The 288,358-nt window shown below is 44.3% G+C and overlaps 2 protein-coding genes, 1 non-coding gene and 3 pseudogenes across 19 annotated transcripts; 5 read left to right on the top strand and 1 right to left on the bottom strand.

Moving 5' to 3' along the window:
* The first annotated feature begins 3,179 nt into the window (after positions 1 to 3,179).
* Positions 3,180 to 3,285, top strand: LOC123595486. Its single transcript, XR_006711189.1, has one exon. It is a non-coding gene; the product is annotated as a U6 spliceosomal RNA (small nuclear RNA).
* Positions 3,286 to 12,881: 9,596 nt separating this feature from the next.
* On the top strand, positions 12,882 to 13,656 carry LOC123594711 (annotated as a pseudogene).
* A 43,665-nt stretch (positions 13,657 to 57,321) lies between these two features.
* On the top strand, positions 57,322 to 60,382 carry CXHXorf66 (chromosome X CXorf66 homolog). Its single transcript, XM_045471643.1, has 3 exons — positions 57,322 to 57,461; positions 58,121 to 58,277; positions 59,317 to 60,382. The coding sequence occupies exons 1-3, from the start codon at positions 57,374 to 57,376 to the stop codon at positions 60,206 to 60,208; spliced, it is 1,137 nt and encodes a 378-aa protein (XP_045327599.1). The 5' UTR covers positions 57,322 to 57,373; the 3' UTR covers positions 60,209 to 60,382.
* A 22,876-nt stretch (positions 60,383 to 83,258) lies between these two features.
* On the top strand, positions 83,259 to 257,608 carry ATP11C (ATPase phospholipid transporting 11C). Of its 17 annotated transcripts, none has more exons than XM_045472223.1 (31): positions 83,259 to 83,333; positions 84,176 to 84,274; positions 164,500 to 164,619; positions 171,031 to 171,120; positions 173,655 to 173,735; positions 176,012 to 176,119; positions 186,934 to 187,062; positions 189,087 to 189,190; positions 191,112 to 191,162; positions 192,101 to 192,165; positions 192,506 to 192,587; positions 193,523 to 193,673; positions 194,505 to 194,702; positions 200,404 to 200,565; positions 201,176 to 201,327; positions 202,599 to 202,670; positions 204,493 to 204,566; positions 206,731 to 206,834; positions 207,274 to 207,455; positions 208,926 to 209,189; positions 212,695 to 212,869; positions 218,149 to 218,251; positions 219,448 to 219,593; positions 227,611 to 227,670; positions 234,678 to 234,805; positions 237,709 to 237,844; positions 240,132 to 240,197; positions 242,403 to 242,506; positions 245,671 to 245,824; positions 252,181 to 252,285; positions 254,838 to 257,608. In XM_045472223.1, exons 2-30 carry the CDS (start codon positions 84,248 to 84,250, stop codon positions 252,280 to 252,282), a joined length of 3,390 nt encoding a protein of 1,129 aa, XP_045328179.1. In that variant the 5' UTR covers positions 83,259 to 83,333; positions 84,176 to 84,247; the 3' UTR covers positions 252,283 to 252,285; positions 254,838 to 257,608. The 17 variants fall into 17 exon arrangements, 16 of the variants coding, with proteins under 16 accessions (XP_045328179.1, XP_045328186.1, XP_045328181.1 ...); XR_006711006.1 differs by lacking the exons at positions 83,259 to 83,333; positions 252,181 to 252,285 and adding exons at positions 245,944 to 246,009; positions 251,410 to 251,500 and having other exon boundaries at positions 84,041 to 84,274; positions 254,838 to 254,897; XM_045472228.1 differs by lacking the exon at positions 83,259 to 83,333 and adding an exon at positions 85,944 to 86,251 and having other exon boundaries at positions 84,041 to 84,274.
* Positions 119,499 to 119,598, bottom strand: LOC123595566 (annotated as a pseudogene).
* Positions 160,981 to 164,479, top strand: LOC123595186 (annotated as a pseudogene).
* Positions 257,609 to 288,358: the final 30,750 nt, after the last annotated feature.

Here is a 288,358-nt window from a genome sequence, read left to right as displayed (position 1 = left end):
AGGGATCCTCTTTCTCCGCATCCTTGCCAACATCTGTTGTTGCCCGAGTTGTGAATGTTAGCCATTCTGACAGGTGTAAGGTGGTATCTCATTGTGGTTTTGATTTGTATTTCCCTGATGACGAGTGGTGTTGGGCATTTTTTCATGTGTCAGTTGGCCATCTGGATGTCTTCTTTGGAGAAGTGTCTATTCATGTCTTTTGACCATTTCTTCACTGGATTATTTGTTGTCTGGGTGTTGAGTTTGATAAGTTCTTTTACAGATTTTGGATACTAACGCTTTATCTGGTATGTCGTTTGCAAATATCTTCTCCCATTCTGTTGGTTGCCTTTTAGTTTTGATGATTGTTTCCTTCGCTGTGCAGAAGGTTTTTATTTTGATGAGGTCCCAAAAGTTCATTTTTGCTTTTGTTTCCCTTGCCTCTGGAGACGTGTTGAGTAAGAAGTTGCTGCGGCCGAGGTCAAAGAGGTTTTTGTCTGCTTTCTCCTTGAGGATTTTGATGGCTTCCTGTCTTACAATTGAGGTCTTTCATCCATTTTGAGTTTCTTTTTGTGTCTGGTGTAAGAAAGTGGTCCAGGTTCATTCTTCTGCGTGTCGCTGTCCAGTTTTCCCAGCACCACTTGCTGAAGAGACTTTCTTTATTCCATTGGATATTCCTCCCTGCTTTGTCAAAGATTAGTTGGCGATATGTTTGTGGGTCCATTTCTGGGTTTTCTATTCTGTTCCCTTGATCTAAGTGTCTGTTCTTGTGCCAGTACCATACTATCTTGATGATTACAGCTTTGTAGTATAGCTTGAAGTCTGGGATTGTGATGCCTCCTGCTTTGAAAAAACACTGAATTTTAAATAAACATAAAAAATCTATTGGGAATATTTCTGTCGCACCATTTCTGGGATTTTCTATTCTATTACATTGACCTATGTGTCTATTCCTAAGTTAATACCACACTGTCTTGCTTACTGTACCTATATAGTGCATCTTAAAAATAGGAATAGTGGAGGCGCCTGGGTGGCTCAGTGGGTTAAGCATCTGACTTCAGCTCAGGTCATTATCTTGCAGTCCGTAAGTTTGAGCCCTGCATCAGTCTGTGCTGACAGCTTAGAGCCTGGAACCTGATTCAGATTCTGTGTCCCCCCCCCCCCCCGCTCTCTGCCCCTGTCCCACTCACATTCTGTCTCTCAAAAATAAATATTAAAAAAATTTTTTTAAATAGGAATAGTGAATCCTCCCACTTTATTTTTTAGCCACTCTACTTCTCTTCCCTTTTCATAAAGTTTTAAAACTAAGCTTGATTATTTTTCAACAACATACAAAATATGTTGTTGGGGTTTTGATAGGAATTACATTACGCCTATGGATCAATTTGAGAGAAATTGATATTTCTACTATGTTGAGTCTTCTAATCCATGAACACATTATATCTCTCCATTTATTTAGTTGATTTCTTTCATTTGTGTTTTAAAATTTTCAGCATATACCATACAGAATCTGTAATTGTTTTATTAGATTTATATCTAACTGTTCCAATATTTTGTAATGATTGAAAATGGTCTATATTTTGAATTTTTGTTTCCACAAGTTCTTTGCTGTATACAGGAATATGATCGACTTGTGTGTTTTGATCTTGTACATTGTGACCTTGCTGAACTCGCTCAATAATTCTATAAACTTTCTTTAAAAATCTTCACTTGTTAGAAAGTGTATTTATTTATTTACTTAAGTAATCTCTACACCTAACGCGTGGCTCAAACTCACGGCCCCGGGATCAAGAGTCTCGTGCTCTTCTGAGCCAGCCAGGTGCCCCTTCAAACTTTTTATAGATTCCTTTTTTATACAGATTATCAATCATGTAATCTAAAAACAGGGATAGTTTTATTTATTCCTTTCCAATATATATGCTTTTTATTTCCTTTTCTTGCCTTACTGAGCTGGCGAGGACTTCTGCTACTATGATGAATAAAAGCAGGGAAAGCAGACATCCTTGTCTTGTTCCTGATCTTGGGGAACTTTTGCTATTAAGTATCATAACTGCAAAATTTTTATAGATACTCCTTTATCAAGTTGAGAAAGTTCTTCTCTAATTTTCTAGGTTTTTTTTTATTCATGAATGGGTGTCACATTTTGTCACGTGCATCTTCTGCAACAATTGATATGATCATGCGATTTTTCTCCTTTAGCCTGTCATAGGGAATTGCTTTGATTTTCCAATATTGACCCAGACTTGCATTCCTGGAATAAACCCCACTTCATCATGATGTATAATTCTTTTTTTATGTAAGAATTGCAGGGACGTCTGGGTGGTTCAGTCAGTTAAGCATCCGACTTTGGCTCAGGTCACGATCTCGTGGTTTGAGCCCCATGTCAGGATCTGTGCTGACAGCTCAGAGCCTGGAGACTGCTTCAGATCTGTGTCTCTTGTCTCTCTCTGCCCTCCCCTACTCGTGCTCTGTCTCTCTCTTTCTCTCAAGAATAAGTAAACATTAAAATAATATTTTTTTAAGAATTGCAAAGATTTGGGGCGCCTGGGTGGCGCAGTCGGTTAAGCGTCCGACTTCAGCCAGGTCACGATCTCGCGGTCCGTGAGTTCGAGCCCCGCGTCAGGCTCTGGGCTGATGGCTCAGAGCCTGGAGCCTGTTTCCGATTCTGTGTCTCCCTCTCTCTTTGCCCCTCCCCCGTTCATGCTCTTTCTCTCTCTGTCCCAAAAATAAATAAACGTTGAAAAAAAAAAATTAAAAAAAAAAAAAAAAGAATTGCAAAGATTTGTTGAGAAAATTTGCGTGTAAGATCATGAAATATACTGGTCTGTGTTTTTCCCTTTTTTGTACTGCCTTTGTCTGGTTTTGTTATTAGGGTAATATTGGCTTCACACAATGAGTTGGTGGATGTACTGTCCTCTGCTATTTTCTGAAAAAGACTGTGCAGAATTAATACTAATTTTTCTCAAGTGTTTGGGAGAATTCTCCAGTGAAATGATTAGGGTCATATTTCTTTATGAAAGCTTTTAAATTACAAATTCAATTTTTAAAATAATTATAGGACTATTCATATTTTCTCTTTTGTATTGTGTGAGTTTAGGTAGCTTGTGTTTCTCAAGGAATTGGTGTTTCATCCATGTTTTTGAATTTATGTCGGTAGAGATGTTCGTAGTATTGCATTACTGTTCTTTAAGGCTAAAGGAGCGCTCGCTTCGGCAGCACATATACTAAAACTGGAATGATGCAGAGAAGATTAGCAAGGCCCCTGTGCAAGGATGATACACAAATTCGTGAAGCTTCCATATTTATGTTAAGGGATAACAATATATTTGCTTTCATTACCATTATTTGATTTTTTTTCAACAACCGGTAAAATCAAATTTAATGCGTAATAAAATGATTTCATATTTTTTAAAAAAAATTTTTAAAAATAAAGGCTGAAGGATCTGTAGTAATATCCCCTGTTTAATATCTGATATTGGTCATTTGTATCTTCTTTTTGTCTTTTTCAGTCTTGCTAGAGAGGATTGTCAATTTTATTGATAATTTCAAAGAACTAGCTTTTTGTTTCATCAATGTTCTCTATTTTCTATTTTCAATTTCATTTCTTTCTGCTCTTTATTATTTCATTTCTTCTACTTGGGTTTATTTTATTCTTTCGTTTATTTGAGGTGGTCACTTAGATTGATTCGAGGTCCTTCCTCTTTCTGTTTTAAGCATTTAGTGCTATAAATTTTTCTCTCTTGGCAACAACTCTGTAGAGATATGCTAATCATTTTATTGGTGTTCATCTGTTATACTGTGGTTTTTTTTCTGAGATTCCTACTTTAATGGCGCCCTCTTCTGTCAGCATAACAAAGTCCAGATACTTAATAAATTTGCGCTTCTGTTTCTGATAGGAGAGAGTTCATGTGCTCTGATTTTGTGGTTCCCTGTCATCATGTTAGCTCTAAATTTTGCCCTTTGTTTTTTCCCCTTCACCCCTCAATTGACAAAGAGTCCTTCTCCGTTGCTTTTCACCTTTTTTTTCTTTTCCAGAACCTATGTGTTTCAAGGACGTCCCCTTCAATCACATATGCTTGTTTCTTTCCTGTATTTATGCTCTGTTCCACCTAACCACTTGAAAACCTATAGGGTGAACTTGGTCTTTCTGGTGGTGGTTTTTATACAACTTTAGGCTTTTTTAGCTATCTTCCCTCTTCTTTTTTCCCCTCAGGTTTTCTCAATCAGCCTTGCTCACCACAAAACCTTGTAAGAGGGCAGGTGGAAGGGTGAGAAAACATAACACACTGGGATTTGGTGTTCTCTCTCCTCTTACTACAGTTATGTTGAGGCTGAGATATTCTTTTTCTTCAAGTTATGGTGAGGGTATGGTTTGGGTAGTTTCATTTTTCTCTTCTTGTCGGTCTATATTGCTTTCGGATGAAATGGTGAAATATTGGGACATAGGCAGCTGCCATTGGTGTCTGTCACCCAGAAGTTCTCCACCATACGGAACTCTAATAATAGCTAGGTGTTCTTTGTGGTGACTATAAGTGTTTCTCAGTAGAAAGATATTTCAACCTGCGTAAAACTTGACAGCATACTAGGGAAGATGTGGGAAATAATGTCTAATTTCCCCAGGGCTAAAGTAATGTTTCTCTCTTTTATCCCGTTTTCAATCTCAGTGCTTTGTTTGGAATACAAATGCCTCCCATCTTTCCCCAACTACCGGAACCAAAGATGATTGGGAACCAAATATGAAATGCCAAGGTTCTAATCTGTGATCATTTCCATTTTTATCTCTGGAATAGCAGGAATTCCAAGAGTAAACTGCAGTAGAGCCTGTCATCCTAGTTGAGAGTGTTTAGCCAGATTAGAAGAGATAAAATATCCAAGAGCTTGTTCAAAGATTCTTCTGTTAGATCCCAATCTCTCATATTCCATGATTGCCTTTGGGGAGACCTTACTCACTAAAGCTGTGACCGATAAAACTAGATTTCCTTGTGATATCTGTTTTTAAGACACCATGCTTTCAAAATAAATGTTCGTAAATAACATTTCTAATTAAGGTTTAGTAGCCAAGTTCTCTCACGCGCCTTTTCCAGAAAGTATGACGTTGGAATCAATACAGCAGAGTGGTTGGGGCATGTGATTCTCAGAGCCAGAATGCCTGGATGAATATCCAAGTTCGGCCATTTTATACACGTGGTCACCAAATTACTAAACACCTTGGTACCTCCTGTTTTCTCACCTAGAAAATGAAGGTAGTAGCAGTACCTACATCACGGTGTGGTTGGGGGGATTGAATGAGTTAATACATAGAAGGCACGTAAAACACTGCATAACATAGAAGCTCATGTAAGTGCAAAAGTTAGTATATAACTTAGTTCTGCCAATATTTTGAATGGCCACATTAATCTTCTGTCATTGCATAAAAACTGGTCACAGTATCACAGCTGAAAACAACACCCACGTATTATCTCGGCATTTCTGTGGGTCAGGGGTACGGGCACTGCTCATCTGGGTCCCCTGCCTCAGAGTTCCACATGAGGCTACCATGAAAGTGCTCACCTGAGCTTGGGTTCCCTTCTGACGGATGACCGGGAAAAGATTTGCTCCAAATTCGTGACTGTTAGCAAGATTAACTTCTCTGTCATTGTCCGTGGGACCGAGGGCCTAATGTGTAGCTAGGCTGTCGGCCACAGGTCATCCTAAGCTCCTTACTACATGGGACTCCTCAAACATGGCAACTTGCTTCATCAAAGCCATCAAGGTAGAGAGTTGGCCAGAAAGAGGTCACGGTCTCTTGTAACCTAATCACACAAGTGATCTCTCATCACCTGTGTCATTTCCTCTTCGTTAGAAGGAAATCACTGAAGCCAGCTCACACAGAAGGGGGAGTGCATACCTGGACACGGGGATCACCTCGAGGCCATCTTAGAACCTGTCGAGCACACATCTTAAAAAGAAAGTGCGGTCCTTTTTTAAAAGTTTTATTTTTAAGTAATCTCTACACCCGACATGGGGCTCGAACTCACAAGCCCAAGATCAGGAGCAACATGTTCCACTCACCAGCCAGGCAGGTGCCCCAAAAAGCAAGTGCAGTATAGTAGAGATGTTTCAGAACACCGATTCTGTAGTCGGCTTACCCAGATTTAAGTGCTGAGTGACCTTGGGCAGGTTGCTTAATTAATCCCTGTGAGTCTCTGTTTCCTCATCTTTAACATGAAGTAATAACAGTACTCGGGAGATACTTTGGGAAGGATGAAATATGAGTATCTATATCTTCCTTTGAATTTATTGAGTGCTTAATAAATACCGTTAATGTTATTCCAAAGCTAACAGAATAGGTATTTGGGTTAACCAGCTAGTGTATTCTACACATTACTGCTAAACGGGTGAGCAGATAGGACTTGAGGAAAATGAACAAAAACAAAAGATCAGACAAAATTGTTACTCTCCCCTGTTAATTATGATAATTTTGAAAACTGTCACCTCTGTATAGACCCTCCACTAGGTTATGCTTTTTTTAAAGGTGCTTCTATGCTCAGAACCAGATGAATAATGATGATTAGAACTCAACACCACACATCAGCTATATCTCAACTCCAATGCAGCCAAAGCATCTGCGACATAAGTATAAATTAAGACTTTTAATTACATTATTAGTACATTTTCTTTAAGTAGATACACTTCAATATGCCATTATTAAGATCGTTCTATGGACCAATCCCTTTGCTAGACCCTTGAGGACACAGTTCCAAACATCAAGGAGTTCAGAGTCTCTTTGGAGAGAAAGAGAGGGGCACCTGGGGGGGGCTCAGTCGGTTGAGTGTCTGACTTCAGCTCAGGTCATGATCTCGCGGTTCGTGGGTTCGAGCTCAACGTCAGGCTCTGTGCTGACAGCTCAGACCCTGGAGCCTGCTTCAGATTCTGTCTGTCTGTCTCTCTCTCTCTCTGCCCCTCCCTTGTTCACACTCTGTCTCTCTCTCTCTCTCTCTCTGCCCCTCCCTTGTTCACGCTCTGTCTCTCTCTCTCAAAAATAAACATTTAAAACAAAGTTTAAAAAAAAAAAAGAAAGATAGACATGGGATAATAATTCAGTGTGATGCACACTGTGGCAGAGGTCGGCATAAGGTAATATGAGGACACGGAGGAAGAAGATTAACCTAAATCAGGTGAGTCAGGAAATGCTTCCTCAACAAGGTGATACCTGACCTGAGGCTTAAAGCGTGAGTAAGTAAGGATCATCTCAGCAGGGGATACAAGAGGTGAAATAGAAATATCCTTGCTCTCAGTTTCACAGTCCAGCGGGGGAGACGAACTCACAAAAAGCTAATAACACGGCCTGTGATGAAATGTTGCAAGAGCACAGGAAAAGCCCATTCTGACCAGGACGAAGGGTGGCCACAGAAGGGTTCATAGAGGAGGAGAGAGCTGAGCAGACTTTAAGGATGGAAAACTGTACTGGTGTTTGATCTTCTCCAAGTTTTCTCGATTGGTACTTCCGGCATTGAGGGAAATATTCCAGGTTGGGACCATTTTATTTTTTTGTTAACCACTCTTCTTTATCCACATGTGATTAAAGAAACAACTAAAGGAAATTAGAACATTAGGACTATGTAACTGCATTACACCGTGGCTGCCTCCCGACTTTAGCATTATCTTGTCAAGGTATGTCCATACATTGACTAAATAATGGTGGTATTCATATTAACAATAATAGCCTAACATTTGTATAATGCGTTCCAATTTAGAAACCATATTTTATAGAAATTACATTTACAAATTAATTATATTTCAGACATAGAGAAAAATACAAAAAATAATATAGACACCTATAATCACACCGCCTAATTAAGCGCATGTTACTGTTTTACCTTATTTGCTTTGGCTCTAAGAAATAATGTAAAACAGACACATAAATCAGTGGAATAGAATAGAGAACCAGAAAAAACCCAACCATACATAGTCAATTAATCTATGACAAAGGAGCCAAGAATGTATACAATGGGGGAAAGGCGGTCTCTTCAATGAATGGTGTTGGGAATACTGGACTATACATGCAAAAGAATGAAATCGGACCGCTATCTTACACTGTGTAAAAACATAAATTCAAAGTAGATTAAAGACTTGGACGTAAGACCTGGAACTATAAAGCTCCCAGAAGCAAACAAAGGCAGCGAGCTCTCTGACATCAGTCTCCTCGATATTTTTTGGACCAGGCTCCTCAGGCAAGGGTGACAAAGCTAAAATAAATGGGATTACATTAAACTTGAAAGCTTTTGCACAGCAAAAGAAACCATCGATGAAATGAACACACAACCTACTGAATGGGAGAAGATATTTGCAAACCATGCATTCAATAACAGGTTAATATCTGGAGCGCCTGGGTGGTGCAGTCTGTTGAGTGTCCGACTCTTGCTTTCGGCTCAGGTCGTGATCTCACAGTCACGAGACTGAGTCCCACGCCAGGCTCCATGCTGAGTGTGGAACCTTCTTATGATTCTCTCTCTCCCTCTTCCTCTGCCCCTCCTCCCCCTTTCTCTCTCTCAAAAAAATAAAATAAAATATATGAAGAACTTACACAACTTCACATCAAAAGAACAAGCCAGTTCAAAAATGGGCAGAGGACCTGAATAGACATTCTTCCAAAGAAGACACAGAGATGGCCACCAGGCACCTGAAAAGATGCTCAATACCACGACTTACCAGGGAACTCCAAACCAAAACCACAACGAGCTATCACCTCACACCTGTCAGATTGGCTCTTATCGAAAATACAAAAAATGACAAGGGTTGGCGAGGCTGTGGAGAAAAGGAAACCCTCCCACACTGCTGGGGGGAACGTAAATTGATGCAGCCACTATGGAGAACAGTATGCAGCTCCCTCAACAAACTAAAAATAGAACTACAAGGTGATGCAGCAGTTTCACTTCTGGGTATTCACCTGAAGAAAACGAAACCACCGATCCGAAGAGATGTATGGCCCCCTATGTTCACTGCAGCATCATTTACAATAGCCGAGATATGGAAGCACCCGAAGTGTCTATCCACAGGTGAATGGATAAAGAAGACGTACACACAGTGGAATATTCCTCAGCCCATAATAAAGACTGAAGTCCTGCCATTTGTGATAACACGGATATGGACCTAGAGAACATTATGCCAAGTCAATAGGTCAAAGGAAGACAAATACTGCATGACCTCACCGAGATATGGAACTTATAAACAAAGCAAATGAACAAAACAGAAACAGACTCATAGACACGGGAAACACACTGTTGATTGCCAGAGTGAGGAGGGGGTTGGGGTGAGCAAAATAAGTGAAGGGCATTAAGGGGTACAAACTTCCAGATAGAAAATAAGCAAATCATGGGAATGTAATGCACAGCAGAGAACACAGCTGATTCTTGAATAAACGAGGGTTTGAACTGCACGGGCCCACTGATACATGGATTTTTTTGTTTCAATAAGTACACTGAAAAATTTGGGGGGCATTTGTGACAATTTGAAAAAACTTGCAGAAAATTTTAAAGAAAAGGTATGTCAGAGGGGAGGTCTGTGGGGGGATGAGTGAAAAAGATAAAGGGGACTAAGAGGACACTTATCTTGGAGGGGGGAGCCAAGACGGCAGAACAGCACGGAAGTTTTTTGCATGTCTCGCCTCCATGAAACACAGCCAGACCAACACTAAACCATCCTACACACCTAGAAAACTGATCGGAGGATTAACACACAACAATCTGCACAACTGAACCACAGAATTCAGCAGGGGCGCGGCGGAGAGCTGAACTTGGGGAGCGAGAAGCCGCGGGAACGGAGGTGCTTTTGCGGGCGGAGAGAGGAAGGAGACTGGGGAGGGGGGAGAATACGGGAAAAGCACCCCTCCCCAAAAGCAGCTGGAGAGAAAGTGGAAAATTGGAAACAGCCGCAGGGACTAAACTAAAAAGGGACAAAGGAGAAAGGAGAGGGTTTAAATCCCATCGAGACCTAAACAAGGGGAGCGCAAAGGCTGCAACTCCGCAGCTCCCTACCTGGCGGTGCTCTGGTGGGAAGGGCCACACGGAGAAAAGCGGTGCCACTGCCGGAAGGACACTTGGTAGAGACTCTTGAGGCCACCTGGTCCCGGCAGACCCCACAAAACGGCCACATTCGCTGGTGCTGGAACAGGGTCGTTGAGGGCGAAGCCTGGTGCCAGGTGTGTGTTGTGATTTTCCATCATCCCCGAGACGCCGCTGCTACACTGTCTCAATGACTTTTTCTGGGGCGGGCTGGCACCTGGCCGCAGTCTCGGGGCTCCGGCAGCGGCGGGGTCCACGGGCGTTCCTGGGTGCAGCCTCATTCGGCCGTCGCTCGGTGAGACCCTCCCGCAGAGGGGCAGAGCGGGTCAAGGCTGCAGTCCTTCTGAAGTAAGGGGCGGGGAAAACAGCCGCATCTGAGACAGGACTCGGGAGAGAGGTGCCGCCTGAGGCTCAGTCACGGGCAGTGAAGAAGCGGGAAGTGGACGAAAGCTGAAGACAGAGGACGGGTGTGCGACTGCTGATCGGAGAGAAAAGTTCCCAGGCCACAGACTGGAGAGCCGGAGGACGCCATTTTCACCGCTCCCGCGCATGCGCGTAGGCACCTACGAGCGCGGCAGCGATCCACCCCAGTAGGCTAGCAGCGCCATCTAGTGGAGGACGGAGCCGTTACACTAAGCTCAGCCCAACGGGGCCAAACTCACTTTACAAGAACAGAAGTCTCACCGCCTGCTTAGTATATGGACTGTAAAGTGCTTCATAGCCTGACTTCTAGGGGAAAACGAAGTAATTTCAGTCCTATTTCAATCTGATAGCAGGTCTATCTATTCAATTTTCTTTCTTTTTTTTCCTTTTTCTCTTTTATTCTTTTTTTCTTTCTTTTACTTTTTTTTTCTTTTTTCTCTTTTTCTCTTCTACTTTTCTTTTTCTTGAATACAGAAAGAGAAAAAATTCATTTTTATTTTCAATTTTTATTAAAAATATTTCTTTAAAAAATATTTAATTTTTTTACTATATTTTTTACTTTTGTGTAAATTTTCTCAAATTCCATCTTACTTCCATCATTTTATTTTAGACTACTTCAGTGTATTCACCTTTTCAAATTTTCAAACGATTTCCTTTTTTTCTTTTTTCTCTTTGTCGTTTCTTTTCTTTTTCTTGAATGCAGAAAGAGAAAAACTTCGTTTTTACTTTCAATTTTATTAAAAATATTTTTCTTTAAATTTTTTACTGTATTTTTTGCTTTTATGTAAATTTTTTCAAGTTTCTATTTAACTTCCATCATTTTATTTTAGTCTACTACAGTGTATTCACTTTTGCAAATTTTCAAACAATTTCTTTTTTTCTTTTTTCTCTTTTTCATTTCTTTTTCTTGAAAACAGAAAGAGAAAAAATTCATGTTTATTTTTAATTTTTATTAAAAATATTTTTCTTTAATTTTTTTCTACTATATTCTTTACTTTTGTGTAAATTTTTTTAAATTCCATTTTACTCCCATCATCTCATTTTAGTCTACTTCAGTGTATTCATTTTTTCAAATTCTCAAACAATTTCCTTCACCTGACCCCTTTTCTTTTCTCTACTCTGTCAAGCCACATTCAACACCCAGACCAAAACACACCTAGGATCTAGCATCATTTATTAGATGTGTGTGTGTGTGTGTTTAATTTTTTAATTTTAATATTTTTTTAATTTTAATTTTTCTACCTCATTAATTCCTATTATCCCTTCAAAATGACAAAATGAAGGAATTCACCCCAAAAGAAAGAGCACGAAGAAATGACAGCCAGGGATGTAACCAACACAGATACAAGCAAGATGTCTGAACCAGAATTTAGAATCACGATAATAAGAATACTAGCTGGAGTCGAAAGTAGATTAGAATCCCTTTCTCCGGAGATGAAAGAAGTAAAAAATAGCCAGAATGAAATTAAAAATGCTATAACTGAGCTGCAATCACGGATGGATGCCATGGCGGCAAGGATGGATGAGGCAGAACAGAGAATCAGCGATATAGAGGACAAACTTACAGAGAATAAAGAAGCAGAAAAAAAGAGGGAGATGAAGGCAAAAGAGCACGATTTAAGAATTAGAGAAATCAGTGACTCATTAAAAAGGAACAACATGAGAATCATAGGGGTCCCAGAAGAGGAAGAGAGAGAAATAGGGGTTGAAGGGTTATGTGAGCAAATCATAGCAGAAAACTTTCCTAACCTGGGGAAAGACACAGACATCAAAATCCAGGAAGCAAAGAGGACCCCCATTAGATTCAACAAAAACCAACCATCAACAAGGCATATCATAGTCAAATTCACAAAAATGAAAGCAGCAAGGGAAAAAAAGTCCCTAACCTACAAGGGAAGACAGATCAGGTTTGCAGCAGACCTATCCACAGAAACTTGGCAGGCCAGAAAGGAGTGGCAGGATATATTCAATGTGCTGAATCAGAAAAATATGCAGCCAAGAATTCTTTATCCAGCAAGGCTGTCATTCAAAATAGCAGGACAGATAAAAAGTTTCCCAGACGAACAAAAATTAAAGGAATTTGTGACCACTAAACTAGTCCTGCAAGAAATTTTAAGGGGGACTCTCTGAGGAGAGAAAAGATGGTAAAAAAAATATATAGAATTTTATAGAGAGAGAATTTTATAAATTCTATATATATAAATATATATAGAACTTTATATATTCCAGAAACTCCAACTCTACAGGCCACATAATGGCAATAAATTCATATCTTTCAGTACTCACTCTAAACGTCAGTGGACTCAATGCTCCAATCAAAAGACATAGGGTAACAGAATGGATAAGAAAACAAGATCCATCTGTATGCTGTTTACAAGAGACCCACTTTAGACCTAAAGACACCTTCAGATTGAAAATAAGGGGATGGGAGGCAGCCATCTTGCTCTTGCCACGTGCTGTTGTTGAAGGACCCTCCCCGCTTCAGATTTACCAACAGCATGAATCAAGAAAAGTTAGCCAAACTTCAGGCTCAGGTCCGGATAGGGGGCAAGGGTACAGCTCGCAGAAAGAAGAAGGTGGTACATAGAACAGCTACAGCTGATGACAAAAAACTTCAGAGTTCTCTAAAAAAAACTGGCTGTGAATAATATAGCTGGTATTGAAGGGGTGAACATGATTAAAGATGATGGGACAGTTATCCATTTCAACAATCCCAAAGTCCAAGCTTCCCTTTCTGCTAACACCTTTGCACTTACTGGTCATGCAGAAGCCAAACCAATCACAGAAATGCTTCCTGGAATATTAAGTCAGCTTGGTGCTGACAGCTTAACAAGTCTTAGGACGTTAGCTGAGCAGTTGCCTCGGCAAGTGTTGGAGAGCAAAGCACCAAAACCAGAAGACATTGATGAGGAGGATGATGATGTTCCAGATCTCGTAGAAAATTTTGATGAGGCATCAAAGAATGAAGCTAACTAAAAAATTTTTTCTGGTGTTTGGAAGCTGGCATGGACTAGATTTAACAAATCAGCTATGTGGTTCCAAAGTTTTACAGACGTGGAGAACATCAACTGTTACTAGTTCAGTAATATAAATATTTTGTATATTAATAATGCTGTTTGTTCAGCATTTTTCGGTCATTTGATTTTGCATTTTGCACTTCCTCCCAGGATCTATTCTTTTGGTCAAAATACGAAGTATTGGTGCAGTTTGAGGGTGTTTTGGTGTTCGATTCTCAGTTTTTTGTTTTGTTTTTCGTTGGAGTATTTTTGGTGTGTGTATGTGTATGTATGTGTGTGGGTATGTGTGTATACAGTGGAGAGCAAATTGGAAAACAGTTCTATCTATCCTCCTTCTTTCCCCAGTAGAAATAAAACAAATCTTTACATTTGTTACTTTTTATTTTTTTCTAATAATGCAGAGAATTAATGAAAAGTGAGTATCTTGGATTTCAGATCTGAGGAGATTTTACCCTTGGAAGTTTGGTCAATTTGCTTGGTTAACATATTTGTCATACATTTCTCTGGGTTTAAAATGTCTTGAGATATTTTGCCACCAGCTCCATGTTGGCATAGTGGATAGCATATCTTTGGTGTGGTTGCCTTAGATTCACTTACCTAGTCAGACCCAGAAGATTTTCTCCTAGCTTTCTTTCTAAATGCCTTTTTCCCTCTCCCTTTGGTCTCCCAGTGGCCTGGTCAGCCTTTGGTAATGCTCTTCCTCATCTTCCACCTAGCCTGAGAAGGATGTTCTCCATATAGAGTTAAGTGAGTGCCTAATCCCCTCTTTTTGTAAGACATTTTTCCCCCATCTTGAGGAACAACAACTCCATCTTCAACTTTTTATTTCCCCGTTAATTTTATAGTTTGGTAGATTTCAAACTGGAATAGCTAGCATGTGCTTGCTAAATAATTTTATGCCAGCCTTATCCTGTATACTAGCTGTTCTTAATAGCAGGTGCAAAAATACCTGTTTCCAGCAAGGTTAAAATGAGGAATGTTCTTTTGAGTCAGAACAAGATAGGCCATAGACTCATTCCCCAGCACAAAATGTCATTCTATGAAATGGTACTGGCCCCAGGAGGACTTCTTCAACCACTCTCCTACTATTGGTCTTGAACCTACCTCTGGATTGGATCTTACTGTTGTAGCTGCTCACAGCATCCTCCTGCATGCTTAGAGTAATGCTTTTGGGGGGACACTGGTAAAATACAGTATTTATTTTTTCACCTCCTTTCAGAAGACTTGGAGGTAAGTTGCATTCATTAATTCAAGATTCCCTCTTGCTGTCTGATGATAAAAGCTTGCATTGTGCCATATCAGCATTTGTTATAGCCAATATTTAAGGATAAGATTTAGAAAACCTGTCATTTCCTGGCCTACCAGCAAACTAACTGTGGCTTAACCTTGTAGCATATCAGCTTTTGTTTCAAGCTAGATATCTTTATTTGATATCTAAAGTGCAAGACCAACAACATATCAAGAGATCTATAGACAAGAAGGCAAAGCTCTTGTATTTTTTTCATCCAGACACTTCAATTTATTTTATAAATTTGTTCATTTTTCCCGTTCTGTTTTATATAATATATGGACTTAACTACAAAATAAAGTAACGGTAATAAAATAACAAAAGAGGATAATAAAAAAAAAGAAAAAAAAAAAGAAAATAAGGGGATGAAGAACCACCTATCATGCTAACGGTCAACAAAAGACAGCCAGAGTAGCCATACTTATATCACACAATCTAGACTTTAATATAAAGACTGTATCAACAGATGCAGAAGGACATTATATCATAATCAAGGGGTCTATCCACCAAGGAGACCTAACAATTGTAAACATTTATGCGCCAAATGTGGCAGCACCCAAATATATAAACCAATTAATCACAAACATGAAGAAACTCATTGAGAGTAATACCATAATAGTAGGAGACTTCAACACCCCACTCACAGCAATGGAAGATCATCTAATCAAAAAATCAACAAGGAAACAATGGCTTTTGAATGACACACTGTACCAGATGGACTTAACAGATATATTCAGAACATTTCGTCCTAAAGCAGCAGAATATACATTCTTCCCCACTGCACATGGAACATTCTCCAGAATAGACCACATACTGGGACACAAATCAGCCCTCAGCAAGTACAAAAAGATCGAGATCATATCATGCATAGTTTCAGACCACAACGCTATGAAACTCAAAATCAACCACAAGAAAAAAATCGGAAAGGTAACAAATACTTGGAGACTGAGGAACATCCTACTAAAGAATGAATGGGCTACCCAAGAAGTTAAAGAGGAAATTAAAAAGCACATGGAAGCCAATGAAAATGATAACACCACAACCCAAAACCTCTGGGATTCAGCAAAGGCGGTCATAAGAGGAAAGTATATAGCAATCCAGGCCTTCCTAAAGGAGGAAGAAAGATCTCAGATATAACCTAATCTTACACCTTAAAGAGCTGGAAAAAGAACAGCAAATAAAACCCAAAACCAGCAGAAGACAGGAAGTATAAAGATTAGAGCAGAAATTAATGCTATCGAAACCATAAAAACAGTAGAACAGATTAATGAAACCGGAAGCTGGTTCTCTGAAAGAATTAACAAAATTGATAAACCACTAGACAGTTTGATCAAGAAGAAAAAGGAAAGGACCCAAATAAATAAAATCAAGAATGAAAGAGGAGAGATCACAACCAACACAGCAGAAATAAAAACAATAATAAGAGAATATTATGAGCAATTATATGCCAATAAAATGGGCAATCTGGAAGAAATGGACAAATTCCTAGAAACATATACACTACCAAAACTGAAACAGGAAGAAATAGAAAATTTGAACAGACCCACAACCAGTAAGGAAATCAAAATAGTAATCAAAAATCTGCCAAAAAACAAGAGTCCAGGGCCAGATGGCTTTCCGGGGGAATTCTACCAAACATTTAAAGAAGAGTTAATACCTATTCTTTGAAGATGTTCCAAAAAATAGAAATGGAAGGAAAACTTCCAAACTCTTTCTGTGAAGCCAGCATTACCTTGATTCCAAAACCAGACAGAGATCCTACTAAAAAGGAGAACTAGGGGCGCCTGGGTGGCTCAGTTGGTTGAGCGTCCGACTTCGGCTCAGGTCATGATCTCACGTTCCGTGAGTTCGAGCCCCGCGTCGGGCTCTGTGCTGACAGCTCAGAGCCTGGAGCCTGTTTCAGATTCTGTGTCTCCCTCTCTCTGACCCTCCCCCGTTCATGCTCTGTCTATCTCTGTCTCAAAAATAAATAAACATTAAAAAAAAATTTTTTTTTAAAAAGGAGAACTATAGACCAATTTCCCTGATGAACATGGACGCAAAAATCCTCAACAAGATATTAGCCAACTGGATCCAACAATACATTACAAAAATCATTCACCACGACCAAGTGGGATTTATACCTGGGATGTAGGGCTGGTTCAATATCCGTAAAACAATTAACGTGATTCATCATATCAATAAAACAAAGGACAAGAACCATATGATCCTCTCAATAGATACAGAGAAAGCATTTGACAAAATACAGCATCCTTTCTTGATAAAAACTCTCAAGAAGGTAGGGATAGAAGGAGTATACCTCAAGATCATAAAAGCCATATATGAATGACCCAACACTAATATCATATTCAATGGGGAAAAACTGAGAGCTTTCCCCCTAAGGTCAGGAACAAGACAGGGATGTCCACTCTCACCACTGTTATTCAACATAGTATTGGAAGTCCTAGCCTCTGCAATCAGACAACACAAAGAAATAAAAGGCATCCAAATCAGCCAGGAAGAGGTCAAACTTTCACTCTTCACAGATGACATGATACTCTATATGGAAAACCCAAAAGATTCCACCAAAAAACTGCTAGAACTGACTCTTGAATTCAGCAAAATTGCAGGATATAAAATCAATGCACAGAAATCAGTTGCATTCCTATACACCAACAATAAAGTGACAGAAAGAGAAATCAAGGAATCGATCCCACTTACAGTTGCACCAAACACCATAAAATACCTAAAAATAAATCTAACCAAAGAGGTGAAAAATCTATACACTGAAAACTATAGAAAGCTTATGAAAGAAATTGAGGAAGACACAAAAAAATGGAAAAAGATTCCATGCTCCTGGACAGGAAGAACAAATATTGTTAAAATGTTGATACTACCCAAAGTAATCTACATATTCAATGCAATCCCTATCAAAATAACACCAGCATTCTTCACAGAGCTAGAACAAATAATCCTAAAATGTGTATGGAACCAGAAAAGACCCTGAATAGCCAAAGCAATCTGGAAAAAGAAAACCCAAGCAGAAGGCATCACATCATAATCCCAGACTTCAAGCTATACTACAAAGCTGTAATCATCAAGATAGTATAGTACTGGCACAAGAACAGACACTCAGATCAAGGGGACAGAATAGAGAACCCAGAAATGGACCCACAAACATACGGCCAACTAATCTTTGACAAAGCAGGGAAGACTATCCAATGGAATAAAGAAAGTCTCTTCAGCAAGTGGTGCTGGGAAAACTGGACAGCGACACGCAGAATGAACCCGGACCACTGTCTTACACCATACACAAAAATAAACTCAAAATGGATGAAAGACCTCAATGTAAGACAGCAAGCCACCAAAATCCTCGAGGAGAAAGCAGGCAAAAACCTCTTTGACTTCGGCCGCAGCAACTTCTTACTCAACACGTCTCCAGAGGCAAGGGAAACAAAAGCAAAAATGAACTACTGGGACCTCATCAAAATAAAAAGCTTCTGCACAGCAAAGGAAACAATCATCAAAACTGAAAGGCAACCAACAGAATGGGAGAAGATAGTTGCAAATGACATATCAGATAAAGGGTTAGTATCCAAAATCTACAAAGAACTTATCAAACTAAATACCCAGACAACATATAATCTAGTGAAGAAATGGTCAAAAGACATGAATAGACACTTCTCCAAAGAAGACATCCAGATGGCCAACTGACACATGAAAAAATGCTCCACACCACTTGTCATCAGGGAAATACAAATCAAAACCACATGAAATACCACCTTACACCTGTCAGAATGGCTAACATTAACAACTCAAGCAACAACAGATGTTGGCGAGGATGCGGAGAAAGAGGATCCCTTTTGCATTGTCAGTGGGAATGCAAGCTGGTGCGGCCACTCTGGAAAACAGCATGGAGGTTCCTCAAAAAACTAAAAATATAACTACCCTATGACCCAGCAATTGCACTACTAGGCATTCATCTAAGGGATACAGGTGTACTGTTTCGAAGGGACACATGCACCCCCATGTTTATAGCAGCACTATCAACAATAGCCAAAGTATGGAAAGAGCCCAAATGTCCATTGATCGATGAATGGATAAAGAAGATGTGGTATACACACACACACACACACACACACACACACACACACACACACACACAATGGAGTATTACCCGGCAATCAAAAAGAATGAAATCTTGCCATTTTCAACTACGTGGATGGAACTGGAGGGTATTATGCTAAGTGAAATTAGTCAGAGAAAGACAAAAATCATATGACTTCACTCATGTGAGGACTTTAAGAGACAAAACAGATGAACATAAGGGAAGGGAAATAAAAATAATATAAACACAGGGAAGGGGACAAAACAGAAGAGACTCATAAATATGGAGAACAAACTGAGGGTTCCCGGAGGGGTTGTGGGGGGGGGGTGGGCTAAATGGGGAAGGGGCACTAAGGAATCTACTCCAGAAATCATTGTTGCACTAGATGCTAACTAATTTGGATGTAAATTTTAAAAAATTAAAAATAAAATAAAATAAAAAAAGACAAGGAACAACAAGTGTTGGGGAGGATGTGGAGAAAAAGGAACCCTCAGTCATGCACTGTTGGTGAGACTACAAAGTGGTACAGCCACTGTGGAAAACAGTATAAAGTTTTCTCCAAAAATTAAAAACTATGATCCAATAATTCCACTATTGGGTATTTACCCAGGGAAAATGAAAACATTAATTTGAAAAGATACCTGCACCCCTGTGTTTATTTTTTTTTTACACTAGCCAAGTTTACATTTACACTAGCCATTTTTACACTAGCCAAGACATGGAAGCCACCCAAGTGTCCATCAATAGACGAATGGATAGAGAAAATGTGGTGTATATACACAATGGAATATTACACAGCCATAAAAAAGGATGCGATCATGCCATTTGAGACAACATGGCTGAACATGGAGAGCATTATGCTAAGTGAAATAAGTGAGACTGAGAAAGACAAATGCCAGATGCTTCCACTCATAATGGAATCTAAAAAAATAAATGAATAAACCCACAAAAAGCAGAATCAGAACTGTCAAACAGAACAAACTGATGATTGCCAGAGGGGAGGGGGGTGAGGGATGGGCAAAATGGGTGAAGAGGAGAAGATACAGGCCTCCAGTTATGGAATGAGTAAGTCACAGGAATACAAAGCAGAGCACAAGGAGGACAGTCAACGATACTGTAATAGCAAATGTAATGGCACAGACTCTGGGTCTCCCTCTCTCTTTATCCCTCCCCCGCTTGTGCTCTCTCTCTCTCAAAAATAAATAAACTTAAAAAATAATATTTACTTAATATCAGAGTAGTTCCCCACAATTACTCATTAATTACGAGGGGGAAACAGTAACTTGACCGTGGACGAGCCTGGTGGTTACCACCTGTCTTAGTCCATTTGGGCTACTATAACAAAATACCATAAACTGGGTAGCTTACAAACAATAAACACTTATTTCTCACCGTTCTGGAGGCTGAGAAGTCTAAGTTCATGGCTCTGGCCGACTGGGTGTCTGGCGCGGGCCTGCTTCCTCCTAGATGGCCTTCTCACCGTACCCCCAAGGCAGAAAGGGCACGGGAGCTCTCTACAGCTTCTTTTACAAGGGCACTAATCCCATCATGATGGCTCTACCCTCGTTACCTAATCACATCCCAAAGACCCTACCTCCCGATACCATTACCTCAGGGGATAGGATTTCAACATATGGACTTGGGGGAGACACAGTCAGACCGGTAACACTACCTAAACCAAGAAGTCAAGGCTGACAGAAGCAATATTGACACAAACTGACATCATGTACCTCTTGATGTGACTTGTGTTATTCTTGCTGATGGATCCATTTGGAAATAGCAGAAAATGCAAATTTAGAGGCAAAATGACAGGGCCATATTCTTCAAATATTCTGAAGTCCAAAAACAAAGGCAAAGAGAACCTGAGGAACTGTTCCAGACTAAAGGAGATTAAGGAGGCATGTCAACCGAATGCAATGTGCATCCTAGATTGGATCCAGGACCCAGAAAAAAGAAACTCTGAAGAACACTATTTGGGCAATTGAATTTGAATATAAACTGTAATTTAGATAATAGTATTTTTTTCAATGGTACATTTTTCTGGTTTTGATAATCATACTGTGACTATGTACGGAATGTCCTTGTTCTTAGGAAATACAACCTGAAGTATCTAGGAGTAAATAAACATGATGTCCTCATTACTCTCAAATGGTTCATGGGACAGAGACAGTAGATGTGCCTCACAGACTGCCTACATGAGGGAGCATCTCTGACCAAGCAGCGTACCTGGTCAACCAGTTTGTGTAGATGATGAAGTGGCCTCAGGTGAAAATATGTATAGATTCAATCGGGCAGTGGTCAATGGGTAGCCATGTGTCAGGCACCTGGAAGGAAAAGGACTGGAAGATCAGGAATAAGTGGTTCTGTACCGAGGCACGTGGATGGATATACGGGGATGAGTACAAATGGGCAGCACAGAAGTGGCACTGAACAACCGAGTAGACAAGATAACCACCAGCGAACATTGGCCAGCCATTGTCACCACCCACTCCAGAACTTCCAAGATGGACATATGAATGGGATGGTCATAGTGGCAAAGACAGAAGGTATATATGAGCCTTCTTAAGAAGCATGAACTCCTGGGGCGCCTGGGTGGCTCAGTCGGTTAAGCGTCCGACTTCGGCTCAGGTCATGATCTCATGGTCCGTGGGTTCGAGCCCCGCGTTGGGCTCTGTGCTGACGGCTCAGAGCCTGGAGCCTGTTTCAGATTCTGTGTCTCCCTCTCTCTGTGACCCTCCCCCGTTCATGCTCTGTCTCTCTCTGTCTCAAAAATAATAAACGTTAAATACAAAGAAGCATGAACTCCTACTTAAGAAGTCCAATCTAGTATGGAACACCCAACTTATTTGCCATACAGACCAACGCTGTATGGCACAATTTCTTGAAGAGACCTAATGGTCACTTGGTGGCAAGTTGACTGTATTGGGCCCTGTCATCTTAGAAGGGCCAACAGTTCATCCTCACAGGGATAGGTACTTATGCAGACATGAGTTTGCCTTTCCTACTTGTGAAACTTCAGCCAGCACCACTATCTGTGGGCTTACGGAATTCCTGATCCACAGGCCTGATATCTACACAGCACAGCATCTGACAAGACTACCCCCTTATAGCAAAGGATGTGAAGGAATGGACCAATGACCATGGGATCCACTGGTCACTGACATACCATACCAGGCAGAGGTAGCCAGAACAGCCTTCTAAAGATGCAGCTGAAGTGTCAGCTTAGAAGAAACACTCTGAAAAGAGAGAGCAAACCTTGGTATAGTGTATTTGTTAAATCACAGACCTCTCTATGGTGCTTTACCCCAATATTAAAGATACATGAATCCAGAAACCTAGAGTTGGAAGCAGAGTGGTCTCAATTACCTTTACTCCTAATGACCCACTGAGGGACTTATGCTTTCTGGCCCCTCAACTCGGGGCTCTGTAAGGCTGGAGGTCCTGTTTTCCAAAGTGGGTACACTCTTTCCCGGGGACACAGCAAGGTTCCCAGTGTACAAGTCAGTGCTGACTCCAGAGCACTTTGCATTCCTTGTGCCCAGGGACCAGAAAGTGAGAGGAAGAGTCACAATCCTGGCAAGGGTAATGGATCCCAGTGTTCTGGAGGAGGCAGGGTGGTTTTTACAAATGGCGGCAGGGAAGAATTACATGTGTATCCCAGGTGATCCACGTGGGTACCTCCTATTACTCCCTTGCCCCATTGTAACTGTGGATGGAGAAATACTGAAATCCTAGAGAAAGTCTCATACCACTTAAGAACAAAGGTCTGGGACCCAACCAGGTAAGGACCAAGAGCCTCAGATGAAACAACAGAGGGCCAGGTAAATTTAGAACGAGTAGTGCATGAGGGAGAGGATGAGTGCCAACTGTGTCCCGAAGACCAACTGATTGCAGTTGCAGTCCATCCCACTAACTACCTTCTTCTGAGCTCTCTCTCAGAAAGAAATGTCCATGGGAACTATGCAGAAGCTTCTCCACAAACCTGTGTGGAGACGTTTATCTGTGTGACCCCGAAGGTTGGGTCGTGGTGGCCATAAGAATATACCTCACAGACCTCCTGCTACAGGGAACCTAATAAACCAACTACCTCAGCTGCTACGCTCTTCAATCTATCGGAGGTTGTTGTACCAAGGCCACGTCCCCCACTGGCCACTACCCAACAATGACTTATGGGAATGAGGGAGCAGAACTCCTTTGTCAACTGACTTTGGCTCAAAGACTCCCTGAAGGCAAGGAATTTCTCAGACCAGACAGCAACTCAAGCTTTTCTCCTTGTCTCCTTCATTCGGAGTCAGAATTGCATGGCAGTCCGATGACACTCTCAGACTCTCCAAGATCCCTCCTTATTTCCTTTCATGCAGGCATTTCCCTTATTAAAATTCTTGCACATTTAATCCTTCATTGGCATCTGCTTTTCAGAGGATCTGGACTAACACGAGGGAGAATGTACGTAACTGGTAAGTCTTGGAAAAGGGGACATAGGAGTTTTTTTACTGTTATTGCAATCCTTCCCTAAGTTTGAAATTATATCAAAACAGAAAGTTAAAAACAACTGACCCCGTGTGTTTAAAGGCACTTAGAATTTTTTAAAAGTCAATCAAATATGGACCCGTTGTTTGCTCATAGATGAGAAAAGTTCAAACATGACTACAATACTCATACCATAGAGGGGCGCCTGAGTGGCGCAGTCGGTTAAGCGTCCGATTTCAGCCAGGTCACGATCTCGCGGTCGGTGAGTTCGAGCCCCGCGTCAGGCTCTGGGCTGATGGCTCAGAGCCTGGAGCCTGTTTCCGATTCTGTGTCTCCCTCTCTCTCTGCCCCTCCCCCGTTCATGCTCTGTCTCTCTCTGTCCCAAAAATAAATAAACGTTGAAAAAAAAAATTAGCTTTAAAAAAAAAAAAAAAAACACTCATACCATAGAAACACATTTTGTCATTTTCCCCACCTGAATTTTAGAATTTGACTTCCGAGTACCCACCTTTATGTTACCGTCCTTAAATGAAAGGTTTCTATCTACCTTCTTCCTGCAGTTAAACCCATATGAGTTTCCCAGTGTCAGCACTGGGGCTGAAAGCCCACACCCTCTTTCATACTACTGACAAAGAAGGCAGCTTTTACTCGGAATTTATCTAGCCACGTGCCCAGACCCATATCCCTCTTCTTGCTTCTGTGAGCAAATGCTTGCTGATGTTGACACACTGGTCCCCTTTCCCCTCTCTGCTGGTCGGTTTCTGCAGTGTTATCAATTCCAGTGGATATGTGCAATAAACAGAGGGCCCTGTCGGCTGTTTCTTCCCACTAGGATATTTGCCTATTGTCAGCGCTGCCCTGGGATGGCTGCGTTGGCGGTAAGAAAGATGGGGTATTTGGGGGCACCAGGGTGACTCAGTCGGTTAAGCGACCGACTCTTGATCTCAGCTCAGGTCACGATGTCACGGTTCGTGGGACTGACCCTGCATCGGGCTCTGTGCTGACAGCTCAGAGCCTGCTTGGGATTCTCTCTCTCTCTGTCTCTCTGTCTCTCTGTCTCTCGAGTAAATAAATAAACTTTAAGAAAAGAAAGATGGGGTTTATATTCCTGCTCCAACTCAAATAAAGAAAAAGTCTACAGAGACAGTCTTTAAATTTATATGGACCTTTTAGGGGCACCTGGTTGGCTCAGTTGGTAGACCATGTGAGTCTTGATCTTGGGATTGTAAATTTGAGCCTCATGTTGGGTGTAGATATTACTTAAAAATAAAATCTTTAGGGGCGCCTGGGTGGCTCAGTCAGTTAAGCGTCCAACTCTTGATTTCGGCTCCGGTCATGATTTCACGGTTCATGGGATCGAGCTCAGTGGTGGGATTGAGCCCCGTGTAGGGCTCTGTGCTGACGGCTCAGAGCCTGCTTGGGATTCTCTCTCTCTGCACCCCCTCCACTCGTGTTCTCTCTCTCAAAATAAATATTTTTTAAATAAATAAATAAAAATAAAATATTTAAACATAAATAAAATAAAACCTTCAGTTCTTTGACTAAGCGTTAAACACGTGTACAGAAAAAGGGTCTGAGGGTCCCCTGGAGAGAAAAAGAGACCTCGGAGACCATCTTGCCCACTCTCTTCATTTTACCTACGGAGAAAGCGAGACACATTATGGGGATATCACTTGACCACGGGGGCAGAGCTGGGATTAAAATCCAGGTCCCCAGATTTCTCAAACTAGTCCTCAGTCAACTGCTTCATGATGTCTCCCTGCTGGCAACTTGTAAAACTTTAATTTGCAACAACAGTATCATCGTATCCTTATTAATGAAAGTAGGATGTACGTACATACGTACAAACAAACGTAGTTACTGACAAAAATGTCCTGCACTGAAAGAAAACTCAGAAAGCACGGGGGAAACATAAACCCTAATGTCACTGTTCTATCTAACACAGCGTCTTGGTTTATGGTTTACAAGTGGCATCATTTCAACTGGCACATTCCCCATTCATACACTCTCTTTTTCTTAAAGATTTTATTTTTAAGTAATTTTTACACCCAACGTGGGGCTCGAACTCATGACCCCGAGAGCAAGAGTCACATGCTCCACCGACGGAGCAACCACACGGTCTCTTTTTCTTAAAGTAGTTCATTCTGTCTGCCTTCATTACCAGTTTAAGCCCACACCGTCAGACGCTTTGAACATACCTGCATTGCAACTCATTATATTTTTTAATGGATCATTTAAAATCCATGCCTTCACGGTGTAAGCAAACTTCAAAGTTTGGTGAAGACAGATACGGAAGGACGTATGTTATTAAAACGCAGTTATAAAAGACCACAGGTCCACATCCTAACCCTTTAGACAACGATGTTCATCTACTTTCTCGCTATTGAAAGTGAGACTTCGGACCCAGCTGTTATCATCGCTGGAAGGATAGATTTTGTTCTGATGCTTTGAGGATTCAATTTAAGACCTCGGAAATATATGTCATTCAGATAGGGATGAAATCATTTTCTTTTCCTCAAATGTATTTATTTTTCAATTTTAAAATCAGCTCCCGCTTTAAGCAAACTCAAATCAAAAGCTGAACTTGCACAGCAGTACACGTGAACGGTCTGAGTTGCAAAGCATGACATTTTTACGTGGTACGTGAGAGCTGTGTGTGAAAGTCAACCTCAACTGGAGGAAAACTGCGACTTGTTTTAGAAGCAAACTGTATTCAGAAGGAAAAGAAACTTTAGACAGAAGCCTCCGCACCTTTGTCTCCACAAAGCTGGAAGGAACCTGAGGAGATCACAGAGTGAGGCCGCCTCTTGGCCTCCCCACCGAGGCTCCCGTTCTAATCCCCACTAAGGCACCTGTTTTGTCACACGGGCTCCAGTCGATAATGAAAGCATGTCAGGCACTTGACGCGTGATGAGCAAGAGCTTTCTGGACAAGAAAGCCTTCCGGGTGCCCCTTACACCACACAGTTTTGGTCCTTCCCACTTTCTTTGCTGTTACCCATCGACGAATTTCTGTGTTTGTTTGAGCTTCGAGACTTGCTGAGCATGGTCAGGATTTGGAAAGGCACTTTGAGATGTCTGACACAATTTCTAAGCTACCTGGAATCATTCACAGGCCGTTCTACACTATTTCAAAATAGCTATTGCAGTAAGACTTGTGTAAAGCTTCAAGGTCATCTCAAATTGCATTAGGCTGTGCTTAGGAAACCAGGCAGCAGCAATCAACTTGCAGTGTTTTTCATTGCCTGACAATTCAGCTTTGGTTGTTTATTGATTTGCAGGTAGGGTAACTGGCCGTTGTTGAGCATGAAATTAAAAACATGTTACAAAGCAATCAGGCCTATTTCACTCGTTAGCACTATGTCTGACCTTCCGATCCACATTCCTAATAAAAAAAAAAGTGAGCCAGAAAAAAAAAAAAGATCTAACCAGTTTCTCAAAAGCTGTTTTGAATGAATGGATGATATTAGGGCTTAATTAAAGTGTGTTAACCAAATTCCCTCCCCCCCCCCAATTTCTAGCCGATTTCTCTATTTTTTTTCTCTCTCTTTAAAAAAAAATTTTTTTTTAATGTTTATTTATTTTTGAGACAGACAGAGTGTGAGCCGGGGAGGGGCAGAGAGAGAGGGAGACACAGAGAGGGAGGCACAGGGTCCAACGCGGGCCTCAAACCCACCAACTACGAGATCATGACCTGAACCAAAGTCAGATGTCCAACCAACTGAGACACCCGGGTGCCTCTCTTTCTCTCTCTCTCCCTCTCTCTCTCTCTCTCTCTCACTCTCTCTCTCTTTTTTTAAGAGTTTGTTTTTAAGTAATCTCTACACCCAACGTGTGGTTCGAACCCACAACCCCAAGATCAAGAGTTGCACACTCTACCGACTGAGCCAGCCAGGCACCTCTCTGGCTGATTTCTCTTCAGCATACTCAACAGGGAAAGAGAAATATATTTTAAGGAAAAGATATTCAATTAAAGCACAAAGTTAGCAGACCTCCAATGATGGACAGCACAGTGAAGTGAGAGCAAAATTCTCTCTAGTCTATGCAGCAGAAGTCTGCAGTCTCCAACCTGGTTCTGCCCTGCCTTGGTCAAATCATTTCCAATCTCTAGGTCTGTTTTCTCTTCCTAATCCCTTTCATCTTCAAAAGTCTAGGGGCGCCTGGGTGGCTCAGTCGGTTGAGCATCCGACTTCAGCCCAGGTCATGATCTCGCGGTCCGTGGGTTCGAGCCCCGCGTTGGGCTCCGTGCTGACAGCTCAGAGCCTGGAGCCTGTTTCAGATTCTGTGTCTCCCTCTCTCTCTGACCCTCCCCTGTTCATGCTCTGTGTCTCTGTCTCAAAAATAAATAAACATTAAAAAAAATTTAAAAAAAAGTCTATGTGCTGATTGATGTTAAAGGGAAAACTATTTTTTACTTTTTTTAATATTTATTTATTTTTGAGAGAGAGAAGGAGAGAGAGAATCCCAAGCAGGATCCCCGCTGTCAGCGCAGAGCCCAACACAGGACTCGATCTCACAAACCGTGAGATGGTGACCTGAGCCAAAGTCGGACGCTTAACCGACTGAGCCACCCAGGCACCCCGGGAAAACTATTTTTTAAATTTCCAACTTCTAGGATATCAGATGTATTAAAAATATATATAAAGTTTTCAAAACCAGGGTTGGTGTTCATCTCAAATGTAAAATTTGACTATCTCTAGGTGGTGTTTCTCGGCGATATTGTTTGTTCGTGTTTCCAATTTTTTAAACAGCGAACATACACAGCGAAGGAAACTATCAACAAAATGAAAAGGCAACCTACCAACCTAGCAAATGGAAAAAGATATTTGTAAATGACATACCCAACAAGGGGCTAATATCCAAAATACATACAGAACTCACAACAAGTCAACACCGAGAAAACAATCTGATGAATATGTCACGGGAATAAAGGGCACAGCATAGGGGATACAGTCAATGATATCGTAATAGTGTTTTATGGTGGCAGATGGTAGCTTATGGTAAGCATAACATAGAGAAGTTGCATCTCTACGTTGTACACCCGGAAGTAATGTAACATTATGTGTCCACTATACTCGAATAAAAAAAATTTAATGGGCAGGGGCCCTGAATACACGCTTTTCCAAAGAATACACATAGATGGCCAACAGACACAGGAAAAGAGGCTCAACATCACTAACCTGAGGGAAATGCGAATCAAAACCACAGTGTGATAACACCGCACGCAAGTCAGAATGGCTGGCCCCAAAAGGACAAGGAATCGCAAGCATGGGCAAAGATGTGGAGGAAAAGGAACCCTAATGCGCTGTTGGTGAGGATGCAAATTGGTGCAGCCACTGCGGAAAACAGTATGATGTTTCCTCCGAAAATTAAAAAGAGACATACCATATGATCCAGGAATCCTGCTTCTGAGTATTGACCTGAAGAAAACAAAAACACTAATTCAAAAGGATGTATCTACCCCTGTGTTTATTACAGCATTATTATTTTTTAAATTTTGTTAATGCTTATTTATTTTTGAGAGAAAGACAGAGTGTGAGCGAGGGAGGGGCAGAGAGAGGAGACACAGAATCCAAAGCAGGCTCCAGGCTCTGAGCTGTCAGCACAGAGCCCGACGTGGGGCTCAAACTCACGAACTTCGAGATCATGACCTGAGCCGAAGTCGGACACCCCACCAACTGAGTCACCCTGGAGGCCCTATTACGGCCTTATTTTTTTTTTTTTTATTTTTTTTTTTTAACGTTTATTTATTTTTGGGACAGAGAGAGACAGAGCATGAACGGGGGAGGGGCAGAGAGAGAGGGAGACACAGAATCAGAAGCAGGCTCCAGGCTCTGAGCCATCAGCCCAGAGCCTGATGCGGGGCTCGAACTCACGGATCGCGAAATCGTGACCTGAGCTGAAGTCGGACACTTAACCGACTGAGCCACCCAGGCGCCCCGTATTACGGCATTATTTATAACAGCCAAGATATGGGAGCAACCCAAGCTTCCAATGATAGTAGGGTGGATAAAAAAAGATGTGGTATAGGGGTGCCTGGAGAGCTCAGTCTGTTGAGTGTCTGACTGGATTTTGGTTCCAGTCATGATCCCAGGGTCATGGCATCGAGCCCCCATCAGGCTCTGTGCTGACCGTGGAGTCTGCTTAAGATTCTCTCTCTCTCCCTCTGCCCCTCTCCCCCACTCGTGTTCTCTCTCTCTCTAAAATAAAAAAAAAAATAAGATGTGGTATATATATAATGGAATCTTAGCCATAAGAAAGAATGAGACCTTACATTTGCAATAACACGGGTGGACCTAGAGGGTATTATGATAAATGAAATAAATCAGAGAAAGACAAATACCATGTGATTTCACTTTATATGTGGAATCTAAAAAACAAGACAAAACAAACAGACTCATAAATGAAAAACAAACCTATGGTTGCCAGAAGGGAAGGAGGTAGGGGGGTGGGCAAAAGAGGTAAAGGGGATTAAGAGGAACAAACTTCCAGTTATAAACTAAATAAATCATGGGGGTGTATAAAGGACAGCATAGGGAATATAGTCAGTGACACTGTAATAGGTGACACGTGGTAAGTGTCCTTATTTTATCATTATGAGTATTTTGTATGTATATACATGTCAAATCACTCTGTTGTGCACCTGAGGCTGATATAATATTGCATGTCAACTCTTCTTCAATTAAAAGTTAAATAAATTGTTTTGGGGGCGTCGGGGTGGCTCAGTCTGCTGAGCGTCGGACACTCGATTTCAGCTCGGGTCATGATCTCATGGTTCACGAGATCGAGCCGCACTTCCCACTCCACGCTGACAGCAGGAAGCCTGCTTGGGATGCTCTCTCTCCCTCTCTCTCTCTCTGCCGCTCCCCTGCTCTCCCACACACGCTTGTGCTTTCTCTCAAAATAAATAAACACGAAAACTACGTTTTAATTAAACACGTTGTTGAAAACTTAAATTAAAAATTAAAACAGAACTAACTCAGCGCCGTCCCTATCAAGGAGAAAATGATTTTCTTAATTTGAGGGATAAGAACCATGCAGCACCCTTAAGCAAATTCTTTCGAAAGTAAATAAGATAAAATAAGACACAATAAAATAGTGAACATGCGTTCTTTGTTTTAAAAAATAAACATTTTGGGGCGCCTGTGTAGCTCAGTCGGTTGAGCAACTGACTTCGGCTCAGGTCACGATCTCGCAGTTTGTGAGTTCGAGCCCCACGTCGGGCTCTTTGCCGACAGCTCGGAGCCTGGAGCGTGCTGCGGATTCTGTGTCTCCCTCTCACTCTGCCCCTCCCCCACTCATGCTCTCAGAAATAAATAAACATTAAAAATTTTTTTTTTTAAATAAAATAAAATAAAATAAAAAATAAACATTTTTTAAACTTCCAGCCTAACCATAATGAATCAGAAACTTGGCATTATCTGAGAGTGCAACATTAAGTTTGCTTCTCATGAGAGTTTGAGAGCCTTTATCTTGATAATCCCCAGAGCATCCCTGTGAGGTTGGTAAGATGGTGTCTGATTTCTGTGACTCAACATTTTGCAACCGGAATTCCGCAAGGAAACTAAGCCCTGATCCCTAAGACATCCACTCTGTGTAATGGATTCACTTTTCTCCTATGTATCTTTTGTGGTATTGGTCATTTCTCCCTAGGGGAAATTGAGGAAATAGTCACCCAAAGATTTCTGTGTTCAGTGGTTCAGCTGAGGAACCCCAGCTGAAAACATACACAGCAGGCAAACAAACCCACACCTAATCAGTTGATTACTCAAGTCTTAAATTACACTGAGTCATAAGTTAGTAAAATATTTTGAATGAATTAAAAAAAATTTTTTAATGTTTATTTTATTTTTAAGAGAGAGAGAGGCGAAGTATGAGTGGGGGAGGGGCAGAGAGAGAGCGAGACACAGAATCCGAAGCAGGCTCCAGACCCTGAGCTGTCAGCACAGAGCCCGATGTGGGGCTCGAACTCGTGAACCGCAAGATCGTGACTTGAGCCGAAGTCGGGCGCCTAACCGACTGAGCCACCCAGGCGCCCCTTGAGTGAATTTTAATTACTGCCCTGGTTCCAGGAATGTACATGGAATGCTTTAAAGCTTGTTTTCCCCTGGCTACCCTGAATCATTGAGATTTCCAGTTGTTTAAACGGCAAACCTTTCTATCAGCGCAATTTATTGACAGCACTTAGTCAGGCTTTTAATGCACGAGGCACCAGGAAGCGCTCTCTACTGCGCAGGAAACCTTTTTAGACAGAAAGGGGAGACTGAGATCAGAGTCCAATGGGAGTAAGTTGCCCAAATGAAACAGCTCCTAAAGTAGCTGATCATGAATCCCATGGTTCCTTCCCACTTGCATCCAGACCTTCATTTGTTATCCAAGTCTGAAGTCCAAACACTGACGATTTTGACGCTGATCACGATGATGATAATGACAGCAGCTAAGAACTTCCAACCCCCCCGCCATTTTACAAAGAAACCACTACTTAGACACTTTAGTTAACTTCTTGAAGGCTTCACCCTAATAATTGGTAGAGCTTTGGTCGTCTGTGTTTTTCTAAGTTGTTACACTTACGGACATACATTTGTTTATCATATTTCCTTATCATCCTTTTAGTACCTGTGGACTTTGTAGTGATACAACTTTTCTCATTCCTGCTATTGATCATTTGTGCTATTACCGCGATAGACTATACTATACATAGTAGATTATACATATAATCTACTATACATAGATTATAAATCCACGGAAAGTCCGCCCGCCTCTCCCTGGGGTCCCCCCTCTGCGCCCTGTGGCCTGGAAACTGCCTCAAGGTAGTAGGATGGGACACTGTAGCATTTACCTTGTTTCCCATCTCGGAATCTTTGAGACTGTTTGTGGCCTAACGTCTTATGTCTTGAGACCACTGTTTCATGTCTTTCTTTTCATTGTTTCACACTGAGTGTAAATCCAGCCCCTATTGACTCCATCTTGATTGGAACTCCGGAAGGAGCTTTCTGGGTCCAGTTGGGGAGCCTGCTCTGTCTCAGGTCAGTCTCTGAGGCAAGGAGACAAGCCAAAGACTGTAGGAGATAGGTCAATGACGGGAACACGAGCTAACGGTCACTCTTCAGACCATAACCTGCTTGTTGCGGGTGGACAGTATTAGCCAGCATTCTTGCAGATTGTACGTAAACTGGGATTCAGAGAGAGAGAGTAGGTTGACTAATTTTCAGCTTTCGCAAGAGGCTAACTTGGCTCATTGCTGATTATCTAATAAAAACGAATCCCTATAGCTTTTGTGGCTTTTTAAAAACGACACGTATTCCCTATAGCTTTAAAGTAATCGGGATGTGAATGGTTATTTTATCCAGATAACAAACCTGGGAGAGGATAGGTACAATTTCCCGCCGATGAAGGAACTTTGTATATGAGGACCCACAGAATGGAGGCTGCCCCAGTGGCCTGGCCCCCGTCATAAGTCTAAACCTAAGTCAGCCCGCACTTACGGGGAATGCCTCATTGTCCGGCAAACCTAACGTATGCCACTCGTGGCCCTCCAAACTAGCTTTAGCTAGTTTACCTTTACCTGCTTACAGGTTCACCTTACAGGACCTGCTAACCTTACCGGGAAATCCCAAGCCAACTGTGCTGTCTCCACATCGCCTCTTGCCACATTCCGTAAGACTCACTCCTGCCCGAAATCCCTAAAGAGGGCCCCGCTGCCCATGAGGCACTCTACTCCCCCAACCCATGAACTGTCTTCCCTTGAGTAACTTCAGGCTCGTTGCCGAACGGCATTATTTTGGTATTTGGCATCCCATTTGACAGATTAACAAATTAAGCTCACGAGATGCTTAAATGACCTACCCAAGTCTACAACGAAGCAGGAATTCGCTGCGAGGGCCGTCTGACTCCACAGCCAAGACCACAAGGCTATCTGTTGCACCGCCAAAGCCTTTACTTTCTAGTATCTGGAATTATCAAACTGTCTTTCTATTGTATTGTTTGATTTTTCATTTATTTTATTTTTCATTTTTATTCATTTATTTTTGTATACTTATTTTTTTTATTTTCTCCAGGGGTACTTTGTGGCCGTGGGTCCTGAATATATATATATATATATGGCAGCTTCCGGTCATTTTGTGCAGAGCACAATGAAAGCCAGAAGCCAGAAGAGGAGTTTCAGCGACCTATTATGCATGACAAGCGGCCCTAACACTTCAGGGCTTAGAACAGCAACGATCTTATTAGGTCACATGTTCTATGAGTGAACTGGGCTCAGCTGCCCATTTCTTTTGCCGGTCTCACTTGGGGTTTCTGACTTGCTTGCACTTACATAGCAAGATAACTTCCATCAACGGAAGGCCGGGCTGGAAGGCTTGGGCCTTATTCCCTCTCCTTGTCGCTCAAGTCCTCTCCGCTCCAGGTGGCCTTTCCAGCAGGGCAGACCTCTTACATCTTGGCCAAGAAACCCCAGACAGGAACGTTTCCTTCAGCCTTCATGACCAGTTTCTCCAAGGCCATTTCAACTTCCGCTGGCGGCCACATGTTTTGGATTCTTGTTACAACAGCACTGCCCTTTCACATACGGCAATATTGTGCTGTATACGAAATAGACATCTGGTCATTCAGACGACCAAAATAGATTTCTCATATAGAGTCTTCATCCACAGTTCCTGACTCACAGCTCCCCAAACCCTTGGAGGCTCATCTTGCGTCATAACATTTCGTCTCTTGTCCTCTTGTCCTGAAATAGTTTCAGAGCCAGAAAGGTAAAATGGCTGTCTGTTTATTCAGAGCTCCCCTTTCCACTACAACTGGATTTACGTTAATGAGTTGACTTTTGGACAGTACTTAAGGATTGGGACTGGTTGCCCAGAGGAACTAACCAAGTGATTAAAGGGTCAGAAGTTTCAGTCTTGTCGGGGCGCCCGGGTGGCTCAGTCGGTTAAGTGTCCGACTTCAGCTCAGGTCACGATCTCAGAGCTCCTGGGTTCAAGCCCCGCGTCGGACTCTGTGCTGACAGCTCAGAGCCTGGAGCCTGCTTCAGATTCTGTGTCTCGCTCTCTCTCTCTGCCCCCTCCCCCACTCATGCTCTGTGTCTCTCTCTTTCTCTCTCAAAAATAAATAAACATTAAAAAAAATTTAAAAAGGGGCATCTGGGTGGCTCAGTTGGTTGAGCGTCCGACTTCGGTTCAGATCATGATCTCACTGTTCATGGGTTCGAGCCCCATGTCGGGCTCTGTGCTGACAGCTGGGAGCCTGGATCCTGCTTCGGATTCTGTGTGTGTGTCTCTCTCTGCTCCTCCCCTGCTTGCACCCTGTCTCTCTCTCTCTCTCTCAAAAATAAATAAACATTAAAAAAAGTTTTTTGTTTAAACTGGTGATCTTGGGGCATCTGGTTGGCTCAGTCAGTAGAGCATGCAAATCTCGATCTCAAGGTCATGAGTTCAACCCAATATTGGGCATGGAGTCTACTTAAAAATAAATAAATAAACTAAAATAAACTAGTGATCTACTAAGTTAAATGTCTGCCTGAGTTCTAGGAGGCACTCTAGCAAATTAATCAAACCCAAGGAAGGGGCCGTGGAAACCTCTGATTTATAGCCAGTCAGTCAGAAGTATAGGTGTACTTGTGACTACGTCACCAGCTAGACCCCAAGACCTGACCTCTACTGCTCACCTGCTGGTACCTACTGACCTTTGTCCCACATTTTTCCTTAGACTCTTCTTTTCAGCTTATCTCTTAACTCAGACAAAAGACCCAATAGGCATAGCACCCCAAAATGGAAACTGAAACTACCCGGCAAGCAATAATGACGATGCTGATGAAGAACTCCAGCGAGGGGCACCTGGGTGGCTCTGTTCAGTTAAGCATCTGACTCTTGACTTGGGCTCACATGGGTTTGAGCCCCGCATTGGGTTCTGTGCTGGCAGTGCGGAGCCTGCTTGGGATTCTCTCTCTGCCCCGTCCCTACTCACGCTATCTCTCGCTTTCTCTCTCTCTCAAAATAAATACATAAACTTAAAAAAAAAAAAAAAAAAAAAAAAAAAAAAGGAATTCTAGCCAGCCCGGAACACCCAGACCAGTTTGAACTTAACCTTCAACTCACGCTTGCACAGATGAACCATGGAGTGGCCCATGGAGTGACTGACAGTTACCTTTACCTCATTATGATACTAAAATCATTATAATGAAGCCTCATTTACATAACATGCAATGTATGTGTAGGCATGTCTCCTTAAGGCAAATGTGCCACCTTATATCTACTTCTACATACAATGACAAGGCTCCCCAATCTAAATATTCATCCTAACCCTAAATGAAAGAAACCTACTCACCCTCGCTGAGTCATGGGTGTGCAAGTTATTCCCTGTGATCTTATTTGCTGCAAATAAAGTTTCCCCTGTGAGACCACTCCACCTGGTGTAGCTTCTATCTGTGACTCACCAAGGAGTGAGCTCACGTTCGTTCAGTTATAACTGGTGGTGTAGGACTGAACCCCTAACCTGGGGAATCTGATGCTCTCTCTGGGGAATCTCAGAATTGTGTTGAATTAGAGGATACACAACTGGTTCCCAAGAATTGCTTGGTGATGTGGAAGCCCCCTCTAACCAACGCACACACATTGGAATTGGGTCCAGACTTTTACATTCCGATGCTATTTTGGTTGATACAACAAACTGCCCAAAAACTTAGTAGCTCTAAATAATCACCATTCTATTATGTACCATGGTTCCATGGGTTTATAAAGCTCAGCCGTGAACTTCTGCTAGTCTCACTTTGGAGTTCTCACGCGGCCGCAGTTACATAATGACTAGGGTTGAAGTCATCTGGAGGCTTGACTAGGGCACTGATACAACCGGACTCCTCCGTCTTTCCATTTGATCTTAGGGCCTCTCCCCTCCACATGACCTCCTCACATGGTCACTACAGAAAGGTAGATATTTTACATGTTGGCTTTGGGTTCCCAGAACTGAGCATTACAAAAGACGGAAAGCAGAAACTGCCAGTCCTTTTTTTTTTTTTTAATGTTTATTTATTTTTGAGAGAGAGAGAGAGTGCACCCAAAGGGCAGAGAGAGAGAGAGAAACAGAGGATCTGATGTGGGCTCTACACTGACAGCAGAGAGCCCAACATAGTGCTTGAAGTCACAAACCATGAGATCATGACCTGAGCAGAAGTCAGACGCTCAACTGACTGAGCCACCCAGGAGCCCAAAACTGCCAGTCCTCTTAAACGCTGGGTCTGAAAGCAGGAAAGAATATCCAGTGGGAAAAAAAGACAGCCTCTTCAACAAATGGTGTTGGGAAAACTGGACAGCAACATGCAGAAGAATGAACCTGGACCACTTTCTTACACCAGACACACAAATAAACTCAAAATGGATGAAAGACCTAAATGTGAGACAGGGCACCATCAAAATCCTATAGGAAAACACAGGCAGCAACCTCTTTGACCTTGGCCAGAGCAACTTCTTACTGGATGTGCCTCTGGAGGCAAGGGAAACAAAAGCAAAAATGAACTTCTGGCACCAAATCAAGATAAAAAGCTTCTGCACAGCGAAGGAACCAATAGACAAACTAAAAGGCAACCGATGGAATGGGAGAAGATATTAGCAAATGACATATTGGCTAACGGGTTTGTATCCCAAATCTATAAAGAACTCACCAAACTCACCACCCAAAAAATAAATAATCCAGTTAAGAAATAGGCAGAAGACATGAGCAGACATTTTTCCAAAGAAGATATCCAAATGGCCAAATGGACACAATAGAAGATGTTCAACATCATTCATCATCAGGGAAATACAAATCAAAACCATGATGAGATATCACCTCACACCAGTCAGAATGGCTAAAATTAACCACAAAGGAAACAACAGATGTTGGCAAGGATGCAAAGATAAGGGAAACCTCTTACACTGTTGGTGGGAAGGCAAACTGGTGCAGCCACTCTAGAAAACAGTATGGAGCTTCCTCAGAAAGTTAAAAATAGAACTACTCTACGACTCGGCAATTGCATCGCTAGGTATTTACCCAAAGGACACAAAAATACTGATTCGAAGACACGTGCACCCTGATTCTTATAGCAGCATTATCAACAATAGGCAAATTATGGAAAGAGCCCAAATGTCCATCGACAGATGAATGGATAAAGAAGATGTGGTATATTTATATACAATGGAATATTACACAGTCATCAAAAAGAGTGAAATCTTGCCATTTGCAATGACATAGACGGAGCTAGAGAGTATTATGCTAAGCAAAATAAGTCAGAGAAAGACAAATACCACATAATTTCACTCATATGTGGAACTTAAGAAACAAAACAGATGAACATAGGGGAAGGGAAAAAAAGAGAGAGGGAAGCAAACCATGAGAGACTCAACTATAGAGAATAAACTGAGGGCTGATGAAGGGAGGTGGGTGGGAGATGGGCTAAATGGGCGATGGGTATTAAGGAGGGCACTTGTGATGAGCACTGGCTGTTATATGTAAGTAATGAACCACCTAATTCTACACCTGAAACCGGTTTTACCATATATGTTAACTGACTAGAATTTAAGTATAAATTGTAATAAAAAAAAGCTGGGTCTGTCCCCTATTTTACACCACTCACAAAAACTAACTGGAAATGGGGGCGCCTGGGTGGCTCAGTCAAACGTCTGACTCTTGATTTCAGCTAAGGTCATAATCTCACACTTCATGAGAATGAGTCTCTGTGGTGACTGTGGAGCCTACTCGGGATTCTCTTTCTCCTTCTCTCTCTCTCTGCCCCTCCTCTGCTCACTCATGAGCTCTCTCTCTCTCTCTCTCTCTCAAAAGCAAACAAATAAGCATTAAAAAAATTAACTGGAGGGGCGCCTGGGTGGCTCAGTTGGTTAAGCGCCCGACTCCAGCTCCGGTCACGATCTCGCGGTCCGTGAGTTTGAGCCCCGCGTCGAGCTCTGGGCTGATGGCTCGGAGCCTGGAGCCTGCTTCCGATTCTGTGTCTCCCTCTCTCTGACCCTCCCCCGTTCATGCTCTGTCTCTCTCTGTCTCAAAAATCAATAAACGTTAAAAAAAATTAAAAAAAAAATTAACTGGAAATGGGTTAAAGACTTACTAAATGTAAGACCTGAAACATGAACTCCTAGAAGAAGTTGGTCTTGGTAACAATTTTCTGGATATGTCACCAAAAGCACAAGCAACAAAAGCAAAATCACCACGTGAGACGACATCAAACTAAAATAACAATCAGCAAAATTAGCAATCAGCAAAAGAAGCAATCAACAAAATGAAAAGGCAACCTAAGGAATGGGAGAAAATGCTTGCAAACTCTATTATCTGATAAGGGGTTAATACGCAAAATACATAAGGAACTCACACAACTAACAAGCAAAAAATAAGCACGCTTACAAATGGGCAAAGAAGCTGAATAGACATGTTTTCAAAGAAGATACACAAATGGCCAACAGGTACATGAAAACACCATCAATATCACTAAACATCAGGGAAATGCAAATCAGAACTACCATGAGGTCTCATCTCACACCCGTCAGAATGCCTAGTATCAAAAAGCCAAGAGATAATGAGCGCTGGGAAGGCTGTTGCAGCGAAGGGAGCCCTCCCACACTGTTGGTGGGAACGTAAATCGATACAGCCACCGTGGCAAACCATATGGAGGTTCTTCCAAAAAATTAAAAACCATATATTCCATATATTCCAGCAGTCCCACTTCCGGGTATAGATCCAAAGGAAAGGAAATTACCGCCTCAAAGAAATATCTGTCCTCCCATAGCCATTGCAGTGTTATTTACACTAGTCAAGACACGGAGGCAATCGAAGTGTCCATGGACAGGCGAATGGGTGAAGAAAGTGGAGGGGGCGCGGAAATATTATCCAGCCATAAAAAAAGGGAAATTCTGCCATTTGTGACATCACGGATGGACCTTGAGGGGATTATGATAAATGAAATAAGTCAGACAGACAAGGAAACATGCCATACGCTCCCACTTACGTGAGGAATTAAAAAAAAAATTTCATAGAAACAGAGTAGACTGGTGTTTGCCAGGGGCGAAGGGGGGGCGGGAACGAGTGAATGTGGTCAAAGAGCACAAACTTCCAGGTATAAGATGAGTCAGTTCTGGAGGTCTAAGGTATAACACGGTGACTACAGTTAACAATACTATACTGTATACTAGAAAGTTACTAAGAGAGCAAATCTTAAAAGTTCTCACTGTCCACACACACACACACACACACACACAAAAGGTAACTATGTGAAGCGACAGCTGTGTTAGCTAACCTTACTCTGCAGTAATCATTTCACAACATACGCATTTATCAGATCATCACACAATAAAGCTGGAAAAGAGTGTTGAATAGAAAAAAAAAAAAAAAAGACTGGGTCTGGAACCAACATAGCATCCTTTCCACAGTATTCTACCGGTTAGCACCAGCCACGGGCCAATGCGGCAGGGATTGTACAAGGACATGAATACCAGATAGAGTGGCTCACTGATGGCCATCGTCAGAATCTAGCCACCATGGAGAGCCATAGGGAAACGACACTTAGTTCATGGTTATTAAAATCGTGGGGGCGCCTGGGAGACTCAGCCAGTTGAGCGTCTGACTCTCGATTTGGGCTCGGGTCATGATTCACGGTTTGTGTATTCGAGCCCCGCATCGGGCTCTGCGCCGATGGTGTGGAGCCTGCTTGGGATTCTCTCTCTCTCCCTCTCTCTCTCTGCCCTCTGTCTCTCTCTTTCTCAGAATAAATAAACAAACTTGAAAAAAACTTTTTAATCCTTATCTTGGGTTTTGGTTTTTACGTGTATATGTTGCAATCCAATGGGCAAAACCTGAGGTAGCCCCTCAAACTCACTCAACCAGCATCTAAATCTCCCAAAGAACAAAGACTACCATAATTCACAGCTGCTGGGTTTACAGGGTTTCTCCCTGTCCTCGGCCAAAGAAATGAAAGATAGTTTTTAGTTCTAAAATAAATTCCTGAAAATGCATTCTCACGCATCCTTCAGAACGCCATGTGAGAGTCCACCTGCATTTCAAAAGCCAATTTGAAAGTTGCTTGATAATCAAAGAAGAATTGGCAATGAACTAGCGATGGAATGATAGGAAAGATATTTTGAAATAAACTTCTAGAAGTTCATCCAAATGTTAAAGCTATCTGACAAAAGATAAGAAGCATAAGACCTCGCTTGAATCAGCTTGGTTAAAGTTAAAACGCGATTTCACCATATTCAATGATGCAACAATTGAGAGCTGGTCAGAAGGGGTCAGGAGTGGTAGGTGGGTTCTGGCAGATTCCACAAGTCAACCTAGGCAAGATGTAAGGTACTGAGAAGTTAGCTAACGAGGTAGAGCCGTACTCATTATTGTCCATCTGCAGTGACTTTTTTTTCTATTCTATAAATGTACCAACCTCTTCCCCCAGGACGCTCCGTGCTATGATCTAAATGTTTCTTTTCCCCCAGATTCATATGCTGAAATCCTAACGCCCAATATGATGGTGTTAGGAGGTGCGACCTTTGGGAAGTGATTCGGTGATGATGGGATTAATGCCCTGATAGAAGAGGCTCCAGAGAGCTCTAGTTCCTTCTGCCATGTGAGGATACAATGAGAAGTCTTTGACCTGGGAGAGGGCCCTCACCCAACCACGGTGATCCTCTGATCTTGGACTTCCAGCCCACACGATTGCGAGAAATAAATTTCTTTTTTTAAAAAGCCATCCAGTCTTTGGTATTTTGTTATATCAACTTGAATAGACAGAGACACTTGCCCAGGTGTTCCCTCTGTTTACAATGCTGCCTCTTTTCCTCATCCAGTGATCCAGCTTCGTGCCACTGAACTTGAAAACATACAAGGTTTACAAACTCCTAGAAATCACACTGGCATACCATTTTGAACCCACTGATTTGGTCAAAACTTAAAGTTCTGGCGACTTCAAACGATAGCAAAGATTTGCCCCAATGGACACTTTCATACATTCTCGTGGGAATGCAATTAATACAACCGCTTTAGGGAAGAATATGAGATTATCGTGTAAAAGTTGAATATTTATATTCCCTGTCATGCAGCCATTCCCTTCCAGGCACATTGCCCAGAGGACCTCTTGCACACATGCACCGAGAGGCAGGTACATGGACATTGACGGCCACTTTGGGTGTCACACAGGAAAGCTGGAAACGATGAAATGCCCATTAACGAGAATGGATGCATACATTCTGGCACGCTCATTTAACAGAGCCCAAAACATCAGTGAACAAAAGAACCGCAAATACATACAGCAACATAGATGGAAGTCAGAAGCAACTGTGAGTGACTAAAGGAAGTCACGGAGGAAACGTAATCTGTCCTTCTATTTTTACAGATCTCACAATGAAGCAAAACAAGCGGCACGTACTTCTGGAAAGAAGACATTAACGAAATCTAAGGAAACGCAAACAAGTTCAGGATCTCAGGGCAGGGAGGCAGGAGCATAAGGCCACACAGGAAAACGCAATGGCACTGATGGCGTTCTTTTCTCGAGTTAGTCGGGGGACTCATGAGCATTCGTTTCATTATTTAGCTTCATAGTCTACATATACATCACCTACATGCCTTTGTACGTCAGACCCTAAGAAAATGTTTTCCTTTTATATTTACCCTCTATCCTCCCAGTTTATTTTCAAAACATCCCGGTCTGCTACTTACTAGCTTTGGGAACTCGGGCACACAACTTAGCCATTCTAGGCCTCACTAGGCTCATCTGAAAGTGAAAATAATGCAGTGATCATGCCTATGCAGCTGGCCACTGGGAAGACTACTGTATGAATCCTGTGCCTGGCCCCTGGTGGCCCTAAGTGCTAGCTCCCCAGAGGGACACTCCGTGCCGAAGAGCAGACCCTGCAGCCTGAGCCGGTTGTACTGCTTTAGTGAAAGCAGTCCATCTCCCGTGATTTGGGACTCAGCTTTTCTCCCAGTGTCCTCCCCCCTCCTCCACCACCCCCAGAAGGAAAAATATCTCTAATCATGAGATCTCTTGTCAAATGAGGGGCGCCTGGGCGGCGTCGCGTGTCCGACTTCGGCTCACGTCACGATCTCGCGGTCTGTGGGTTCGAGCCCCATGTCGGGCCCTGTGCTGACAGCTCAGAGCCCGGAGCCTGCTTCGGATCTGTGTCTCCCTCTCTCTCTCTGCCCCTCCTCTGCTTGTGTTCTCTCTCTCTCTCAAAAATAAGTAAATAAACCTTAAAAAAAAAAAAAAAGAAATCTTTTCAAATGAAAGTTGGATTATTATCTCCATAGCATTGGTGTCCCTTTGTCCACATGATGACAGAACAGGCAAAGAACAGTTAAATGGATACGGGACTGTCAAGATCTTTTGAGGATGTTCAAGACCTTCTAGAAAGCAACCTATTGCAATCCCGTCAATGTCTGTGACTGAATAAATTGAGATTGGACAGGCAGTTGAGATCAAAATTGCCTTTCACCCTCGGGGCGCCTGGGTGGCTCAGTCAGTTGTGCATCTTACTCTTGGTTTCGGCTCAGCTCATGATCTCATGGTCTGTGGGTTCAAGCCCTGCATCGGGCCCTGTGCAGTGCGGATTGCTTGGGATTCTGTCTCCCTCTCTCTCTGCCCCTCCCCTGCTTGCTCTCTACCTCTCTCTTTCAAAAACAAACGAATAAACACTTGACAAAAATTGCTTTCCACCCCTTCTGTGATAATAACTCGAGCACATTAACAGGCATATGAGATCAAAACATAATTGCTAGTCCTACAGATGCTTTCCTACAAGTTGCCGCCTGAGGTGTCTGTGTTTGTGTTTGTGTTGAGATGTCTGTGTTTGTGAAGGCACTTGAGGTACACATGTGGACACACGTTGTGAGCGTGTGTAGGTGAGAACACATTTGCACAAGCAGGGAAGCCTTGTTGGCGAGCACGGGGCGTAAGGAAAGAGACCCGATAATCGCCTTCTCTTCCGAAAAGCTCAAGCCTGCAAAGAGGAAGCGTGCCGCTAAGTGCTGGTAGGAGGAATTAAAATTCCGGTGAACGCTGGCCTCAGTCTCGTTCTACCTCCGCAGCCTGTGCTGTGCTCCAGAGGTGTGGTGCAGGGCTACTGTCCGGAGACCCAGCATGTTGGGTCTGCCTTTGACCCAGTGACCTGAATTTATAGCCCAGGGACGCCTGTGGTATTATCCTGTTGCTTACATGCACCCGACAATTTATACTGGTTCAAAGTCCTGTGGTTGCCAGTGGCTAAGCCCGATTCCAATGAGCAAGATAAAAGAGGGACTATATGGATATATGTAATCAAAGCACCAAAAGGGCAGGGATGCGGTGGCCTCAGGAACAACTGGAATTGGGACTCTCCTTGGAAAACTCTCTCCATCGTTCGTGTTTATGTGTCTCTTTATGACAGTTTCAATCTTTCAAATGAGCTGACTCCCGCCAACGGGGGCCGTGGCACAGGCAATTCTGAATTCACGTCCTTGCCAGGTTTACCGCCAGTGGCGGTAACGGAACTTCTTAGTCCAAATTGTTTGAAAAAACTAGGTGAAGGGTCGCCTGGGTGGCGCCGTCGGTTAAGCGTCCGACTTCAGCCAGGTCACGATCTCGCGGTCCGTGAGTTCGAGCCCCGCGTCGGGCTCTGGGCTGATGGCTCAGAGCCTGGAGCCTGTTTCCGATTCTGTGTCTCCCTCTCTCTCTGCCCCTCCCCTGTTCATGCTCTGTCTCTCTCTGTCCCAAAAATAAATAAACGTTGAAAAAAAAAATTAAAAAAAAAAAAAAAAAAAGAAAAAACTAGGTGAAGACCTCTGGTTGGCCTCTCCTGGGTCATATGACCAACCATAAACCAGCCTCTATGGCCAGAGAGAGAAAACTATGACCGGCCCCGCCTGAACACATGCCCACCCTCTTGGCTTGGAGGGAGGAATTTTAAGATTGCTGGACCTTATCAGGACCAGGATGAGGTGTGGAGAAGTGCTTTCCCAAAATAATGGATTCTCTGTCCCAAGAAGATTAAAAAAAAAAATAACAAGTCATCATGCTTGTGAGAAAAAAGAGGGGGTGCAAAGTTCCCTATACGCGTGTAAGACCGGTTCTATGTTGTTCACGTCCTCCACCCTTATTAATTCTGTGTCTATTCGATTTGTCTTGTAATGAGAGTAGTGTATTAAAGTCTCCTTTAGTACCGTGCTTCAATGTCTGTTTCCTTGCATTTCCTCTCCTTTTTGTTTCCATAAAGGCGAATGCCAGATTTGATTGCCAGCCACTCACGTTTGCTTCTTGGGGTCTTCTGTTGTTCTTTCTGTTCTTTCCCCATCCTCAAATTCCTTCCAGTCCCTGCTTTCTGCTTTTAATGCCACACGTCTTATCTGCTATACATGTATCATTTTTTAAAGTTTATTTAATTTGAGAGAGAGAGAGCGCACGTGTGCACATGAGCAGGAGAGGGGCAGAGAGGAAGAGAGAGAGAATCCCAAGCAGGTTCCGCCCCGACACGGGGCTCGAACCCACAAACCGTGAGCTCACGACCTGAGCTGAAACCAAGAGTTGGACGCTTCGCCGACCGAGCCACCCAGGTGCCCCGATATATGTATCATTTAACTTCATCCTCAGCGTAGCCTCCATTCGAAAGCCCTTATCTACCCAGTCTGGCTCCAGACCTCCGCTCCGTAACATCCGTAAATGCACAGAAAAAGGAACTCAAAGGCCACACACCAGACCGAAAGCCATTACCTCGGGAGAGCCTGTAAGTATTCGCCGTGCAACGTCTTTCTATTTTTTACCGCAGTAAAACACACATCACATGCAATGTACCACCGTAACCCTCTTGAGTGTACAACCTAGTGGCATTAAATACACTCACACTGTCGTGCAGCTATCACAGAGCTTTTCTGTCACCCCAAACTGAAACTCTGTACCCATTAAAAAATAGCTTTGCGTGCCTCCCTCTGCCCAGCCCCCGCTAACCACCATTGGACCTTCCGTTCCTATGAACCTGCCTACTCTAGGTCCCTCACAGTAGAATCACACAGGATTGGGCCTTTGACGACTGGCTCCTTTCATCGCAGAATGACTTCAAGATTCCTTCATGTTGTCGCAGGTCTCAGAATGGACTCCCGTTTTAAGGGCGAATAATATTCCACCGTATGCACCCGCCACCCTTTATGCATCTACTCAGCAGTTGGTGAACATTTGGCTTGTTTCCACCTTTTGGTGGCGTGAATAATGCTGCCGTGGCACACACGGGTGTGCAAACCGTTGTGTACTTTTTCAAACCCCGAGAAACAAGACTTACAAAACGATCCCCTTTGGGTTTAGTATGTGTGCGTGCATCGTGTACGCGATGTGCACGCGAACGTGTAGAAAAAGATCCGAGAGGCGCACACGAAACTTGGAGTCGTTTCCTCCAGAAGGGGGAAAGAGTGGGATAGTAAAGGAAAGGGCTCTATAATTTTGTATTCTGCATATTTCTGTATTTTTTATTTTTCGTAATGAGAATAGATTAATATAGTCCTCATGCAATTTTAAAATGCAATTACAAATAAAGATGACGATTTCAGTCATCTTGGCAGGCCATGAGTAAGGAATATTCAGAGCAATTTTCAAGGGGTCAGAAGAACCGAAGGGATAGGAGAATGCTGAAATACATCTGTGTAGCTTGAAAATTTTATAAGGCGCATAAATTATGTTTTTAATTAAAAAAAAAATCTACTCGGGGTGGGGGGGGGGATTGAAAGCCCGAGGAAGGATTGCGCTGGCAACTGAGGCCCAGAGGAGGGCAGTAGAGAGCCGTGAGGTGGAAACCACATGAAGGTGGTTCCTCTGTCTCACAGGAAAAGGGCAGAGGATTTTTCAAACTTGCCTTGTGGGAGCCAGGACAAGCTTGGGTACTACTGATTCCAATGGGACCAATGTTAGTCAGACTTTGAGAGCAAGACAATCAGATAAAAGGGGGGAAATCAGAAAGTGGCAAGGCTTTGGCCATGGAGAGTCAAGCAGAAAGAAAGTAGGAAGAGGCATTCTTTTTCTAATGTTCATTTATTTTTGAGAGACAGAGAGAGAAAAACAGAGCATGAGCGGGGGAGGGGCAGAGAGAGGGAGACCCAAAATAGGAAGCAGGCTCCAGGCTCGGAGCTGTCAGCACAGAGTCCGGGGCTCGAACTCACGAACCGTGAAATCGTGGCCGGTGGAAGTCAGAAGCTCAACTGACTGAGTCCCCCAGGCGCCCCAGGAAGAGGTATTCTTTACAGAGAATCATCAAATAGGAGCCCAGGAGCAGAGCCTTAGGGCAGATGACCTAGAGAGATTTCTAAGGGTCTTGAGAAGGCAGCCTTCCCTGGTTGAAAGCCCTGGCTGAGTCCTTGGACCCTGCCTCTCTGCCTTTTGAAGCGGACAAGGATTTCTTTTTTTTTTTTTAATATTGCTAAAGTGGACAAGGATAGGGACAGCCCTGAAGGATGAAGATGCAGAGACAGGATTAGGGGGCAAGTTCAGGGTCAGCTCCTATCTTTGCTTAAAATGTTTGATATTTTGTACATCATGGATTTCTTGCATTAATTTTGATTTTGATTTTTAAAATTTTTTTAATGTCTTATTTTATATGTGAAAGAGAGACACAGACACACAGAGAGCAAGCAGGGGGGGAGCAGAGAGACAGAGACAGAATCCGAAGCAGGCTCCAGGACTCCGAGCTGTGCGCACAGAGCCAGACGTTGGGCTCCAACTCATGAACTGTGACATCAAGACCTGAGCCGGAGTCGGAGGCTTAACCCACTGAGCCACCCAGAAGCCCCTTGGTTTTTAAAATATTGCATTGAAACATTGATCTTGATTACTGAGCGTTTGAGCACCCCTTAAATTGTGTGCCAGAGGCAAGTGCTTCGCTTCACGAGGCATCAGCCTTGTTCTGGCAGCAATAATAATAATAACAAATCCGAAGCAACAAATGAGGTTTTAAAGTATATCTATTAGGGGTGCCCGGCTGGCTCAGCCAAAAGAGCGAGTGACTCTTGATCTCAGGGTCGTGAGTTCAAGCCCACACTGGGTGTAGAGACTAAATAAATATTTGTTTAAAGTACATCTATGATGCACAATTTTAATCAAAATTCTACCCCAGAATTTCTAAGCGAAAGGACTTTCTCTAACATGCCGGTCAGGTAAACAAACCTACAAATAAAATCATATATATCCATGTTAAAGCAAAAAAACACACAAGTGCTTCTGCCTCCTTTGATACAGAATGGATATGATGTTAATATTCAAATTAATTTGGAAGCTATTTCTGAAATACTGCTTCAAGGTACTGCCTATTGAAGACTGAAATAATATCAAGTATCTTTTCTGACCACAATGGCATAAAACTAGAAATCAATTATGAGAAACAAACGCTAGAAAGGAACACAAACACGTGAAAGCTAAGCAACATGTTACTAAACAACCAATAGGTCAACGAACAAATCAAAAGGGAAATCAAAAAATGCACGGAGAAAACTGAAAATAAAAACACAATGATCCAAAATCTTTGGAACGTAACAAAAGCAGTTATTTTTTCTTTGTTTGTAGTAGGCTCCACGCCCAATGTGGGGCTTGAACTCATGACCCTGAGATCAAGAGTTGCAGGCTCTACCGACTGAGCCAGCCAGGCACCCCAATAAAAGCAGTTCTAAAAGAGAAGTTTATAGCAATACAAGCCTATCTCAAGAAACAAGAAAAATCTCAAAGAAGCGATCTAATCTTATGCTAAAAGTACTAGAAAAAGAAGAACAAACAAAGCCCAAAGTCAGTAGAAAAAAGGAAATCAAGATTAAAGTGGAAATAAATTCAATAGAAACTAAAAACATAAGGGCACCTGGATGGCTCAGTCAGTCGGTTAAGCGACTTGGGCCTAGGTCATGATCTCCCCTTTCGTGGGTTCAAACCTCACGTCAGGCTCTGTGCTGACAGCCAGAGCCTGGAGCCTTTTTCAGATTCTGTGTCTCTCTCTCTGTCCCTCTCTCACTTGCTCTCTGTCTCTCTCTCTCTCTCAAAAATAAGTATTAAAAAAAAATTTTTAAGTAAGTATCTAGAATATCATTTTTAAAAAAGAAACTAAAAACACAAGAGAAAAGATCAGTGAAACCAAGAGCTGCTTCTTTGAAAAGATAAAGAAATCGATAAACCTTCAATTGATAAAGACTCATCAAGAAAAAAAAAGGGGACTCAAATAAATAAAATCAGAAATTAAAGAGGAAAAATAACAACCAACACCACAGAAATACAAAGAATTATACGAAGATACTATGAAAAATTGTATGCCAACAAATTGGACAACCTAGGAGAAACGGAGAAACTCCTAGAAACAATCTTCCAAAAGTGAGTCAGAAAGAAATAGAAAATTTTAACAGACCGATTATAAATAATGAAATTGAATCGGTCATCAAGATTCTCCCAGCAAACAGAAGTCCAGGACCTGATGGCTTCACAGGTAAATGCTCTGGAACATTTAAGAGTTAATATCTATTCTTCTCAAACTATTCCAAAAAATAAAAGAGTAAGAAAAGCTTCCAAATTCATTCTACAAGACCAGCATTACTCTGATACCAAAATGAGACAAAGACAAAAAAGAGAAAACTATAGGCCGACATCACTGATGAACATAGATACAAAAATCCCCAACAAAATATTAGCAAACCAAATTCAGCAATACATTAAAAGGATCACTGGGGCGCCTGGGTGGCTCAGTCAGTTGAGTGTCCAACGTTTATTTATTTTTGGGACAGAGAGAGACAGAGCATGAACGGGGGAGGGTCAGAGAGAGGGAGACACAGAATCGGAAACAGGCTCCAGGCTCTGAGCCATCAGCCCAGAGCCCGACGCGGGGCTCGAACTCCCGGACCGCGAGATCGTGACCTGGCTGAAGTCGGACGCTTAACCGACTGCACCACCCAGGCGCCCCTGTCCAACTCTTGATTTCGGCTCAGGTCTTGATCCAGGGTCCTGAGATCAAGCCCCATGTCATGCTCTGCACTGAGTGTGGGGCCTGCTTAAGATTCTCCCTCTCTCTCTCTCTCTCTCTCTCTGCCCCGCTCTCCCACTCACATGCTCTCTCTCTCTGTCTCTCTCTAAAATATAAATAAATAAATAAATAAATAAATAAATGGATCATTCGCCACGATCAACTAGGATTTATTCCAAGGATGGTTCAGTATTCACAAATCGATCAATCTGACACATCATATTAACAAGAGGAAGAAGAAAAACCATACAATCATCGCAGGAGATGCAGAAAAGGCATTCCACATAATACAAAATCTGTTCGTGATAAAAAGTCTCAATATAGTAGGTTTAGAGGGAACATACCTTCACACAATAAACACCATATATAAAAATCCAACAGCGGACATCACACTCAATGGAGAAAAACTGAATTTTTTTCCCTCTAAGATCAAGAACAAGACAAGGATGTCCATTCTCTCCACTTTTATTCAACATAGTACTGCAAAGCCTAGTTGCAGCAATCAGACAAGAAAAAGAAAAGGCATCCAAATTGGTAAGGAAGAAGTGAAATGGTCACTATTTGCTGACGACGCGATGTTGTATATCGAAAACCCTAAAGACGCCACCAAAAAAATGAGACTAAATGAATTCCATAAGGATACAAAAGTAGTACACAAAAATCTGTTCTGCTTCCATACGCTAGTAATCAAGTAGCAGAAAGAGAAATTAAGGAAACAATCCAATTCATAATTACACCAATAAGAATAAAATACCTAAGAATAAATTTAACCAAGGAGGTGAATGACCTATATTCTGAAAACTATAAGACACTGGTGACTGAAACTGAAGACAACACAAACAAATGGAAAGATACGCCAAGCTCTTGGACTGGGAGAATTAATATTGTTAAAATGTCCATCCTTCCCAAAGCTATCTATGGATTCCATGCAATCCCTATCAAAACACCAACAGTATTTTTTCACAGCGCTAAAACAAATAATCCTAAAATTTATAAGAACCACAAAAGACCCTAATAGCCAAAGCAATTTGGGGGCAGAAAAACAAAGGCGGAGGTATCACAATCCCAGATTTCGGTATTCTACAAAGCTACAGTAATCAAAACGGTACGGCACTGGCACAAAAATAAACACATAGATCAACAGAACAGGACAAAGAGCCCAGAAATAAACCCACACTTATATGATAAATTAATTTATGACAAAGGAGGCGAGAATATATAATGGAGAAAAGACGATCTTTTCAATGAATGGTGCTGGGAAAACTGGACGGCCACATGCAAAAGAATGAAACTGGACTACCTTCTAACACCACACACAACAATAAACTCCAAATGGATTGAAGACCTACATGTGAGGCCTGAAACCATAAAACCCCTAAAAGAAAACATAGGCAATAATCTCCTGGATGTCAGCCTCAGCAACATATTTATGGATATGCCCCCTCAGAAAGTTGAATGCTACATTTTGTAGCAGCCCTTGTTAACATTTACGTTCCAAGTAGTACTCATTATGCTGATTAATTTTTTTTAATATTTACTTTTGAGAGAGACAGAGGGAGAGAATCCCAAGCAGGCTCCGTACTGACAGCGCAGAGCCCGGCCCGGGGCTCGATCCCACAAACCATGAAATCGTGACCTGAGCTGAAATCAAGAGTCAGAGGCTCAACCAACTGGGCCACCCAGTCACCCCAATGCTGAATAATTTTTTAGCTTCATAAACACATCAACTACCATAGAAATAACTTCATCATTAAAGGCAAACATATTTTTCTCATAACCCAGAGAAAGGGTTATGGCAAAATTCCCAACTATGTCACATCAGGTAGTTTCTTTGGTCTTTCTGTTCTCCACAGCATCTGTTCAGAACTTTCCCCAGTCCTCACACCTCTGCCCCTTCCCCTTTCAAAGGGTGAGTTCTCTTGGCATTTACTAGGAAAATGGAAGCCATCAGATAGAAATTCTTCAAATTCCTCCCTCCAGCCCCTTATTCCCACCCCTACTCCTATCTGCAATGGCTCTGTATCAGATTACAACTTTTTGATCTGCAATTCTGTCCACTGGAAGCAGAGAAGCTCTGACTATCACATTCTATATTGTCCCTAAAAAGCCTGGATCTATCTCCCAGCTTCGATGGCTTCAACATCTTCCCCTATGCTAGCTTTCCCATCAGATTTTGATTGAGCTGGGCTTTTCCACTTTACAAAATGTCCTCCTTAGGACTACCATACCCCTCTAGCAACCACCCTATCTTCCCCCTTTGCAGTCAAACTTGAAAGAATTGTCTCCAACACTGGACTTCCCTTACTCAGCTCTCAATTACCCTTCAACCCACTGAAATCTGGCCTCTGGCTCTACCTTTCCACTGAAAGAGTGATCTTGCCTAGATCACCAGTGACCTCTTTGTTATTAAATCCATTTTAACTTCTTTCCAGACATTTGGCAATATTTTTCATTGTTGACTACTCCCTATACCTTAAAAAAAAAAACTCTCTTCCATGGTTTCTAGGACCTTATACTTTCTTTGTTTTCCTCCCTACCTCTCTGCCACTTTTTTTAAAAAAGTTTTTATTTAAATTCCAGTTAGTTAACACACAGTGTTATATTAGTTTCAGGTGTACAATATAGTGATTCGTCACTTCCATACATCACCTGGCACTCATCCCAACTGCACTCCTTAATCGCCACCACCTCTTTTTTTATATTCAATATAATTTATTGTCCAATTGGTTTCCATACAACGCCCAGTGCTCATCCCAACAGGTGTCCTCCTCCATGCCCATCACCCACTTTCCCCTCTCCCCCACCCCCCATCAACCCTCAGTTTGTTCTCAGTACTTAAGAGTCTCTTATGGTTTGCCTCCCTCCCTCTCTGTTCGTAACTTTTTTCCCCCTTCCCCTCCCCCATGGTCTTCTGTTCAGTTTCTCAAGATCCACATATGAGTGAAAACATATGGTATATGTCTTTCTCTGCCTGACTTATTTCACTTAGCGTAAATACCCTCCAGTTCCATCCACGTTGCTCAAATGGCCAGATTTCATTCTTTTCCATTGCCAAGTAGTATTCCATTGTATGTATAAACCACATCTTCTTTATCCATTCCTCTGCTGATGCCATCACCTATTTAACCCATCCTCCACCCCCTCCCTCTGGCAACCATAAGTTTGTTCTTTGTAATTAAGAGTCTGTTTCTTGGTTTGCCCCTCTCGTTCCCTTTTTTTCCCCTTTTTGCTCCTTTGTTTCTTAAATTCCACATATGAGTAAAATCATACGGCATTTCTTGACTTTCTTCGCTACATCAGCCTCCTTTATTCAATTTCTAAATGTTGAGGTTCCTCAGGGTTTGGTACTGGGCACTTTTCTCTCTGTGCCCTCTCTCCTTGGGTTGATCATATCCATTCCTATGGGCTTCGGTTAGCTTCTGGACTGGGTTTCTGACTTGGGTACATGAATCAAATCCAGACGATCTGTAAACTTGAACGGGTAAAAACAGATTTTTATTGTCACCAATCTCTAATGAAAATTTAGCATTTCTCCCAATTGTGAATGTAGGCAACAAACCACAGTAGTATAACCAGTGTGACTTTGCCATTATTAGAAATCATATATAGCTTAATGTATTATACTTGTTGGAAATATCTCAAAATACTGTTTATGCTTATCATTATTTCAGTTTACAGTAGTTATTAGATCCCCGCTAGATCTCTTTAATGAGTCAATAAATGCATGTATTACTACAACACAAGTTTTGTATTAGATAACTATTTCGGTATAATTCACTGCCTTTATAATCCTATGCATTTCATTTTGTACATTTATTTTTTTAATTTTTTTTAATCTTTATTTATTTTTGAGAGAGAGAGAGACAGAGTGCGAGCAGGGGAGGGACAGAGAGAGGGAGACACAGAATCTGAAGCAGGCTCCAGGCTCCGAGCTGTTAGCACAGGGCCCAACGCGGGACTCGAACTCACAAACTGTGAGATCATGACCCGAGCTGAAGTCGGACGCTTGACCGACTGAACCACCCAGGCGCCCTGACCTTTATGACATTTGTACAAATTCATGCATTTATCTCTACCTTCGGTACCTCAATTTTGGTAACCATCTTCTCCGTTCTTCCTAAGTGGTCTCTCCACCAGCTGACTGAGTTCCCTTCTAATCCCTTCTTTCCAATCATTGTTAGAATGATCTTTCTCTCCCCAAGCACTGCGTTTAGTCTTCATATAGCCCACTCCACACTATCTTGTAATGACTTGTATTCCCTACTTGAATAGAAGTTCCAGGGATGCAGGAATTTTTATCTTGCCTATTTGGGGATCTGCAGCATTAAGCACGGTATCTGGCATTAGAGGAGCACTCCATCAATGTTGAATAAATGAATGATTGCACCGAGCTTCAGCCTGCTGGTTCACAGCAGGTCAGTAAAAAGGTTAAGGGACGATGCAAATCTTAATTTTTTTCTGACAGAAATAAGATTACCAAAAAGGTAAGGCGGGAAAAGTTAATTTTTTTTTTTAATTTTTAATTTTTTACTTTTTTTGGAGAGAGAGAGAGCAAGTAGAGGAGGGACACGGAGGAGGAGACAGAGGATCTGAAGCAGGCTCTGCGCTGACAGCAGATGTGGGGTTTGAACTCGCGAACCAGGAGATCACGCCTGAGCCAAAGTTGGACGCTTAACCGACAGAGCCACCCAGGCGCCCCAAAAGTTAATTTTAGTTATTTCATTTGAAAACTTAAATTTTGTGAGTAGGAAGTATGGCTTAGGAAAATTGACAAGACTCATTCCCTCTGGAATATTCATTTTTTCGCCAAAATATTAAATTGCCTATTAAATAGTGTGTTTAGGGACTTGCACACTGGAAAATATAGATGGCCACCCTGGGGGGAGGGTTATGCTTGCCCCTAAAGTTTTAGTCCTGTACAGAGTCAGGTTTTATTCTGGACGCTTGTGGCAGCAGCTTTAGTTGCTTTGTGCGAGAATCACAGGGAACAGGGGCGCCTGGGTGGCGCCGTCGGTTAAGAGTCCGACTTCAGCCAGGTCACGATCTCGCGGTCCGGGAGTTCGAGCCCCGCATCGGGCTCTGGGCTGATGGCTCAGAGCCTGGAGCCTGTTTCCGATTCTGTGTCTCCCTCTCTCTCTGCCCCTGCCCCTTTCATGCTCTGTCTCTCTGTGTCCCAAAAATAAATAAATGTTGAAAAAAAAAAGAAAAAAAAAAAAAGAATCACAGGGAACAAAGGCACCTCTCTGATTTACCTGGTGTTCATTCTGTCAATTGGTAGATTTAATAAACAGAGAGAGGACAGGTCATGGATCCAAGGTAGGAAGAGCACCATAACAATATGCAAATAGCACTTGAAAATTAACAATACACGCGTTGAACACAGACAGCTCCTAATCAGCACCCAAAGATTGAACATTTTAAGGGAGCAATACACAAAGGTGTGCTCAGTGTGGCAGTCAAGTTAACCATAAAGGATGCATTCCAGCTTTGCAAAATTAATTTCAAAGCGTTACGAACACTCAAGGTCTAGGGGGGGCCTGGCTGGCTCAGTTGGAAGGGAATGGGACTCTTGATCTCAGGGTTGTGAGTTTCAGCCCCCTGTTGGGTGTAGAGATTACTTAAAAATACAATCTTAAAAAAAACAACAACACCGAGTTCTATTCTTTACAGCCTTATGTTAACTACATTACCCATTATAATTTATCTTGAAGTAAAATAACAGTTATTGTATTATAAAAGAATAGTTTGGGGCACTCTGAAACTTAACAGTTCACAAGGAAAAGATGAGATTCTGTGCATCATACCAAACCTTGATTTGAATTTTCATTGTAAATTTCTTTTCATCCTTTTTTATCATTTTTTTTCACCATGATAAGTGTACTCTTTAATCCCCATCCCTCCACCTACCCCCCCTACCGGTGACCACCATTTGTTCTCTATAATTCAGAGTATGGTTTTTAGGTTGCCTCTTTTTTTCTTTGTTCATTTGTTTTGTTTCTTAAATTCCACATATGAGTGAAATCATATGGTATTTGTCTTTCTTTGATTGACTTATTTGGCTTAGCATAATACACTCTAGCTCCATCCATGTCGTTGCAAACAGCAAGACATCATTCTTTTGACAGCTGAGTAATATTCCACTGGATATATACATACACCACCTCGACTTCATCCATTCAGCAGTCGATGGACATTTGGGCTCTCTCTGTACTTTCTATGTAGTTGATAATGCTGCTATAGACATAGGGGTTCACGATCCCTTTGAATTCGTGTTTTTTGGGGGGGGGGCAGTGATAAATACCCAGTAGCGCAATGACTGCATCCTAGGGTAAATCTATTCTTAATTTTTTGAGTAACCTCCACACTGTTTTCCACAGTGGCTGCACCAGTTTGCATTCCCACCAACAGTGCAAAGGGTTCCTCTTTGTCCACATCTTCACCAACATTGGTTGTTTCCTGTGTTTTTTATTTTAGCCATTCTGACAGGTATGAGGTGGTATCTCATTGTAGTTTTTTTTTTTTTTAACATTTTTTCATTTTCGAGAGACACAGCCAGAGTATTAAGCAGGAGCGGGGGGTGGGGGGGGCAGAGAGAAAGGGAGACACAGAATCCGAGGTAGGCTCCAGGCTCTAGGCTGTCAGCACAGAGCCTGACGCGGGGCTCAAACCCACGAACTGTGAGATCATGACCTGAGCCGAAGTGAGACCTCAGCTGAATAAGCCACCCAGGCACCCGCCATTGTAGTTTTGATCTGCAGTTTCCGGGTGACGAGTGATCTTGAGTATCTTTTCATGGGTGTGTTGGCCATCTGGATGTCTTCTTTGGAGACATCTCTGTTCATGTCTTCTGCCCATGATTTAATTGCATTATTTGTATCTCGGGTATTCAGCTGTACCAGTTCTGTATATATTTTGGATACGGGCCCCTTGGCAGATCTGTCATTTGCAAATATCTTCTCCCATTCAGTAGGTTGACTTTTTAGTTGTGTTGATTGTGTCCTTCACTGTGCAGAAGCCTCTTATTCTGATGTAGTCTCAATAGCTCATTTTTGCTTTTATTTCCTTTGCATCAGGAGACAGATCTAGAAAAAGGTTGCTATGGCCCATGTCAGAGGGATTATTGCCTGTGCCCTCCTCAAGGATTCTTAGGATTTCAGGTCTCACATTTAGGTCTTTAAAGCATTTCGAGTTTGTTTTGGGGTATGGTGTAAAAAAGTGGTCCGGTTTCATTCTTTTGCATGTGTCTGTCCAGTTCTCCCACACCATTTGTTGAAGAGACTATCCTTTACCCATTGTCTGTCCATTCCTCCTTGTCAAAGATTAATTGACCATCTAATTGGGGGGGTTACCACTGGGTTTTCGGCTCTAGTCCACTGATCTGTGTGTCCCTTTTCATGTCAGTACCACACTAGTTTCATTACTACCGCTTGGTGGTATCTTCATTTTTTATCAAGAAGAAGATTCTACAGACTTATGCCCAGGATGATTTAACTCATCTATAACACTTTAAGAACTACTGTGGCAAGGCTGCAAATGGCCTCCTTACCATTTAAGAAGTCAGAATAGTTCTTCAATATCTAAGGCAAAATCCCCTTTTCGCTCTCTTCTCTAAATACCTCCCTCTGTGGTTTTTTTTTTTTTTTTTTAACGTTTATTTATTTTTGAGACAGAGAGAGACAGAGCATGAACGGGGGAGGGTCAGAGAGAGGGAGACACAGAATCTGAAACAGGCTCCGGGCTCTGAGCTGTCAGCACAGAGCCCGACGCGGGGCTTGAACTCACTGACCGTGAGATCATGACCTGAGCCGAAGTCGGCCGCGTAACTGACTGAGCCACCCAGGCGCCCCCCTCCCTCTGTGCTTTTAATAATGCCCCAACCTTTTTGATTTGAGTTTGATAGACTATTTGATGGGAAGGAGAAACAAGTTGTTAAAAATCATTTCATAATATTTATACACACGAGCTTATCCTTCTCCATGGTGAGAGTATGTTGTCAGAACATGTCACAAATGGTGATGATGTCATAAACTCCTACAGCAGGCTGAGCCGTCTCAAATACAGGAGTTTCCTTGGTAGAAGGAACATTTGAACAAAGCCCTGGACATGAATCTTTTTATTTATGTCCTGCTTTTGGTTATTTGGACAAATAGTTGTTTAGATACGAACCAAAGTTATGGATCTCCTACCACAGGTGAGTGCCTAACCTGAAAATTTAGAAATTATGCTCTATTATGTTATACACTCGAGCACTTAGACAAGCTAGCCGTGTTTAAGAAATCTGCTGTCTGTTGGGTGTTACCAGGAAAATACCTGAGGGTTTTAGTTCTGTGTGAAAAACCCAAGGAACACAGAAGCAGAAAGAGTACAGACATATTGTCCCCCTTCACTCCCCTTCCCCACCCAATCCACCAACCTCTGCCCTCAATCTGCCCTCAATCTGCCCTCGGTCTGGCACGGCACTTAACACATAGCAGGCTTCAACAAGAGTTTTTCTTGTCCCGACCCTTCTCCACCATACCCATTCACACACAAACATTAACACTCAAGTACATTCATACGTGCAAGACATACACACACTCAAAAACCTAGGTAATGAATGGGGTGAGCAAGCCACGATGCAGGGATAACCCAGGGAATGTACTGATGAGCCAGAGATGCCTCCCAGATTTGGCTTCTAGACTGTGGCTGGGGATGGGGTAGAGGGAGGAAACTGACAGGGGAACGCTTGCCATGCTTTAACAAAATCACCGCGGAAAAGGTGTGATTTTGACCCTGAGTGGCAAACTGCTATCAAATGGGAGAAAACTGGATTATCTAACACATTTTCTGGGGATATAGTCTCTTTGACAGGAGCCAAACACGTCGAATCAATGGACGCCAAACTGGACAGCTTCAGGAGAAGTCTACTGGTTATCATAATTGGTATTATGATTATAGCTTTCGTATTCACCTGTTTTTGTTTCATCCATTACAACTGTCTGAGCGACGGCGCGCCCAAGGTAGAAACGTAAGTTTTGCACCTTTAAATTGAGAATGCGAGACGTGTGTGTACGCATCGTGGAGGCTTCGTGGGTGCTGTGGTTACGTCACGTGAACCCCAGACTTCTAAAGAGCTCATCTCGTGGGTGGATACTCCACTTCAATAATATCAGCTCTGAAAGATTCTCAAGTACATTAGCAATTTTAGCCTGTTGTAAAGCTATGTCCCATCGAGGGTTCAGCCGAGCCCCAGGCTATTCATTTCATTGTAAACTGAGTCTAGGAAAAGAGGGCCTGACTATCTGACCAAGACAGGGAGAAGGAAGAAGTGGAGTGACAGGGAGTGGGGTCTTTGCATTCCCAAAACAATGAAACCTCTTGGACGGTCACCATTTTAAGACCTAATGGCATGAAACATCATTCACCATTGTTGTTCTCATAATCTCAGTCCCTGCCTTTCACATAGGAGGGTCAGGCTGACCCTGATATAGTAGTTCCCTAAAAATCTCCCAATTCCAGGGCTGAGGACGAACATATAGCCAGTGCTCTACCCCTGTAGTGTTCGAGGGATGTCGTGAATGTAAATCTGCGTGGATAGATAACGCGATGGCGTAGAGATGACAGGAAAGAATGACTCCGGTCTAAAGAGTTTATTTGTTTCTTATGACACGTTGCGACAGCTGTGTAGAAGTTGCTGCTCAACTTGCGGCCTTTTAGGTTTTCAAGTTTAATTCTCAGAATAAGTGAAATTCCCTCTGTCCTTCTCAACGGCAGACTGGAAACCGCTCTGTGTCTTTCCCTATGCAGGCTACGTGGTGAAGTAATGTGGATGAAAGAGTGAAATACTCTTAACAGAAATAAAAAGCATTCAGCATGAAGTCATATCTGTAACCTGAGTCGCGGCTTTCACCACACTCCAATTCTTCCTGTGTTTGCTTTTCCTACTAGAAGCAAAAAAAAAAGAAAAAAAAAGACCAAAGTCTAAGTTGACATAGTAGCCTGTGTCTTGTGATAGCGATAGTACTTCTGTTTTAAATTGTCGTATTCTAAGTTTTCTATGTTTCCAGGCTCAAGAAAGAAGGTGTGCCAGCCAGGTTGTCCAGACCACCATCCAAAATGTCATTCAGCGAATCCAAGACAGCCAGCCCATGCAGTCTAGAAAGGCAATCCCTGCTGTCTGCTGTAGACAAGTTATCTAGTGTCTCATGTCCGGAAAAGTCCTCCGTATCATCCAGCACAAAAAAGTCCGTCGGGACCTCGAGTCTAGAAAAGCTGTGTGTGTCCTCTAGTACACAAAAGTTCAACAGGCCGTCAAGTCAAAGGAAGAAAAGGCCACCGTGCTCAGTAAAAAAATTCAAGTCATCGCACCTGGAGGAGCCATATCGAACACACAATCTGGGAAAGCCATATAAGCCAGCTCGTGCCCATAAGCTAGTTGGTCAGGCCACTTCATCCTACCAAAATAAGGCAGCGAGGCCACCCTGGCCGGCCGGTCTGCAATACGCAGTCAGGCCAACCAAGCCACTTTGTCCACCCCACCCGCAAAGTCGCATCTCGCCACCCAAGCGATCCAGTGTGCAGAAACTAACCAAGTCCCCTAGACATCGTAAACTCAAAGGGTCAGTTTGTGCCTGTAGCGCAGACATGTTATCGAGGCCTCAGTTAATCAAGCCTTGCCGGCGCTATAAGGAAAGATGTCTCGTCTGCCAAAGTTCTGAGCCTTTGATCAGTAATATTTCTGAGGCACCGAATAGAAATGCTCAAAACCCACTTTGTCCAAGTGAAGCGAAGCCTTGCGCCCAGTCCTTTCTTATGGCAGATTCCAGAGGCAACGTATTCCGTGGCAACGTGAGCTACAGTGATACTACGACATATGACAGTGATGACAGTGATAGGGAGGTAACCATTATTTGCAACATGAAACACGAGGCCACCCCTGAAAGCATCCAAGATAATTAAGGACTCAGTGAAAAGAAAAACCACCTGTGAAGAAGCAAACTTACACCAACTCTTTCATGCTCACTGTCTTCTAAAACGCTGATAGTGGGAAATCTATTTGCAATCGTCATTGAGATTACTCCTATCCATCTGGGAAGCAAGTGATTTAAAAAGTGATAAATAAACGCATGATGTAACAAATGCTTTTGTTGTAATTATTATTGCATTTTAGAGGCATGAGGCTCTTTCGATGTATCTGACTTGGATCTGCTCACTGGAATGGGAACCAGGAGCATACAGGCACACGCCAATCTAAAACAGCTATTGCAAACGACACGGATGGAACTGGAGGGTGTTATGCTAAGCGAAATTAGTCCGTCAGAGAAAGACAAATATCACACGACTTCACTCCTATGAGGACCTTAAGAGACAAAACAGATGAACAGAAGGGCAGGGAAGCAAAAAGAATATAAAAGCAGGGAGGGGGACCAAATAGAAGAGACTCACAAACATGCAGAACAAACAGAGGGTTCCTGGAGGGGCTGTGGGAGGGGCGATGGGCTAAAAGGGGAAGGGGCATTAAGGAATCTACCCCTGAAATCATTGTTGCACTAGATGCTAACTAACTTGGAGGGAAATTAAAAAATAAAGCAATCAGTTAATTAAAAAATAAATAAATAAAAACGACAAATCTGACAGAAAAATACACACCTACATACATACAAGTTCTAGTACCACTGTCTTATTGGGGTGGCCATTTCCTAATGGATGTGAATATGGGAGCAGTATGTTGTACAGCCGACACTAATACAATGCTGTATGTCAATGACTCTTCAATTTAAAGGAAAATGTTGAATTCAACAAAATCAGGTCACAGTAACCAAAAGAAAATACCTAAAAATAAATAAGTAAGAAACGCTGTGGCAGCTACAGACTTGATTTCCTACTGGCATGACCCTTTTTTAAAAGACAAACTCCGGGGGGCGCCTGGGTGGCTCAGTCGGTTAAGCGGCCGACCTCGGCTCAGGTCATGATCTCGCACTCTGTGAGTTCGAGCCCCGCGTCGGGCTCTGTGCTGACAGCCCAGAGCCTGGAGCCTGTTTCAGATTCTGTGTCTCCCTCTCTCTGACCCTCCCCCGTTCATGCTCTGTCTCTCTCTGTCTCAAAAATAAATAAACGCTAAAAAAAAAAAAAAATTTTTTTAAAAAGACAAACTCCGGGGGCCCCTGGGAGGCTCGGTTGGTTAAGCTCTTGATTTCCGCTCAGGTCATGATCTCACAGTTCCTGAGTTCGAGCCCCACGTCAGGCTCTCTCTCAGCCTCAAAATAAACGTTAAAAAAAAAAAAGTGATAGGCTCCTCTGACAGAGCCATAAGGTGTCCCTGCGTGCATGTATTTTGAAAGTCATCTTTTAGATACATGGGAAGGGGAATGGATAAGAATATAAAATGAAATAAGATGGCCATGTAATGATAATTGTTGAATCTGAACACTACTTATGTGGGCGTTCTTTATACCACTTGCTCTATCCACTTTGGTATATGTTTGAACTGTTTTTCGTAGTAAATAGTTTAACATTTTAATAGTAACTTTAACTTGTATTTGTAAATTTAGAAGACTAGGCTTTTCTAACCCACAAAAATCCTAACTCTTTACAGTTTTTCTTTCAAAAAAATTTTTTTAACCATTATTTTGAGAGAGAGAGAGAGAGAGAGAGCACATGTGTGCACAAGCTGGGGGTGGGGGGGCAGGGCAGAGAGAGAGAGAGAGAGAGAGAGAGGGAGAGAATCTCAAGCTGACTCTGCGATGTCAGCCCAAAGCCCGACTTGGGGCAGGCCCCCACAAACCATGAGATCATGACCTGAGCCCAAATCAAAAGTCGGACCCTCAACCAACTCAGCCACCCAGGCACCCAGAGCATGATACTCTTCATCTTGGGGTTGTGAGTTTGAGCCCCACATCAGGCATAGAGATTATTTTTAAAAATATATATGCCCCCGATACCATTGTCTTACCAAAAAATTAACAATAATTCCTTAATGACAATTGTCTAGACAGTATTCAAATTGCCTCATCTATCTCCTCATTTTTTTTTTTTTTATGGCTGCTTTTGTTCAGATCATGTTCATCAGCATTTGCCAGCATCTAAGATTAAAATTAAAATTGTACTGGCTAATTTGGCTTCATACTGTACAACGATTTTAGAGTTAATCTGAGCTGTTAGTAGACTAGAAAACAGTAAAAGTTGAAATTGTATGGCTTTCAGTTTAAAGTCAACCAACGCCTTACTGGGCAAAACCAATCTAAGCTCTATTCCCTGTCTCATTTTGAAGACTAGAGATTTGTAATACTTTAAAAGCTCTGAATATGAATATCTAATTCAAATGACTCACTGCCAGTGACAACCAATGATAATGACACCTGAAGAACAAGTTATCTGCGTGACTATCCATGTTCCTTTCTCAACCACACTTCATTATGGAGTAGGAATCTGGAGAATATTTGAAGCTCATTCGATATATAATATCCTAATGCATTAATGGGGGCTTCACGCAGAAAGCCAGTATAGAATAAGTGAGAAAAATATGGACCACGAGGGGCGCCTGGGTGGCTCCGTCGGTTGAGCACCTGACTTCGGCTCAGGTCATGATCTCGCGGTCCGTGGGTTCGAGCCCCGCGTCGGGCTCTGTGCCGACAGCTCGGAGCCCGGAGCCCGTTTCGGATTCTGTGTCTCCTTCTCTCTCTGACCCTTCCCCGTTCATGCTCTGTCTCTCTCTGTCTCAAAAATAAATAAACGTTTAAAAAAAAAAAAATATATATATATATATATATGGACCATGAGTCAGAGAAGAACTTTAGCCAAAAAATAAAAAATAAAAAAATTTACCAGTGGAAACTTGCCCAAGCTAATAATTAAAATAATGAAGTCCTGGGGTGCTGGGTGGCTCAGTCAGTTAAGTGTCAGACTCTTGGTCAGATCATGGTCTCAAGGTTTGTGAGATTGAGCCACCCATTGGGCTCTGTGCTGACAGCACGGAGCCTGCTTGGGGTTCTCTCCCTCCTTCTCTCTGCCGCTCCCCCCCCCCTCTCTCTCTCTCTCTCTCAAAATAAATAAAAAACATTTAAAAAATCTTTAAAAAATAAAAGAACTAAGTCCTATCAGTACAATAGATAGTCTTTAGTACTTCTTGGAAATGTCCTGATTTAAGTAAGAGAGTCCCAAATTTCTATTTCCTGCCTTTCCTGCAGCCTTGCCTCATCTCTCCTGGCACCTTACTCCTTCCTTCTCTCTCACTCTTTTTCCTTCTCCTCTGTTCAGCAAGTCAGGAGCACATGCTCGGTGGGCTCGCGGCTCCCTTGCATTTCCGTTCTCCAGAAGGCACCGTGGAGCCAGTTTCAAGCACGGCCCCTCGCTCTCAGACCATCCCCGTTCTCTTTCTGTTGAATCCGCCTTCCTTACACTCATCTCCAAACCTCCTACCCCACTCCTGGCTATGGGACTGAAATGAATCATATTTTGCTCCTTCTGTTTAGTAAAGCTCTTTCTAAAAACCCATCACTGGGGCGCCTGGGTGGCTCAGTAGGTTAAGCAGCTGACTCCTGGTTTAGGCTCCGGGCGTGGGTCTCACGGTTCCTGAGTTCGAGTCCCGCCTGCAGAGCCCGCCTTGGGATTCTCTCTCTGTCCCTCTCTCTCTGCCCCTCCCCTACTCTGTCTCTCTCTCACACATAAATAAATACAAACTTTTAAAAACTTAAAAAGAAGCAAAACCCATCAGTTAAAAAAAAGGTGTGAAAAGGTCAGATTTCCAACATTTCTCACATATATTTTCTACATGGAACTATACCATCATGGAGCTGAAAGGATGCTTAGAGATCCTCTCTTCTACCCTCCTGTGGGGAGGGGGAGCTGGGAAGAGCTGAAGAAATGCTCCTTCAGCAAAAGACCACTTTTTACCAGAGGTGGGAGGCCAGCTGAGCGGGGCTGGGGGTCACAGATCTTTTAAGCGTCCACAAAGAAGTGACACACACGGTGGGGGGGAGGGGGGTGTTTATGGTGGTGTTAAGCAGGGACTTAGTAAAAGTCTTCAGCTTGATCGATTCCCCAAATCCTACAGTCCCTGCCATCCTGTGTGCAATCCCTAAAAATTAAAAGCAGCAAAAGAAGGGAAATAGAAGTCAGAAAAAGCTACGTTGGAGGTTTGGCCAAGTCTCTTCTTAATGGTAACTCATATACAACCCTCAATTATCCCGGGGCTGCTGCGACCTTAGAAAACAAGGGTTAAGCCTGATTCATTAGTTTTGCAATCATTTATACCATGCATGGAAAGGGCCATTTTTGAAATAAGCAAGGGCTAATTATAACTTACGTCTAAGAACTTTCAGATAGCTCTCCTTGTTTAGAATTATCCCATGTGCCCGAATCAAAATAACACACTGCAAAGACGGCTGCAGGAGAAAAAATAAACTGCCATAAATGCTATATAGTAAGTATTTTACTTAAAAAATAAAATAAAGACACAATATAGCCACTTTTCTCTGAATAGTAGAAATTTGCTGATAATGAAAAAAATTCATGTATATCCTCCATCATCAAGCCCTTCCCTTAGTCACCTACTTTCCCAGTAACATACACTATCTTTTAAAAGTTTGTTTTATTTACTTTGAGAGAGAGGGCACGCACAAATACGAGTTGGAGAGGGGCCGAGAGAGAGAGATTCCCAAGTCGGCTCCAGGCTGCCAGCACAGAGCCAGACACGGGGCTCGATCCCACAAACCATGAGATCATGACCAGAGCCAAAATCAAGAGTCAGATGCTTAAAAGATTTTTTTAATGTTTATTTATTTTTGAGAGACAGAGACAGAGACAGAGTGAGAGCAGGGGAGGGGCAGAGAGGGAGGGAGACACAGAATCTGAAGCAGGTTCCAGGCTCTGAGCTATCAGCACAGAGCCCGAGGTGGGGCTCGAACCAAAGAACCGTGAGATCATGGCCTGAGGTGAAGTCGGAAGCTTAACTGACTGAGCCACCCAGGTGCCCCAAGAGTGAGATGCTTAATAGACTGCCACCCAGGTGCCCCCCTAGTTTTCAATATCTTATTGAAATGACCAAAGACGGGTAACTGCAAAGAGTTAAAGAAGAAACGAAGGCCTATGATAACGAATGGCTGGAAAGTCCTGGAAATATTAAGAGTGGATTGTATCTATCATATCTAGACTTTCTCTGCCATTTTGCAAAATAAGAAAATCCAGGGACGCCTGGCTGGCTCAGCCAGTAGAGCATGCGACTTTTGATCTCAGGGTTGTGAGTTCGAGCCCCACGTTGGATATGGAGATTATGTTAAAAAAAAATTTTAACTCTTAAAAAATAGATAAGTAAAATAAGAAAATCAACGTCAAATTCCTTGATTGCTTGGCTACAAACTGGAACACAAGAATGCGACTGAGCTTCTCACCTTTCATTTCTACATGGTAGTCTAGAGAAGTAGAAAGGCAGTCACGGCAAAGTTAAAGAAAATTCTAATGTACTACAAAACCAGTGGTAGATATTATAGATTATCCGCAATTAGGGCAGTCAGCTTCTGAAAGCGACACTTGTTGGCAACAGGAATATATCTCTGTCGTGAACAAGTCTCTTTAATAGACCTTAGTTTCGTTGAAGCAACAGCACTGACAGAGTGACGTTGCTGGAAATAAAGCTTTGTGTGCTGATCTCTCGAGGTTACTATAGGACATAATGAGAACACATTACATACCCACTAAAAATATTGAAGTGACGGGGGGGTAAGCTGTTTCAGGACCCATATGACAATTGCCAGAGTGGTAGACAGTCAGCAAACCAGTCTGGACTACCATTCTCTAATTCAACCCACTTTTCTTGTTTCATTTCCTGTTACCATGCACTAAACTCTACATGTCTAAAATAGAGTTTTAGGTTACTCTAGAGCTTTAAGCCGCTTTTACGTTGTAGCCAATTTTCCAAAGAACATCTCCCCTATTCATTGCGTAGGTACTTGAGGCCGAACGGGATGGAAAAAGCGTTTTTGTGTGACCATGGCATCCCAGGGGTCCCGCATATACGCCACACGTTGTTAGTTTCCTTTTCTTTTTTTCCTTGGTGTTTATGAAAACATTTTTTTTTTTGATGTTTTTCTTTATTTTTGAGAGAGAGCATGTACATGCGTGGAAGCGGGGGAGGGGCAGGCAGAGGGGCACAGAAGATCTGAAGCAGGCTCTGCTCTGACAGCAGGGAGCCCGACGGGGCGGTGGGGGGGCCCAAACTCATGAACTGAACCGTGAGATCATGACCTGAGCCGAGAGATCATGACCTGAGCTGAAACCAAGAGTCGGATGCTTAACCGACCGAGCCACCCAGGCGCCCCCTTAGTTTCCTTTTCTAAAACTCACGTTTTGTTGTATCCCTCCGTTGTACGACCGCAGGTAATATGGATCAAGTTTTATTCAGACATGTAAGGCCTCAGCCGGTCTACCACACAAACATCCACAGTGAAACATTCTGTAAGAAGTACTCAGATAAGAGGAGAAACAAATCCAGGAGATGTTGCAAGAGATACGCAGTTTATGAATGATGGGATACCTTCCTTTACAGGTTGAATCGTGCCTCTCCACCAAATCTATATGGCGAGCCCCCAGTACCTCGGAATGTGGCTTTATTTGGAAATCAGGTCATTGCAGGTATAATTAAAGATGAGGTCACAGCATAGTAGAGTGGGCCCCTAGTCCAATATTACTTGTATTATTAAAAAATGGGGAAAGTTGGGGGCGCCTGGGTGGCGCAGTCGGTTGGGCGTCCGACTTCAGCCAGGTCGCGATCTCGCGGTCCGGGAGTTCGAGCCCCGCGTCAGGCTCTGGGCTGATGGCTCAGAGCCTGGAGCCTGTTTCTGATTCTGTGTCTCCCTCTCTCTCTGCCCCTCCCCCGTTCATGCTCTGTCTCTCTCTGTCCCAAAGATGAATGAACGTTGAAAAAAAAAAATTAAAAAAAAAAAAAATGGGGAAAGTTGGACCCAGATGTACAAACAGAGAGAATGCCATGTGAAGTTTGGAGTCAGGCCCCTATAAGCCAAGAAACTACCAGAAGCTGGGAGAGAGGACCGGACAAGATCCTTCCCTAGCGCCTTCAGGGGGTGGGGCATGACCTTACTGATACCTTGATTCTCGGACATGTAGCCTCCAGAGCTGTAAGATAATAAATATCCGTTGTTTCAGCCACCCAGTTTGTGGTACTTTGCTATGGCAGCCTAGGAAACTAATATACTTGGTGAAGATTGCTACTGCCTAAAGAATAGTCAAGATCAAATAATAGACCACTATGAGGGGGTGCTAGGGAAGGAGGGTCTTTTACACCCCATCATTTGCGCTGACTCCTTCCTCCCCAGGAAAAGGAGTGGCTGATCTGACTGTAAAGAGTTTCACACGCATTAGGTCACTCATACCTAGTAGATAAGGTCACTCCCTTGAAGGGTGACCCGTCTTTGCCACGCTATCTGCATAACCTGTGACGGGGTATGTGACACAAGTAGACACTCTCTCCATACATGAATAGGCAGGCTGATCCCAAGATTACAATTCCAGTGGAAAGTTGGGGGCTCTGTTTTGAAGTGGAAAGGGTAACAGTGGCATCTACAATCGATCTCGAAAGAACACTCTGTTGGGTTACTGGGTCTTGGCCAGCCACTGATAAATAAATCAGTCCTCTGTAGTCAGTACGTTGTTTTCGATTTGGATACTGAAGAGGAATGAGTAGGGCTGAAAACCCTAAACAAATCCTCCCCAAGAGCCACAAGCCCTGGTCAATACCACTTCAACTTCTTTTAAGAAACTCTTACAGGAGGGGCGCCTGGGTAGGTCAGGTAAGCGTCCCACTCTGGATTTCAGCTCAGGTCATGATCTTGAGGCTCATGACATCAAGCCCCTCGTCGGGCTCCGTGCTGACAGCACGGAACCTTGGGATTCTATCTCTCCCTCTCTCTCTCTCTCTGCCCCAACTTTGCTCATGTTCTCTCCCTCTCAAAATAAATAAATAAACTTAAGAAAAAAAAGAAACTCTTACAGGAAAGTTATTTTTTGAAATTGTGACATTTGTTATATATTCGTGGTGCTCCGAACACTGTTGAGTGAGGTACACTAACATAACATCAGTCAGACTCTATCTCCAAACAGCTTCTATTCTGTGAATGAGATAGCCCCGCCCCCCCAAAAAAAACTATACAAAGTCAGCCTGAAAGAAAATAGCAAGCCTTCAAAAATAGAGCCAATAATAGTGAAACATGCAATATTCTAAACTTGCACTACTCCTGTGGCTACACTGAATCTCTAATCGAGATATTTTAGTGTAGGATTTTTACCCACACTGTAAGGGTAACAGCTATTGACTTACTAGAAAAAAATATCACTGGACCAGCTCAAGGGGTGACTCCAAAGGAAGACTCAGGGGGGACAGGATCACCAGAAGTAGCAAATAAAAATATACGATGCCCAGTCAAGTGGAATTTCATATAAACAATGAACAATTTTTTTCGGATGCATCTGTCAAAGAATATTCATAATTTATGGGAAATTCAAATTTAATTGGGCATCCTCTATTGCATCTGGCAATTCTACTCAAGGAGGATAAAGAGAAGAACATACGTGAGCAGAGTAGATAATCTGTTAGCCAGCCTCTTCAGGTTTAACCTGGCGTATTCATAGCTCTGAGAGGGACAGCCCTTCCTACGGTGTGATTCTACTCCCCTGGGCCATCAGATTTTGTTTCTTGAGAATTTCCAATAAGAGACACAGAGACTCTAGTGAGAGAACTATCTGGATGCTTGAATTAAATAACATGTAGAGTAGGGCTGGGAAGGCATGTTAGGTGGAAAGTAGATGACAGTCAAAAGAGAGACACAAGCATAGAACAGAGACACTATGTGGTCACTGAGGGAAAAAGCAAGCAACCTGTTTCTGCCAATTCTAGTCTTAATTACACTATTGCCTGGCTGTGCTTCACAGCCCAAACATTTGTGATATTGTCTGTTGTATTTTTTTTTTTGACTGATAAAGTTTTATTATGAATGCAAGACTGTTTTCTGAACGTGGTAATTTCGATTTTCCTTTAGTTTCTTTTTTTTTAATTTTTTTTAAACTTTTTAAAAATTCACACCCTAATTAGTTAGCAAATAGTGCAACAATGATTTCAGGAGTAGATTCCTTCGTGCCCCTTCCCCATTTAGCCCACCCCCCCTCCCACCACCCCTCCAGGAACCCTCAGTTTGTCCTCCATATTTGTGAGTCTCTTCTGTGTTGTCCCCCTCCCTGTTTTTATATTCTTTTTGCTTCCCTTCCCTTCTGTTCATCTGTTTTGTCTCTTAAAGTCCTCCTATGAGTGAAGTCATATGATTTTAGTCTTTCTCTGACGGACTAACTTCGCTTAGCATAATACCCTCCAGTTCCATCCACGTCGTTGCAAATGGCAAGATTTCATTCTTTTTCATTGCCGACTAATACTCCATTGTATATATATATACCACACCTTCTTTATCCATTCATCCATCGATGGACATTTGGGCTCTTTCCATACTTTGGCTATTGTGGACAGTGCTGCTATAAACATGCGGGTGCATGTGTCCCTTCGAAAGAGCACACCTGTATCCCGTGGATAAATGCCTAGTAGGGCACTTGCTGGGTCGTAGGGTAGTTCTATTTGTAGTTTTTTGAGGAACCTCCATACTGTTTTCCAGAGAGGCTGCACCAGCTTGCATGCCCAATTGTCTGTTGTATTCTTATAATAAGTTCCCCTTCCTTATACTGGTTTGAATGAGTAGCGACTCCTTGTCACCACTGATCCTCGACGAAGATGTGGTGAGAACGCTTAAGGTTAGAACCAGAATGGCAAATGACTTCCATCTCGGGTGATCGCCGAGCTATTCACATAACTGTGTAGAGGGCTGGATTGCAAAAGATTATGGGATTGCTTCCAAATTCAGTGACAAAGAGTGCCAAGATTGACTAGCACCGTCTGCTATGAACTTGGAAGTGGGGAGTGGCAACATATGTGCCATAGATTTGCCATCCCTGCGATTGAGGAAGAAATGGAAATAAGCATGCGTCTTCCTTTAAAATATGCCAAAGGTCATGGTGTAACTACATTCAGGAAATATAAGGCGCACAGAAAAACTCAAAATATATGTAATTCTATCACCCATAATCACAGCAGTTTGTTGAACTTTTGACTGTTTCTATCTGTTCTTTATAGTTACACAATCCTTAATTTCTTTCTATGGAAGGTCACCAACAGAAATGAATATAAATCATTTATTTCCCCGGCAGGCTTCGTTTGAACTATGTTGATATTTAAACAGTTCATGGAAAAGTATGTCAAGGCTATAAATAAGTTCTCTGTACATTCGACATCATGAATATTGTTTATGATCTGGGCCAAGAACAAAAGCCGATTAGGGAAACTACCATATATTCCCGAGACAGCTTTGGTTTAAACCAAAGAAGATACTGATTTTTCCAAGTAAATAATAATAATTGATAATAAAAACAAATATTAATATGATAGAGTGGGCAGTTAGATACGAGCAGAGAACAAATGCTTTCTGACTGATAAAAAGGGAGGAAACCGGGGCGCCTGGGAGGCTCAGTCGGTTAAGCGTCCGACTTCAGCTCAGGTCACGATCTCTGCAGTTTGTGAGTTCGAGCCCCATGTGGGGCTCTGTGCTGACAGCTCAGAGCCTGGAGCTTGCTTTGGATTCTGTGTCTCCCTCTCTCTGGCCCTTCCCCCACTCACATTCTGTCTCTCTCTCTCTCTCTCAAAAATAAAACTTTTTAAAAAGGTGGGGGAGAGGAAACCAATTTCCAAACAGCAGGGAAAGACCTCCGGGACAGGAATGTGTTGTTCTCTATAACCACCACCCTACAGTAACCTACAGAGCTTCATTATAATACATTGACATTGAAGTTTTGACACCCCTCTCTCCTCACCGCTCCCACACCCCCCATGGCTGCCATGACAGTTCGGACAAGGACCATACAGGGCCACAAACTCCCCCTCCCCAACCAGTAGGCTGAGTCCTTTAGATGATTGGAAGCAACCTCAGTCAGAGACCACTCTAGTTATGACCCACAACCTACGCAAACATAAAAAGAAAAGACTTCCCTGACCGCCTCCCCACCTTCCCCTGCAGTCGCCGCCCCTGGGCCTGCTCACTCTCCTATCTCAAAAGTGAACTTGCCCTTTCACTGCTGTCAAACTCTTGCTTACTGGAGAGTTTGGCTCTGAATTCCTCCTTGGCGCAACTCAAGAACTGAGGTCAGCGTGGAAGCAGAAAAGGGACTCATGGACAAATATAGCACTTTACAGACTGCCAAAAAGTGAAGTAATCTCATATCGCTCTGTCAAATACAAAATTGCTGATGTCGGGGACTCTGTACGTATTACAAATGCACCATCCAAGGAAGCACCATCCCTAAATTGGAGTGAAACAGGGCAGCTATCAAGAGTCCTGTACTTTACGGGAGACCAAACTTGTGGTAGACTGAGCCCAAAGAGAGGAGCAGCCCAAAGGAGATCATGATCTAGTGAGTGCCTAAAAAGAAAAACCGTTGCCTGACAAAATATACACCGACATTTGGTCCATTGGCCTACCAACCCTTTTGCAGTGTTTCTATTCCTCGAACCGAATTTCACTGGATAATCATGTTGGGACGGGGAGGGGAGTGCATCTGATGGCACCTCACGGTGCTTAGATCGGGCTGAAACTTCCTACGGAAGCCCGAGGGTCGGAAACTATGCCTGCCCCGTGGGAGGGTAAAGCAGTCATTAATGATAGGAGATCTGCCAATAGTCGTGAAATGACAGTTACCAGAGAAATAGACTGATTATTAATTACGACTTTATAGCCGAGCAGGAGTTGAGACATTACCAATCACAGTCTAAGAAGTGTTCTGTAGGGGAGGAGCTAATTAACTTCTTGTGAAGAATGACGAGACCATTGTTTATTTGAAGTCCACATTCTATCTGGTTGCCTGGTGATTCCGGATCCTCTTTATGTGTGTCCACACATAGGGAAGGAAGCAGCTTTATCTGAATGTTAATGAAATGTACAGCGTAAGTACTTAATTTATTTGGTAGGTTTAGTCTTTTTTTTTTTTTTTTTTAATCGTTGGGTATTCTCCGTTCAACCCGGGACCGATTAGGAAGATTCTCATAAACCACAGGTATGGTAGTGTGGTACAAGGAGAGTGGAGGAAGAATGAGGTACTGAATATCCAAAGGCAGGTCGATTGGGGCGGAGAGAACACTTAGCTCTCCCCGCAGCTATAAAGCAGAGGGTACTGTGCAGAGTAGCTGGCGGTCACAAGGTGTGATCTGAAAGGCAGAGAGTGAGTGAGACCTCATTGCACGCCCAAATAGCTTATCTATTGGTAATGAAATCCCATCACCATAGACTCATTGCTTTGGTTCAGCATTGCTCACTTCCTGTGGTTGTTTATAAACACCTAAATACTTTGAAAAGTCTCCAAATTCTTAGATTGAAGAGGTTTATCTCATTCCTCTAGTCATCTTCTGCAATCCTCCCTTCTGACTAGGGGAATGAGATAAACCTCTTCAATCTAACAATTTGGCAGGGGCTCGGCAAAGGCAGTGGGGAAATGAGGGGCAGGGGAGTTTGAGAAGGTCTGGGAGACACCTGTCGGGATGTCTGTCTTGCTCACCTCCATTGCTTTCCTATTTTGCCAGGAGCCCTCCTTTTGAGAGCAATCTCCTGATTTGCAGTTAGTTTTCTGGGGGAGACTAAAATGCCTGACTAGGTGAGGATAAAGTTCTCCTGCCCATGAAGTCTGGTGTGCTGAGAACTAATTCCATCCTCTTATGGAAGGTGTGTGTGTAAGTGGGAAGGACTTGTGGGACAGAGCTGTAACCCGACTAATGTAAATTTGCTCCTTGGTGAGTCACAGACAGAAACTACACCAGGTAGAGTGGCAACACAAGGGAAACTTCATTTGCAGCAAATGAGGAGATCACAGGGAATAACTTCCACAGCCGTGACTCCCTGAGCAAGGGTGAATGGGTTCCTTTTATTTAGTGCTAGGATGAATTTTTTTTAATGTTTATTTATTTTTGAGAGAGAGACAGTGTGAGCAGGGGAGGGGCAAAGAGAGAGGGAGACACAGAATCCGAAGCAGGCTCCAGGCTCCGAGCTGTCAGCACACAGCCTGACACGGGGCTCGAACCCATGAGCTATGAGATCATGACCCAAGCCAAACCCAAGAGTCAGACGCTGAGCCGACTGAGCCACCCAGATGCCCCCTAGGATGAATATTTAGAGCGGGAGCCTTGTCATTGGAGGTAGAGGCAGGCATAAGGTTGCGCATGCGCCTGAAGGAAGCATGCTTATACATACATCGTATGTTATGCAAATGGAGCTTCCGCTCCTCCTTGCGCAGAGATTTTTAGTAGAATAACGACGTCAAGATAACCGCCAGTCACTCCATGGTCCATCTGTGCAGGTGCGAGTTGGGGCTTAAGTTCAAACTGGTCTGAGTGTTCTGAGTTGGCCGGGAACTCTTTGGGCAGTTGCTATTGCTTGAGGGGTAGTTTTGGTTTCCATCACAGGATGCTATGCCCTTCAGGCCTGCTGTTAAGAGGTAAGCTGGAAGGGCGCCTGGGTGGCTCCGTCGGTTAAGCGTCCGACTTCAGCTCAGGTCATGATCTCGCACTTTGTGGGTTCAAGCCCCGCATCGGGCTCTGTGCTGACAGCTCAGGCCTGGAGCCTGCTCGGATTCTGTCTTCCTCTCTCTCTGCCCCTCCCCTGCTTGTGCTCTGTCTCTGTCTCTGTCTCTCTCTCTCTCTCTCTCTCTCAAAAATAAATAAATAAATATTAAAAAACTTTAAAAAAAAAGAGATAAGCTGGAAAGAAGAGCTGAAGGAAAAATACGGAACGAAGGTCAGTGGGTATAAGAAGGTGAACAGTAGGGGTCAGGTCTTGGGGTCTGGCTGGTGACAGAGTCTGAGCAGGCCCTGAAGGCATATGTTGGTCTCATGCACAGGTGGCCCAGTCTCCCACGGCACCTCCTCCTGCCACACTGCTGCCCCTTCCTCAATCCACACCTGTGGCCTCGTGGTTGGTCACCTACGACCAAATGACTTAAGATAAAAAAGAAATACATGAGCGTGGTTTACACATAACTGGGCCTAGTTAAGACCTGGCACCATGGGAAAGTTGCTGACTGCAGCACTATAACCCCACCAGGGGAGACCCCGAAAAGATACTAGGCAAGGGGACAGGGCTTTGAGTAGCACATCTGATTGTCTGGCATGTCTAGGAGGAATGACCTGAAGTGCAGGTCTACTCTGGGTCACAGGCAGTGACCAATGGCTTAGCCAGGGACTTAGAACAAGTTTCAAACAGCAGTCCAAATATCGCCCCTTGGAAACCTGAAATTTTATCTGCTTAAAAATGGCATGTAAAATTCGTTAAGTCAGAAGTAATTTCATAAATTATCTAGTCCCCTCGTCTTCCCATGGAGAAAATAAGGTCCAGAGAATGTATGTGATGGGTCCAAGGGGGAACTTTAGATAACAGTCAAGAACGGACGTCTCCTGGGTCCCGGTTTTGGGCTCTCCCCATAACGGCACAGAGATGATCATTCCTTTGTCAGTATTTCTCGAGCTTCCACGACGTGTCATGTTCTTCCCTGGGCAATAGGGATGCAGATAAATAAGGCCTGGTCCTGCCCTCAAGAAGCTCTGGTGTCCGTTAGGCGTTTCGTGCGTGTTGGCTTATCATGATTACATCCTGGGACAAGAATTAAGTGAAACCAAAATGGCAAATACTTTTCCAAGCGGGACAGACGAAATACTTGCCGAAGAGTGCCAAGTGAAACTTAAAATGCTAGAAAGTGAGCCAGTGAGAACTATATGACTTAAAACAGACGCCAACAGAGATATTAATTAATTCAAGGTTGGATTTGATTGCTAAGGGGAGTTTGCATCACTGTTCCTGCTGGGAAGAGAGCCATTTTGAATGGATTTTGATGGCATCCTGCCTAAGTCTTAGTACCTAAATGTTAGCCTGGGTGAGATAAAATGTGAATTCATTGGTCAGGAAGACTGAAGGATGGGGCAATCTGCAATAATTTTCAACAGTAGAAAGCCCTGAAATACGACTGTCGGGCCCCCCAAAGCCTTGTTAATCTTCAGATCTGAACTTCAAATTCTATTCTTTGATTCCGTCGGAAGTTCCATCTCCTTTCCCAACTGACCTTTGTCACAAAAACGAAGCCCCGCTCAAAAATGGACTGCTCACTTCCATGCATCGTCTTCCCCGAAAACCATTCGATTCGCTCTCTCCCCTCTCAGCTTTCTTTCCTGCCTTAGAGGAAAAAGGGCCCCTCCTTACCCCTCAAAACCTGAGCCTCCTGTTCTCCAGCTCATCCCTTCTTCCCTGGTTTCACACCCGGCTTCCTCAATTATCTTCCCTTTCTGAAAGTTTTGCTCCTCCTTTCCACGGAATCCTGCCCTCTCTGCTTTTACACACGTATAGGTCTCCTCTAGTTTGGAAAAAAAAAAAGTTGCTGATCCCCATGGCCCTCCTAGCTATCATACAATCTCTGTTTCTTCTTCCACCATCAAGCTTCGAGAATGAACGGTTTCCACCTATAAACTACAATCTGGCTTCCAGCCCAGCTACCATTGAAAGCGCACTCGGAAATCTCATGCAGGATCTCTGAAGCGTTAAACGAAACAGCTTTTCTTAGTTCTGATTTCCCTCGACCAGGGATAGATTTTTGAGGTTTAGAGCATCTCGTATCAAGCTCTAATACCACATTCTCCATGCATACTGGACATTTTTGAGCCTTCTATTGTTATTTCAACGCAGCTAACACTGAATTCCCAATTTCCTCCACTGAAGTTCCCACAAATGATTTTCCTATGTATGACTGCTGGCAAGCTCTCCAAGACAGGGATCGCATCGCTCACATTCATTACTATAGCTGCGTCACGCTGCTCAGATGTAGTCAATTGTTAAAATGAATAAACATCGCTCTCCCACTCACAGAGCCTTAATTCCTTAGAGTCATTTTGAATTCACCTCTCTCCTTTGTCCCATAAATTAAATCAGCGATCAAATGTCAATTATACCTTCACAATATGGTGGCTAAGGGTATGGATTTGCAGGGGCGCCTGGGTGGCTCAATCTATTAAGCGTCCAACTCTTGGCTCAGGTCATGATCTCACCGTTCGTGGGTTTGAGCCCCAAGTGAAGCCCCGCGTCGTGCTCCGTGCTGACAGTGCAGAGCCTGCTTGGGATCCTCTCTCTCTGCCCTTCCCCGACTCATACTTTCTCCCTCTCTCTCACAAAAACAAATAAACAAACTTCTTTTTTTTTTTTAAGTTTATTTTTGAGAGAGCACAAGCTGGGGAGGGGCAGAGAGAGGGGGAATCCAAAGCAGGTGCTCGAACTCAGGAACCGTGAGCTCATGACCTGAGCCAAAGTCGAATGTTTAACCGACTGAGCCACCTAGGCACCCCTGGAAAAATACTTTTTTTTTTTTTCAACGTTTATTTATTTTTGGGACAGAGAGAGACAGAGCATGAACGGTGGAGGGACAGAGAGAGAGAGGGAGACACAGAATCGGAAACAGGCTCCAGGCTCTGAGCCATCAGCCCAGAGCCCGACGCGGGGCTCGAACTCACGGACCGCGAGATCGTGACCTGGCTGAAGTCGGATGCTTAACCGACTGCGCCACCCAGGCGCCCCAAAAACTTTTTTTTAAAAAGGGGGGATGGATGTGCAATCTCGCAGATCTCTTTGACTCTGCTATTTTCTAGCTGTGACTTTGGGCAAGTTCCCTAACTTCTCAGTTCCTTCACCTATAAAATGAGGATAACAGTGGTACCATATGGGGTTAGTGAGAATAAATGAGATAATGTATATATAAAGCGCTTAACACAGCAAGCGCTCAATAAACGATAGCTATTAAAATTATCTTTCACTGTTTCCCAGTGTGAACCCACACTCCCCTAAGGAGGTCTACTTACTACTTCATATCTTTGCTCTTTCTCTTGGCTGGAATGCTCTCCTTCCTTTCTACCTATTCAAAATGCTTTTTACTTTTTTTATTAAATTAATTTTTATGTTTTGAAAGGGATGCATATTCATAAAGTTAAATAGATTAATAAGACTTGTAAAGAAAAAAAGCAGACCCCTACTCCATTTCTCCCAACTTCTAACCTATACTACTAAAGCAACCACTTCTAATGATTTTAGCTGTTTCTTCTAGTATTTACTTCCTTATTTCTTTTTTTTTTTAATTTTTTTTAATGTTTATTTTTGAGACAGAGAGAGACAGAGCGTGAATGGGGGAAGGGCAGAGAGAGAGGGAGACACAGAATCCGAAGCAGGCTCCAGGCTCTGAGCCATCAGCACAGAGCCCGATGCAGGGCTCGAACCCACAAGCTGTGAGATCATGACCTGGGCCGAAGTCGGACGCTCAACCGACTGAGCCACCCGGGGGCCCCTTTACTTCCTTATTTCTATATGAAGTACTCACGTTTCTTGATCTTTCAATGTTTAGATAGTACTTATTTCATCCTCATTATGGAAGATACAGATTTAGACCTCTTACAAGACCGTCCTTTCCAATTTGTTTTCCCTTTGTCCTACAACTGGTTGCTTTCTAGGCGTGCCACACAGCTGTCTACCGTCTACCTCAAGCTTTCTTTCATTATCACATGGGGGATTCCCTTCACCTCTCTTTTATGTTTATCCCATTTTCTGGGTCTCAAGTCTTCCTCCTTCTTGGTTTACTTTCTCATATGAAGGAATGTACATTCTAGTGCCTTCCTGAGAAGAGACGTTTACATTTTATATCATCTACTACTCCTCAACCTGGATCCATTGCTCCTGTAGGCAGGTCCGCTTACAATTTACTGGAATATTTTTACCTCCACATCTTTGCCATTTATCTTGGTTAGAATGTTCTCTTACTTCTTGTCTGCATGTCCAAATGCTATTTGTAGTTTCAAACTTTTTTTTTTTTTTTTTTTTTTTAATTTTAGAGTGAGAGCACATGAGCGGGGGAGAGGGGCAGAGAGAGAGAGACAGACAGAGACAGAGAGAGACAGAGAGAGACAGAGAGAGACAGAGAGAGAGAGGATCCCAAGCAGGTTCCATGCTTAGTGCAGAGCCCAATCCCACGACCCTGGGATCATGACCTGAGCTTAAATCAAGAGTGGGATGCTCAACTGACTGAGCCACCTAGGAGCCCCTCAAACTTATTTTTATTTTTATGAAAATAACGCATGCTCATAGTTTAAAAGTTTTAAGACTTATACAGAGAAAATAGAGACGTCCCTTATCCCATTCTTTTCCATTCTCAATCTATGCCCCTAGAGCCAAGTACTTTTCATTATTTTAGCTATTTCTTCTGATATTTACCTCCTTATTTCTAAATAGTATAGTATAACTACACTGATATATTTTGATATAATGACTTCTTATTATGGAAGATAGAGATTTACTGTTCTTATGCCATATCCTCTTCTCTGTCTCTAACCTCTTCTCTGTCTATCCTCACAGTATAGTTTGGGAGGATACAGAATTCTGAATTAGAGATCATTTTCTCAGAACCTTGAAGGCCAAACTGTATCTCAGTGAATTCACTGTGGTTCCTAGAGACTGCCTCTTCTCTTCCACTATAGTAAAATACTCCATCCTGGGGCGCCTGGGTGGCTCAGTTGGTTAAGCGTCTGACTTTGGCTGAGGTGGTGATCTCACAGTTTGGGGGTTCCAGCCCCGCGTCGGGCTCTGTGCTGACTGTTCAGAGCCTAGAGCCTGCTTTGGATTCTGTGTCTCCCTCTCTCTCTGCCCCTTCCCTGCTGATGCTGTCTCTCTCTCTCTCTCTCAAAAACAAATACACATTAAAAAAAAAAAAAACTTTTTAAAAATACCCCATCCTTTTTTACAGTCAGTTCTAGCTTGTATGCCTTTGGTATCATGATTACAAGAATACACTTACTTCCCCATTTTGAAAAACAAAACAATATGAGATCATCCACAATCCCTTTGGACGTCTGCTGTTCTCCACGATTACTAACCTCATTTGTCAGTGCCCTCGATGTAATTAATAAGGGCTATTTGGCACATTAAAACAGGGAGCTCTGATTTTATCTGACAAAGTGACATTTAAGTTGAGATCTGAAAGATAAATAGCAAAGTTCATGAAAGCATCCCAGTGGAGATGATCGTGTGTGCAAAAGCTGTCCGGGGAACAGAAGCTTTGGGAACTCCAGGGATGAAAGGTGGCCAGTGAGGTGGACTTTGGTGACTGAGAGGGAGAGCAGGCCCCCCTTTATGCTAGGGCAGAAGGCAGGGGTCAGAAAATTCGGAGCCTTGTAGGTGATGTTAAGGCAAGATTGGGGACTTACGCTAAGAGTGATGAGAAGCTACTGAAAAGTCATTAAGTAGGGGAGTGATTTGATCTGCCTTCCGAAGATTTCTGGGGCTGCAGTGTGCAGAATGAATTGGAGAGAGCCAACAATTAGGACGATATGGATAAAATCTACCTTAAATAAATGTTAAGGCCAGACTTGGAAGGGAGGAATTTCCAGTGGGCCAAAGGTAGCCTTATGAAGTGTGTTTGAAAGCTCAGCAGAGACAGGTTAAATTTCTTCAACTTGCTGATGGCGGTGATTTAGATGCTGATATAACAGCTTCTCTTTCTCTCTCTCTCTCTCTTTTTTTTTTTTTTTTTTTTCATTTTTAAGCATTAGATGGAAAAAGTGTCTCCTTCTCACCATTCCCTTCCTGCTGGATCCATGAATTGCTGACCAACTGATCCCAGGAGCACTGTGCTCCCTTCGTCCCCAAAGGTGGAAGGCCTCCTGTGCCCTACTGGCTGTCCTGCCCAGTTGCCATGGTGAGATTTCTGAGGGCTTGAGGTAAAAGGTGGGAAAGAATAGGGGAAGCGAGAGAGAAGGGCTTCTGGAGGGGCTTGCGTAGAACGGGGCAGCAGAACTGAAATGGTGGAGGGAGACCCCTTCCCCTTTTTCTGACCGTAAGCACTCTGTGTCGTCAAGATGGTAATAAGGACAGAAGACTGCTTCCTCAGAATTCCTGCCAGGGGACCGGGGCTTCTTCCGCAGTCAGCTGATACACCACAAGGGTTGGTGTTCTAGACCACGGGTTCTGACAGTTTTGGCAGGAGGAAGTTCGGATTTGCAGTTCTGTTTATGCAGTGGGCCAAATGAGAATGCTGGCTGATGGTTTGCTTTTCATAGTCATTGACAACAGCTTTCCTCGACACCTAGGTTTTCTTTGGGAACTGTGAAGAGCTACTGAAAAGAAGAAAAATAATTTCTTCTTGCCTTAAAGAAGCTCACAAAGAAAAGTAATTCTAAAGGGCGCTTGGGAGACTAACTCCAATTTCAGGTTGGGTTTGGATACGGGAAAAAATTACCTTGCATAGATTTCGTGTTTTGCTGAGCGTATTTTGATTTGTGTGGATTGACTGCATTGTTACAGTCAAGCGAATGAGTCCGGACTCGTGAGTACGGGTGCCGTGATGAAATAGCTAGGACACCGAGATCGCAAAATTGCAATAACAAATGAAAATTAGACCCACAATACTGCTATATCCTGGGGGCTCCTAAATGCCTTGCTCTTAAGCTGGACACCATGGCAATAATGGCATGTGAGATGATACTCACACAACGGTGTGTGAGAGGATACCACGAAATGGTGTCTAGTTCTCTAATTGTATCTAATTTAAATTTTTTTTCCCTTTTTTTAAGTGATCTCTTACACCCAACGTGGGGTGTGAACTTACAACGCTGAGATCAAGTCACAAGCTCTACCGATTGAGCCAGCCAGGTGCCCCTCAAACAGATCAACTTAAACCCCCCCCCCCCAAAAAAAACGAGAGATCTAGGGGTACCTGGTTGGCTCAGTCAGCACAGCATATGACTCTTGACTTCGGCACTGTGAGTTCACACCCCACGTTGGGTGTAGAGACAACTTTAAAAAAGGAAAAATCTTGTATTAAAAGTTGATCTGTTTGAATCTACAAGTACATTTTTTCCCATTTGTTCAACAAGATTGTATACAGAAAGATATTACTTATTACTTACTAGTAAGTATTTGCATCGCCAAACATCTAAATTCATTTTCTATTCCCTATTTCACTGCTTAGGATGCATTTTATTGAGAAGAATTCTAGACTTATTCCCAGAACAAATGATAATAACCTCTTCCACCTCCAAATTCCAGTGTCTAGAACAGTGCCTGCCACGTAGTAGGTGTTCAACATATAATTAGTGAGTTAAATCATATTAGTTGCCAGAAAATAAAATCTACTTGAAAACAAATCTTTGAGGGGTGCCTGGGTGGCTCAATCTGTTAAGTGTCTGACATCGGCTCAGGTCATGATCTCACAGTTACTGAGTTCGAGCCCCGCGTGGGGTCCTGTGCTGACAGCTCAGAGCCTGCAGCCTGCTTTGGATTGTTTCCCTCCCTCTCTGCCCCTTCCCTTTTCATGCTCTCCCTCTCTCTCTCTCAAAAATAAATAAAACATTTTTAAAAATTAAAAGAAAAAGAAAAAGAAAATAAATCTTTGAAATAGCAAAACCTTAGATCCACTTTGCCAATAAAATATCTTAATATCTGATTAATATACGTTTAACATGAATCTTAAAAATCGTTAGATATAGCCTCAAGCGTGAACAAACAGAAGACACCATAATGAGGAAAGAATTGGAAACATACCGTTTTCCTTCTCCGCAATTAGGACAGTTTGGGAACATACCTTAATTCTCCTGCATTTGCACTTCATGGAGAATGGGCTACTCATTGCTCACTGAATCAAGTTCAAACTTCAAGGGGTGTTTCTGAAGATCCTTTTGGGTTGTGGTGTTATTTGGACCGCCCCACCCACACATCCTGGGCGTCTGCCCCCAGGGCCTGTTCTTTTTCTTAGCTTGTCCTGTGCCCTCTCGCCGACCTCTCCCTCCGCCTGGACTCTGCCCACTGGGCTCCTTCCGTCCCTTCCTCTGAAACCTTCCCACATTTCAAGGTCCAGTTCAATCTCCAAGGCCTTCGGGAAAGCTTCCCCAGCCCCCTTTCAGATGCATTAGCTCTTGGCGCCTGACCTCTAGCAGCCATCACTTTCTAAGGGGGGGTTTCCATGTCGCTATCCCCCGACTGGATCGCGACCGCCCTGTCGGGAAGGTCTTTCCAGAAGCCGCCGTGTCCAGCCCCTCGCACAGTGCCTGGTACAAAGAAAATGCCCAGGGGAGATTTGTTAAAATGAATCTGAACCCCAGAGGGGAAAAGGAGAAGCGGCCGTGCCCAGTAGCAAAGGCCCTTCACGACCTCGGGGGAGGCCGGCGGTGTAGCTGGACCCGGTCCCCAGCTCTACACTGGCAGGAGAATGTGGCGCGGCAGGAGGCTCCCGTAAATGTTTCTCAACCTCCACTCATTTCCTCTACTTTCATACAGGAATCTGAAATTTCTTCTCCATCAGCCTCGGGGCAAGCCAAAAGGGCGGTGCAGACGGAGGGGAGGGGTAGGTGGGGGTTGGGATGCCCGGTCTCGTGGCAATTCTAGATTCAGATTTTATATTGAATGTTTCAAGTTTCACAAATTCCAGTTCTAAACTAGGAGTCGAGGGTGTAGAGGGTTTCCTGGAGCATAGATTTTCCGTCCTAGGGAAGGCTCCCAGCATTCGGGGCTTTGCCTCATTTATCCTTCTCACGTTTTTCACCGCGGGGGCAATCTACCGGGCGCTCCTGGCCCCCTCATCCTGCCGGTGCCGAGAACCGCGGTTCCGCCCAGCGATCTTAGCCGCTTCCTCTTTCAACCCTCTGGGCAAACCCCGTCCGGGCGAGTGGGGGAGCTCCCGGCCCGCAGTACGAGGCTGAAAGGGGGCACGGTTGGACTACAACTCCCAGGATGCTCTGGGAGACGCGCCGAGGAGGGGGCCAGGGGGAGGGGCTTGGGGTGGGGGGGTGGCAGGGAAATCCCGCCCCGCTGCGCAGCAGCAGCGACACAAAGCCTGACTTTACAACCTCATAGAGAAAGTGGAAGTAAGACGGCTTAGGTGGGGAGGCAGGACGCGAGAAAAGAACTGGAGGAGGGAAAGCCGCGTAGGTGGGAGCGGAGCGAAGCGAGGGTAGTGGGGAGACCCGCGCCTTTGCAGATGAGGAGGGGGCGGTTTTCATAACTAATCCCCCCCCCCCCGCCCTGCCCCGCCCGCCCGGGGTCTCCACGGTGCCCTGCCTGTCCCCACTCCTCGCTGCGAGCCCGGCTCCTCCCCGCCGAGAAGCGGGGAGCCAGGCTGCCTCGCGTGCTCGGGGCGGGCCGGCGGACTGCGCGGTGGTTCCCCAGCCCGGGTGCGGGACGAAAGCGCGGGGCGGAGCGGCTGCCGCTGACCGAGGAGGGGCGGCGAGCGAAGCGGCGCCGCGGACGAGTTAGGGCCGGGGCAGGGGAGTAGTGTGGGGCCGAGGCGAGGTGAGGCGCGGGGTGCCCCGGGAGGGTCCCCCGTGCCCCGAGTGGCGCGGAAGCACGCGGGCTGGCCGCCGAGGCCGGCGGGGAGGGCGGGCGGTGGCGCGGCGCCGGGCAAGAGTGCAGACAGCGGGGTGCCGAGCCCGGCGCGGGCGGAGAGATCGGGGCGCCCCCCTCCCCGCGGGAGGAGCCTAGCGCTCCTCCGCCGTCCCTCCCCCGCGCGCCGGGCTCGCCTTCTCGGCGGGCTGCTGCGGGAGCGGCGGGGCCGGGGCCAGAGCAGGGCGAGCGGCGGGGCCGCCGCCCCCGGGACGGGCGGGCCGGGGGCGGGCCGTGAGCGAGGCGCGGCGGGGGCGGGGGGCCGCGGGCGCGAGGGCGCGAGGGCGCGGGCGGCGGGGCGGGGGGAAGCGCGGAGAGCCTAGGAGGGCCGGCGGTGGTGGGGCTGCCCGCCTCGTCGTCCGCTTCACGCCGCCGGCCCACGCCGCAGTGTGTTTTGTGGACGGCGCCTTCCCAGACAGCCCGGTAGAGCCCAGCTCGGCGCCCGGCAGCCTTCGTCGCGATGTTCCGCCGGAGCTTTAATCGTTTTGTAAGTACACTCGCTGCGGCTCCCCGCGTGCGGTTTGCTTGCTCGCCCGCCCTGCGCCGGGTCCCTCGGAACAATTTTCTGAGGGGGGAATTGCATCTCTGGGAGGCGCCGCCGCCACCCCCTTTTAGATTTTAACTGAACCGCGTTGCCCGGGCGGCCAGGGTGGGGAGGCAGGTAGGGCTCCCGGAGTCCCCCTCCCCCCTGGACCGTTGAACCGGAGCTTCCCGGGGCTGTTGCAAACTCTGTCTCCGACGGGGGGCCGCCCTCGGGCCGGATGGCGGGGGGATCGGCGGGGGGACCGGTCCAGGGGCCCCTCGGTTTGCCAATTAGTCGAAGATGGCGTTTGATTATCAGGGAGGTTGCTTTCTTTTGTTTCCTCTGCCACGAGCACATGGAGGTAAACCCAGACCTGTCACTGTGTCCCAAAAAAAGACCCGGGAGCTGGAGGCGAGGGCAGGACTCAGCCTTGCCCGGGGATCGGCCGGGCGGGGAGGCGGGGGTGGTGGTGGGGGGGTGCTGCTGACCAGAGGCCGGGCGAACTTTGGAGCTCCAGCCTAAGCCGCTCACCTTGAGGGTGTAATGAAAGCGAAGGCGATCGTCAGGGTGGGCTGGGTGGATGTGGAGCCGCCAGGAGGCTGCTCCGCCGCTCACGGGCGCCGGGTCTGGAGCCTCGCCGCGCCCTGAACGCCCCAGACCCCGAGCCGGTGAGCGAAGGCAGGCTCCGGCTGGACTCCACCGTCCACGTTTAGCCCTCACCGATCCCCAGAAAAGGGAACTGCGTTTCCGTGGGACTTTGGCATTAGGGGAGAGCGATTTCTGGCTGCTGACTTTTTTGAGTAACCTGTTTACTCCTGGAGAGTACATTCAGCACGGAGCAAAGCAGAGACCATTGACTTCTATGCTGCTATTTGTAGCAACTTCCTTAATTGCAAGATGAGGTGGCGGGAATAGGATTTTATTTCTGCCAACGATGTGAAAGAAAGGGCTTCTCTGTAGATGTTGGTTTTTCAGTCGTTGAGAAAAATGGTTCGGTGCTGTGCGCTCCCACCCACCCCCACGGAAATAGGTGTTTGGAGAACTTGTCGATTCGGCCCTTTTCATGTGATTATTGCAAATCAAAGCATTGTTAACAGTTCTCAGGCGTCGGATGGATTTGCTCTCGTTTTTCTGCGTTTGAAAGTTTCACAAATGTACCCTGGCTAAAAGAAAGAATTGCGGCTCCCTTTTGAGGATATTATCACAGCAGTGCTATATTACTGTTTTTGAAATGTTTACCTCATCCAGAAACATGTCTTATGAAATTGGATCAGATTACCTGTGGCACAGAGCAGTAGAGGTTGTACATACCAAGGATCTTGAAATCTATAGGAATCGGCTTGTGCTGGATGCTTTGCTAAAGCAAGAGGCTAAAATTGGTCTCTCACATTGACAAGCCCGAGAAGGTACAAAAAGCATTGTACTTCATAGTTCTATTTCACATACATTCCCGTGATCTTGGAGTGTTGTTTGGGGCCGCCAAAAAGGGAAAGGTGACAGAGAGCTAATTGTGATCTTTGGGAAAGGGTAATCTTTTCACATGGCACTTGTCTGGTGGAAAACAACTGGACCCTGGCTCATAATAAATTCATTAGCTTAAAATTGAGATGTCGACGTGCCCCGTTTGTTACAGGATTTGACCATTTGAAACCGTATGTGGTCGGAAAGCCCCCTTTGCTTTTCTGGTGCTCAGAGTGAACGATCTGCATTGTATGGGAGTCTGGTAATTAAGCAGTGCTGGCCCAGGAAGCTAGGGCATGCAGTAGAATTCGCAGCAGTCGTGCAGTGCCAGCCTGCAGGTTTGAGGCTAGTACTTTGCATCCCCGACCAAGATCTCTGCAGAGAACCACTTACGTTCGCTCACACCGAAATGAGCTTTGACCTCACTGTTCGCCTGAAATAACCCGACTGCTCTCATTTTCCTGCGCAACCATGACTATGGTAAGTCTCGGGAATTTGTACCAGTGCAATAAGCTGGAAGGTTCTCAGGAGTTGTACCTGAGCCCTAGGCCTAGGGCAAGGAATTCATCTGCAAGCCATTGGACCGAATGTGAAATATGCTGTTGAATACTCATTACTAAAGAATGACTTCAGAATTGAGGGGGCAAATTTTGTCCTCCCTAGATCAGTGAGTCTGCCGTCCTCATCTTTTGCCTGGTAGAGATTATTTGAAGAGCACTCCCATTTAAATCACTAGAAGGCTACAGTTAAAGATTTAGGTTGGACTTGAAGACTTGCACAGCATCGTAGGTATAGTGCAAGTTGTGTGCTGTCTTAGGATCGCTTTTGTATTTCAGACATGGGGCTCTGAATTCCTTTAAAAATCAAGTGGTATTTTTTGTGTGTACCTATACGTATCTAAAATTGACTTTGAACATGACATAAATTACAGTGGTGTTGATTGTAGTTGTTGGTCACTGAAAATTAGATACGTGTTACGGCTGGGCTTTCCATTTTAAACTTGACACGGGGAGTGAATATTTCTTGGGCGTAGCATCATCTTCTGTGGCTCAGCACTCTTTGCTGAATCGTCTTAAAAATGCCATTTATTTCCCCAGGTTCTCTAGTTTCAAGCTAAAGGAAATCGTACTTCATTGTCTTTCTTAAAGACATGGCCTTGACTTCCTTGCCATTAATAATCGACTTATTTTTTTCTGATGAATTATGACTTTCCTTTTGACAGTTTTGAGGTAGAAAGAAATTGGTGGATTTGGTGTAGGATTTTAGGGTTTAGGCATGTAGGGGGTGACTTCAGAGATCTAAGAGTTGGATGTCTGAGTATAATAAAAGTACCACCTGTTCCCAGTGCGACATCTCCGTTTTCCAGAAATACAATAAATAAAAGATTACTAGCTTTGTCTATACAGTTTATTTCCTTTAATGGTATGTTCAGTTGGAATTCTGGACTAGTTGATATTTAGGGGTCAGGGACTTTTATGTTATCCTTCTGTCCTTCATAAATTCCGAGTGATTACCATAGCATTTTCACATGGGTTTAAAGGTTTAATGACAGTCCAAACAACAAGAATTCCCCCCCCCCCCTTTTAAATATTTTATTTTTAAGTAATCTCCACACCCAACATGGGGCTTAAACTCACAACCCCAACCAAGATCAAGAGCCGTGTCCTTCACGACAGAGCCAGCCGGGTGCCCCCCGCCACCACTTTTTTGATATTATTTCATGTTCAAGATTCAAAATAAGACATTGCTTGATGAAGTAGATCCAGGGAGGTTGGCCAAGTAGAGGCTGTCAATTTAGCTTGTCAGAGCAATATTAAACAGGCATGAATTTCTAGGTCATTGATAAATGAAAGCTTAAATTGTGAGTGTGAAATACTGGAAAAAATTTGTCTCTGATTCCAGAAGCTCTCAAACTGCTCTGGTTCCAGGAAGCATGCAGCATATAGTAATATATCACACAGAAAATGTCGTCGAATCAGTCAAAGAGGCCCAGGACTGGGAAGAAATTAGACTGAATGAGGTAGAATGAAAAATCAAAGACCAAAAATATTAAAAATAATTCATGACATCGGTAGCTAATTCATTATTTTGAGTCCAAGGCAAGGCCAGTCTAGTCAGGCAATATTGGAAGCATTTAATCAATTAATAAAATAATGCAGGTAATTGCTGGTTTTCTTCTTCTTCTTTTTCTTCTTCTTTTTTTTTTTTTAGCGAGAAAGTTCTCGGTTTCCTTCTTGAATTATCAGAGTACTAAGCTTTTCTTCCCCCGTTTCACTTTGCTAACAACCTTGGCCTGACATTACTGAGCATGGAAAATAGTGATGAGTTCATTTTATTATGTTTAGAAATTTACCCAAATATGTGTGTTGCAGGATTTTTGCATTCACACCAGCCTTACAAGTAGTCTGTACATCTTGGCCCCTACCAGGTAGTTCCTACAAGGCTGGGTTGTTTTTAATTCCAGTGTAGTTAACATACAGTGTTATATTAGTTTCAGGTGTACAATATAGTGATTCAACTCTTCTAGACATTACTTAGTGCTCATCAAGATAAGGGTATTCTTAATCCCCTTCACCCATTTCACCTATCCTTCCTCCCCCCTCCCCCCCATACACAGCTGGGTTTAACGGTTGAATTTGACCTTACTAAAAGCAACCTTTTTAATCTTACAATAATTTCCTTTTAACTTGTTTGGCACCCTGGATCAGTTTTTTAAGAATTAAGCCCTCAAGCCCTAGGGCATCCATTGTGTGTAATAAATTATCTCCTTTGCATGCATTTGGAGATGAGGAATCCCAAAGGAGAAAGGCTGCCTTAACCCAAAAGCTCCTGGGGGTGGGGGGGAGGAACAGTTGGCAGTGTGCCAGGTGCATAGTAGGTGTTTGATAAATATTTTTTGAATGAACAGTTTTTATGTGTTTTGCATAAATAATAACTTACTTATAGACAGTGATATTTATAGCAAATTCCTCCTTATGAAGAGTGATTAAAGTTTCTGGCAAGGAGCTCCTAAAATCCTTGGAATTTCCTGTGAGCAAAGCAATCAAAGGTATCTTTTGTTATGTTAATGAGGCAACTTCTGGAAAGCACCTCGGGTAGGGGGCCGGTTGCCAGGGGATCCAACCTTGTGATTAGAGGGTCGGAACGTTCAGTCCCACTCCCTAGAGGGGAGGGAAGAGGGTCTGAAGAGTTCTATCACCACTGGCCAATGGGTTAATGTAGTCCTGCCTCTGTAACGAAGGCTCCGTAAAAACCCAAAAGGACAGGGTTTGGAGACCTTCCGAGTAAGTGAGCATGGGGACAGTGGCTCAGCTGGAGAAGACATGGAAACTGCACCCTTTCCCCCAGACCTTGCCCTGTACTTCTCTTCCCTCTGGCTCTTCCTGAGTTACGGGCTTTTATAATGTCCCACTAATCTAGTAAGTCAGCGGTTTCTCCGGGTCCTGTGAGTGGCTCTAGCAAATTAACAGAACCTGAGGATCAAGTTGTGGACTTGTGCCTGGTGTCCGGAGACCCAAGGTGAGCCTCCTTGGAACCTCCAGTTTGCACTTGGTTGGTCAGAAGCACAGATGATAATGTGGACTTGAAGTTGGCATCGGAAGTAGGGGGAAGTGTGGGCAAGTCTTAGAGGACCGAGCCCTTAAGTGGGGCGACCCGATGTTACCTCTGGGTAGATACTGCCAGAATTGAGTTGAATTGTAAGACAATCTGAGAATTGCTTGTTGGTGTGGAGGACCCCCCCCCCCCCCATGGGAATTGAGTGATCAGAGCCCACACTTTGGGGTATACCATATACTGATTACCAATTTTCTAAGTATTAGTATAAATACATCGAATGCCTAAACTATGCAGACCATAGTATAATCTTTCTTAGATGATTATGTCATTTATGATCTTGCAGAGCGTTATTTCATTCAACAGATATTCACTGAGCACCTACTATGTGTAGGGCACTATGATAGACCCTGTGGACACATGGGTGAGCTATAGATAACAGAGGACGTGGTGACTGCCCTATCTCTAACGTAGTTGTGACATGCCACAAAACTTGCTTCTCACGAATACGTTACTGTTGTATGCTTTTATTTGTCTTTCCACCATAAATAGAGGGTACAATTGCAGTTATTTTCTGGTGGTTTGGATTTCAGACAGAAAGGAATTTGTTGCATTCGACCCTTCAGTATGACCTATGCATGGCAAACTGCTCTTTTGCAAATAGATGCTAGTCTGATTCTGTGTAAGATGGGAAACCCATTTGGGGATGATTCACTATGACTTGAAATAAATACTGTTTATTTATTTGCTATGATTTATTAAATAGCCTGAAAACAAATTTTGTGCTTTTTTTCCCTGGTCTTTTTATTATTATTATTGATTAAACAACATAAAACTCTGAAAGTCTTCTGAATACCTTCTGTAAAGGTTTACTGTTCCTGTTGACGACTGCTCCTAATTCAACCCTTGAGTAGGTGATATTGAGTACCTACATATCAGATGGTTTCCAGTGCTCTTAATGGACTTTGAGCAGAGGTGAGATTTGGGTAGGGGAAGCTGGCCATTTTCATATTGAAAATGAGCTTCTTTCCTCACCCAGGCTACCGGTGAACCACCAGCTGGGCAGTGGATTCTGGGAGGTAAAGGGTGGCCAGTGGCCCCCCTGGAAGAGCCATAACTAAATTCCCCGCATCCGAGTGATACGCAGAGAACTAGGCAATGAGTCAATTCGTATACTGGTTTGTGGGAAAAATCATCAAGGCTGATTGCTTGTCTAACATGGACTGTCAGTTCGCCCCAAAGAGGGTGAAAGCATGGGACACAAAATAAAAACACTATTTTTTTCCGTTAGGGAGAAGGGTTTCCTGTACATCTGTAGTGCTTTATCTAGATTAATCTTTTGGATGTGGACTTTTGGAGATGGAGAGGAATTTTCTGACTGAGTGGAGGGAGTTTCTGGGCTTCCACAAGTGAATGAGGTGCTGTTTTCAAGTTTACTTCTGTTCACTTAACACTTCACCTTCTTGGCTTGGTGTAAGGGTGGATCAGTGGTGATTGTAAAACAAACATTAGCATGACTGCAGCATCTGTTAAACCACTGCAGTTTAGTGACGAATGAGCACTCAGCACTGCAGGTATGGGTGTGGGGTGCCCTATGCCAGCACATTGGCAGACAGCCCCTCAATTACCGCAGTGTATGGATGGATTGCCGCTTTGGCTGACTTCTTGATTATCTGGTTTATAGATACTGTTGGACCATGGGCATCCACATTTAGGAGGTTCATCGGTATTTCTGAAGTACAGATTGTCATTGATTTTTGCCCCATCTTTAATAGACTATAGAAGGATTAGCGAGGCCCATCCTGTTCAAGCAGATATTTGTTTTTGTAGGCTCCTTTATTATATGTTGTCTTAAAGTATTACGGTGGCTGTATTTTTCTAGTCTCTTCTTCGGCAAGTAAAATCAAAAATCCTGGAAAACTCAAAATCGTTTTCTTGATGATGATCTTGCAGCTAGCATCGCATCAAGTAAACAGTAGATGCTCAATAAATACTGGCCGAATTGTTTTGAACTGCAGACACAGCCTGACTCTGTAATGACAGGTGAAAATGATCAGAAAAAAGTAACACTCTCCTACCTGCTTGAAAAGTAATCAGAAAAACTTGAGCGTTTACATGAGGCTCATTTCTTCATTCAAAAGATTATGTTTAGCACCTTCCCCTTCCTTGGCCATACATAAACAACTAAAATTCTGTACTGTCCTCAGCTTCTAAAATTATGAGTAAATTTATATCCTTTTTGTTAAATGCCGTTCACAAGCTTATATTTTCTGTTGCCACCAGCACATCACGTCTTTTTTGAAAAACAAAGCTGTAGTGTTAACCCTCCAAGAGCTGTAGATCTCTTGCCGTTCCCTGGTACACGTGCATTACTTGAACTCAGGATCTCACTTAGTATTTGGTGCTGGGAATGGAAGATACTTTCCTGTTTGCACCTCATTGCCATTAGTTGGATGGATACCTGTAGCGAGAAGGCAGAGCAGACCAGAGGAACTGTAGAGTTTGAGGAATTTGGAAGCAGTTTTGTTGTGAAAAGAGCCTCAGCCTTGTTAAAAGGGTGGGTGTGAGTCTTAGTTCCGCCCTTTACTGCCCAGCTTGGGAAATTGGGCACCGTGCTTCATATACCTCAAAATGTTTATCAAGGTGTAGTCTTTGGACTCCTTGCATCAGAATCATCTGGGCTACTCGGGCACCTGGGTGGCTCAGTCCGTTAAGCCTCCGACTTCGGCTCAGGTCATGATCGATCTCACAGTCCATGAGTTCGAGCCCCGCATCGGGCTGTGTGCTGACGGCTCAGAGCCCGGAGCCTGCTTCGGATTCTGTTGTCTCCCTCTCTCTCTGCCCTCCCCCACGCTCTCTCTCTCTCTCTCTCTCTCTCTCTCTCAAAAATAAACATATAAAGAATCATCTGGGCTACTTATTATAAATGGATTCCTAGGACTACAAGCCTATTGAATCCGAGTCTCAGGTCCTACAAAACTGCATTTTTAGCAAGCACTCCAGATGGTTCTGAAATTCACTAAAATGTAAGAGCACTCATGTCATAAACACTGAAATGTGTACATTCTCTGTTCACCTGTCTGAACTTGACTTTTCCTCATCTATAGAATGAACGTAATAATACCTATTTCACAAGGTTGTTGGAAAAATGTTTGGTGCACGATTCCACACTGTACCAATTGTGTCAGAGGTCCCCAAAACCACTCCCAGGTTTGATGGTTTACTGGCAGAACTCACAGGACGTTGCATATAGTTGTGCTCACAGCTCTGATTTATTAGAGCAAAAGGATACAAAGCAAAGTCAGCAGAGGAAAAAGGTGCATGGGGCCAAGTCTGGAGGAAACCAGGCGCGGCTTCCAGCAGTCCTCTCCGCACTGTGGTCACCCGGGTTGTGCTTTAATTCCTCCAGCAGCGGGTTGCGACAACTTGTGTAACATGTTGTCCACCAAGGGAGCTCATTAGAGGCTCAGTGCCCAGGACTTTTATTGGGACCTGGTTATGTAGACCCCCTCTGTCTGGTACTTGCCAGAATTCCAGACTCCCAGAAGGAAAACCGGTATTTAGCATACGCCATGTTGTTTGTACCGAGAGTTGAGGCACAGCCAGTTACTCTTACCACTTAGGGTGGTGGGAACCCCAGATCCAAATCGCCGGCTGGGTACCAGCTTTGTAAGCAAGGCTTTTTAAGAATAGCAGCCCCTGGCGTGCTGTGGTAACTCTGCTACACATTTATGTTACGAAATGCTGGTAGTTTTCAGTGAAGGCAAATGACTTGCCCACGGCCATTAAGCTAATCAGCAGCAGAATTGAGACCATCTGAGACTCCGGCCGTCGCTACCACCTTTTCTCTGCTGCACACAGCCATGCTCCTGGATTATGGGTCATTCTTTTTCACACCGTTGGTCGCATCCACTTTTTGTCACTTGCAGCAGAAGAGCCGCCTGCCGCTGGTAAATTGATGCGCCCAGTGGGGGAGCCAGGAAGTATTGATGTTTCTGCCAGTTTAGCGTCAACACTTGCTGGTTTCCTCTCTGGAGCATCTCTGAGTTCGTGGATTTTCAGTTTTTCCCGACCTTTGGATTTTTGTTACTACCCACTCCCCTCCTCATCCCATTCACTTACCCATAGTCTCAACATTCATTTGCATCATGACTTCATCGCATTCTATACATGGCCAGCTGTTAGCTCATGGGCAGCTGGGGGGTTGGGGGAGGGTAACAATTCCAAAGTGCAGGCATACTGGAGTATTTAGTCAGCAATGACCATACAGGAAAAAATGCCAAAAGAAAACAAAAGAGTAACATTCTTGGGTTGATGAATGAATTTTATGGCAATATGTATAAATATTGTTTTATTGCAGGGGTGTTTTTTGAGTTTTACAGTCCTGAAAAACCCCAGGGATATCTCTGGTCATTCTTAAGTTTCAGTCTTTTTTTGCCGTTTTCAAAAAAGAAAATTAATCATTCTTTTATGATTTGGGCAAAGAATAAATCAGGAACTCCTACTGAAAGATGTAGTAATCCTACAGATCAACAGGGAGCAGAAGCTAGGAGGGAACTGTCACAAATAACTAACAGCTGGGTAGAGCAGATTATGTAAGCTACACCTGTTGCGTTAGCAGTGGGAATGTTCTTTAAGCTTCACAATTAACATAGTTTGCAATAATATGGATTAAGGTGTCTATGGTATAGTGCACAATTTACTTCGGCTTCTTTTCTGAAAATGTTCCTGTGAATCACAGGCTTCCTTTGAACCCTCATACCCTACTTGTGCTGCAGAAGTATGTGAGGCACAAGCCCTGCCCTCCGGGAGTTTGCAGTCTGTTAGAAGACGGCTTACGAGACCAGCCTCCTTACCAGGCATTTGGTCATTCATCAGTGCTGTCCTTTTAAGAGGCACACACAGTAAGTGCAGCCGACTTTCGGAGGAGAGCGCTGAATTTCACTCTGGCTGCTGTGGCTGGAGGAGGGATTTAGAGAGGAGGTGGCATGTGAGCTGGGTGGTAAGGGACCCAAAGGATTGAAGTTCATGGGACTTTAGGGACGGGCAACCTCATTACAGGAAGAGGCAATCATCAGAGCAGTTGGGCCAAGTTACTGCTCATGGTACCTGGAGCAGCCGAGCCAGTCAGCGCAGAAGGCACAGGTTCCAGCTCCAAATGCTGGAGAAAGACCGAAACCTGGGTTTTTAATGCCTGATGTTTGCTGTGCTGAAATTTAAACTTTAAAAAAGGGAAACCTAAAACTGGACATCAGGCAGCTTTCGGTTGTCAAAGCAGTAGCTCTAGGAATCTTCCTGTAGACTCTTCTGAAATCCATGACTCCAATGATGGTGGTCATCAGTCTTCTGATCTGGTGCAGGAACAATAAGGTAGGAGCTGGGATGGAAGCATTTGGGGTAATGCTTCAAGACACTGCTTCGTATAGTATATAATTGGTTATTTGTCTTGCTTACATAGTGGGTGCACGCTTTCAGAAACTTCCTATGTGGAAACATTGCAGTAGGTAGTTTTTATCTTGAGTACTGGTGGTCATATATAGGCATACCTTGTTTTCTTGTGCTTCATTTTACCGTGCTTTCCAGATACCGGTGTGTGTGTGTGTGTGTGTGTGTGTGTGTGTGTGTGTGTTTTAACAAATGTTTGTTGCAACCCTGTGTTGAGCACGTCTATCAGCACCGCTTTTCCAACAGCATTTGCTCATTTTGTGTCTCTGTGTCACAGTTTGGTAATTCTCACAATATTTCAAACTTTTTCATTATTTTTATATTTGTTATGGTGATCTGTGAAGTGATTATGACTGGCTGAAGGCTGAAACGATGGTTAGCGTTTTTTTTCGCAATAAGGGTTTTTAGCAGTAAAATTTTAAAATGAGGGTAGATGCATTATTTTTTTTTTAGACAGTGCTATTGCACACATAACAGCCTGCAGTATTTTGTAAACATAACTTTTTAAAAAGATTTTTATTTTGAAGTAATCTGTGTACCCAACGTGGGGCGTGAACTCACAACCCCGAGATCAAGAGTCATACGCTGTACTGACTGGGCCAGCCAGGCGCCCCAGTAAACATAACTTTTATATTCACTAGGAAACCAAAAAATTCATGTGACTCACTTTATTGTGCTATCCACTTTATTGTAGTTGTCTGGCACCGACCCTGCAATATTTCCGAGGTGTGACTGTATTTAAAAAGCTGGGGATCAGGCCTTGGTCCAGAAGTATGTTCCTTACAGTAACACTTCTATTTCACTGCCACTAGACAACATGACTCTTTTTTTTTTTAGACAACATGACTCTTAATAGACCTTCAATCTTGACTATATCGTCATGCCTTAATCAGAACATGAATTACATCTTATCTCCTCACAACCAGTGTATCACTATGTGATGTTTTGGGTTTTGTTTTTTTTCTTTTTTTAATGTCTGCTTATTTGAGAGAGAAGGAGCACGAGCTGGAGAGGGGTAGAGAGAGAGGGAGAGAGACAGTCCCCAGCAGGCACCGTGCCACCAGCGAGTGCGGAGCCGGGTGTAGGGCTCGATCTCACAAACTGCGATCGTGACCTGAGCCAAAATCGGGAGTCGGATGCTTGACCGACCGAGCGACCCAGGCACGCCTCACCCCCGGATGTTGATGCCGCTTTTCTTTTTACCGTCACGACTGCCACGCTAGCCCAAGTCGTCAGCATCTCTCCTCTTTCGTATTTGTTCTTCCTCCGGTCTTCCCCCTTTCAGCAAATGGCCTCATCCCCGGTCCATTCGCTCTCGGGAGAAACCTGGCGGTCATCCTTGATCCGCCTTTCCCTGGATCTCCCACATCTAGCAGCGAATCCAGAATTCTGTTTCTCAGAGGACTCTGAAATCTGTCCACTTCTCCGCACGTCCACCTCTGCTGCCATCCAGGTCCAAGCTGCCGCTGTCACTTGCCTGGACCATTGCAATAGATGATCTCATCCACCCCTGCCCTCTCTAGTGTATTCTCCACGCGGCACCAGACGACTCTTTCACAGATGCATGTCGGAAAGCCTTCAGTGACTTTCCTGTGTCCTCTGGATAAAAATCTGACCAGTATCAGCTTGTACTCTTCTGCACTTTTGTTGTTGTTGTTCGTGTTCACTTTTAGACATTGAGGTATTATAGGGGCGCCTGGGTGGCTCAGTCGGTTGGGCGACTGACTTCGGCTCAGGTCATGATCTCACGGTTCGTGGGTTCGAGCCCCACATCGGGCTCTGTGCTGACAGCTCAGATCCTGGAGCCTGCTTCCGATTCTGTGTCTCCCTCTCTCTGCACCTCCCCTGCTCGTGCTCTCTTTCTGACTCTCAAAAATAAATAAATGTTAATAAAAATTTTTTTTAAATAAATAAGTAAATAAAAATTGAGAGATTATTCCCATAGCAAAAAATTCACCATTTTAAAGTGTACACTTAAGTGGGTTTTTTTTGTGTGGGTTTTTTTTTTCCTTCACGTTATGATTTAAATCCCAGGTAGTTAACATAGAGTGTAATATTAGTTTCAAGTACGGCATTGAGTGATTCATCATTAAATGGTTTTTAGTATATTAACTATTTGGCACAACCATTACCACAGTCTAATTTCAGAACATTTTTATCACCCCAACAAGAAACCACGTCCCTATTAGTGCTTAGTCCCCGTCTCTCCCTGCAGGCCCCGGCAACCCTCGCATTTACTTTATCATCACCGGGGATTTGCCTTTTCTGGACATTTCGCGTAAATGGATTCACACGGTATTTGCTCTTTTGTGATTGACTTCTCTCCTTTAGCATGATGTTCTCAAGGCTTTTAAATCCATGTTGTAGCCTGTATCAGTACTTGGTTCTTTTTTCTTTTTTTAAAAAAATATTCTCAAGTTACCTAACAGGCGGTTGTAGTCTTGGCTTCCGGAGTAGATTCCCGGGATTCATCACTAACCTACAACACCCAGTGCTCGTCCCAACAAGTGCCCTCCTCAGTGCCCATCACCCGTTTTCCCCTCTCCCATCAACTCTCAGTTTGTTCCCTGTATTTAAGAGCCTCTTATGGTTTGCCTACTACTTCATTCTTTTTTATGGCTCAGTGATAGTCCATCGAATGGATGTACCACATTTTGTTTTATCCATTGATCAGGTGATGGACGTTTGGATTATTTACACTTTTTGGTTATTGTGAATAATGCTGTGTTGAACATTTTTGTATATGCTTTTGTGTGGGCATATGTTTTCAATTCTCTTGGGTATATACCTAGGAATAGAATTGCTTTGTTATATGGTAATTCTGTGTATAACTTTTTTGAGAAACCGCTGAACTTTCCCACAGCCTTCCTCACTTCTTTTTTTTTTAAAGAGAAATTATTCTTAAGTTTGTTTGTTTGTTTGTTTATAATCTCTACACCCAACGCGAGGCTTGAACTCACAACCCTGAAATCAGTAGTCGCATGTTCTTCCAACTAGGCCAGCCAGACGCCCCTTCAAAGAGAATTTTGAATTGTGGTAAAAAGCACATAACATAAAATTTAACATCCTAAAGATTTTTTTAAGTGTGTAGTTCAGCCGTGATAAGTATAATCACGTTGTTTTGCCACTGGTCTACAGAACTTTTTCATCTTGCAAAACTGAAACTCTGTGCCCATTAAACAGCGACTCTTCCGTTCCCCTCACTCTTCTCTCCCCCCAAGCCCTTGGCAACCACCATTCTACTTCCTGTTTTATGAATTCAACTACTTTAGATGCCTTTTATAAATGGAGTCATCCTGTATTTTTCTTTTTGTGACTGGCTAATTTCACTTTGCCTAATGTCCCCGAGGTTCATCCATGTCGTAGCATGTGATAGGACTTCTTTTTTAAGGCTCTTCTCTATATATATACCACATTTTGTTCACCCATCCATCCATCCATCCACTGATGGATATTGGGTCGCTTCCACCTTTTTTTTTTTTTTCAACGTTTTTATTTATTTTTGGGACAGAGGGAGACAGAGCATGAACGGGGGAGGGGCAGAGAGAGAGGGAGACACAGAATCGGAAACAGGCTCCAGGCTCTGAGCCATCAGCCCAGAGCCCGACGCGGGGCTCGAACTCACGGACCGCGAGATCGTGACCTGGCTGAAGTTGGACGCTTAACCGACTGCGCCACCCAGGTGCCCCGAGTCGCTTCCACCTTTTGACTCTTGCGAATAACACGGCTGTTAACAAAGGTGTGCAAATATCTCTTCCAGATGATGATTTTAAAATATTTTTTTTTTTCAACGTTTATTTATTTTTTGGGACAGAGATAGACAGAGCATGAACGGGGGAGGCGCAGAGAGAGAGGGAGACACAGAATCGGAAACAGGCTCCAGGCTCTGAGCCATCAGCCCAGAGCCCGACGCGGGGCTCGAACTCACGGACCGCGAGATCGTGACCTGGCTGAAGTCGGACGCTTAACCGACTGCGCCACCCAGGCGCCCCTCCAGATGATGATTTTAAGTAGAAGAGAGAAACAAATAGAATTGCTGGATCATATGGTGGTTTTATGTTTAATTTTTTGAGGCACCTCCGAACAGTTTTCCATAGTAGCTGAAGGATTCCATCTTCTCCCCTTCCTAGCCAACGCTGTTTTGTTATAGGAGCCAGCCATTTTAGTTGGCGTGTGGTGATAGTTGATTGTGGTTTAGATTTGCATTTCTCAGATGATGAGTCAAGTGAAGCATCTTTTCACATGCTTTCGGCCATTTGTATATCATTGGAGAAATGTCTATTCCAAGTGGTTTGCCAATTTTTTATTGAGTTATTTGGGTTTTTGTTGTTCGGTTGTAGCTGTTCTTTATATATTCTAGATACTAACCCTTTATCCGGTACGTGATTTCCAGATATGTTCTTTTATTCCATAGATTGCCTTTTTACTTTGTTGATTGTTTCCTTTGAGGCATAGAAGTTTTTAAACTTGATACCCCCGTTGTCTTTTGGCTTTTGTTTCTTGTGCTTTTTAGCGATATATCTAAGAAGTAATTACCAAATCCAGTGGGTCATGAAGCTTTCCCCCTGTTTTCTTCTAGGATTTTTATCGTTTCAGGTCTTACATTTGGGTTTTTGATCCAGTTTACATTGGCTTTTGTATATGGTGTAAGGGAAAGATCCAATTTCATTCTTTTGCATGTGGACATCCAGTTTTCCAGGGCCCTTTGTTGAAAAGACCGTCTTTTCCTCATTGAGAGGCCTTGGCATCTTTCTCGCAGATTTTTTTTTTTTTAAGATTTTATTTTCAAGTAACCTCTGTACCAGTGTGGGGATCAAATCCACAACTCCAAGGTCAAGAGTTGCATGCTCTTCTGACTGAGCCAGCCAGGTGCCCCTTGAAGATCATTTTGACCATATACATGAGGGTTTATTTCTGGACTCTCTTCTATTCTCTTGGCCTGTATGTCTGTCTCTATACCTGTACTACCCTGTTTTGATTACTGTAGCTTTGTAGTATGTCTTGAAATCACAAAATACGAGACCTCCTCCAACCGTCTTCTTTTTCAAGATTGTTTTGGCTATCCAGGGTCCCTTGAGGTCCTGTATGGATCTTTGGATGGATTTTTCAATTTCTTCACAAAATAGTCCTCATTTTTTGTGTTCTGTCTGCCACAGGATCCTGTCTGGTAAGCTGCTCTGTGGCAGTCATTTGCCTCCATTCTTAATTCCTCTCCCAGAGCTCAGCTTAATCATCACTTCCCCAAGGAAGCCGCCCCTGTCTGTCCTTCCCTCAGACAACGCCTGCTTTCCGGGTTCAGAGCATTATGAGCCTTTCCTTTATATTCGTGTCACAGTTGACTTTACATTTGCGTATTAAACTCGTTTGCTCACTTACATAGTATCGACCTTCCCTCTACAGAGGAAATTTCCTGAAGGTGAGAACTGTGACCATCTTCGCTTATTGCTGTGTCACTAATGCCTCAGTGCCTGGTTTAAGCCCTTAATACGCGAGGATGGGAGTAACCTTATCATATTTATATGGATCAAAATTTGAAATGGGTTTTCTTCATAATTTTTTTTTTTTTGTATTTTTCATTTTACCTTTAGTATAGGCATTTGTGTTCTGTTAGGCTGTGTGCAGAGATAATTATTCAGGTCAGTGCCTTGAATTACTGATCCTTGGCTTCATATATGTTGCGGGTTTGTGGAATTTAGTTGTAAGTTGTCTGTGTCTTCTTATTATAATAACAGCTAAAAACAGAGCGCTAAGTTCCTGGCATTGTTTTAAGTGCTTTACAAGCATTAGTTCGTTATATGCATTTGCTTACTGTGGATAGGGTTTTCCAGAATCAATAGGCTCTGTGTGTGTGTGTTTACATATATGTAAATACCTATGTATTTAATGTTCGCTGTTATGTATATATGTAAATAAGCTTCGTGTGTGTGTGTGTGTGTGTGTGTAAAACTTCATGTATGTGTGTATATGTATATACATACAAACTTATTTGAAGGAAATGACTCATGATTATGGAGGTTGACAAATCCTGAGACCTGCAGTTAGCAAGCTGGAGACCCAAGAGAGCCAATGGCGTAAAGTCCAAGTGGGAAGGCCTGAGAACCAGGAGAGCTGATGATGTAAGTTCCAATCCAAGAGCCAGCGTTCCAGTTCAAGTCCAAAGGCAGGTGAAATCAATGCCCCAGCTCCAAGGGCTATTAGACAGGAGTTCCTCTTTACTGGAGGAAAGTCAGTCTTTTTTGTTGTCTTCAGGCTTTCAGCTGATTGGATGAAGTCTGCTAGCCTTACGGAGGACAGTCTGCTTTACTCTGTCTGCCAATGCAGATGTTCATCCCGTCCGGAAATACCCTCACGGACACACCTAGAATAATGTTTGACCAAATATCGGGGCCCTGCATGGCCCCGTCAAGAGAAGGCATAAAATTAACCGTCACACTTACTTCCTAGGATCGTGTGCAGATGAATGAACAATCTAAAGTGTACAGAGATCAGGAATAGAAGACCTTACTGTAAGTAACTAGTTTGCTAGACTTTCTCTAAAATGAGGGGCTTGGACTGCTACACAGTCTGTAAAGGCTCAGCGAGTCCTAGAGACCATCCAGTTCTCCAGCCTCTTCATTTTACAGTGGAGGAAATGGACAGAGAGGGCAAATGTGGCTTGTCCAAGACTATTCAGTGAATGGGAGTTCAGAGATAGGGAACCCTACGCTCAGCTCTGTTACGTACGTCCTCCATTTCCTCTTCTGTGAATTGTGAGGGCTCTTGGGTCATCTATATTTAAGTTCTCTTCTATTTCTATAATTTTGTAGTATTTGTTTTAGGCTTCACAGTCAAGCAGTGGAATGTTTTTTACTGTTTACTATTGGGCTGTTTATCAGCGTTACTCCTCAGGTCTCCATCTCTTGGTTGTTCATTTGACTGTACTCTACCCCAAACTTCGGTCTCTTTAATGAGTGCAGGCTAAATTGTCTATACTTTGAATGGGCACAATGACAACCTTTAGGCTGTTTATGCTGTTCATTGTCTTTTAACAGTGGTTGTACTTTTTAGTTTTACACCGACCCGAATGATGGAGGGTCACATGTAGACCTGTGCCTGTGTTAGTATTATGTTCTAGAACTCAACTCAACTCTGATTACGTTGACCTCTTAGCTAACAGCTCTAATGGAGGAGAGCACTTTTGGTGATGCTAAAATATGATGGGTAAGCTTCCTGGGGAGCACCACCCCTGTTTTCTTTGCCAGTGACCTCCTGGCATTATTTCCCGAAGACCCTCTTACTCCTCTGTACTTACGAACACAATTAGCTGCACCATGGTAGATAGAGAGGCAAGCCCTTGGATTGCCTGAGTGACAGCAGCTGGGAGACAATAGGAGACAACGGGTAGACATTTCATAGGTATAAATTTTAGAACCAGTAGTGTGATAGAGTAGAATTCGGTGCTTGCTCTGTTTTTTATAGCCAGTGATTCAACCAGAGGATAATACCAATAGCAAGGGAGCGGTTTCATGAAACGGAATTCTGTAAATCTATTTTAAGAGTCATAATCACTTGTTAATTTAGGTCAGGCCCTAGACATTGATGGAAAGTATCAGTAGAATATATATCTGTTTTGAAATACAAGGCAGTATGATTAAACTCTTCTTGTGCAAAAGTAGACATATTACACGTGACCTACCAAAGATACAAGTGAAAGCCATGTAATCATTATAAAATCAAATGAAATCAATCAAAAGACGTTAAGAGATTTATAGGATACATGTTTGGAAGTAATAATTTAAGTCATGAAATTCATGTTGCATCAACAATTGTTCCCAATAGACACCTAGTATGGTGGAAGTCGTTTCCAGTCTCATGCTGGGAACGTTTCTGTTACGGTGCCTCCATTCACCAGCTTCATAGCTTTAGGAAAATCACTTCGATGCTACAGAAATCATCTTTGTAAAGTGGAGTATTTAGTGCATACAGAATATAAAACATATGCATAAGAGTAAGATGAATACCTATGCACCTACCACCTAGCTTGAGAATTAAACCACAACCAGTATAATTCTGCCTGGGTTACTCTCCTGTCTCATCCCTCTGCCTCCCCTCCGCTCCGCAACAATTAACTTTAGTTCTGGGTCATTCCATTGCTTTAAAAAACAGTTTTAACACAAACATACGCAAACCTAGATAATCCATTATTTTTGTTTCCTTATTTTGAGCTTTACGTAAACAGTATGCTGGTTTTTTTTCTTAATATTGTATTGCTAAGATTCCTTATAAGGTTTTATTTAGCTATAGTCCATTCATTGTTGCTGCAGAATAATACTCATTTGGAAATATACCAGAATTTATTCATTCTTTTGTCAGTGGACCTTTAGGTTGTTTGTAGGTGTTGGGTTTTTTTGTTTTTTTGTTTTTTCCTGTTATGATGAGAAAATATGTGTCTTGGGGCACCTGGGTGGCTCATTTGGTTAAGTACCCAATTCTCAGTTTTGGCTCAGGTCATGATCTCACGGTTCATGAGTTCAAGCCCCACGCCGGGCTCCATGCTGATGATGTGGAACCTGCTTGGGATTCTCTCACTCTTCCTCTCTCTCTCTCTCTCTCTGCCCCTCCCCTGTGCGTTCTCTCTCTCTCAAAATAAATAAAGGAAAAAAAAGAAAATATGTGTCTTTTGGTGCATATTTATGATGGGATTTTCTCCTGTGAGTCCGTATGTGTATGTGTAGGCTTCACACATACGGGTGCAAACACATGGGCATAAATATAGGACATACACTATTAATGACAGTCTTGAAATGTGCAGCTGTACAAGAAGAGGTGAAATTGTTCTCCAAAGTGGTTTAGCCAATATGCACTCTCATTAGCAATGTATGAATTCCTGTTGCTTCATATTTTTCAATACTTGGTATTGTCTGACTTCTTTTGGCCAAGTCTTTGATTGCTAATGAAGTCGAGCATCTTTGCATATGTTTAAGGGCCATTTAATGTTTCCCTTAATACTTAGTTATGTCTTTTGACTGTTTTCTCTTGCGTTGTTCATCTTTCTTCAGACCGATTTAGAATTATGAGTCCTTTTGACATCCAGGGCATTAATCCTTTGTTGGTTATATTTGTTGCAGATACCGTCTCGGTGACTTGTCCTTTTGCCATTTTGTTTGGTGTCTTTTTGATAAACAAGTTCCTAATTTTAATGTAGTTAAAATTTCAGTCTCTTTCTTTCCAGTTAGTGCTGTATGTATCTTGTTTAAGCAATCCTTGGCTATGCCAAAATTGGAAAGCTAGTCTCTCCCTTTTTGTAAAAGTTTGAAAACTTGGCAGATTATTATTGTGAATGTCCTTTTTCAGATCTTTAAAATGCAGGGGCATGAACTAGGTTTTCTGTAGCAACCTTTTACTCCTTGACACTGTGACCTGAAGTAGATTGTGCGGCCATGTACTTGTATTTTCAGAGATTGCAGTGTGTGTGATGTAGTAATCTTTCCCACTCTGAAGTTTCATGTTCAGTCCTACTTCTCTTTCTCTCATTTCCCCAGCCTCTTCCTTCCTGTTTTCTTCAGACATGTAACCAGTTGAATTCTGCAGCATCCTAGAGTTTCTATGTTGAAGCGGCATTTTAAAATTGAAATGGTCTTAAATGTTTATTTTGAGAGAGAGAGAGTGGGAGCAGGGAAGAGGGGCAGGTGGGGAGAGAGAGAGGGAGAGAATGAGAATGAGAATCTCAAGCAGGCTCCGTGCGCAGCACAGAGTCTGACGCGGGGCTCGATCCCAGGACCATGAGATCATGACCCGAGCTGAAATCAGGAGTTGGACACTTAACTGACTGTGGCCCCTGGGCGCCCTAGAATTGACGTATGTATTGAGAAAATTGCAGCTATGTGTGCAGTTGTGAGAAATAACAGAGTACTCCTGTGTGCCCTTCACCCACTTTCTCCCCAGGGTAACGTCTTTCAAAACTAGTATACTGTCGAAACCACCAATCTTAATCAGATTTCTCAAGTTATCCTTGTATTCGTGTGCGTGGGTGTGTGCGTGGGTGGTGGGTGGGTCTGTACAGCTTTATCCCATGTATAGGTTTGCAGATCCACACCACCGACAAGATACAGAGGGAAACCGTGCCTCCATAGTGCCCAGTTTGGCTGGTGCTCCTACAGTTCTGGAGGGCCACCTCTGGTTACGTAGTCCAGAAGCAAATTGATGAGCTGAAACGACCTGAAATATTAGAGGAACCTTGGTCCTTGGGACTGAGGTCCTGAAAGACCAGTTGACATGCTCCCAAAATATAATCATTTATTTTGAATTGTGTAGGTCCATGCGAACCTGCATTTGACATCCTGGTAAGAGCTGCTCTTGGTCCGTCATGCCAGCACGGGTCCCTTCAAATTCCACCTGGTCGATAGCAACTAAAAACTTGTCGTGGAAAGGAGGAATGATGATCCTTCTAACACTCAAAAGCATGCCAGAATGTGCACTGGTTTATATCCCCATAAATAGAAACTTGGGTTATTGTCAGGCTAGTAGTCAAGGACATTTGAAGACCACCTTTATGGAGAGTTTTTTTTTTTTTTTTTTTTAATTTTTTTTTTAACGTTTATTTATTTTTGGGACAGAGAGAGACAGAGCATGAACGGGGGAGGGGCAGAGAGAGAGGGAGACACAGAATCGGAAACAGGCTCCAGGCTCTGAGCCATCAGCCCAGAGCCCGACGCGGGGCTCGAACTCACGGACCGCGAGATCGTGACCTGGCTGAAGTCGGACGCTTAACCGACGGCGCCACCCAGGCGCCCCTATGGAGAGTTTTTAACTCCTGTCTACCTCAAAATATTTAAAGCCACTCAGTATCTTCAGTGCGTTCATTCATTCACCCTTCCATTGACTTCTTATGGCTGGCCGGGCACCATGCTAAAGAAGAACTGAGTGGTGAGTGAAGACAAGCGGTTCATGTCCTTATGGAGCTTATAATCTAAGTTACAATTTAAAAAGAAGCCAACAAATATTATACTGACTCATTGTCATAAGTTATGAGTAAAATGAATAGAAACAGATGACAGAATCGGGGTCTGTTTTCGATAAGAGTAGCCAGCAAGTTCCGTCTGAGGAGACAGCATTTGCACAGACAACTGGAGGAATGAGGGACTCTTTCTACAAAGGGGCTTGGGAGTAGGTCTTAGAACCAGCTTGTTCAAAGGCCCTGAGGTGGGCGAGGGAACCTGAAAGGAGGCTCATGGGGGTACAGGGCGCACCCAGTGGAGGAGTGGGGTGATGGGAGTGAGTGGGGTATAGAGGAACTTCCGGGTCACTGTCTTGGGAGCAATTTGAATCTTGTAATCTGAACTTCTTGAAGCCGTGAAGGTGACTGGGAGATGTGGAAGGGTGATGATGATAGAGTTGTCTGTTTAATCAGCTATAGATATTTACTGAGGACTCTACCAAGTGTCCGGTACTGTTCTAGCTAGTAATGAACTGGTGAGCAAAACAGACAAAAACATCCGCCCCTCCCCTCCCCCCCGCCACGGGGCTTCCGTTTTATTATTTTTTAAAGATTTTATTTTATTTTTTATGTAATCTCTACCCCCAGTATGGGGCTCGAACTCATAACCCGAAGATCAAGAGTCGCGTGTTCTACCAACTGAGCCAGCCAGGCACCTCTGACCTTCCTTACATTTTAATGTGGGAGGGTGTTCTTAGGGCAAAGGGTAAACTGATGTAACAGCTCCAAACTACAGTGGCCAGAAACGGCAAGTGTTTGTTTCTCTGGCACGTAATAGCCCGGAGCAAAGAGCCAGCCTCTGTTCTGGGAGGGAATGGGGTGGTTTTGCCTTCCTCCGCAGTGGATTTTCAAGTTCCAGCCAGCTAGAAGGCAAGAGGGGGTTCAGTGCAAGTTTCTGTAGGAAAATGACCAAGAAGTTTCACAGGTCACTATTGCACACATACCTTTGGAGAAATCTTTTTCGTACGGTCCTCCCTAGCCACAAGGGAGACGGGGAAATGCCGTTTCTAGCTGAAAACGCAGGTGCTCAGGAAGACAACCGAGAGGATAACCAGTAGACAGGGAAACAGACCATGAACAAACAAGATAAATAATTGTAACGTCGTGTATGCTCGTGATGGGTGGTAAAGGGGAAATAAAGCAGGGAAGGGATGGGGAGGATCGGGGTAGAGGTGGCGATTTTTCAGAGGGTGACAAAGGAAAGCCTCACCGAAAAGGTGCCATTTGAATAAAGCCCTGACTGACGCCCGTGAGCAAGAAATACCATTCTGCGTTGTTACCAGGCCTACTGTGCGGGAGGGCTGGTTTTAACGTGTTTGAATCTCAGACCTTACCTGAAAGTAGTTACTAGAAAGGCACCGTCCTACCACAGTTGACTTAGAGCAAGCTGTGCAAGGAGGCCCTCACCAATGAACGCTGGATGGGTGGGTTCTAATGCTAGGGCCTGGACCCAGGCATTTGTCACAGATTTGGGACTGCGGGATTTTGTCTTGGCTCTTCGAAAGATGCTAAGCTTAGCTCCCTAAGAGAGAAGGTACTAAGGTCCCTCCCTTTGCAACACTCCCTTTAAGAGTGTTGCACATACTTGTTTTATAGGCTTTTGGGGGGGGGGTGATTTTCTTTCTAACAGAATTTTGTATGATATCTGTGAGTCTGCTATAGAACTCTCGTTCATTTTAGTCAGCTGTTGTCAAGTGTAGTTTTAAGGATATGGTGACATTAAGGGGCGCCTGGGTGGCTCGGTCGGTTGAGCGTCCGACTTCGGCTCAGGTCATGATCTCGCGGTTTGTGGGTTCGAGCCCCGCGTCGGGCTCTGTGCTGACAGCTCGGAGCCTGGAGCCTGCTTCGGATCCTGTGTCTCTTTCTCTCTCTGCCCCTCCCCCACTTGTGCTCTCTCTCTGTCTCTCAGAAATAAATAAATGTAAAAAAAAAAATTAAGGATATGGTGACATTAAAAACAATGGAGGGGCGCCTGGGTTGGCTTAGTTGGTTAAGTATCTGACTTCGGCTTAGGTCATGATCTCACAGTTTGTGAGTTCGAGCCCCACATCAGGCTCTCTGCTCTCAGCGCAGAGCCTACCTCAGATCCTCTGTCCTCCTCTCTCTCTGCCCCTCCCCTGCTTTCACACATGCTCGCGCGCTCTCTCTCTCTCTCTCTCTGTCAAAAATAAACATTAAAAACATTTTAAAAGGAATATTTTCATGTTCACCATTGGTCATCCAAATATTGCTTAGTTTTCTTCTAGTTATAGAAAGCAATACTTTACAACCCTTCACTATTTTCTTTAATTCTGTTCCACTACTGATTTAAGTATATTTCAATGTAAAGTACACAGTGAACACCTTTTTCTACTCCTCTGCACCACTTTTTAAAGGGCAACCCATTTGGTCAATGGGACAAAGGAAAAGGATTTTCTGCCTGTTTTTTCTCTACTCCCCTTCCCACCTCCAGCACCCCTACATTTCAGTACATAGATGCCTCTAAGATTTCTTATTGTTGTGGTAATTATCTTTCTTTAGGGAACTTCGAGTTTAGAAAAAGAGAATGAGGTACATAGAAGATGTGACGAAAATACCAGGCAGAAAGTGATAAATGCCATGCGAAAGCTAAAAATTAGATGCTCTTCCAAATGAGATAAGTAATTCGGTCAGTCTTTGCTTCCACAACAGTGAAAGGAGACAATAAGGTTACTTTGAGCTTCATATATAACGCTCTCAAAGGAAATTTTTCCTTCTTGGAAAAGAGAAGCATCTGACCTGTCATCCTACTGTTTATTTTCGTGAGTCTTTTCCTACGCACAGAGAAAACCTCAAGTCAGACTAGAAAAGCACCGCTAACAACTGCACTGCATTTTACAGTCTTAGAAGCTACCCTGGATTCTTCCCTTCTCCCCCTCGTGCCATCTTGCACGGTCCGTCACCAAGTTCCAGGCAGCCCGCCTCCTGAATATCTTTTGGGTCCACCCTGGCCCCTCTTCATCCGTCTCTGCAAAGCAGTGAGACCCGATTTTGTAAAAACGTACACTAAAGTCCTTTTCACGCTGACTCCTTGTGGCTCCCCCCTGCCTGCCTGTGCGACCACATCTCTGACCCCTGACCTTTCCCTTGTGTTTCGCAGTCACACCGGCCGGCCCTCGGCCCTCGGGGCTCTACCCTGGCCCACCGCACGCCGCCGCTCCCACTCCCAGCGTGTGGAATCCTCTTCCCGGAGACCCCATTTCTAGTCCCCCTTCCAGAATGAAGCTCGAGCAGCACTTCCTTCAGGAAGCCTTCCCTTACCCCCCACCCTGGGGTCAGGCCCCCCAGTCTCACAGGGCCGCATGGCCCCTTGTGCTGCTGTAAAGCAGGTCTTTCCGCAGTTGTAACTCACAATGGATCTTGGAACTGATGATTAGCCGCCTCCCCCGCCCGTGGAACAAGACCCAAGAGGGCGTGTGTGCTTATTCGCTGCGCTGTATCTAGAGTCGGGGTCTGCTGTAGTGCTGGGAACTGCAAGAAATGCTCAGAAAATATTTGTTGCTGGAGAAAAAGAGCAGAACATTCCCAGATCCTTTCAGTTTTGCCTTGGGTTTTATTTAGGATCGTAAGTTTTCTAATGGTGGGATGTTGACCCAAGATGGGCACCGGCATCCCCTGGGAGCTGTTGGGAATGCAGCTGCGGGGCCTCTGGTTCAGACCTGCTGCACCGGAACCTCTGGGGGGGGGGGGCGGGGGCGGCCTGGCCACCTGTGGCTCCCGGGCCCTCCAGGTGATGCTGACAGGCAGTCGGGTTTGAGAGCCCGTGTTCCGAAAATACACGGACTGAAATGGACTCCGGCTAAGTAAAATAGGAAGTACTATGTAAACCAACTTTGAAATGAAGTTACACCGCTGCTCACTAACAGTGGGTAATAAACTGCATTTCAGCCACCGCGCCCCCTCCCCCCTGCCATTTTATCAGTTGATGTCTTCAGAGGTCCACTGAAATGTCAACAAGGGCGACTTGACCAGTCAACCCACACCCGGACTTTAAAAATTACGTAGTATTTTCCGACCTTCACCTCTCTGAATCTAACTTTTTGTCTAGTGCCTTCCAAATCCGAGAAATGATTGTAAAACTGACAATGCCCATAATTCCAGTGTTGGAGGTCTGTTTTTTAAATCATTTTAGGGGTGCCTGGGTGGCTTAGCTTAGTCCGTTAAGCATCTCTTTTTTTCTTTAAAAATTTTTTTAATGTTTATTTATTTTTGAGAGATAGAGACAGCATGAGCAGGGGAGGGACAGAGAGAGAGGGAGACACAGAATCCGAAGCAGGATCCAGGCTCCGAGCTGCCAGCACAGAGCCCGATGCGGGGCTCGAACCCACGAACCTCAAGACTTCTTCTGACTCTTGATTTCGGCTCTGGTCCTGATTTCAGGGTTCGTGAGTTGGAGCCCCCGTTGAGCTCTGTGCTGAGAGTGTGGAGCCTGCTTGGGATTCTCTCCCGCCCTCCCTCTCTCTCTGTCTCACCCTCCCCACGCGTGCTCTCGCCTTCTCAAAATAAATAAACTTAAAAATATTGTTTTAACGTTTATTGTACAGGGCCAAAACAATTTTTCGCTAAAGCTTAGGTTGTCGTAGTTTCTAGATTTATATCTAAAGCATTTTAAAGCATTAGCAAGGTTCAGATGTGCATATTCTTGGCTGTGTTTAGATTCTGGGGCTGTGCTACACCATCAAACTGCTGATGGATTGACTGCGTTGTCAAAGGTCACTCATCCTCGATTTTGCCTTTGACTTTAAATTTGCTCCTTGTTTGACTCAAGGACTGTTTTAACAAAACCATTCCCATCTGGTGACTATCAGGCGATCCACAAAATTAATTGCGTTTTTATTCTCACACAACAGGTGCACAAGGCTCATTGATTCTCTTTCCGATAATTGGTTAGAAGCACAAAATTTGAACAGGGAAGGGAGATAGCCAAGGAAAGATTTGTAAAATATTTTGGAAAACTTTTAATTTTAGAAGAGTTGTAGATTTGCAGAAAAGTTGCTTAGAGAGTAGAGTTTTCCTATATCCCGCATGCATTCCCGTATTACTAACATCTTACACTACTAGTAACGTGTATTTGTCACAATTACTGGACCAGTATTGATACGTTATTGTTAACTGAGGTCCATACTTTATTTCCTCAGTTTTCCATTAATATCATTTTTCTGTCCCAGGATCCCATCCAGAATATGCTGTATCATGTTTAGTTACCGTGTCTCCTTAGGCTCCTGGTGGCTGGGACAGCTTCTCAGACTTCCCTTGGTTTAGATGACGTTGATAGTTTTGAGCAGTACTGGTCAGGTGTTTTATACTATGTCCATCAATTGGGATTTGGCTGTTTTTCGTTTTTGTTTTTAAGTTTTAGTTCACATGCAGTGCAGTACTGGTTTCGGGAGTAGAATACAGTGGTTCATCACTTACAACACCCAGTGCTCATCACGAGTACCCTCCTTAGTACCCATCAGCCATCTAACCCATCTCCCACCTACCTTCTTCCATCAACCCATAGTTTGTTCTCTATAGCTAAGAGTCTCTCGTGGTTTGTTTCAATAGATTGTTTTTAAACGTGAGTTTCCAGATAACATCTTTCTTGCTGAGTGGGACCTTTTAAATTTTACTGTAATCAGGAGACAGGTATATGCAACTGACATGTTTCAAATGCTTACTTAAATTGTGAAGTGTGTTTAGCTGGTGAAGGGATTTGAAATTAATGAATATTCTCACGAATATTTGTTCTGGGGGCAGTTAGGGGAAGCTAATGTGTTTTGCAAGTGTTCTCGTGTCCAGCTTGCCCACATCCACTCTCGTTCCTCAACCTCCAAGCCTCTGTTTGCCTGTAGCTGTTCCTAGAATTCAATTGCCTGCCAGCTAAAACCACCGTAAAAACATTTAGGTAGATAAAGTGGCCCAAGATTCTTTTTGCTTGGCAAGAACTCACTTGCTAAAATGGCTTTTAATATGTTTGTGCCTCTCTGCTATGCTGCTTTTGCCAGAATAGATGGCAAGTCTAAAGATTTGCTTGTCTTCCTAACTCCTTTTTTAATATCTCATAGCAGTGACTGAGCTATTGATCTGAAGGGATAATAACAACCCTGCATGTGCTTTCTGCAAGTTCCGATATTTTAAGAACTGAGAGCTTTGAAAAAGAACATTGCTTTACTTCGCATAAACACAGAGCTGCTTCAAACCAAATCATATACAGCATGTGTCATAAACAAAGTTGGTTCCTTGAAATCACCAGATTCAGAGGGAGCAAAGGATGATAGAAAAGGAATGAAAGCAAATAATAGTACTTGCCCAAAGACTGATGACCAGGGTCAGCTACCCGGGAATATGGTCCCCAGCAGCCCCACTCACTCCTTACCCTCCCCCGCCCCCCATCCCTACTTCAGGCTCTTGGCTTCTGACATAAACTTAGAGCACTTCTCAGAAAGATTGTTCCGGAGGGAAAGGCACACAGAAAGTAAACAAGTAGCTTTTTGCTGAAATTAACCTTTAGTACATTATTAATAGTTTTGGGGTTCTAGTTTGACTCCTCAGTAGAGAAAATAATGAGCAGCATGCCTCATTATGATTAGATATATTTCAAATAACTGAAAACAATACATTTGCCATAAGGCAGATAGAGAAAATTGGGGATTTTTTTTTTTGCTGCATATGTTTTTTTTTCTTTTAATAATTTGGTACTTTCTTTTTCCAAAAAAATTTTTTTAATGTTTATTTTTGAGAGAGACACAGTGAAAGCGGGGGAGGGGCAGAGAGAGGGAGACACAGAATGTGAAACAGGCTCCAGGCTCTGAGCTGCCAGCACAGAGCCCGATGCAGGGCTCGAACCCACGGACCATGAGATCATGACCTGAGCCGACGCTTAACCAACTGAGCCACCCAGGTGCCCCTGCTGCATATATTTTTTAATGGAAGTTCTGGCTAATAGGGTCTAAGAGGACTCCCTGATTTTGAGAGATACGCCAAAAAGGTAGAGCTAAAGAATATTTAGATTTATATTCTTAATTTCTCAATATTATATCTTATATATCTGTTCACCACATGGAAGAATCCAGTACCCATTTTCAAACTTTGGTTTTAACTTTTGCTAGTAAACTGGCTAGGGTAGTATTTGTCAGGTTTCTTCACTGTAAAGTTACTCTTTTTTAAAATAGAGATTTTTTTTTCTTGATTTGCTTACCTCTCTGATTCTGGAGATGAATATGGTTCATTTCATTTATTCAACAGGAGTTACTGTGAATTAAAGAAAATGTGGTTTTAGGAAATTTTTTTGTTTTTTTAAACTCAAGGCCCACTAATTGGAAGAATAAACCATACTTAAAGGAGCAGCCCATACTTTGTAGGTGACAAAGGTTGGCCAAAGTCAGGTTTTTGGTGTATAATATGTATGTGTTTAGCTTTTCTAAATATACCGAGCTTATTCTATTTGATTACAGAGGGATGTTAAGTAATTTCAATCATGTTCCTCACATGTTATAGCAGTTCATTTATTCAGTTATTAGCAATTCATTTATTCAGTTAATACCAGTTATTAGACTTTCTCACCTTCTCTTTCCATTTATTTTATACTCAGAAGTAACAGTGAAAAGCATTTCCATAAATGAGACCCTTTCTCTCTTCCCAGCTTTCGTAGAAGGACAAAGGGTGCTATAGATATTGGGGCTCAAGCAACCGCCTGCTTTGCATTTCTTCAAATGCTAGTCATAGTAACAGATGACAATGAGAAAGTACGAGGGAAAGAAGTCACCAGCACTTCTTGTGTTGCAATTTGTTAGGGAGTTTCCATATCAAGCAATGAGCGTGTCACGCAGCAGATGAGCCTCTAGGATGAATTTGATTCATTCTCCAAAGCAGCAAAATCTCATCATCAGATGGTGTTGCTTGAGGCTTTCTCTTGCTTTCGAGTTGGATGATCTAAATGGCGTCACCTCTGGTGGGTTTCCATCCTGTCACGTATCAAAGAACGTCTGTGCAGATGGAAAGAGATTTTCTGTTGGGCTCTGTGTGAGCTCCGTGGGAAGGGTTAAAAATCAGGAGCGAATGTGTTTAGCTCCATTATACTTTTTAATGACTGGCATCTCTACCAGATTTGTTGACACTACAAACATGGAAGGAGCAAAGACATCAGGGATTTATTGCTGGCTCTGCCGCTAGTTCCTTGTGTAATTTTGGAGGGTTTTTTTTTTTTTTTTTTTTTTTTTTTTTTTTTTATGTAACTTTCCTCAGTGTTCCTCAGACTTCCGTCTGTACAGTGAGAGTGGATAGTCCAGAGCGTTGTTTAAACCCCTTAGGAACATAGAAGTCTGTGGTTCAGAATGGGAAATACGAAAAGCAATATGGGCTGCCCCCTCCATTACATGTTTATGATCATACATGATCATGATATGGTACCTTAGGAAAAAAATGTACTGGGAATCTGATCTTCCCACCAAAGGTTGTATATGTAGTTGGGGACATGGCTCTTGACCAAGGGACTGATGCCTACTAATTATTTTTTCTAGGTATGGCCACACATATAAAAATGAGTGGATTTCTGGGTAATACCTGTGGGCCACAGAGCTTTTTAAGAAACGTATTCTGGATTAGGGAAGTGTGGTGGTGGGTGGGGAAAGTGGACAGAGAAGAGATCTCTGTAAGCAGAATTCTGTATTACTCTTCCCTGGTCCTTCCCATGTGACAGACTGTCTCTGTCTGTCTCTGTCTCTGTCTCTGTCTCTCTCTCTCTCTCTCTCATTGGTATTCTTTCCTGCTCATGGTCTTGCCTCATGCTTCTGATGTTGGGAGGGCTCTGAGGGCCTGCTGACTTCTATGTCTTAACAGTGGACAGAGCTGGGGCAGGTCAACCATGAACCCGGCTTTGGGCCCCAGCCTGTTCTAAGTTGGGGAGAATTTCAGGAACCTTAAGCTGCGTCGGTCAGCATGTCTGCTAGTCTCATTCTGACGTCATGTGCTTAGGTTTTTTTGTAAGGCTCCTCTTGCTTAGTTCCTTGTGATTGAGGCTGGCCTTGTATTTCTGTGCCAGAAACTGGGCCCTGTTCTGTTTCTCCACTGTGAAGTCCTTAATCTGATACAGTGGTTGATACCCCAATTTCCCCAAGGTTAGGAAGGATGCTTTCTTTTAGCCAGGCCTCCTGGGAACTTGAGCTTTGCCTAGACCCATGCCTGTCATTGGGACTTTGCTGGCTATTGGTGATGTTGGCGCTTACTGACTGATTGCTTTTTACCAGATTCTTCCCGTTCTGATCTTCTGTCTGCTTTCTCCTCGCTCAGTACCCTGGTGCTCACCGCTCACCCACGTGGACCTCTGCCTGTTGCCGCCTACTCTCCTTTTCTAATTATGCACTCTTGCCTACTTGCATTTCTTCTAGACCTTGCTTCTGGGTCTACCTCCAACCACCTGATATTCCTTCCCTCTAACAGGGAGGCTCCTGATGTGTACCACACTGCCTGCCTTCAGAAGCTTAGTTATGACGGTCGGTTGTTTCCTTTTTCTAGGGCCTTTATTTAAAAAATCTGTCAACTTTTAGCTGTCTGTGTTTGTTTTTTCCTGATATGGCAGACTCACCCCTTGACATTTGTAATGGGATCAGTTTTTTTGGCTTTCTTTAGAACATCTCACATAGCCCCTTTCCTGCCACTACTTAACTTTCACAGGGGAGATTTCCAAAGATACCCAGTTCAACTTTCTGTGTAACGAGTAGCTTATCAACTTCCAAAACCAATGGCATTTTACAACGGTTCTCTACTGGTTTCTTGGGCTCAAAATGTGAATGCATTCATTTATTTATTGTGCTCATTCAGTCAGTCAGTCCACACAGTTACTAAACATCTACCGTCAGCCAGGCACTGCGTGTGTGTGTGTGTGTGTGTGTGTGTGTGTGTGTGTGTGTGTGAGAGATCTCTTCTGCACGGCTGAGGGTTTGATTTGCGAAAGGGCTCTTCCTGCTGCCTCAGTTGACATCATCTTTCTGGTCCACCACCAGTTTTTCAACCACCCAGAAAAGAAAGGGGGAACCCCTCTGCCTCTGCTTTCTGCCTGTCGATCCCTGACTTGCCCTTGGAATATCATCTTTCTAAATGCAGTCTTGGTTTGTTACTCCTCTGTTAACAGGCTTCACGTTGTCTCCCCCTCAAACTGACATCTAACTCTTAGACACAACTTACGAAAGCCCTCAACCTTTCGGCTTCATGCCTACCTCTCTGGTCTTCTGCACCATTTTCGCCAGAACTTCGTGCATTTTCCTGGCTGTATCACGCTTACTCACATTTCTGTTATATATGCTGCTCCTGCTACCTGGAATGACTGTCAGTTTTGTCTTCTTGGTGAACTCGGGGGCACCGAGAGCGGATAGAAAATGGTGCACAAGGAGGAGTAAATCAAAACTCTTCCTCTTCCATTAAGGGGCACTCTGGGCCGTTGGCTGCTACTGAACCTTCATACGCCCCTACCACTGCCCACCAGCAGGGCTGTAAGCTACTCAAGACCCGGAATTTCTCTCCATCTCCAGCCTTACCAGAGCCCATCCCAGAATCGGCAGACAATAAAATATCTGTTAGACGAACAAGCGACTGAACAAATGAAGGCAAGTCATTATCTTCTTTTTTTTTTTCTTGTAAGATTTTTTTTCATGTTTGAGAGAGAGGGGGAGACACAGAATCTGAAGCAGGCTCCAGGCTCGGAGCTGTCCACACAGAACCTGACGCGGGGCTCGAACCCATGAGTTGTGGGATCATGACCTGAGCCGAAGTCGGACGCTTAACCGACTGAGCCACCCAGGCGCTCCTGAAGGCAAGTCTTCTGTAGTTTACTTTTCACTTCAGGTCTCCCTTGGGCACTGAGACTGCCACTTAAAAGACTCCTACCGCTGTACTGACAGTAGGCTCCCTGCAAACCCAGGACCGTGCACACTAGTTAATACGCTATTAGACACCTGCCTGCGACGGTCACCAAATAGCCTGCCAAACAGGGAGAAGGGCCCTTTGGGGGTTTTGAGCACCTCTTCACCTTCTTGCACCCCGCAGACTCTGCTGCCAAGATAAGCTTCTACTGTGTGTGTAAAAAACTCCAATCAAGACAAATTGCATAGAAGGAAAATGCCTCTTCCCTGCTCTTGTCAATTGGAAGAGTTGTAAAGTGAAGAAAATGAGTACTTTAACATTCCTGTCTCCTCAAGCAGTTGTTTTAAATGAGTCATCTACAAACTCAAGCAGTTGGTAAGGACAGTCGTGGCCATTTATCATTTTAACGTGATGTATTTCAAATAAATAGCAAATGGGGTATTTTGGTCCTAAATTATGCATTTACCACTTTCTTGCCGGAGCCCTTTTTTATACAACTATATCAGTGAGCAGTGAAAGACACACAGACAAAACTGTCGTGAACTTTGTCAGTCTTCCCTGTCTTTCTTCTGCCCTTTAACTTATGATGTCCATTAAACTTATGATCAAAACTCAGCACTTTCCATTCTGATTAGTTGTAGATCTCTGCCTAAAATAGATGGCCATTTCTGAGGCGGTATGCATTTTTGTTTTTGTTTTTCTGGTATATTGAGGTGTAATTGACATACAGTAAAATTCACCCTCTTTAGCTATTTACAAATCTATGAATTTTGACAATTTTATATTTGTGTCACCACTGAAGTCAAGATAATAGAATTGTCTGTCACCCAGAATAGTCCTCATGCTCCTTTGTAATCAGTCCCCTCCCTATATGACCAACCCCTGGCAGCCACTCTTATTTCTGTCTCTATAACAGTTCTGTAGAATTTCATATAAACGCAATCATAACGTGTGGTCTTTTGAGTTTGGCTTATTTCGCTTAACATAATGCTTTTGAGTCATCCGTGTTGTTGCATTTATCCATAGGTTGCTACCTTTTATTGCCGAGTAGAATTCTATTATACGAACGTGCCAAAATTTGTTTGTCCATTCACCGTGATGGACATTGGGGTCATTTAAGTTTTCGTGATTATGAATAAAGTTGCTATAGGCATTTACATTCGAGTTTTTGTGTGGATATCTAGCCCTATTTCTCTTAAGTAAATACGGAGGAGTGGGATCCCTGAGTTTGCTAATAAGTGTGTATTTAACTCTATAACAAATTGTCAAACTGTACTGTTTTTGATTCCTACTGGCAGTACAAGGTTCATGAAGATTTACTCCTATTTTTTTCTAGAAGTTTTTTGGCTTTAGGGTTTACAATTTCAGTCTGTGATGAATTTCAAGTTATATGTTTCGAGAGAGGTTTGAGTTGCGGTTCACTGAAATATAAATATGCCCCATCATTCCATTGTCATTTATTGAAAGACTAAAAGACTATCCTCTGTCAATCGAATTAAGTTGGCATTTTTGTCAAAAATCAATTGACTGTATTATGTGTGGATCAATTTCTGGACTGTCCACTCTGCTCCATTGATCTGTGTGTTTATTCTTTTGCCAATATCTCACTGTTTTGAGAAGTTTGTAGCTTTATAGTAAGTCCTGAAATTAGTGGGCTTGAGCCCTCCAGATTTTTCTTTTTCAAATTGCTTTGGTTGTCCTAGATTATTTGTTTTTCCATATAACTTTTAGATCACCTTGTAAGTTTCTTTTTTTTTTTTCTTCCACCTTGTAAATCTCTTAAAAAGGAAACTTGCTCAGATTTTATTGAGCATTGAATTGAATACTGAATTGGGGTTGAAATGAATCTATTGATGAATTTGGGAGAGAATCGCAATATTGATATTGAGTCCTCTGATCCATGAATACATATCTCTCTAATTATTTATATCTTTGATTTCTTTCACCAGTGTTTTCTGTAGTTTTCAACATAATAAATCTTAAAGTACTTTGTTACATCGATCCCAGAGTATTGCATATTTTATTGGTGCTATACAGCAGATGGTGCTTAAAAATTTCAGTCCCCAGTTATTCACTGTTGTATATAAAAACAAAATTCAGTTTTTTTTTTTTTTTTTTTTTTTTAAATTTTTTTTAACGTTTATTTATTTTTGAGACAGAGAGAGACAAAGCATGAACGGGGGAGGGTCAGAGAGAGGGAGACACAGAATCTGAAACAGGCTCCAGGCTCTGAGCTGTCAGCACAGAGCCCAACGCGGGGCTCGAACTCACGGACAGCGAGATCGTGACCTGGCTGAAGTCGGCCGCTTAACCGACTGAGCCACCCAGGCGCCCCCAAAATTCAGTTTTGTATACTGATCGTCTATTTTCCAACCTTGCTAAAGTTACTAGATCTAGTAGTTGTTTATAGATTCTTTTGGATTTTCTACTTAGATTATTATGTTTTCTGTGAATAAAGACAGTTTTATTTCTCCTCTCCAATTTTATCTACCTTTAATTTTTTTCTGTGCCTTACGGCATTAGTTAGAACTTCTGTCCAGTATGATGTTGAGTACACGTGGTAAGTGTGGTTCCCCTGCATTATTCCTGATCTCAGGGGGGGAAACCATTCAGTCTTTCCACCATTAAGTATGAGTTAGCTATAGGTGTTTTTCGTAGATGCTCTCTGTCAGGCCGAGGAAGTTCCCTTTTTTATTTCTAGTTCATTGAATATTTAAAAAAATCATGAATGGCTGTTGAGCAAATGTCATACTTTTTCTGAGTCTATATAGATGTATGGATTTTCTTCCTTTGTTGATATTATCGCTGGCATTGCTTGAGTTCTGAATGTTGAACTTGCATTCCTAGACTAACTCCCATGTGACCGTTGTATACTATTCTCTTATATTTTATAGATAACAACCATGGTCAGGTGCCATGAAGTTGTTGGCAATTCCTTAATCATATGTGTGTTTTAAGGGTCACCAGAATCACTTCCATCTTTATTAAGGGAAATTAAAACAAAGAGAGCGAGTGTCTTTGTACTAAGCAGTGCGTACATTTATTTAATCCTCTTTAATGGGAAATTGAGGTCTAGGAAATAATTTGCACCATTGAAGTCTTGCAGCTAGTAAATGACATGGTCAGAACTTAAATGCAGGTTTGTTTGGTAAAACCCATATCAGCCCACTAGATTGTATTGCTTCTCTCTGGTAGTGCGTGCGTGTGTGGGAGGTGTTGGGGGCAGGAGGGGGCGGACAGGGACGAGGGAGTGTGAGAGAGAGATTGATTGAGATTAGGAAAGGGAGAAATGTTCTTATTTACTTATTTATGTTAAGTAAGCCCTACACCCAACGAGTGGGGCTCGAACTCATGACCCGGGGATCAAGAGTTACATGCTCTTGTGACTGAGCCAGGAGCCCCAGGGAGAAATGTTCTACCGCCTTTTATTGCCGTTTGAAGATCTGGGCTTTTAGATATCTTAGTTTATATCTCAGCTCTGCCATTTGCTTGATTCGTGGCACATATATCTCTCCGAGACTCATTTTTTAAGCCTGAAATATAGACTTAGCACAGGTTGTTGTGAGGAATACAGATGATTTTCGTAAAGTGCCTCGCACATAGCACATGCTCAATACAGTGGTGTCCATTACTGTCGTTATTATTGATTTTTTTTTTTTTTACCATGAAATGCACTTTATACCTGGAGATAATTGATTTGGGTTTGGAAAATGCCAGATAAGACTTAGGATGATTTTGTAGTTTAGTTGTTTTACCAAAATAGCCTAGAGCAAGTTCCTTTCTATAAAAACGGACCTAATTTCCTCTACTTTTTACCCACCTCCTTCCTAAATCCAAACAATACCAACTTACTGAATCATCTTGCAAATTTGGAAGGCTTAAAAGATACTGCTGAATGCTTTGGGCTCTGGAAATGAGTGCGTGCACGCTTCTGTGTCTATCCTCGTGTGGTCTAGAAGTGATGGTCTTGGCCAGCAGGACTGGAGATGCCATTTTCTCATTTTACATGGGCAGCCGGCCACTGATAGCTAGCTTTAGAGCCCTGGCTCATGCAGATATGACAGTTTCTGAGTCACTGAAACTCACTTCCCTAACTTCCAGAAAGCATTTCAGACTGTTCGAAGGTAATGATTCCTTTTTCAGTAAGGTGGTTTTGATTATCCCAAGTAGGGCCGGAGAGAGCTGTGTTTTCATCAGTCAAGTCAGGGAGGCAGCAATGAGAAAAATTTTGGCTGAGTCTGAGAAAGGGCGTCAGGCCATCATCAAAGGACCTTTCAGTGCCCAGGACCTCAGGAAGGCTGTTGGCTCCAGCAGTCCATCGCTTCTGGGAACTGATTCTCATTATTATTTGATTTCCTAGCAGTACCCTTCCAACTAAAAGTGCTGTGTGACAGATGAAAGTAAAGGAAAATCTGTTGTATTTTGAGAATTTTTGGAGAATATCACAGCACTGCTTGGTGGTGTTGTAAATCAGAATTGGTAATCACTAGTCTTTTTTAAACAGGTTTACTGAAGTGCGATTGTTAACAAAATACTGTATATATTGCATGTCTCCAGTTTGAGGACTTCTGAACATATGCATACACCCCTGAAGTCATCGCCACGGTCAGGGTAATGTGCATATTCACCGTCTCCAACAGACTGCTCCTGCCCTTAGATTTGTTTGGGGCGTGGGGGAGTAAGAACTCACTTGAGATCTACCGTCCTAACAAATTAAGTGACAGTACAGTATTTCAGAGCACATTGACCACATTTTCTGGTTCAGTTTTCCCCTTACCAACTAAGGTAGGTCTTCTTTCTACTTTATGATGTAAGAAATAGAACCTTAGCAATGTGTTTCCCCAAAGATCACCATTAGATAATTGCACCAGTGTCCAGAATCCACTTCTGATTTTTGTTCCGTGTTCTTTGCATAAGACCTCTGGGCCTTGAGCCTGTTGTGACTCTAAACTTCATTGACCTGGTAAACATTCCGAAACTAAATACCTAATGACCTTTGTCCTTACAATTATTATCAACAAATGTGATTAGAGTCCCAGCTTCAAAGAGAGCTCACGAGCTAACTAGCGGAAGATACAGTTTGGGGAGTAACGTCTACCGTTCTTCACGCCTGTAACTTTCTTTTTCTAGGTTGGCTAGACAGAGTTCCAGTGCCTGAGCAGGAATGTTCAGAGGCTGGTCACCGAACTTTAGGAAGGTGGTTGAATTTGAAATGTTGGGCGGTGAGGTGAGGCCAAGCCTGATAGCTTCGGTGTAGGGCCTCTTGAGTAGCTACTTTGTGCTAAACAGTAGTCTGGTCATTACAGGGGCACAGAGATGAACACAAGCCGTATGATTCTACTCAGAAGGACCTCACAAGCTGGCCGACCGGACGGACGTGTACGCGGAGGTGCCTCCATATTATGGTTACCCCAGTCCGTCCTCCGGGCTGCCAGGAGAACAGTCTTTAGAAAACACGTACCCTTTCCCTAATTGAAACTTGCTGGTGGTTGCCTGTCTCTCCGAGGACCCCGTCCAAGGTTCTTCTCAGACCTACAAGGCCTTCTCTGATTTGGCCCAGGTTCTCCACCCCCTGTACCCACACCTCCACGGCGAGCACCGGGCACACACCGGTCCTTGCAGTGCTCAGAACGCGCCATGGTTTTTCTTGCCTCTGAGTGTTTTACTCCTGCCGGGCCCTCCGGAGAATGCTGTGTTAGTGTGGGTCCTCTGAGAAGCAGGAATTTAGGATGAAACTGGCAAGGATCTTATTAAGGGAAACCCCCGCCCGGGTGAGAGACGATGGGGAGGTGGGAGGGATGGGAGTGCCATTAGTCCATGATGCACGTCTGACCCCTAGTGAAGAGAAGAGCAGCTTAGGCAGAGAAGCTTTCTAGGCTGCCGCGCAGTGGAAGGAAGGTTCTGGAAAGCCTTTGGGTAATCCAGGTCTGTGGAGCCCTGTCCCTGCCGCACTCACTCGTTGGTCAGGTGCAGCCCGTGGGAAATAGGGCCTCAACGCAAACATTAGAATGGATTTCTGAGGCAGCCGCTCAGTCGGAGGCCTTCCTCTTGGCCTCCGTTAATGCCTTTCTTCTTCCGTTGACTTCCTCCTACTTGTCCCGAAAAGGCCAGCTTTAAATGTTCCCTCCTCTTTCTGGGAAACTTGGTGAAGGAAATTTTCAGCATGTCACATGATGGTCCCACGGCCTACAATGACCGTCCCCTAACTTCCGCCCACTTAATTCCTAATACGCTTATTGGAATCCCTGCCATCTACTACAGGACCAAAAAAAACCCAGGTGCTCAGGAAGTATTTGTTGAATGAATGGCTGAATTGGTAGCACTTGGCTACGCAGATCAAAGGAGAATCTCTTTGAAGCTCATCCAGGCAGAGTGAACTGCTTGAGCAAAGCCATATTGGGGAAAGAACGAAGACCCTATTCTGTTTCTGTCTTTTTTTTTTTGCAAATGTCTTGTCCAAAGCCCGTCATTTGGGGGAGAGTATATTATGATGCAAGACAGTGGGGGAAGGAGTGTCTTCCTGGCACTTGAAAATGATTCATATTTGAGAACTTTGTTGAGAACAATGTTTTGAATATTTCCTGAGAGACTTCTTTCCTGAGAGGAAACGGAGTTGATGGAAATGGAATTTTACTGCTGCCAGGAAAAGTGCGATAAAGATCAAGTCTCCTACAACCACTACCAGAATAGAAATTTCCACCGAGCAGAGGGATTTCAAAGTCCCACCTAATGGCTCCTGTGTATTTAGTATTCGGTGCAGCTGAACTGTAATTCTGGAATGGAACTGGACCGGCTCTGACACTCCGGTCCATGATGTATGGATTCGCGGAGACCCTTGCCGCTTGCCGACTGCCAGATGCTGGTCATATTTTCGATGGAAAGAAACAGCGCCGGCCAGGATTCCAAATCTCAGTACCGCTGCCTGCCTGCCGCCGGCACGTGTTGCCGGAGGACAGAGACGTGCTGATGACAGGGTCCGACGGAGTCACTGTGGCAGCGGCTAGAGATTTTAGCCCCTTATCCCTGCGTCGTCTTCTACCCGTGACCTGAGTCGCGACCACGTACGAAGCAGGTGCCCCTCTTCGCCCAGGTCCACGTCTGTCCTGTGCAGTGTCCCTCCTGTCCTGTTTCTCTGGAGTTCCCACCTGGAGGGAGGCAGGCTGCTGCTTCTTGAGGTGGGAATGAATAATGGTGCCTCCACCATGGGCCTGCTGTTAGGGTTCCCCCAGGTAATTCATGCTAAGGGCTTAGACGGTGCTTGACACAGAGTATTTATCCCGCAAGTGGTAGCTAGGTTTTATCATCCTTCTGCAGTAGAAGCAGGGGTCTGAGGGTAAAGGGGTACTGTTTTTCTGTGCGGATTCTCCAAGTTGGTTCTTCCTGCATTTGGCGAGAGCCTGGGGCTCTAGGGACCTGGGCTATTAACGCTCGTTCTGTAACGAATCAAACACCGTTGCCGATACCCAGCTCTTGTCTCACGCGGAGACCGTTCATTTTGGCTTATGCACCTGCAAACCCACTTGCTCTTCAACTGTGCTCTGACCTGGTGTGGAATACCTTCGTCTCTTTCTCATCGACCCGTCTCTCTCACCTTCAAACTTCGATTCTAATTCTTCAGGGAACGTATAACTAACGAGACCCAGACATGTGAGAATACGATGGTTGCATGATGCGTTCCTTTCCCTGATGTTTGGTGGTCGGGTTGGGAGGCTTTGACCTCATAGCCTTTGCCTTACGTATCTTTTCCATGTTAGTGGAAGAGTTCGCTTGCGACGTTATCCGTGTACCTCTTTCACGAACAGTTTTTAATTTCACCAGCGAGCTTTCCCTTTCTATGTGCTTATACACATCTCTCTTGACCATCTTCCTCCTTTCTTCCAAGTCTTGACATTGCATCGAGAATCACTCCCGTCTTCTCTACTTGAAAGCCAAAAATAGGACTTGAACTGAATTAGGAATGACAGGGAATAGAATATTCCTATCGATAAATGCACCAAGGCAAAGGAAAGCCATACATTTAAAAAGAGGGAAAGTAGTATTTGAAGTCTCAAAGGTATCGGTATGTTCCAATCTGAACTCACTTAGCTCTTCTCCTCTAAGCCTCTGTCAGCTGGTAAGATGTTTCTCGAACGGGTTTATCTCCTTCTCACTCCCAATGTCCTTGCCCTGGCCCTCATCATCTTTTCTTGAGAGGCAGGAACTTCTTCCCTGATCTTCCTTCCAGTTCCCTCTTTTCCCCAGTCTGACCACAGTGTCACAAGAGGGTGTTTTCTTTTTCAGCTTTTTTTTATTATGAAATTCCGCAAGGATTCAAAACACCAAACAAAAAATATGTAGCTTACTATAGTATTTCAAGGCAAGCATACTTGCAATCTCCATCCAGATCAAAAAACAGGACATTGAGAGCCACCCCAGAAGGCCCTCCAGGTGCCTTATCCCAATCATAAACCTGCCCTCATCCAGAATAACTCCTACCCTGACTTTCAGGGTAGTTATTTTTTTTTGCGGTTCTGTATCACGAGGGTGCCTTTTCAAAACATCAGTCTTGCCCTATTCACTTACCTCTGTGCTAAAGCCCGAGGGAGCTGAAACTCCCTCATGTTTTCTTGAGCTTAGCATGGAGCCTCCTGTCCACAACTGGTGCTTTCCTCAGTACCCTAGTCCGGCCATACTGGATTCTTCGCCGGCTCCCAGGTAATCAGATGCCTCTAGGTAGTTGCCCGATACCTCCAGGCATTTGCTCCTGCTGTTCCCCCTTTCTGGAGTGGCCTTTTTCCCATTCCCTGAGGAAGTACTGGGCCTAACTCACATGTCATTTCTTGCATGAAGCCGTCCTGGGTCTCCCGTCTCTGACATACCTGGGACAGAATGAATCTCTTCCACCCCTGTGCTCTACCCCACTGCAGCATTTTACACATGCGTCTGTTTTTAGCACTTACCGTAGTCTCTGGTCTCTCACTTTGCTCGATATATATAGTAAATGCTCAATAAATGTTTGTGGAATGACTGAACCTATGCAGTCGACCTTTGAAGCTCTTTCAGGGTGTCCGGGTTTCTTCAGGATTGACACAGAAATCATACACTTTATTGTGATCAAGCTTGCTCTTCCTTAAGTATCCCTGTTTCACACACATTTTGTTTAAAGTGGATTTTATTTTGTTAGTAACTAATATTTCCAGTATCTGGTTTTACTGGGTTTTTTTTTTTTCTCTCCCCTCTATTAACGTTTGCTCTTCTGCCCGCATTATTGGTCAAACAGGCCTTTGTGGGCTCTTCTGGCAACCTACACGCCATTTTTATGGTTTTCGTGGTAACGACTAGTAATTACTGAGTGTCCACTGTGTGCCTTGTGCTAAGGCCTGTCCGTGCATTATTTCCTGACCCCTCCATGTTTTCACCAGAAGCTGAAATTTAGAGAAGTTAAACAAGTTCAAGTCATAAAGCCTTAACCCCAGGTAGAGCTTAGGGTTCGGACCCAAGGAGCCCAACTGGAAACGTAACACTCTTGTTCCGGTTACCATTCTGCGTCCCCTCTCGTTAAGAAAACATACGTGTCCCCGGCTGCAACACAGTGGGTTTTTGCAAAGGCATCTGCGGCATATGGATTATTTGTGGAAGCGTGTTACTCAAGGTCTCCCTGGATTCTAGTCAGCTCTTTGACTCTATTCCCCTTTCCCGGACTGCTCCCGTTCAGGGCCCGGTGGGTTCTCCGGCCGGCAGGGACGTGTATCTCGTGGCTAATGGGCGGCGGCCTGGTCAGTGCTGCTCGCTGAGCCACCAGGAAGGAGATGGCTCTCGTGTCGCCCCATGGGTCGTCTCGGCCACGTGTATTATTTAGCCCGTGGCTGCCGCCTCAGAGGTTGCTAAGATGAGGTTGCTGAGATCCACGGATGATGCAGCCTGTGCTTGGCCAGGTGAGACACTGTGCCTTTTTAGGATGATGTCCGTCATTAACGTTAATTGCTATTTCTTAACTTCCCTTTGAGGCGCTAAAAGGAAGTCCAAGCGTAAACAATTAAGGAAGCAATGACAGGGAAGAGTGCCTTCCGGCGCAGGAATGGTTCGCTAGTTGATAGCACACTCGAGCCACGGGCCTCACGGACACCCAGACCAGGGAGCCTGGAGGGATCGGGTCCGGGACAGCAGCCGTGGCACCTCAGCCCTCGCTGGGCACTGGCGGGTGGGCAGAGACAAACAGATGCGCGCCGCCTGGTCCCATGTGGCATATGTGTGGGAGCGTCAGTGTTTTATCTTTCTTCCTCTTGTTCGTATGGCCACAGATGGGTCAGTGCTCACCTGCTGGCACTTCTTGTGCATTTTGAAGAGCTCTCTTACTGCATTTTGGCTTTTAAAGTCACCCTTCCATCCCAGTAAATCGCCAAGCCGCATCCGGAAGGTGTGGCTGTGCCAGAGTTCTATTGCGTGTCACTTTCGCTTAAAGCTGACACCAGTAACAGCGGCTGACTTTTTTCAGTTCTCCTAGCAAGTGCCAGGGGCTGTTGAAAGTGCTCCGCACACGGTTACCTCCTGGAGCCCTCTCCCAGACCCTTGGAAGTGGGTAGTGTTACTGTTCCTGCCGGAAAGCTCAGGATGCCAGTGTGTTACCGCTCGCAGCTTTAGGTTTCTCCTTCGGAAGAAATCCGTGGTGTTAGGCACCGGAACTACGCTCTCTGCCTCACGTGCTGCTTCGTTGGGAAGCAGAACTTGAACACCTCGGTGTGGCCCGAAGCCTGCTTCTGGAGATCACGGTTTTCCCTCGGATCACTTCCATGTCGCCATTTGAGGAAAACGACCCACCGCTTTGGTTGGTGTTCTTCTCGTTAGAAAAGCGACTGTGGCATTTTCTTCCGGTTGATACTTTATCAAAACTTTTTCTAGCAAGCTGGGGATGGGAGTTCAAGGTTACGTGCTGTCGCTGTTGTTTGTTTTCCCAGACTACCCTACTTGCTGTTAGAGCCCAAGCACTAGAGGAGGATTTCGTGGCCGATGGGGAGAGTTTGGCTCAGTTCCTGATACTGTGGATGAAACACGGTGTTTTCTTGTCAGGGAAAACGTGTAAGGCTGCAGGTCACCCGGACGGGAAGAATGAGCTAGAAGCACTTCTCCGAGAAGGGCGTTTCAGAGCCAACCTGTGACCTTTCCTTTTTCACTTTACAACCTTGTCCTCCTGCCTCCTGAGAAAATTCCACACTTCCCCAAAGGCCAGGGCGCTCTTCACCTTAATCCTCCTCCAGGATTATTGTCATTGTTCTCAAAAGAATCCCGGGGCTGTTATCTTGTGTACCCTGAGGAAGGTCCTTCAAAGGTCCTTTTCTTTCCTTGGCTAAAGAGCGTGAGAAGAGCAATAAATACCAGAACTCTCATGGCCAGATGAGAAGCGAGGCAGATCCTAGAGATGGACAGACGTTCTAGTCACCTAAGTCTGTGCGATTTTATTCTGAGGACGTGACATTTGGTAATGAAAGTGATATGATAGCGAGAGGATTGAGTCCTAAATTTGGCTGGTATGCTTTTCCATCAAAGAGCGAGATGAGGAGGAGGAGGAGGAGGAGGAGGAGGAGGAGGAGGAGGAGGAAGAAAAATTAGACAAGACGTTTGGCTGGTCATGGAAATAGATGTCAAGATCCATGTACCATCTGCTAGTAAAGTTAATCAGAGCGGGAGGAATGAGGAAGCCTCACTGCAGAGCCAGACCCCCTTTGGTTTCCCCTTCCCCTCATTTAGTCCGATTAGAGACGGGTATGGTTGTGCTTCCCAGGCCTCATCCCCAGAGATTGGGATTCACTGGGGTTTTGGCTCGGGACAGAGGGCTCTGCATTTTGACCAGGTGCCCCGGGGAGTCTCTTGCTGACCGTCTCAGAAGCATCCTTCGAGAAAACCTGGCTTCAGCCTAGAGCCCCCAGATCCCTGTAATCGGTCAGCCACTGGGGAGAAGGCCTGGAATCGGCCCTGAGCGGCGACATACAGTGACACACATCCACTTGTCCTCTTAACACCGTTGCCAAGACGGACACGAATGCCTCTCCCTTCATTTGGGGGAAATCAACCGAGCGTCGTGGGTGCTCCACCGGAATTCTCTCAGTAAATCTTCAGAAACACCTGTACTGTCATTTTCCATATTTTACGGGCAAGGAAACTGAAGGACAGAGTTCAAACGACTCGTCCAAGTCGGTAGTTTGGAGCAGAGCTGGGAGTTCTTGCGCACAGCTGCTGCCGTCAGCTCTGTATTTCTGATCTTCCTGGTCCTTGGGCTCGAGGAATTGGAATCATGGTTCAGGACTCACGGGGGTGGGGGGCGGCACTCTAACCCCAGTGTCCTTGGAGACAGTCGACTTTTTTTGGTAATGATGCTTCCGAAAGAAGGCAGTTTAGTTTTGTAAAACCACTTTTAACTGTGGTACACATAACAGACGAAAAGTACCATGTTAACTACTGTTTAATGTTTATTTTTGAGGGAGATCATGAACAGAGGAGGAGGGGTATAGAGAGAGGGAGACACAGAATCCACAGCAGGCTCCAGGCTCGGAGCTGTCAACACAGAGCCCGACGTGGGGCTCGAACCCACGGACCGCGAGAGCGTGACCGGAGCCGAAGTCGGACGCTCAACCGACTGAGCCACCCAGGCGCCCCTTAACTACTTGTACGTGTACAGTTTGTGGCATTAAGTGCGTTCGTACTGTTTTGCAACAGTCGCCACCATCCATTTGCAGAATTCTTTTCGTCTTGCAAAACTGTACTAATTAAATAATAATCCACCATTCTCCCTTTCCTCTAACTCCTATCAGCCACCGCTCTACTTTCTGTCTTTATGATGGAGCCAGTCAACTTTTATGTTAATCTCTATAGTCATGGCTAGTGATTTTTTTTAGGAAGAAAAAAAAAAACTACGCATCAAACCCAGATTTACAAACATGTACTCGGTGTGGAAATAAAAAGCCATAGACATTTTAAAAAGAACTCCGCATGCCTTAAACAACACGTGACCATATCTCTTAAAGCACTTGAGGTCCTCTCCACTATATAAAACTAGACAGAGATTAATATTTGGCAACTTGGAGATGAGAAAGCTGTGTTGAAAAGAAAAACAGGCCCTCTGGCTGGGTGGTTTCCTTTCCTCTTGGGAGGTCATTTTCTTTGGAAAATAAACACATTTCTGGTCACATGAATTCATGCAAATTGCTGCATCAGACTAAAAAATCCATTATGCTCAGTAACTTTAAATAATTAGATTGTATATCTGGGGATGCTTTGGACAAGGCAAAGCATTCTGTGCTAAAAGTGCTGATTCTGAAGCTCAAGCCCCACTTTTTCACGGCAGCCCCACGTCACTGTTTCCCCCCATCAGTTTGTTAAGTGAATTGTCCAGAAGTAACTACTACGTAGAAGACTGAATTGTGTGCTTACAGGGGGTATAATACCTCATTTCAAGCATTGGAAGATAACAGTTACCCCACCCCACCCTCTCTTCCTTGTCTTTTCTGGGAAAATCCTGAAAGTACAAATTTCTTTGAAAATTGTAGAGCAGATCGGCGGGCAGTACGATAGAACCGCGTGAAGGGCGCCTGGGTGGCTCAGTCGGTTGACCATCAGACTCGTGGTTCAGCTCAGGTCATGATCTTACTGCTTCATGGGTGCGAGCGCCGCGTCAGGCTCTACACTGGCAGTGCAGAGCCTGCTTGGGATTCTCTGTCTCTCTGTCTCTCTCTGCCCCTCCCCTGCTCGCGCAGTCACGGTCTCTCTCAGAATAAATAAATAAACTTTTTAAAAAGTTAAAAAAAAGAACCACGCGAAACCTACGGGGGCGGGGAGGAGTATTTGGTAGATTATAGGAACTGTTATAAAGTTGGATTTTTACCCGGTGTTTTGGTGAGTCTTCGTTTACATCAAGTTTACTGTTGCTCATTTCAGATGCAGTTGTTGTTTCGAAAGTTATTGTGGACAAAATCCATTTTTAGTTGTTTAAAGGTGTCACACCTGGATTTTAATTCCTTGGATTGTCTTAAAGCACTCAAGTTGTGTCAGCCAAGCAGGGACTAAAGTGTACTTTATTAGTAACACAAAATTTAGATCAATTTTTATCCTAAAAATTAATAACAGTGATTTCATCTAGGGTCTGTCTCTTTCATTTGTATTTTATATAACTAGGATAGATGTGATTGAGACAAAATTGATTGGCAGTCAATAATCAGTGTTGTTGTTGTTAATTGCAAAGTATTATATGCGGTTAAGCATTTTAAAAATATTTATTCATTTTGAGAGAGAGAGAGAGAGCATGAGCAGGGTAGGGACAGAGAGAGAGGGAGAGAGAATCCCAAGCAGACTCCTCGTCAGCGCAGAGCCCGACGTGGGGCTCGATCTCACAGACCGGGAGCTCGTGACCTGAACCAAAATCACGTCAAAGGCTTAACCGACTGAGCCACCCATGCGCCCTGTGGTTAAACATTTTTAAATTTTTTTCAAATGTTTTTATTTATTTTTGAGACAGAGAGAGGCAGAGCATGAGCAGAGGGCCAGAGAGAGAGGGAGACACAGAATCTGAAGCAGGCTCCAGGCTCTGAGCGGTCAGCACAGAACCCACCGTGGGGCTCGAACCCACGGACTGTGAGATCATGACCCGAGCGGAAGTCGGACACCTAACCGAATGAGCCACCCAGGCGCCCCGAAACATTTTTAAAACTAGAAGGTATAAAAAGCTTGGCACCACTGTTAGATTTCTTGTCTAGGTGTTCAGATTGTTTTCATGTTTGTGTGAGCATAAACACGCACATGCACGTAACATAGATTTTTTTTTTATGTACGGTTGGTATCATTCAAGGTATCATATTTTTCAATTTGCTTTTTCACCTGAGATACACGTTAGAGATGATTTCATATTGGTACATATCAGGCCACTCCTGTATTTTAACAGTTGCACAGTAGGCCATTATTTGGATATTCCGTAGTTAGTTTAAACAGTACTTTCCTGAGAGACACTTGGATTCATTTAGTTAATGTTTTTACTGTTATAAACAGCGCTATTAAACATCCTTTTACATTTTTATTTACTTTTTTTTTTTTAACGTTTATACATTTTTGAGAGAGAAAGCACGGACGGGGGAGGGGCAGGGAGAGAGGGAGACAGAGGATCCAAAGAGGGCTCCGTGCTGACAGCAGAGAGAGCCCAATGCGAGGCTCAAACCCACGAACTGTGAGATCATTACCTGAACTGAATTTGGACGCTTAAGCCAACTGAGCCACCCAGACAGCCCTACGTTTTTCTTTACTCTTGTTTGTAGAATCACACAAGCTATTTTTAAAAGTTGGACTAACGATGTTATTAAAAGTTTACATTTTGATAGTTCTGTTTGAGAGTTCATAATTTTGCAATCAGTGTAAAAAGAACTTTTGGAACGGTAAGAATGAAGACCATCACGCACTTGAACATAGGTATCTAAAAATGCGTTTAAATACTCTTTTGAACAATAATAGCTGTCATTTAATGATCACTAACATTGTCATATACAATCCTCACAACGCCAGGGGATCGGTACAAATTGCTCCCAATGTGCAGATGAGGTAACAGATTAGGAAAAGGTTAAATGACTTGTGCAAGGTCCCACAGGTAGTAAACATCAGAGCGAAGCCTCCAGAACAGTGTGTGTTCGACAACAAAAAGACAAATAGTGCATTCGGAAACTGCGCGAAGGATTTTAATAGACATTTCTCCAAAGAGGATCTACGACTGGCCAGCGAACACGAGAAGGTGCCCAACATCGTTAGTTGTTCAGGAAGTGCCCATCAAAACTACAACGAGACGCTGTTTCGTGCCCACTAGGATTACCGTTTAGAAGAAAAAAGGGAAAGGATGCGTAGACATTGGAACCCACCTACATTGTTATTTGGAATGCAAAATGGTGTAACCGTTGCGGCAAATGGTTTGCTCGTTCCTTAAAAGGGTTAATCGTGATGGGGCACCTAGGTGGCCCAGTTGGTTAAGCATTTCACTCCTGGATTCAGCTCAGGTCAGGATCTCACAGTTCATGGGATCGAGTCCTGTGTCAGGCTCTGTGCTGACAACAAGGAGCCTGATTGGGATTTTCTGCCCCCCCCCCCCCGGCCCCCCGCCCCGCACCCCCCCTCCACAATAAACATTTTAAAAAATGTTTTTAGGGGCACCTGGGTGGCTCAGCCGGTTAAGTGTCTGACTCTTGGTTTCGGCTCAGGTCATGATCTCACGGTTCATGAGTTCAAGCCCCGCATTGGGCTCCATGCTGACAGCACGGAGCCTGCCTGGGATTCTCTCCCTCCCTCCCTCTCTCTCTGCCCCTCCTCTGCTCTCTCTGTCTCTCAAAAGAAATAAACTTAAAAAAAAAAATGTTTTTAATAAAAAAAGTTAATCATGAAATTACCCTATGACCCAGCTGTTCTACTCCCGGGTGTATGCCCAAGAGAAGTGAAAACCTGTCCATACAAAAAGTGGTACACAAATGTTCATAGCAGCATTATTCATAGTAGCCAAAAGGTGAAAACAACCTAAATGTCCACCAACCCATGAATGCATACCTAAAGAAAATGTGGTACGTCCATACAATGGGTACCGTACATCCATAGAAAGGAACAAAGTATTGATACGTGCCACAACATGGCTGGACCTTGAAAACATCACACTAAGTGAAAGAAGTCAAACAAAAGACCACACAGTGTATGATTCCATTTATACAAAAGGCTCAGAATAGGCAGAAAGTAAATTTATTTTTTTTTAACGTTTATTTTTGAGACAGAGAGAGACAGAGCGTGAACAGGGGAGGGACAGAGAGAGAGGGAGACACAGAATCTGAAACAGGCTCCAGGCTCTGAGCAGTCAGCACAGAGCCCGACGCGGGGCTCGAACTCACGGACCGCGAGATCGTGACTTGAGCCGAAGTCGGACGCTTAACCGACCGAGCCACCCAGGCGCCCCAGAAAGTAAATTATTGATTCCCTGGGGTTTAGGGGGTCAGTGGCGGGGAGTGAGTGTAATGGTTTACAGAGGTTTATTATAGGGCATGAAAATGTTACGAAACTGAATCATGGTGATGGTTGCCCGACTTTGAACATACTATAGACCACTGAATTATATACATCTTAAATGTGTACGTTGTTTATATTGTCCAGGTTATAAAACCACAGAAGACCCTTAAAATATTGTTCCTTCAAAGTCTGTCCTTAGGTATTATGCTGAGTGAAACAAGTCAGAGAAAGGCAGATATCCTATGTTTTCACTCGTATGTGGATCTTGAGAAGCTTAACAGAAGACCATGGAGGAGGGGAAGGGGAAAAAATATAGTCACAGCGAGGGAGGGAGGGAGGCAAACCATCAGAGACTCTTAAATACATAGAACAATCTAAAGGTTGATGGAGGGTGGGGGAGAGGGGAAAGGGGGTGATGGGCATTGAGGAGGGCGCCTGTGGGGATGAGCACTGGGTGTTGTATCTAAGGGATGAACCACAGGAATCTGCCCCCAAAACCAAGAGCGCACTTTACACACTGTATGTCAGCCAATTTGACAATAATATTATTAGAAGGAAAAAAAAAAAAAAAGGTCTGCCCTTGACTCTCTTTTTGTGGGGCGATCTGCAAAGTCATGCCCCCAGTTGCTAAATGTAAGCAGATGAAGAATACATCGACCTTATCACCGCCCCAGTCCTCCCCTAAGCCCTGGACCGGTATTTGGGGCTGCCTACTGAAGAGGTCCCTTGGGCTTTCCTGTAGGCTCCCCAGAAGCAGCGCTACGTCCAGAACGGCTCGTCACCTCCGTTCCCAGCTCTGGTCCTCCTGCCTTCCCTGGTTGAGTGGATGGTATCCTCATTTACTGTCTTCCCAGCACTAGACCTCCAAGTCCTGTCTGTGCTTTGCTCCAATAACTCCCGTTTACTCTCCCATGCTCGCAGCGGCAGCCTGTGGTCCAGACCTTCAGCGGTACCTGCTGGAGGGGAACGCGTGCCGCCGTCCGCACTGCAGACTGCTTGGTCCCTGTCCTGCCTTGCCTCTTGCCATTCTCCTTACACGTTTTCCTTCAGCAACAGGACAACTCCTGTAGATCCCTCAATCATTCCATGCCATCTCCTGCCCCTGGGCCTTTGCACATGCCGCATCCTCTGCTAGATCTTCCCTCTTCTCAGTCTAAACCCCTGCTCATCTTTGTACGACTTGCTTCGGGCATCGCATTCAGGAAGTTGTTGCCTACCCCTAATTGGGTTTGAGTCAGGCCCCCTTTTTGCCCCCTCTTCCCTGTAGCTCTTCATTATTAATTCACATTCATCACCGGATTATAATGATCTATGTGAGTGCCTGTCTTCACTGCTGCCTCTGGAGTTTTTAGAGACTATCGCCACGGGGGAAATCTTCATTTGGTTTCTTCGTGTCTGTGTGTGAGCAAGGTGGGGAGTCCCTTCTTTAGTCATGATGTCTCCTCAGGGAGGCCGCCTTCGAAATTGTGACCGCCCCCCAACACTTTTCTTCTTTGATTTACTGCTCTCCTTAGCGCTGTTACTATATATTTTCCTTCTCTTTTTTGTCCGTCTTCTCGCACTAGAACAGCAGCTCCACGAGGGAAGTTCTACTCGTGACTTTTTTTCTGTGTAACCGCGGACAGGTTACTTGATCACTCTGTGCCTCGGTCTCCTTTTCTGTACAACGGGGCTAATAGTCATTTTTACTACAAAGCTGTCATGAAGATTAAATAGGTCTGGATAGCATCTTACAGGGGAACCTGGGAGATAGTCAATGCTCAGTAAGCATTTACTATCGTTACTCCTCTCTCGGGGTGCTGGCCTTCCCGATACTTAGTACAGCTGCACGTGTGTCTTTGCGTTTCCAAAGCTTGGTCTGGTATTGTACACTTGAAGGTATCGGGTCGTTCCTGGTGAAATAAACGTTTGAGTGGCATTTAAACAGATTTATCAAACTCTCTTATCTTCCGCATATTAGCGTTTGGGTTTTTTAATAATGACTGTCGCAGTTTGTGCTTAACTTAGATATGCGACTACCTCAAGGAATACCGTGAACATTTTAGGCGAAAAGGGGAACCGTCGAACTTTGACTTTCATTAGAATAGTAAGCCCACTCAGAGTCTGAGATTAGGAGCCCTTTCAGTTTTGGAGGAATACTGATGCTGTCATGGTATTCCAGGCTGGCTCTGGGCTGGTGGCTCTGTTCTGTTAGGGACCCTTTTTAACCCCTTGCTTTATTCTCACCAACTTCAGAGCCCTCTGTCTTTCGCAGGTAGGAAAGAAACTGTTCCAGGCTTGTAAAGACTGGCATGTGCCCAGGATGGCCAAACACTCTCTTTCCTGAAACCCGAAGCTGAAAAGGCAGAAAACTATTCATCTTGGTATTTTGGAAAGTGGAACTGTGTGTGTACTAAGCTCCATCTGGCAAAAGTAGTATTTAATTTTTTTCTCCCCAGAAAATGGAGACGTGGGTGGTGGTGATAGAAATGAACACTTCTGAGTGCCAACTATGTATGGGTCAGGCACTGTATGTGTGTTATTTTGTTTAATCCTTTTAGGAATACAGTACAGCTCCAATTTACATAGAGGAAAACAGATACGGAGTGGTTAAGTAGCCTGCCAAAATATGACATACCTTGCTAATTAGAGGCAGAGCTAGGGTTGTGGCCCAAGGTGTTTTTGACCCCCCAGTGTCTGTATCCTGTGACATACTCCGGTAAGAAATCATACCATTGTTGTTCATCCCAAAGGTTGCTAATTTGTCCTGAATGGCAAGTTTTGGCTACTTGTCAAAAATTGGCACAAAGTAAAAACAGCCTTGCTATTTTTTTTTTTTTTTGAGTTTTTATTTAGTTAGTTATTGGGGTGGGGGAGGGGCAGAGAGAGAGAGAATCCCAAGCAGGCTCCATGCTGCCAGTGTAGAGCCCGAAGTGGGACTCAAACCCACGAACCATGAGATCATGACCCGAGCTGAAACCAGGAGTCAGATGGTTAACCGACTGAGCCACCCAGGTGCTACCCCCCTCCAACCTTGCGTTTCTTAAAGTTAAAAAATTTGTAACCCTATTTGTAAGAAGTTAAATCCTAAAAACATACTGGAAAGTATGTTGGATGTGTACAGTAAAAATTAATAGGTCTAAAACTATACTTTAGTATTTATATCACACATACACTGTGATTCATTTTATGTAATATAACTACAGAATTATTTTAGATATGCAAAGAATCCTCAACTTGGTTACATATGTTTTAGTTATTCTAAAATACTTTTTTTGCTAATACTTTTTCTTTAAGAATACGTTGAGGAATTTTTTCTTGTGGTTTCAACAATTTTTGGAAACATTGCATTTTCCATTAATAAAATCTTCCTAGTGGGGCGCCTGGGTGGCTCCATCGGTTAAGTGTCTGACTTCGGCTCAGGTCATGATCGCCCAGCTTGTGGGTTCGAGCCCCGCGTCGAGCTCTGTGCGGACAGCTCAGAGCCTGGAGCCTGCTTCGGATTCTGTGTCTCCCTCTCTCTCGGCCCCTCCTCAACTCACACTCTGGATCGGTCTCTCTCTCTCTCTCTGTCTCTCTCTCTCTCTCAAAAACAAATAAACATCAAAAAAAAGTTTTTAGTAATAATAAAAATAAATAAATAAAATAAAACCTTCCTAGCGTGTTTTTTTACATGCTTCCCGGGAATGATGCGAACAAATCTGTTTTCCTAAGTGGTAGAATTCATAGGTAAAATCACTTTGAAATTAAAGTCCCCAAGTAACTTATAAGACTCGTCTCCGAACAAGAGGCCGCACGGCACACAGCGTAACCACGGCAGACCCAAGCACACTGCCAACTACATCGGAACGTCAACCCTTCGGCCTGTCTTCTACCCCCGCCCTCCCCAGGGGGTGTCTGTTCTTATCAGAGCAAATCAAAGTGCAGGGTGTATTGCTGGTCCTGGAGAATGACTAGTTTCTGTGGAAGCTGTTTAATGCAGACCCAGAGGCTGCAGCAGGTACTCCCCAAGGTACTGTGTGCCCGAGGCATTTGTAAAACTAGTATGTTTTCGGTATCACGCTGTTCCTCTGGAAGAACGGTCTGCGTGGTGGTTTACTTTTCCAGCGTGGTTAGAGCTGGCGTCTCTAACGCTGAAAGAGATTTAGGGCCGATTTGAATTTGTACTGTGGCTCTGCTACGTGGCCGGAAGACTTGGGGCGATTTAGTGATCTTCTCTGCCCCTCAGTTTCCTCCTTTCTGAATTGGGGCTGAGGAAACCTACTTTATAGCTCTGCGGCGATGCCGATTATCCAGGATATACAGGATCTTGACTTAGGCATTTGTTGAAGACAGCGTGGTATTGGGGTTAAGGTTGTAAGCTTGAGTCAGTTTGTCATCGTGCAAATCTTGGCTCTGTTCCTCTCTAGCCGACCCGGCCGAGGATAAGTCACAGCCAGTAAAACCTTGGATTGCGAGTAACTTGTTCTGCGAGGGTTCCACAAGACGAACAAACATCTCTAATAAATTTCAACTTGATAAACGAGCGCTGTCTTACAATAACGAGTAGTGCATGACACTGGATGTCACATGATCACAACTGAGCCAACGGTTCTTCTCTGTGTGTGTGTGTGTGTGTGTGTGTGTGTGTGTGTCTCTCTCTCTCTCTCTCTGCGGGATTGTGGGTGATTGTCTCCCATGCTCAGATGCTTGGTCTCAGGTGCAGTGTTTGGCAGAGATCCGTGATTTTTCGGAACGTTGGAAGGTGCCCACAGCTGGCCCTAGTGTATCTTTTGTCCCTTCAAGGCCCCTACGGACAGTCCTTTGCTTTTCCAGACAAGAGTAAGCTCAGGAATGCTTTGCTTCATTCATTCAGGCTGCCTGCAGAGAGAGACCCTTTCCTCTGCTGCCTTATCGCCACGTACATTAAATACGGTATAAGACCAGAGTTTATTAATACTCTACTGTAGGCAACATCCATTCGTGATAGTGGAAGTCATCCTACACGATGACCCTCCTCTCTCTGGTCTCCCTCACACCAGCCACGAAAGTTTCCAAAGGGAAGTGCAGGTTAACTTGTATTTTCTTTGTTATTTTGTATTCTGTGATAGGATTGTAAGCATTTTCATATGACTATTTTTGGGTTGTGGAACGAATCATCTGAGTTTCCGTTATTTCTTATGGGGAAATTCGCTTTGATAGACGAGTGCTTTGGATGACAAGTATGTTTCCGGAACGAATTATGCTCCCAAACAGAGGTTTTACTGTAACCTCTTTGTGCTTCAGTTGCCTCGTCTATAAAATGGGGGAACTAACAGCTACCTCCATCATAGGTTTGTCAGAAGGGGTAAATTAGTTAATAGAATGAAGTACACGGGACAGTACCTGGCACACGGGAGATCTTTACTAGATGCTAAATATGGTCATCATCATCATTACCTCCATTTGTCAGCCTGCAGTATCACTGTTTCCTGTGCTCACTAAATCGAGACTGCCTTGGAAGATTAGACAGCATCTCATTCTTCTTTATATCTTCTGAACCTGCCAGATAGCAGGTACTTAATCTTCAGCTATCTGGAATGGTTGAATTAGTGAGTGAAGGAATACCATCATGCTTTCTCAGATTTACCCTTTCCCCCCTCTCAATTTCCTCTGGGACAGTCTCTTTCTGCCGTGACTCACATGGCTTTTGCAGCTGGGTTGACCATGTTTTTTAGAACAAAATTTGGGGTCGAAACTTGGTCTAAAAACAGAGCAGTCTTGTTAAATCCATGCTGTGCTACTTATAGTCTGATATTCTGCCTCCCTTAGATATATGTCTCCTCCCCTACTTACCTGTGAGGTAAGGGATTCTGTCTTCTTCCTCTCTAGTCTCCAGCACTCAGTGTGGAAACTAGGACATAGTAGGTGCTCAGTTAATGATTGTTAAATTGAACAACATGTCTACAGGTCTCTGATAGATGAGTTCATCCTTATCATACTTCATCCCAGATGGGAATAAAGAGCTACCCTTTTACACCAATGATAGTTTCAAGATCATTAGGAGCTGTGGGATCTGAATCTGATTAACTTTAAAGTAACGCATTTTGAACCTCAAATGAGGCACAATCTGTATGAAAGGGAAGAATGCGAAACAAGACGTTTGAAAGAATTGTTCCATAAAATTAGATGCTGCTGCTTTTCTTTAGTGGTTGTTCTTTCCTCCTATCGCTTAAAAACTACATACCTATCTTACTTCTTTTTCTTTCTTGGTCTCTCCCGAGTCTTCAAATGGCACATTAGATCAGAAATAACACATTCGTGCTCTGCAGTCCCTGGGCAAGGAGCGTCAGCAGGGCAGTTTTACTCATGTTGTATCTTTCCACCTGGAACAGCATGGAAATACATTCTCTAATTACACTCATTAGAAGACTGATGAACGCCTCCGTTTGGAAAAAGTCTTTTTCATTTTATTCTCTTAAGCAGTTTCTTTTCATTTGTGTCATGTATGCAGTTGATAATTGCCATTTATAGACTCCCTGGCTTTAAACAATCGGTTTCATTTTTCATGTAACTAGACACGTGTCGTGTAAAATTGTGTCTGTAAGGAGAGGTCATTTTTCAGTCTACTAAAGATACTCTCCTTTTTACTGTTATTCCTGTGAGGATTGAGTGTGGCTGCCTCCGGGTAAAACATTAAGGCTGCAATATTTGTCTAGTTTTAGGAATATGTAGCTCTTTCTTCTTTGAGTTTGGTGTAGCACACACGTAAATCGAATCCTGGTAGAAAGCTCCCTTGTAAACACATAAAAATAATCTTTATTATTGTGACAGCTGATATATGTACATTAAAACAATTTTTTTTAATGTTTATTTTTGAAAGAGAGAGAGACAGACAGACAGAGCGCAAGCAGGGGAGGGGCAGAGAGAGAGGGAGACACAGAATCCGAAGCAGGCTCCAGGCTCCGAGCCATCAGCCCAGAGCCCCATGCAGGGCTCGGACTCACGAACCGTGAGATCATGACCTGAGCCGAAGTCGGGCGCTCAACCGACTGAGCCACCCGGGCACCCCAGAAAGAGCACGCAACTCTTGATCTCGGAGTGCGGAGTTCGAGCCATGTTGGGTGTAGAGATTCCTTTTTTTAAAAAGTACTCGTGTCAGTGACTACCAATGAAAGGGTACGAGGTTTCTTTTTAGGGTGATGAAAATGGTCTAAAATTAGATTTTGAGGATGGTTGCACATTGTGAACGTACCGAAAACTATTGCATCATTAAACAAATGAATTCTATGATACATGAATTATACCCATAAAGCTGTTGTTTTAAAAAGTACTCGGGGCGCCTGGGTGGCGCAGTCGGTTAAGCATCCGACTTCAGCCAGGTCACGATCTCGCGGTCCGTCAGTTCGAGCCCCGCGTCGGGCTCTGGACTGATGGCCCGGAGCCTGGAGCCTGTTTCCGATTCTGTGTCTCCCTCTCTCTCTGCCCCTCCCCCGTTCATGCTCTGTCTCTCTCTGTCCCAAAAATAAATAAATGTTGAAAAAAAAATTTTTTTTAAATAAAAAAAAAAAAATAAAAAGTACTCATGGTCCTCTTTTACCAGCTCCACCGCTTGCTAGCTGGCTATGTGACCTTGAGCAAGTTGCTTTCCGTTCTCTGCCTTGACTCCCTCACCTTTACGTGGTGAGTAAGTACATAGGAAGCAGCTTAGAATTGTGCTTTGGAATGTAAGCCCTCAAAAACGCCAGTGCTGGGGCGCCTGGGTGGGTGGCTCAGTCGGTTAAGCGTCCGACTTCTGCTCAGGTCATGATCTCATGGTTGTGAGATCGAGCCCCACATTGGGCTCGGCACCAACAGTGCAGAGCCTGCTTGGGATTCTGTCTGTCTCCCTCTGTCTCCTCCTGCCTCTCTCTCTCTCTCTCTCTCAAAAATAAATAAATATCAACATTTTTAAAAATGCCAGTGGTTGTCATTGTTTTCTATGTATGTAGAGCTCAGAAGAGAAGTCCGGACTAAAGATAGACAGCTTGTTCGGTGCTAGCATGTAGATGATAGTTAAAGCCACTCATGTGGATTAGGTTACTTAGCAAGAGCACACAGAGTAGTGAAAGACAGAGCTGAGGACTGAATCCAGGGAAACACCAGCCTGTGGTCGTTTAGTGTGGGGGCCGGACAAGCAGATTTGGCAAGGGAGACTTAAAAGGAATGTCTCGAGAGGTAAGAGAAGGTGCGATGTTCTGGAAGCAAAGGAGGAAGCACTAAGAAGGAGATGACAGTTTACTAGTGTCAGTATTAGAAAGCTTAAATACGGACGTGTCCATTCAATCTGGCAAGTTAGAGCTGTGGGAGTATGGGGGCAGGAAGCAGCTTCCGGACAGCAGGCCGAGAGAAGGAAGAGAAGGTGAGAGAAAGCGTCATTCAATGATTACTTGAGCTCCTACCAGGTGCCAGTGATCAAAACAAACCCCAAATCCCTGCCCTAAGGAGCTTTACTTTTTTTTTTTTTTTTTAGAGAGAGAGAGAAAGCACGAGCTGGGGAGAGGGGGGACAAAGAAAGAGAAAAAGAGAGAGAATCTCAAGCAGGCTCTATGCTCAGTGTGGAGCCTGACATGGGTGGAGTTCAATCCCATAACCCTGGGATCATGACCTGAGCCCAAATCAAGAGTCAGACCCTCAGGGCGCCTGGCTGGCTCAGTAGGTTACGTGTCCGATTTCAGCTCAGGTCGTGATGTCATGGTTTGTGGGTTCAAGCCCCGCATGGAGCTCTGTGGTGACAGCTCAGAGCCTGGAGCCTGCGTTGAATTCTGGGTCTCTCTCTGCCCCTCCCCCACGTTCATTTTCTCTCTCTCTCTCTCTCTCTCTCTCTCTCTCAAAAACAAAACATTAAAAAAAAAAAAAAACAAAAAACTTGAGGGCTCCACTGACCAAGCCACCCAGGCTTGAAAGGAGCTTTACTTTGAATACTGGGCCTTTGTAGGGCAGGAGTGAGGTAAGGGTGAAAGCGGGTTCTCTATCAGGGAAAGTGTGTTTGTGTTTGAGAAAAATAAGGACCTTAAGTTAAGGAACCAGGGGGAGATAGAGTGGATGTGAAGCAGCTGACAACATAGGGGAGATGGGATCATCATTGGTGCCAAAAGATGGGAACATGGAGATCAGGAACATAGGGGGAAGCTCCTTAGCGGTGTTGAACAGGCGAAGAGGTCCTGTCTTCTGGAACAAGGGAAACAGTTGATGTGCACGCACAAGGAAATGTGAAGAAAGGCCCACCAGTTGACCGTGAGTTTTTTAAGGGATATAGGAGCAAGCTCACCCACGTAGAGAGGAGTGTGGCAGGGGGCTTGCGGAGTCATGGAGCTTTGGATGTCGAGCGTAAGTGGAGAGTGGGATGAACGACACCTAAGTTTGTGGAGTGACCCCGAGGAATTTGTAACGGCATTATTCTTCACGTTAGTGTGGTTTCATCAAACCTGTTCTCTGCTTCCTTCTTGCAGGAGTAGAGAAAGCAGTTTCTGAGATTGGTCCTAGATGTAGGGCTTTGTAGGTCAATTATGGCAGAAGGCCACTTTGGGAAAAAATTGAGGGAGCTAGTGAGAGAATAGGTTCCATGAGTCAGCACGATGTTCAGACTTCATAGGAAAGTGAAAGGAAGGAGTTTGAGAAACAGGGTGGGATCGAGAGACTAGAGGTTTTTAAAGAGTTTTTGTAGTGCGAGTGAAAGAACTGAAAAGCTGAGAGGGGGGAGAGAAGGAGAGAGAGCGAGAGAGAGCTGCTGTTCTTTGAGGTGTCAGAGGTGAAACAGTAGGTGATAACAAATCCTAGTCCGTCACCAAAGCATAGTTGGCTAAAGTAGAACAAAGATGAAGATCCTCGGAGCACAAGCGTGGGACTTGAAAATCTAGGTTTCTGGGTGACTTGTCCATGTGAACTATGGAATTTCTAAGGGTGTGGCAAGAGTTGGCCTAGAGAATAAGGACTGAAGGCTAAATTTCAAAGTCTCCAGTCGATATCACTATGTGACCAGATCTGACGACCAGAGATGATAGATAGAAAAGATGAAGGTCACTAGAGATAAGGAAGCCCAAGAACTATGAAAGGAATATGGAGTACATTGTTCACATGAACATTAAAATTTCATAGGATGATGGCAGGAGATGGGATGGAAAGGCTGCCAGTGACCCAGACGAAGGGAAACGTCCAGGAGACATGATATCCATAACAAGGAGAGACGAAAGCTTGTATCTCCACATGGCGTGAGCCCAAAGGGAGGACTTTTCATGAGGTTGGGTTAATGGCCTGTTTAAGCCACAGGAGGCAAGAGAGGTTGACTCATACCCCTCTGGGAAAGAGTCTTCAGAAGAGAGCCAGGTGTCCCAAAACGCAGCGGGCCATGTGCCCACTGAGCAGCACCTCAGCCATTGCTGAGGCCTGGGTTCCCCTGAACTGCAAGCTTGACTTTAACGTATGCCAGGCGTGCCTTTGTTCACTGCAGTGTGGACGAGGGCGTGGAGGAAGGAGAGTTTTCTGAGGCCCGTGAGGACCTGGCTGCCCTTGAGAAGGATTAGGAGAGGGTTGGAGCGGATCGTGCTGAGAGAGAGGGTGAGGAGGAATATTTAACCTGGCTGCCGCAAGTTTACACTCCATCGCCTTGGGACGCTCTTCTTTCTGTTCTGGAAGCTGTCCGTCGTGGCCCTAACTTGTCAATGAAACATGGTTCTATTCAAAAGAGAAGGCAAGCCAAGTCTTAGGGAAGGCAAGTATTTGTAGGGAAGGTTTCCTGATGTTAAGGGTGTAGACTGTGATTAACCAGGATGGCGGAGTGGGTAGCCCTCACTTTAATCAGTGGGTTAGGAGAGAGGGAAGGAAGGGGAACTGGACTTAGGGGCAGGAGGTGGAGAAAAGGGCCAAGTAGTAGCAGCATGAGGATGGGCAGTTGGGTGGGAGACCTGGGTTGAACTAATTGGTTTGGAGGTTGCCAAGTTTTGGGGGATAAAGACATCTGCAGGAAATGCCAGGCGAGTAGCCCAGAGTGCCAAGGGAGAACCTCCCACCAGTCCTTAACCTCCGCAGTTGGTGTCTGGGTCTGAGCCTGACTAGAGTTTGAGTTGATGTGTTTCTTGCCCCAAACCCTGACGTTCATTTTATTTAACTAACGTGAGTCTGCTTTGTTCGAATTACAAATTGTAACGATAAACATGTTGTTTTAGAAGTGTAGCCCAAATCCTTAGTTTTGGTATACTTTGTGTTACTTTCACATTTAATTTTTTCCCCCACTGTATTGAAATTTGGTTGGCATATAACATTGTGTAAATTGAAGGCTTACAACGTGATGATTAAAAAAGATATATATATATATATATACACACACATATACATACATACATACATATATATATATATATATACATATATATATATACATGATTACCACAATAAGATTCGCTGACATATCCATCACGCAGTGACGTTTTTTTTTTTGTTTAAACAAGCTTTAAATGTTTATTCCTGGGAGTAAATGAAGAAGTCTCTTCATAGTGTTTTATGGTCACCCTCAGAGCCCAAATCCTGTTTTCACTATAGCAATTGGGTGGTTGGGTGTTTATTCATCTAAATAAATATCCATTTATCTATTTATAAAGAAAACAGAAAGAATGATGGCAAAAGTAAATCTTACGAGTTACCTGGTGGATTGCATTATGCCACATTTACTGAACTCAACTTTACTTCAACATTTACAAAGCCAGTTTTGATTAGCTCTTTAATCCTGATTATCAGGTAGACTTCAGTCTACTAACCCAGGTCCAGTGGTGATTATTAGGGAGATTTATAGCCACGGATACCACAAAATTGTACAATGTAGCTGTTTAGGAATTCTTGGGGGTGGGGGGTATTATTTAAGAAGGTAAATCTTTCTCCTGTTTGTCATATAATGTAACAGCTAGAGGCTGAGGTCAAGCGATGTACAGTCCTTTACTATGAACCTTTAAGTATAAATATATAAAATAATCTTACTTTTGGAAGAGCACATTAAAATTAGAAGGTTCGTAGTGACGTTTATATGATAGAGATTATCACACGGCCTGAGCAATCCGGAGTGGCCTACAACTTTCGAAACTCTTGCTGTCGGAGTTTCTTTCTTGAACTTAATTATTCCCAAAGCAAATCCATTCACACATATCAAAGATGAATGGGACTGCCTGCTTGGCAAGCATAAGCATGTTTTAAAAGCAATTCCAAAGATTCGCAAAGATCAACTGTTAAACACATTAACGGGAAAGCAGAACTATTTCTGGCGGTTTCTCTAAATCTAAGCTCTGGAGGGATTCCTGATTGCATTGTGCCCCGTAGTGCCCCCCCCCCGCCCACCGTTCACTGGGAGCCACATTTTGTGAATGGGAAAACAGGGTGAAGCATGAGGCTTCTGTTGAGAAAGCCTCCATGTTTAGCATAGGAATGATGGTCATCACTGTGCTCTCAGCTCTTCTGATGCTCTTTAAATATTTGTTTCACTTCTAGAAAAGGACAGGGCTTTGGTTTTGGGGGTCTTCCCTCTGCACATATTAATTGACCTGGTTTGAAAGGACAGTAGAAGATGAATGTCAGAGGCCAGCTGTTTCCAGGTCTAACCTTGTGGCCCTGTCTGTGTCCCCAGCAGCTCACTGCTTCTGAGGACCTTCTTCCCGGGATGGGACATTTTCTCACCCTGTCTGCCTGCATGTGTGCTTTCCTGTCACTCTCAGCACCCAGCCTTGTGCTATTTCGTCGTTGTGGACATTTGATTACACTTGCTGTTTATTTCTGCTTTCAACCTAGTGCTTCAGCCAGAGCCCTCCCACTCTCTGATACTCCCTGAATTCCAACCCTAAGCTGAGTCATTTATCATAACCTTTGAGGAGCCTTTTAAAATTCGCTTTAGTTCTTTTTGCAAGCATTTTGAATGACCTATAGGTCTTCTCGTTCCACTGAAATCCTGAGTAAAGTCATAATGTACTGTTCTGTTTTATGCTCCTGTGCTAATTAAGTATTATCTGGTCAGTGTGGCATAGGTCATTTAAGGAAATATTCGTGATCATTTTGATTTTATAAGCATGCTTTTTTCCCTCTGCTTCCATTTTACAAAGATTGTATCTCTGTTTTTATTCTGGTTGCGCAAATGTTCACATTGAATTCATCTGTGCCACCGTATTGCAAGTATAATAACCCTGAAGATATATTTCAGTTATCTGTTTTAGGATTGCATTTTTTTATGTGGACATTTTTTTTTATCTGTGTTGGAAGCAACTGGTTAGTGGCAGCAAAGAATTTCCTATTCCCCTGTGCTATATAACAGCAACTAACATTTGAGTATTTAGTGTTTGAAGGCACTGCCTCTTAATTGTCTCGTAAGTTACCAACATCATCCTCATTTATATAGATAGGGAAATCGAGACATGATGTGGTTAAGGAATTTGCCCAAGGTCACTTTGTAGATAAGTGGCAGAACCAGAATTTGAACCCATGTATCTGGCTCCAGAACCCACATGCCCAGCCAGCATGCTCCTCTTCCTTCCCCATCTCTTTGGAATATGTATATTTTTTAATGTTTATTTATTTTTGAGACAGAGCGCACGTGCGTGCACAAGTGGGGGAGGGGCAGAGAGAGAGAGGGAGACAAAGGATCCGAACTGGGCTCCAGGCTCCAAGCTGTCAGTACAGAGCCCGATGTGAGGCTCGAACCCACGAACCGTGAGATCATAACGTGAGCCGAAGTCAGACGCTCAACCGACTGAGCCACCCAGGCGCCCCTGTGTAACCACTTTGAAACCACTTGGTAATTTCCAGGCTCTCTGAAAGAAGGTAATTAGAATGAAAAGGTCAGAATGTCTCTGAATTTTGAACATCAAAAGTACACCCATTAGAAGATATTTAAAATTTTTTTTTTTTTTCAACGTTTATTTATTTTTGGGACAGAGAGAGACAGAGCATGAACGGGGGAGGGGCAGAGAGAGAGGGAGACACAGAACCGGAAACAGGCTCCAGGCCCCGAGCCATCAGCCCAGAGCCCGACGCGGGGCTCGAACTCACGGACCGCGAGATCGTGACCTGGCCGAAGTCGGACGCCTAACCGACTGCGCCACCCAGGCGCCCCTAGAAGATATTTATGACACGGTTAAACTTTGAGACTCTAGTCGTGGTCAAATCATATCCTCATCTCAGCTCATAGCTTGATGATCCTTGGTGATCTCAAATGCCTCTAAATGGTATAGTGATTGTGGGGCCAGGCTGTTTAGTCAAATGATGAGCCATATTGATTGGTCTGTACTCCTGTCACTCTGTCCATCTATTTTTCTATCCATCTACAGAAGTCTTTATCTCTTTATAACACACATTCAGGTGTGGCTTATCCTATTAATTTTTTTTTTAAATGTTTATTTACTTTTGAGAGAGAGAGGGAGGCACAGAATCCGAAGCAGGCTCCAGCCTCTGAGCTGTCCGCACTGAGCCCGACGCGGGGCTCGAACTCACAGACTGTGAGATCGTGACCTGAGCCGAAGTCGGACGCTCAACCGACTGAGCCGCCCAGGCGCCGCTAGGTGTAGCTTATCCTTATTGAGGAAGCAAATCATGAATGTATACTCAAAGTATCAGACACAGAGGTCTAAGAATCAATGGCTAATCACCTCGAGGGGGAAGCCAATATGTAAAGGTTTGCCAGTTTTATGTATCTACAGCCCTCTGAATGTTACAGGGTCTCTTGATGAGACGGCTGAATTTGGCATAGTTGAACCTTCAGTTTACTTTCACGGGGACTCGTGCAGGTAATTTCAGTCCAGGAGAACAGCAGTTGGGAATAAACTGAGATGCGTAGAAAATGAGGAGGGAGACCAGTTTGGTAGGAACGGAGCCTTCTCGCCTGGGATGACTAGTAGAAAATGTAGTTGGAATGACTAGGAAAGGTCAGGCTGTGTTAGAGAAGCCCTGAAACCAAGCACGGTACATGACTACAAGTAAAATCCTGTCACTGTATCCAGATTCCGGTTTGGTAGCATGGCACGTGTGAAATATATAATCGACGTGGAAATGAATTTGATCATAGTCGGGATTAAAAGAGGCCAGAGTTACCCAAGGCTCTGACGTGCATCAACCTGGAAGTCTTCCCAGACTGACTCTCCCTGGCCCTAGTCAGTCTCTGCATTTCAGCAGCCCCCCTTCTTCCTTCCTGCTTCCGTGGTCACGTAGTGTGCCCCGCATGGCTTTGAACACTCCCTTCGCTTACGTCCTTCCCGTGTTCTCCTGTCAACCCCATGAGATGAGACGCCTGCATTGGGGTGCGACCCCAGCTCAGAGGCCAGTGGGAGGTAGCATGCAGAGGACCAAGGAGCTAAGTGATTGGGGTGTCCTCCAGTCTGCCCCTGCTTGCTGACTAGAGACCTGCCATGGTGGTGACTGGTGAAAGAGTGAGATGAGGGGGAAAGCCTCTGACTGGCAGGGTGGTGGGGGGGGGGGCGGGGATCGGTAGCCTTGGAGGGGGGCAGGTGGAGGCAATGGCATTTCAAATGTGCTCATGTACTCTGGGCAAGGCCAGGTGTGGGGGGCCGACGGAGCCAGGGGCTCATCTTCTTTGCGTGATAACCAGAGATTTCTCAGTCTCGGGAACATGGTTAGCCAGGGGAAATAGGAAGAAAGAAGGATTTTTCCTAGGGAAATTACCACTTAAAAAAAAAAAAAATCCATTATTTGTCAGCTCCAGAGCATTTAACCTGTTTTCTTTCTTTCTTTCTTTCTTTCTTTCTTTCTTTCTTTCTTTCTTTCTTTCTTTCTTTTTTCTTTCTTTCTACTTTTCTCGTTTCTACTTTTCTGGTTTCTACTTTCATACTATCAGAATGGCTAAAAATGTTGGTAAGTCGATTTTCGTGGCTGAAATAGACCACTTGTTATGTGTTTGAGTTGTTTCCCACAAAAGATCCACTGTAGTCTCAGCCTTGGGGTAGCAAAAACTGAAGGGAGGAAATTCACTAGGATGGGTTTTGAGCATTGATGAAGGAGAGGTTTTCCTTACAGCTGTGCTGCTCTTCAGTGTTAGGTTTTAATCTTCTTATTTGAAGTTTCATTTGAACAAATAGCTTTCTTTCCCAGCCCCTTGTACCAACAGGCATATCAACCTAAAAACTGCTGAAAGAACTTACTAGTCTTGTTTTCCACTCAGAGGAGGGTATCCGGATTTGGGGTTGATTTCTCGATAGCGTTCTTACAGACTGGAAGCTGCGATCTAAGAATTAGTGGTGCCGGCTACATGCTGCTGTTGATTCACTTACGAGTAAACCCTTTGTGCAAGCTTCATTACAAGTTGTTCTCCCAAAGACTATACAAAAAATATCTGTTAATCACTGAGATGTTATTTTCAAAAATGCAGTTTATTTTCTGGGGCGCCTGGGTAGCTCGGCTGGTTAAGCGTCTGACTTCGGCTCAGGTCACGATCTCGCGGTCTGGGAGTTCGAGCCCCGCGTCAGGTTCTGTGCTGACAGCTCGGAGCCTGGAGCCTGCTTCGGATTCTGTGTCCCCCCCTCTCTCTCTGTCTTTCGAAAAGGAATAAACATTAAAAAAAAAATAAAAGTAAAAAAAAATGCAGTTTATTTTCACTTCCAAGAAGCACAGGGATAATCTTAATATTGTATAAACGTCCTTTGACAACTTCAGCAGTCTTTTGTGTGGGGGGACTTTCTATATGTCAGTGATATTTCTCTCTGCTCTGCTTGCAGAGAAATCAATGTTGCAAAAAATACCCTGCCCCAGTTTATGATTATTAAATGAGGTAGACTGGGAAAGAGCCCAGCGCATGGCTGGCTGACTGGAATTGTGTTTGCCTTGGACCTAGCCTCTGTTCCATAGTGCATACTAGCTGGATGACGGGCCCTCCTGAAGACCCTCTATACCTTGTCCTTGTACATTATGGCAGGTTATGTCCATGGAAGTCAAAGTAATAGAAGTCTAATCTGATTTTCGTCACAGAAACAATATTACATTGAGGATTATATTGCTGGCCTGATGCCTGACTTTTTTTTTTTTTTTTTTTTGCCAGAAATGACCATAACCACCATGTTTAATCAACTGGAAATGATGAATCTGAATACTGCTTTGCATAAAATTGTCTGAAGTGTATATAGATCAGCTAACAAGGCATCACAATAACCAGTCACATTAAATTAGTGTTTAATGAGCTTGTCTACCGACAAAGTTCTTATTGTCACAATCATGGCCTTGTTTTTATTGAAACTAACCAGAAGGTTTTTAAAAAAACACACTTTCTGCAAAGTCAAGGAATTCATAAAGGGTTTCTTGGGCAGAATGTTGGAGGAGAATTTAGGGAACACTTGGAGTTACGGCTTTTTGAAAAGCTGAGTTGAGATTTTCTTTTTGCTTTGTTCATTGTAAATTCTGTGTAGCAGACATAGATTTTGGAGAAAAGGTCATTGGGCTCTCTTCATTTGAGTTGCCATCAGGGAAGGCTTTCAGGCGAAAGTGACAGCTGAGAGATCTGAAGGGTGATTACAGGTTAAGATGGTCAAGGTCTCAGGTCTTGGAGAGGGGATAGTATTCCGTGTGGAGTGAAGCAGGGGCGGGGCCTGGGGCTCACCTAGAATGGAAGGAAGGCCAATGGGCTGTAACCGAGAAAACAAGGAGGAGAGGCTGGGGGCGCTACAAGGCTGGAGGAGCCGGAGGAAGAGACCTGACTGTGCCAGACCTTGCAGGTCAGAGTAAAGTTTTTAATTTTCGGTTTTAAGATCAGTGGGAAACTATGAAAGCAGGGGACTGGAGGAGTGATCTGATCAGGCTTGCGTTGTTGTGTGGTTGTGAATGTGGTCCTGGCCGGGTCAGCTCTCAGGACACTGCACGGCCATCATTCGTGGTACTTAGCTGATTTGTAGAAGTATTTGTTTCCTATCTGGTCTCCGTCACTACACTCCGAGCTCCTTGAAGGCAGAGACAGCGTCACGTTTTTATTCATCACTTTATCTGCAGTGTCTTGCATAGTAGGGACTCAGTAAACATTGGTTGAATGGATGCATCAGCCATATTAACAGCTTTGCCCCTTGACCTGCTATAAGGCAAGAGTATTAACTTTTTTTTTTATTTTATTGCGGTGAGGTTCACATAACAAAATTCGTAATTTTACGGTGAATGATTCGGTGGCATCTCATACATTCACATGTGACGCCACCAAATCCATCGTGTTCTGTAGCATTTTCATCATCTCAAAAGGAAACTTCATAACCATGTACGTAGTCACTCCCCAGTCTCCCTTCCTTCCAGCTCCTGACAACCACCAACTTGCTTTCTGTCTTTATGGCCTTACCAATTCTGAATATTTTATATACATGGAATCATGCAATATGTGACCTTTTGTTGTCTTCTCTTGCTTAGCATAATGTTTGGAAGGTTCATTCATGTTGTGTAGCACGTATCGGTACTTCATTCCTTTTTATGCCTGAATAATATTCCATTCTACGGATATACCATATTTTGTTTATCTGTTGATGGTATTTGAGTGGTTTCCGGTTTTTGGCTCCTGTAAATAAATCGTGTTGCTCTGAACATCAGCGTACACGTTTTTGTTTGAACACATGCTTTCAATTCTTTTGGGATGTAGACATAGGAGTAAAATTGCTGACTCATGATAATTCCTTGTTTAGCTTTTTTTTTTTTTTTTTTTTAAGTTTATTTATTTATAATCTTTACACCCAGCGTGGGGCTTAAACTCATGATCCTGAAATCAAGAGTCGTATGCTCTACTGACTGAGCCAGCCCGGTGCCCCCCTGCCCCCCTTTGTTTAGCCTTTTGATGAACCACCAAACTGTTTTCCACCTTTAAAATGCATGAGTGAACCTCCCCTTTATTTGCATTGACTATTTCATATTTTGGTACCTCGTCACATCGTTGCTCAGTATTATGAAAAGTTACAGTGAAGCTCAAAGGCACACTGGACTGAATTGGATTCTAAATCCATAAAATCAGTGTCCAGCATCATTCTAAGAAAGGCTTGGAACTATTAGGAGAACCCCCACCTTTTCCCGTTGCCCACATTTTTAGGATCGAAGATGAGGTCTAAAATCCCGACATCTAAAAAAATTTCTTCCTTCTGAACGTATGTGTTGCTTAGAAACTCTTCTCTTTGGGAGGTGTCTTTTGAGAGTTGCGCCGAGAATGATCAGGAAGCCCCATGCAGTCTTAACAGCAGAATGTTCTCATCACAGATAATTTTCTTTTGGTTTGACACATTTATCTTTCTGCCTTTTCCTTTCTGTTTCCCTTTATTCCTCTTCTTTAATTTTTTGAAGCGAACTGTGCCCAGCACCCAGGGAAGAAATGTACCTGCTTGCTTTTGGTCTCGGGCAGAGACTGTAGCAAATGTCGGGGAACCAAACAGGGACACAAGTAGGCCATCTTAGGATATTCAGATACCCTGTAAGATTATTCCTGCCCATCCACAGTCATCAGTCCACAGTCCACCCGTAATTGGCCTCCATTAATTAATAACGGTTGAAATCTGCAGGTGCACTTTCATTTCTGACCTTTGGGAATCATCTGTGTTCTGTCGGGTTCTGCCATTTTTTTCTACCCTTAACTAATGCTGTCATTGTTTTCTTTGTTAGTGTTTAAAAAGTTTTACATCATATTAGAGTTTACAGAGTAGAGTAAGAATAGACTTAGAAATGTATTAACACATTTGGATACACATATGCCCTTTATAATGTGAAGTAGAGTGAACTGCATTGTAGTCGGGAGAATTCTTTGTGCGCATTTAATTATCGAGTATTCGTCATGACTAATCTGCCGTGTTCCACTGGGCAACAAACACTTAATGCTATAACCACTGTGTTGTTCCATGATTTAGCTAAAAGTGTTTTTTCCTGTTCAAAGCTTGCCAGGTATTTTGAATGTTGGCTGTAAATTCTTATAATTGTTCTAAATACCCCCTGTGTGTGCTTTGGAAATATCTCATTGCTATTTTCAATCATGTACTTGAACAGAACCTGAAACTACTGCTTGTCCTGTTTGGTAAAAAACACACAAAAAATGTTTGGTCTGGGGGTGGTATGACCTTTAATGTTGAGTAGTGCTTGTTTTTGAGAAGTCAGAGATTCTGAATGTGTCTGCTCTAATATGAATTCTTTCCAGTGGATTTATATCTGGGTGTGTGTTTCATTTTATAGTAAAAACGCTTTGTAAAGGTAAAATTTGTAATTCTAAGTGGTTCGTTAATTTTTCTAATTGTGCTTCTGATGGTTAATCCTAACCTGTTCTAATTTGAAGTTGTTTACACCCTGGATGCCGGGACATGAAGTCCATCCTATTTTATCAGAAGAACAAACTGTCTCCCTTGGGTAACAGGCACATTTGAGGAGGAATACGTTTTTTTCACATGTAAAGGTTACCATTAAAGCAGGTGACACTGTGGTGCTTTAAATGGGCATCCTTAAAGCCCCCAAAAGCTAATGTACTTTTTAGCGTACCAAAGTTAGCACCCTTAGGACACACGAGTCTTTCCCTGGTCTTTGTGACTTTTCATGTTTCCTTTATTTTTCTCTCCTTTTCTACTTTGAAGCTCACGAATACATTTCATCCTGAATACATTATCTTCTCAAGTGTATTGGTTTGTAAATTACTCTTTATCCTCGAGCTGATAATCTCTTTCCCACCCTTGAACCATTTTTTTGGTTTGTTTTGGTCCATGCCGAAGCCAGGTGGCAAATGGTAACAACATCCAAAACCACATTTCATGTTTTATTGCTAGAAATCTGGCCCCAACTCCCGTGTGTCCTTGTAGATTATTTAGTCAAGCTCTCCTTGCGTTACCTGGGAAGAAACCGATTCTGGGACTTCCCCAAGACACACACAGACTAATCGGGGGAAGGCAATTAGAACCAAGATCTCCTGGTTTCTTGCCTCTCATAATTAAGCCTTAGAAGCAGAAGCACCCACTTGGGATCATAGCCAAACACTTAATTTTCCTTATCTATTTTTGGCATACTCGGAGAGAAATTGTCACAAATTTAATAGTTATCTCACCTCATACTCTTGAGTGCTTTGCCGATATTCCTGATTATGAAGAAGTAGGAAATAGAATAGCATTGCCCAGGAGGGAGGATTATACAAGCAGCCTTTGTCCTTCTCCGAGGAACCTCATTATTGTCCCACGTAATGCAGTTTGGGAAACGTAGCGTGATGTAGTCTCATAGTGTTCCCAGTCCATCTTACAGTGGCATTTCTAGTTGGCACCACCTGAAGGCATATTAAAGTTTCACAAATCCATTTTTATGGTACACAAGTAATAATCCACACAAATAACACAATGAAGCCATAAAGCCATATTTATTTGATGTGGTCTTCTTTCTTCCATACATACACTGAAAGTTTACATTATGTTTCAAACATATTGCTAATTTCTAGTCTTTTAAGCATGTTTTAGGAATAATTACAGGTCACCCGTTAAATTTATAGCAGCGCCCAGATCCAAAGCTTTCGGGGGGAGAGAAGGGAGATTTCGAGACCATATCAGTAGTGTCAGTGCAGTCCCCCAGTGACCATGTGCTCTGCCACAGAGGGAGGGGTGATTTGCTAATTGTACATCCATGGGGTCAGATCAACAGTTCCAAAGGACGAATGGCTTCTGTTATTGACAACAGCCTCCAGGGGCCTCCTCGAGTGCCCTCACTTGTGGTCCGAGTGCCACCTGCCCTCCTCCCTGACCAACTGTAGTCCTCTTTGTGCAGACGAAGGAACAGTGTTTTCAGCACCGAGCACCGTCTGCTAATGGGCCATAATTCACCGTGCCGCACTGTGGAGGGGTGACATCAGAATTGCCTGGGCCCCTGCTGTAGAGCCAGAAGCCTTCTTGCTATAAATAACACATCTACACCCGAATTACATTGAAGCCGTTGCCTGGTTGTGTGCTAACCACGGTTCCAGCACAGAGCCCGATGTGAGCCTCGAACTCACGAACTGCGAAATCGTGACCTCTGAGCCGAGGTCGGACGCTGAACTGACTGAGCCACCCAGGCTCCCCTAAGACACTGTAATTTGAGCCAAGAAGTTGCCGCGAGACCATGGTTGAAAGGAAGGCTCGAAATACTTCAGTGAAGAAGTGGCTACCTTCTGCGAGTCTTGAGTCACAGCTCAGAGCCCGCTCCCCCCCCCCCCCCCCCCGTTATTTTCTTGGTTGTTCAGCTCAGCCATCCTCCATAATGGAATTTTGGGTTTTACCTGCCTCTTTTGTTGGGTATGTTAAAACAACAGGTATAGCCTGGATGTGCTGTTTAATTACATTTACAACCTGGCCTTTTTTTTTTTTTTTTTTTTTTTTCTTTCTTTCTAGCTAGTTTGCTTTCTGTATGATATTTAACAATACCAGAGGGAAAAATGCATTCACTGGTTTCACTGGACATACTCCAGCATATATTTGAACTGTTAGACCTTTCCAGGAAACTTATTCTCACTTTAAAAAATAATGGTGCTATCATTGAAATGGGAGATAAAACCCTGTTCAGGACTTCAGGTACCTTTTTTACAATATATTTTTTTGCTCCAGCCAGGGTTTATTTTCTCTCTCCTTACACTGTAATGAGAATTCTTCTCTGGTGACCTAGAAAGTGATATTTGGATGAGAATTTGTCTCTTCTAGGTAGTGATAATTGGTAAAGGCATTTTTCTCCCTAATATCCATCCAGGGGTTCTTTTCCTTGCCATTGTTAGGTGTTAGGTATTACTGTTTGCTGCTGAGATAAAACTTCCTTACCTGTGAGATCTCTAAAACGTGAAGAAAATCTTCCAGCCTTGAGGGGCTTCTCCACAAAAACCATCTGCTAAGGCCATATATATATTTGCGTACACATTTCTGAAGCATTTCCGTCTCTCATGGTAGGGTATCCTAGAGAATATCTGCATTGTATCTCTTCCTCTTATACTGTTTACCTGCCTAGAACCCAAAGTTCAATGGACCTTTTGTCAAAAGTTTGGTTTTTAATTCCACTTCTTGTCTTGGTCGGTCTGTCGTACGCATGGGTTAGAAAAGAACTCTGCAAGATGAGAAAAATACTGTGTGGTGCAAGGGACTCATATTTTTAAAGGATACTTTAAAGGCAAAAGCTCCAGAGGCAAATCAAGTGTTGGGAGAAGAGTAACAAGAAGATGTCCAATGGTGTGAAACAGAGGCCACGCCACCAGAACGCTGCTTCAGAGTCTTAAGGAACAAAGCAATCTCCTAGAACTTGCTTGGCCGCCTCCCATGGAGGTACAGAAACTTGCAAGCCACAGTTGGCTGTCTTCCCAAACTCTGGGAAACTTTACAAGGATCACAGGGGGTGGGTACGAGTTGCTTGATAATCTGCAGCGTTTTCTCTGGGACTTAGCTGCCATTGTGCTAGCAGATTGTCGCGTGTCACAATGCAGATGGTCCCATCTTTCCCTCCTGCCTCTGAGGTTTGTGATCTATATTTTTACTCTGATCTCTTTACAGCCAGGTCGGGCTTAGCAAGATGATCAGCCAGCCTCACCGTTCCTATCCGTAGAAGTCCTACACCTCTTTATTTAGAGTTTGTAGGTTTAAGTGTTTGGAATGCAAGGTCATGTGTAGATATGGATAGTGAAAGTGAAAAGTAGGGGCACCTGGGTGGCTCAGTCGGTTGAGCGTCTGACTTGGGCTCAGGTGTGATCTCACGGCTCTGTGAGTTCGAGCCCCGCATCGGGCTCTGTGCTGATGGCTCGGAGCCTGGAGCCTGCTTCGGATTCTGTGTCTCCCTCTCTCTCTGCCCCTAACCCACTCGCATTCTGTCTCTGTCTCTCTCAAAAATAAATAAACATTAAAAAAAACAAAATTTTTTTTAGAAAAGGAGCTTCTCAGGCCTTACCGACCTGTGTGCTCAGTTCATCTCTCGTTAAGTTTGTGTGCATATTGTCAGGCCCTAGTGTAAGAGAAAGTCTGTCAACAAGGAAAGTGGAGTTGCTGATCCCCAGCCAGAACTTTAAGAACCTCATTGACTCTCTGTAAATGGAAGAATCTGAATCATGAAGAAAATTCTGTTAGAATCCTGAGTCACTAAATGCTTACGGCATTTTGATCTATCAATTATTAGCCATCCTGTAAGGCAGCTGGATTTCATCTTTAGAGCCGCATTTCTGTAGCCCTGAGGTCCTTGAAGTGAGGGCATGGTGGGAAGGGGGACCAGATGGAGAACACTTAGAATTGATTGCCCCTGATGAAATTAAACTGCTCAGTGGATCACATTTGGATAATCAAAGTCTAACTCTTGAGATTCCCAACAAGGCTTTTTATGGAGGTCCTGAGTATTGTGGTTGCTGATTGAGGTTTTTGTTTTTGTGGGGTTTAATACCCATTTCCTATATAGCACATTCTATTCACTTAAGTGTGCCGCCATCAGGTAATGCCTAACTAGAGACCATCTTTGTGACTAGGGATGTGCTGTAAATATTCAGTTGTCTTTTGGTCAGGTATTTGAGAGTTTGGGTTGATATGACCATAATTAAGCTTTAACGGCAAGAAGACATGTCTTGTCTTGGTCTGGCTTCACTACCTTTGGCAAAGGAGGGAGACAGCTTAATCACTTAAGAAGATGCAGTGAAAGCAAAATCTGAAAAGTGTGATTTTCAGGCTCCTTTTAGAGTTATGACTATAAATTACACATCAAGATTATTCTTCTTGGCTTGTTATAATGGAGTGGGCTTGGAAACCTCAGCAACGTGACCACTGAATACATTGTAGCAATTTTAACCCAGAGGCTTAATACGCTGGAAATGTTCCCTGGCAGCGTGGTGACCCCATCCCGGCATCTCCCCCCCTCCAGCCCTAGAACAGAAACACTGACTTTTAGGAGCATTTTAATAGATGCCTGAAATGTTGCTGAAACGCTAGTTCGTTCTTTCAATTTTGAGTTCATTTGGCCTTTTTAAGACTGATTATGCCGTTCAAAAATACTAGTGCTTCAGAAAGGAAAATAGCTTTGGGGCCGGGGTGCCGAGAACAGTTTTAAATCATTGCCAGGTTTTCAGAATTTTAATAATTCGTTTTGGTTCATTTGTGCGCAGCTACTTAACATTCGCTTTAGTAACTCACAAAGAGCAGTCTGATGACCAATAAAAATAATGGTGTAATTGCAAGGGACGATCTAAATAATTGATGGGAGATTAACCACATGCCAAATAAGTATTGAAGGAGAATCTCATTTTGTGTGCAGCTTAAAGTGATTGGAGGGGGGGCACTATTTGAAGGTTATTTGTATTTTTACCCTCTGGAAAGCAAATTGTTTAAATTATTATAATTACTTTAAAAACGTTGGGGCGCCTGGGTGGCTCAGTTGGTTAAGCATCCATCCGACTTTAGCTCAGGTCGAGATCTCAGGGTCGCTGGTTCCAGCCCCGCCCTGCCTGGGACACAGAGCTTGCTTCAGATCCTCTGGCCCCGCCCATCCACCTCCCCCTACCCCTGTCCCCGCCCCCAATCGCCCCCAATCACGCCTGTTGGCAAGTGCATACTCACTCTCAAAAATAAATAAACTTTTTTTTTTTCATGTAGGGCTATGGCTGGTGTACTAAAAACTTGTAGACTCTTAGTTAAGAGCGATCACTGATTCAAAGAGAAAGAGTCTGTAGCAGTTTTCACAGGCACGGGCTGCAAATTAGAGTTGCCACCTAGGGAGCTTCCCGAAAAATTAAATATTAAATAAAAGACCCAGGCATCGGTGTTGCGTTTAAAGCCAACGTGTGGCCAGAATTAAGAACCACTGATCTGTGACTTCGTGAAAAATTTTAAGCCTGCAAACACCTGGAAAGGCTGGGGACATGAGCTGTTTTAGATTCTGTGCCAGGTTTTATAGTGACAGTCTTGTATCGAGGTCTCTATTTTCTTTCAGTTCTTATTGAGTAACTGGTCTAGAGGCAATCAAGAAACAGATTATACTTTCAACAGCTTTCTATGTTTTATGACTAGCAAAGGAATGGATTTTAGGATGATACTAGTTGAATAACAGTGTCATTTAACTCTGATTTTTATTGAGACACTATGTTTTGGTATAAATTACTTACCTTTGTTTTTCCCTGTAATATTCAGTTCATTCTATGGAGGTATAAATCAAGGGTACAAAAGGGTGGCGCTTTTATCTTGAGGAAAAAAATGGAATTGCTTTCTCTATTAGCCCATGTATTATAGATGCGCTTTTTAATATTTTTCCTTACTTTTTATTGTAGTGTATGATGTGTCATTAGAATAGAATCCGTGCCAGCACATTTCAGTTTTTTAAAATGCCATTTCTAAGGACATTTGGATGGGAAGCACTTCAACACAGGATGGACTGTTAATGAATTAAAATTCATCATGAGGTGGCGGGAATCATATCCTCCTACTCCACACTACATCGTGTGCCATCCCAAAGGGAGATTTTTTTTTTTTTTTTTTAAATGATTCCTACTTGGAGTTTCTCTGCCCTCGCTAAGGCACCTACCTTATTCACAGTCACAGGAACTAAAACCACTACATTGGCAGCAAGCGGAAAATTACAGTGAATTTACACGAGTTCGGCGCTGCCATTTTTATGCAAACTAAACAGCATTATAAGCTAGAGCAAATTCCACCAGAAATTGCAGGTTCTTCAGATTTGAGGGTGAAGCAGGCCTGGAAAAGTCGTCTATTTCAGCTCCAGCCCCAGTCCCAGGCAGCTGCAAACCCAAACCTGCCGGGGCTGAGGAGACTTTGCCCTTTTTTAAAAAACCCTCAGTAGACGTTATACAACTCCTCTCGGGCCCCGTTTTCATCATCTAACGATGATCACTGCCAGGACCCTCCCTCCCGCGCCCTCCCAAACCTACACAGCAATTTCCATCCATTTTCTCCCAACTTCATAGACATAGAAGTCACGTAGGCCTTATTTGAAAGTGATCAGAGAGAGAATGCATGGGGAAAGCTCTTAGTAAAACCGAAAATGCCCCTCACATGTAGGGAATTCATAAAAATATGACGGACCTCAGAAATTGTGTTAGGCTTGTCCCTGCCTTTTGTTCTCTGGAATGCTATTAACTGCCAGAGAAGAAAGGTGAAGACCATTCAGAAGTGGGGAAGTACTAGTTTATTTTTGTTTTACGTTAATAAGTGGCCACTGTTAACCAAGGGGAACAATGTATGTTGGCAGTGCAGGAGACATCCTGCTTCACTGACCCTCTGCCTTTCCTTTTTCCTCTTCCTCCTTTCCCATTGGTAGAATGGTCTGACAACTGGCATAAAAGGTAACTCTTCCTTATTTACTCTACCGTGGTGTCTTGGTTGCATGAAAAACTAACCAACCAGACAAATATTAAAGGTCGTAAATTGCAGTGTGTATATGTACTTGACAATTTCTGTAATTCAAATAAATCTGTACATTATAAGGTTCGGGTCTGTTGTAGAGACTGAGCGAAGACTAACTTACAATGGAAGGTGAGGGTAAGGGTGAATCAGAATGAACTAGACTTTAGCAAGGTGTACTCGCTCTTTTTTTTTTTTTTTTTAATGTTTATTCATTTTTTGACAGAGAGCGAGCACAAGTTGGGGAAGGGCAGAGAGAGAGAGAGAGGGAGACACAGAATCTGAAACAGGCTCCAGGCTCTGAGCTGTCAGCACAGAGCCTGACGCGGGGCTCGAACTCACGAAGGGTGAGATCATGGTGAGATCATGACCTGAGCCACCCAGGCGCCCTGCGGTGTACTCCCTTTCTGTTTACAATTTGCAAAATGGATATTATGGAAAATTTAGTGCTCTTATCAGTAGGCTGTGTCAGACCCTGTATATTACAGTTGCAAACAAAGAAGTCAGTCCCTGAATCAAAATGTATATAGCTCCCATTCTGATAAAGGTATTGTTTACCGTCTTCCAGGAACTGTTGGGTCTTATAATGCCCTGTCTTTGGGCAAGTGGGTAAGTGGCTATGCTGCCTAGCACGGATACTGACTGACTTTTTCCAGATTGCCATGGGTAGAGATTCTGTTAGCCCATGCCAGGGTAGATTTCCAGAAGTTGCCCTTTTTATATACAGTTTAAATCTCTCCTACTTCAATTTATCCCAATACTTTTTGATTGATTCCCTACAGAGTTTGAAAGCAGTATCCCACTAAATAATTATTTAATAAGCTGAAATGAAAATAATGAGTCAAGAGGTCTTATTTATACTTTGGGGTGATTTTTACTTTAAAAAAATTTTTTTAGTGTTTATTTTTGAGAGAGAGAGAGAGACAGAGCATGAGCAGGGGAGGGACACAGAGACAGAATCTAAAGCAGACTCTAGGCCCTGAGCTGTCAGCACAGAGCCCAATGCGTGGCTCGATCCCATGAACCGCGAGATCATGACCTGAGCTGAAGTGAGATGCTTAGCCGACTGAGCCACATAGGGGCCCCGATTTTTACTTTTTTAATTGAGAAAAATAATAATTTTCCCTATAATATCAATATAAGATACAAAAATTCAGATCGAAATGCATCCTTTGGGTGACATTTGGAGAACTTTGCAAGCTCTAAGTAATCTTGCTTTAAAATGATTATTTTGGGGTCAAGGATAGGAAGGGGAATCTTTGTGCCTACCTACTTTGAGTGCTGGGTGTTGTATTATGTAAGTGACGAATCACTAAATTATGCTCTTGAAACCAGTATTACACTTTATGTTAACTAACTAGAATGTAAATAAAAATTTGAGACAAAAAATATAATGGAAATACATACGTGGATATTGGTTCCTGTCTTTTTTTTGACTTAAATATATGGTTGTCTCAAACACGATAATATAGTACCATCAAAGGAGACTGTCCCCAATTTGTATAAGAAAATGTATTACCCTGATTTAAGATAAGAAGCCAGTAGCGGCCTGGCAGTTCGACTGGGGAGCGGTGGGGGCTGCTGGAAAAGATGGTACTGGAGGGCGTGGCCCACATCGCGAAGGCATCGTGCAGGTGCAGCTTCCGGCATATCGAAAGTGGCTCCCTGGCCTCGAGAACATTACCAGGATCACCCAGCTCACAGTTGCAGTTTTTGCCTTTCCTTGGTGTACTTTCACCACTTGGCTACGTTGCAATTGGTCCATTCCTCCCGGAGGATAAAAACGACGGAAGGATAGCTTGATTAATCTTAAAATACAAAAGGAAAATCCCAAAGTGGTGAATGAAATAAACATTGAAGATTTGTGTCCTACTAAAGCAGCTTACCATAGGCGATGGCGTTCTAAACCTTTCCTGCCTGTGATGGTTCACACAAGAAACACAATGAAGTGACAGGAGGTAACGTGGGTCCGCTGATACTGAAGAAGAAAGAAGTATGAGGAATGAATTAGGATTGGATTCAGTTGTGCGCTGTTGTAAAGTCTTCTAACAGTAATATTTTTTTCATTCTTTGTACATAGAAGATCTTTGAAATGGTGGTCTTAATCATTGCTCTTGGTTGAGTATTTCTGCCAATTTATCTTGTGCTTCTGTTCGATACTTTGTATATTCAAACAGTCATTTATATAGAAATTAAATTGTACAATCCTTTCGTTCTTACTTCAGCGTACCTTCCTAAATAAAACCACCACTCTTGGTTTTAATTAACTGAGAAAAATCTAAGTTTTTGGCAATGGGTCCAAAGCGATTCCTTTGAATATCAATATTTTTAATAGCATCTATCCGTGAAATTTTTCTCCCTACACTGTTAGATGTATTCTTTTTCAGTCCTCTTCTGTTTTGACCATTTGAAGTGATTTTTCCTCTTTGACCTTCCACACTCCTTTCTTTTCCAATCAATAAGAAAAACATTGTTCTGAAGAATTACTTGAGTTTGCAAAGAGATAAACGCTTTGCTTTATAAAGATTGTGTCTGAGAACTAGGAATATCCCAATTTCAAAAAAGACATGAACTAGATATAGAAAGTTCCAAAAAGGAACCGTTATGTACCTTACAAAAGATTTGTTTACTTTACAGAAGGCCTGTGTGTGTGTGTGTTCCCGGGTGTGTTTTGTACGTGTATCTTCTTCAACTCTTTGACTCAGTGACGTGGGATGGGGTGGCAAGAATACTTATACTAAACTCATGAGCTGCTGCATTTGAAGGTCAGTTAAAAGTAAACATACAAAATGATAAATCGTTCAGTGTTCAAAACAGTATACATTTTTCTCTTTATAACAGTGTAAGCCAATAAAACCTGAAATGCAAAAGGTTTGCAAAATAAACTTCCTGGAGAATCTTTAAAAAAAAAAAAAAAAAAAAACAACAACAACAGAGTAAAGCCTCAGTGAAATAAAAGGGTGAGGTAAAATGGAGCTCAACCTTAGAACTTCTAGATTCAGCAAATCTACTTCTAAAAAACGTAGAAGCGGCATTAGAGACATATCGTGTGAAATGGGACTTTTTGACGGTAGGCTCTGAGAAATCACAAAGGATGTCTTTCCTGTAAAGCCAAAGAGGTAACAACTTCTCTTTGTAGAAGTCGTTGGTCATCATTTAAGACAGCCCTTCTGTTTCTCTATACTTACAAGTAATTATTTTGTGTTTAGAAGTGATTTGCCCTCTGCTTTGGACTCTCGGATACGAAATTGACAAGATTGCCCTCAGTCATTGTATGATAAATATTCCCAGTCTGACCTGTTCTAAGTGAGTGCGTTGCTTTGATGGTGATGGTTGAGATTCTATGGAAGAAAGAAAAATGGCAGGAAAAATACTGTTTCTCTGGAATTTAGAAAAATTTAAACATTTTCGAATTGCCGTGTTGGCCTCAGAACTGCTGTCTCAAGCAGCACTCGTACTAATCTTCACTAAGTCAGCGACTAAGCCTAGTGGACTTTGAGTAGCCTAACAAGGTTTTTTCCCCTCTTTAGTACTTGGTCTCTCTAGATTGTAATGAAGCATGCCTAGGCAAGAATTCTGAGCTCTACAGAAGCGTGGAGAAATGTGATAAGAAACTGACTTTTCCCCCCCTTTCTCTTGGTCAGTGTGCTGGAGAAGAGAAAAGAGTTGGTACACGCACAGTGTTTGTTGGCAATCATCCAGTTTCAGAAACAGAAGCTTACATTGCACAGAGATTTTGTGATAATAGAATAGTCTCATCTAAGGTAAGTTGTTTTTTTAATTCAATAGATATATATAGTGATTCATATAGTGAGCCAGATCATGCACTTACTTATGCCTCCAAGGAAGCCGGTGTATGTATTTATATATGCATACGTGGATGTGCACTTAAACACCGTCTAGCAACCACCCAAAGGCTGGTTTTGTTTGGGGTTTTTTTAAAGCATCATTTTGTCTTGTTACAGCTGACATATTATTCACTAGCCTTCCATTATTATTCATAGTGCCTGTTGATTCTGCATATTAAAACTTTAAGCCTTAAAGGGTGCTAAAAGTGGGAATTATTTACTTGCCCAAAGCTTCCTGAATTGCTCTTAAAGTGGATGGAAGAGGCTATAAATAATTTACGTTCTTTTGGAGGGTGCTATCCTGGAATGACATTTATATCTCTCTGTTCCACTGCCAAGCTCCTCGAGTACGCTCCTGGGTCCTAAAGGGTATGTTCTGCTCAGCACATTGCTGGAACAGTTAAGAGTTCAATCACTGTAGCTATGTCACCATTTGAATAATCATCTTCCTTCAGCATCGTGTAGTGCTAAGAGCAGTGACCTGCAAGTCTTAAAGACATGTTTAAATTCTGGCCTGACCATTTACTAGCTGTGTGACCTTGGCCAAATTAATCTCTTGAGTCTAAATGTCCTCATCCATGAAATGGAGCTAATGCTCCATATGTGAAAGCCCCCTTTATACTTCCTAGTACGCAGTTGTCCTCATTCTACTAATATTAGTTCGCTAATCTTGACCTTGGGAACCAGGTTAGGTACTAGGTGCTAGATGGCAGATAATTGATAGATTCACAGTTAAGAATCTTCCCTACTTCTTTGTGTAGCCTGGCAAGGCAGTTCTAAAACGTTAGTGACAATTGGATCGCTGCAAGTTTGCAAACACCTAGGACCTGAAACAAAATTTTGCCCTTTCTTTAAAAAGGTAACATTTAGGGGCGCCTGGGTGGCTCAGTCAGTTGAGCTCAGGTCATGATCTCGCAGTTCGTGGGTTCGAGCTCCACGTGGGGCTTCTGCGCTGACCGAACAGAGCCTGCTTGGGACATCCTCTGTTTCCCTCTCTTTCTGCTCCTTCCTTGCTCACGCACACGTGCTCGCTCTCTCTTTCTCAAAAATGGATAAACGTTTAAAAAAAATGAACATTTAGTTTTCAATTACACGTGATTTTTCTTTACGTGGTGATGCAGTACAGATTATGCTTTTTTTTTTTTTTTTTAAGTTTACATATTTATTTTGAGGCGGAGAGAGGGAGAGAGAGAAGCCCAAGGAGGCTCCACGCCATCAGCCCAGAGCCCGACACGGGGCTCAAACTCATGAACCGTGAGATCATGCATGACCTGAGCTGTGAGCAAGAGACACTTAACCGACGGCCACCCAGGCGCCGCCATAGTATTATACTTAGATTATACTTACATAGGGGATTAACATGTAAAATGTGTACAGAATGAGTGAAAACTGTGTTGGCCTAATGAGCCTGTATCTACTAGCCTACAGAACATTCTGAGTATATTTGGATGAAATGTCTTTCCTGTTCATCTTTAACCTTATGGCAGAAAATTTATCCTCAGCCAGAAGTTTTCATACCTGTGCAGGATAGGGAACAGTCCTTTGACTGAAAATTGTATCTCACCCTGTAGTATCCAAGATAACAGTAGTAGTCCTTTGACTCAGACTCCTAGGCTTCTAAAACTGAAAGATCCTGAGAGATTATCTGTTCACCTTGCTGACTTTACAGACGAAGAAAACAAATGCAGAGAAATTAAGTTAGTGCCATGGTCACCAAGCAGAGTTAGGAGAAAGGCAGGAGCAGACCTGCTTTGTAAGGACTGGTCGCTCTGAGTGAAGAGCCCTTTTCACATCATTGTACCACGGGGGCTCCTTTCTCGGTTTTCTCTCTTATTGTTTTGTTTTTTTTTTTTATAAATTTTTTTTTAATGTTTATATTTATTTTTGAGACAGAGAGAGACAGAGTATGAGCGGGGAGGGGCAGAGAGAGAGGGAGACACAGAATCCAAAACAGGCTCTGGGCTCTAGGCTCTGAGCTGTCAGCACAGAGCCGGACGCGCGGGGCTCGACCTCGCCAACTGCGAGATCATCACCTGAGCCAAAGTTGGACACTCGACCGACTGAGCCACCCAGGTGCCCCATCTATTTTTTCTCTCTTATTATGCATCAAGTAAAATATGAAATAGTTTCTAGGAAATTATTTTTCATAGTGTTTAATGTGGAAGATGCTAATGTAACACACTGATGGTAAAGTCACCTTCATGAAACGAGCGATAACCATTTTGTTGTAGTATACTTGTGATTTCACATTCTAAAAGAACTATAAGACTCCCATCTAATTGTCAAATCTTTTTGTATTTACTATAATATTTTTCATATTTTATCTAGCTTCAGTTTTGCCAGTTGGCAAAACAAAGTATTAGGATTTTTTTTTTTTTAAATTTTTAACGTTTGTTTATTTTTGAAACAGAGAGACAGATAGTAGGGGAGGGTCACAGAGAGAGGGAGACACAGAATCCAAGCAGGCTCCAGGCTCGGAGCTGTCAGCACAGAGCCCGACATGGGGCTCGAACTCACGAACCACAGGATCATGACCTGAGCCGAAGTCAGACGCTTAACCGACTGAGCCACCCAGGCACCCCAGGATATTTTTTTTAAATAGTCAAGAGCTCATGGGGCAAATAAAGATGGTTTCTGAACAGGTTTGCATATATATATCTCTGTAGTGTACATATGTATTAGAAATCAGAGTAAAGAAGTGAACATTTCCGCATTGAAACACAACCCAGCTCTCTTTTCTCTGTAAATATTACGTGTTTACAATCTTTCTAGATTGCTGATCATTATAACTGATGTGTTTTTTTTATAAAAGCTCCAGAGCAGAAAAAGAGGAGTTGACAGTATACTAACTTCAGAAAAAGAATGACATCTTTTTTTTTATCATTTTATTCATTCATTCATTCATTTTTAATTGACATCCAAGTTAGTTAGCATACAGTGCAGTAATGATTTCAGGAGTAGATTCCAGTGATTCATCCCCTACGTATAACACCCAGTGCTCATCCCAACAAGTGTCCTCCTTAATGTCCCTTACCCATTTAGCCCATCCCCCCACCCACAGCCCCTCCAGGAGCCCTCAGTTTGTTCTCCATATTTATGAGTCTCTTCTGTTTTGTCCCCCTCTCTGTTTGGATATGATTTTTGCTTCCCTTCCCTTATGTTCATCTGTTTTGTATCTTAAATTTCACATATGAGTGAGGTCACATGATACTTGTCTTCTGACTGACTTGTTTCGCTTAGTATAATACCCTCTAGGGGCGCCTGGGTGGCTCAGTCGGTTGAGTGTCCGACTTCGGCTCAGGTCACGATCTCACGGTCCGTGAGTTCGAGCCCCGCGTCAGGCTCTGGGCTGATGGCTCAGAGCCTGGAGCCTGCTTCCGATTCTGTGTCTCCCTCTCTCTCTGCCCCTCCCCCGTTCATGCTCTGTCTCTCTCTGTCCCAAAAATAAATAAACGTTAAAAAAAAAATTTAAAAAAAAAAAAAAATACCCTCTAGTTCCATCCATGTTGTTGCAAACGGCAAGATTTCATTCTTTTTCAATCAGAAAGGTTTAGAAGATTAAGATTTCATTCTTAATACAATGAATAATTGTAAGAGAATAGCTTACAGTCTAGTGGTGAAGAACTTCGCCCTTATAGACAGAAGGCCTGGGTTTGAAGTTAAAGTAAGTCATCGAACTTTTCTGTGTCTCAGTTTTCTTATCTATTAAATGGAGATATTAACAGTAGTTACCACAGAGTATTGTGGTGAGGATGAAAGGAATCCACAGAAAGCCCTTAAGCCCCGCGCTTGGCCTGTAGTAACTCAGTAACTCAGTCTCCATAACTCAGACTCAGTAGATGGTAGCTGGTATTGTTATTCATGTTTCTGTGATTAGTATTACTGCATTCCTGAGAAGTACTAGTGATTTCCTCACTCTCACGGGTTTTGCTTGTGTGGAGTGCTCTCTCTTTAAAAGAGGCCTTTCGGTCCATTCTGGAGAGAATACTATTTTCACAATGTGAACTTTTCCTTCTTCACGTGCCTTTTGGCTGCTTATATGTTTCACCAGAATCTTTTAGTTGAAGAAATGTACAATTTGTAGAATACATTACCTGCCTTCCAGCTTTGTAGCAAGCGTTGATTTCCTTCTTGAACCTTTCGGTAATGAAAATAACTTTGTCTTACTGGGTGCTTTTTGTTTGTTTACAAATGACATCAGTAATGTCAGTGTAACACTGGGAATAAGTCTTATTAATGCAGGAACACTGAAGAGAAACTTTGACCTGCTTTAAATTTTTTACTAATAAAGTTAGTGTTCCTTTCTTCTTCGGGGAACACAATACTTTTCTTTAGAAAAACCTGTTCTCTGCAGCCTTCCTACTTGATTTTAATACAATCAGCAAGAACCTTTGGGAATCACCAGAATTTTGTAGCTGGGACGAAATTTGGAAATCCCCTTCTGTAGCAAAAGGAGCATTGATTGCCTCCTGCTAGGATCTTTAGAATCTTTAGTTTTCACTGTATTTTTCCATCATACTTTTTTTTTTCCTTTAAAAACCCTGAGCTTTGATCTTGGAGGCACTTCAGTGGGTTAAGAATCAGTGAGCTCGGGGTGCCTGGATGGCTTAGTTGGTTAAGTGTCAGACTCTTGGTTTTGGCTCAGGTCACGATCTCACGGTTTTGGGAGTTCGAGCCCCGCGTCGGGCTCTATGCTGGCAGTGTGGAGCTTGCTTGGAATTCTCTCTCTCTCTCTCTCTCTCTCTCTCTCTCTCTCTCTGCCCCTCCCCCACTCGCACTGCCTCTGTCTCTCTCAAAAATTAAAAAATATAAAAAAATCAGTGAGCTCTTTATAGGCTAAATGGGTGATGGGCATTAAGGAGGGCGCTTATTGGGATGAGCACTGGGTGTCAAACGTAGGTGATGAATCACTGGGTTCTACTCCCGAAACCAAACCTATACTGTATGTTAACGAACTTGAATTTAAATAAATACATTTTTTTTAAAAAAAGAAAGAAAGAAAAAAAAGAATCAGTGAGCTCCACGTAACTCTTTGAAGGCATGCCCAAGGTTAAATTTAGAACTCCTGTGTGAAAGACTCTTGGATTAAAGTTTCAAGCCTAAAATTACACTAGCATTCTCCCTTATTTTAAAACTCAGAATCAGTAGAATTTATTAGACATCTCTTTGAATCTTTTCAGACTCCCTGGACAGTGCCTTTTTAGCTAAAGTTATCAAATCCTGGGGCACCTGGGTGGCTCAGTCGGTGAAGCGTCCAACTTCGGCTCAGGTCATGATCTCACAGTCCGTGAGTTTGAGCCCGGCATCAGGCTCTGTGCTGACAGCTCAGAGCCTGGAGCCTGCTTCAGATTCTGTGTCTCCCTCTCTCTCTATTCCTCCCCTGCTTGCACTCTGTCTCTCTCTCTCTCTCTCTCTCAAAAATGAAGATTAAAAAAATTTTTTTAAAGAAAAAACAGAGTTTCTATGCTCTCAATACCGTTTTAAAAATAAACAATGAGGGGCGCCTGGGTGGCTTAGTTAAGTGTCTGACTTCAGCTCAGGTCATGATCTTACGGTTCATGGGTTCAAGCCCTACGTCAGGCTTTGTGCTGACCGTGCACAGCCTGTTTGGGATTATCTCTCCCCCCCTCCCCTCCCCTCCCCCATTTGCGCGCGTGTGCGCGCTCTCTCTCTCTCTCTCTTTCTCTCAGAGTGAATAAATAAACCAAAAAATTAAATAAATAAAGTGAAAGCCCTCTTTGCCTCAGGGTTATGTGTATACCTCAGCTGTCATGGAGGTGGGAGGTACTGATAGGGACAGAATTACTTTGCTGACAATGGTCCAGACTCCAGTCGTTAGCTGAGCCAGAGCAATTAATTTGTTCATTCATTCATTCATTCATTCAGCTAATGTATTTAGTGTCTACCTTGTGTCTGTAGGTGTCGGGGGAAAAAGTAATAAAAAGACAAATGAACAGCCTGTCCTTATAGAACTCATTGCCTACTGAGGGAGAAACTTTAATAATAAATGCACGCATATATACTTATTCATTGTAACGAGTTTTTATCGAGGAAGTATAGGATGATATGAGAGCACCTAACGAGGAGCCTAATGTAGATCAGGTCGGGGAAGGCTGAGGTTGGAGACCAGATGGCCCAGTTGTAACGCTCAAAGTGAAAACGTCACTTCTCCTGTATGCCTCTAAGTGTATGCTTCTTTGTATGTGTGAGGTTTGGGTTTTAAATGTGCTTTCAAAGTGTCTTGATAATCTGACTCCTATGAGTCATTATTAGGGTTTTTCAAGTTTCCTTTCTAATCATACTCTTTTTATTTTTACTCCCATACAGTATACACTTTGGAACTTCCTCCCAAAGAATCTGTTTGAACAGTTTAGAAGAATTGCAAATTTCTATTTTCTCATCATTTTCCTTGTACAGGTAAGAGCTCCTCTCTTAGAAACTTAATCACGTCAAACAGATTCTCAATCCATTTGTAATTTTCAAATGTCCCGTGACCAAAAGATGTTTCAGGGCTTGTTTTAATAAGATATTTTAGGGGCTCCTGGGTGGCTCCGTCTGTTAAGCATCTGACTCTCGATGTCAGTGCAGGTCATGGGATCGAGCCCCACGTCAGGTGTTGTGCCTGCTTGGGATTCTTTCTCTCTACCTCTCTCTCTGCCCCTCCCCCACTCACGCTCTCTGACTCTCAAATAAATAAATAAATTTAAAACTAAGACTTTTTAAAATGCTAATATTACATTTCAAGATTTATATGATTTTATATATTTCTAAAGTAGCATTTTTACTTAGAAAACCTGTTAAAAAAAAAAAAAGAAAGAAAACCTGTTGAGAATTTGTTACTTTCTTTAAAAGCTTTCATTGATTTCCTATCTTTGTTCATCCTAGAAGGACATATATTGTGTGCCGTTAATTTCAGTGCCATATACCAAAATCAAAAATGTTCAAATTAATAGTTTTACTTTGTTGAGCACCAGCTTCAGCTTAATTGAAAGTTTATCCTTTTTTCTTTGTGATTATCAGGTTTGCTCTTCCTCATTCATTTACTTTTAAGTATGAAAGCCTGGCAGACTTGATCTTCTCTGTGTTCCTGCTAATGTTTTATGTTTAAAATTTTAGACCTCTTACGTTGCATTCTCCATCTTTAAGTCTATGAGCTATCAAAAGTTTTCCCTCGCCAAGTTTACCCCCAGGAAATTTTATTACAGTAAGGGGATTTTTTTTTCCTCATTTCATTTTTCAAACGAAGCAGAAACATCCCAATGAAATCGCTCAAATGCCTTGTTAATGGAAAATGCTTCTGTTTATCCACTTTGAGGCTTTGAGTAAATGGTACTGTAATTTAATTTAGCTCTGCTACTTAAAACTAATCTGGGTTATGCTATGGGAAAGAGCTAATTTCAGCCTTAAATGATGGGGCATTTGAAAAGGAGCTCCTTTAGATCCACAGTAAGATATCTTACAGGACAGCATGAAATCGACGGCAGAAAAAGCTTGAAGAATCCTTCTACGTGGTACACAGCACAGTTCTGTTGGATTCGGTGGATGAGTACCAAGCACCTACCGTGCGCCTCGCAGTGATTCTAGCAAATAGATGCAAATCAAGATAGGACTTTTCTATCCTTAAGGAATTTTCGGTACAGCCAAGAAGACAGTCCTGTATTCCTCTAATTTAATGCAGTACAAGTCATAAAAGTAGCCTGGGCAACATCTTACAGGGATACGGTGGAAGTTAATATGTCTTTCTGACCAAAAGGAGCTTAAGAAGGCTTCAGTGCGTGGATGATATCTGAACTAAGCCTTGAAAGACCAGAGCGAGTTTACCTGGTGAAGAATGCCAGACTGGTATCTCAGGGTGGGCCTGAGGGCACAGAGCCACATGAAAGCCTATGGCTCTGACTCAGGGTATGTGGCAGAGACAAGCCCGTGGTGGGGATCAGAGATGAGATTGGGGGGGCAGATTAGGGATGGTGGGGGGCAGAATGAACGCCTGGTCCTCTGTCCCTCAGATCTAGTTGGCTTTCAGTATTCCTTTGTTTTGGTGAATGACGACAGCATCTACCCAGCCATGTTAACCAGAAACTTGGAAGATCTCTTTAATCGCCCCTGACAAGAAATTCCTCGTTAACCCCTAAATATCTCTGGAGGTTCGTTCCACGTGGACCTTCGGCCACCCTTATCCAGGCCAACATCTTTTACTTGGATTATGGCAGCAGCCTGCTAAGTGCATTCCCTGCCTTCTCTCCTGTTCCTTTCCATTCCGCTTGCCTCAAATGAGGGAGAATGATCTCTCCAAACTGTACTTCTGTTCATGCGACCTCTCCTTGCCTAAAAGCTTCCGTTATTTCCCAGTGTGGGGTAAAGCATGAACTCTAGCCTAGAGGGCCTCGCTTGGTCTTGCCTCTGTCTCCCTCTGCAGCGGCCATCTCACACCACACTCTTGCCGCTGGCTTCCTTACACTCCCTCCAACCACGGAGACTTTGCATATGCTGTTCACTGTGCCTGAAAGCCCGTCCTTCATCTAGTTCATTTCCGCTTACTCTTTAGGTCTCAGCGTCTCGCTTGTTTCAACGTCTGGTTTTCCTGTCAGCTGCCACCTTTAGGAGGGCAGGGACTGTGCTCTATCTTATTAAAAGCGACATCTGTAGAGCGTAGCCCCTTAGAGCCCAGGGGCTGAAAGAAGGGTGCTCAGCAAATGGATGGTGAATGATTGGTTGTATTTCATTGAAGGAGTTAATCCAAGCTGGACTGAAAGCGAAGCCTGAATTTAGAACTGTTATCTTCAACTAACTGCTGTGCGGATTGCTTTTGTTTTGATGAGCGTTAATACTCACCCTGCTGCCGGAATGTGTCTTGTCTGTACTTTTTGCCTGAAATGGATGCAGCAGGTACGTCCCGCGTGCACGCAAATGGCCTGTTTTCATTTCACGTCCAACTGAATTTCTTTCCCTAGGTCACGGTAGACACTCCCACGAGCCCCGTTACCAGTGGACTTCCGCTTTTCTTTGTTATAACTGTTACAGCCATCAAGCAGGTAAATTTCTCACTCACAATTACGCGTGCATTTCACTCCTGTCTGGTGTGCATTTTCTTGTCAAAGTTCCTTTTTCGTATTTATATGGAGTGGGCAGTATCCTTGATGGATTCAGTTTATATTCGGCCCCTGTCGAAACCATGAAAATGACTGGAAGGTACGTCTTTAATTTCGTTTGCCCATTTGCTCCTGAGTATTCGTGTGGGGGGTTGTAACCCGAAAAGAAAGTCGGGAGAAGGTACAGCTCAGTCAGGAAATGAGAGGCGAATTTTTCCAGTGTGGTATATCTTTATCCGAAAAATTCCCATTCTAGTGAATTTTTTGCTGTCGTCGCCTAAAGCAGAGAACTCGGTAACACAAATGTTTTATATGTGTTATGTTCCCCGATGCTGCCGAAGTGGGTGGTGGGAGAGGAGACTTTTATTCTTGTTTGTCATCAAAGCCGACGATTGCCATGGTTTCTGATGCTGATGTCTTTGAAGTATTTTGAGCATTTTGTACGACTGTCCCTTTGAAAACTTCCACATGAAATTGAAAGTGGAAATGGGAAACTGGAGGTGAAGAGTGGGGTGGCAGTGTTTATCAGGCCCTGGGACAGTCCGTAGGACCTGGCTAATTGCAAACATACTTTTAGACAGTACTTATCAAAGAGCTCTAAAACTTACCCTAAAGAACTTCAGAAATGAAGGTCTGCTTAATGGTATTTGGAACAAGGTTACCGGTCCTCTTAGGGGTTATCTGGTCTTCTATCTTCCCTACCAGGAACTGCAAGAATATTTTATCAAGTGTTTGGTTGCTAAATAAAGACATTTGGAATGTTCTTTCCCTTAGGCTGTTAGGATTATTTTCTTTAACATCACAGAATTGCCAGTTCCAAGAATAGCTTGCATGGTTTACAAAAGCTCTTACTGATTCATTTTACTCCCTATACTAGTTCATGTTAGGGCCTTTCTTTCCTCACTGACATCACAGAAGGTACCATCGGAAGTGATAGCCTAGCATTGTCATAAAGAGGGACAGAATAGGAATGAATATAGCGCTGGGAAAAAAAGGGAAGGCGATCAAGAGATTTTTTTTTTTCAAGCAGTTATATTTGAAAAGGTACAGACATTATTATAAAGAAAAAAAGGAGAAGAGGTCATGCTCAAACAAATGCACATCCTCTTTCCTTAGTTCTTTTGGCTTAAATTTACTTCATACAAAAACCCAACGAAAAATGAGCCATTAGACCTTTCCCTGATTACCTTTAACTCTAAAAGATGAACACCAATTTATAGTTTACTTTACCACCAAGTCAGTGGAGAAGTTTAACTGTTGAAGTCCAAACCTTATCATAGATTCTCTGCCAAAATAATCCGATCTTGCCTTTTCTATTCTCTATCCCTGGGAAAGAATTCTATTTCCTCAGAGATGGTCGCTCCCGATAGTCTACTGTAGAGGAATATATTGAAGTGATTAGGTCTGTAAGAAAATAAAACCCAGGGGGAAAAAAATTGTCAAATTAAAAAGTAAGGAAATTGGGGCACCTGGGTGGCTCAGTCGGTTAAGTGTCCGGTTTTGGCTCAGGTCATGATCTCACAGTCGTGAGATCGAGCCCCGTGTCAGGCTCCATTATGAGCGTGGAGCTGGCTTGGGATTCTCTCTCTCCCTCCCTCTCTGTCCGCCCCCCCCCCCCCACCAAATAAATAAACATTTTTTAGAAAAGGTAGAGAAATTAGCACTAACTTGAATAAGAGTAGAATCAGAAGAATAAGTCATAGTCCTTCACATATTACCGTTCTGATGCCTGTGTTTTCATTGATACTCATCTATGGAATGGCGAAACCTTTTAACACAGTAAAGCTGTTTACCGAAGGGGTGTTTTGAAAGCGTATCTTAGTTTTGCTGTAAAAATATACAGTGTTGTCTCTTTAGCAGAGATTAGCAGAGATCTCAATTGAGACTAATATTATAATCTCAACTGGTGACTCAGGGAGGGGGGTTATAGAACTTTATTAAGAATTTCTATGAGGGGCGCCTGGGTGGCTCAGTCAGTTAAGCATCTGACTTCGGCTCAGGTCATGATCACACACTCCGTGAGTTCGAGCCCCGCGTCGGGCTCTGTGCTGACAGCTCAGAGCCTGGAGCCTGCTTCAGATTCTGTGTCTCCCTCTCTCTGACCCTCCCCCGTTCATGTTCTGTCTCTGTGTCAAAAATAAATAAACATTAAAAAAAATTTAAAAAAAAAAAAAAGAATTTTTATGTGAGCTTGACTATAGTTATTTTTATCCCCTTAGGGATATGAGGATTGGCTGAGACACAGAGCTGACAATGAAGTCAACAAAAGCACTGTTTACATTATTGAAAATGCAAAGCGAGTGAGAAAAGAGAGTGAAAAAATCAAGGTACGTTTGTAGTTAATTCTTTTTTTTTTTTTTTAATCATGGTAAAAACACAGCATTTTAAAATGTACAATTTAGCAACATGTAGTACATTCACACCGTTGTGCAGCCATCCACACTATCTAGTTCCACAACGTTTTCATCGCCCTAAAAGGTCGCCCCCATCGGCAATGCATAGTTATGCCACATGTCCTCCCTCTCCCAGGCCCTGGCCACCACTAATCTTCTTTCTGTCTCTTTGGATGTATCTATATCCATGGATGGATGGATGGATATGGATGTATTTACATTTCCTATAAATGGAGTCATACGCCGTGTGGCCTTTTGTGTCTGGCTTCTCTCACTTCATGTAATGTTCTCGAGCTCTATTCTTGTTGTAGCATATATTAGTAATTCTAATTTTTATGGCTAATATTCCATCACATGGCTCTACCGTCTTTTCTTTACCCGTTCGCCAGTTGATGGACATTTGGGGTTCTTCCCACCTGTTCGCTATCCTGAACATTGCCGGTGTGAGCATTCGCGGACAAGTTTTTGTTTGAACACCTGTTGTCAATTCTCTGGGGTATATACCTAGGAGTAGAATTGCTAGGTGACAGGGTAGGTCCGTGTTCAACTTTTTCATGAAGCACCAAGCTGTTTTCCACAGCAGCTGTACCGTTTTACATCCCGCCAGCGATGTACGAGAGTTCCATGGTATTGTTTTTATCACCTAATGAGACCCCTGTCAGGAAGATTTTAGACTCCCCCACATCGAAGAGTATTTTTTGTTCCCAGCAGATTTTATTTCAGTTAATAATAAACATTACTTTTGAGAGTTTTAGGTTCACGGCAAAATCGGGCGGGAAGCACAGAGTTCACGTACACGCCGTTTTCCCACACATGCGCCACGTCCCTCGCCATCAGTACTCCATAGCGGCGTACGTGTTGCAATCCATGAACTTACACCGGCACATCATTATCACCCGAAGCCCACAGTTTATGTTAGAGTCCGCTCTTGCTCGACATTGTGTGACCTCAGACGAATGCCTGATGACAAGTACCCACCATCGTGATATCATACAGAATCGTTTCACTGCCCTCAACATCCTTTGTGCTTTGCCTCTTTATCCCTTCATCCCTCCCATGCCAGGTCTCCACTAGCCTTTTTACTCTCTCCGTAGTTTTGCCTTTTCCATAATATTAACACTGTTAGAATCACACACAGTATGTGTAGCCTTGTCAGATTGGCTTCCTTTACTTAACAAGACGCGTTTAAGTTCATGCCCTGTCTTTTCGTGTCTTGATACGTCCTTCCTTGTTAGCACTGAATGATACCCCATTGTCTGGAGGTACCAGTTTCCCAACCATTCACCTTCTGAACAACACCTTCGTTGCTTCCGAGTCATGGCAATTATGAATCAGGCTGCCGTAAACATTTATGTGCAGGTTTTTGCATGGACCTGAGATTTTCATTTATTTGGGTAAATATCAGGGAGCGCGCCTACTGGATTTTATGGTAAAAGCATGTTTTGTAAGAAACTGCCAAGCTGTCCCCAAAGACGCTGTGCATGTTGCGTTCCCATCGGCAGTGAACGAGAGGTCCTGCTTGTCCACATCCCGGCCAACGTTTGTCGTCAGTGTTTTGGATTTTGGCAGTTCTAATAGGTGTTTAGTGGCATCTTGTTTTTGTTTGAATTTGCATTTCCCGAATGATGTATAGTGTTCAACATGTCTTAATGTGTCCATGCCCTCTCGATATCTTCTTTCGTGAGGTTGTCTACGCAGGTCTTTTGTCCACTGTTTTATGGAGTGATCATTTTCTTATTGTTGAGTTTTAAGGTTTTTTACAAAATATTTTGGGGCTGTCTCGGTGGCCCAGGTGGTTAAGTGCTGACTGTTGGTTTCGGCTCAGGTCATGGTTTGTGAGTTCGAGCCTCGTGTTGGGCTCCACGCTGACAGTGTAGAGCCTGCTTGGGATTCTCCCTCTCTCCCTCTCTCTCTGCCCCTCCCCTGTTCATGCTCGTGCTCTCTCTCGCTCTCTCTCTCTCTAAATAAACTTCAAAAAAGAAAAAGAATACTCTATAGAAAAGTAAATAAAATAAAATACCCTGGATAATAGTCTTTTATCAGATATGTCTTTTACAAATATTTTATCCCAATCTCAAAGTATTATTTATTTTTTATTTCATTCTGTTATTGTGATTTAAAAAGCACATAACATTAAGTTGACCTTCTTAAGCATTTTTTTAAAGTGTAATCTCCATTTTTTTTTTTTTCCCAGAGAACAGTTTTTCTTCAGTCCTCAAAGACTCAGCTCCTTACATGGGCTTTGGTGGAGGTCGTGGGGCAGCACCCACGGGTCTAGATCGGGGTGGGGGTGTTTGGGCCTTCGGAGCCTCACGAGAGTGATCCCGGACTACCTTGCCGTGAATGGCAGAGCTCACACAGTAATGTAGTTGGATGTAAAGCTTGAGAAGCACATAGGCCTTAAAGACCCTTGCTTCAGAAATGTCCCTGACGGCAATGGCCTCTACTGTGTGTTCCACATAACGAACTTCGTAATGGCCTTGTCCTTGGGCACGCGATGAGCGCGGTGGCTTGTGGCCCTTTGCAGCGTTACCGTAATTCCTTCTTTTCTTGGTCATCTTGGAAGCAAGGACCCAAGAGAACCATCCTAACCATTTTCTTTTTTAAGATTTTTTTTTTTAAATAATCTCTACACCCAGCGTGGGGCTTGAACTCACAGCTCTAAGATCAAGAATCACATGTTCCCTTGACTGAGCCAGCCGGGCACCCACGCCATCTTAACCATTTTTAAGTGCACACTTGCAATAGTGTTAAGTATATTCACGTTGTTGTACAACAAATCTCTAGAATCTTTTCACCTTGTAACACTAAAACTTTATAACCACCAAACACTACCCCCTGCCTCCACCCCTTGCTAAACACCTTTCTACTTTCTGTTTCTATGACTTCGACTACTTTAGAGAAAGACTTCCCATGACTGAGTTCATACAGTATTTGTCCTTTTGGGACTGGCTTATTTGACTGACTGGCATAATGTCTTCAAGGTTCATCCATGTTGGAGCATATGACAGAAATCCCCCCCCCCTTTTTTTAAAATAACTGATAATCAATTTATTAAACAGGTTGATTTAAGCATCTGCAATGGTGACTTGCATGCACCTCAACTCCTGGTTCAATACTAAGACTACATAATATTCCATTTTGTGCATATATTATATTTTCTTTTTTTTTTTTTATTTTTTTTTAATATTTATTTGTTTTTGAGAGAGAGACAGAGAGACAGAGAGTGTGGGGAAGGGGCCAGAGAGAGAGAAAGAGAGAATCCCAAGCAGGGAGCCCATCGTGGGGCTCCGTCCCATGAACTGTGAGATCATGACCTGAGCTGAAATCAAGAGCCAGACCCTTAACCAACTGAGCCACCCAGGCGCCCCTGCATTTTCTTCCACCTCTTAGCTATGTGAATAATGCTAGGACAAACCCAAGTGTACAAATACACTTGAGATCCTGCTTTGAATTATGTTCAGTATATACCCGGAGCAAAATACCCAGAAGCAAAATGTCTTAATCATGTGGTAATTCTAGTTTTAATTTTTTGAGGAACCTGCCTTCTGTTTTCCATAACGGATGTGTCATTTTACCTTTGCACTTAGAGCGTACAAGGGTTTCAGCATCTCTGCCTCTCCGGCACTTGTTAATTTCTGTTCTTTTGATAGTGGCCATCCTAACGTGTGTGAAATCTCTCATTGTGGTTTCCATTTGTACTTCCCAAATGATTAGAGATGTGGAACACTCTTCATGTGCTTTTTGGCCACTTGTGTATCTTTTTTGGAGAAAGTCTATTCAAATCCTTTGCCCATTTTTTAACCAGGGTATTTGCATATTGTTGAGTTGTAGAAGTCCCTCATATTTTCTGGATATTATCTCTTTATCAGATATATGATTGGCAGGTGTTTTCTCCCATTCCATAGGTTACCTTTTCCTTGTGTGATTGTTTCCTTTGGTGCAGTTTTTAAGTTTGATGTATTCCCATTTCTAACGTTGTATGTCCAAGAAATCATTGCCAAACCCAGTGTCCTGAAGCTTTTTCCTGATGTTCTTGTAGGAGTCAAAGAAGTTTAGGTCTTACATTTAGGTCTGTGATTCATTTTGAATAATTGTTGTATATGGTGTAAGGTAAGAGTCGAACCTCATTGTTCTGCATGCAGGAACAGCATTTATTGGAGAGACTGTCCTTCCCTCGCGTAGTCTTGGCACCCTCGTTGAAAATCACTTGGCCATATGTGCAAAGGTTTATTTGTGGGCTCTCTCTTCATTGGTCCATATATTTGTCTTTACACCAGTACCATACTGTCTTAATTACTGTTGCTTTGTAGTATGTTTTGAAATCTGGGATTGTGAGGACTCCCCAAGTTTGTTTTTCCTTTTCAACAGTGTTTTGCCTACTTGGGGGGTCCTTTGAGATTCCATATGATTTTAGGATTTTTTTTCCATGTCTGCAAAAAAATGTCTTGGCATATTGATACGAATTCCATTGAGCCTGTCATTGCTTGAATAATGCAAGCATTTGAACAATCTTAAATCTTCTAATTCATGAACATGAAATGTCTTTCCACTTATTTTTATTATCTCTGATTTCTTTTAGCAATGCTTTGTAGCTTTCCTTGTGCAAGCCTTTAACTCTTTGGTTAAATTTATTTCTGAGTATCTTATCTTTTTTTCTTACATTTTTGTTTAAATTCCAGTTAGTTAACATACAGTGACTATTTTATCTTTTTTGATGCTATTGAAAATGAGATTGCTCTCTTAATTTCCTTTTTGGATTGGTCATTGTTAGTGTATAGAAGTACAACTGATTTTGAGTGTTGGTTTTAAAATTTTTTTTTTCAACATTTATTTATTTTTGGGACAGAGAGAGACAGAGCATGAACGGGGGAGGGGCAGAGAGAGAGGGAGACACAGAATCGGAAACAGGCTCCAGGCTCTGAGCCATCGGCCCAGAGCCCGACGCGGGGCTCGAACTCACGGACCGCGAGATCGTGACCTGGCTGAAGTCGGACGCTTAAACGACTGCGCCACCCAGGCGCCCCGAGTGTTGGTTTTATATCCTGCAACTTTGCTGAATTCACTTACTAATTCTAACAGGTTTTTGTGTGTGGAATCTAGGGTTTTTTACGTATAATATTATGCCATCTGCAAACCAGGATAATTTTACTGCTTTTCCAATTTTTATGCCTTTTATTTCTCTCTCTCTCTTCCCTCCCCCTCCCTTTTTTTCCCCGTCTAATTGCTCTGGCTGGAACTTCCAGTACAATATAGAATCATCATACTGAGAGTGGACATCCTTGCTTTGTTCCTGATATTAGAGGAAAAGCTTTCACTCTTTCTTTCCTCACTGACTATGATGTTAGCTGTGGGCTTTTCATACATGGATTTTATTATGTCGAGGTCATTTTTTTCTCTTCTGTTTATTGAGTGTTTTTATCATGAAAGAATGTTGAATTGTGCCAAATACTTTTTCTGCATTGATCGAAATGACCATATAGCTTTCGTCTGTTGTTGCTCTTGTATGTTACGTTACACTGATTGACTTTTGTATGTATCCTTTCATTCCCAAGGATAAACCCCATTTGGTCATGGTGTACGATCATTTTAACGTGCTGTTGGATTTGGTTTGGTAGAATTTTGTTCAGGATTTTGTCATCAGTATTCATTGAGGATATTGGTGTATAGTTTTTTTCTCTTCTCTATCTTTTCCTGATAAAACGGTATCAGTAATTCTGACCTTATAGAATAAGTTTGGGAGTGTTCCCTCTTTGATCCTTCAGAAGAATTTGAGAAGAATTATTTTTATTACTTGTTTCAGTGTGTGACATAGAAAGGCCCCCCATCTTCCTCCTTTTGTTCCTCGGGCTTCTTTCTTTCCCTGGAGGCCGATCTCAGCCAGGTATAATCTTAATTAAATCAGTTTATGCTATCGTGTGAAATGCTATTTGATTCAGCCCTTTCTGGAATATTTGTGTGTGGCAAGAAATGCTTATAAACCAAAAGTATCTAAATGTTTGATTGCTTGCCTGGGAGTGGGTAGACTGTTGTTGAGTAAGAGAGTAACTTGGTGTGTACCCTCAGCGCAGTGGGAATTTTTTGAAGGGTTTTAAAGCCAGGAGTCACTTGCAAAAGAGGATAAGAGCCTATATCAGGATGATACTAGTAGAGATAACGATAATAAAAATAGTAGTTAACATTTATATATAACGTAAATATGCCAGGTATTCCCTGTCACATATTAACTGATTTAATGCTTACTTTAGGGGCGCCTGGGAGGCTTAGTCAGTTGAGTGTCCAGCTCTTGATTTCAGCCCAGGCCAACGATCTCACGATTCGTGGGATCAAGCCCCGCGTTAGGCTCTGCGCTGACAGAATGGAGCCTGCTTGCGATTCTCTCTCCCTCTCTGCCCCTCCCCTGCTCACATGCTCTTGCTTGCTCTCTATTTAGAGATAAGTAAACATTAAAAAAAAAATCCTTAACTTTATAACAGTCCTATGAAGTAGGTACTTTACAAATGATTAAAACTGAGGCTCAGGGAGGTTAAGAAACTTGTCCATGATTAGTCAGTGGAAAGCCTGGGATTTGAAACAAGTTTGGCTGTAGAGTCCATGCTTATAACCACAACTTTGTACCACCTGCCTTGTGATTAAGATAAATGGATCTATTTGGAATATATTTTGGAGGTAGAATCATCAGGATTTAGTGATGTATCGGATGCAGGGAGGGAGAAAAAGCAAAAAAGAATAAAGGTAGCCTTCTTGGTTTTGGCTTGAGGGGATGGGTGAATTAAATTGAGCTATTTAAACCAAATGCCAGTGCCATTAAATAAGATGGAGATTCGGGGAGAAGAATGGGTTTTGTGACAGATGTGGGAGTAAAGGGGAAATCAAGAATTCCCTTTTAGCCGTGTTAATTTTGAGATACCTGTTAGACATCCAGATGGAATTGTCAAGGCTGGAACTGAGACCTATTTGAGCTGTCAGTTGAAATTTGGATTTCATCAACGTGTAGATGGTACATGAAGCCATGGGCCTAGATGGAATCTTAGAAGACAGATGAGAGCCTACAGACAGGACTTGAGGATTCCCAAGGTGAAAGGAGCTGCTCACGGTTCTCTGTAAGGAAGAGTATGGGTGTTGGTGTTGGAAATACAGAAGCGTTTCTTCAGGTTCCCTGATGATTTCCCTTTTTGTATCCAGTCTGCTGACTGAGCCACCCAGGCGCCCCTTAATCATAATTATTTTTATTTTTACATGCCTGTCTTATAATCCAACATCTCAACATTTCGGGAACTGGTCCTGTTGATTCCTTTCTCTCTTCGTGGTAGGTCATCTTTGTCTTGTGTTTTATGTGTCTTGTATTTTTGTATTGAATTTTGGACCTCGTATGTAAACCAAAGCTAGAGACCCAGGTCAGTCGTATTTATGTTCTGAAGTGGGCACACCTCTTCCGTCTGCCCTTCCGTCACACCCCTTCCGTCTGTGAAGGGTAAGCGAGTCCAGTCGGGACTTGAGCCGGCTTTGGTTTTTGCTGTATAGCTCTTGCTACTTTCATTCAGTACCTCGCTGGAAATTCCAGCTCCGGGAGTGCTGGATTGCCATTGCCCTGTGCTTTGTGTGGGGCCCGGGGGACCAGAGGGCCTTCGTCAGTGTTCTGTTCCACCCTCCGCTTGCGGCAGGTCCTTATGGCCCTGACACCCCGGTGCCCGTCTGTGCCTTTTCTCCTCCCCCCGCGGTAGATTGCTATTTCTTACTGTTATTCGTTGCGGCTCCTGGTGAGAACAGAACGATTTCTTCTTGGTTCTCCTGCTCCCGTATTCAGCAGGGCTTGGGCACCTTCGCCTCGGTACTGAATGCCTTGTCGCCATCCTTCCACCCTTCCTCCAACGGCGGGTGAACTCTGACTTTTATTAGCGCTAGGACCCCGGTATCAGCGGCTTTTCTGCCCCATCCCCAGCAGCAAATGGTGTCTGCTTCTACCTCTCCTCTAGCAGCGGTCACGTTTCCTGAGACTGTGCCAGGGAAGGCTTCTTGCCTGTCCCCTAGACCTAGATGGCTTCTGCCTCCCGTGAGAGCAGGGTCCACGATTCTGGATGCTGGCATATTTTGCACCTGTCTCCGCACAGCCATCAGTCACACCCTGTATGCCTGTACCAGTGAGGGAAGGCTCTTTTCGGCCTCCTGCCCTGGTGTTTTCTCAGGGGCACCCGATGGATGCCTGTAAAGAAGAAATGATGGGTGGTTATGATCCCGTCTTCTCTGTCAGGTTCGCAGAGATTGGAAACTGTCACGTTAGCTCCCATCAAGCCTTGAAGAATTGCTACAGAATCTGGTTGTTTTCTTCTGCTGCCCTTTTATGGCTGTCATCTCGTGCTCCTGTGCCTTGTGAATTGTGAAACAGTTCGTTTCTCCTGTCTCTCCTCACCAGGACTTTTCATCCTTTGAAATTCAGTTTACGTGGTTGCCTCGCAACCTCAGCTCTCTGATGAACTAAAAAAAAAAAAAAAAAAAATCATACTTTTGCAGATGATCTGGCTTTTTCTGATATTTATCAGAAGGGATAGTGATGTTCTCTTCATGCTTTTAACTAACGCTAAATGGAAGTAGAACCTGAGTTGAATGCTTCAGGGGACCGTGTTGTTCCTTTTCCTTAAAAGTCCCTTCCTCCTTCCCCCTTGCCTTCAGGGTAAGGCCTAGCCTCTGCCCAGCCCTCTGAGATCTGGCCTCTGACCACCTCACCAGCCTCAGCTTGCACTCTAGGTACAGGGACCTTTATAGTTCACATCTAAGCAAATTGTAAATGGCGTAGGGGCGCCTGGGTGGCTCAGTCGGTTAAGCGTCCGACTTCCGCTCAGGTCATGATCTTCGGTTCGAGAGTCTGAGCCCCGCATCGGGCTCTGGGCTGACAGCTTGGAGCCTGGAGCCTGCTTCGGATACTGTGTCCTCCTCTCTCACCGCTCCACCCCTGCTTGTGCTCTGTCTCTGTGTTTCAAAAATGAATAAACGTTAAAAAAAAAATTTTTTTTTTAAATCATAAATGGTGTAGAAGAAATTGTGTATTTGTGGCGCGTCTTTATCGGTGCCTAAGAATCCTTTTGCATCCTTTAATACGTGTTTCCTTCTTCTCAGATGATTGAGGATTTTGTTTGTTGTTTCTCGTCTGTGTATTTAATCATAGATTGTAGTTTTATGTAAGCAACATAAGTGTTTATGTAAGTGAGGAAGGAAAGAACCAACAAAATATTATTTACAAGTTAGTTCAGTTATTGATGCTGTTTCTCTTGGCTACTGATTAAGATTGGCAAGAAAATAAAATGGTTCCTGAATAGGTCTCGGAATCCTCATCTCTGTCTGCCAAATCGTGTAGCAAATAGACGACAGGTGTGTCATTTATTCGGCATTTCACAACCAGTGCGTCCGGGTTGGTGCTCTAGATATTGACACACACGCGCGCCAAAGTGGGTTGTGTTCTGCCACAAGCAGCTTCCTCCATTTACCTGAGGGGCTGTACCAAACTGACGCCTAACATTTTCTCTCTGTGCCACGGTACGGAAAAGGTTGGGAAGCACCAAACTTTCCATTCCTTCCATCCTTCCCCAACATCTTACGACTGTCCATAGGCTGGAGGTAAAGTAGTTGCAGGGTGTTCGCAAGAATCATCGGATGGTGAATATGTGCCAGGTACTTCGCTAACCGCGTTACCTGTGTCCTCACGTCACGCTCAGACCGATCCTGTGACGTGGTTGCAACCATCTAAGGCCCTTGCCCAAGCTCATAGGGAAGTGGCAGAGCCGAGATGTAAAGTCAGGTTCAAAAGTCCTACTTTTTAGGGGCGCCTGGGGGGCTCAGTCAGTCAAGCGTCCAACTCTTGGTTTTGGCTCAGGTCATGATGTCGCACTTTGCGAGTTTGAGCCCCGCATCGGGTTCAGCACTAACAGTGTGGGACCTGCTTGGGGTTCTCTCTCTCTCCCTCTCTCCCTCTTTCTCTGCCCCTCCCCTGCTCGTGCTCTTTCTCTCTCTCAAAATAAATAAACTGTAAAAAAAAACAGTCCTACCTTTTAGCCATTATGATTTATTCCCTACATTATTAAATTCTCTGCAATAGAAATAGTTCATGATTTCTTCTCTCCTGTTTTTCCTACACTTGAGCTTTGGGGACTTGCTGATAGGAAATGGTTTCTCATGGCTGTATTAATGGATTGTTCTGGTAGATGAATTATTGGAAAGCGACCTATTTGAAAATTATGTTTTTGTCCCAACGTTTTTTCATGGGAAAAATAGATGCCTCTCTGATTAAGTTTTTCCGAGCACTGAAGAGGGAACTGGTGCCCTACGGTAACAGCTGTGAGCGCACGGAAGGCAAAAGCGTATTGAAATATGCACGATGCCCAGTGTCCGGGAAGTGCTCAAGTTGAGACCTTTAGATTTTCTAGATTCCTTCATGAAGTGATGATACTCAGCGTCTTATTGAACAGCAGGGCCCAGAACATCAGAGGGCAAATGGGTCCCTGGGTACCAAAATTGTTTCTTTGACATTCAAGTTCAACAGTAAGGACATCTGACTGCATCCTTAAGTCCTTGTGACCTTAAGGGGGATTCTGAATGTTGAACAGTAATACTCTCTCATTATCTTTCACATGGCATAGGACACAGACACTCTTCTAAGAGCAGGACAGGTCTCTTGCTACTGTTTTGGCTTTAGTTTGAGATCTAATGAATGCTTTGTTTGGAATTAAGAACATTTCTTTTTCTCCGTATACTAGGTCGGTGATGTAGTAGAAGTACAGGCAGATGAAACCTTCCCCTGTGATCTTATTCTTCTGTCATCCTGTACCAGTGATGGGACCTGCTACGTTACTACGGCCAGTCTTGACGGGGAATCCAATTGCAAGGTAATGGACAGGAAACCTTGCCTAAACGGAGCTCAGGACAGTTCATCATCTAGCACTCCTTCCCACTGCCCTCCCCCCAATCTTTTGTTTTTTTCCTGTTTGTGTAAGTTTTGTATTCAAAGACCGCTTTTGTAGAATCGTCTTTGAATTTCTAAGCAAATACACAGCTTGAGGGGAAAAGGGTGGAGTTCAGTGAGGAAAATGCACGCCCCAGATAAAAGCCACTACCTTTTTTGTAGCCCTGCTTGCATTTAATATTGACATCTCCCATTCAGTGTTTTATTTGGGCTTTTTAAAATGAATGTCATCAGAGGCTTAAACTATGTAACTACAAAAATAACTTCATATACTCTAACCTTGGATCTATTTTTATTTTTAAAAGGAATGAATATTTTCTTTAAACAATGCTTACTCATGGCTTATAGAAACTCTAACTTGCAGTAATTTGATTGCTTTCTTTAAAAAAAATACCTTAGGGTTTTGTTTGGCGAATGTCTGTTTTATTGCAACTAGGAAGGATTATAAATGTGTTAAAATAAGTTTGCTCAAACTGGAAGATCACTTACTTCCGTGGTACTTTCTGGCAGTCAGTTCTTGGCCGTTGTCCAGAGCTCCACAGGGCACGAAGATGCATCCTCTATATGCTGCCTTTACAGAAGGGCACTGATGTGCTCACCTCTGTGTGTACCCTTGAGGCCTCTCTCTGCTTGCTTATTCCATCTGGAGTCAAGAGCCAGGGCTCAGTATGTGAAACAGGAACTGAAACGCCTGTTAGATGATGAATTCCGTACTTCAAGGGCACGGGTGATGAACTCGTCCGTTGAAACCGTTCAAAAACAGAGTTGAATTTGAGGGAGGGAATGTCCAGATAAAAATCGAGAAATGTACCTAAAGATTCCCTAATAGAGGAAAAAGTTGCCTCGAGACAGAAAACTTTCTAGGGCTTTCTTTTTTCCGTTAAGTTGATCTGATCAAATCAGCTCAAAGTACACGGGTTTCAAAATCAGGTGACAGTTTTAAATAGAGCTCTAGCACTTTTGTCATATTCCCAGAAGACTGTGCGACAGCTTTCCCTTGTGCATAAGTGGTTGCAGTCTTTCGGTCTGTGTTAGCCCTCCTTTGATGATTTATAGATGGGCTTATTGGAACCTGCTTGGAGTTCTGGGTAAATCAAGTGCATAGTATACACTAGTAGAATATTCTGTCTGGCTAAAGCAAGACGCATCATATCCCTGCTCCTCGTATAAAATGTAGCTTCTTTGAACATTTTCTTTCTTTTTTTTTTTTTTTTTTTTTAATGTTTATTTATTTTTGAGAGAGAGAGAGAGACAGTGAGAGCCAGGGAGGGGCAGAGAGCGGGGCGGGGGCACAGAATCCGAAACAGGCTCCAGGCTCTGAGCTGTCAGCACACAGCCCGATGGCAGGGCTCGAACTCACGAACCATGAGATCATGACCTGAGCTGAAGTCGGACGCTTCACCGACTGAGCCACCCGGGCACCCCTGAACGTTTTCAAGATCATTAAATATGCTATTTGTGTAATGTATCTATCAATGAATTTTTTCTTTCTATTGGCAAAATGTCAGCCTTCTTATGACCAAAAGGGTTATTGATGTTCAACTCATATGTATATATTTATATCACTGTACTCTATGGTGAGCAAAGTAATAGATCTCAGGTCTATAACTAGGAGAAAAAAAACAAACGGATTGCTTTTCTTCATTGGGTTTTCAGTTAAGGATATACATGCTACCCATGGAATTCTCCCTGCTGTCACTATCAGGAAAAGCTTTTCGTCTTTATTATCTTTTAAATCCCTTTGCAGCAGGGTTATCTTTCTAATTGTTTGTAACTTATTTGGAGAATAATACCATAAAATTTAGTTAGTGGGAAAGGTGCATCAATATTTGTATTATCCTGGCAAAGCCTCTTACGAAAACATCCCGTGTTCCTGGAATAAGGTGGGTATACGGTTCTGAAAAGAAGCACTTGTTTGTTTGTGCTTTTTCTTCTGCTTTCATCTAGACACATTATGCAGTGCGTGATACCATTGCGCTATGTACAGCCGAATCCATTGATACCCTCCGAGCAGCAATTGAATGTGAACAGCCTCAACCTGACCTCTACAAGTAAGGATCACCTGGTTTCACTTTACAGCTGTCGGCCGACTCTGCTTCCCTTTGCTGCCGGTGTTGCAAAGAAAATACCCACCCCTTAACCAGCCTTCCTTCATTTATGTTTTTATGAGCCTTTCTTTCCTTCTGGCAGGGAAATGAATCAAACGCTACCGGCCTAAGATACATCATTGTGGGCCCAGAGACCTTCCTTGGGATTTTTCTTTTATTTCTGGTACTTGTAAACATGACCATCTATCACATTTTAAGATTATGTTATCCCAGAAAGCTGATCTGTCAGATTCGTGCATTAATCAGAGTTAAGTAAAACAAAAACAGACCCCCGTTATGTGTCATTCAACATTACAGAGAGGAAGGGGACGTGGAGCCATGCGCTCTATCCATTTTCGTGACGATCACGATGAACTGAGTATTGCAGACAGGGCTGTTTCTTGTCCTCAGTAAACAGCTAAGTTGCATCGTTTCCTCTCTTTTACTCTGCTTAGGCCTTCTGGAGCAGAGTTGCTGATTAACAGTCATTGTCCTAATGGGGGGACCAAATGGTTGGATGTGGCTTAACACCAATGCACAGTAGTGGAAAAACAAAGTATTCATCCTACTACAAGAACAGTGTCTTCCCTCCTTCCCATCTCTCCTCCTCTCCTCTTTTCCTTCTTCTGTATCCACCTTGATAGTAGGAACCGGGACCACAGAACAAACCAGCTGTTCCCTGCCTTCAAGGAGCTCACAGTTTGCAAGGCAGATAAAATATTGAAGCTAAGCGTACAGTACAGTGACGTAATAGAAGGGAGGAGAAGGTCCATGGAATCACAGGAAATGAAGTGACAACTTCTGCCTGTGTTAGAGAATAATACACATTTTTGCGTGTTTATATGGCAACTCCTAAATTTTTCACTTACCCTAAATAGGAAGGAGAGTTTTAGGGCAGGGAAGATTTCTCTAGACCAGATCGAATTCCTTTGCTGTGTGACTTCAGAATGCCTGCCCTGGTACCACCCTAGTGGTCACCATTTCCATCGTAATTGCCTGTTGTTTCTCTTTTGTGCGAGGAACACGTCCTTCTTATTAGTGTCTCTCCACCCGCCACGGCACTGGACAAGAAACATGTGGCGAATGAATGAGCAGACGATCGTACTTTACATATGTAGAATAATAGTTCAGTGTTTCTGAAAAAAATTATAACGCCAGTTACCAAATACTCGTAACTCTCTCGTGAAGGAGAGTTCGGCCTTTTTACCCCATTGTTGAGAAACGCAGATTACCAGGCAGCCGTATTAAGTGATCAGATCGGGCTCAGTATTGGTCAGCCGGGAGACACAGGTTGGAAATTTCCAAGACGGTGACCAAGTGTTTGCTGTCTGAGACTAACGCAAGTGCTTCTCAAAGGGTGATCTTGGGCCAGCAGCGGCCGCACCTGGGAACTTGTGGGAAGTGCAGATTCTCACCTGAATCATCAGCTTGGCGATGGGGCCCAGAAATCTACGGTTTAGTAAGCATTTCAGTGATTGTGATGTGTGCGCAAGGAAACAGCTCCCGAACTGATGGTTTTCAAAGTTGCATTTTAGCACCGGAAACCTTGCTTCCCATAAATCTAAAATAGAGATCAATTATTTATATAACGTGTAAATGAGCAGAGGTGTCATGTGCATGCACTATGCCAAGTAGATTGTGAAAATCGATTTAGAATCTTGGTTTGCATTCTTCTAATCCGTAATACTATTTTTAAAATTAGATGACAGTGTTATACACCTTGTTGGTTCCACATAACTTTTTTATGGTTATATAATGGGTTTTTGTTGTTCATGCAGTCTTACCTCGTTTGTATTATTTGTATCTCGATCCCTTCCCGTTTTTGTGACGTATAGATTTTCATGTTGACATAGAAGATACATTTGCCATTATGTTCTTTTCGCAGGTTTGTTGGGCGGATCAATATCTATAGTAATAGTCTTGAGGCGGTCGCCAGGTTAGTTTGTCGTTCCTTTGATCGGTCCTTTTTGGGTGGTGGTGGGTATATTTCTCTTGAAAGCCCATTAAAACAGCCAAATCCTTTTCTTTATAGAAAGGGACGTAAAGGTGACTAAAGCTGGATCAACTAGCCAGTGTCCCGGTAGTAGGTCTTAAAGTAACGGGATTGGTAGGGTTGTGGTGGCGGGAGCTCTCCCAGTGTGTGTGGAAGGGGTGGTGTTGGAAGTGACCCTGAGGGCGTCCAAAATCTCAGAGCTCCAGGCACTTGGACTCAGCTCCCCAAATCTGTTTGGGGCTCTGTACGTTTTGTTCTTGGCTGTGCAGAACCGTGCTTAAGGGAGAGTAATTGAGGGATGAGGGGGACAGTTCAAAAGCTGAGAGAATTACCCGGACTGAAATAAAACGGAAGGCTAATCATTTATAATGAAGCAATCTATATAAAAAGGGAGGTTTTCTTCCCCCTTCTGTCCTCCACACCGCAACGTTCCCGCTTGGTCTTTATAGCCACGCCCACAAGGAATTTCCACGCCAGGTGCCCCGCGATGGCCCCAGAGGCGGGTTGGCTCTTTTATAAATATGTCCGTGTGTCTTTCCCACCTTGCCAGCTACTTTCCCGGTCTTTTCGTTTGTCACCTTTTCCTTCTCCCTCTTGCTGTGTCTGCCTCCTCATCCCTTTCTCTCTCTGCGTCTCTCCATCTCTGTGTGTTGCTGGCTACATCTGTGCCGTGCTTCCGTCTGCGGGGGGCCGTCCCCTCGACGAGCTTCACACGGAAGGATCTTGCAGCTCATCCCGGGGAGGAAGCATAAGACATAAGCGCAAAGACACACTCTCAACCCCCTGGAGATAGATGTGTGTTAGGGCCAATCACGTCCCCAGGGTTGATGCTGATGGGTATATCGGGCTGTTTGGATAAGCTGTGTTCATGTTTCATTTAGGTCTTTGGGACCAGAAAATCTCTTGTTGAAAGGAGCTACACTAAAAAACACCAAGAAGATATATGGTGAGCAATTTTTTAAGATCTGCTTATCAGAAATATGCTTTGTCAAGCCCATGCCTAAATGGTGCCTGTTAAAAATGAAACGTTGCGGATAACTGCCACTCAACCTACGCCTGTTTTTAGGGGTTGGGAACTTATAAGATGGTAAACTAACTTGAAGTATGAGAAATAAAGCGTGTAGAGTTAAAATTATATTATAAACGCTATGTCAGCTGGTGACTAGACTAAGGCTTAGAATCCTTCCTTTTATAGATGGAAAAAAATTGATAGCTCCCACTTGGTGGGGAGTTGGTTGGCAGTCGCACTGGCAACCTAGTTTTCATTATATTCTTTTATTCCTTAGGAGTTGCTGTTTACACTGGGATGGAAACCAAAATGGCTTTGAACTACCAAGGGAAATCTCAGAAACGTTCTGCTGTTGAAAAGTTAGTGCACACCGCAATTTCTTTGTAGTGATTGAACTGTGAAAGAGATACTTCTCAGTAATTCCAAACACCAACCATAACAAAAAAACAACATCAATTATAATAGCAGCTACCATACCGAGCGTACTGACTTGTGCTCAGTGATTTGTATGTCTGATTGAGTCTAATCCTCTGAGCAGCTCTACGGAGCAATTCCTGTCAGCCTGTCTGCTTTGCGGATGAAGAAATGGTCTCCGAGATGATAAGTGACTTACCTAAGCTCGTGTAGCTATTCAAGGGCAACGTTGAGTTGAAATATAGATGTATTCCGTTTTGCTGCTAGACAATTGGCTTGGGTTCCTCTACTGGCTGTACATGGGGAAGTTCAGCAACATAGAGAACGGTGTCCTGGCGACTACTGACGTGGTACTTGCTAGATCTTCAAGCCAGTTTGCTACAGCATTGGACCTCACTGTGTCGTTGCCATGGATACCCAGTACATCAGTGGCACCCTCTCCATAGCTCTACTTCCAGATTAAAAGAATCCGTCCTCGGTTTGAGGATTTCACATTTGCTCCCCCGCTCTCTACTGCCAACCCTTAGGATTTAGGGAAACGGAAATGACCTAGTCTTTCTATAAGGGTTGAGTAGGTGATGTGCATGCGTGTGTGTCTCCTATCGCTATTGGATCCTGATCATAGGTGTGTTAAGCTAGGTAGCCACTGTATTTTGGGGGAGCAGTGGTGACCAACGAACAGGTCGGGGCTGGCCTTTCCACGTTACCACCTGAGAATAACGCTTCCGCGGTGATAACCGAGGTTTGTACATACCGGCTTGTGCTATGGTTACACACTGCACACGGGAGGAGCTTTAGGAAACGGAACAGTTACACTTACATGTGGTTGATATCGTCAAGAACGCTGTGGTTTCTAAATCCATCATATCTTATTTTTCAGATCCATTAACGCCTTCCTGATTGTGTATTTATTCATCTTACTGGCCAAAGCTGCAGTGTGCACGACTCTAAAGTATGTTTGGCAAAGTACCCCATATAACGACGAACCTTGGTATAACCAGAAGACTCAGAAAGAGCGGGAGACTTTGAAGGTAACCTGTGTTATGCCGCAACCTTTAACTCTTGCTAGACATCTTAACCCTAGCACTTTCTGACCAGGCCGCCGTTTATTGAAATGTTGCTCAGATAATGATACCTTTTGTTAGCTTCTGAGTTTTCTCCTCGTCATCTGGCAGCCCTAAGCTATTAGATATTGAAGAAGTTTTATAGTTTTTTTTTTAACTTTAGACATCTGTGCTTGTTTCTGGCCCTTTAGTTTACAGTTTTAAACAGCTGAACAAGAAATCCCTGGCTTGTGATAATGGTAGGAACATAATCGACACATACACAGAAACTTTGATCCTACATTCTTATTGGGGGGAGGGCAGAGAATTTAAGGAAGTGAAAAAACATGAAGTCAAAAGGTACATTTACTGAAAAATAATGATAAAATTGAGGGTGTTTTCAAATTTGTATTTAAGTGTATTGATTTATTTATTTTGAGAGAGAGAACGAGCATGGGAGGGGCAGAGAGAATGGGAGAGAGAGGATCCCAAGCAGGCTCCACACTGTCAGCACAGAGAGCCCAACGTGGGGCTCGAACTCCCGAACCATGAGACCATGACCTGAGCTGAAACCAAGAGTCAGACGCTTAACCGAGCGAGCCACCCAGGCGCCCCAAAATTGGGGGTATTCTTAAATGTTGATTTTACATGCTGTGATAAGAATTTTGGCCACTGACCTAGTATTGGTAGGAAGTTTTTTTTTTTTTTTTATAGCAAGAGCAGTGCTTTCAGCATTGAAATAAAAAGAAAGCTGGTTGTCTCGTACTTGTCTGATGGAACCGTGTGTCTAATCAGCATGAACTATTTCCTTTGTTTTAGGTTTTGAAAATGTTCACTGACTTCCTGTCATTCATGGTTCTATTCAACTTCATCATTCCTGTCTCCATGTATGTCACAGTAGAAATGCAGAAATTCTTGGGCTCTTTCTTCATTTCATGGGATAAGGATTTCTATGATGAAGAAATTAATGAAGGAGCCCTGGTCAACACATCAGACCTTAATGAAGAACTTGGGCAGGTTAGAACGTGTTTGTACTTACAAGAAGTTAACATATTGAAAATATCTTTTCTCAGACCCTCGATCGCCAATCGCCAATGTACGTGACCCTTTCACATTTGGAAATGTGATTCAAATATTCCTTTATACGGGCATATCATGAAGGCAAGCACTGTTTTCGTGGCTATAACGTTATTTTGTTGGCATTTTTGAGGGGTATCCCGGTTTATATGTTAAATTTGAATGTTAGAGAAATTTGCCTATCACTTCTCCTGGTGATGTGGTTAGAGTATGGGTTATTGCTTTGGAACAGACAGTAGTCCCCGGCTGTTGTCATTTGGGGATGGACTCTAGGGTAGGAAACAAAGCTATTTTGCAAATGCATTTCGTTCCGTAAACAGAATTGACCAGTGTTGTCCTGCTGACATTTGCTCGACGTGTTTCTGATCAGACGAATACATTCCTAGCAAGCAGGCTTGTTTATTCCAGTGCAAGAATTTAAATGGAGGCAAAATGTGAGGGCACGCACTCCTCAAAATGCTTTTTGCTTCATATACCAGTGCAGCCCAGGCCGTGGCCTCATTCGTTCTCCAAGCCGGTGCAGGCTAGCTGTCATTCTTCAAAGGATGACTTCTTAGGTGCTTCTCTTATCAATATTGAGAAAGTTTTTCCCTTTGTCTGAATTTACCGTGTGCCATGTAATGATCTTCACAAGCTGTGGGAATTTTTTTGGCTTTCATTTCATTCTCATGATATTTAGAATGTCAAGGCTGCGGAAATGTCATTTCTATGACTGCGTGATGCAAATTCAGTGCGTGGAGCCACGCGGCTGGAACAGGGCCTCACTCTGGTTTTAAATGGTGCCGACTTACATCTGCACCTCAAAACTCTCTTCCTGAATTTAGTCCCCCCTCTGCCTCTGCCCTTTCTGTTCTTTATCCAGCCTCTGCCTAAACCCAAGGACAGTCTTAACAGCTACAGTCCCAAGGGTGAAAGGACACTCCCGATAACATCTTGTTGAGACCTGACTGCACGGCTCCAGAACCCCCAACTGTGGGACGTGCATCCCACAGAGATACTGAGTCACCAAGGAGAGAACCAGAAACGAATGAACAAATGCTTTTCCCTTAGATATTGTTCCCGAAAGACTCTTTTGGAGGTGACTTCAGCTGCCACGGCTGACCTTACTTAACCTTTTTAAACCAGAAGTTTTCATCCCGGGAACAGAGCTGTCTGAATAGAACTACTTTAGTCCCAATAAAAAGCATCACTCTACGGCAGCATTGCATGCAAAAAAAAAAAAAAAAAAAATTGAGTGATAAGCCACCTCTGGCGAACTTGCCTGGACAGGTGCTTTCGTTGAGCAGATCTGCCTATTCCAGATCCAGGACCTGGACCTGGGGATTAACCTCCCTAAGGATGAACGTGGCGACAGCCCCAGGGTACTGCAAACAGAACAGCCACCATTCTGCGTGTGACTCCCCAAGCGTGCCAGGGACAGGCAGGGTGTCCAGGCCAGGTCCGGACAAATGGGACTCTTCCTCTTTCTTTCAGATCTCCACCTCAGCAGATCCACATTGCCTATGGGAATGTAATCTTGTTCCTATCATTCAGGCCGTAGTCACGCTGCAGAGAGTCAAGTAGAGCTTTGGGTAACGATCTGGTAAATTTGATCAGTGAGAAGAAACCACAGTTTTCATTTCGGCCGCCATGTTGTTCCCCCGCCCAAACCTGCCGTTCTCGGTGTGATGGTCCTTGAGTCAAATCACTAATAGCCAGATCACTACTTCCATTTATACGATGTAACAACAACTTGCCTTCATTACCAGCCTAGCTGTGTGAAAACTACCTGAATGAAAATGCAAGGAAGTCTTGAAATCGTTTCCCAGGCCATTTAGCATTCAGTGGACCAGTACGCACAAAATTAAGTGTAACCCGTTTCCTCTTTGATGAGTCATAATTTCAGATCTGTAGGACTTAATGTTACAAAAAAGCAGTGCCCGTTAGTTCCCATCCATACCATTGCAGACCCTTGCTTCACACTCTTTAAAAATGACCTACATCGATGTTTTACAAATAGCCCCTTCAGGTCTTCCAGCTGTGCCGAATGGCGTGTCTGAGTAGACACTGATTCTGGTAATTCCGCCCAGTTGTTAGCTATTGAACGTCTACTGCATATCAAGAATATGTTGCTGGTACCGAGGTTGCTATCACAGAGTAAACAAGGAACCCTCAAGTTGTTCACCATCTAGTTTAGGGAAACACACGTATCGTACTTAACTACAGCGATGTGATAAGTGATCAGAACGACAAGGCCTCCGGGATGATGGAAAGAGTCAGGTGCTGTGCGATTTGGGTCAGGTCAGCAGCAGCGACGATCAGCATCTTCATTACACCTTACAGTTTATAAGCATTTATTATCGTACTTTATTTTCCAGTCTTTTTTTTTTTTTTTTTTAAGTTCATTTATTTTGAGAGAGCGAGCCCGAGCACAGGAGGGGCAGAGAGAGGGGGGGAGCAAATCCCAAGCAGGCTTTGCGCTGTGGGCGCAGAGCCCGACGCGGGGCTCAATCCCACAAAGCAGGAGATCGTGACCTGAGCTGAAATCAACAGTGGGACACTTGACCAACTGAGCCACCCAGCCGCCCCTATTTTCTTAACTTTACAGGCTTGTGCAGCAGGCTGGGTTATTTAAGGTTAATATTTAAACCTCACAGGGATGAAGGGTTTTTTCCAGGATCACGAAGTTCGTAGGTGGTGGAGCCATTAGGTTGAACAATAATGAAAATTTGTTTACCTACAAAATAGATGTTTCAACGTGTTCACGAACCTTTAGCTCAGGGCCTTTTCTACCCCAGAACAGCTGTCTCATTTCAGGCTTCGCATCCGTAAAATGGTGGGTTGGACTAGAAAGGAGGAGACTGTTGAAGTCGGGCAAGCAGTAGGCTCTCTGGCTCATGAAACGTGATAATACTTTTGGGGCGCCCGGGTGGCTCAATCGGTTGAGCGTCCGACTTCGGCTCAGGTCATGATCTTGCGGTTTGCGGGTTCAAGCCCCGCGTCGGGCTCTGAGCTGACAGCTCGGAGCCTGGAGCCTGCTTCGGATTCTGTGGCTCCCTCTCTCTCTGCCCCTCCCCAACTTGTTCTCTCTCTCTCAAAAATAAATACATAAACATTAAAAAAAAACTAGATAATGAAATGTGAGAATATTAGTAACAGCTGATCCTGTCCTCCCCCCTTTCCTGAGTATAGGGTACGTAATAAGTAGAGCAGTGGTTCTCAAAGCAGAATCCCTGGACCAGCAGCAGCAGCATCACCTAGGAACTTACTAGAAATGCGCATTACTGGGGGCACCTGGGTGGCTCAGTGTGTTAAGCATCCAGACTTGATTTTGGCTCAGGCGATGATCTCACGGTTTGTGAGTTCGAGCCCCGCATAGGGCTTTGTGCTGGCGATACCGAACCTACTTGGGATTTTCTCTCCCTCCCTCCCTCCCTCCCTCCCTCTCTCTCCCTTTCTCTCAAAATAAAGAAATAAACTTAAAAAAAAAAAAAAAAAAAGAATTCATATTACCTAGCCTTGCCTCAGAACTGCTGAATCAGAAACCGGGGAATAGAGACCAACACTCCGAGTTTTAACAAGCCCTGTAAGTGAGTGTGATAGGTGGTACTATTTGATAATTATTATATTAGGGTATCATTTGTTGGCCTGTACCTGTGAGATTAATGGTATACAGATCCGTGCTGCACAAAATGTTATATTGTAGGGAAACAATTACATTCTCTCTCTCTATATTCTTTTAAGTTTATTTATTGATTTTGAGAGAGGGAGAAACAGAGCATACGAACAAGGAAGGGGCAGAGAGAGAGAATCCCAAGCAGGCTCTGCTCTGTCAGCCCAGAACCTGTTGTGGGGCTCAAACCCATGAACAGTGAGATGACCTGAGCCAAAGTTAGACACTTAACCAACTGAGCCACCCAGGTTCCCCTGCACTGCAGTTTTGTTTGTTTGTTTGTTTGTTTTTTAACATTTTCTGCACTATAGATTTTTCTAAAGGTTTTTTTTTTTTTTAAGTTTATTTATTCATTCTGAGAGAGAGAGAGCAGGACAGGGGCAAAAAGAGAAGGGAGACAGAGAATCCCAGGCAGGCTCCAAGCCATCAGCACAGAGCCCGATGTGGGGTTCCAACCCAGGAGCGGTGAGACCACAACCCGAGCCAAAGTCTGACGCTTAACTGCCTGAGCCACCCAGGCACCCCTGCACTATATATTTTTAAAACCACCACCTCTGGGGCGCCTGGGTGGCGCAGTCGGTTAAGCGTCCGACTTCAGCCAGGTCACGATCTCGCGGTCCGGGAGTTCGAGCCCCGCGTCGGGCTCTGGGCTGATGGCTCAGAGCCTGGAGCCTGTTTCCGATTCTGTGTCTCCCTCTCTCTCTGCCCCTCCCCCGTTCATGCTCTGTCTCTCTCTGTCCCAAAAATAAATAAACGTTGAAAAAAATAAATAAATAAAAAAATAAAACCACCACCTCTGACACTCTTAAAAGATTTCTAAATGGGTTAATGCCCATCCACGTACAATCACCCAGGACAACCTTCAGGGGAATACGAAGGTAAATAATTCGGATCAGGAAAAAAGCCCCAAGGAATTTTCTTTTAACTGGAAAAATCTAGATGATACAGGAATAATACCACTTGGATTAATTTAAAGAGAGAATTCAAACTTGGCTGGCTAACAGAGCAAAAAAAAAAAAAAAAAAAGGAAGATTGGAATGCTATATTTGTGCCAGTGCTGCTGCCGTGAAAGGCTTTGAAAAATAATTAGAAAGCAACTACTGCTGAAGTTCGTCTCTTTCTCCCTTACATAATGAAAACCTTAATCTTGTGCTTATGCTTGGTCCTGTCAGCCCATCATTTTAACTATTTAAGCATCAATTGCCAAAAAGGAGGATAAAATTGTGGGTTTCCAAAAAGCCAGATGTTATAAATAGAAGAGATAAAAATCGAGATAAAATGGAAGTGCTCAAAACGGTTTATTTTGCCCGGAAAGTTTATTTCCTGGCTTATTTTTTTCCCCATTATTTGTGAAAGTATGCTAATACTTTTTTTGCTTATATTCTACTTTAACCTAGTATTATAAACTCCACTGTTTTTTTTTTTTAACTTAGAAAATGTGTTCAGTAGTATCTAAAAATATTCATGGTGTGTGGAAAGAAATTTCATTTATGCTTTTGAACATTATAGACTTACTATGTCTCCTCATTAACTCTTAACATTATGATTTTCCCTGACCGTCTATATTGTCTGACTCAATATGCATTGTATAACAGTGCATTTTACTTCAATCCAGTATATTCATAGTAAATTTTCCTTTTCAAGGAAAAGTTTTGTTACATCCCAATTAATTTAGGTTCCTCTCAAGTATTGTGTGTGCACGCGCGCACGTGTGTGTGTGTGTGTGTGTGTGTGTGTGTGTGTAATAAGTGGTCAGTATATTCTTATTTCTACCTTGGACATGTGATACTGTTTCAGTGTCTTCAAAAGTACTTGTCCATTTCCCACTCTTTCCGTACTGCCGCTTTTGTAAATTACCTGACATTTGACCAGAAGTCTTATAAAATGTGCTTTGCTATGGATATGAAAACAGGCCTGCCTGAGAGCTTCACTCAAAACTAATCCCACTGAAGAAGGTAAAACTGCCTATGTGTGTGTCCTTGTCTTTAGGTGGATTATATATTTACAGACAAGACTGGAACGCTCACGGAAAATAGCATGGAATTCATCGAGTGCTGCATAGACGGCCACAAGTATAAAGGCGTAGCTCCGGAGACTGATGGACTCTCTCAAACTGACGGGCCCTTAACGTATTTTGACAAAGCGGATAAGGTGGCGTTCTCTGCGTTGTCACTTTAGCGTGCAAAGTCAATCTAAGTGTCGTTTTGTTGTTTTGACTGCAACTTTCTTGTTTCACTAACGCCCCCGGAAGTTGCAGGCCAGGAGCATTTATAAACAGAATTGTGGAAAATGGCAGTTGGGGAGAAGTTTCCCTTGTCCGTCTGTCCGGGCAGAATCCTTTGTGCTTTGTCTTTAAAAATATGAGCTGCTCCAAGGATAATGTCTTGTCAAATCGTTCAAGTCCCAGGAGCGTCGAGACATTAAATGAACCCAAGTCTCCCTGCACCTGAGCTGTTGCCAGATTGTGAATTCGATGCCAAATGAGCTCTTTGAGGCCATAAAGAATCCGCCAATTTAGCATTAGGTGGCACGGTGGTACCCTGAAGGAGTTAACGCAGCCCCTGGGGTATTTTCCTTGAGAACCGGGGATGCTGTTAGGTACAAGGGAGGACAGCCAGCTCATTTGAGTATTAGAGATTTAGAGCTTTCAGTTTGCTGGAGGTGGTAACATTTTCTCACATCGGTCCCTTTTCTCTGTTCACCGACTACCAAGTGATCCAAGGGAAGATCATAGAGTCGTTTTTCTGTTCCTGACCCACAGAACCGAGAAGAGCTCTTTCTGCGTGCCTTGTGTTTATGTCATACCGTAGAAGTTAAAACAAGTGATGCTGTGGATGGGCCTCCCGAATCAGCGGAATTGACGTATATGTCCTCTTCGCCAGATGAAATCGCTTTGGTGAAAGGAGCGAAAAAGTAAGCGTTTCTGTTACGCTAGACCTAGACCAGTAAGTTCTAGAGATCGAGAGATCTGCTGCCCAGCACTGTACGTGTGGCTGACGACACAGTACTCCGCACTTCAGAATCTGTTAAGAGGGGAGGTCCGCTAAGTGTCGTGGACCACAGACAACACAACACCAGTGGGTCACAGGGCGATTTTGAGACGTGTCGGATATGCCTCTTAGCCTGCTTGTGGCGATGATACTGCGGCTATTTTCGTGCGTTCGGACTTCTCAGGTTGCACGCGTTAAGTACGTATTGTGCTTTGCGTATCGGTCAGACCTCAATAAAGCTGGTTTAAAAATCCCGAGATAAGTTGTAGAGAGATACATTAGCATTTTTGAAGACCAAAAAAAAAAAAAAGAGTAGGCACTTCTTTTTTTTTTTTTTTTTTAATTTTTTTTTTTTTTCAACGTTTATTTATTTTTGGGACAGAGAGAGACAGAGCATGAACGGAGGAGGGGCAGAGAGAGAGGGAGACACAGAATCTGAAACAGGCTCCAGGCTCTGAGCCATCAGCCCAGAGCCCGACGCGGGGCTCGAACTCACGGACCGCGAGATCGTGACCTGGCTGAAGTCGGACTCTTAACCGACTGCGCCACCCAGGCGCCCCAAGTAGGCACTTCTTGTACTGCTCCGGAGAAAGTGAAATCACAGGAGGACCGGAGTGGTTTTTCCTCTGTTTGCTTCAATCACCTTATCTTATAAATATTCTTTACCAAAAACCCGAACTGCTTTATCTGAACGTGTGTGAAAAATTCCCCAAACCTAGCCAATTAGGACCAGAAAGGAAGTAGCGATGCCTGGCTGTAACTTCCATTACTATTTATGCATGCCGGCCAGAAGTCCAAATGTTCATATTATATTCTGCGAATTACATAACAGCGGCCACTTTCTGTACCACACATGTTATTTCTGAAGTGTTCGCAGCAATTTTGACGTCCCTCTGTAACCGACAGCCCCGTTTTACCCTTGAGGCCTGAGATCATTAAGTGGTTAAAAGGTCACCCGATGCGTTAGCTACAGAATTGGAATTACAAATTGCCTCTTCCTTTGGTTATAATTCATGACTGGGCTTTGACTTCCTCGGTGTTTTCATCTCAGCCGGTACAGAGAAGTATGGTTACGGACTGAGATTTTTCACGTGAAACAGAAGAAGATACTAAACAAGTATGAGTAACCCCAGCGCAAGGGACAATTAATCGCTCTTTAGAGATACACAGAGGTCTCTTTGTGTGTTTTGACAGGTACGGGTTCACGTTTGTAGGAATTCGGAATGGCCATATGAGAGTAGAGAACCAAAGAAAAGAAATAGAAGTGTAAGTAGCCCTGCGTGTTCGATGTTTATCACTTCTTAACCCCACGGTCCCCCGTGCGACAAAGGAATCTTACTCGATGAAGGCATAAGATGCCGCTGTCCCAGCTCGGAGTTTTATGTAAGTGTAGTTGGAAAGAAGACATTTCTCATAGGATGCTAGAAACTGGGACTTGAGGTGGAAATTATCCCCATTTGGCTCACATATGGGTCCAGTAGCCTGAATGAGAGTCTGCCTGGACTTTGTTTCTGAAATTTAGATGCCAATTTTAGGCCTCCAACACATGCTGTAAGAAAAATCCATGAACATGTAGGAAACCTGCTTTCCGGAACCCAGCCACTCTGGGGTGGCAGGCCAGCCAATCATGGCAGCTTTGATGTCAAAAGCTTTGTCTCCTTCTAGGTGCTCGAGTGTGAGCCCCGGGGCGGGTACCCCGAGGCGACAGTGTTGCTTTGTTTCTTCTTCTCTACAGAGATCCCAGTGAACAAAACCACCTTGGCTTAATAGCAGATTTTAATTAGGCTCTGTGATTAATCTGAATTCCTTCTTCTGAACTTGAAATGTAATTAGCTTACGTGATTTCCATTCTGGCCCCTAGCATCTCGTGAGACCCATCTCGGAAACCTGTAGTATGTACCGATGTGTTTGGGGAGTGTGCCCCGTGGGGAAGTGATGCGTAGAAGCCGGAGGAAGGTGCTTTGGCCTGACTGCCAGGAGCCCGGGGTCATTATTAGAGTCCAGATTCTAGCCAGTTCAGAGCAGTGCCCCTGTCTGGTCCACACCGAATAATACGCTATGTGTAGGTATCCCATTCATACACCCCATCCCAGAACCAGTGACCCGCTCGCCCCCATCAGGAAACAGCCTTCATAGTAACTATTGGTAGGTGAAATACTTACATCCAAGTTGTTTCTCTTCAAAAAATATTTCCCCATGTTTTTGCAAGTAAGTCTTATTTTTACTTTTCTGCATTCTCTCCTCTCAGTAATAGCACAGATGCGATCGTGCCATTCTACTGTTTTAAACCCTTCAGTGGATTCCTGGCGCTCTTAGGATCAAATTCCAAATCTCTGAAATGGCCCACAGTGTTCTCATTTCCCAGCCCTTGCTCACCCCTCTTCCTGTTCCCCTGTCGACTAGATTTCAAGCTTTAGTGAACTCCTTCCTGTCCCCCCACCCCTGTGCACATGTCCTTTCCTCTACTCCGAATGCCATGACACCCTACCTTCATCATGTCACTCCTGCAGAGCACAGCCCAGGCACCGCCTCTTCCAGGAAGCCTTCCTGCAGATGTCTTCCTTCTGTGCTTTCCCATCTCCCCTGTGACTCCCTTCAGTACATCATATGGCAGGTGGAGAGGTAATCAGCTCATGACCCGCTGCTTCCTTTCTCATACGGTGAGCCTCTCGAGGGAAGAGACTCAGGCAGATTCTTGTCTGTCTTCCAGTCCCTCACATTGTGCTCGACACACAGGAGGCACCCATAGACGATTAAGGTAATTGGCAGAGCGGGACTATTCCTAGACCCCTCCAGAAATGGCTTGGTCGGGCAACTCTTTGCGCCCCATTCCCACATGGCCGCTCGCTCCTTACCATTGTAAGTCACGTAATGAGAGGATACAGATATCCCTTAACTAACACCTGTAGCCTCTGACCCCATGTTCTAAGCGCAGAAAAATTGCAAAGACAAAATGGAAAACACCAGCTGTGCACCCACCCAGCAGCCCTTACCGAAAGGGGAAAGTCTGTTCAAGACGTTCCTGTTGTGTTGTATTTTCCCCATGTGACCCGGGGGTTTTCTTTGTCTCCTTTGTCTTCTCATAAAGGTACGAACTCCTTCACACCTTAAACTTCGATTCTGTCCGCCGTCGTATGAGTGTAATTGTGAAAACTCAAGCAGGTACACATTTTAAAGACTTGGCTTTTTCTCTTTTGCCGTTTGTAGCATTGTATGTTGAATGAGGTGTTTGAAGAAAGGAAAACATTTTACATAGTATGTGATTGCCTAAACTCCTGCAAAGCAGGAATTTCTGTATATGCCTTAATGTATTTATTTTTATAACGTTTATTTTTGGGAGAGAGACAGAGCTCGAGTGGGGGGGAGGGGGAGGCAGAGAGAGGGAGGGAGACCCAGAATCCGAAGCAAGCTCCAGGCTCTGAGCTGGCAGCACAGGGCCAGACCCGGGGCTCGAACCCGTGAACCACGAGATCATGACCTGAGCCGAAGTCGGACGCTTAACTGACTGAGCCATCCAGGCGCCCCATTAGCAGTAGAATTCTTGAGTGTAGAGAGTTGTTGGCTCTCCCTGCCTGATCTTCCTCATTTCCCACTGCTTCATACTTCCTGGGAACAGGCAGGCTAGGGATGACCCAGGTCCAGACTGCTGGGAAAGGGTCTTGTGGCTTCACCGTAGCTCGCTGGGCCCTCTGACAGAGTGCGGAGGCTTGCCCTTTTTGCTTTGGAACCGGTACCATCATCCCAGGAGTCCCCATGTCTTCTGCAGGAGCCATGGTGGCCGAGATCCCTTTTGCTCCGGTTGAACGAGAGCCATGGAGGAGCACTCCTGCCTCATTTGCGGGCCCTCAGATGTGTGCGTGCGTGCGAGAGAGAGAGAGAGACTGTGTCTGTCTGTCTCTGGGTAGTTTTTCAAATTTCCCTTGATTCTATCCTAGTAATTTACTTTTCGGTGTTAAATCTGCCCCACATCCCTTGGTGGGAGAATGGGAAGATAGAGACAGACCCTTGAGGGAACATTTCCCGCTTTATTCATACTTTATGGTGTGACTGCCAGGTCATGAAATCGATTTCATTATGCGAGTGCAGGATCTGCTCTGTGACTTTTAAACCCACTGTGGATGTGCGAGGGGAAATGTTTTGAAAAGCCGCTGAACGTTTCAAATACTTGGTATCCTTACCGGTAATATATACGTGCACGCATGCGTTCTACCGCAGATGGCGTGGTGGCCGGGGGGAGTGGTCTGCCAAGGGTCTAGACCTCAGAGCTGCACTTCTTTTGAACTTGTTGAACTCAGCACTTTGCCTTATAAGGGTGAAGTGTCTTTCTTAATGCTCACCCTTGCCTACCTTGCCGGATGCATGGGTGATCTCAGGCCGCACTTGTACTCGCACTCTACGGGGCTGTTTTCCAGTTTCCATTAAAAAAAGTCAAGCCACCGTTTTTAATTTTTTTTAACGTTTATTTATTTTTGAGAGAGAGAAGGGGGGGTGGGCAGAGAGAGAGAGAGAGAGAGAGAGAGAGAGACAGAATCCGAAACCGGATCCAGGCTCCGAGCTGTCAGCACAGAGCCCGACGCGGAGCTGAAACCCACGAACCGCGAGATCATGACCTGAGCCGAAGTCGGACGCTCAACCGACTGAGCCACCCAGGCGCCCCTAGCCACCGTTTTTAAATCAACCTCTAGTGTATTCAAAGTGATTTTATCTTGGGGCGCCTGGGTGGCGCAGTCGGTTAAGCATCCGACTTCAGCCAGGTCACGATCTCGCGGTCCGTGAGTTCGAGCCCCGCGTCGGGCTCTGGGCTGATGGCTCAGAGCCTGGAGCCTGCTTCCGATTCTGTGTCTCCCTCTCTCTCTGCCCCTCCCCCGTTCATGCTCTGTCTCTCTCTGTCCCAAAAATAAATAAACGTTGAAAAAAAAAAAAAGTGATTTTATCTTATTTGCACTTGGGTTTAGCCCTTGACACCTGTAGAGGCCGTCCGTGTGTGCACTTTAGACCAGGCTTGACCACGTTGTCAAAGAGAATTCAGAAGCAGCTTCTTGACACGAGCACGCTCTTCCATGATTGACTGAAAGGAAGTATATTTTAACAGAGCTACTTGCGTACTCGGAGTTATTATTTGTGTACATATTAGTCTTAAGAGGTAGTGGACATTGTCCTGAGAGGTTAGAGGTCAAGATGTCTCATTCCATTGGGGTGAGCCTTGCTGGGCAGACCCGGGGTCCACCGTAGCTGGGTGGGAGGGGCCGCCATGAAGGTATCTGTTCTTCAAATCCCAGTACCAGTCTGACGATTCTAAGTTGAGTATTTCGGTGTTTTATTTTAGGAGACATACTTCTCTTTTGTAAAGGAGCAGACTCTGCGGTTTTCCCCAGGGTGCAAAATCATGAAATTGAGTTAACTAAAGCCCATGTGGAACGTAATGCTATGGTGAGCCTACACTCCCCCACAAGTGCTAGAGATGGCTATTTTGTGGGATTGCTGCTTACATGTTTAAATGAATTTTAGCATGTTTCTGGTCTATTTTTACATTTGGGGATTTAGTAATACTATTTTCCTTATTTTAATGGAAAACGTTATCCTGGAGTAAGTATCTGTTCAGAATATGTAGACTTGAAGTCTTCTCAAGAATTTTTGGTTTGTGTTCTGCACCCCCCCCCCCACTTTTTTTTTAACCCCGAGAGCTATTGTTTTGTTGTTCTGAACCTAATTTGAACGTTACCATTTTAGTTGCAATCTGTTAGTGTATGTGTTTTGCTAAAAATATATCAAAATTTCTCTTCTGTACAGTGAAGCAAGAGTATTTAAAGAGGGTGTGGGGGGTTTTCCAATTATTTGGAAATAATTTGGGAAATAACTTCGCTTCTAGGACGGGTATCGGACGCTTTGTGTAGCCTTCAAAGAAATCGCTCCAGATGATTATGAAAGAATTAACAGACAGCTCATTGAGGCGAAGATGGCCTTACAAGACAGAGAAGAAAAAATGGAAAAGGTTTTTGATGATATTGAGACAAATATGAATTTAATTGGAGCCACTGCAGTGGAAGACAAGTAACTACACAGTGATATTCCTGTTATTTTAATGACCGGTCATTTAGGGTGGTATCTGTCCACATTGGTAATTTATTCTCAAATTTTGAAATGTTTTATTCAGGTCTGTTGATATACCAGATTTTGAATTGTTTGTGGGAATAGGTTTGTTTGGAGAGGGAGGGAAGAAGGGGGGGAGAAAGAGAGAGAGAGAGAGAGAGAGAGAGACAGAGAACATGAGTGGGGGATGCGCGGCCGGGGGGGGGGGGGGGCGGGATGGCAGAGGATACGAAGCGAAGCAGACCCTGCGCTGACAGCAGAGAGCTTGATCCAGACACGGGGCTCGAACTCACGAACCGTGAGATCATGGCCTGAGCCGAAGTCGACGCTAAACTGGCTGAGCCACCCAGGCATGCTGGTGATGATTTTTGTTAAGTATTTATGGCTTAGAAGAATGAATCCGTCATCTCTAAGATCTTTTGAATGTTTGCAAAGCCATCCATTTATTTATGCAAATATTTATGAAATAGTCTTGAGATGTCTAGAGAGCTTTGTGCTCGAGGCATCAATTGAGCTCGTGCCTGATAGAATTGGTAAGACTCTGACAGACAGAAATGAGCAGAAAGGAAATTCAAGTTAGAGCAAACAACATAGGAGCTCAGTCGAACCTGGTGTAACAGGCTAGAGCGTGTTTTTGCATACTTTCAAATAATTTGCTTTAACTCTACAGGCTGAGCTCCACTAGACATGATTGTAGGGCTCCAGCATTGATCTGTCTGAAAGAATAAGTTTTAGACTCTTAATATTTTAGGAGTTCTTCAGAAATTATAAATGCAAATTATGAGACTGAACCAAACAAAAATTTACACATGCATATGTAGGTTTCAGCCACATTGGAAGATACTGAAATTTTAATGGGACTCATTTAGTCTAATTTCTTTGTTATTCTCTGGCCAAAGGCAACTCAAAGAAAGTATTCTTCTGTCCTTACCTTCCAGATTTATGCTTAAATTGTCTTTCTGGATGGTCGGCTTTGCTATTCTTAGAGCTCCTCAGCAATGGGGATTGGTTAACTTGCTTCAGTCTCTCGTTAGAATGTGTTTGGCCTTTTCTGTTTTAAACCATGTTAACTATTTGTTTTGGTGAGACATGAAATATAATGGAATACGGGAAAGTGGCAGTGAATAAGAATGTTTGGTGAGTTTATGAACATTTTAGCTAAGAGTGATGATTCTCAATCTGCCATCGGATACCAGCTCCCTAAAGAGATGTCGTGAACTCTTTCAAACCTCACTGTTGGAAATTCGTTTTCGTAAGTAAAACTATGCCAGATATATCAGAAAGAGGAGAAGATATATAGGAAAACCAACCGACAACATGTCAGGACTCCAGAATTGCTGTGAATTGTAAAGAGATTCTCTTTAGCAAGGCTTCTCGCAGAATCTGTGTCCAGTATTTTTGAGGATAACAAGGTTGCCTTTGTATTCCCAGGCTACAAGATCAAGCAGCCGAGACCATTGAAGCTCTGCATGCAGCAGGTCTGAAAGTCTGGGTGCTTACCGGGGACAAGATGGAGACGGCCAAATCCACCTGCTATGCGTGCCGCCTTTTCCAAACCAGCACTGAGCTCTTGGAACTGACTACAAAAACCATCGAAGAAAGTGAAAGGAAGGAGGATCGATTACATGAATTGTTGATAGAATATCGGAAGAAGTTGCTGCATGATTTTCCTAAAAGTACTAGAAGCCTTAAAAAGTAAGGAACTGCGTCAGTTTCTTATATTTAGGCGTTAGCGTAAGTGTAAGGCACAGCCGTTTGTGCAGAAGGCTCCATTTTCTATGATTTATCATTCTTCGTTTGCAGGTGTTTTATCCTTATATGTTAAAACCTTCCCTGAGGACTTGGCTAATGGCCCATTTGAGATCATGGCGCCTTCTGCCTCTCTTTTAATTTAATAGAAAATCCTGTATTTCTCAAGCTTTAGGAAAGTGGTTCAGTTTCTTAATGTTTAGGGTCTGGGTAGTTAGCCCTCAGCACTCATAAGAAAAAATACTCCTTCTCATGGTCTCTTAAATTAGATGCAATGAAACTAGCCTCTAGAACATTTTCTGTGCAATTTGAGGTCCTAGAGCCATTTTCTGTGTGGATTTTCATGCCCCAGAACTCCGAAGGAAGCCAGATACCTGCTAATAACATGGCCACTTCACCTCTGCTTTCAACTAGCTGCTTAGGAAGAACTTGTAGAACTTAAGGGTCTCCAGCAAAGCCACTGATGCATAGTAATTCAGTGCCCAGAGGGACGCCTGGGTGACTCAGTCGGGTAAGCGTCCGACTCTTGATTTGGCTCAGATCATGATTTTACGGTTTGTGAGTTCGAGCCCCGCATTGGGCTCTGCGCTGACGGTGTGGAACCTGCTTGGGATTCGTTCTCTCTTCCTGTCTGTCTCTGCCTCTCTCTGTCTCTCTTTCAAAATAAATAAATAAACTTTTACAAAGGTAATAATTCGTGAGGTGCCTGGGTGGCTCAGTCAGTTAAGCATCCGACTTCAGCTCAGGTCATGATCTCCTGGTCCGTGAGTTCGAGCCCTGCGTCAGGCTCTTTTGCTGACAGCTCAGAGGCTGGATCCTGCTTCGGATTCTGTGTCTCCCTCTCTCTCTTTGCCCCTCCCCGCTTGCCCTCTCTCCTTCTCTCTCTCTCTCTCTCTCTCTCTCTCTCTCTCTCTCTCAAAATAAATAAAACATTTACAGAGAGAGGCTCAGAGAAATGCGGTAACTTACTCAAGATCACATAGCCAACACGGGACGGAGCAAGTCTAGCCAAAGAGCCTAGGCTGTTTTAACAACTGTGCTGTGTCTGGATCCCCATCTCTAGCGTTTAAACAAGCTTTCAAAATGATCTCCCCGTATTCATGAGTCTGTGGCCAATTCTAAACCAGCTGTTGTTCTTCTGGTACTTGGGCATCAGTGAGAGTAAACGTGTTTTTATTAATTGCCTGTCATAAATGTTTCCTTCCTTTAGCCAAGTGGTACTTATAAAGGCAGTCCAAATTACATTTTCCTTGTCCATTTGTCTTAGTCTGCTCCGGCTAACGTAACAGAATAGCATAGACCAGGTAGCTTAAACAGTAGAAACTGATTTCTCCTATTTCTGGGGTCTAGAAGCGTGAGGTCAGGGTGCCGGCATGGCCGAGTTCTGGTGAGGTCCCTCTCTGGCTGCCTTCCGCGGTATCCTTAACACGCCACAGAAGGAAGAGGTGCTGATGTCTCTTGTTACAAGGGCGCCGATCTCCTCATAAGGGCTCCACCGTCATGACTTCATCAAAGCTAGTCACCTCCCAAAGGTCCCAGTTCCAAATGCCGTCACATCAGGGGTTAGAGCTTCAACATGGGACTTGCGGTGTGGCGGTTGGGGGCGTGGGGCATAATTCAGTCCGTACCACCATTCCGCGGCTCTGGGGCACTTTTGGCAAAGCCAGGGCTTATGAAACATCTCAGAACATTCCCACTTGCGGTTCATGTTTTCGGAGCTGGGCACAGACCTCCCTCGAGTTACAGAAGCATCGGACCCAGGATCACTGTCGCCAGCTTCTGCCTCTTTGTCGTTGTCCCCTTCCGCTTCAGATCAGCCACCAAGCCTCATTCAGGTTTCCATTCTCACTGTGAGTGCTGCACATCAAATTCCTAGCAACCCATGCCTGGAAGCCCTTAAGTCCCTCTGCCAGACGAGTGGTTCTCCGTTACCAGAATGAGGTTGCAGCAGAGGCCTCAAGTGACCTTTTCAACTCGCTTTCCTAATGCACCCCAGCACGCATTTTCTCCCCTCACCTCATTCTGCCCCGTCTTTCTACGACGCTGTTCTTTCCTGTCATTTATTGTCCCAGCCTCTGGATTAGTGGCCTTTCAGTGTCGTTTGCGTCTGTTCCGTCACGTAGACTTCTGTCCCCTTAAGGAGGTTTTTCTCGTCTCCAAGGAAAGATGGGTTAATAATTCTCTCCATTCTTCTTATATGTCCTGCTTGCAGTTGATGTCTACAAATATTGCTTGATGGATTACCGAGCCACTGTTTCTTGCACATTAAGTCAGCTCTCTGAGTAGGGAAGCGAAGGCGAACACCTGATTGATATCTCTTTAATTAGTGAATAAAACACACTTCTAAAATTACCAAGCAGAACGTGGACAAGTACAAAATACACTGTAGTATTGCGAGAAATACAGAATCTCCTGGCCCACCCCTACCCTAGTGAGTCAGAACGTAGCCTTTAAGAAAACTCCCAGGAATTTTACCAAGAGTCCCTTAAACGGTAACCTTCCGGACGCATACAATTCGACAAACGAATCCATAGCGATGAGGTCCTGCAGTACTTCCCAAATGGCATCCAAGGTTCCCTTGATTCATCACTGGTTTTTTTTCTTGATTACAAAAAAATGAAATGTTAATTGGGAGAATTTTCGCAGTTGTTAAGTGTCCCCCCATATGGTTTTCTTAAGTACTTGGCACCTGTTCCATTTGTCTTTCCTGGCACCTAATATCTCTTAGTCGTCCCGGCTGTGCGTGAGAATCACCTACAGAGCTTTCTGGAACATCTACCTTTGAATAACCAAGCACTGCCCAAGACTTCCATTTGTCTGGGAATAGACCTCAGGCATGGGCAATTTTTTAAAGCTGACCAGATGATTCCAACGGGAAGGCTGTGGTTAAGAACCACTAATCCAGTATAAAATGATACTTCTTTAAGGAACGTCTGTCATTACATCAATACATTATCATGGTATTTTTTTATGAACACTGTGTCTTTTAGGTTCTCCGTCATTTTTGAGAAGCCAGGTCCGTCGATGAGGCTTTGTCATTCAGGAAGAGAGGTCTTCTGTGGTTTCTGTGCCCAAAGCCATTTTGTCTTTTCCCTGTATTACTAACAAGTTTTCAGATTGACGATTTGTCTTCCTGTCAGAGCTTGACTGACTGATGTGTAATTTCCAAAATTCACCATGAGTTTCTAACACAGAGCCCGCCCGCTAAATGTCCATTATTTTTATACCTTTTAGAACTTAATATCTATATGGGCATCTCGAGTCTCCAAAGATGTCACGGAGAACCTCTGTTGTGCCATTATGAGAGACACTTGCCTCTTTACAGGTCCAGGAACCTGATCGATGGGGACTCTTAATGCGGGGCCCTCCCCTTTGTGGTTTTTTAAAAAACTCCGGTTCCTGAATAGAAATGCATAAAAGATTCACTCACAGCCTTGTTTTTCTTTTCCAGAGCATGGACAGAACATCAGGAATACGGATTAATCATCGATGGCTCCACATTGTCGCTCATACTCAATTCCAGCCAGGACTCCAGCTCTAACAACTACAAAAGCATTTTCTTACAGATCTGTATGAAGTGTACCGCAGTGCTCTGTTGCCGGATGGCCCCGCTGCAGAAAGCCCAGGTACCTGGACACTAGTTCATGTTCCATTCTGGGGGTTTCTGTACACGTACGGGCAAACAGATGTTCGCTTAACTTCTAACTTCTTCCTTCGCAGAGCCCCCTTTCCTTCATTACACCTGCGCAGGCTGCTTCTTTGCGGTCAAATGCGGGAGTCCGCCCGCCAATTTGAATGAACCCGGGCTTCTGGTCCCCTCAAGCCGGCTGTCCAGTTCCTTGCCTTCGAACCTTCTCTAATGAGCGCTTGGCGCCTGCCGCCTCCATCCCGCCGCTCCCGGCTCCCCTGTCACGTTAGCCCCCTGTGTTCTCTTCTCGTCCTATCCCACGGGACGGCCTAGGGGAGAGCGGTGACCTCCTCGCCAGATCCGTCCCGCGGTCTTCTGTGCGCCTCCTCGTTTCCCTGCCGCGGTTCGCACCCTCCGTCGTATCCCCCTTACGACTTCCCTCCCCTGGTTTCTGTCTGTGGTCCACAATCTTGACTTTTTTTTTTTTTTTTTTTTTCCCCTACTTGGCAACCTAGTGTCTTTTTATTTTGTTCCATCTTCTCACTTCTCTCTAATTATCATTTTTCTCTGGGGCTAAGTCTTCCTTCTGCTTTCTACTTCCAGCCTGTCTCTCTAAACACACTAGTTGGCATGACTCTCGTGGATAGGCTCTGGCCCTGAGTTTTCCTTCACGTCAAATCTCCTATTTCTAGCTGCCTGCTTCACAGCTCCATGTGGAACCCACGCTGTCCTATTAAATGCTAGTGTCCAACACAGGTCTTCTGATTTCCTCCTGCAGGCCGGTTTGTTTTCTCCCTTGTCTTCGTTATTCTCGTTGCCACTGCTCCCCTTCTCTCACGCCCTAAGTCGCCAAACACCTGTGGCCCTTCTGTTCTCCTTCCCTCCCTCCCTCACTCTATATATGGTCACCTTGATCCCACCTTTGGCCATAGCTCTCGATTGGGTACAATCTTGTTAAAACGAACCGCTCCTCCCGTCTCGTCTGCTCTGACTCAAGCACTTTCAGTAGGGATGAGGGGCAGGTGACTCTGTGGCACTCGGGTTCCCCCCTGTTGGCCCTTACTATGTCTGTATGTGCTCTGTGTCCACTGTCACTCCCGTGTCCAGCCCGAACCCTCTACTCCTGTTGGTCGTTCCTCCCGTTGTGTCCCTTCCCCATGCCGTGCTCATGCCAGCCTCGAAAGCTTTCCTCATCTGGGATTTTCTCTGAATTCCTCTCGGCCCTAACAGAAATCTTACTCCTAATTAAACCCAGTTCAAGGGCCATTCCCCGAACGGTGTTTTCTCCAGCCCCTCTAAGCCCACGTTGATCTGTTTGCCCTGGCTTTTTTGTACTTACTGGGTCCAAAGAACCTTAGAGTCTCAGTTACACACTTTGCCGCTTCTGTATACACTGTATTCTTTCATGTGTGTTAACTTGGCTTCTTCACTTTATGCTGCTGCTTGCTCTAGACCCAGGGGATGGCAGTGTCTTTCGCTCACCCTTTACACAAGCCCTCCTCCCTACTTCGCGCACACATGCACGGCCCATCCTAATTGAGGGCCTTGTCTCCGTCTACTTTCTTCTCGCTCTCAGTCCCCACCACCATCAGATGCTTTTCTTTTTGTCTTCCACCTTCAGACCCTCGGTCACCCCAGGTGACGGAGTGGATCCTACCAGAACCATATCCATAGAAATCTGTCCCTTTGGTCAGAGGCAATATCTCTTTTTTTCCCCTACATTTACTGCCTTTTGTTCAAATCACTCACTAGGACCCTGCCTACTCCCCTGCCCAGGAAGTGATGCTTCGGTAGAGTCACGTCTTCCAGGATATCACCTTCTCGTCTGTCATGTCCATATAGGTGACTTCCAGTCACTTCCCCAGTCCAGAGACTCGGTTTCCACTTGATTTCTCCGGCTGCTTCCGGAACTCGTCTTCTTGGGTGTGTCCTTACCGGCTCATCCCAGCTTTAGAGCGGGCCATCTTCCTGGTCTTCCGCATCAGTGACCGACCTCACTGTACTTCCAGGTTTCTGGATTCAAAACCTGGAAATCTCTGTTGACCTCCCCCGTGCTTTACCCTTCCGTGTGGTCTCAGTCACCAAACTCTTCCATTTTCTGGGACATTGTCCTATTCATCTATTCTTTGCTTTCCTGCCAGGTCCAGGCCTGGTAACAGCTTCCTGAACTCCTCTCGTCACTAGCCACCTAACTTCGCTCTGGGCCTGCAGTCTTGCTTTTTCTTCCCATTCCTCCTGCACCCTACTCCTACTTTCAGAATATTACCCCCTGTTGATCTGGACCCCGATATACCTGTCCGTGCCCCACCCCACCCCCCATGTGAAAACTCACTGATGTGGTCAAGCCAGTCGGTTTTCTGAGCATATATTATATACACCTGGCTATGCGCCTTAGCTCATTCCCACTCTCTGGAATACTCCTCCAAGCCCCTTTTCCCCATCCCCACAATTTTTTTTAATCTTTATTTATTTCTGAGAGAGAGACAAGAGTGTGAGCCGGGGAGGAGCAGAGAGAGGGGGAGACACAGAATCCGAAGCAGGCTCCAGGCTCTGAGCTGTCAGTACGGAGCCCGACCCCGGGCCCAAACTCCCGAACCGTGAGATCAACCTGAGCCGAAGTCGGACACTCAACCGACGGAGCCACCCAGGCGCCCCTGTCCCCACAAATCTTTAACCGTCTTTCGTGATTTCGATACAAGGACTCTTCCTTCCGTAAAATCATTCCTCATTACTCCGGCATGTAGTGTCCTCTCCCTTCTCTGCCATCATAGGCCTTTTCGCGTGGCCAACTTAGAGGACAGCGTTAGGTCTTCTCTTGCACAGATACTTCACATTGTTAGCATTCCTTGTTAATCTGATGATCTGATATTCTTGTATTCATTCTTTATCTCTGCACTTCCATTATCTGTTGCTTAAGGTGTGTGCCCAGCCTGATATATTGTGTACAGTTGTAGTCGATCGATAAATAGTTTTTAGTAGATTGATTTCTTTTTCATGAAGCTATCCGAGAGATTGAAGGCAAGTTCTTAATCCAGGTGACCCGGGGCACAGTAAAAAAAACACCACGTTTATCTGTCTAAATCTTCCGTGATTTGATTGTCCATGGCTCTATATCTTTTTATCGGTCCACAAGGACGACCCTTAATCTTCTTAATCTATTTTTATGCAGACGCTGTCACCCTTGATAATGTTATTGCTTTCCCTAGACCTTTCCTGGCTGTAGTTTTTCTTCCTTGAGGTGCGAATCATTACTGCACATCTGTCCCCGGTGCAGTTAGGTAACCAGTGTTGTAGCCCATCGAAATCAAATTTAGGGGGCACCTGAGTGGCTCAGTCGGTTAAGTGTCCGACTTGGGCTCAGATCACGGTCTCCCGGTTTGTGAGTTCGCGCCTCGCATCGACAGCGCAGAGAGCCCGCTCCGGGTCCTGTCTCCCACTCTCTCTCTGCCCTTCTGCTCGTGCGTGCTCTCTCTCTCTCTCAAAAATCAATAAGTAAACATTTAAAAGAAGAATACGTTGGACTTTATTTACTAAGAAAAAACACAAATTTAGTTTGGGTTCTTTAATTTCGTCTTTGACTTATTTACAGATTATTTCTCAGAGTCTTCTAAAACACTTTAAAGAGGGGCACCTGGGTGGCGCAGTCGGTTAAGCGTCCGACTTCAGCCAGGTCACGATCTCGCCGTCCGTGAGTTCGAGCCCCGCGTCAGGCTCTGGGCGGATGGCTCGGAGCCTGGAGCCTGTTTCCGATTGTGTATCTCCCTCTCTCTCTGCCCCTCCCCCGTTCATGCTCTGTCTCTCTCTGTCCCAAAAATAAATAAACGTTGGAAAAAAAAAAAAAAGATAAAAATAAATAAATAAAAAAATAAAACACTTTAAAGAGAACCAAGCTGGTGGGCGGGAATAGGAGAAAGACGGCATTTCACGATAGCATTTTTGTGTTAAATGGAATCGGATGTGGGTTTTTGTATGCCATTTCGTACAACCGAAACCTGACTGAATTTTGTTTAAAGAAAAGACTGTGGGGCGGCTTAACCGTGTGTAAATTATTTTTAATGGCTTATGTCACAAATGGGTTTTATTTATGTTAACTGCTAAAAGCAATTCCGAGGACAGAATTTTTGCAAGGCATTAGTTAGCTACTTCATTATGTAAGCTTTTTAAAAGCTGCCAGATTCTGGGGGCTTGGGGGGGTGACACATAAAGCAGTCATTGTCTCAAACCCAGGGTGGGAGGGTAACTGCTTACCCGACGTACTCCTACAAGTCATTCCACCGGGGCAAGATGACTTTTATTTGCCGCCCACCCCGAACACAGCAGTGAGTGGCCCTGCGTCATTGACACATCTTTTTTGTTTTTAATTTTTTTTTTTTATGTTTTCATTTATTTTTGAGACAGAGAGAGACAGAGCATGAGCAGGGGAGGGGCAGAGAGAGAGGGAGACACAGAATCGGAAGCAGGCTCCAGGCTGAGCCGTCAGCACAGAGCCCGACGCGGGGCTCGAACTCAGGGACCGTGAGATCGTGACCTGAGCTGAAGTCGGATGCTTAACCGACTGAGCCACCCAGGCGCCCCGTCATTGACACATCTTGAAGAGACACTCAGGGAACAGGGACAGGCTTCATAAACATATCTCAGGGAACTTTCTGCAAATCGCAGCCATCTTGAAGCTGCCCCCATCTACAAATGCAGCTGCCTGTAGCAGAGATTAAGTCATACCGGGCACTGGGAGGTCTAGTGAAGTTTAGTTGGCCGCTGGATGGGTGTAAGAACTTCACATGAGGTAAGTCCCCGGGGATATGGGAATGCGCCGAAGGAAGTGGTTGTGTCCGCGGGGAGGAGAGATGGAGAGCTTCTAGAAGCGTTGTTCTCTCACTACCCACTCTTATTCCGGTAGCCCTATGCGTGTTACCCCAACCCAGCTTTCTGGGGTAACTCTGACTCTCACACTCAACACCTCATCTGAAAGGATGTGTGTGAAGCAGTGACAAAACAGGGACACGTTGGCCTCTCCTATAGGTAGGGGGCAAGGTTTTCTGACACCTAATACGCGCACGGAACCTTTAGAACCAGGTGGACCCTGGTGTTACGGGGGGGAAGGCTGTGTTCTTTTGCCTCTGAGAATTGAAGCCTATTGTACGTCTATGCATCGACTCCCTTTCTGCTTGTTTCCAAGGCCTCCATTTACAGGTGTGAAGAAGGCATCTACCCCCAGTGTGGTATAGCCTCACGTTCTGCTCTGACCTTTTCTTTACCTCTTTCGCACTTAATGTCCAGATTGTCAGAATGGTGAAGAATTTGAAGGGCAGCCCGATAACACTGTCGATAGGCGACGGTGCCAACGATGTTAGTATGATCTTGGAATCCCACGTGGGAATAGGTAAGAAGCCCGTAACGAGATGGCATCCGTAAGGTATCCGCAGCGCCCGCAGGTAGATGGTCTCACATTCTAGAGAGAACGTTTTGGTTGCCCGTCTTGGATTTTAACTTGGGAATGATAATCACCAATTGAATGAAGGTCCTCGCCTAAGCACGTCCACCCCAAAGCCCTACCCCCGGTGGGAACGCAGCAGCGTAGAGGTAGAGGACATCTTTATATCAGCCAAGTAGGCGGAATTTCCCCAACCCGCGGGCGGTACCGTCGATCCTTCAGCGCTCCCTTTGACGGCATGCATGAAATTTTACTGATTCTCCGCCCCTGGCCACATCGCCTGCTTATGTTGCTGCACTGTATCTTCTGAGATTCTTAACCGGTTGGGACGAAGAGATGCTCATTGGTTGGCTGCTTTTCCACGCGGCAGTATTTACGGGCGCTTTGAGCCATAGCGTTGAATTTATTTGTTGGCACGCAGCAACAGCTTTTTCTCCTGCCTGCACCGTTGTTCTCCATGCCAGGCTGCCGATAGGCAGCAATCCTCATAGCCCGGCAGGTTTTGCGGGGAGGGGGTTAAGAGAAGAAATCATCGAATTAACTATCTTGGCGATTATAATCCCCGCAGTTTGCCCTCCCAAACGCTTCCCATTTGGAAGGCACCCTTTTCGGAGCCACTCTGTTTTACTCGTTGGTTATTCAGTGTGGACATGGCCTAAAGCTGCTTGAGCTCGATACTCCGTACTCGAGAGTTTCATTCAGCGAGAGGACTCCACCGTCCCACTGGAGCTCTTCAGTTTCGAGCCCCTAGACCACAAAGCCCAGGGCTCTCGTTGGTTCGCTACAGCCCCTTATCTAGTGGCATGGCCATTTAAGCACTTCCTAAGTGCCTCTCAAATCATTTTCAGATTTAATTTTCTCCTCAGGATAATTTTTGCCCAGTAACGATTACAGCAGCGATTCGGGTTCGTTGTTTTATATTGTGTTATAGTTAGGTGCTTACCAATTAAACTTCATTTTACTTTGTATTGATCAGTCTCACTGTTACAGCTCCGTTTGGTTACAAAAAAAGCTAAACGATACAAGTGAGCAAGTTAACATGTTAACAAGTTAAAAGTGTGCAGATAACAAATTAGGGGGCTGCCTATTTTATAAAATACTCATCCCATGGAGATTTTTCTTGTGTGTTTTGTTTTGTTTTTTAGGTATTAAAGGCAAAGAAGGTCGCCAAGCAGCCAGGAATAGCGATTATGCCGTTCCGAAGTTTAAACATTTAAAGAAATTGCTACTGGCTCACGGACATCTATATTACGTGAGAATAGCACACCTTGTACAGTATTTCTTCTACAAGGTATGTATTAAAGTATTTCCAGTTTGACGTATCACTGTTTACCCGGCATCATCTTAGGGTTTTCCTCCATTTTACACATTTCTTCTGCTGTCCTAGCACTGAGATTTGTGGCCTACAAAACATACGTGATCTAATGAGCCAGCAACTACGAATTCCTTTCCATGCAAGAGTTGGGGGATGAAATGTTTAAGTCCGCCTTCTCGAAGTATAGTTTAACTACCACAACATGTACCCAGGAAAAGCGTCCCGTTCCGTTTTGAACAGATGTTTACGACCCCATAGCCACCACCCCAGGAAGTTCCCCTGTGCTCCTTCCCGGTCAGTCTGCTCCACCGTGCACCAGTTACTAATCTGATTTATATTACTGTACGGTATATAATGATGCTTACCACCTGTATAAATTTAGAGACCACTTCTGCGGTTCTGCACGTGAGATTTGCCTGTTTTAGAAGAACTTCCTGTGAATAAAATCACCCCTGCTCGTTCATGCCTGTTCCGCTTAGCGTAGCGTTTTTGAGGTTCACCCATGTGTCCCGTATCAATGGTTGGTTCCCCTTTTATCCTCAACGGTATTCTGAACTGCTGTCGTTAGTAGCAGAGCCCTCTTTTCAGGTGAGATTGTACAGGCAAAGCAGACAGAAGCCGAATTGCACTCACTGAAGGAGGCCGGGGCCGGGGCCGGGGTCGCGGCCTCGCGCCACCTCCTTGTCTTGCACAGAGGTTTCCTCAGAGCGCAATTTGGAGCGCATGAGTATAGCTCAAGCCACTGGTTGTATGCGTAATGAACTTGGCATGCATGAAGGCGAAGTAACGTCTAAAGTATGAAAATCCTCGTTGGCGGACATGGGCCGGAACTTGATCTCTTGTCCTGTGTTCTGTTCGGTATAGCTTCTAAGGGTTTTTGTTTTTTCACTTCCCACCTTGAAATAATTTCAGACTTTCCGAAAGTTGCAGAGTTACTGTTAACGCGTTAGATAACACACGACATAGTTTTGAAGATCCATAGTTATCACACCTCCGTAGTCTTCTTTAGTCTGGAGTATGTCCTGTCTTCTTTGTCTTCACGATCTCAGCATACTCGAAGAGTCCTGGCTGCTTTGTGGAATGCCCCTCAATTTGGGTTTCTCTAATGTTTGCTTATCATTAGATTCGGGTTACGTTTTATTGGCCCCAGTCCCCCGGAAGCAGTTTCTGACCTGCTCAGTGCATCATACCATGATGGAGGCACATGTTGTCCGTATGTCTCACTCATGACCATGTTCACTTTGACAGCTTAATTCAGATGGCAGTTTGGGAGTCTAAAGACCCTTCGACATCGGTCTGTGTAATTTCCTTGGAAAAGAGCAGCCACTAAAACAGATACTTTATTTTGTGAATGAAAAATCCATGACTACGGTTCTTTATTCTGTTACTTAGATTGTCACAGATGTAGCCTGTGTCCTTTCCACGTGTCCCCATCGTTTTTCATTTGTATTTGATTGGGATAAGAATGCTGGGGCGCCTGGGTGGCGCCGTCGGTTAAGCGTCCGACTTCAGCCAGGTCACGATCTCGCGGTCCGTGAGTTCGAGCCCCGCGTCGGGCTCTGGGCTGATGGCTCAGAGCCTGGAGCCTGTTTCCGATTCTGTGTCTCCCTCTCTCTCTGCCCCTCCCCCGTTCATGCTCTGTCTCTCTCTGTCCCAAAAATAAATAAACGTTGAAAAAAAAAAAATTAAAAAAAAAAAAAAAAAAAAGAATGCTTAGCATGAGCAACTCCCCATTCCCTTCTCTGCCCCACCCCCAACCTTCTTCGAAGACCTACTTCCTGGTCTGCATGATATTCTAGGCGCATCTTACTTTTTTTCTTTTAATTTTTTTTTAACACTTATTATTAAAAGACAGAGAGACACAGAGCGTGAGCAGGAGAGGGGTAGAGAGAGGGGGAGACACAGAATCCGAAGCAGGCTCCAGGCTCCGAGCTGTCAGCACAGAGCCCCACGCAGGGCACGAACTCACAAACTGCGAGATGGTGACCTGAGCCGAAGTTGGTCACTTAACCAACTGAGCCAGCCAGGCGCCCCTCTGAGGTGAATCTTACATTTTTCGTGCTCTAGTCCTGGATTCAGACATTCTCCAAGGAACACTGGTTCCTTTTATTCGAAAATGGCATTTAGGGGGCACCTGGGTGGCTCATTCAGTTAAGTGTCCGACTCTCGATTTTTGGCTCGGGTCATGATCTCGGTCCGCAGGATCAAGCCCCGCATCGTCGGGCTCTGCGCTCACAGCATGGAGCCCGCTTGGGCTTCTTTCTCTCCCTCCCTCTGTCTCTCTGCCCCTCCCCCACTCACACGTGTGCTCTCTCTCCCTCTCAAAATAGATAAATAAACTTTAAAAAAAAAAAAAAAGATGGTATTTAGAACTCAAGATCTGTGTGCTAATTATGCTCATCGCTGCTGCTGCAGTTGGTTCTGGACCTTCTCGGTGGCCAGAGCTAGGACGTGTGTGCACACGTACCCGCAGGTCTGTATCTGCGTAGAGATGCGTGTGTACATACACACAACTAGGTCGGGCTGGAACCGAGAATGTGAACTCAGTCTCTCCTAACCCTTGGATCGCAGCCAGCACCACGAGGTTTCCTTCTGCCCTTCCCCTTTCCTTGTCTAGGGCCTCCTTTCTCCAGTGGTGAGAACCCCACTTCTCCTGATGCTCAGTCCGTCCACTGATTTGCTCAGTCCTACGACACTCCTAAAGTCGTTTCAGAATTGCTATGTCCTACCCCCGTGAGCAACCAAACTTAACTAACTTGAGTGATGTATTTGTATGTACCTGTTTTTGTCTTTAGCCTTGGAGTATATAGTCAAAATACTGTTTCCAGGGTTCCTTTTTTTCCTTTTCCACCATTTCAGCGTGGTTATATTATTTATTTGTAATAGCGTGATGTTACATTTTTACTTGCGTGCCATTTTGGTCCTTCCTCTCTAATCTTGATTGATTTTAATTATTTTTTGAGCATGTAAAACATTGGCATCATTCTCAGGACAGGGTTCTCTGAGAATGTTGCTTACTGAATTAATTCTCTAACCAAAAGGAGAATTCCGCAATGGTGACTTTTCTCAAATCCCTCATATATAGCTCTTTTTCCAAAATGAAGCTTTTGAAGTCACCTGTAATGATAATCATAGGCACAGAGAGAACCAATGGTAACATGTTATGTGACTTATTCTCTTGTCTGTGTAAATTATTGTGTGTCTATATTGTTTTTGGGGTTTTGTTTTGTTGGTTTTTTTTTTTTTTTTTTTTTTTTTTTTTTTTTTTTTTTTTCAAGTAAGCTCTACACCCAACCTGGGATGAGAACTCAGGACCCTGAGACCAAGGGTCAGACGCTGCACAAACTGAGCCAGCCAGGCACCCCTATATTGTTTTTATACACTGCTGGGTTTTATTTTGTTTTGTTTTGTTTTTTTAAGTTTATTTATTTATTTTGAGAGAGAGAGAGAAACAGAGATGTGGGAGGGGCGGGGGGGGGGGGGGGGGAGAGAATCCCAAGCAGGCTCCATGCTGTCAGTGCAGAGCCTGATGCGGGGCTCGAACTCCCGAACTGTGAGATGTGACCTGAGCCAAAACCAAGAGTTGGACGCTTAACTGACTGAGCCACCCAGGTGCCCCTAATTCCAGAACACTTTTAAGCCATTGATTCATCCATTTTTTTTATTTTAGAGAGAGAGAGAGAGAGAGCATGTGAGTGGAGGAGAAGGGCAGAGGGAGACCGGAAGAGAGAATCTTTGTTTTTTTTACTGTTAATTATTTTTGAGAGAGACCATGCGAGCAGGAGAGGGGCAGAGAAGGGGTGGGACAGAGCATCCTAAGCGGGCTCCACACTGACAGTAGAGAGCCCAGGGCGGGGCTCAATGTCATGATTTCACAATCGGGAGATCATGACCTGAGCCAAAATCCAGAGTCGGTCGCTTTTTTCCTTAAGTTTGTTTATTTATTTATTTTAGTTGTCTCTACAGCCAATGTGGGGCTCAAACTCACAACCCTGGAAGCAAGAGTCTTGTGCTTTTCCAACTGAGCCAGCCAAGCATCCCTAGTTCTAGAACATTTCCATCACCCCAATAAAAGCCCCCTACCTGCTAGCAGTCAGTCCCAAAACATATTGTTTTGTGCTTTGCCCTTTTCACTTCGTATGTTGTGAACAATTTTCTCACCCAGTTAAAATATTCACCTAAAATACGATCGTGGTGCAGGATCCTAGACCCCCGTGATTGGACACTGAGGTCATTTCCCCAACAATACTCTGGGTTTTCTTTTATCACCAAGCATTAGAGTTCATCTTAGACCGAGCCTGCCCACCCATTTCTGTCTACCAGGGAAAAGAATTTACCAAAGTTCTTTTGTTTTTTTAACTTTATTTATTTTGAGAGAGGGAGAGCACACGAGTGAGGGAGGGGGAGAGAGGGAGAATCCTAGGGAGGCTCCGCACCACAGCACGGAGCCCAACACAGGGCTCTAACCCACAAACTGGGGTGTGGCGCCCCACCAGAATTCTTTTTTTAAAACTTTTTTTTTTTTTTTTCAACGTTTATTTATTTTTGGGACAGAGAGAGACAGAGCATGAACGGGGGAGGGGCAGAGAGAGAGGGAGACACAGCATCGGAAACAGGCTCCAGGCTCTGAGCCATCAGCCCAGAGCCCGACGCGGGGCTTGAACTCACGGACCGCGAGATCGTGACCTGGCTGAAGTCGGACGCTTAACCGACCCCACCACCCAGGCGCCCCACCCCACCAGAATTCTTAATCAGATTCTGGTTTATAGGTATATTACCAAGTTCATGTGCAAGTTAATGACTCAAACCATTACGGTGTTTGGATTTCATGCGCTGTTTTTCGCAGAAGGGAAAGCATAGCAACTGCTTTCATGTGTTGGTTTTTGGTGAGAAATCCCAGGTCGTACTAGCTTTGTGTTTTCTCAAAGATACACTTAACTGTGAGGGGCCCCTGGCTGGCTCAGTTAGTACAGCGTGTGACTCTTGATCTCAGGGTTGTGAGTTCAAGGCACGGTGCCTTCTTAAAAAAAAATTGTAAAAGAAATACATCAGTGTGAACCCAGGTTTACAGATTTGCTAAGGCCATGCCATCCAGTGTCAGCAGGTGTCCAGGCCGAACAGATGATGGAGATAGTGATGATTAAACCAATACATGTAAGGTACTTTGCTGATTGACAAAAGCCCTTTATTTTCTTAGTCCTCACGAATTTCCTGTGAGCAATTCGTATTCTTTGTTTTCTTTTTTTTTTTTAATTTTTTTTAACGTTTATTTACTTTGGGAGACAGAGCACAAGCGGGGGAGGGGCAGAGAGAGAGGGAGACACAGAATCCGAAGCGGGCTCCAGCACACAGCCCGACATGGGGCTCGAACTCACGAACCATGAAATCAGGACCTGAGCTGAAGTCAGACGCTTAACCGACTGAGCCACCCAGGCGCCCCTCAATTAGTATTATTTCTATTTAAAATACGTGCAGGGGCGCCTGGATGCCTCAGTCGGCTCAGATCATGATCTCACAGTTCGTGAGCTCGAGCCCCACGTTGGGCTGTGCCCTGCTTGGGATTCTTCTCTCCCTTTCCCTCTGCCCCTCCAGCCTGCTCGTGCGCTTACAGGCACACGCGCTCTCTCAAAATACATAAACGTTTAAAACATAAAATACAATATATGGAAAGCAGGGCCCAGAGTTTATGTAACTTGCCTTTCGCTCCCCAGCTCGGAAGTGACAGAGCTAGATTTCCACAATAGGTTTATTTACTCTCAGTCCAGGACTATTTGTACATCACTCTTGGGGACGGGTGGTCATTCTCTGTCACTTTCGCCTAGTAGGAGAGCCCGTGAAGATTTGCCATTCGCATCTGCCTGGCCTTCTCCCATTCCTGGGGCTTGGTTTGCGTCTTTAAGATTTTGGCCTGCAATTCGAGCACCTGCCACCAGATGGAAGGAATGCTCTGTTAAGGAAGACAGAGCGGGCATTAAAATGGCTGTTTGTGGGGGCGCCTGGGTGGCTCAGTCGCTTGAGCGTCTGACTTGGGCTCAGGTCACGATCTCACGGTTTGCGAGTTCGAGCCCCGCCTCGGGCTCCGTGCTGACAGCTCGGAGCCTGGAGCCTGCTTCACATTCTGTGTCTTCCTGTCTCTCGGCCCCTCCCCTGCTCATGCTCTGTCTCTCTCTGTCTCTCAATAATAAATAAACGTTAAAAAAAAAAAATTTAAATGGCTGTTTGTGGTCAGTCATTAACTTATCCCTGTTCCCAGTTTAGGGGATTATTTGTATAGATAATGCCCTCTGTCTTCATTCGGATCTCTGCCCCCATTACCTTAGTGACTGACTTAGCAGGATTTCTTTTTTACTGCTGCCTTTTGTCCCAAGACGATTTGTCATACCTTCGGCCCTCTTTGGCTGAGCTGAAAAGCCTTCGTTCCTCTCACCTTGCTCTCGCATCTTCAAATAATTGCCCCTCTCCTGGAGTGCCTCGGGGACGGGTGTTCCTGCCTTCTGTTCCTCTGTTCAATCCACCCTGCGTAATTCAGCCAAATTAATGTTTGGGAAATGCCACTTTTTAACTTGTCCTCCAGAAATTTCACTCTCCATTATCTAAGGATTCATCTGGGGTTAAGACACGCCACATTCTGCCCCTGTCTTATCTTCTGTGTTTAAAATACATACACCTTGCCTTGGTTCCTGCTGTCAGTGTATCCTGTCCATCTTTAACACCTCCTTCAAATTCTAATTTCTTTATTCATCGCGTCAACAGATGTGTTTGGATGTGTTACCACGTGTCAAGCACTGTTTTAGGACCTAAGGATTCATAGTGGAATAAGGCAGGCAAAGTCTCTGTTCTCGTGGGACTTCAATTCTAGAGGGAGAGTCAGACGTCCCCTTCCCACAAAGCAGCCCCCTAATCCTCCCCCCTCCCAGTATTCCCTTCTTCAATCTCAGAACATTTTGTTTTTTAATTTTAAAGTATGATATCGCATTCTACCCAAACTGATGCATACATGTGAGCGTTGCTGTCCCGCGAGGTGCCTTTCGGAGCTGTGACGCTCTGATGCCATAGGACTTGTTCAGTACACGTAGAGCACTTTTCTTTAGGAACACCATCCAGAGCCTGCAGTATATTCACCTAAATATCCTCAGCTGTGGCAGATGCTCACCCTTTGAGGACGCATTGGAGTTTTCAAAACAGCCTCGCGTCTCCTGGCCGGGTAAATTAGCTAAGTGACGTGTGACACAGGGAAGGAGACTGGTTTTCTGACAGCTCAAAACTGGGCTCTTGAAGGAGCTACCTAAAGAGGAATCCAGAAACATCAGAAGAAGTGACAGCAGCCCTGAAGTAAGGTCACATCCTACCTTGAAGGAAGGATAGCGCTCATTTGAAAATACCAGTTCTGGTCATTTTGCCGGAAGACATTAATTGCAGTATCTAGAGTCCTGCCTGGTGGCGTTTACCGCCTGATGAATTCTCAGCTTGCATTTTTGCTTGTTTGTTTTTCCTCTTCTCCCAATTAAACGATACGTCCCTTAGGAGTAAGAAGTTTGGTTCTGTTTTTCGTATCCCCCACAATATGATCTTTGCACATAATCGGTGATCGGTAATAATATGTTGATTGTTTGATGAGACAGAAATACAGGTAGTAAAGCATTAGTTGATATTGTTAGTGTCAGTATCCACTGTAACAATATCCTGGCTGTTTACGATTTTGCAAATCAAGTTCACGTGTAGGGGGGGGTAGTACCATTCGGTGTTTTTATTGTATGCAAGAGGGTCTCCTAAAGTGAGATCCTCTTTCTGCTTGTAAAGCTAACGTTGGTATTAATGTAAATGAAATCGTTTGCCTTTGATTTGTTTGCTTAAACCTCTAATGGAGATTGATTGTGTTATGATATTAGAAGGACTTAGGACTGACTCTAGACTATTTGGAGTACAGTATCCTGTGTTAGTTTAGAAAGTTCGGGAGGTGAAAACATTAACCCTTGTTTCCATTTCTTTCCAGAACCTTTGTTTCATTTTGCCACAATTTTTGTACCAGTTCTTCTGTGGATTCTCACAACAGGTTTGTTTCCCTAGTTATTTGTTATAATGTAGTTGACATTGGCTATTAATAAATTACCTTTTTATGTATTGGACTGTAGAGAGGTATGTTCAAAGTCAAATGATTTTTTTTAATTTTTTTTCTTCTTTGATTCAACAGTTGATCTTCTTGGCCTGGCTTTTGACAATAGCAAACGTTTATATCTTTGCTTTAGTGATATTCTTATTATTAACTATCTTCTTGAAAGTTATTTGGTATGTCCTGTTGGAGTTGAGATAACCTTAAGAGTTTTCCTTTTATTTTATTTTTTTTTTAAGATTTTATTTGTAAGTCATCTCTATACCCCATGTGTGGCTCAAACTCACAACCCCAAGATGAAGAGTCACATGCTTTTCTAACCCAGCCAGCCAAGCGCCCCGAGAGTATTTCTTTTAATCAGTATAAACCGTGTTTTCCAATAATCCTAAAATAGTATAGTTTAATACTTTATCGAACAAAACCTCACCCCTTTGCAGCCTCTCAAATTGATTTTCTAGAAAAACGATCCTTAAACTGGCCAAGAAGCTGTGATCCCTGGATAAAGCCTTGGATTGCTTGAGCGTCTCTACATTTTTTGCCCTTTGTTCTTTGCCGAACGTCTGTTACATAAAGAATATGCTCTGTGTTATTTTGACCCGCAAGCGGCAGGATGGGCATGCACATTTGTAGTTTTAACCACCAAAATGGATTTTGTGTTGCTTCTCATGGAAGTATAGCCAAACACAGGAGCTGTAATACTCACTGAGAAATTTTGTGGTTAATCTATAAGCAATTCCATGATTTGGCCAAGTTGAGCTGCTCCTAACATCACCACAGGTATTAGAGGACCAAGTTTCTAAATTTCAAGGCATGCTTCATTCCTCCTGGTAGGAAGCAATGTGGTTTTGGTTTGGGTTTGTTTTTTTTTTTTTTTTAATTTCTTGGCAGTATTTTTAATTTTTTTTAATGCTTATTTTATTTTTGGGAGAGAGACAGAGCGTGAGCAGGGAGGGGCAGAGAGAGAGAGGGAGACACAGAATCCGAAACAGACTCCAGACTCCGAGCCGTCAGCACAGAGCCCAACGTGGGGCTCGAACTCACGGACCGTGACCTGAGCCGAAGTCGGATGCTTAACCGACCGAGCCACCCAGGCACCGGGGCAGTATTTTTAAAACAGTGTGTCCTTCTGAATAGGAAGTGACCGCTCTCTTTCCCTAGAACTTGCCTCCTCTTCATTAGGTGACCTGTCTCTTGCATCAGCCTTCTTGTATCCAAGACTAACAGTATTAGTTACAGTTTTCTAAATTTCTGATGAAGCTGCTTTGTCTGAACATTCAGATCACTGCTGACCACATGTTTCTAATCCCTCGCGTCCTTGGATGAACGCAAGTGTTAAAAAGACATTTCAGATTTTGTAGCAAAGCCCTAAAGGGAAATTGGCTTAACCTGGTTAAAACGCTATTGTTAATTTTTCAAACTCAAAGGGTGTTGCTTTGCCGTCCTTTGTTATCTCATGTACAAGTTGTGTGAAGGAAGGACTTCTTCCTTCCAAAGCCAGCTGAGATTCGGACCCTGGTCTGTCCGGGGTCTGCTTAGGTGACCTTAGCTCTTCAGCTCTCCACGGGAGGTGGCGTTTGGTTTCCTCAGTTGCTCAGATGATAGGTTCGTTCGCTTGACGAATATCTCTTGAGTGTCTCCTGTGTGCCAGGCTGAGTGCTGGCGATATAACAGTGATCAAAACCAAGTCTTACCCCAGCAGAGCCTGCAGTATAGCGTTAGGGGAGAGACTAAAGTCATCCAAGTATGTCAGGTACTGATAAAGACCCTGAAGGAAAAAGTAAAGCATTATGAATGGGCAGAGTATGACTGCAGAAGCCTGCTATTTCAGAGAAGATGATCTGGAAAGTTCTCTCTGAGGTGACGTTTGGGTAGAGAGCTGAAGGAGCGGAGGGAGGGAGCTAGCAGACGTTTTAGAGAAAAAGTGGATCGGGTCAAAAGATCTCTCCAAGGTGGTGGCCTGTTTGCAATATCTTTATTTTTTACTTTGACCTTGTGCTAGTGCTGGATGTAGCAACCGTTATTGCAAATGTGGTTGTTGTTTTTTTGGTTTTAAGTTTGTTTGTTTGTTTGTTTGTTTGTTTGTTTAGAGAGAAATAGAACTAGCAGGGAAGGCAGAGGGAGGGTGGGGGGGACAGAGGATCCAAGGCCAGCTCTGGATCACAGAGCCAGCACAGAGCCCGAGGCGGGGCTTGAACTCACACACTGTGAGGTCATGACCTGGGCCAAAACCAGGAGTCAGAAGCTTAACCAACTGTGCTGCCCAGGCGCCCTAATCGTACTTAGGTTTGGAGTGCCTACAGGTAGTAAGCCTTTTCCAACTCAGGTCCACATCCCATGTTCTCCACGACCCTAGAACTTGGAGAGCAGGGTATAGAGAATGTAGAAATGGGACCAGGATTCAGATTCTTCAAGCAAAAAGCAACCCTTTCTTTTATTTTTTCTTAGCGTTTGTTTATTTTTGAGAGAGAGAAAGCACGTGCATGAAAGCAAAGGAGAGGCGGAGAGGGAGAGAGAATCCCAAGCAGGCTCTGCACTGACGGCAGAGAGCCAGATGTGGGGCTCCAACTCAGGAACCGCAAGATCGTGACCTGAGCCAAAGTCCGACACTTAACCGACCGAGCCACCCACGCGCCCCAAAAAGCAACTCTTTTCTTTAGCAAAGATAATACTGGTCTTTTTCCTTTGTGAAAAGAAAACATTTATAAGAGGTTTAATAAGAAAGTATTATCAACTAAACCTGTTGGGTTTTTTGAGGGCATTCTGTCTCCTAATTATCCATCTAAGAATTACCGTTATCTCTCAGGTAACATCGAAGTATCGTAGTGGAACAAAAAGAGATTGATGCTTCTTTTGTTTGAGTGAAATTCAAGACCAAATTGCATACCAGGCCATCTTCCTGTTTGTTTGTTATCGTTGTTTTTAGTTTTCTCATTAGTGAAAATGGGATGGTTTCCGATGAAAACATGGTATTGTGTCCCAACAAACGAATCCTCTCCCTTGAGAATTAAAAGGAACAAAACACCTATTTGGAGGTACTTTTTAATTCGTTAGATAATTTTTGCTGTGTATTCTGTGTAGGAGCCGTATTTTTAATGTCGTTGAGAATGTTGCATGCGTTTTCTTGCTTGGTCTCTACTGCGGGCCAGAGTTCAGGTCCCTTCCCCTGGGCTCCCTTAGTTCCTTGCACACTCACCACTCTGCCTCCCCCTCTAGAACTTGAGCTCCTTGGCAGGGAAGGCATGACTCTTCTCTGTCCTCAGTACTTGTCACTAAGTAAGCACTCAGCAAGTGTTTTTGAAGTCAACTAATAAACGAACTAACGTTCTAGTCAAGTTGTTCCCAACCCTTTTGAATCAGCCGCCCCTATTATGACAGTAATTGTATCTTTAGTAGCCGTTGATTGAAAAATGCCTAATTCTGTTCATTTGTGTCACTAACATTTAAATGCATTTTACTAATCACAAAACATTTATATGTGGGAACATACATGTGAATATAGGATCTCATTTATTCGGGCCACATATAATGGTTATATGACAACATTTAGTACTTTGTAGAAACCTGTGGAACTCAATATAGTAAAGCGAGGGTCATAGCATACCTTAATTTTCTTTCCATTAAAAAAAAAGATCCACGGTGTCAGATCAGTCCTTTATATATGTGTGTGTTATAACTTCCAATCTCTACTGCTTCGTTCAGTTAATATTTATTGAATGCTTTCTGTACGCCAAGTTCTGTTCTAGGGGCTCAGTATTGTCAAGACCACCAGCCAAAGACCACCAGGAACACCCCTGTAGTTGATCATATTAGGTTTAGTACTCCATGCCGAAGGAAGAGTGTGCACCGTGAAGAATGGTGGGGCCTCTCAGGAAGAGAATATTAGAAAAGGCTTAGAAGATTGGGGTTGGCGCATCCGGCTGGCTCAGTAGAGCACGCGCCTCTTGATCTTGAGGTCATGAGTTCGAGCCCCATGCCGGTTGCAGAGATTACTTAAAATCTTAAAAAGGGGGGGGGGTTGGGTTTGAATTCGGTCATTGGGGAAGGGTGTGGGTGGGGAGGCTTGCTCTAGATTGGGTGCTGTCACTAAGTGGGGGTAATTTTGTGACTAAGCATTTCAGTAAATCTTACCGAGGAGGTTAACTTTGTCATTTGGACAATATTCATATTCTGTGCTCAGTGTGACTACGGAGAGGTGGTGTTCTTGTCTTGAGCCATCGTGGTCGCAGAATAGCGAAATGCTGAGTCACAAAATTACCCCCACACTAGAATTTAAGCTCTATGTGGGCAGGGATTTTTATTTACTTTATTGTCAGCTATAGCCTGAGAAAAGCCGGGCAGCCTTGTCTGGTGCTGCTGTTCTGTGAAGTTCTTCATGCTCCTGGCACTATTCTGCGATTTGGCAGAATAGCCTTGTCTGGTGTTGTTGTTGTTGTTGTTGTTGTTGTTGTTGTTGTTGTTGTTCCGGTGTTGTTGTTGTTGTCCTGGCACTCGAGCTTCTGGATGGCAGGGGGCTGCCTAGTGTGATGACAGAGACAATAAAACTAACAAATTTATAACATCGGATAAAAGGCCGTTAGTGCTATAGGAAAATAAAAAACAGGATAAAGGGGGAAATGCGTCCATGAGAAAGGGAATGGCAAGGTAAGTCCAGATCGGCCTCTCCGAGAACGTGACATTTGAGCTGATCTTTGTGAGTGAGGGAGTCATCCGGGAGGCTGTCGAAAGGAAAAGTGTTCCGGGCAGGTGCAACAACAGTTCAAAGGAAGTCCAAAGTCGGGAGTGTGCCTGACATGTTGGAGGTAGCGTGACGGAGGCATTATTGGTGGAGTGGAGTGAGCAAGAACTGGGAGAAATACGACACGCAGCCAGACAGGTAGAAGAAGCCAGAACAAGTGGGGACTGTATAGCCACCCCTTCGCAGGAACCCTTCCCCCCCCCCCACCTTTTTTTTTTTTTTTAACTTTCAGAGATCAAGGAATCCACTGGAGAGTCTGAACAAAACAATGACTTGATTTGACTTATTTTCCTAACAGAACTACTCAGGCCGTTGTGTTGAGAATAGACGGTAGGTCAAAGGCAAAGCAGGGAGCCATTTAGGAAGCTCGCAGGGTGGTAACTGTGGAGGTGCTGAGACGTGATCTGGTTCTGAACATATTTAAAGGCAGAGCCAGCAAACGCTTCTTAGTTGATTCGATGTGGGCTGTGAAAAAGAGAAGAGTCGAGGATGAATCCGAGATTCTGGTTGTGATTAATACCCAAGGTTTAGTTGCCCTTTGCTGACATGAGGGAGACTTCAAGAGGGGCAGGTTTGAGGTGAGGGCAAGTCAGGAGTTGAGTTCAGGAGGTGTCAAGTGGGCAGCTGGATACATGGGGGCTTGTCTGGGCCAAACATAAATATTCGGGAATGTTCAGCAAATGGATGGTATTAAAACCACAGGGCTGATGGGATCACCTAGAGAGTGAGTATGAGGTTCCAAACAGTGAGTGCTGGGACACTCCCAACAGAGGGCTCGGGAAGAATAGGAGACAGAAAAAATGGCTGGGGTGCCTGGGTGGCTCCGTCGGTTAAGCGTCCGACTTCGGCTCAGGTCATGATCTCACGGTTCGTGTGTTTGAGCCCCGCATCGGGCTCTGTGCTTACGACTCAGAGCCTGGAGCCTGCTTCCAATTCTGTGTCTCCCTCTCTCTCTCTCTACCCCTCGCCAACTCGTGCTCTGTCTCTGTCGCGTGCATTCTCAAAAATGAATAAACATTAAAAAGAAGAAGAAATGGCTATGGAGGTAGGAGAATCACTGATTTCAAAATATTTCTTGAGCACCTAGGCGGATACTAGGGTTGCAGACATTATGGGGGCTCCTCACTGAGGTAGAGAACATAAGAGAAAGCAGATTTAAGGGGAAAGTTAATGAGTTTGGTTTTAGACATTATGAGTTGCAGGTGCCTATGGACAGCCAGCACAACGTTGAAAATTTTGGTCTGGAGCCTGGGAAAGTCATGCCTGTATACACATATTTAGCTTTGTTTTTGCAAATACATTTAGAATCCATAGTAAATGGCCACATTCACTGTCATAAATATAGCCTGGAGAAGGTGATAGCGATCTTTGAAACCATGTAAAAATGGGTGCCTGGGTGGCTCAGTCAGTTAAGCATCTGACTTCGGCTCAGGTCCTGATCTCGCGGTTCGTGAGTTCGAGCCCCGCATCGGGCTTGCTGCTGTCAGCGCAGGGCCTGCTTGGGATCCTTTGTCCTCCTCCCTCTCTCTGCCCCTCCCCCATTCGCAAGCGTGCTCTCTCTCGAAAATAAACATTCAAAAAATATATTTTTTAAATAAAACCTTGGAAAATATTAACGACAGAACCACTGTGACACAGGCTGGCCACTGCCTATGCTTAGTTTCCTGAGGGGCTCCAGGCTTATACTTAATTGGCCTTTGACAACGACAAATCTTCTCAAAATCTATTAGTAAATATCTGTTAGAAATAGAGCTGATGGGGGAGCCTGGGTGACTCAGTCGGTTAAGCGTCCAACTTCAGCTCAGGTCATGATCTCACGGTCTGTGAGTTCGAGCCCCGCGTTGGGCTCTGTGCTGACAGCTCAGAGCCTGGAGCCTGCTTCAGATTCTCGGTCTCCCTCTCTCTGCCCCTCCCCTGCTCACGCTCTGTCTCTCTCTCCTTGAAAATAAACATTAAAAAAAAACAAAAAGGGAGATAGAGCCGATAGCATGGAAACATCCTGAATAAGATCCTTTGAAAAGGGAGGGTATATGAATATGATCTAGCACAGCATGTTTCTTTTCTGTAGTTATCAGAGAGACCTTATTTATGAATGTCCTTTACTATCACAAAAAAGAAAACGTGAAAGGATCCTCTCTTGTTTTCGCCTGTGATTTTTTTTTTTTTTTTTCCCAAACACCTACCTTTCTTTTTCTTCTGTCGTTTGTCATTTCAGCCGCTGTACGATGCCGCTTACCTTACAATGTACAACATCTGCTTCACATCCTTGCCCATCCTGGCCTACAGCCTCCTGGAACAGCACATCAACATTGACACCCTGGCCTCGGATCCCCGACTGTATATGTAAGTGGAACATAGAGTTAAAAACCACTTCAGGCCCTCAAAACCGTGGGTTTCCTTTCCTCTGCAGGTAGGAAGGACGCAGCGGCCCCCCCTGGTACCGTCCAGCCGGGAGATAGATGGCCTGTGTCCTGGGTGTAGGTACCATCCCGGGATGCGTGTGAACCACTCGGTTTCATCTTCGTTAAATACGGGTGACGGCAGCGTTTTTTGCGAGGAGTAAAGGAGGGACTGCGTGTAAGACAAGTGCACACAGTGCCTGGCACACAGGAAGCTCCCAGGGGGATGGTACCTATTAATCTGACTCGGACATCCTCCCCCACCAGAGCTTCAGGCCTGTGCTGCGCGCTTTCATGCATTAAGAATGTTGAAAACCCGAAGGAAGCCGCTGAGTGAGTACAAATTATTTTCAGGGTTTCCGTGGAGTTTCAGTGAGGGAACTGCAGGAGTATAGCCCGGGAGTTAGCGCGCGGTTTCCCGTAGAGGCTACACTTGCTGACATCCACGTGAACGGGCTCCGTGCGTACCTGTGGCCCAGCACAAAATGCCGCCCTCCCCCTCGCCTGCTGTCACGAGACCCCGACCTCAGCCTGTGACTGTCGGTGTAGATCGCTCCGATCCCTCCTTCGGAACCGCGCAGCACGTTCCAGGTTTCACCCTCGGGGATGTAGTGACTCGGGGCCCTTCCCAAACGCCGTGACCTGAAACGTGACATAATGTGGCTCATTTCCGTGTGTTCAAGAGAAACTTGAATAGGAAACCGTAGGTCTGTAGAGGGAAGAGGGACAGTACATCGGCCGCCTCCCAGCATGGCAGGTGCTCAGGCCTGAGCTGCTGGGCGGCTGCTCCCCAAATCTCCGTTCTCTCTCATGTTCTCGTGCTTGCCGGCGATCGTGTTGGGAGTTTCCAGCAGCCTCGTCGTTCATCTGAGTGCAGCTGGAAGGCCTCGCCTATCCCCCAGCATACCATGATGCCCCTGCCCTTCTTCCCACAGGGCGTAACGTAACTCCCGGAGACAGTCTGGAAAGACAGGATCCGCTCAGTGACACTCGCAGAAGCCTCACTGGCTGGCACTTGCCGGGCACACGCTGCAGGCACCTTTAGGAAGGTGCCTTCCCTGTGGCTCCCAGTTGCCTTGAGAATGTGACTTATTGTCTGTGGCGAGAGCTTGTTTCTAAGAAGCAGCCCCCTCTGTCCTCCTGCAGTTTTTCTAGGGCAAACAGCAACACGTTGCTCTACGCACCCCCCGAATTTCACATTCCTTCGTACACCCGGAAACGCTAGCGGGGAAAAGGTGCACGACCGCCGTGTTTTCGGGAAGCCCCACAGTGCTCAGTACCAAGCGGACAAGGATCAGTTGTGTTTCCATTATGAAGCTGTTCCTTATTCAAGACGGCCAGGTGACATTCTGGGTAGTATTGCAACAGGTGTGCCATTTGAGTGATTAGCTACCTTTTTGATAAATGTGAAGAGCAGTTTGAAATAGAAGCCAGAAGAATTCCATGCATAAACCCATCCTCTTTCTGCAGCTCTGCTCCATGAGAATTAGTAGCCGTATTTGACGTTCTGACGTGCACTGAGAAGATTGTGTTATTTTTTTTAATTTTTTTTTTTTTACATTTATTCATTTTTGGGAAACAAAGTGTGAGCGGCGGAGGGCAGAGAGAGGGAGACACAGAATCCGAAGCAGGCTCCAGGCTCCAAACTGTTAGCACAGAACCCGCCGCGGGGTTCGAACCCACGAGCCGCAAGATCATGACCCGAGCCGAAGTCGGACGCTCAACCGACGGAGCCACCCAGGCGCCCCGAAGATTGTGTTATTTTAACAGATTTTAAGGTTTTGATCCACCTGCTGTTTATGAAACATTATTTGACTTGCGGCGCCTGGGTGGCTCCGTCGGTTAAGCGTCCGACTCTTGATTTCAGCTCGGGTCGTGATCTCATGGACGTCACATCGAGTCTGTATCGGGCCTCTTGCTGGGCCCAGAGCCTTCTTGAGATCCTCTCTTGCTCTTCCCCTCCCTGCCCCCGCCTTCAAAAAAAAAACAGAAAAACCTTATTTGACTCATTTGCAAAAAATATAAGGGACACACCAAGACCTAAAAAGTTTAAATTGCCAAGAGGAATGCTACTACACTAGTACTTTTAAACTTTACTGACATTGGAGTCGCCTGGGGCGCTTTAAAATTATCCTAATGCCCAGGTTACACCTCATGCCAGTGAAGCCAGAACGAGGGTGGGAGTGAGGCATCAGTGTTTTTAAAGATCCCCACGTGATTCCAAGGTGCATCACCGTTGGGGAACCATTATGATACTCCTTTTGAGGCTCATCTGTGAATGAGACTGACAAAAATACTTATCCCGCGTGGTTTTTATGTGGATAAAGATGGACGATGTAGGGGCACTTGGGTAGCTCGGTTGAGTGTCTGACTTCACCCCAGGTCATGATCTCGTGGTTGGTGAGTTCGAGCCCTGTGCCGGGCTTTGTGCTGACAGCGCAGAGTCTGTTTGGGGCTCCCTCTCCCGCTCCCACTCCCCTGCTCGTGCACGCGTGCTCTCTCGCTCAAAGATCAATAAACATTTTTTAAAAATGGACAATGTATGTAAACCTCTTAACCCAGCTTACTGACACGTAAGAAGTAGTCAGTAAACGGGAGCTACTTATTATTGGTGAGGTTGTTGTTGTCAGTGGCCAGAATTTTGACTTGGCACTCTGTTGACTCGCTGCCTTCGTCAGGAGGCGATTGCAGGGAGGTAGACCTGTGGCTTCGCACGGCCCTCTGGTCCTCCAGGGACAGCGCCCTGCATTACAACAGGGTCATCACACCTGTGTGCCTTTCGCTGTGGCCTTGAAGAGACAGCCTCCGGAGGTTCATTACCCTGTGCCTTTTCCCATTTGCCAACAGGAAAATCTCTGACAATGCCATGCTCCAGTTGGGGCCCTTCTTATATTGGACGTTTCTGGCTGCATTCGAAGGGACAGTGTTCTTCTTTGGGACCTACTTTCTCTTTCAGACTTCATCCCTGGAAGAAAATGCAAAGGTAAAAAAATATATATATGTTCCATCTGTTGGTATTGTAAGCATGGCTTATCTTTTGTCTATCGGCACTGGATTTCTCATACACGTAATCTAGCTCTAATCATTTTGCCAACTTTTTCTTAAGGTGTAGTCTTTAGTTCCCACAACTTTTTTAGAACGATAGAAGTGTTGAAGTAAGCCGCCTCCTGTGCGCATAGCTAACTAGAGACCTTGTGTACAAACCTTCTAGAAGCTTAACTTGGCTGTAATTTTTAATAGCTGAACGGAGTTTTTAGTACTTCAGCATTTGGACCCCTGTACCTTTCCTGATGTTTTCTTTTTAAGGAAACTCAACCCCCAACGTGGGGCTCGAACTCAGGACCTCAAGATCAGGAGTCACATGGTCTACTGACTGAGCCAGCCAGAGGCCGCAAGACTTCGCAAAGCAGGGGCAAAGTCTGGCCCCACTCGGTTCTTGCTCATAGCGGCCTTTCGTGCTTAGAGTTGAAGGGGGTAGCCCCCGTATCTTTACAATATTCGCCCAATAGTTGAAGAGTGGGAATCCCTTTCTCTTCCTCCTTCCCTTCCACACGGGAGCACAGTGTTTTCCAGAAAGGCTACGCTAATCCCACCAGTGCCTTCCTGGCAAGCGACTACATAAGTCAGCACCTGCGTGGGGGTGGTTTTTCCCTGGCTTGTGTTCTAGGAAAGAACTGCTGATGGGGTGAGGTCTTCTCACAGCCACACGGTGAATGTCGAGCCCAGCCCTTCACATGCGCTTTCGCTGCGTTCGTTCGATTCCTGGGCTTCCTCTTCAGTGGTCACTCATTCTTTATCATGTAGAGCGAAGCTAAGGTTCAAAATGAATTCACCGAGTACAGTGACTGTGTCCACAACCTGCACAGTCAGCATCTGTCAGGGAAGTAATGGGCTCAAGGAATTTGAATGATACTTTGAAGTTCGGTACTACGTACACACAAAACCTTTCTAATTTGGACTAACAGAAGGCAGTTTAATAGGAGTCCCTTAAAATTATTAATCACTGGGAGCACCTGGTCGACTCAGTCAGTAGAGCATGGGACTCTTGGTCATGAGTTCGAGCCCCAGGTTGGACATAGAGATCGCTTTAGAAAAATGGTAAATCACCCAAGTAACTGCTGGAGAAATAGAGATCTAGGACTTTAGAGTAGGCACACGTAGCCCTTGTCAAGGAGAGTACCTTCCTAAATCTCTGTAGGCCAATCCCTTGAGCTTTGCCCACCAGTAAGAAGGGATTACATCACACGATTTCTCAGTTCCCCGTAGCTTTACGGCTGCTTCTGTGACGTTCACGTTGTATTTTAGTTTCATCTGGCACATAAATTCTAAAGAGCTGTTTCTGAAAAAGAGTTTGCCGCAAAGTAGGTGGGTACTCTCCTGCGGTCTGGTGCCACGTTTCATTTGCTCAGCAGACTTTGGGTGGAGCGCAGGGAGCTTTTGGCCCAGCGTGTGTCCCATTCATCACCCATTTTGAGTTCATGAAGGCCAAATGAATTAGACTTTACTGCACATGTCGCCATCCTTCTAAATGTTTGCTAAAGTTACAGTAAGTGTAAGAACTGTTGTCAGCAATTAAACATGACACCACGTATGATTTGATCAAATCCTTTTTTTTTTTTTTTGCTTCTGTTAATCTTAATTTTTTATCATTTTTTTAAAAACGTTTTACATTTCATTTTCTGTTTTAATGCTATACATTCAGATCTTGACAGCATTTGGTAAGCATATGTGCCATTCATTGCCGTAGTTATGGATTTATACATGCTCTCTGCTTCTCTTCAATGTGCACCTGTTGACAGTTCTAATAGTTACAGCCAAAAACTTAGGCTTTATCTTTAAGATGTGAGTCCATTTGTCTAGAGACTGGTCCTCCTTGGAGAGCTTTACTTCTGTATTACAGAGAAAGCCCATATCAGACTCTTCAGAGACACGAATCATCCAAATGCCCTGTTTTGATGAACATTACCGTTAGTGGGAATAGGGGTGGGTTTTTTGTTTCTCCGCCTTTATGACACCAGTGTGTTCCCTGTTCAGTACTACGTGAAGTAACGGAAATAAACCCCGTCAACCACAAGTGTGCTGTAGCTGTCCGAGGAAATGTAGGGTGACAGTAAGAGCCAACGTTTTGGCCTGATCTTTGGATCACATATTTCCCTAAACAGTTTCTACGGAAATCCTCAGCATTTACGCCGAAGATTAAAGTTGCCTTTTTATTTGCTTAAGTAGGCTCGTGTATTCATGGTGCGTGTTAATTGTTAAATGTTTTTCAGGTGTATGGAAACTGGACTTTTGGAACCATTGTGTTTACAGTCTTAGTATTCACTGTAACTCTGAAGGTTAGATTTTTTTATTTATTCAAATATACTTAATACCGTTTTTGTAGTACTTTCTGATCTCCCACTCTCCTGTCTTTTTTGTCTTCTCTTTATTTTTATTGCAGGTTGTTCATTCAAGTGTGAATCTTTACCAAACTGTGTATGATATTAGATATTTAGACACTTGTATGCTATTTGTGAACCATTTTTCCAGTCTGTTAACATGTTCTCTTTCATTTCATTCCGTAAAAATTCATACACCATAGTTATGTTCAAAATCTGTTGTTTTCTCTCTTCAAGACACTGTAAGTGGTATAGAGACAGGCTGTGAGTGTGTGTGTGTGTCCATGTTAAAGAGTTGAATAGTTTTTAAAACTAGGTATCTGTTTGCCAACACCAGGCCTCAAAGCAGTTTGGGTACTTAAGACAATCGAATAGATGTCCATGAGCGAGAAATGTGTGCAAAAGAGCTCAGTAGTGACAAAATTTTATATAATGTCTTTATCACTGACGCGTATCCATGTTAGTGATGAAATGCATAAAAATGTACAGCAGATAGCATACAGGGGTCATTGGCATTAACATGCAGCCATGTAGTATACTCTGAAGGCTTGCTGAATTCGACCCTTGAGACTTCCGATTTGGGACTCTCTTATCCTTGAAAGCATAATCAAATTCTTTTGATGATCGTTCCAGTAATGAACACCTCACGTGGGGTCCAAGAATGAGCATCTTTAAATGAATTCCAGTGGTCCAGACTAGAATTCTAGAAGAATGATTGACAAAGGACCTCTGATCATCTCCCCTCTAAGTTTTTATTCCTGATTCATTTCTCATACCCAACAGAGCCAACATGCGTTTGCATTTTTCATCGACTATTTCAGTAATATTTTAGGGCTGCAAAAGAAAAGGCTACAATTTTATCTCAGTTTAGCCACTGACTAGCTGGTATTCTTGGGCAAGTGACTCCATTTCTCAGTACCTTCATTTCTTCTGTAAAATGGAGAGAAGCGTTATCGCTTAGGATTTTTGGTGGGATGTGTCTCAGTGAAGACACACAGAGCATTTAGAACGATGTCTGGCGCATAGAATGCGGTCAGAACGATAGATGCTAGTTGTTGCTATTTATCACGATGATTCACAGGATCATGATTTGAAACGAAGGCCTCCCCACCTTTTTTTCACCTGCTCTTGCCTGTGGCCCCAGGGCTTCCAAGTGCCCTTCGATGTCAGAGTTGGCCTTACCGTGCTGTCTTTCATGGGTCCCTCGAAAGACGTGCACTCTCTCATCTTTGGATGGGCATCATTGTGACCTTTTCCCGAGCAGCCCAGAGGTTTATGGATGAGAAACTATAGCAGAGAGTGGAGGACCGGGGTGTCACAGCAAGTAACCAAATGGAGACACCACCTCCTCTTTAAAAAGTTCAAAAACATCCCCAGATGTTAGTCCACGTGGCCCAGCGATTTTAAACAGGCAGAACAGACCATACTTTTTATTTTTAGATTGCACTTGAAAACCTCAGGTGCCACAATCCGAAGAGACAGTCGGCCCTGGCAGAAGCGTGGAGGGATTAACACCTAAGGCAACTGAAAGTGTTACTCGTGTAACGGACTAGACCTGGCTTTCACAATTGAAAGGCGCACTACCTGGTCAGGCCCAGGATTCATTGCTACATGGCGCCGGGCGTGTAGACCTAGTTCCCTTGGCATTTAATAATCCCCGGCTGTTGTGTTGGAGCTACCTCCCTGTAGTTCGTCTCCTCTTCCTAACTGACCCTTCCATCTCCTGCTGCTTTTCTGTGTCCGTCTAGTGCCAGCTCGGCCTTGTCCGTCTGTCGTCAGCTTCTTGGCCGCCACTCCCCGAGGACTTGGGGCTCCAGCCTCCTGGATGTTCCCGTGACCTCGATGCCTGCCTCTCCTTCAGGAGTGCGGCATCTCCAGCCCCACACCCACCTGCTACTTGCTTGACACGCCCCCCCCCCCCCCCCCCACAAGCCTATACTGTAGGGTCTAGGGGCCTTGGGACAGAGCTTAGCCCTTTCTTGCCCTGGCTCTGTGAAAAGTCTGGATTCTGTTCTTTTAGTTTCCCTCTCTTCTAGTTGCCTGGCCCAAGCTAGATCCTCCTGTAGGTATCCTAAGGTATTCAAGTTCTCGAGTGGCAGAGTGGACTTACTGCCCGGTGCAGTTTGTACCCATCACGACATCTCTTGTGTTGTGTCTTTTCAGCTCGCCTTGGATACTCGTTTCTGGACGTGGATAAATCACTTTGTGATTTGGGGTTCTTTAGCCTTTTATGTATTTTTCTCATTCTTCTGGGGAGGAATTATTTGGTAAGCAGCTGTACACGTGTGAGTAATGTGTAAATAACAAAGTAGATATGTGTATATGTACATTGTCTATGCAAACGTTAATTATACTTTCGAAGCGCCGATCAGGTAAGATGGCAGGTCTTCAATATTCATGGATGGGGAGTCACTTCAGCTACGAATGCTGCTCATTTCAGGTAAGATTTCGCAGGCAAGTAAATGGACTACACGAGTCACTCAGAAGTCCTCCCTTCTAATAGCCCCCGTCCAAATCTTTCACCTTGAACGTGTGTAAGCATCTCTCTGTGAAGTGAAACCGCAAGTTCTAGCAGGGACCTTCCATGTGATTTACGGTGGAAATACTCATCCTGTGATGTTTCTACGTGACACAGTGGCCAACAGATCCGTTATTACCCATTTGGACTCCCTTGTCTCTTTCTGGGCTGTTACTGTCAATCTTGTCCCTACAGGTCTGCTCAGGGTGTGGAATACATACCACTCAGTATCCAGAGGGTTGTATCCTAACCTCACCATCTCGCTGGCGGGGGCGGGGGGGGGGGGCGGGGTAGAGGCAGACTGGACAGTGTGGCCTTCGAGTTCACGGAGTTCATCTTGGTTCGGTAGACGTTCATTTGGGATCCCTTTTGTGTGAAGCACTCTGGGGGAAACGGAAAGGAGATCAGAATCTAGCGAGAGGGGCGTATAAGCTGTGATGGGGAGAGTTAGAAGGAATGAAAATAAGTTAAAAAAAATTTTTTTTTTCAATGTTTATTTTTGGGACAGAGAGAGACAAAGCGTGAACGGGGGAGGGGCAGAGAGAGAGGGAGACACAGAATCGGAAACAGGCTCCAGGCTCTGAGCCATCAGCCCAGAGCCTGACGCGGGGCTCGAATTCCCGGACCGCGAGATCGTGACCTGAGCTGAAGTCGGACGCTTAACCGACTGCGCCACCCAGGCGCCCCAGGAATGAAAATAAGTTAGATTGTCCTCTCCTTTTCTTACTCCCAGAGGCCTAAATGTTGTGTAGCCGCTTTCATTAACCAGTGGCTTCTCTTGACAAGGATGCAGAGAGCATGGCTAGAGGAAGCCATAGGGTGCAATTCTAGGAGGACGTTCTTTGCACGGGTTCGGGCAAAATCGTGCATACAAAACACTCCATGTTATCACGGAGATGTGAGGCTGTGTTTATCGTCCCTTGAGACTTCATTAGAAGAAACTCTTACTGCTTTTGAGAAGCTGTTAAAATGAAAGCCTTAAGAAATAAAAATATGAAAAGCCTAATCGCGTAAGGAACTACCAGTTCCAAAAAGTGTAATCATGGCATATGTTGGGCACCTCCAAGAGGTAATTTCCGCAGCAGTGAAGCTGACGGAAGTCCCCGTCGTCTTTAATAATCCACAAATTAATCAAAGTTGGTTAATCAAATGTAATATACAATTGTAATTCTGCCCAGAGCACCATAATTCTATCTATGAATCCATGTAATCAGCTTCTGAACTAATGCAAAATTTCCACAAGAATGAAATGTTTCTAGCCAGCTAGTTTCTAACTCTGACCACAGACCATCCCTTATTGATGAAAATAAATCCTTCAAAAGATTAAGACCTTGTTACGCCTGTTTTCATTCATTAGAGATACTTCCTGAAAATGTAATAGTGATAAATCTGTTTTTATTTTGTTGCCCGTAGTGCTGTCCTTCAGTAGAGCTGAGTTGAGCCACTACGTGAATATAAAACTTATATTATAAAGCAACCAGCGAAATATGACCAGAAACTGTGAGAGACTTGAGCTGAATGCTGGTTCCAGCTACTATCTCTGGACACACTCAGCCCCGAGGCGTGGTGACACATCCCTCTGTGATGTGGGGATTGGCAGTGAGAACGATGATTTCTGAGCCCCAAACCCAATCCAGGAATAATACCTTTTGCTTTTTGCTGTTCCCCTGTAAAGCTCCATAGGTATCCTCAAGACAAAGAAAATTCTAGAGCGGTGAATGACAGAGTATTGTGGGTACTGTGTGGAATGCCCTGTGATGCCCTGTCACTTGTGTACTGGACGCTTATTAGGGTCCATTAACTGCCTAGAAAATGAGTCAGGGTGCCCTTCAGAGTTAGAGTGAGGGCCCTGCAGAATTCTTTTCTGGACGGTAGGGACCCTAGAAGACTTAGCCCAGACCTCCTGAATTTCTCCACCTCACTGTTCTGCTCACTTCCTCTGCCACACTCTAGTCCCCATGTACCTAGAGCCGCAAACTTGATTTTATTATGTTACATGAGAGGGAGGGCACAAACATCGATTTTTTTTTTTTTTTTTTTTTTTAATGAGGAACAAATTTATCTTCAGCGAGCCCTTTGCATCGTCTAATAAATGAGACAAGTGGTTATCTGCCCAGAGCTCCTAATCCAGGGAGAATCTGTTGTGTATCCCAACCCTGGACACTTCCTCCTCCCCTGCTGCAAACAGCGTGTAGTCTGCTGAGGCTCTCCATGCCTCGGCCTGGGGAAACTAGCTGTGCTTCTGTGTGGCCACCAAACAGCTCAGTGAATGACTTCGAATGAAATCCAGCATCCGGATGAAGGGTCCTAGATATCTGGCCCCCAAGACTGCATGTCCTATTAGCAACATTCTCCTGTCCAGCCTGGTTGGCACACCCTGGGTACCCCGTCTGTATTCGGGGATGAGAACGGTGGAGAGAGAAACTCGACTCTCCCTTTTATATTGACGGGGAGGGGGGGGGGGCGGGGGCGGGGCGGGGCGGGGTGGGCAGGGTGTAATTTCCGAATGTAGAGCACAGTCCATTCTCCTATGAACAAAACAGCTGAGGAAGTAAAATACCTTTTAGCATAAGAAGTAACCATTTCTTTTTGAGTATCTTGAAGCCCCAATATTTTCTAATGCAAATACATACCCTGCACTTGACGGTTTTAAAGTTGATTGCTTAGTTGTTTTCAGGTCGCATGCACTTTATTGTCGTTTTTGCCCTTTAGTTATCCTTTCTTTTTCCTCCCAACATTTAGTACATGAAATCTGTGTAGTACTTTGGGGATATTCTTAAAGAAAATTGTTTTTATTAAGGTGTGTAATTTAGAAGAGTCCCTTTAACTACAAAAGATAATTTCGATGACACCTCTGTTTGATATGACAGGACCTGATTTCTTTTTCCATTCTGTGTTTTCTTTCCACTCTAGGCCTTTTCTCAAACAACAGAGAATGTATTTCGTATTTGCTCAAATGCTATCTTCTGTATCTACATGGTTGGCCATAGTTCTTCTAATATTTATCAGCCTTTTCCCTGAGATTCTCCTGATAGTCTTAAAGAATGTGAGAAGAAGAAGTGCCAGGGTAAGAACGAAATTTATGTTATCACTTGATTTTTGGAAGGGGCTTCAATATCTGCCATGAACTGAAAACCTTATTTAGAGAACTGCGTCAGTTACAGCATGTTAAACCCCTCCTTACAGGTGCATCACTTAATTTCCTCTTCTGCATAAAAAGTATAGTAAAAACTCCGTTATCCAATGCAGGTGGTAAGTAGACTCCTTAATAGTGTTCTATGTGACCTTTAGCAATCCATATGGAGCATCTCATATGCTCCATATGGAATTTTAAATGGAAAAAATGGTTGTTGTTTTTTTTTTTTTTTTTTTTTTTTAGCCTAGAATTTTCACACCAGGAATTTCCACACCAACATTCCAGCTTTAACCTTAGAAATTTCCCTGTGGGTTGTTTGCAGAGGTTTTTTTGTTTTGTTTTTTGTTTCTTCAGTCGATACTCCCAATTTGCTTCTTTCAAACCTCTCCCCCTTCCTCTGATTATAGTGCTGCTTAATCTCTGTATCGCTTCTAGCCCTGTCTGTCCAGCAGTATATCTGAACCAAAGAGAACTCCCTGGATGTGATTTCTGCATCCTTACCTTCCTGAACACACTTGTAAAAATTCAGATTATTTTATGAGTGTGTTTTTAGTTTTGCTGCTTAAATCGCCAAATTCTTGCGGGAGCGACAAGTTACTACCCTCTGCCAGCCTAATTGCTTGGCCCTGCGTTGTCTGATAGCTTTCAAACATTTCTAAAAAGCCTTTCAAGTGAAAGGGGTCGATTAGCCTGGAAAATAAAACTGGCACATTCTGACCAACAGGTTAATTAAATATGTCCTATTCCTGCCAACGCTAATTCATTTTGCCAAGCAAAACCCCGTTTGTCTCATTATCCACAGCACCTCCGTCTCACAGCCCCTCCAGTGCAATATTTTCAGGAAATGGTCTAACGTATATCTACCTGACCTATTGGATCAAATTTGCCAACCAGCTGAGCCACAAAACTGGCTTGTCTGATGGGGGTTTTGGCCCACTGATTTGATAGAATGCGGTGGTTGGCATCGTGCAGTTGTAGGAGCTGAAACGATTACGAGAAAACCTTTCGCGACTAGACGCGTTAAAGAGGACCTTTCGTGATCAACAGGTTGGCATCAGCTCCAGTCAAAAGCAGTCGACTGTCAGCGGCATGAGCCACGTCGATTCTTGGTACACAAAGCCAGCCACTGTACAGTTAGGTGGTCGGAACTGGCCTTAACCCCCTGCCTCCGCATGCCTTGCGGGCAGCACTGAACACGATACCATTACCCTGGTCCACTCTTTAATCCTTCCAGTAGACCCCTGACCGTCTCCCTCCAGCCTGGGATTTAGTCTTAGGATGCGAAAGAGGCATTTGCTTGTCTGAGTATGCCTCCGTATCAGTTGACCAGGGGTAAAAACAGGTCGATATAACACGTTTTTCCCAGAATGGCTCAAGCAGCAACTTCCATCAAGCCCGATAAAAAACGGTCACTGTAAGAAATGGTTTGGTGCCTTGTTATGATAGAGAATTTGTCTGGGAAAGATCTCTGAGGTGCCCTCCCATTCTCCTTACTTGGGAGTACACTTTGGGAATGCTCCTAAATGTTTTTCTTAGTTGGGTCGGTGGAGCTCCTGCTAACTGATGGCTCACACCCAACTTCCCACTCTCAAGAGGATACAAACACCTCAGAAATCAAAACCTTCGAACACATCGCCCCTGTCCTCTTCCTTAGACCCCTTCTTTTAAAATAAGTAAGTAAAATAAACATTTTAAAAAATAAAATAAATAAAAGGGGGGCCACCCGGGTGGCTCAGTCGGTTAGGCATCCGACTTCAGCTCGGGTCATGACCTCACGGTTCGTGGGCTCGAGCCCCGCATCGGGCTCCTTGCTGACAACTCGGAGCCTGGAGCCTGCTCTGGATTCTGTGTCTCTCCCTCTCTGTCTGCCCCCTTCCCGCTCGTCCTCTGTCTCTCTCTCTCTCAAAAAGAAATAAACATTAAAAAAATTTTGTTTTAAATTAAAAAATAAATAGACACAGGCTGGAGGTGACTTTTCTATAAATTCAGTGGCCATAAAATAGAGGGATGATACAAAGCAGTCCCAGATAAAGACGTAAAACATTTTCTTTCCACGCAAACGGTAGAATCCGAACTTCTGCCGAAAGCATGCGGTTCGGCATGCAATTTGTTTGCCATGGGTTATGTCCACGATACGAGGATTTATAGTGCCTGTGCTATAGCTTGGCATGCTGGTGTGCTAGAACAACCGGGAAAACTCCCATAATCACCTTCATTCATCCAATCACTCATTCATCGATCCCTACCCTCATTGAACCAGAACATGTGTTGAACCGCCTACTGATGAACATCTCTCTTTACATCCAGTGTCTGAAAGGCTAAATGGTTTTTCAGACTCTGTGGGATTTTGAGAGTTGAAGATGAGACACAAAGTTGTGGGCACTCAGCAGCACTGCCTCCCCCCCCCCCAACCTTGTGAGGAAACACAAGAGCAAAGTAGTGCGTATGAATGCATAAAGGCCAGCTGAAACAGCCATGGCTGTCCTGATAAGTCACGTCTGTTTCCGTGAGGCCCTGTTTGGCCATTCAGAGAAGCAGAGGCCACTTGTAAGGTGAAGGAGAAAGAGGATCTTCATCGCCAGCCAGTCTGGCATCCTGGGTGACTTCCCACTTTGTGTGATATCCCTTGCTAAGGCATTGGCTTCACTTTAAAGAGCGGCCAAAGATTCTCTGACACTGGGTCAGCCTCCTGCCTGCCGGGCTCCCTAATGTGGTAAAGTGAGTGTCCCCGCCTAGACCTGGGAGATTCCCCCCGACTTCAGCCAGTAAGCGTGTTGGAGCCTTTGGACACATAGCCAGCGAGCGCCGTGCTCGTGTGGGTCTTGGCAGCCGTCTCCAGGAGGGAACGCGGCAGTGGGTGGTGAAAACGTCTCTGGCATTTGAAAAAGAAGCTAAGCCACGTACACGCAACAATTACAGAAGCGGCCTTCTGCCGGATTCCATTCAGTTCGACACACGTCGCGTGAGGGTCCGCTGTCAGCTAGCCACCGCACTAGGTGACGGTAATCCAGGGATGAGTCACGCGTGGCCCCAGCTCACGAGGAGCTGCCACCCCAGCGCAGTTCTAAAGAGGATTATTACGCAACCCTTGGGGAGGCCGGCACGGAGCAGAAGAATAGACTCCGGGATGTGGCGCGTTGTAACACATCCGAGCTATTCCAAGTCGCCACCTCCGGAAGCCGCCAGTAAAAAGGCTTGTGTGGCAGCCTCCAGCCCAGCCGGGTTCCGTCCTGACATCAGCACCGGAGAGGATCCCGCTGTCTTCGCAAACGGGTTCCCTCGGTCATTTAACTCACAGGTTAGTTTCAGCTCCCTGTTCCTCAGCTGTCTTTTCAGCAGTGTGGTTAGCTTTTGAGGCCCAGGTCCCATCATGAAGGATCAGAAAGCTTTTCTTTAGCTCCTACCCTGCCGGAGCTGCATCCCCGTCACGACAGGACGTGACGAAAGCACCCGTGAGCGCAGGACAACGGAATGGCAAGACGACCCCTCAAAGGAAGTTTCCGGTGTAGGAGCCCCGGTGGGTGCATCAACAGGTTGTGTCTCCCCGAAGCACAGTTGCTGGGCTCCGTGGTAGTCAGTGAACTGACCCCTGCCCTTTCTGGCCAAGTGGTAGCTACCACTTGCCACTTCCGACGGAGGACTTGCCCACGTACCTTTAAGTAAGTTTGCCCGCGTAACCCGCCGCTGTCAAGAGGGAGGCTTGACTTGGCCCGCTAGACCCTGGACTGCTGTCCTCTGATGGCAGTGGCCCTAGCCACGTGGCCATGCCTAGCATGGGATGTCCGCACGAACAACAAGAAAGACTCTATTACTTACGTAGGGAGCTCTGCCAGAGAAGGCGCCTTGCAAACTTTGGAGAATACGCTTTATCCTGTTAAAAACGGTGGTGTCGAGGCTGATTACTGTCGTGATTCTGACAGTGTCCCAGCCAACCTTGGCCTCTAAGGATAACAGTCCTGTTGACCGGATCAGGCAAAACGTTGAATCCTCACATTGTGGCTGTTGAGACGGACCTTTATGCATTGGCCTCTTTGACGCAGGTGACTGCGGAGGAATGTGGGAATGTCATACTCTTCTAGCTCATTCTCTCCCTTCCTTGCACCTGCACCAGTTGCTGGCTATATCGGTTTTTGATTGCTTTAGATCTTCTTTCCATGCTCTCTCCTGCCTTCTCTACTTTCATATTCCCTTTCTCTTTCCTTTATAAAGCGGCCTAATCTATGAACCCCTAAAATTTCTGCTTCGTAGAAATACTTTTATCTCTGATGGTTGGATATAAGGTTTTGAGTGTACCAAACTGTGCTTAGGGTTGCAGTCTTAAATAAATAGGGTTGAATATTAAACGTGGGGGCGGGGGACTCGGTGTCGTGTTAATCTCTCTATGAGAGTTTTGCCCGCAAAATGGAAGACAGGACAGTTTAAAATTTGTCTTCCCAGAAACAACATATTTATTTCTCTAGCCTTATCCATTGGGGATTTGCATGTTGCCAACATGTCACCAACTTTATTTAAGGAAAATACGAACAGGAAAACAAATACAGCTGTGTTCAAACATCTACGAATAAGTCAAAGTATTTGCCTGTAAGAGTTTTATTGTTTATTCGCTGCTCTTAGATACATATGATACTTTAGCTGATATCTTTTTTTTAGACCAACTTTCCATTAGGCACTGAGTACATAACATGGGTAATCTTGATTAGCAGAATTGCTCTCTCTAGGCATTTTAAAGGAGAAATCCCTAGCCCTTTAGCCTACCCTGCTGAAGAGGTCTCTGTAAGAAAAAAGAGAAAAACCGATCAAATGACATTAGGATAGGGGCACCTGGCTGGCTCAGTCGGTAGAACGTGCTGCTCCTGTTCTCGGGGTTGGGAGTTTGAGCCCCACGGCGGGTGTAGAGATTACTTAAAAATAAAATCTTTTTTGGAAAAACTACGTTAGAATAAGGGAAGTTAAACACTGGTCCGGCAGTAAATGGGAGCGAAGTGTGGTTTCACCAAATGTCTTCCCATTGTGTTAGTTTTGTTAGGTTTGTAACATGCCACGGCCCGACAGCAGTCAGTCCCTTCGTGTTGAATCTGTGCAGCTGGATAGGGGAGATAGTTACTTTAGGATAGATTGGTGATGGACCCTGGACATAGCTCTCTGACCCATGGATTTCGAACCATGTAGGTTAGTGAGTTAACGATTAGAAACAAGCCATATTTCAGTGAGCAGCATATTTTAAAATGATTCAGAATAGTCCGTCTTCCCATGCACAAAGCAACTTTAAATTGTTATACGGAGAAATAGTCATTTGCACATATAATGGACTGTTCCTAACTCTGACTCTACTGTTACTTCAGAAAGTGATGCCTTCAAAACTAACATGTCATTTCGACTTCGAATTCTCCAGGTTTCTTTTTAAATGTCTTACATTTCAGAGAATATTTACTTTTTTTTTTTTTTTTTTTTTTTTGGTTTCTGCATTTCTCTTTTTTCTACCGCAATTTTCCACCCTTTGTGCAATTGTGAACAAGGTAACGAAACGCCTCCCTTCCTCAGGAACTTCTACTATCTTCATGCTTTCTCAAACTTCCAGCAATCACAGTTTCTCTTGGAGTGAATAAGGTGATTTCCTTTCTTAATGTACCGACTTGCCTGCGTTCTCATTTGCTTGACACCATTTTTCTGACTCTTTATGAACGATGACTTCTCAGTGCTCATTTCTCTACCTTCTGTTGATACTTAAGAGTATTTTGTCATTTTCCTTTAATCATTTGTTCACCTTCTCAAATGGTCACACTGGAGAGGAGGTGATGTTCGAACACTTGGACCGTAACTCTCTAGCCCCATTGATTCCCGGTGCACAGTGGAAGCCACGGCGTGCTAGAGCTAGGGTGTTCACGAAGACAGGAGTGTTTTGCACAAATCTCTCTTTGCTCGATACACTCACAGCACCGGCCCAACTCTCAGAGGTGTTCACCAAAAGGATGGTAAGGTTTACTAATCCAACCATATTGACTCATCTCCCGCATAACCTACCAGTGTCATTTCAAAACGCCCAGTTTGCCTTATACTACTAATATCTGTATACTTATACCATGAAAACCGTTCAATTCGAGTTGGAGACTTCCTTAGGTCTTTAAGTGTATCCGTTGAAATGTGACACATCTGCTGTAGCTTAATCGTTTGTACTTTTGGCCAAAAGAGTAGTCTGTAGGAAATGATTCTTTTTCCTCTACGTTTTTATCACCAGGTAGGTTAACCAGTCTTCAAATGCTTTAAGTATCTTTACCTCACTATTACAGAGAAATCTGAGCTGTAAAAGGGCATCTGACTCATTATCCGCCAGACCTTCAGTCAGACCTCTTCTTTTACGAACATTCTCAGACGAATCTAATATATTGTAACAGGTACCTAGTGGTAAACGAGCGGGCTGGCTTTAAAGAAACAGATTAACAGCATTATAAAGACAAAAATGAAAATATCACTCTAAATTTTCTCTGCTGTTGGTGTGGTGAACTTTATACTTACTCTTTACAAAAATATAAAGATGCATTACTTGGAATATGGGGAAAATTGGTATTTTAAATTTGCTAAGCTCCCAAATGAAACTTTAGGCCTCTTGCAGAGCTGGAGGGGAAAAAAACATACTTAATTTGCGAGGGGCGACTTGGCGGCAGAGCCGCCCCGCGAAAGTGCTCGTTAATACCGATTAGGAAATAACAGTCTCGACTGTAAAAGATCATTCGGAAAACTGAAAACAAATATTCCAAAATTGCATCTGTATAACGTCAAGTCAATTTAGCATTGCATGTTCTTTTGGGAATTAGGTGCAAATAATCCAGTGTGTTTGTACCTCCATGTGCTGTGTCTGTGTGTTTGCAGGTATACACTTAGTGTACTCGTACATGTCTGACCCCCCAAATTAATGACCCAACCTAATCACTTTTGTTCATGTCAAGTTTTATTCAAGCTAGATGTTTCGACTTGTCAGAGGTAAAAGCTCAAATCTTTCCCAGCCATTCAGGGGGATGCTAACCTAATTACGTGGAATGCTTCTTCGCAGTTCATTTTCCCCAAAACGAGTAAATCCGTTTTATGGCCTGTTGTCTCATTTACCCTCAGAGACGAGTCGGGGGGAATTGCCGTAGCACGGGAGGCGTCCTCTCCTCTGTGTGTTTTCTCCCTCCCACTCACTGCGGCGGCCTCCGTCGTCCCAGACCTTTAGAGGCCTTTTCTCCTCCACCCGTAGGAATTTAGAGTAATTCATGAATGAGGTTTCCGAGCCCATCAGCTCGGAAACAACTCCATACAGCTTAGGGCAGGGCCGTCTCTCCTGCGCACCGAAAAACTGACGGTCATCGGGAGTCTCTTGCCTTTGGAACTCCCGATCGGGAGTCCTCCCCGTGGGCCCGTTTTTCTCGTCAGCTGTCAACTCCCCCCACCCGCCAGCGAAGAACAAAAAGGAGAGTAATGGAGCGCGTGCTCTGGTTCTCCTGTGCCCTACGGTTTTTGCCAGTCTGCGTCCCCAGCGTTGCTTCGGACGCAGACTCCCTTGGCCCCGGCGCACCTCTTAGCCTTCCCCGTTGGGAGCGACTCACCTGCTTCGATCTTCCTTCCCTCGGTAACGAATCTGCCTCCCCGTGGCTTTCAAAGCCTTGGACCCTTTTGTCCCAGGTAGCTTTGTCCTAAGCTGTATGGTGCCTTTCAGCTCTCCTGTTCCCAGCTCATTTTGTATCCCCCTGGATCGCTTTCTTCAGCTCGGTCCGCGTTTGGGAGACCCGGCTGGCTGAGACGCTGCTTGTGCTTTTGGCCTCTCCAGGGCCTTGAGTCCTACAACGCCTAACACAGAAGTGGGGAAGCTTTCTTGTGAGGAAACAGTCGTCTTGTCCTCAACGTAGTTATTTCCTCCAGGAATATATCTTCACGTGGCATTATTTCTCCTCCACGGAAAAAATTTGGCAATTGGCCTGGCCCCTGAGTTTGTCCCTCGATAAGGGAGCGGTGGGCGACTCCTTTTATCAGTTCTCGGCGTGAATGGCGACCTTATTTTTATTTTGGTTAGAGTCGGTCACCGTGACGCTGCCACCTGAAAAAAAAAAAACTGTTAGGAAAAAAAGGTTGGGTTGTAGAGTGTAAATGAGGTATGTTGAGAGGCGCGAGTCTTAGGTCTTGGGAGGGGGCCTCCAACCCAACCTTTTAAAACCCAACTAGCAGGGGGCCGTCAGGTGTATCTTCTTCCCTGGGAGAGCACTGAATAAGGTTCAGGGGACAGAGAAGGATCCACAGATTTCTTAGGGCAGTTTCTGTGGTGGCCTTTCCAAAAAACAGGATGAATAAGAGAAACAGAAGCTTCGGTTGACTTACAGAGACATGATCTCCCAAAAAGAAAATTCACTAAAGCATTATGGGGAAGATACCGGTTTCTTTCAGTAAAGGAAAGACAGTTTCACAGCAGTCTTTCGAAACGGAGCAGATAGATCTTCAGACTTCCTCTGTCAAAATTTACACACCCTGGAAAACAGCAGTCCGTTCATTGGATCACCAGGGCAGGGCGTGAGTATCCGCTGCATGCGGGACACGGCGCTAGGTGCCGGAGATAGACCAATGAAACGTCCCTATTTTCAGCTCCCAGGCTAGAGGGAGGGACCCTGCTGAGCTAAGCCACGGCTGTGCTAGGTGGTCCTGGTGGTAAGGATGACTGAGAGAGCCCTGGAGCAATCCAAAAGCAAAAAGCAAGTCTGAATCTACTCGGCCAACAATTGAAGCAAGGATGAAAAACTGGGTATTGTGTCGCCCTTTTTTTTTTCCCTGCATGTGAATAAAACTTGGCACTTGAAGATGGCTCCTTTACTCTCATAACAAAATTTACTACTTGATTTATTTTGGAAAATGCTAAACAGATGGCTTCGCGCGATTGTTAAAATAAACCTTTTAACTCTGTATGTTTTAAATTTTTCAGAATCCGAATCTTGAACTGCCTATGTTATTGTCCTACAAGCATATTGACAGTGGTTACAGCTAAAAAAGAAAGCACGAAGACACAACTACGAAAAGTTGTCATCTCAGGATACGCCATATGCAACAAACTAAACCCCTCTCTTATGTCTAGGGTTCAGAATAAATGTCCATTACAATACCAAATGACTCTCTTAAGCATTTACAGTTATCGTAAGTAGCCGTTATGGCCAGAGCTCTAAGTTATGAATCCTATGAAAGTTGAAAGCAAGAAGAATAATTAGAATTTCTGGCTTTAGATAGACGACTATAACTACCAAGTGGGTGCTCTTTTAACCCATGAACTCTGTGAATGGATTTAAATATAATAGTATAAAGTAGAAGTCATACAATGGGAATGAATAGATTTTGCTAATATTGCTTTTTTTGCCTGGCAGAAGACATAGGCTGTTTGGATCACATTTCTTGTTCCTGCTGAGTGATAATCTTACATTTTTTTTTTTTTCAAACATACGAAAGGAATACTTGAAAATACAAGAGGACTAAGTGGTATCAGTGCATCAGAATAATTCGTCCTTTCTGTTCACCCACATGCTAATTCTGTCCTCATGGAATCTCCTTGCCAAAAACTAACCTTGAACCCTTACGTGGAAAGAATGTGAATCCTGGATATTTTTGTGAGAACCAACAAAAATTACTTATTTTTGTTCTTCTGAATTAAACCCCGCTTAATGTGTGGGTGGCTACCAGATTATTTTCAAAATAAAACATTTCCAGTCACTTAGTAAGTAGCCCCTCGAAGGAGTTAAGGTCTAACGGATATTTTCCAGTATTCATTTTCCTGGGGTCTGAGGTGGGACGGGCGAGACCATAGTCACATAAAACTAAAGCCATCTGAGTATCCGTGTTTTATAATTTTCTGTGGAGAGGTGAAAAAATAGCTTATTTCCAACTGTTAACGGTTACTTTTGGAAAGAGACTGCGTTTGTACACACATGCAGCACTTTTGTTTTGAACTTGCCAATTCGGGAAGGAGGGATCCGTCCCGAGACCGCGATTCGGCCTGCACAGCCATGACTCTGAACTTGAATGTTTTCTCTTAGCAAACATGGTTAGGTGATGGTCTGACTCTCAACCGTGAGATTCACCTTGGGGAAGGCCCTGACTTCCTGGATTAGAAGGAGGCTGTAGCCCCCTACGGAGTTCACTGAACACAACAGAATAAATGTGAAATATCTTTATTAAATGTCAAAACCAAACACATTTTGGGGGATAAAAATGGCTACATTTGACTACTAGCTTGAAATGGGCTCTTAAACAGTGTTTTCGGAAGCGCCTGGCTGGCTCGGTCGGTAGGCCACGCGGCCCTTGGATCTTAGGGTCGTGCGTCTGAGCCCTGTGTTGGGCATAGAGCTTACTCTTCTAAAAAAGTGTTTTCATACCGGTTTCCTTTTTTGGGTGTCTTTCTGGCATGCCCGTACTGTTATTTGTGTTTCTGTCGTACCTTGCTTTAGGAAAGCGTTGGACCCAATCTCTACCGGTGAATTTATGTGGTCCGTGTGGCCCATTTGATTCTTCCATATATAATTTGGGTCCGTATTTAGGTGTCATTTTTCTTGAATTCTAGGAAGGACATAATTCCGGTTACTGGAAACCATTCCATCATTGTGACCCTTTTACGTTATTTCATTTGTTCTCGTCTATCAGTATTATCTCTGAGTCTTTTGTCGGATGTCCTTCACAGCTTACCTGAGTGCGCTGTGTTCTGCTAGCCTGTGTTTGAGGTAATCTGCTGAAAACAAAGTCTGTACGTTCCTTGCCTATTCCAAAGAGCTAAAAAGTCAGACCCAGGAAAGCTTTTGACGTTTTTTGTTGTTCTTCTGCTTGTTGCGGCTGTCGCCGTGTTGTTGCCGTTGTTGTTTTACAGAAGTGCCGTAGGGGATGTGAACACACGCGAGAGACCCGCGATACAGAGAGAGGCCCGTTAAACGCAAACCACTGGAGAGTGGCCTCATCAGAATATGCAGGGTAGCGGACATGTAACTGGTGGCGTGGCGCGTTCCTTGCCGCCAGGAGGGTGACTGAGGGGGACTTGAGGTCCTATCTCAGCTACGCGTTACGCCGCAGCTCAAATTCACGATGGTGATCGTCGTGGCCTAGATCCTTGAGAGGGACCTGACTTTGCTTTTGTGAAAGGTATTTTAGTAACGAGCTACGTAAGAACTGGTTAGCGGGGGATTAGGCGGGTGGAACAACTCGCAGTAAGTCGTCCCCCGGTGTTCCTAGCGCGACAGTCTAACCACCTTGTTTTGTGACAGAGAAAGGGGGAGAATGTAATAGCAGGCTCACATATACCCATCATTGGAACCACTCTAAACTGTCAAGATGTCCTTGTAATTTTCACAACCGTCGTCCCTTGTTTGAAGGTGTAACCTACTGAGCGTAAACCATAAATTCCCTCTCTACAACATCTACACCAGCAGCAGTATAAATGTAAGCCAAAATTTGCAAGATCCATAATAATTTCGGGATGGAATTTTTTTAATAACATGCAGTATAGAAATGTGCAGATTTTATGCAAGTGTTACCAAATCACTTTTCAGCTTGCAACATGGGACTGCAATACTACATTTTTCACTTAAGCAGTTTTTTACATCCACGTCGTTGCTTTCTATAATGACTGTGAATGCCATCTTTTATGAATGCAACTTGCCTTTTTCATTACAGAAATTTTTGTTTGATGTATCAATAAACTTTGGTATGATACGATTGCCATTTTAGCCTCTCTTTTGGAATGGTCTCGGTGTGCTTGAAATTTGGTCAAAGGTGTGTGTGTGTGTGTGTGTGTGTGTGTGTGCGCGTGCACCTGTCCCTCCCTCCCTCCCTCCCTCTCCCTGCCCCTCGCTGTCTCCCCTTCCCCCATTCCTCTGACATGGCTCGGCCTGCCTCTAAGACAAAAACCCCACTGTTACCGACTACTGAGAAAGTAAAAGTTTTTCCACGGGAGCTGGTTGTGTTACATTTTTACACGGAAGTCTCTGGGTTTTTGTAGCCTTTTAATCACATTAAGCCCTTGACCTGCATTTAGTGAATTTCCTCTTCTTTATCTTTATCTTTTATTTTAATGCCAGTATGGCTCACCCGCGGCGTTCTGTCAGTTTCAGGCGTCTCTCTTGTATTTCTGGGGAAGTGGGAAGCGGGCTGTGTTTGGAGGTGAGACTGGAGTGAAAGTTCCAGCTTTGCTCTTAGAGCCATTTTCCTCTCCACCCTCTCGTCACCTGCAAAATGGCGTCTTGGGGGGGTGAGGGGTGGTCAGATGAGGCGAAGGATCAAAACTGCCTTGCGGGACTCCATTTGTTATTCCGATGAAATCATCGCTACTTTTACATTAAGGGGATTTTTATCGCCCTGATCTTTTTAATGGATAGTTGTCATTTACGGACTTTTCACAGATGGGACTATGGTGGATTCTTTCAGTCTTCTTGGATGTAGTTTGTGCGGGCTTCCTTCCTTCCCTTCCCCCATCCAGCCCGGTGGGGAGCTGCCTCACTGCCGAGCCTGCCCAGGACTGGCCAATAAAGTGAGTATTGTGAGAGGCGGAGCGGTCTGGCCCCTTCAACAAGAAGTGCACATACAAAGGTTAGGGGCTGAGGTTATCACTATGGTTATTCCGTGAATGTGTCCAGGGCCGAAGGGCTGGACGCATACTAATGAAGCTCGAAGGCCCGAGTGCCGGGAATCGTTGTCAGAAAAGCAGGGGCTCGATTATTGCACAACTTGCAAAATCCCTCTGACACGTTTTCCCAGCGACTCAAGGGCAAAGAAACATGGGCTCAGATCCTCCTACGCGGGCCTTACGTGCTGGAGAAACGCCGCTCTGCGGATCAAGGAAGTCCTCTGACGGGGCTTACGAGCAAGTGCGGGGAGCCGGCCTCTGGATGAACGGAATGGGGCGCCTCTCGGTGGGCCAGAAGGTCTTTGACCCTGGCCCTTCGTGTGGGGAGGGCACAGGAGGTTCGTGCTTAAAACGCCTGCCGCTGCCGCTGCTTTGGTCCCTTCGTCAATCTGCCAGGACAGATCTCCCACCAGGAAAGCCACTAAAGTCACAACTCCTCGTCTTAACACTTAAAACAGCACTCACTCTGTGCCAGGCACCGTTCCCGCGTCTTACGTATACATTCGTGCCTTTAATAACCCGAACAGTCCTATGAAGTAGGTGCTAACATGTCTCCATTTGACAGATGACGAATCCGAGTCACGGAGCAAGGTCACGCAGTCTGGCACAGCCGGATTTTTCTTTTTCTTTTTTTTTTTCCTCCAACATAAATCTATTCTCTTCTAATTCTGGAAGTCCTGAAAGCAAGATGTGTTTTTCCTGGAAGTCCCTAAGGGAGATCTGCTCCCTGGCCTTTTCCAGCTTTCAGAAGGGATGTGATTCTTTGTCTCGTGATCCCTTCCTGGGCCGTCCCCACCGTCCGTCTGCTGTTTCCGTGGTCACATCTTGTCTGAGCCTGACGCTCTTCCATTCCCTCCGATTACATTGAACCCATGTGGATAATCCAGGATAATCTCTCCATCTTGAGACCTTTTAAGTCACATCTGCAACACCCCTTTTTCCACGTTAAGGTAACATGTTTTGGGGCGCCTGGGTGGCGCAGTCGGTTAAAGCGTCCGACTTCAGCCAGGTCACGATCTCGCGGTCCGTGAGTTCGAGCCCCACGTCAGGCTCTGGGCTGATGGCTCAGAGCCTGGAGCCTGTTTCCGATTCTGTGTCTCCCTCTCTCTCTGCCCCTCCCCCATTCATGCTCTGTCTCTCTCTGTCCCAAAAATAAATAAACGTTGAAAAAAAAAAAAAATTAAAAAAAAAAAAAAAAAGGTAACATGTTTACGGGTTCCAGGAACTAGGAAGGGCACGGATACCTTCGGAGGCCTTAGCAAAGCACACCATCTCGGCGGGGAACTGAAAGGCCTTCCGGGCCATGGAACTTTTCAGTGCTGACACTAGGAAAGTTCCGGGCAAGCCCGGAAGGTCAGTTGCCCTCAGCAAGGGGCCCTTGTTCCAGGAAGACCTTTCTACCGACTCTTGGGGAAGTGGAGAGGGAGGATGGACACAAGTGAGCTGCAAAGGGAACGTTTTCCGATAACGGTGTGGAGAAAAGCAACCTTCAAGGAGTCCCGCTCTGTACCACCTGGTGGAGCCAGATTTTGTTGTCGATAAATTTTTTTAATGTTTATTTTTGAGAGACAGGAGACAGAGTGTGAGTGGGGAAGGGGCAGAGAGGGGGAGACACAGAATCCGAAGCAGGCTCCGGGCTCCGAGCCGTCGGCACAGAGCCCGACGCGGGGCTCGAGTGAGATCGTGACCTGAGCCAAAGTCGGACGCTTAACCGACTGAGCCACCCGGATCTTTTGTTTTGTTTTGTTTTGTTTTGTTTTGTTTTGTTTTGTTTTTGTTTTTTACTCTCTGTGCCCAACATGGGGCTCGAACTCACAACCCTGAGAGCAAGAATCACATGCTCCACCAAGTGAGCCAGTCAGATATCCCTTTTAGAGCCAGATTTTGAACCTAGGTTTGCTGGGTAGGGTCCGTGCACTTAACTAGGACACTGTATTTCCACGATCACACCAGCCCTGATGGCATAAATCAACATGAGCCACCACAAACTTAATGCAAATAATTACTAACCATAAGAAAGCATGATAGGCCAAAACGGAGGTATAAATCTGCACAATATCTGACTAGTAATCTTCAAAATTATAAAGATCGGGGGGCACCTGGCCGGTTCAGTTAGTAGAACATGCAACTTGATCTTGGGGTCGTGAGTTCAAGCCCCACGTTGGGCATAGAACTTACTTAGAGAAACAAAAATTAAAAAAAAAAAAATGAGCAGCTTTTTAAAACGTGAAAGAAAAAAACGTATAAAGGCCATGAGAGACCCAAGACTAAGAAACACCCAGATAAAGGAAATGAAAATGACCTAACAGCGAAGTACAGCCCTCTGTTGGATCCTGGACCACAAATTGGACGTTCCTAGGGCAATTGGGGAGTCTGACTATGGTATAGAGGTTATATGTTCTCATATAGGATATATCCGTGTTAAATGATTCTTGAAATTGTGATGATGTATCCTATCTTGTGGAATCTGAGAGTATATGGGAGTTTCCTGCACTATTTTGCAACCTAAGTCTGAAATCATTTCTAATTTGAAAAATAAAAGAAGTTAAAACACAATAAAGCGGGGGCACCTGGCTGGCTCAATCAGTAGCACATGAAACTCTTGATCTTGGGGTCGTGAGTTCAAGCCCCACATTGGGTGTAGAGTTTCCAAAAAACAAACAGTAAAGCATAAAAATATTAACGGGAGAGGATATTAAATTGAGCTGACTGTAGAATACTAAAATATAATCTGTTAGCTATTATCTGCATAACATTTCATAGAATGCTTTTACATGCCTCATTTAATCTCCACGAGAACCCTACGTAGAGATCGTTAAACTCCAGATTCTTACAGATAACCTGAGGCTCAGATGAGCTAAATTATCCTGCCCTGGTCCTTCAGGACTGAACTCAGGTCTGATCCAATGTGTTTCTCCCTACAATACACTGTGCAGTTTGTCCAGGACCCCAAAAGCATGTCTTGTAGAGTCTAGAATGATCGAAAAACCAGGCGCCTGGGTGGCTCGGTCAGTTGAGTGTCCAACTTCGGCTCAGGTCATGATCTCATGAGTTCAAGCCCCGCATTGGGCTCTGTGCTGACAGCTCGGAGCCTGGAGACTGCTTCGGATTCTCTCTCTCTGCCCCTCGCCCATTCACACGGCCTCTCTCTCACTCTCAAAAATAAACATTAAAAAAAAAAAATTTAGAATGGTCACAAAGCAAATCTTCCTGCAGTCATTTTCCTGTGGGCCAGATGTCATTATACCCCAAATGAAACCATGAAGTAGGTGGCCTCAAAATGCCCCAGGCCCCGGGGCACCTGGCTGGCTCAGTTAGTGGAGCGTGTGGCTCTTGATTTTGGGGTTGCTTGAGTTCTATGTTGGGTATGGAGATTACTTGAGAATAGAATCTTTAAAAAAAAAAAAAAAAAATGCCCCAGTCCAGGGTTTTCCCTTTCATCAACTTTGATGGTGTTGAGAACAAACTGAGGGTTGTTGGGGGGTGGGGGAGAGGGGAAAGTGGGTGATGGGCATTAAGGAAGGCACCTGTTGGGATGAGCACTGGGTGCCGTATGGAAACCAATTTGACAACAAATGATTAAAAAAAAAAAAATGTTTTTGATGGTGTTGAACTGGGTTTTTCTCCCGTACTACCTATTTCGGGATTTCCCGAGGTAAGTTTTATCCTCCTACCCCTGTTTCCTGCCGTCTGGGTGAGAATACAATTTCAATAATGAGGCGTCAGGCTAGCCACCTACGCCTGGTACCTCAAGTGTGTACGTCACTTAAACAAGAACGTGGGAATGTGGCCAGCACTATCGACCTGAAATGCTTCTACCCCACTGCGTATCAAAAGCCTGGCCGAGATGATCGTGGTTCAGCATTTTCCCAGCTGGGTTATAGGAAACATTAGAGTCTTGGGGAATGTTACTAGGTGTTCCTTGAAAAGATAGGCGGGTTCCCCGGTTAAGCAGCTTTGGGAAGTTCCACGTATGATTGCACCCTGTCAGACGAGATACAATGCATACTAGGACATTAAAGTCTAGGAAAGATCTAATATTCAAGAAACCTATTTGGCTGCTAGACCCACTATGTTCCAAGCCAAGGGTCATTTTTTGCACAGACCACCTCACAACAACTCTTTAGACAGCAGTCTTGCATGGAACACCTTTAAGAAATAAAGCGATAGCTGGGTTCTACACTGAACGCACTCCTCCCCACTCACCTGATGGGACTAAATCTTCATGATCTGAAGGTAGTTTTTCAGGCCAAAACCTGCAGTCGAGGTCCAACCCGGAAAACCGGCGATTAGGGGAGGAGGCCAGAAGCGCTCTGAGGCCTGAGGGGACAAAGAGAAGATCCTGGAGCCTTTGGCCTAGTCATTTGGCAGAAATGAGAAACCTGGGGGGCCTGTCTGGAGCAGTTGGGACCACGGCACGGTTTCGGACGCAGCCCAAGGTAGAAACCGCCTGGCTCCTCCCACCTGCCCCCCACCCCCCAGCTAGTGCCTTCCATTGGCTGGAAGCCAGTTACCATCAGAGCCTGGGGAACGGGTTGAGGGGGGCGTTCCCTATCCTTATGGTATGGAGCCCAGCAAGGAAGGGCCCTGACAGAAAGCAGGCTCCGAGCTAGCACATCAAGGACTCAAGGAGCCAGGTTCAAATTCCATATTCTAACTGGATGTAGAGAAACATAAAAGATGACATTTTAAGGAGCTACCTCCTAGCCACTTTGCTTCTTTTAACTTTATTTTTAAATATTTTCTTTAATGTTTGTTTTTGAGAAAGAGAGAATCCCAAGCAGGCTCCGCTCTGTCAGCTCTGGGCTCCGCGGAGCCCAATACAGGGCTCGATCTCCCAAACCACGAGGTGACCTGCGCCGAAATCAAGAATCAGACGCAAATAAATGTGGAGAAAGTCATCTGAACCCACTCCTGTCATATACTTAGTGCGATCCACATAATGGTTTATGGATGCGTAGATTAATGGAAGTAGAAGGCCGTGGTGGAATAAAGCCTTCTCAATTAGTAACAATAGAGACCCTTTGGCGTTAGAAAAGCTAGAGCTAAATGAAGGAGTGAGCCTATCGAGATCAAGTCACCCACAGTTTATTTAAAATTCAAGATCAATTCGTGAGGGTCTGGACAGAAATCTGAAATATTAATTGCCAAGTCATTTTCCCCTCTCCATGTACCTCTCCAGCGGCAGAATAGGAACTCGCGCTCTGTGAAGCGTGCAGAACAGGCTGTTTGCTCCTCTCTCCCCTGACCGGTAGGTAACTGGTGAGCCCGGAGAGGGGGGTGGTGTGTGTGTGTGTGTGCAGCCCACGATAGCCCTTTCCCTTTCAGAGCGACCAGCTTGCAGGCTACTAGATGTTCTCCGTTCCTGCATCTTCCTCGCAGGAAGCCCGTTGGGGTTCGGGGGTAGGGGACCAGATCGGCAGGCCGACCGGGTGGCTTCAGGCTTTCAGCCACTAAGTTTCTGACCGAATGGATACATTCAATTCAAGGAAGGTCATTTTGACCTCCAGTGAGGCCGTTGTTTGAAAATGTAACTTTGCAAAGAATAGCTGGCTATTGTGTCTGCTTTAGGCGCTGCTGTATTTTGTGCTGATCGAATACATTTTTTTTTTTTTTATCTCCGATTGATGCCTTCGCCCGTTTCTCAACCGGCTCTGAACTCAGAGGGAAGAGGTAATATGACAACAGGTGGGGAGAATGTTCTTCACATTTCCCCCTCTACCTTCCCCGGATTCGCACAGCCAGCCAGCCCCAGCTCATTACCTTAAAAATACATAGCACCAGAGAGACAAAATTGCCTGCACAGCTCACCTCGTGGCTTTTGTGCTCCAAAGGCACATCATTAAGATTGTAGAAGGTTTTGGGGCGCCTGGGTGGCTCAGTCGGTTGAGTATCTGGCTTCGGCTCAGGTCATGATCTCGCAGTCCGTGAGTTCGAGCCCCGCGTCCGGTTCTGTGCTGACAGCTCAGAGCCTGGAGCCTGCTTCGGATTCTGTGTCTCCCTCTCTCTCTCTCTGCCACCCCCCATCCCCCCCCCCCTGCTCTGTCTCTGTCAAAAATAAATAAACATTTAAAAAAAAAGAACGTAGAAGGTTTGCAGCGGAGAGAGAAAAGGGGGATCATGGGCATAGAGTGCCTTGGAAAATGAATGATTACGGAAGCCTTTCCCCTGACTGTGGGTGGGAGAAATAAGAAAGTGGTCTTTGAGGGCAGAGTACAGGCAGGACCTTGGCTTTCAGGCTGAGCAACACATTCAGCAAAACATCAGAAACAGAGATCAACGCAGGATACCTCCAGGCTGACAGGATCCTGGCCACCCAGCCTCGGGAGACACTTCCAAGCCTCCATATGGCAAGAACCAGGAGATACCAGGTTGACTGGGACGATGGACCTCTTGGGTGGTAATCTGGGGGGAGGATGACTGAGGACACAGGTGCCCTTCTCGGCCTCCAAGAAGTGTAGGATATCCGTAAGGAGAGGGGAGCCCAAGGAAGAACGCTTTCCATTCATTCATTCACCCAGTCTTTTATTGAGGCAGCCCAGGAGGATGGGGGCTAGGTGCGGCCAGAAATGTATTTTTACATAGATTTGCTGCATTTCCTTAACAGCTGCCTTTCATATAATTTTTTTTTTTTTTAAGTGAGCTCTCCGCCCAACATGGGGCTCGAACTCACGAGCTGGCATCACGAGTCCCATGCTCTACCGACAGAGCCAGCCAGGCACCCCTCATGTCATCTTTTGTTTAACGTTTATTTATTTCTGAGAGAGAGGGAGAGACAGCGTGAACAGGGGAGGAGCAGAGAGGGAGACGGAATCAGAAGCTGCTCTAGGCTCTGAAGCAGCGGGTCCTGAGTTCAAGTTTCAGCTCAGCTACATACAGATCGTATGACCTTGGGCAAGTCACGATCTCCAGTGATCTAATCTGTAAAATGGGGGTAACATATGTACCCCGCAGGGTGGAGAGGGTTCGATGAGATCATGCATGTGAAAACACCCAGCACAGATGCCAGCCTTAGCACATACTAGGTACTAAGAAATTGTAAAACATCCATATCTTTATTAAACCTTAAAATGGGAGGTAACCACAAGCCAACTTTGGGAAAGCATCCAATTCAACCCCTTCATTTTACATAGAAGAAAACCGAGGTCCAAAGAAGGGGAAACGATATGTCCAGAGTCCCACGAACCAGTTAACGGCAGAGGCAGAACCAGATGCCATACTTCTGGAATTATGAAGCCGATATTTTTCCCCTTTTCAAATACTTTCAGTGTCTTGAGTTTCTACAATCAGCGGTTGTTAGACGACTTCTCTTCCATTTTTGGTTTCCACCTGATGGAAGCAATGTTGCCTCCCGGAGCCTCACAAAGCAAGATGACTCCCTCTTTTCTTTTTTTTTAATGTTTATTTATTTATCTTGAAAGGGGAGGTGCAGAGAGAGAGAGGGAGAGGGAGAGAGAGAATCCTAAGCAGACTCCACACTGTCAGCACAGACCCCAACGCAGGGCTGGAACTCACAAGCTGTGAGATCGTGACCAGAGCCAAAACCAAGAGTCCAACACTTAACCAACCGAGCCGTTCAGGTGCCCCGCAAATTTTTTAAATACACATGCACATATATTTATATATGTTCAGGACCTCTCAGAGCCTCAATCTCATGACCATGAGATCACGACCAGAGCTGAAACCAAGATTCAGACACTTGACCGACTGAGCCACCCGGACGCCCTGCGATGACTCCCTCTTTGACAAGACAGCCTTTCCCATCTCGAATGCTGTCAACTCATCTTCTGTATGACAAGCCTTCCAGAACCATCGCCCTCCTGATCACTTGGCTCTGACTAGACTCCCCTTTATCAAGGTTCCTCCTGAAAGATGGTACTAAGGACAGAGTCCAATATCACAGCTGGATGGTAGAACACTTACTTTCCTTTCCGTCGCTGTGGCTGAGGACTGCATCCGCTTCATCAGCCACATCGTGCCATTGGCCCAGATATTTTCTGGAGGCTAGAAGTCTGAAACCAAGGTGTCAACAGAACAACACTCACTCCGAAGGCTCCATAAGAATTCTTCCTTGGGGCGCCTGGGTGGCTCAGTCAGTTGAGCATCCAAGTCTAGATTTCAGCTCAGGTCATGATCCCAGGGTCGTGGGCATGGAGCCTGCTTGAGATTCTCTCTCTCTCTCCCCCTCTGCTCCCCTCCTGCTCTCTATCTCTCTCTCTCTCAAAAAAAAAAAAAAAATACTTCCTTGCCTCTTCCCGCTTTCAGTGGTTCCAGAAGTTCCTTGGTTGGCTGCATTGCTCTAATCTCTGCCTCCGTTTTCACCTGGTCCTCTCTTCTCTTCTCCCTGTGTCTCACCTTTGTGTCTATCTTATAAGAAGACTTGTCATTGAATTGATGGCCCACAGGGATAATCCAGGGTGATCTCATCTTGACACCCTTAACTTAATGTCAGCTGCAAAAACTCTTTTACCAGCCCATGGGCCCGATCCCTCGAGGGGCCTGAGCCAAAGGACAATCTGAGTGACAGAGACATTTGTTCCCTGACCTGGGTTACAGGACGAGGCTCTCTGCTCCCATCACACTCTGTGTTTTCCTTTTCATGTCACTTGTTCAACATCTTCCTTCCGTGCTGGGTCGCAGCCTCCATTGAGGGCAGGTGTTAAGTCAGTTTTGGGGGCACCTGGGTGGCTCAGTCTAGTTATGCGTCCGACTTTGGCTCAGGTCGTGATCTCACGGTTCATGGGTTCGAGCCCGATGTTGGGCTCGGTGCTGACAGCTCAGAGCCTGGAGCCTGCTTCCGATTCTGGGTCTCCCTTTCTCTCTCTGCCCCTCCCTGCTCATTCTGTCTGTCTGTCTGTCTGTCTCTCTCTCTCAAAAAATAAACATTAAAAAATCATTTAAAAAATCAGTTTTGTTCACCACTGTCTTTACTGAGTGAACACCTCCTGAAGGTTGTGGGACTCACTGTCTGTCACCCTTACCCACCCCTTGTCATCCTCAGTACAGCAGAAGAGTTCAGCGTGTGGACTCTGCCACTTACTGGCAGGGTCGCCTTGAGCCAGTCATTCAATATCCGTGGGCATCAGGCTGCTCACGCCTAGGCTGGAGACGAGAAGAGTGCCCGCGGCTCATGCGACACACTTAGAAGGAGCCCTGGCACCAAGGAGGCCCTGCCCACGTGTGATCAAGTAATAGCATCCTCCTTGGTTTGCATATTTCCCCTCACCCTGTCACTTTTACGGGACCCCTGCTTGGGTTTGCTCCCCACAGGCCCTCCGGTAGCTGGCCCGGCGTCTGGGAAATTACACGGGCTCCGTATTTGTGGAATGAATTAATAAATGAACTAATGGGCCTACTGCACCCGAGGTCTTTCTCTCTTCTCCTGATCACGAGCCCGATTACTGTCCCCGTGCCTTGACACTTCCCTTAAGTGACTTCCTTCCGGTGAGGCCCCGCAGGCCCTTTCTCTAGACGCCCAGCTACTCCGGTCGTCTTGCGGATCTAGATGCCCTCCCGTATGGACGAATCCTGAGGAAGACACGCTTTGAGGTATGAGCTGCCGTCCTCGCTGTACTGGCTCTTAATCGAAGCCGGCCGAGATCTTGCGAATCTTCATTCTCTCATCTCTGGTAGTAATGTTACCCCCAAGCTCTGTGATACCCGCGAATTGGATAGGCATGCATTTTCAGATGGGACTCAAGTTATTGATTCCAAATAGCTGATTTTGCCGGGCGCCTGGCTGGCTCAGTCGGTAGAGCATGCAACTCTCCGTCTCGGGTGGTGAGTTCGAGCCCCATGTTGTGCGTAGGGACTACCTTAAGAAAATAACTAACTTTGCTTAACTGCAATCTGTTACACAACTCTATACAGTGAAAACTATGTATAGGACAAATGTACACTCATGACAATAACAGGTGAACCATCACGAATGGGAAAATTCTAGAAGTAGTAACTGCCTTATAAATGTACGATACAGGGGCGGCAGGGTGGCTCTATCGGTTAAGTGTCCGACTTCGGCTCAGGTCATGATCTCACCGCTCTGTGAGTTCGAGCCCCGCGTCGGGCTCTGGGCTGACAGCTCGGAGCCCGGAGCCCGCTTCGGATTCTGTGTCTCCCTCTCTCTCTGCCCCTGACCCACTCGCATTCTGTCTCCGTCTCTCTCAAAAATAAGTAAACATTAAAAGAAAAATTTCTGAAAAATGTATGATACAATGTATGCATGTATAAGGTGATTAGTGATCAGGCATTAGTGATTTGCACTACTAAAAATGGTGAACTCAAGAGTGTAATTTCCACTCAGAATTCTCCAATAATTAAACTCATGTGAGCCATCACAGGACAGATGGCTGTGCTATTTAAAACAAATTATAACCTTTAAGGATGAACATGTACTATTGAAATCTAAATATAAATTTGCTTTGAATTTTAATTGAATAGTACTATTGTTTAACAGGTAACACTGAAGTAAAGACTTCAGTGGGGTTTTTTTCCATAGAGTAAGAACATATCTCAAATGACAAAAATATTAGTCAAGCAAAGGTTATTTATGCTATTTGTCAATATTTCTGGAAGCTTTTGAAAAGCCTTTTCCTGACATTTAAATTATCTGTTCTATTGAATAAGTTTGGAACTAGAAAGGGAAGACAGATTTTTATCTTGTTTTCTTTTCATGCCTTAAAATTGGCCTATATATAAAATTTAAATAGCAATTTTAACTTTCTTGTCAATCACTGAAATGTCATCAAAGGGTGTGAATAACATTTTGTTCACCGATAGCATATTTCATACTCGAGCCCCCAAAGACGTTCCTTTTGATTATAAGAAATCTTCTGACCATTTGATTGAAAGATACTGCCTAATCCAATGTTTGGGTTTCAGCATCATATATTTTTACCTTGATTATCCTTGTGGTATTGAAAATACAATTTTGGCTGGTTTCATATTGAAAGCCTAAACGTGTTTTTCTTCACACTTATTAAAATGCTATTGCCGGTGGGAAATGAGTCCACTTTAATACTTAGTGAAAAAAAGTATTCAAAATTATAAACAGTATGATCTCAAAAAGACTGAGGGGAAATGCCATAATATTAACCATGGCCAGTGAAAAACACAATTGAGGCTGGGTTCTTTTTCTTTTTTAAATGTTTATTTACTTGAGAGAGAGAGAGAGAGAGAGCGCCTGAGCGGGGAAAGGGCAGAGAGAGGGAGACACAGAATCCGAAGCAGGTTCCAGGCTCCGAGCTATCAGCACAGAGCCCGACGCGGGGCTCGAACCCACAAACCGTGAGATCATGACCTGAGCCGAAGTCCGAGTGCTTAACCAACTGAGCTACCAGGCGCCCCATGCTCTTCTGTTTCTTTACGCTCTTGCATAGTTTGCAAATCTTTTACAATGAGCATGTGTTAGTCTCATAATCAAAAAAATGCAAACACAAAAAGCAAACAGTAATTCCCAAAGAATCAAAGTGTAATAAGTTTGCACAGTTTAGTATTTCTATCTCTTCTTAGGCCAAGGCTTTCATCCGAGGTCCCGTTACAACTTTGTCAGTGAACGCTTTTGGTTTCAATTCCGAAATACACGCTGTTGATCCGTGAGAGCTGCTCCTTTGTGGGAAACACGGTGCACGTAAAGTGCTATGGAGAACACCAGGGCTGTGATATTTCCGGTCGCTTACACGTTCATGTTCAAATGTGGCAAGCTTGCACGACAGAGGAACTGAGGGCGGCTTGGCTGCAAAGGACAGAGAGTGACATGAGTTCCCAGGGCGCTTTCTGAGCGGGCACCTGGCGGGATGCCCTTTGCTGCCTCTGCGGCCCCCCGAGTTTCTTCCGGTTCTCTTCTCCATGCCCTGGGCTTAAGGATGTCACGGTCCCACGATGCCAATGATTCTTCACGGAGAGTTGGAGACAGGGGTGGCAGAGATTGAAATCGGCGGCTCAGTCCAAAGTCATGATCAGGTCATGATCTCCTCATGTGAGTGGACCCCCGCGTCGAGTTGTCTGCTGTCAGCGTGGAGCCTGCTTTGCATCCTCTGTCCCTCCCTCTCTCTCCCCCTGCCCCACTGGCGCTCTTGCTTTCTCTCTCTCTCTCAAAAATAAACATTGAAAAAAAGGTTAGAGGGGCGCCTGGGTGGCTCTGTCGGTTAGGTCTGGCTTCAACTCAGGTCATGATCTCACGGTTTGCGAGTTCGAGCCCCGCGTTGGTCTCTGTGCTGACAGCTCGGAGCCTGGAGCCTGCTTCGGATCTGTGTCTCCCTCTCTCTCTCTGCCTCTCCCCTGCTGGCGCTCTGTCTCTCAAAAGATAAATAAATGTTAAAAAAAAAAAATACAGTCATAAAGAAGAGAAAATACATTTACAGTACTGTACTGTAAAAGATCTGTAGGGCGCCTGGGTGGCGCTGTTGGTTAACCAGCTGACTCTCCATCTCAACTCTCGTCGCAATCTCAGGGTCGTGAGTTCAAGCCCCTCATTGGGCTCCACATTGGGTGTGACGCTTACTTACAAAGACCAAAAAATCTGCATATAAGTGGATCTGTGCAGTTCAAACCCGTGTTGTTCAGGATCAACTGTACAAGGACTATATAACCATTCCCTAGCTGATGGCCATTTATGTCCTCCTCCTCCTCCTCCTCCTCCTCCTCCTCCTCTTCCTCCTCCTCCTCCTGCTAATGTGAATGACATGGTAACGCACTGTGTACAAAAATATTTGCACACGTCCCAGATTAGCTTCCGGTATAAAATCAAAGATGGAGAATTCCTGGGGCAAAGGAGGTGCACGTTTAAAATTCCGATATGGGGCGCCTGGGTGGCTCAACTGGTTCAGCATCCGAGTCTTGGTTTTGGCTCGGGTCATGATCTCAGGGTTCGAGTGTTCAGGCCTTGCCACAGGCTCTGTGGTGACAGCTCAGAGCCATCAGAGCCTGGTTAGGACTCTCTCTCCTCTCTCTCTGCCCCTCCCCTGCTCACGTGCACACACACTCTGTCTCCAAACAAGTAAATAAACATTTAAAAAAACTGGAAAAAAATAAACTAAAAAATAAAATAAAATTCCGTTACAGGACGTCTGGCTGACTCATTTGGTAGAGCATGTGACTCTTATGTCAGGGTCGTGAGTTCGAGCCCCACATTGGGCTTCATGCTGACAGCTCAGAGCCCGCTTGGGATTCTCTCTCTCTCCTGCTCTCTCTCTCCCCTTTCCCCACTCGCTCTCTCTCTCAAAATAAATACATTTTTTAAAATTCCTATTTTTTGTTTATTTAAAAATTTTTTTTTATGTTTTTATTTTATTTTTGAGAGCGACAGAGAGACAGAGTGCAGGCAGGGGAGAGGCAGAGAGAGAGAGGGAGACACAGAATCCGAAGCAGGCTCCAGGCTCTGAGCTGTCGGCACAGAGCCAGACTTGGGGCTCGAACTCCTGGACCTCAAGATCATGACCTGAGCCAAAGTCGGACGCTTAACTGACCGAGCCACCCGGGTGCCCTGAAAATATACATTTTTTACAAGGTTTTTATTTATTTTTTTTTTAACTAACCTCTACATCCAACGCAGGCTTGAACTCACAACGTGAGCCCTTTGGATGAAGGGGAATTCTGACAGTGGGAACATCGAAGGCACAGACCCGGAGACAGGAACTTGTATGGCTCACTGGAGGTACTATCAGGAACGTGGTGTGAGGAAAACGCAGGGAGAGGGGTCAAGGTTGAAATCGGCGAGGTAGGGAAGGTTGGGATCACGTAGAAGCTCAGGAAGGACTTTATGAACACTCGCAGCGTTATGAACAGGTTGACGTGATCGGACTTAAGTTACGAAAAGATCACCGGAGCCTAATTTTGTTGTCTGTGTTTAAATACGTTTCGTGTTTTCTTATTATAAACTAAATCTATGGCCATTTTCTAATATGGAGATAATATAGAAAAAGGATAAAGGAGCAAGTAAAGGTGATAGTATTTTAATAAGCCTTGAGGGATATATATCTATATATCTTAAGTTTAGGAGGCACATTAAAGATCTTTTGCTCCAGGGGCACCTGGGTGGCTCAGTTCAGCATCTGATCCTTGGTCTCCGCTCAGGTCTCGACCTCACAGTTCGTGGGTTGGAGCCCCAAGTTGGGCTGTTCGCTGTCAGCGGAGCCTGCTTGGGATTCTCTCTCTGTCCCCCTGTCTCTGCCCCTCCCCAGCTTGTGCTCGTGCTCGCTCTCAAAATAAATAATTAAAAAAAAAAAAAAAGATCTTCTTCTCCAGCCCCTGGTGCATTGTGAGCAAAACATATTTGCCTTTGGCCCTGGCGGGCTATCTCTTTTGAATGCAAGTTCCACTTCCCCAATGTCGTCCTTGTAAATAAAACAATTACAAGTTCCCCTTCCTCTACTGTGATACAGTGTATGGGGGTTTATGAAATCGTTTTTTGAGTTCTCCTTCAAGGCTTCTCTACGTTTTTAGTTGCTGACAGCAGGCTGATTTTGAAACATTTTTCCAAATCTTCGAGTTTAGTTTGAAGTCAAGAGCAAGAATGGGTCTGCCCTCAGAGCACGTGACCGGATAGGCTGCGATGTACTGTGTTTCAAGGACAAACATTTGCGGTAAGGATTTCTTGGCCTTAGGCCGATATAAAAAATGGATTGAGGGGCCCCTGGCTGGCTCAGTCGGAAGAGCGTGGGACTCTTGACCTCGGGCTTGTGAGCTTGAGCCCCACACTGGGTGTACAGATTACTAAAAAATAAACTTAAAAAAAATGGATTTAGGCAAGAATGCGTCAGTTCCGGAATATTCTATCCACCATAGGTAGAATTCTGGTCACTTCCATTTCTTACAGTCGTCTCCTTTTCCCCAGAATTCCACATTCTAGGGCCAATGATTTGTAGGACACACTACAATTCCTGTAAAGGTGTATCCATACGTACAGGCTGTGATAACCGACTTCAAATTTCTGCTCTTCCGGGGCCTTCTAAAATAATTGGGGACCTGAAGGAAAGGTAGGCAGAGATTTCCCGATTCCGGATTAGGACTTCACCAGTAGTAAAGCTGGGGTTAACTGGTGCAACACATCCGGTCAGCTGGCTCTTGGCCGTGAGTGTCACTGAGCTTTACGATGGCAGGTCGCTATGGAATCCAAGCGTCTCAGACTCTGAGCCCAACGGTGATAACGTGAGAAACTGCCTCATGGGGCCTAAACTTATGCAAGATGGGCTCTACATCTGTTTTTGTTTTTTTTTAATTTTTTCTTTCAACGTTTATTTATCTTTGGGACAGAGAGAGACAGAGCATGAACGGGGGAGGGGCAGAGAGAGGGAGACACAGAATTGGAAACAGGCTCCAGGCTCCGAGCCATCAGCCCAGAGCCCGACGCGGGGCTCGAACCCACGGACGCGAGATCGTGACCTGGCTGAAGTCGGACGCCCAACCGACTGCGCCACCCAGGCGCCCCTGGGCTCTACATCTGGACACCAAATTATTCATTTTCAGTGGGGAGAAAAAACTTTTTTTTTTGTTAATGTTTATTTATGTTGAGAGAGAGAGAGAGAGAGAGAGAGCGTGAGCAGGGGAGGGGCAGAGAGAGAGGAAGGCAGAATCCGAAGCAGGCTCCGGGCTCCGAGCTGTCGGCCCAGATCCCGACGCAGGGCTCCAACTCACGAACTGCGAGATCATGACCGGAGCCGAAGTCGGACACTCAACCCACTGAGCCACCCGGGCACCCCAGGGAAAAAGCCTTTTCACTATTTGTGTCCAGTTCATTTTAAGCAAAACATTTTTCTAGAACCAAAATGCCTGGAAACCACTTTGGTCCCTAGAAGGCTGGGAAGCATAGCCTTGGAAAGCGCAGAAAAATACAAGGTCTTGAGGACAGTTTTCTACAAGAATATGATGGCATTTGTCACGTTGTTTATGACACCATTGTTTTTATTTTTTGAATATTAAAGCCAGAACTACACAATTCATTCCTAGCAGTATTTTCCTACAGTATTTGATGTCCCTAAAAATTAAAGTTCATGAAGAATATAACAGGGTAACTGTCCAAATAGAGATTTTCTTATTGAGGAAAAAAAAAAAAAAACAGATCATTTTCCCCCCCCTAACATGATGAAACCAAGACTTTTGACAGATTTGAGGGATTTACTCTATGGACCACATTGGACAGACAACTAGAATTTGCCTGGGGTTTTCTCTTATTTTATTTTATTTCATTTTATTTTTTTATTTATTTTTGAGCAGAGTGTCTAGCGAGGCAAAGTTTTCCATTTTCTTTTTGCTCTCTGGTATTGAGCGTGGAGGTACAAAGTTTCGGGGAAAGGAGCGGGTACGTTTACGTAAGACACGGAGGTCTTCTAAGAATGAAGGGTTGGAACCTTCTTTCTCTGATAGACAAAGTTCTTAAAACCTGTTTGCATCAAAAAGGGCCAAGTAAGGCTCACGGAACTTGGTATAGAAGGGGTGGGAAGGGACGGGAGCGTCTGAGCTGGCTGTCCTCCAAGCTCGCTGCACGTCTCTCCTTCTAGAATTTCCTTTGTCTGTCTCCTGGGTTGGATCACTATTTCCCGGATTCCTTGGCTTCCTCTTCACTGAGTTACTTCATTTTGGGGGCATACGCTCTCTAGCAACTTCCTAAGAAAAGTTTATGGAAGATGAGCTTTTTATGTGCTATTATTTAGATGTCTGAATGTGTCTGTAGTCTTTTTTTTTTTAAAGATTATGATCTTCATTTTTTAAAACGTTTTATTTATTTATTTTGAGAGAGAGAGGGAGACAGAGGACCTCAAGCTGTCTCTGCGCTCAGCGTGGAGCCCCCACAAAGGGTTCCATTACACAACTGTGAGATCACGACCTGGGCCAAAATCAAGAGTCGGACGCTTAATCGACTGAGCCGCCCAGGCGCCCCTGGAAAGGTCTTTAGTCTATCTTTGTATTTGTTCGACACTTTGGCTTAGTAAAGAATTTTAAGTTGCAAAATATTTTCCTCATAATTTTGCGTGTATTTTTCCATGAGTATCTAGAATCCAATATTGCTACTGAGAAGTCCAGTGCCATTTTGATTCTTATTCTTTTGCAAGGGATTACTTTTTTCCCTCTGCATATATTTAGGGTTTTTTCCCCCCATATGCCTGGTGTCCTTAAAAATTCATGAGGGTGTGTTTCAGTGTACTTCTTTTTTAAAGTCATCTCATTTTACTTTTTTTTTTTTTTTTTTAAGATTTTAAGTAATGTCTACACCCAACACGGGACTTGAATCCACAACCCGAGATCAAGAGTCGCACGCTCCACCCGCTGAGCCAGCCAGGTGCCCCTCATCTCATTTTACTTTTGAGAAGCCCCTTTCATACAAATATTCATGTTCTTCCGTTCTAGAACATTTTTCTTTTGTTTCTTCTGTTTCTCGAAATGTCCCTCCCCACTTTCCCTGTTTTTTCTTTCTTGGGTTCCCGTGTGATACTCGGACTCCAGCACTGAGTCTCCGTGTCTGTTCTCTCTCACCCAGCGCTGTCAGGCAATCCCACCGTACTCCCTTAGAAAGCCGGTTTTCCAGTCTGAAATACCCATTTCACCTGTCCCTTCTGGCCTCAAAGTTCCTACAGCTGTTCCTCCTTCTCCTTGCTATCATTTGATGACTTCAATTCCCGCCTTCAGAAGGAAAATTAGATACAGGAGGTTCCTTAGGAGGAGGGGGGATGACTGGGCAGAGAAGTCACACCGTAGTCTTCTCATCCCACCCGACGGGAGGGAGGTTGGGGTCGTTGGTCAGAGTGGCCCCTGTTCGGGGCAAGGGAGCTGGACCTTAACACCCTGCGTTGTCCAGTCATTCAATATGGCTTGCCCTTGGCAGGACCTTGGCTTAGGTGGCTCTTTTCAGCTGGGGCAACCCCTGCACGAGGCTGGCAGCTGAAGACATTTAACTGGCAGCCTCGTCAACCGATGGGAGGACGCAGCCTTCGCTCCTGAAGGGAGAGCTGATTGGCACATCCCGGCCCCTAACACGTTAGCCCACCTGCGCCCGCAGCGGCTCACCGGAACCAGCATCGGTAACGTCGCGTCGGCAGCTGAAAATCAGCCCTGTCGTGGAAAGGTTTGCCGATCGCTTTCAGCTCTACGAGCCCCCTTTCTTTTTCTTTAAAGGTTTTATCGATCAAAGTAAACAATTTTTTAAAAAATAAAAAGCGTTTAGTTCGGGGCACCTGGATGGCTCATCGGTTAAGTGGCTGACTTCCGCTCAGGTCCCCATCTTGCGGTTCCCAAGGTCGGGCCCCACGTGGGGCTCTGTGCTGCCAGCTCAGAGCCTGGAGCCTGCTGCGGATTCTGCCTCCCTCTCTCTCTGCCTCTCCCCTGCTCTCATTAAAATGTTTTTTTTTTTTTTTAATGTTTATTGGTTTTCAGAGAGAGAGAGAGAGAGAATCCCAAGCAGCTACGTGCTATCAGCAATTTCTGCATCCGGCATGGGGGCTGGAACTCACAAGCCCGAGATTAAGAGTCATTCACTCCTCAGACTGAGCCAGCCGGGCACCCCGAAGAGCTCTCTTTCTTGTTCTGTAATGATTCCCTTTTCATAACATTCCATTACTGTTTACATTTTCTCTTTGAAAACAATTTTTTATGTTTATTTTTGAGAGAGAGACAGGCAGACAGAGGGAGCAGGGGAGGGGCCGAGAGAGAGGGAGGCACCGAATCCGAAGCGAGTTGCGAGCTGTCAGCACAGAGCCCGACACGCAGCTCGAGCGCACAAGCCACGAGATCACGACCTGAGCTGAAGCCGGACCCTTAACCAACCGAGCCCCCCAGGCGCCCCTATTGTTCGTAGATTCGGATAAAGACTTGGCCCTTTCGCTGTCTCAACACTTCGTGTTTTTGGAAATTAATGTTGTTTTTAAAGTTGTCGGTTCCACCGAGGTTTTCATTTTCCCGTCCATATATCAGCTCTTCAAACAAAGGACCAGGCACCGAGTTAGGTGATGGTGACACAACAGGGAACCGGGCACAAAGGGTCCCCATCCTGGTGCCTCCCTGCCGGTGGAGGCATCAGACAGCAAACTAATAAATCCGCAAATACAGCATGTGGGAATGGGGGGGAGGTCTGTTTTATGTTTTTAAGTTTATTCATTGAGAGAGAGAGAGAGAGAGCACGTGCACATGAGCGGGGGAGGGGCAGAGAACCACGGGGGTGGGGGGGTGGGGGAGAGAGTCCCAAGCAGGCTCCGGGCTGATAGCACACAGCTGGTGAGATCCTGACCCGAGCCTGAATCAAGAGTCGGACACTTAAGTGACTGAGCCACCCGGGCGCCCCGGGGGTGTCTGTTTTAAATTAGAGTGGTCTGGGAAGGTGTGTCTGCAAGAGGGGACATTTGAGCAGAGACGGGAACACAGTGTGGGAGCAAGCCAGCTCAGCCTTTGCAGGGGGAGGCAGCCCCCCGGAGTCACAGGCTCTGAGAAGAGAACAGCATGTTACGTCAGAGGGACAGCAAGGAAGGAGTCCAGCGAGCTAGGGGGGGTGGTCAGATCGTTCTCGCTGTTTATCTGTCTCTCTTTGCACTTGGTGACTTAAAAAAAAAATTTTTTTTAATGTCTATTTATCTTGAGAGAGAGAGAGAGGGCACGAGCAGGTGAGGGAGACCCACAATCCGAGGCAGGCTCCAGGTTCTGAGCTGTCGGCACAGAGCCCGACTCGGGGCTCGAACTCACAAACCGTGAGATCATGACCTGAACTGAAGTTGGACGCTCAACCAGCTGAGCCACCCAGGCGCCCCTCCACTTGGTGAGTTTTATCAGTCAGGGTTGTACCAGAGAAACAAACCAGTAGGATGTGTGTGTGTGTGTGTGAGAGATACATCTATAAATTACCTATCTTTGTACAGGTAGAAAGAGACCTGGAGACAGAGGCAGACTGAATCAGAGGTTTATTTCAAGGAATTGGCTTAGACATCCACAATCGTGGGGCCCATCCAGGCAGGTTTGAAAGGAACAGAGCCAGCCTGCAGGTTGGAAACCCTCAGGCGCTAAAGCTACAGACTTGAGGCAGATTTCTCCTTCCTCAGGGAAACCCGTTGTGCCTTTCAATGGATTGGATAAGGCCATGCGGATTTTCTGGGACAATTTGCTTGGCTTGAAGCCAGCTGATCGCAGCTGCTTTAACCACTTCTACAAAATACCCCACGGCAACGTCCACATTAGTGTTTGATTGAATGGCAATCGCCTGGCCAAACTGACACATAAAAGCAACCATCACCGTAATTGGCCTCAACATTTAGTGATTCTTGCCAGCGGGCTCAGATTTAAAAACGAGGCCCAATGGGGTGCCTGGGTGGTTCAGTCGGTGAGGCATCCGACTTCAGCTCAGGGCATGATCTCACAGTTTGTGGGTTCAAGCCCGGCGTCGGGCTCTGCACTGACAGCTCAGAGCCTGGAGTCTGCTTCAGATTCTCTCTCTATTGCTCTCGCTCTCTGCCCCTCCCACACTAGTCCGTTCTCTCTCTCTTAAAAATAAATAAACTTAAAAAAAATAAAAATGAGGGGCACCTGGGTGGCTCAGTCAGTTAAGTATCCAAGCCTTGATCTCGGCTTGGGTCATGATCTCAGAGCTCATGGGTTTGAGCCCCGCATCGGGCTGCGAGCTGACAGTGCAGAGCCTACTGGGGATTCTCTCTCTCTCCTCTCTCTCTGCCCCTCTCCTGCTTGCACTCCCTCTGTCCCTCCCCCACCCCCCCCCATCTCTCAATGGATAAATAAAAAAAATCAAGATGTGGTTATCTTCTTTGCTATGTTATAACGTGCTGTTCCTCCCAGGGGAGGCTCGGATGAGGCCCTTCTGTCCTACTGGGTTGAGTGCCTCCAGCTAGGATGAAAAAAAGAAGGTCCTGAGTGAATAGATTATCACAGAGGAGGAGGGCTAGGATACTAAGAAGGAGATCTGACCTGGGTGAAAAGCAGGGAGGGACAAAGAGGGGACCTAAATCAGGGAACAGGAGGTGGTCGAGTTCAAAGGGAAGAGCTAAGAACGGAGCTTAAGAACCCCAGGCCCCCCTCCTTTATCCTCTCATAATCCCCCCTATCATAACTTCCGTCCCTGGAACCCCCTTTTTTGTTTTGAGAAAGAATGGGGGAAAGAGAGGCAGAGAGTGAGAGCGAGAGCATCCCAAGCAGGCTCTATGCTTGGTGCAGAGCCCGATGCAGGGCTTGATCCCACAACCCTGGGATCATGACCTGGGCCCAATTCGAGTCAGACGCTCAACCGACTAAGCCACCCAGGCGCCCCTACCCTCAACCCTTTTAACACTTGCACCCCGTTCTAAGTTTCCTCCACCCCATCCTAAGAGACCTCTGGAAACTGACCAAGAGTACAAGCAGATTCTGAGAACAGATAGATGATAAGGGAACAGAAAAACATGCTCAGCTTCACGAACAACCCAGAATCGGTCATTTCAACAACAATGAGAGACCTCGGAAGGGTTTACACAGAGGAGACAGGTTATCGAAACACTTTGACGATGAGTGTATCTCTGGTCTGAAATTTTAAGGCAGGATATACGTCTCTGTGAACATCTCAAGATTAGATTTTTTTAAATGACAGTGTTCTAAGGAGAAAAACTATTTTGTTAGTTCAAACATATCCAGATTTCAATATTTATGCATTAAAACAGCACAGCATCCATCCACTGATGAGCAGATGAGCAAATATTCCTTACAAAAGGAACAAAGTATTGGGGTGCCTGGCTGGCCCAGCCACAAGAGCATACAACTCTTGATCTTAGGATCCTGAGTTTGAGCCCCATGCTGGATGTAGGATTACTTAAATAAATAAATAAACTTAAAAGAATATTTAAAAAACAGGAATAAAGTACTGCCATATTATTTTTTGAAGTAGATTCCATGCCCAGAGTGGGGCTTGAACTCATGACTGAGCCGAGACCAAGAGTCAGATGCTTAACCGACTGAACCACCCACGGGCCCCACGGACATATTCTGTAATGTGGATGAATCTTGAAAACATTACGCTAAGTGAAAGAAGGCAGTCACGAAGGACCAAATATCGTATGATTCCACTAATATAAAAACACCCAGACTAGGAAAACCCATAGAGACAGAAAGAAGATGAATAGTTGTTTGGGGCCGGAGGTGATGGGAGGCTTGGGAAGTGATGACTACAAAGGGTTTGGGTTTCTCTTTGGAGTGATGAAATGTTCTCTGATTAAACTATTATGGGGTGCCCAGCTGGCTCGGTCAATAGAGCTATGGGACTCTTGTTTCCCAGGTCATGAGTTCAAGCCCCGCGTTGGGAGTAGTGTTTACTAAAAAATAATAATAATAACATAAAAATAAATTATTGTGCTGGTTGAACATCCCTGTGAATATGCTAAAAATCATCGATCCTATTCCATGAGCCTTTTTTTTTTAAGATCTTATTATTTTCTTTAAGTAATCTCTACACCCAACATGGGGCTGGAACTCACAACCCTGAGATCAAGAGTCACGTGCTCCACCAACTGAGCCAGCCAGGTGCCCCAATCAGATCATTTTTAAATTAAATAATAAGGGGGTGCCTGGGTGGCTCAGTCGGTTAAGCGTCCGACTTCGGCTCAGGTCATGATCTCTCAGTTCGTGACTTCGAGCCCCGCGTTGGGCTCTGTGCTGACAGCTCGGAGCCTGGAGCCTGCTTCGGATCCTGTGTCTCCCTCTCTCTCTGCCTCTCCCCCACTCACACTCTGTCTCTCTCTGTCTCTCAAAAATAAATAAAAATGTTTAAAAAAACTCACGGTTCATTTGCATGATCGTTTTCCCTTAAGAAATGCTAAGACTTAGTCAACAGATATAGTCTAGTTCTAGTTATGCTACAGACTAAAATACATGAGCTTAGGCGACTCTCAGTCTCTCAAAGCCTCAGTCTCTTGGCCTGGAAACTGGGTATAAATAAACGGAGTCTTCTTTACAGGTTTGTTGGAAGGACCAAATGAGATGACGGAGGAAGAGGAACATAAAGGTGAGGTGTGAGGGGCCCCTGGCTGGCTCGGTCGGTGGAGCGTGCGACTCCTGATCTCAGGGTCATGGGTTCAAATCCCACGTTGGGCATGGAGCCTACTGCAAAAAAAAGATGAAGTGTGACAATGACGATGGTACGTTGATTAATTTTCTTATTGTTAGTAACAGCAACTCCAGTTGTGTCAGCTTAAGATGGTAACCCGCTGGGGTGCCTGGCTGGCTCAGCTGGTAGATGTGTATGATTCTTGATCTCGGGGTTGTGACTTTGAGCCCCACGTTGGGTGTAGAGATGACTTAGAGATAAAATCTTGAAAAAAAAAAAAAAAAAAAAAGATGGTGACCTGCTAATCTTGTAGGCTTGGATCATTACATTTGGCATTATATGAAGTCAATGACGTGTTTTATATTTTTCATTGGTCATCGTTGCCAAATTTTATATATGTATGTATGTATATGTATTTTGAGAGAGAGAGCGCGCAGGGGCACCAGTGGGGGAGGGGCAGAGAGAGAGGGAGACACGGGGCTCGATCTGTGAACCGTGAGATCATGACCTGAGCCAAAATCAAGGGTTGGACGCTTGACCAACTGAGCCACCCTGGTCCCCTACCAAATAATATATATTTTTGAGAAACAGCCAGGTAATATGTATAATTATGGATCTTAGCTTGGGTTGCTTGTACTTCTTTTATCCTCACGTGAGCTATATAACACCACTCTGGTGAAAGTGGTTTTCTTAAACCATGTCTTTTTTTTTTTTTTTTTTTAACATTTATTTATTTTGAGAGAGAGAGAGAGACAGAGACAGAGACAGAGCATGGGCAGGGGAGGGGCAGAGAGAGAGGGAGACACAGAATCGAAAGCAGGCTCCAGGCTCTGAGCTGTCAGCACAGAACCCGACGCGGGGCTTGAACTCACGGACCGCAAGATCATGACCTGAGCCGAAGTTGGACGCTTAACCAACTGAGCCACCCAGGGGCCCCGAAAGTGGTTTTCTTAAAATCAGGCTGTCTACCTTGATCATCTTTTCAGATGCCAGTTTTGAGTTCCAGTTCACCTTAATAAGTAAATAAAGAAATACTAATAAATATTTGTGCAGTACAGAAATTCAGCAGAAAACAATCCATTTCTATTTCATTGTTTAGGCTGAAATTAATCTTGGCTACTGTGGAAAGAGGCAGTCCTAGTTAGAAATTAAAGAGCTGGGAAGTAATGATTTCACATTTCTACTTGTGACTCAAATTTTGTCCGTTTCCAATATATTCTCATAAAAGGACTGCCAATATTTACAGGAGCAATTCTTTGCTGCACTACAAGTATAATTCCGTTGGAAATACTCTTAAAGCATTTGGCTTATTTGTCAAATATACCCCAAAGCTGAAAAGAAAAAAAGCATTGGGCCATCAGAACGAAGTTAGAAACAGGCACTTCACTTAACGAACAACAGAAATATAAATATCTGCCTCTGAAACGATGCTTTCTTCGGAAACCAAAGCTTGGCTTTTAGAATGGCATCTAATCAAAAATTTTAAAAATAGTAACAAATGAAAAGATTTCTGTGGAATTTCCTGTGAAGGGGTGAACTTTAAGTCAATGTCAAGGACTGAGCTCGATCAACTAATTAATCTCTTTGAACTGACTTAGCCCAGGGTGTCAAACAGGCTCCTCTGTATTTAAATACAAGCATGTTAAATACATGCATGTTAAATACATGCATCTAGAAGGTTTCATGGTGCCAATCTAGAATTAAATGAGATTATGTGTTGCATTCATCATAATTAGTTGGGGTTCTTTTGGTTGCGAATGATAGAAACCCAATTGCAAACAGGTTTAAGCACAGAAGAATGTATTGATCTGTGTAACTGAAAAATCCTGGGGGTGGATATTTCTTCAGGCAAGGCTGGATCCAGATGTTCCAAGAACTGCTTTTGTCACGTTGATTTCATTCCCTGGCAAGCTGTCTTTGCAGCCCCAAGGCTTACCTCACCCCTGTAACTAACAATCCCAGCTAAGAGTTATTTTCCTGTTCATGGGTTCCCAAAAGCCCTGGGATGGTGTCTCATTGGTTTCAGCCTATCACAGTGGTCAAGGGACAGAATACATTGATTTAGTAGACCTGAGTTACTTCCTTAAGGGCGTGTGTGTGTGTGTGTGTGTGTGTGTGTTACTGACAATCTTGTCTGTGGCGCATGGATTTAGAGTGGGACAGGGACAGGCACCTGACTGACTCAGTCTATAGAGCATGTGACTCTTGATCTCAGGGTCGTGACTTCCCGCCCCACACTGGGTGTAGAGATTACTTAAATAAATACACTTTAAACTTTTTTTTTTTTTCAACGTTTATTTATTTTTGGGACAGAGAGAGACAGAGCATGAACGGGGGAGGGGCAGAGAGAGAGGGAGGCACAGAATCGGAAACAGGCTCCAGGCTCTGAGCCATCAGCCCAGAGCCCGACGCGGGGCTCGAATTCACGGACCGCGAGATCGTGACCTGGCTGAAGTCGGACGCTTAACCGACTGCGCCACCCAGGCGCCCCTAAATAAATACACTTTAAAAAAATAGAGCGAGACAGGGAAGATTCTCTATAGGAATATTGAAATACATAAATACTAGGCAGGCAAAAATGTCAAAGAACCTAGCACATTGTGAAACTCAAGACAGCCCTTTATGTACTATAAACATATTTAATCCAGACAAATTGTGACGTTGCTATTATGTCTGTTCTCCAAATGAGTTTTCATTTGGTTACCCTGTCACATGACAATAGACTTCCCGAATTCTGCAGAACCTTCTCAAAATCAAAGGTGATAAGGGGCAAATAAGGATACCTGTTAATTTTATTGTTCCCCTTCTTCTTTCAGCATTTTAGACATTCTGGTTTCTCAAAACCTGTGCCTAATTTACTATAATAAAATATTTCCTGTTACTCAAATCCCTTCTGATCTACCTAGGCGGGATGGGATTTATGGATTCAGGTAAATGGGATGAAATGTTTTCCTATCACTGTTAGTAGAGGAAGGAATTTGTTACAAGCCTAGCTTTCATTTGTTACAGTCCTTAGCTTTCATCCAAGGGCATCAACAAACTCACAAAGGACCTTATTTCCAAAGATGTTAGTTATATTGTAAGGCCTGTGTCAAGGGCCCCAGCGACCTTTCTGTAGAACAACTCAGTGTAGGGGATGTGAGCGTGCTATACAAACTGGGGAAGATTGAGTCATAGCTATGCATTTTCTTCTTCAGCTCTGAGAACCCCTGAGGTTAGTGTTCTTTCGAATAAGGGTCCACAGCAAAATTAAACGGCTGTTCAGCCTCTATTGCTTTATTCACCCATTTGAGCAACCCACATTTTGAGTGCCTGCTCTATGCCAGGCCCCGGAAGACAGTGCTTAATAAGACATTTCTCCTGTCCTCGAGGACCTCAGAACTGATCCAGATGGCCGACCTACAAGCAGTTACAACACACGATGAGAATCAGTGTGTGGGAGGCAGGACAAAGGGACGTGAGAGAAAGTATCTGGCTCAGAGAGCGTGACAAGGCTTTACAGAGGAGATAATAATTTTTAGTGATGGCATAATTAGCCATCCTATGGACGACACAGAAGGAGCTTGTGTAAGTCCAGTCTTCTGGTTCTCCTATCAATTTGCCTGTGTATCTATTTATCTATCACCTGCCTGTCAATCGACCGATCGATCAATCTATCTACTCAATGTTTCTTCCGACATGTTTTCAGTGCTTGTAGATGGCATGTACTTCAGATTATACTGCATATTGTTTAAAAATGAGATTTTTTTTATTTGAAGATAATTGTAGATGTAGTAGCAGTTGTAAGAAAGAATACAGAGAGATATCATATACCCTTTATGCAGTTTCCCCCAATGACATCACCTTGCAAAAGTATAGTACAATACCACAGCCAGTATATTGACATTGATACAATCAGGATGCAGAACAGTTCCATTGCTACAAAGGAATGTCATTTTTATTAACTGCTTAATAATCCATTTTATAAATGTATCATAACTTATTAGTCCTGCTATTCTCTGACATCTAGGTTGCTTCCAATTTGGGGCTATAGGAAATAATGTTGTAGAGAACATCCCTGTATGTAAATCTTTGCCAAAATATCTGATTATTTCTCTAGGGGAAATTCCTCGAAGGAGACTTGCTGAGTCAGAGGATATGTACATTTTAAAGTTCTCAATACTGATTGCCAAGCTGCTTTCCAGAAAGGTTGTACCAACTTAAAGTTGAGTATTAAAAGTCTTTGCCAATTTGGTGAGTGAAAAATGATATCTTGGGATTTTTAAAGTTTATTTTATTATCATTGAAGGTAAACATTTACATAGATACACACATATGTATATATTAGGTTTTTTAAATGTTTTTGAGCGGGGCACCTGGGTGGCTCAGTCAGTTGAGTGTTCAACTCTTGGTTTAGGCTCAGGTTGTGATCTCACAGTTCCTGGGATCAAGCCCCTGTGGGGCTCTATGCTGACAGCCTGCTTGGGATTCTCTCTCACCCCCTCTCGCTTCTCCCCACCCCCCCCCCATACGCTTGTGTGTTCTCTTTCTCTCAAAAGTAATTAAAAAAAAAACATTAAAAAAAGCTCTCCAGAGTTTTATCTGTTCCTATTTTCTGACCATTTCCATTTGTTATTAATTTATAAATACTCTTTACATATTAAGGATATTATGTGACAGCTTAAGATAAAATTAAAATACCATACATTTCATCCGTTTAAACTACACCCAATTTAATGACTGCTAGTGTATCTACAGAGTTGAACAGCCATCAGCATAATTTTAGAACATTTCATTACCGTAAACAGGAACTCTTAATACTCTTACCTGTTACCTCCAATCCTTCCATCCTCCCCATTCCCTGGCAACCACTATCCTACTTTCTGTCTCTATACACTTGCTCATTCCGGACGCCTCATGTCAACAGGACCATAAAATATGTGGTCTTTTGTGCCTGGCTTCTTTTACTTAAGCATATTGCTTTCAAAATTCATCCATGTAGTGGCATGTATCAGAATTTCTCTTTTTATTTTTGATTTTTTTAAAAATGTTTATTTTTGAGAGGGCAGGGACGGAGAGAGAGGGGGACAGAGGATCTGAAGCGGGCTCTGCAGTGACAGCAGAGAGCCTGATGTGGGGCTCGAACCCACGTACACGGAGATCATTACCTGAGCAGAAGTAGGACACTTAACCAACTGAGCCACGCAGGCGCCCCCCAAGATTTTATTTTTAATCTCTGCACTCAACATGGGGCTTGAACTCACAACCCCAAGACCAAGAGATGCTTGATTGAGCCATCCACGCACCCTGCCATAATTTCTTATAGAGCAAAAAGCAAGAGCTCCCCCTTAACCAAGTGACTCCCAATTTCACCCTCCAGAGATCACCACTGTTAGCAGTCTGTATCCTTCTCGACCATTTTCTACACACATACATATGTGTAGTGTTTAAAAAGTGGGCTAAAAAAATGAAAAGGGAGATCAAACTATAAATACTGTTTTGCATCTTTTTTCACTAGACAATACAGCAGGGCATCTTTCCATCTGTGGATCAATCACATACTTTTTTTTTTTTTATTATGCTAAGTAGAGCCTTCTCTACCCCATGATTATAAAGATAGCCTCCTATTTAGTCATCCAATACTTTTATGGACTGCTGTTCGTACTTCTTTTTCTTTTTGAGAGAGAGAGAGAGAGAGAGAGAGAGAGAGAGAGAGAGAGAGAGAGAGAGAATCCCAAGTAGGCTCCACACTGTCAGTACAGATCCCAACCCAGGGCTGGATCTAAGGAACCTGAGATCATGACCTGACCTTGAGATCATGACCTCAGCTGAGATTGAGAGTCAGACGCTTAACTGGACTGAGCCACCCAGGTGCCCCGGTTTTTAACTTAAAATAAACTCGCTAAAGATCAACACAAGTGTAGTGCTGGTGGAATTCTTAATACCATCTTCTCCACAACGGAGGGGACAATTGTAAACCTTTCCTCCCCTGCCCTCAGCACATATTCCAGAGAAGGGCTGGAAAAGTGTCTGCCTGTTGACTTAACACACTCAGAGAGCGCTTACCCTGGCCAGAGGGAGAGGTGTGTGAGCGTGTGCGGGAGCGCGCTTTCCCCCCTTACTTTTGTACTTGCCCGCACCCACTTTCCTCGGGTATAAATCAGGGGCTCCCCACAGAGTGTATACAAGATCCACCTGGAAGGACTGGCCTGTATAACATCAGACCCCTCTTCCCGACAGAAACCTTTGAAAAAGGATAAGGATTAAAGAGAGAACCGGCCCTTGCAATTCCCACAAAGACTTCTAGCACTGAAGCAAAATTGGGGGCGAATCCCGGTGGCATTGAGTCGGTTTCAGACTTGTGCCGTGTTGATACTGACATTCCCTGGCCTCTCCTCAGCAGGCCGCGGGTTCCTGGGGAGGGCTCCCGCGGGTCCTGCTCATTGCAGGCACTGCGGAACCCCATCTCTCCTCTGCCCCATTTCCCACTTGGCTTCTTCAGGGGGGTCGCCTCCTCTCGCCTTTCGGTTTTCTTGTGGCCTCTATACTCCTGTGCTCTAAGACCCGCGAAGATCCCCAAGTCGCTGAGGGACGGCAGCCCAGGTGTCTGTACCGCGTGCTTCCTAGGACCCCGGCGTTTTGAGAATCGGGGATCTGGAAGGCAAGGGGCTTAGCATCCCCAAGAGATCCGACTGGTGTGTGTGTCTGCGTTGGGGGCGGGGAGGGCATCTTCAGGCTGCAGCACAGACCCTTTTCAGACCATCCAGGGCCAGTCTCTGGGCGCCAGCTGGGACTGCGGTCCCGCTGGGGCCACCCGCCCGTGCGCTCACTGAGCGACGCCCCCGCGCGGCGGATCCCCGCCTGGCCGCTGCGG

Source organism: Leopardus geoffroyi, chromosome X (assembly GCF_018350155.1).
Source record: "Leopardus geoffroyi isolate Oge1 chromosome X, O.geoffroyi_Oge1_pat1.0, whole genome shotgun sequence".
Classification (NCBI taxonomy): Eukaryota; Metazoa; Chordata; class Mammalia; order Carnivora; family Felidae; genus Leopardus; species Leopardus geoffroyi.
Note: the sequence above shows the minus strand (reverse complement) of the source record. Positions and strands in the feature narration are given on the sequence as shown.

Excerpts from the sequence above, each read along its gene's own strand:
- CXHXorf66 (XM_045471643.1), top strand. The coding sequence starts at position 57,374 with ATGAATCTTTTTATTTATGTCCTGCTTTTGGTTATTTGGACAAATAGT. Across the intron at positions 57,462-58,120 it reads TTATGGATCTCCTACCACAG|GAGCCAAACACGTCGAATCA; the intron begins GTGAGTGCCTAA and ends TCTCTTTGACAG. Across the intron at positions 58,278-59,316 it reads GGCGCGCCCAAGGTAGAAAC|GCTCAAGAAAGAAGGTGTGC; the intron begins GTAAGTTTTGCA and ends CTATGTTTCCAG.
- ATP11C (XM_045472223.1), top strand. The coding sequence starts at position 84,248 with ATGTTCCGCCGGAGCTTTAATCGTTTT. Across the intron at positions 84,275-164,499 it reads GCCGGAGCTTTAATCGTTTT|TGTGCTGGAGAAGAGAAAAG; the intron begins GTAAGTACACTC and ends TCTCTTGGTCAG. Across the intron at positions 173,736-176,011 it reads CTGTTACAGCCATCAAGCAG|GGATATGAGGATTGGCTGAG; the intron begins GTAAATTTCTCA and ends TTATCCCCTTAG.